Here is a 288,358-nt window from a genome sequence, read left to right as displayed (position 1 = left end):
CAGGGACCTGCTGGCCATGCTGCCCAGCCTACTGGAAGCGGTGGCTACTGTTGCTTGCTTGGCCTGGTGGGAAACAGCCTAAGGCTTTGTTTGTTTGTTTTGTTTTATCATTAAGTCTCTTGTTTGTGATGCCTTGATTTTGTAAATTTGGTCCTAATAAGTCTGAGTGAGTGTACACCTTTTATCTTTGCCCCCTCAACTTTTTACTTCACTGGGATTTCTAGAGATTGATAGGGATATTTCTAAATCAAGAGTATAAATTTTAAATTATTTATCTTTGGGGGTATTGTTTCCAAAATTACTAAGCCTTTTTTTTTAAAATAGGTTCTAGAAAATGTTTCATGAATTGCTGAGATTGCAGGATTTAAGGTACACTCTTCCCCTGGGAAATTGGTTCTGTTCATGAAGCTAACTCAGCATCTAAGAGAAAGATTAAAGATAGTTAAATTGCCATGAAAAATCCTCTGCGGCCCAGAAGAGTTGTTTTATACGAAATCGCTAAAGCCATTTCCCCTCCAGCTTGAACATCCTGTTTCTTCTAGTAAACACCCCATAAAGTCACTGGTTTGCACTGATGAGCCTTTGTATACAAAGTAAATACAATACAAAGCCAGTACTTAAAAAATAAAAACCAGCCAGGTGTGGTGGCACACGCCTTTAATCCCAGCACAAGGGAGGCAGAGGCAGGCAGATTGCTGTGAGTTCAAGGCCAGTCTGGTCTACAAAGGGAGTCCAGGACACCCAAGACTAACACAGAGAGACCAAAAAAACCCCAAAGCCAGGCCCTCACTTACCCCCTATGATGGCCATATAACCTGTTCCCTTCTCACCGTGAATGATGGGGGCAGACCAAAGTCCACTGTCTGCCAGAGGTCACGGGCAGGTGAACTGTGCAAGAGAGGATTGACCTTGGTTCTCTTGAATGCCAATGCCCTAATCCTGGGCCCCTTCCTGCCTCAGATGTCTCTTCCAGCTCCACCTGGACTCAGGATGACATAGCACTGAGGAACCCAGACTGCCTTCGCTCAAGACTCCTCAGTGTCTGTCAGAGGAGAGTGAACTCAGAGTACCTCGCCTTCAAATAGATATGAAGACATTGGAGACCGTCCAGAGAAGACCAAGAAGCCAGCTGAAGAAACCCCGGGGGATTTGGTGTAAGAGTGGGAAGATTTAGAGAGGGAGAGAAAGGGCACTATTGTCTCTGCTGGGTTTTAAAGACATAAATTAGTGATGTTGAGAAGCCTGAAGAATCAGTCATTCTTAAGGATGGGCTGGCCTGGTGCCCTCTGAGACACTTTCGATCTTACAATTCCAGGAATACACCCATCGGTCACTAATGTAGCAAAGAGAGAGACTCGCATTCCCAGAATGCCTCGGTGAAGAGAACAGACATAATTGCCTGACTTTTTTTTTCTTTTCTTTTTTTTTGCGGGGCGGGGGGGGGGGGGGGGCTGCAGGGGGGGGCGGGGCGTTCCGATACAGGGTTTTTCTGTGTAGTCTTGGCTGTCCTGGACTTGCTTTGTAGACCAGACTGGTTTCAAACTCACAGCGATCCACCAGCCTCTGCCTCTGCTGGGATTACAGGCGCGCTCCACCTTGCCAGGCTGCCTGACTCCAATTTAAGATGAATAAAGGAAACCCAAAGAGTGACTGTCTCTGGGCGAGGGAGCAGCTTTAGAGCACCCACCTAAATCAGTTTCCCATGATATCGTTGAGAGAGGACACCACCTACTGTGTGTGAAACATCCAGGTCTATCCCCTGGGCCCGAGGAGATGCACAGAGGGTACTAGTAACTTCTGATTGGTAGGTCGGTGTGACCTGAGGGAAAGGCTGTCTAACGTGCTGACCTGGGGTTAACTACAGGTGGCAATCTGAGTAGCCCATCTCCTCTCTATAGCAAAGCTTCCGAGAGTACCTGGTTCACACTAAAGACAAGGTTCTCTACCTTCCTTGGTATTGTTAAAGAGTCCTTTGGTTGTTAACTGCCTTTTTAAAACCACATGTACAATTTATTAAAGGGAAAGTGTGAGGATGAAAATCATGTCTACTAACAAAAACCATACATGATATATATATATATTTTTTTTAAATACATTTTTAAGATTTTGTGTAGCTGGGTGCAGTGGCTCACACCTGTAATCCCAGCACTCAGGAGGCAAAGGCAGGTGGATCTCTATGAGTTCGAGACCAGCCTGGCCTACAATGTGAGTCCACGACAGCCATGGCTACACAGAGAAATCCTGTCTTGAAAAAAACCAAAAAAGCAAGCAAACAAACAAACAAACAAAAGATTTTGTGTGATTTGTGGGGGAGAGGGGAGTGACTGGATGAGGGTGCCACATGTGTGGGGGGTAGGAGGTGCCACATGTGTGGGGGTGCCTGCAGATGCCTGAAGGGTGTCAGATCCCTTGGAGTTGAAGTTCTAGGGAGCTGTGAGCCCCTTTCACATGGGTGCTAGGAGCTTAGTTCCTCTGCATGAGCAGCAAGTGCTCTCATCTACGGAATTTGTATATAAACTATAGACATGTATACATATATACATATGTATTTACAAATTCCCATATGTATGAATCTTAGCACCGATGATGATAATGGCATAGCTTGTGTCACAGTCACCGCTCAGGACTTAATTTGTATCATGTCACTGCAAGCAGTCCTGGGGAAATATTTGCAATTTCTTCCTGGTCCAATGCTATAATGTGCCTTTGAGGAATCAGATATTTTCTCCCCTTTCCTTTAAAAATCCTAAAACACGGGACGCTCCTTCAAGTCTAAATGATCTTGGTTATAGCCTTGGAGGTGGGGTTAATGTTACGAGAAGAAGTGAGGATCCACTCTAGTGAGCTACCTCCAGCGCTAATCTGGAAACCGGATAATGGAGGCCATGCCCGGCCCATGGCAGAAAGAACAGCGCCACCGCAGGACACAGTGTGCCTCGCCACTTCTTATCCGCTGACATGCCAAGGAAAACTTCCTGGAGCAGTTCTGTGGCCTTCGTCACCTAGACGTCAAAGATGCGGTTACAAACACTTTGCTGAGGTTTTTGAAAACATGATTTTTAAAAGACCAACATATCTGAAGATAGAAGTTTCTTCTGGCTGCAATTTTTTAACAGAATTTTGTGTAAAATTGTTGTAATATTGAACAACAATCGATAAAAAATTTAAAATCCACATGGAAATGCATCGTTATGATTACTGTTCACTAAATTGGTATATTTTTCAATTTCCCAGAAACTTTACATTTCTCTCATCTGAAAACAGATAATTTATGACTTAAAAATCTTTCAAGGCTACGAAAGCTTAAAATGTGTTTTCTATCAAGAAATCTTAGCAAAAGATCTTATTTTAAAAGTTTACTGTTAAAATAAGTTTACCGTTACGACGCATTTTTCATATGTTTTTGTCTTTTCATTGCATCCCATTTCCAACATACCTGTAAGACAGAAAATGAGGCATTTCCTATTCAATGTTCCCCTGAACAAAAATAGCTCCACCGCCATTTAGTAATCAGGCGTTAACGTTAAAGGCTAAGCTGCTCCCCTTCCTGTCGGCCTTATGCTGTGATTTGTAATGCGCTTCCCAACAGTGGCTGGGAGCATGCGGGGGCCCCAACAACAGCAGCGCCACACTGGGGGCTGGGGAGACAACACATTTGTGGGCGAATAGCGTTGGCCACAGGGGTACTTTGAGTGAATGGATTCATATCAGACACAATGCCTTGAGCAGCACTGAGAGAAAGGACACAGGCTCTCTCCTTTACAGTGAGAGCCACGCAAAGAGGTCCTCAAGGCTTCCCAGGTCTCAGGAACGACGGAGTCAGCTCTCAGAGGGCCTCAGGGACGGACGGGCTGTAGTGGAGGTTTTGATGTAGAGCAGAGCGAAGCCTCTTCACAAATGCTGCCTCACTAGGGTCTGACTCAATGCGCCTTTGCATTTTTTTTCTAAGAACGTCTTTGTATAAGTTAAAGAAAATCTTGCTACACAGTAGTTATTTCCCCCACTCATTTTTCATTTTCTGAAAGAAGAATTACTTAATATGGCACAAGCATTAAGACTGTGCTCAAGTTGCAGCTGCTCACGCACGTCCTCTTAGTAAGATGCACAGAGTGTGCCTTTTGGATGGTTATAATGGTATATTAAAAGAATTTAAGGCCTAGAGGGATGGCTCAGTGGTTAAGAATACTTGTTACTATTGCAGAGGATCAGGGTTCGAATCCCAGAACCCATAGGGCAGCTCACAACCAGCTAATAACTTGATTTCCAGGGGATCCAGCACCCTTTTCTGACCTCTGTGCCCACCAAACACACATGGGGTACACATACAAACATGCAAACAGTCACACAAATAGAAAATAATTCTAAAAAACATTAAACCATGTTTAACTGTGCACACATGAACCACTTTCACACCACGATTTAAATGCACCATTTAATAAATGAACTTCTAAATAAATTTCTTTATGATTATGCTTCATTCATGACATACTTCATATTGGCAATTGAAAATTTCCCCATTTTGATTAACTTTACAATCAATTTTAAATTGCTCGTGTCATTCTTCTCACAGGCCTGCCATGCACTCACTCCACTAGCTCCAATTACTTTTTATCAATTCATCTTACTTATCATTTTGAGAACTATTATTCAGCTGCATAATGAATTTTTTAAGATTATCTAGCTCAAAATTTCTATTAATGGAATGATGGCACTCTGGAGAGATGGCTCTGATGTTAAGAGCACTGGTTGCTTTTCCAGAAGACACCAGTTCAGTTCCCAGCTCACATAAGGCAGCTCCCAACTGTCTGTAACCCCAGTTCCAGGGGATCTGATACCCTCACACAGATATACATAAAAGCAAAGCATCAATGCACATGAAAAAATTAGGAGAAATCATGAAAACATTTTAAAGAATGATTGTATAATTTGATGTAAAACTGTAGATATGTGTGCTTTAAAAATCCAGTGTTCTCTTATAACTTAAATCTGTTTTTCTCCTTGCGGTAGGTGGAAGAAGGACAGAATGTGGAATGAAGAACGAACAAACACCTGCTGGGCCTCACTGGGACACACCAAAGTCCAGGTTCATCTTTCAGCAAATGTTTTAAGATGGATGTTGAAAAGCAGTAAAATTCAAAATCAACCAGAGACATAGAGTATCCCCTAAAGCCCTGAATTCCATATATATATAATCCCTTTGGTCCCTATACACTTTGAATGCCTCTGTGAAACCCTAGTCAACTCCAAGCACTAATGGCTACTGTTAGGGAACACCAAAGGAGAGAATGTCTTCCATTGGGTATGACTTCACTGAAAGCTGTGAGTTCTTAGCCTCTCGAAGGGCAGGATCAGGTAAAACAGTCCCAAAAACCAGTGGAAGGGGCTGGAGAGATGGTTCAGCCATTAAGTGCATCGGTTACTCTTCCAATAGACCCAGGTTCACTTCCCAGCCCCTATGTGGTGGCTCAAAATCATCTGTAACTCCAGTTCCAGGGATCAGATGCCCTCTTGGAGATCTGCTTGCATTAGGAACAAATGCAGTGCACAGATATACATAAAGACATAGCATCCATAAACATAAAAAAAAGTGTTTCTAAAGGCAGTGGGAAGCCAAAGGGAAAAACCAACAACAATAAAAGCCAACCAATGAATAGTCTAGAAACACAACATGAACCGTACTTCAGAGAGCAGAAGGAATGACTCTGGGTTTCCAGCTGCTGCTGGAGACAGACAAGTTGGTGCCTGTCCTGTACTGCAGTCCTGAGCTTCCTCGTGGTGATGTACACTTGGTAGTGGACTTGGTGTTTACATGGGAAAGCGTTCGGCTTTTAAGACAAAATTTAAGAATTAAGGAAAAGGACAAAGGATAGCTGGTGAGTAAACCAAACCAAACCCTGGGAAGTAAAATTTCCCAAGTACAAGATGGATAGCTGAAAACTATGGAATAATGCCAGAGGAAATCACAAGCGAACCAAAGAAGTGGGGAGACTCCCATGTTCACGCATTGGAAGACTCGCTGTTATGAAGGTGCCATCCCTGAATGCAGGCATGAGGTTATTGTGTAATTTAAATGCTGATTTCTGTACCCTCCCGCCCCCATATCTGATTGCAATCCTTCCTCTGAGAGTCCCCTGTCTCAATATTGTATAAACTCTGCTCCCCAATTGTCCCCCTGATACACCAATAAAGCACCTTCCAGCCAATCACTGAGCACGGCAGAAAATAAGGCTGGACTTCCAGGCAGTCACGGGAGGAGGAAGTAAGGGATTCAGCCACTGGCGGAGGTCCAGAAAACATCAGGAGAGGAGCTGGAGTGAGAAAGCTACAAAGTGCAAGCGTAGCTGGGATACGCACAGGGAGGAAGCCAAACTAGCACAGAGGATTAAGAGTAGAGTGATAACTGCTCAGTTCTTGTGCTGTGAATCTCATTATTAAGCAAATATAAAAGAGTCTCAATTATTTGTGAGAGCCAGGTTAAGAGAGAAACAAACAGTTTTATAAAAATAACATGAACACCTAAGTGAGTCTGGCTGTCTAAGAAAGATAGCACAACATGAGCATGGGAGCAGCCAGGAAGCCCTGTTCCTTCACGATCTCTGCCTCAGGCCCTGCTGTGGCTTCTTCTGATGACAGACTGTAACCTATATGCCAAATAACGGCCCTTCACACACACACACACACACACACACACACACACACACACACACACACACACAAAGACAATACTACCAAATCTCAACTCTCAGCAAAATCTCAATAGCCATTTTTCCAGAGGTGAAAAACCAGAGAAAAGACATAATGGTAAGACTCTCAATCATTGATTTAAAATCCTATGAGAAAACAAAACAAAAAAGAATAGCAACAAACCCAGTAATCAAAACAGTGTGGTGCTGCCACAAATATTTGTATATTGATTAATAACTAACAAGACTAAAGTCTTGATTGGTCAACTGATTTCAATAAAGGTGGCCTGACCTACCCACTCAGTGGGCAGAACAGACTATTCAAACACAACACCGGGACGATTGGATACCTACCTTAAACAATGAAAGTGGCTCACTCCCTCACAAAAACTAATGAGAGAACAGGGGTGTCGCTCATTAGTGGAACACTTCCCAGTATGTGTACAGCTTTGTTCAGTTCTTACAACTATGAAGGGTTAAACCAATATAGAACAAAACCTAAACATAAAGGTTGAAACCACAAACTTCTAAAATTGTTAAAAGAAAATATATGGGTAATCTTCATTACATTAGATTTAACAATAAGTTCTTAGATATGACTCAAAAAAATGAAAGAAAAAAGCATGTAGAAAAGCTAGATAAATTAGATTTCAGTAAAATTTAAAACTTTCATGCATCTAACACCACTATCAAGAAAATGCAAACACACCAGGCCTTTATTCTCAGGACTAGGGGAGGTAGAGCAGGAGGATCTCTGTAAGTTTGAGGCCAGCCTGGTCTACAGAGTGAGTCCAGGACAGCTGAGGTTAACAGAGAAACCCTGTCTTTAAACACACACACACACACACACACACACACACACACACACACACACACACACGAAAAGAAAAAAGAAAATGAAAATACAACACAGAATGAAGAAAATGTCTGAAGATAAAGGTAATCTTGTGTGCAAACTATCTAAAGATATCTCACAAGGCAACAATAACAAGCAACCCAACTGAAAAACCATCAAAGGACATAAACAGACATTTCTGCAGTGGAACTATACAAAAAGCCCAATTAGCATATGAAAGGATATAACAATGATTAATTACAGAGATGAAAATCAAAATATCATCCATTCATATCCCCTAGGACAGCTTTCATGCTTTTAAAACAGACTATAATAAGTGAGGCCAGTAGACAAATTAGAACTCTGAGGTACTGTTGGAGGAGTGTGAAGTGGTAAGCTGCATAAAAAAAAAAAAAAAGAGGCTGTGTGTCTAAAGCAGTCAAACACAAATCTCCAGTGGACACAGCAATTCCTTTCCTAAGCATCAACCTAAAATAATTGAATACTGGTATTCAAACAAAAGCAGGTGTGCTCAATGCTCACTAAGTAAGTAGATTAACAGATTTTGAGCCATTAGTAAAATAGAATGTTACTTGGCTATAATAAATAAGTGAACTTCTAGAGGTTCGTATCAAAGGACATTATGCTCAGTGAAAGAAAACAGATAGACAGTGTCACATATTGCATAGGCCATTTATATGAAATGTTCAGAATAAGTAAACTCATAGATATAAAAAGACTAATGGTTGCCAGGCTCTGGAAGAGGGAGAAACGGGAATGAAGGCTTTAGGGCACAACATGTCCTCTTGTGGAAACTAAAAGTCTTTCAAGTACATAGTGATGCTGTTTGCACTGGTGATCATACTAAATGTTTCTCAGTCGAACACTTGAAGGTTGTTTTTTTTTGTTATAAACATTTGCCTCAATTATAAATTCATTTATAAGTTTAATAGGTGGGAGTTACAAACAGGAGAGGATATGAAAGCAGAAGATCAGGAGAGAAAAATAGAGGAAGAGCCTAGGGTAAGGAAGGAGAAAAAACAGAAGAGAAAGAAAATGATAAACACAAGAGCTACAGCAAAGGATTTTAGGTTGGGAGATACCAAGTGCAAGTGAGGTTTATAAAGAGAGAATACAAAAGCTGTGCCCTCCCATGAAGCTGGCGGGAGGATAGACTGCCATAGCCCCTTAGAAAACAGTTTGTCACGTGTAGGCATAACTCAGAGCTCCACTTTGGATGCACATCACAAGGAATCGTCATATATGTGCCCATTGAGTCATGCACAGAGCACTGGTTTGTCCTGCTAAAGTGTTAGGGGAAAAACGCAGTGAAGAGGACAGTTAAACTGTGGTGTATAACTGTCTCAGTTTCTTTTCCTGTTGCTCTGATAAAAGACTGTGAAAAAAAGCAATGGGTTTTTTGGGTTGGTTTAGTTTTACTTTACCGTATTTTCTGGAATATAAGAAGACTTTTTTAACACTCCCCCCCCCCCCCCGACCCCCCGCAAAAGTCATGTCAAAGTCAGGTCGTTTTATACGCCAGGTGCAGCTTCGTATGTCTGGCACATATGGGGCGTGGTGCCACGCCGATTCCCCTCTGTGTGTATGTGTGGGGGGGGGGGTCGGGGAGTATGAAGCAGGGTGGAACAAGCTGCACACATCTTCCTGTACCTTGAGGAGGAGAACATGAAAGTGGATTTGCTCTCCACCTGAACCCACCCATTAGACTCGAAGAGTGGGGCATCTTTGGGTTGAGAGTGGAGCACACCTCATAGGGGCACTGTAGGCTGGCACTGGCTATGTGCCTGACATTTAATAAAGGTCCTGGCTGTCTGTGCCCTGCCTGCAAACAGACACATGCCTGGGTCTGCTGCACAGGGTGTGCGTTGGAAGAGGGGTATTCTTATATGGCGAGTATATTCCAAACTCTACATTTTAACTGGAAAAGTTGGGGGTAGTCTTATACATTCAGTCATCTTATACATGGGAAAATACAATGGTTTTATTTTTGTTGTTGTTTTGCTCACAACTCAAGGGTACAGCTCCTCATGACAGGGCAATCAGGGAGGCAGGAGCTGGAAGCATCTGGTCACATCGTATCCTCAACTAGAAAGCAGAGAACAATGAACGCATGCATGGTCCTCTACTTGGACAATCCAGGACCCCAGCCAGGGAAGGAGCACCCACTGTAGGTGAGTCTTCTTCCCACATAATGAAATCAAGACCATCCCCCACATGCATGCCCGGAGGCTTTTTACACAACAGACACTAACTTATGATGGCAGACTAATGTGCTACTGGTTTAGCACAAGAATTGCCACACAAACCGCTTGAGTACCAATCTCAGTGAGATATTCATGGTTTATTAGAATGCCACACCCCATGACTGACCATGGCCAGGGACACAGTGGACTCAGGAGCCAAATTGTGATGCTGATCTGCTTCAAAGGCAGGTTTTTATAAGAAAATCTCTAATCATATAACAACCAGGTATCAGGTGGGAAGCAAGAAGGGGGGCAGCATTACATCATTTTGATTAGCTAAACACAAGGAGAATTGCTCTTGTTTCGAGCAAAATATATCCAAAGCATTTTAAGTTGATTGGCTAGAATATAGGCTTGAAGACTTTCCAGTTCCCCACTGTTCCTGGAGAAAAAAACATAGCAAGGTATTGTGGTTTTGTTTATGTAGAACACATATCATTAATTCTAGCAGAACATGCAACAAGCATTGAATGATAAATAAAAGGCTGTTCAAGCTCCCAGGCAGGTTGAACCTTAGAACCTGAGTTTAATTTCTTTCACCTTATGCTCAAAATTGAGACTTAAAACAAAAATGGCTTCTGTTATGTTAAAGATGAAAGCAGGTGTTCAAAGAGTAGCTACAGTTTGAAGCAGGTTACATTGCTCATATCTTAAAACTATGTTATAAAGAAAGAAATGAAAGATTCATTGCAGTTTTAAAAATGAGATAAGTCAAGAAAGGAAGGGAGGGAGGGAGGGTTTCTTAGGTAGGGTTTCTATTGCTGCGACGAAACAGCATGACCAGAAACAAGCTGGGGAGGAAAAGGCTTTTTTACCTTATGTTTCCAAATCATCGTTTATCATTGCAGGAAGTCAGGACAGGAACTCAAACAGGGCAGGAACCTGGAGGCAGGAGCTGGTGCAGACCGAGGCCATGGAGGGATGAGGCTCACTGGCTTGCTCCCAGTCACTTGCTCAGCCTGCTTTCTTATAGAACCCAGGAGCACCTGCCTAGGGGTGGCCCCACCCACCATGGCCTGGGTCCTCCCCTATTGATCACTAATTAAGAAAATGCCTTACAGCCAGATCTCACGGAGGTATTTCCTCAACTAGGATTCCCTCCTTTCAGATAACCCTAGTTTGTGTGTCGAGTTGACTTAAGACCAGCCAGCATAGAGGGAGAGAGGAGAGGTCGGGCAGGATTTCAGCAGGAGCATTTAGGAAGTACATAAGCCTCAAGGGTTAGAAAAAGAACAAGCTGATGAGAACAGGAAGGAACGGAGGTGACCCTGGAAGCCTCAAAATAAATATTCTCCATCTCCAGGGTAACAGGTGAGCACTGCTGTCTGTCTCCCTGTTCAGTACCAGTCCAGGGTAAAGCCCAAAGGACAGGATGGGGTGGCGGGGGGAGGGGGGAAGCTGCCTTTCTTATGTAGCTGGAAGACCCAGAGAGTCCGATGCCTTTGGGGCTCCATTCCATCAGCTGTTTTAGTATCATGGAGACTCTGCTGTGCTCAAGGTCAAAACAAGTGAGAGTAAGAGAGAGGAAAACAAGGTTGCCACTTGGTAGCAATGTTTACCACAACCCAGACCATAGAAGGAATTGTAGTCTGTGGACAAATGGGCCCCATGGGAGAAGGACTTCCTAGGTCTTCTGCTTTGGGTTTTGTAAAACTACAATTGAGACATCACGTGATTGATCTTACCTGGATACTCGCCTGGTGTGGGGGGGGGGGCAGGGGGGGGAGAGGAGCATCAACTTCCAGGGTTGGTAAACAAGAGGCTGTTGGCTAGAGGCTGCCTGTGGGCTCTTGGAGGCCACCACATTTGCTCATCGCAGGATGCCATGGCCATTTCCTTCACCAAGCCAGAAGGCATAGTCGCTCCAGGAAGACTGATAACCAGAGGGAGCTCTTTACATCAAAGTGTCATCACAAGAACAGCATCGATCCATCGTGGTCCCACCTGCCCTGTGAAAGAAGCGCTCCAGCCAGGCATCAGGTGCTCTGAAGCATAGTGGCAACTGAGACTCCATCACACAACATAACTTTATTGCTTCTAAGTTTTTAACATTAAAAATATGAATGTAATCCATAGCAATTTAAAATGCAGGTCACTCATACAGTCGAGCATAAACCCGGAACATCTCTGACGTAAAAGTTCATTGCTTTCTCACTTCTCCAGCCATCTTTCTCTTCTCCAAAGGACTTCAAATGCTGGGGCAAATTCCCAAATAAGAAGTGGGAGCAAAGGCCTGGAAGTAAGTCTAATGGTTTCTGGCCATCCATGGTGCAGGAATTGAGGTGTTTAGTCTTTGTTCTATTTACAGTGAAGAAAAGGCTCATTTGTCATCTCTAGTCTTGTTTTTGTGGTTATTCTGAGACTTGAAACAGATACTGAATACTCAACAAATGAATATGTTGGCTCTGTTTCTTAACAATTAAACTTTATTATACAACCCAACTAGCTTGCACAAGAAGGAAAAAGGGTTAAAGGGACAAAAGAGTGAACCTTCCGGTATCCGTTCCACGGGACGGGTCCTTAGGTGTCTCTCTGGCCCGCGTGCTGGTCCGGCCTGGTCACTGCTCCCCATGCACTCTTGCCCAGGCTGAACTTGTTGTTCTCTCCTCCCCACCTCCCTGAGTCACATGGAAAGGGCGGTCTCCTTTTCCCATTGAGGGTCAATTAGGAAAACAATAGCCCAGTTGGGGTTCCCAGGTAGGCTTCCTGAATTCCAAGCCCAGGAAGGCTCCACTAAGTCTGTCACAAGGTATTCACGGGGTGCCCCAAGGGTAAAGCCTGCCAAGACTGCTTCCACCTGTGACAAAGCTTAATCTTTCCCACATGAATGTTTGTCATGAGGGTCGAAACGATGGCCCAGTGGGTAAAATATATTCCTCACCAAGCCTGAGGTCCAAGTTCGACCCCCGGAACCCATGCAAAGCTGAAAAGAACCTCTTACATAAATTGTCCTCTGCTTCCACCCAAGTGCACATAATGATAATAAATTGGTTTTGGTTGTTTGATTTTTTTTCAAGATAAGGTTTCTCTTTGTGTAGACCAGGCTGGCCTTGAACTCACAAAGATCCACCTATCTCTGCCTCCCTAGTGCTGGGATTAAAGACATGCACCACCACTGCCAGGTGGTAATGTTTTTAAAATAAGAAAAATTTGAGCCTTTATCCAAGGCACCAGGAGCCAGTTTCACTGGACCCAAGTCTGGGTGGCCAAATCTCCCTACCGGCCCAGACTCAAATTGGGTTGTGTCCGGGAAATTTTTCCCAGCAGCAACAATTTGATTTCCCCCAAAAATGGGATGGATGATTTTTGGTTTGTTATAGATTGTTATATGGTTTTGGTCAAAAAAAAAAAAAAAAAAAAAAAAACCAAGAAAAATAAAAAACCAAAACCAAACCCAAACCAAAACACAAAATAAAACCAACCACCACCAACAAAACAAGGTATAGGAGGTTAGACTCGGGGATCTCTTTCCTTTTCTCTATACTTTTTTTTCTTATATAGGAGGAGAAAGGTTGAAAGGAAAAAAAGGGGGAATATAGAACTATATAAGAATAATAGCTATAAAAGGGTAAATTATTAAATTTATTCTTAAACTAAAGAGCATTGTATAAGCCAAACATTTTTATATTGATATAGATTATTATATTGTAAGACCCCCTCCCCTGTGCACCCGCCATAGCAAGCATAGCAGCAGTAACGCTATCTTGCAAGGCAAGACTAGAATAATAGGTTCCCGGGATAAGATAAGGCCTGGGGCCCAGAGGAGAAAGATAAAAGCATGCTGAGATAACAGAAACAGTTTGTCCTTGTCAAACAAGATATTTATGGTCGGCCACCTGGCCCAGAGAATGGGTAAACTCCCCTGTTCCTAGAGCCCATCTGATGACCGGGCCATAACCTCGCCTCATTTAAATTTACCAATCAGAGCCCTGTAACTATGCTTCTCGCTTCTGTACCCGCGCTTCCCGCTAAAATCCCTATAAAAGGCCCCCGAAAGACTCGCTCGGCGCGCCAGCCTCTCCAGAGACTGAGACGCCCGGGTACCCGACCCCCTGCAATAAAGCCTCTTGCGTGTTGCAACCGAAACCTTGGTCTCACTGGTTCTTGGTGGGGGTCTCCATGTTAAGACCACCGTGCTGGGGGTCTTACATTTGGAGGTCCCACCGAGATTTGAGACCCCCGCCCAGGGACCACCGACCCAAATTCGGGAGGTAAGCCTTTGTGCCGGCCGGCTTAGTCGTTGTTGTCATTTCGTCTCTCTGTTAATCGTTACGTGTCTTGGTGTCTGCGCAGACTCTCTGAATCTGGCAAGGACTAGAAGGAGTTGACGAACTCGGACTTCTTCCTTGTACCCCCGGGAGACGTCCCGGTGGAATTCCGTAGGGACTTTCCGTCCCACCAGAACCCTGTCTGCCCCAGGGTTATTTGGGGCCCCGGCCCATCTGAGAGGCTATTCGCCTCATCTGGGAGACGAGGAATCCAGATCCCCTGCGGCGCCCGAGCCGCCGTCTCCAACCTCTGTTTTACTTTCGCTTTGGCGCAAGCGTCCCGCGCAGGCTGTTTTTGGTCTTTTGTGTCTAGTTTTCCTCTGTTGTCTTTCGTTTTATATTTTTGGTACCATGGGTCAGACTCTTGCCACCCCATTAACCCTTACCTTACAGCATTTCAAAGAGGTCCGTGTCATTGCACACAATCTGTCAGTGGAAGTCCGCAAGGGCAAATGGGAGACTTTCTGTTCCGCCGAATGGCCCACATTTAACACCGGGTGGCCACGAGATGGCACCTTTAACCTTTCTCTCATTTTACAGGTCAAGTCCAAAATTATGGACCCTTGGCGGGCACTGGGAGCCGCCTTGGAGCAACCCCTGAGGGGCCTGATTCCACCATGGCTCTGCCCCTTAGTGCTGTCGGGCTGGCCCCGACAGGCAAAAAAATGCGTTACAACTCCTACAGTATTGGCCTTTTTCTTCCTCTGATCTCTATAATTAAAAAACTAACCACCCACCTTTTTCAGAGAACCCTACGGAACTTACAGGTCTGATAGAGTCCCTGATGTTCTCCCACCAACCCACGTGGGATGACTGTCAGCAGCTTCTGCAGGTTTTATTCACCACTGAGGAGAGAGAAAGAATTCTCCTCGAGGCTCGAAAAAATATCCGAGATGACGCTGGACACCCCATCCGGACCCTGGCCGAAATAGATGAAGGATTCCCCCTGACCCGTCCTCAGTGGGACTACAACACGGCAGAAGGTAGGGAACGGCTGTCCATTTACCGCCGGGCTCTGGTGGCAGGTCTCAGAGGGTCCGCGAAGAGGCCCACCAATTTGGCGAAGGTAAGAAAAGTCATGCAGGGAGCGACCGAGCCCCGCTCGGTGTTTCTAGAGAGACTCATGGAGGCTTACTGGAGATATACCCCTTTTGACCCTACATCAGAGGGACAGCGAGCCTCTGTAATCATGGCTTTCATTGGACAGTCAGTACCTGATATTAAGAAGAAACTACAGCGCATTAGCGCATTGAGGGATTGCACGATTATACCATCAGGGATGTGGTGAAGGAAGCGGAGAAAGTTTATCATAAAAAGGAGACAGAGGAAGTGAAACAGGAAAGAAAAAAAGAAGGAGAGAGAGCTGAGGATAAGGAAAGAAGAAAGAAAGAGAGAGCTGAAGATGAGAAAAAAGGAAAGAGAGGGCTGAGGATGAGGGAAAAAAAGGCAGGAAAAGAATCTGAGGAGAATACTGGCCGCAGTGGTAGGAGAAGGAAGGCGTCAGGGAACAGGCAGGCCTAGGCAGACAGGGAACCTGGGCGACAACAGAAGGCAGGGGCCAAGGAGACCCAGAAAAGATTGAACACTGCCACCTGATCTCAAAGATGCCTTCTTCTGTCTGAGATTGCACCCTAACAGCCAATCCCTGCTTGCCTTTGAGTGGCAAGACCCTAAAAACAGAAAAACTGGACAGCTTACGTGGATGAGATTGCCCCAGGGGTTTAAAAACTCCCCCACCCTATTTGATGAAGCCCTACATCGGGACCTTGCCCCTTTCCGCGCTAATAATCCCCAGGTGGCTCTTCTACAGTATGTAGATGACCTCCTATTGGCTGCAGAGACCCGTGAAGAATGCGAGCTTGGGACTCAGAAAATCCTGGCTGAGTTAGGTGAGTTGGGGTATCGGGCTTCTGCCAAAAAGACACAACTGTGCCGGACTGAAGTGACATCTGGGATACACCCTGAAAGATGGACAACGGTGGCTCACAGAAGCCAGGAAACGAGCAGTGACTCAGATCCCGACCCCAACCACTCCTCGCCAGGTAAGAGAATTCCTAGGGACCGCGGGATTCTGCAGGCTTTGGATTCCCAGGTTCGCCACTCTGGCGGCCCCATTATACCCTCTAACAAGAGAAAGGGGGGAGTTCACTTGGACTAAGGAACACCAATTGGCTTTTGAGAACCTTAAAAAGGCACTGCTAGAAGCCCCTGCCCTAGCACTGCCTGATCTGAACAAGCCTTTTACTCTATACATCGATGAGCGGAAGGGGGTTGCCAGGGGGGTCCTCACCCAAACTCTAGGACCCTGGAAGCGCCCAGTGGCCTATCTGTCAAAAAAACTGGATCCTGTGGCCAGTGGGTGGCCCTCTTGTTTGCGCGCGATAGCAGCAACTGCTGTATTGGTAAAAGATGCTGATAAGTTAACCATGGGCCAAAATGTGATAGTGGTGGCCTCCCACGCCCTCGAGAACATTATCAGACAACCACCAGACCATTAGATGACCAACGCCTGGATGACCCACTACCAGAGCTTGTTGCTGACAGAGCGGGTGACCTTCGCTCCGCCCGCCATCCTTAACCCTGCCACCTTGCTACCCGAAGCTGGTGAGACCCCAGTTCATCATTGTAAAGAGATACTGGCTGAAGAAACAGGGATTAGATCAGACCTCACTGACCAGCCGTGGCCTGGGGTAAAAACTTGGTTCACCAACGGAAGTAGCTTTGTGGTAACAGGTAAGTGGAGGGCTGGGGCAGCGGTAGTGGACGGGAAGTCTGTCATCTGGGCCAGCAGTTTACCAGAAGGGACGTCGGCCCAAAAAGCTGAACTTATTGCTTTGACCCAAGCACTAAGACTGGCAGAGAGAAAGGCTATCAATATCTACACTGATAGCCGGTATGCTTTCGCAACAGCTCATGTCCACGGAGCGATTTATAGACAACGTGGGCTGCTGACTTCAGCTGGCAAAGACATTAAAAATAAAAAAAAAAATTCTTAGTTTATTAGAGGCTGTTCATTTGCCCCGCAAGGTGGCGATCATCCATTGCCAAGGACATCAAAAAGGGACTGATCCTATAAAAAAGAGGAACCAAATGGCTGACCAGATGGCCAAAGAGGCGGCACAAGGACCAATGATTCTAATAGCTAAGGTTATGCCCCAACAGGCTGAGGAGATTCCCGAGAGAAGAATCCTCACAGAGGAAGAGGGGCTAGAATACCTGGCTAGTATACACCGCCTTACCCATCTAGGGCCCAGGAAGATGACAGAACTGGTCAATAAGTCTCCCTATCACATCCCCAGACTACAAAAGACAGCAGAGGATCTGGTAAAAAAACTGCAAGGCTTGCGCTCTCACTAATGCCGGTTCCAGCAGACACTGTGCAGAAAAGCGCTTGCGGGGAGATCGACCTGGAACTTATTGGGAGGTTGATTTCACTGAAGTCAAACCGGCCCGATATGGTAATAAATACCTTCTAGTTTTCATAGACACCTTCTCGGGGTGGGTTGAGACATTTCCCCCGAAAAAGGAAACGGCAAATGTAGTGGCCAAGAAGATACTTGAAAAAAATCCTTCCCCGGTTCGGGATACCTAAGGTAATTGGGTCGGACAATGGGCCTGCCTTCGTCGCCCAGGTAAGTCAGGGACTGGCCAGACAATTGGGGATAAATTGGAAATTACATTGTGCTTATAGACCCCAGAGCTCAGGACAGGTAAAAAGAACGAATAGAACTATAAAAGAGACCTTAACAAAATTGACCTTAGAGACTGGTGGGGGTAATTGGACAGCCCTTCTCTCCCTTGCCTTGTTCCGGGTACGGAACACGCCTGGACCATTGGGACTGACACCCTTTGAGATACTGTTTGGTACACCACCACCTCTGTTTGAAATCCTAGAGAGTGTGGCGCATCCTGATGACAGTTTTGTGCCTTCCACCCATCTTTTAGCCCGTTTAAAGGCTCTCGAGACGATGAGGTGAGAGATTTGGGAAGAGCTGAAGGACGCTTACGCCGTTGGAGACCCTACAGTTCCTCATCAGTTCGAGATTGGAGATAATCCTCTTAAGCTGCGTCTGCGTCACGGACGCGACCCTGAGTCAGGACAACAACCCTCATGCCCCGATGCAACAGACTTGGGAGGTGATCAATGAAGAGGGAAACACTGTCTGGTCGATCACTGCAGTGCACCCCCCCATGGACTTGGTGGCCGGATCTAACGCCAGATATTTGTAAGTTGGTGGCTGGATCTCTCACCTGAGATCTCCCCGACCACACAGACCTCTCTAAACCACTGGCTGAAAAACAGTGCGTCCCGGGTGGGATAGGGAGCACATTCGAGTGCTCAGGACAGTTCTACCGGGCCAACCTCCGGTCCTCAGAATTTTATGTTTGCCCTGGTCAGGGCCACAGTTAAAAGCTTCGACACAAGTGTGGGGGGACCTCTGATTTCTATTGTGCTGCATGGGGTTGTGAAACTACTGGTGAGGCTCATTGGAACCCTACTTCCACCTGGGATCTGATCACGGTAAAAAGAAACAGTAGCTATGACAGGCCAAACCAGGGAGAAAGAAATGGTTATAAATACCCTGAGAATAGGTGCACCCTCAGCAATAGCCCAAATGGGCCTTGTAAAAACAGATACTGCAACCCCATAGCCGTGAGATTCACTAACATGAGAAAACGAGACCATCAGAGCTGGCTTAGAGGAAATAACTGGGGATTGCGCTTATATGCTGCGGGGAAAGACCCTGGGTTGATTTTTAAAATTAAGTTGACCCTAACAAGTCCTTCCCCAGTGCCTGTAGGACCAACAAAGTCCTTCCAGAACAAGGCCCACCTGCCAGACCCCTTGTCCTAGCACCTCTCCCGCCTATGCCAGTGACCATCAGCCCCTTTAATCTCATTACTCCCCAAGGTTCCTTGCCCATGACCCCTTCTGATTCCTCAACGAGTCAAAGGCTACTTAATTTGGTCATTGGGGCCTTCCATGCTTTAAACGACACAAGTCCAGACACTACTGAATCTTGCTGGCTGTGGTTAGCAACAACACCTCCATACTACGAGGGGATTGCTATGAATGGTGCTTTTAATAATACAACCTCCCATCATTCCTGCACCTGGGGAGCTGAGAAGAAACTAACCTTGACAGAAGTATCAGGATCGGGACTCTGTTTAGGTACCCCACCTGCCTCCCATAAACATTTGTGTAACCAGACAGTTATTAGTCCTAAGACGGCTACCACCTATTACTTGGTACCAGGACCCAACCGGTGGTGGGCCTGCAGTACCGGACTCACCCCTTGTGTGTCTACGAGTGTGTTTAAACCAACTATAGACTTCTGCGTATTAATACAACTGATCCCTAGAATTTACTATCATGCTGCTGGTAATTTTAAAGATAAATTCGAGCTTAGACCTAAAAGATACAAGGGAGAGCCTGTATCCCTTACTTTAGCTATCTTACTGGGAGCAGGCATCACTGCTGGAATAGGGACAGGCGCTGCCACATTAGCCACCGGACAACAGGGCCTCAATGCTCTCAGTACTGCCATTGATAAAGATCTAAAGATATTTAAAAAATCCATCTCCAATTTAAAAAAATCTTTGACATCCTTGTCGGAAGTAGTGCTCCAAAATAGGAGGGGATTAGATTTACTGTTTTTAAAAGATGGTGGGCTGTGTGCTGCCCTAAAAAAAAAATGTTGTTTTTATGCTGACCATACAGGAGTAGTCAGAGATAGTATGTCTAAGCTGCGAGAAAGGCTCAAGCAGCGACAGTTGCAATTTGAATCAGGACGAACTTGGTATAAAAACTGGTTTAATAAGGCTCCTTGGTTCACCACTTTAATATCTACCATAACGGGCCCTTTATTAATTATTATCCTGCTCCTACTTTTTGGGCTCTGCATCCTTAACAGACTGATGCAATTCATCCGAGACCGCCTATCGGTTGTACAGGCCTTGGTTCTAACCCAACAATACCAACAGCTCCAACAGGTAGAACCAGAGGTCATTGAATGAAAGATTTCATTCAATTTACAACAAGAGGGGGGAATGTAAGACCCCCTCCCCTGTGCACCCGCCATAGCAAGCATAGCAGCAGTAACGCTATCTTGCAAGGCAAGACTAGAATAATAGGTTCCCGGGATAAGATAAGGCCTGGGGCCCAGAGGAGAAAGATAAAAGCATGCTGAGATAACAGAAACAGTTTGTCCTTGTCAAACAAGATATTTATGGTCGGCCACCTGGCCCAGAGAATGGGTAAACTCCCCTGTTCCTAGAGCCCATCTGATGACCGGGCCATAACCTCGCCTCATTTAAATTTACCAATCAGAGCCCTGTAACTATGCTTCTCGCTTCTGTACCCGCGCTTCCCGCTAAAATCCCTATAAAAGGCCCCCGAAAGACTCGCTCGGCGCGCCAGCCTCTCCAGAGACTGAGACGCCCGGGTACCCGACCCCCTGCAATAAAGCCTCTTGCGTGTTGCAACCGAAACCTTGGTCTCGCTGGTTCTTGGTGGGGGTCTCCACGTTAAGACCACCGTGCTGGGGGTCTTACAGTATATTGACACAACTCTAAGGTTTACACTGGTTCAAATTATTGCATATTGATAAAATATAAGGTTATTTTTATTACAACATACTATATATTATGTTTCAACTCCTGTATAAGGTATTGGACCTATGCAACTTATTTAAATATGCAGTGTTTAGTTCTAGTCCTTTTAAAAGCTGCTATTACAAACTGTTTAGGATGATTAGGTAATGTAAATCAATATTTAGTCAACCAAACTCATGCTCATGCCAGGTACTTCTCTAGTTTAACACAGAAATATGCTTCCTACGTTAATCAGACAGTAAATAGCTAGAAACAATGTTTGACTGTTCAGTGTGCTATAGAGAGATGGTCTTCAAAAACCTCGGAGACCTACACAGTATGGCATTTAAAGATTTTTTTTTTAAGGATTTTTTTTTTTTTACAAATGAGACATGTCAGCTCTTGGTAAAACCCCAATTCAACTTTGAGGAAGGTGATGAGCATCAAAGAATTTCCTTAGGGAATTTGTTTCAATGTGGCAAGTTGCCACTGAGGGAAAACAAAAACCAAAAAAACTGCCATTGCTTTAACTGCGGACAGTGTGCTGTTCAAGCTATAGACAAATAGGACTCTAAAAAGAAGTCAATTGCCAGAAGTTGCCAAGACAACATAGGTAGTGCTTCATATAACCTGCTTCACAAAAGAAGTCTGTCATATGCTGGACCAGAAGGCTGACGATGGTGCTCCAACAGCTGCTGGAAAAGTTGGGTGACTCTGTCCAGACAGCCAGCTGCCTCTGTTGTTCCTGTCTTTTGGAAGCTACTTGCTCTGCACTTCCTGCATCCTCAGGTAATACTGATTACTTCTCAGGTCTCTGATGGGATTGAAGACTAAACAGTTTAGTCTCAAAACTAAGCTAAAGTTGTTTAGGATTGAGAAAATATTTTTTACAAGAAATTTCTACTTCTAAGTAGAATTTTTAGGTTGTTAAATACAAGCTGTGATTTTAAAAAAATGATTTGGCAGGGTGTGGTGGCGCACACCTTTAATCCCAGCACTCGGGAGGCAGAGACAGGTGGATCGCTGTGAGTTCGAGGCCAGCCTGGTCTACAAAGCGAGTCCAGGACAACCAAGGCTACACAGAGAAACCCTGTCTTGAAAATAAATAAATAAATAAATAAATAAATAAATAAATAAATAATTTGGGTACAGCACTCTGAACTCAGTAAGATAGGCTAGGTAGTAGAATACTTTGTTCCAAGTTGCCAAATACATACGGACTGACTAGACACTGTAAATATGATGGGCTTCCTGATTGTTTCATAATTGTCCTTATTTTATGTAGTTTAGTATTGCAAGAGAAAGAACCTTTTTATTTAGGCAAAAAAAGGGGGAATCGTTGGGGGTTGTTTGGTGATGTGTATTCAAGTACTAAATACTGGCCCCGAAGATCTGGTTGCTACCCAGGTGAGCACATTCTCACACACACACCAAGTGATGTTGTGGAAACCTTGCTCCTCAATTTAAAGTTGGTTGGTTAATAAAATAGCTATAAGCCTGTAACTGGGCAGAAGAGAAGTAGGTAGAGTTTGGTTCTAGGGCTCAGGGTCAGAGACGGAAGGTAGAAACAGGAGAGGAAATTGGGGAAAAGGAGGTTGCCATGGGGCGGTAAGGACCACGGGACACGCGGCCGTGAGGACTGGCCTGATGGAGGAGAAACAGCCCGGGCAGGAACAATTATGGCAAGTAACTTGGGTTGTGTAGCTGGGAAATAACAAAATAGCTTAGAGGGTTGATACCTGCCCAGTTATGGTGCCTGAAAGCTTTTATAAATCTAAAAGGTACACCTGCAGGCCAGAAGAGGGCATCAGATCACATTATAGATGGCTGTGAGCCACCATATGGTTGCTGGGAATTGAACTCAGGACCTCTGGAAGAGCAGTCAGTGCTCTTAACCTCTGAGCCATCTCAGGCAGAACACCGTATACATAATAAACAAACAAACAAATATTTTTTAAAAATCTAAAAGGCCTCTGTCTCAATTATTTGGGAACTAGCTGGGGTAGAGAAGCCCTCCAGAGTCTAATTAATATCCCTTCCACAAGTCAGTAATAAGAATGCCACTGAAATCCTTGAGTACGGTCCAGCGGAACTCTTGGTTACCTGCGGTGCCTATTAGCACAACAAAGCATTCGCTGGGGGCCAGGCTCTCTCAGCTTCCGGAGTGCGTGGTACAGGGACCCCCTGCTCTCAATTTCTCTAACCCATTAGTTTCCCTCCCCCGCAGCTTCTTATCCCTACAGAACCTTGACATTGCAGCCATATGTTCTCCTGGCGCTTGGCGCTTGGCGCTTGGTTATCTTCACTCTTTTGGTTCTCTCTCTTCTCGTCCCACCCTCACGCTCCTCTCTCAGGGTCTGGTTCAGTCTGCTGGCCATGTTCAGTTTATTACTTGCTCTTCCTGCTCTGGCTCTTCCAGACGCCCTCTGGCTGTACCCCGCTCCCGCCCCCCCCCCCCACCACGTATATGTACAATAAAAACCTTCTCCTCAACCATATCCTGGAAAATCATGTCTGTAGTTTATTCACAATCACTACGTGGTTCGGTCACCTGAACAAAATTAAAACTTTAGAGGCAAAAATGCGTGTGACAATTGCTTTAAACTGCACGTTTGCCTATTATTTGAGCTTATGTGGCAGTTGTGCTTGAACTTATTTCTATTTTATGATGGTCTATGTCCTTTACCAGGTTTTCTTTTAACCTATTTACCCACCAATAAACACTGCCCTTTCTCTGCCCTGAATATCTATACATCCCACTCCCGTCTGGTGATTATCTTCTCTTTGCCGGGGTGCAGTGGGGTGATAAGGCAGACAGTTGCTTTTTGTGCTGGTGCCCAGCTCCATCACTCTCCACCCAGGGTAACCAAAGACCGGTACTAGGAGCTTGTCTTTGCCAACTTAGGGCCTCGGGAGTCCCGCACGCCGGTGGCGCCCGCTGGCTGCCCGCGTGCCTCGGAGCGCGCGCCCGAGCCCGTCCCCGCCGCTGGGAGCGGCTTCGCTCGGCGGCAGCTGGCTCGGGAGGACGCGTCCGGGATCCAGGAGCGAGCGGCGGGGCAGCAGGGCGGGCGCAGTTCGGGAAGCGGGCTTCGGGCCTTCCGAGCCGCCCGCCCCTGCGCACTCTCCCGGAAAGTTCTTCGGGCGCCATCGGGAGCGGCGCGAGGGCCGGGAAGGTAAGCGGAGAGCTGCGCGCAGGAGCAACTTTGCGGGGCTGCCGGGACCGGGGACGAGGAGAGGGCAAGACCCTGGTGCGCGTCCCCTCTGCGCGCACCCCGGCGCCGAGTGCGCGTTGCGAGGCTCGCAGCTCCCGCCAGGGTCAGTCGCAGAGCAAGCTGTCCTACCTGCCAAGCTGCCAGACTGGCGCTCCAGAACCTTCGCGGCGCCCTAGATACCTGGTGCCCAGAGGAAAAGATTTCAGGGGGAAAAGCCATCCTGGCCCCAGCGGGCGTCGGTTTCTCCAGGTCGTGCCCCACAGCAATGCCTTCCCTTCTCCCCGGACTAAGAAACAGCATGCATGATAAAGGGTCTGTGTAGCTAGGGCTCTGACCCCTCTGTGTTTGGGGATCCCCTTGCCAGAGAAAGAACGAAATTTATAAGGGCCAGAAGTCATCATCAAGGTTGGTTATAGCTGTGTAGTTCTGAGAGTCTGTATTTTAGGAAGAGATCAAAGACAGAGTATCAAAATGTAGTAACAGCATTGAGGGGAGAAGGGGAGAAGTTTTAGCCAGGTAACACTGGGGAGAGAGAGAGAGAGAGAGAGAGAGAGAGAGAGAGAGAGAGAGAGAGAGAGAGAGAGAGAGAGAGAGAGAGAGAGAGAACTGTTAGTTAAGTACTGAAAAGATAAAATGTAATATATTACTTAAAAGTAGATTTAGAATCCCACTTTTAAAGGAAAATTGAATCATAAACAACAAAACAAAATTACCTGTGTTTCTTCTGTGTACTAAGTTATTTTGAATTTGGGGGCCCTACAAAGTGCAATGAAACTTAGTGACAACCTTGGAAAAGAGGATTGGTGCCTGTTGGTTTTGAGCTTAGTGGTTATTTGTTCCCCTGCATGAAAATATTCACTCTGTATTATTACAGTAACTTGGTGTTGTCCTTGGTGGAAGTTAAAAAAAAAACAACAAAAAAACTATTGGATCATTGGATCCGGTTCCCCACTTGAAAAAGTAAAGGAATTAGTTCTAGTTTGTTCCTGATCCCTAATAATCTGAGGTTCTTACGTCCTGAAAAAAATCTGTGTGTAGTTATCAAGAATTTGAGATACAAATCCAAACGGAAATCTACATTAAAATCTACATTACATCTGTTGTCAAAACTTTATAGTTAAATGGGAGGCATTTTATGGTTAATCTTATTAATCCAATTAGTCTTTCAAAAATAGCTGAATCATTGTGTAGCTGGTGCTTGAGAGTTGTTTCAGTCTGTGCTGTTGAATACAAAGAAGTCACAGGAAGCCACGAGCCTAGAGTACCAACTGCCAGGCTCACTCCAGGGACAGCCACAGCACCTCTGTGTAGCTCTGTCTGAGTGTGGGCCATGCAGACCAGAAGAACTGGGAAGCATTTGCTGTGGTGCATAACAAACAAGCCACGAATCAGGACATTTCAAAGGTGCTTTGCAAAAATGTCTGTGGTGGCTATGAAAGCCTGCAAACTGCGATTTCAAACTGATATTATTTTTTTTTTGGAATTATACTGGTCAGCTAGGGTTATGAGTAATACAGAGTTTGAATTTACCTGGAGTTGGAATAGAGAAGCATATTGGATCACTAATTACATTTTTTAAAGGAAAGGGAAATTTTAAAAATCTAAATATAGAAAATACTTTAAAGGAAAACTCCTTATTGGTATTAATTAGTAACCAAAGGTTGATGGGTTAAATCACCAGCAGTATAATTATGCAGAGACCTCCTCCAGCCCAGAGAATCCAGGGTTAATTCTCACAGACTACAGTGACTGTCCCCTTGCCACTTTCTGTTCTTTAACAGAAATAACCTGCAGGGGCTGTCACAATCAAACTGGCCACAATAGGACTAGCAAAGAAAGGGGTTTGGGGCACCGTCAGGAAGATGAGCAACTTCCCGAGCTCATAGGAGAGTCTCTCCAAAAATCCAGACAGTTCTTAGAAGAAGGGTTAGTTTTGTCAAGTTGATTAAATAAGAAAGGACAGGCGAAAGCATATGTCTAAGCACGTCTGTGATGCCATTCTCTGAGACAGCTGGATCCTGAGGGCTCTGACGTAATGACTGGGTGAATTCAGTCCTGGACTGGTTTGTTCATGGTTTGGTGGCATGGCTGGCAGGTGATGAATGGTAGGAGATGGGCCTAGCGGGAGGACTACATCTGTGGTGGTTTGAATAGGTTTGGCCCCCACAGCTTCTTGTGTTGAATGCTTGGCCCATAGGGAGTGGCACTGTTTGGTGGTGTGGCCTGGGTGGAGTAGGTGTGGCCTTGTTACAGGAAGTGTGTCATGGTGGAGGTGTGCTTTGAGGTCTCACATATGCTCAAGCCACACCCAGGGGGACAGTCTCCTTCTGCTGTCTGTGGATCTAGATGTAGAACTCTCAGCTCGAGCACCATGGCTGCCCGCACGCTGCCATGCTTCCCGCCATGATGACAATGGATTAAACCTCTGAATCTGTGAGCCAGCCCCACTGTAATGTTTTCCTTTCTCTGAGTTGCCCTGGTCATAGTGTCTCTTCACAGCAATAACACCCTAAGACAGTGTCATTGGGGTGTGTCCTTGTGGCTGTATCTTGTCCTGGCCTATTCCTGTATTCCCGCTTTCTTTGCATCCTTGTCTCTGAGACACAAACTCCTTTGCTGGGCTGTATCTGAAAACACAAGCCCCAATACGTTGTGTCTCCTTCAAGTTGTTCCTGTAGGTAATTTTTTTTTTTAATCACAGTGACACAGAAGGAACTCAAACAATTCTGAAATTTGTTCTCTTGTACTCTTGAGCATTCCAGACAAGGGAACCCGGATCTGTAAGAATCTTAGATGGGGGTGCTGGAGAGATGGCTCAGAGGTTAAAAACACTGTCTGTTCTTTCAAAGGTCCTGAGTTCAATTCCCAGCAACCACATGGTGGCTCACAACCATCTATAATGAGGTCTGGTGCCCTCTTCTGGCCTGCACACACATATACTGGCAGGATAAATAATAAATAAATAAATCTTAAAAAAAAAAATCTTAGATGGTAGAACTGCTGCTCTTTGAGAGGGGTTGGTGTTTGTGAGGTCTGATACCCACATACAACAGGGACACAGCTCATCTGGTGGCCTGTCTTCCTCCAAAGGTGTTTGTCTGCAGACAATGACATGCAGGCTAAATAGTAAGTTCAGTTTCTATTTTAATCTCACAACTTTGTCATGAAAAATCTTGATATTTGTTAACTATTAGCAATGGGATACTGAGTTTGTTTTATCCTGTTTTCTCTATGGTTTTTCCCTGCGGTTCTGGGAACTAAACCCAAGACCTTTGACATTCTAAGCAAGCACTCTATGACCTCAGCCTCTGTTTTTTTCTGTTTTATATGTGTATAAAATTATTCATCCAGGAGCTGGAGAGTCAGTTAAGTCCCTGCCACTCAGGATGAGGACCTGAGCTCCAGCCTGTGAACAGGACATCTGTTACCCAGGGCTGGGCACTGGTGGGGACAGGCAAGCCCCCAAGCTTGCTGGCCAACCTGTCTGACCATTAATGAGCTCCAAGTTCAGTGTCAGACCATTATTTTGTTTTCTTTTTGCTTTTTGTTTTGTTTCAGTTTGGGTTTTCTGGTTTTTTGAGACAGTGTTTCTCTGTGTAGCCTGGAATTCACTCTGTAGACCAGGATAGCATAAAGGTTGGAGGTTGGCCTAACTCTGCCCTGCCCCCTGCGCTCCTGCCCCCTGCCAGTGCTGGGATTACAGGCGTGTCAGGTCATGTTTTTAAAACTAAGGCAGAGAGCAATAGAGGAAAACAACTGACATAGGACTCTAATCTCTATATGTATCCACATGTATGCACACTTGGACAAACACAGACATACATACATACATTAAGCACATATACCAAATTAAAAATTTTTTCATTGGAAAAAATGTGATTTGGAAAAATGAAGTATTTACTAACTCAACATTTAATTTCAAATTACATATGGATTTAAAATGCATTTTTTTGTATTTGAATATAAATTAATGTTCCTTTTATATAGGGAATCTGTAGGCAGGGAAGGCTTCAGAGTAAAAGCCATGGTGATTTTCAGTGTCTTGTGGATTTAATGATGAAAAGATCTAAAGAAAATATGATAGTGTTGATTTTTTAAAGTTCTGATTATTGTGTTAATGCATTACTATCTTTGAAATTAAAACCATTTTTATACTTTATATTTCATGTGTGCATGAGTATTTTGTCTGCATGTATGTATGCGCACCACATGCATGCTTGATGCCCATGGAGGTCACAAAAGGCTGTCAGATCCTTTGGAACTAAAGTTGTGAATCACCATGTGAGATCTGGGACTGAACCTGGGTCCTCTGCAAGAGCAGCAAGTGCTCTTAACTGCTGAGCCATCTCTTCAGTCCCTGATTTTTTTTTAATGTAAAATCACCTTACTGTTTTCTAAATCATATAAAGAATGCAAAGTGAAGCTGCTGTATCATAAAAAGGGAAAGGAAAAGTGTCCCATCATACAGGGATCCGCATTTTGGGGGCAGAGTGTTCGAGACAGGGTTTCTCTGTGTAGCCTTGGCTGTCTTGGACTCGCCTTGTAGGCCAGGCTGGCCTTGAACTCAGAGATCTGCCTGCCTCTGCCTCCTGAGTGCTGGGATTACAGGCGTGCGCCACCTCGCCCAACAAGATCTGCCTCTTTACCACGGAGTGAAAGTTACCCTGTGTGTCTTAGTGTACATTTATACACATTACATTTTTTTTTTTTTTACAAATTACATTCTTAAAGGCAGAAACTTTTTGTTCCTAACAAACATTTGTATTTATTTAGAAGCATTTAGAATGTCAATACAAACAGGTATTCCATTGGCAGAATAACAATTACCCACATATAAGCTGCATCAAGGACAACTGAAGACGAAACACAACAAAACAATCAAAAACTACGCTCCACACATATAACTAATATGTCCTGTGAACTAACAAGAACCTGTTTTAAGTTTCCATGCCGATTTACAAAGCCCAGGGAGGGTTAGTGGATATTGCAAATACCACCAGGACAGGGCTATCTAAAGATACATTTAGTAGTGTGTTAACTATACAAAAAAGACACTGTACGGTTTAAAAACAAGCCTTACACTGCCTTACATTCAATTATTTTCTTTTAAAGGAGTGAGTTGTGTGTGGGGATGGGGTTCAATGCTTTATAGACAAGAAAAAACTGTTCTAGAACCAGTTTATTCATTGTCTTAATCTTCCTCCTCTTCCTCTTCCTTTTTTTTCCTTGTTCGTTTCAGCCTTGACCATCCCTTTCCCGCTGCGTCTGGTTTTCCTTTAGCAGCGATATCGTCTTTGTATTTTTCCTTCAGCTCGGCAGCCTTCTTGTCATCCGCAGCGGTGCTGCCCACATCTCTCCTAGCTGCTTTCTTTGCGGCATCACTAATGGACCAGCCAGGACGTCCTTCTTTGATTTGGGACTCTACTCAGGACAGAAAAAGAAAAAGGCCCAAGGAAGTCCTTGACTTTCTCTTTGGTCTCCCCTGGGGGCGGCGGGGTTGGGGGTTGGGGGGGGATGGGGGCGGGGCGTAATGTAGGTTTTCATTTCAGCCTTTGCCATTTCTTCAGAGTGCCCCTTTGGTTTAGCAGACGTGGTCCCTGCTTCTCTGAGTACTTCCTTTAGAACTCCGAGGAGCTGACGGAAGTATCCTTCCGTCATTCTGCCTCTTGGCTTCTTAGGCTCCCCTTTGACCTTGTGTAGTTTGGCTTCCCTCTTTGAGGCACAGAGCTGAACAGTGCTCGTCCGGCTCTCACTTGGCCCATCTCTGTCTCTGTGGAACTCTAAGTACTGTGAGAGCAATGGCCTTGAGAGCGGGAGCCAGACCCAGAAACAGAGGAGGCTGTTAGTCTAGTCTTGTTGCCCTACTTTGTTCTTTTAAAACAAACTGAACCTAACTTCACCCTCAATCCACTGGAAACCCAATTAACGTGAATGCTTTCTCTAACAAATGGCCAGGTTTCAACAAGTCCTAAACAGCTGGCTTTCAGCCATCCATAGGCAGCCGACTCATCACTCCACACAAATGTGGCAGGTGCCTCGTTAAAGCCAGCATGGAGATTCCTTGCTTTGTTGTCCTGTTTCGAGTTTTGGAGGTTTGTGCCAGGGTGGTTCTGCCGGGCAAATCCTCCAAGTCCCTCTGTGTGCCTACGGACTGAGGCCCTTTTTCCCCCACCGTGGTCAGTTTGTCTAAAATGTTTCTTCTCATAAGATAACAATAGTGTTTTTTCTTATCTAAAAAAAATAATATTTCAATGTAAGAAAAAAAATGTAGAGAACTTGGCATCAGTAGTGAGTGGGCATGGCTGTGTATAGCTGTAATCCCAAGATGTAGGAAGGTGAGGAAGGAACACCATGAATTTGAGCCTACCTTGGGCTATATGGCAAAGAAAGGGGGCAAGGGAGAAAGAAGAAAGAAGAGGAGGAAGGAGAGAGAAAAGAAGAAAGCAGGGAAGTGGGAGAGATATTAATGTTTTAATGTCCAGGGTGATAACAGTTGTTTCCCAGTTAAAAAGGAAATGTGTCTCAAGAGCGGGTTGTGTGTGGCTCCCTGTGATTAAAATGCAAGCTATCTAGGCTATAATGTGGCTGTGGTCCAAGGTCAGCATCACAATTTCCCCCCAACGCAATTGATTTACTTTCTCTGCTTAGAGTTCTGAGGTTTCCGAGTTTCTCTTCTTGAGGTTTAGCAATTCAATTGGGCTGTGTCATAATTTCTGTATCAGTTTCTCATGAAACTTGTTCTGGTCACTCCATTGGAATAATTTATTGTTCTTAATTTGAGGATGATTTCCATTACTAATATATCTCCCTCTATTTATTTTGAACATCAGTAATTCTTACAGTATCTTAACTTTTCCTTCCATATCAGTCATGCTGTTTTAGTTTTAGTTTTTTTCCTGTTCACTTCTCAGTAGGTCTGGGGAGACAGCCAGTGTGTAAAGACACTTATTGCCACGTATGATGATCTGAGTTCTGTCCCTGGGTATCAGGCCAGGCTTGGAAAGAAAGAACTGACTGCTCCAAGTTTCCCTTTGACCTCACACACTCACTGTGGCTTCTACCACATGAGTAGACTGTAATTTAAAAGAGACAACAAAGCGTCACGAATAAGGTTGTTAGGATCCTGATGTGGCCAACTCATTTCTTTGTTTGTAACTAAAGGGAAAAATACACACACACACCTCTTCCCCACAGCGTTCCTACAGCAGTGAACATTCTGGTTTAGAGTTCTCCACGACAAACTTTAGTTTTCACTATTCAAAAAGTCTCCCCCACTCAGCAAAGGGATGACATTAAAAACCAAGCTCCACATACATGCTGCCTTATGTTATAACTGCTCTGGAAAGTGCAGAACATGAATAGTGGTGCCTTTTTTCCTGCTACAAAAAGAAATGGGGTTTCTATAGAAAAAAAAGAAGCAAAACACTTCACACCTTTTAGAGTTTGATCTTGTGGCATCTATGCTCGATCATTAATGCTCATTTTAATGTTGAAGTGCATCTTAGCAATGAATGGCAGCACTAACTAGTGGTTTGTCTTTGCCCAGTTCTTGGTCAGGTAGGCAAGGGCGGTTAACATAAAAATTCTGTTTTCTCTTGTCAAAGTCATTCATGCCAAAGAAATTCCTCTTGGTAGGTAAGAAAGCTAGCCATGAAAAGATGTAAACGTAGCAAATCTGGTCTTTGCTCCCCCCACCTGACAGGTTTCTGTGCGTCTCTGAGCTGCGAGGCTGTAGACCAAGCAGGTCTGGCTTTCGGTGTTAAGCCTTTTCAGCAATGTCTCTTGACAGAGCTGGTAGAACCACCACTTAACTTGCATTTCAAAGTCAGCAGAGCTCTCGCAAAGTCTGAGTCCTGGCTGCTAATGATCACCCAGGTGATCTGCCAGCATAGATAGGCTCCTCACCACAGGCAGCCAGAGCTCAGGAGGACGGGCGCCCTTGTGGATGTGGCGTGCACAGGCTGAGGGCACTATTTACAGATGGATTCACTCATATACATTGGTGATACCGTGGCTGAAGGAACCACTCGGTGTATCCCCTGATGAGTATACTTATCAGTTCTCATTTCTTTCTTTTTTAAATCATTTTTATTAAAAATAATTTTTCATACAACATGTTCTGATCACTGTTCCCCTCCTCCAACTCCTTCCCACATTCCTGACTACCCAAAGCCACATCCTTTCTTTTTCTTTCTCTCTCTTATTAGAATACAAACAGGCATCTAAAATAATAATAATAATAATAATAATAATAATAATAATAATAATAATAATAATAATAACAATAATAACAACAACAAAATAAAATAAAGAGAAACCAAAATAGAACAAAAACAAACAAATGGAAAAACAAAGAGCCAAGAAAAAGCAAAAACACCCACAGAGACACACATATTTACACACAGGATACCTATAAAAATAACATTGGAAGTCATAATATATAAGCAAAAGATCTGGGAGAAAAAAAAAAAGCCCAAACAAGGCATCATGAAGCCAGAAAAAGAAAAAGGAAAGCAAACAAAAACCCTGCAAAAATACCATTGAGTTCCTGTTGGCCATCTGCTGCTGGGCATTGCTTTTGCCCGTAGGTGTGAATTGTGTACCCAGTGAGACTGCGTTGAAGAAAACCAACCAATCCTCAATTGAGAGGAGCCAGCTGGGGCCCAGAGAAGAGCCATGACTGAGTCAGGACCAGTGCCCAGGCCCTTTTGTACCTAGATCTCCTATATCCTGCCTCTCTCCTTTGATCACCTCAGACTAACTCCTTAAAAAAAAAAAAAAAAAAAAGAGGGGGTGGAGGAGAATGTAATCTTTATATAAATATATCCAGTAGCCAATACCAGGTCTTGATTTCTGTGTAACCAAAGACATCTAGTAAAAGCAAGAGTTGACTGCGAAGGTCAGAAACTTTGTGGAGGAATGGGGAGATGGTTCAGTGAAATGTTTGCCTCCCAGCGTGAGGACCAGCATTTACAAAACAGCCAGCGCCAGCGGCACACACCTTTAATCCCAGCACTTGGGTGGCAGAGGCAGGCAGATCATTGTGAGTTCAAGGCCAACCTGGTCTACAAAGTGAGGCCGGGACAGTGGAGGCTACACAGAGAAACCCTGTCTCGAAAAACCAAAGAAGAAGGAGGAGGAGGAGGAGGAGGAGGAGGAGGAGGAGGAGGAGGAGAAGAAGAAGAAGAAGAAGAAGAAGCAGCAGCTGGGCACACTGATGTGCCCTGTAACCCTGGTGCTGAGAGAGTGGAGAAAGGTGCATCCCTACAGTCTGGTGGTCAGCCAGTCAAGCCGAAGTAGTGAGCTTTGTTGCAGAAAATAATGTAGGCTAGTCTGGGTATGCACACCTTTAATACCAGTCTTCTGGAGGCAGAGACAGGAAGATCTCTGAGTTCCAGGCCATCTAGAGCTACAAAGGGAGAGCCTATCTCAAAACAAACAAACAAAAAAGCTGGAGAGATGACTCTGCGGTTAAGAATACTTGCTCTTGCGGAGGACCCACATTGGATCCCTAACTCATATTGTTGCTCACAGCATCCATAATTTCATTTCTAGGGGATCTAGCATCCTCTCCTGACCTCCTCAGGCACCAAGCACACATCTAGTACGTAGACATACGTGTGAGCAAAACACTCGTACACATACAATAAAATAAATCTAAAATAAAAACAGAGTGGCAAGCAATTGCAGAAGATTTCTAGTGTTAGCCTCTGGCCTCCAAATACACATTCACACACACAAACACACCTGTACACACACAACATATATACCATTCACACATATATACAAAAGAAAAAGAGGTAAAGCAATTCATTTGCTGAGCCATTTAGGTCAATACCATAAATTCAAATTAATAGAATATTTATATTTTCTTCATTCTCGCTTATATTTAATTATCTAAGAAAAATACCTTTTCCAAGTTGGATGCGGTTCAGTTGTAGTCATGTGTATGTGGACCAGAGGCTAACTCTTTGCTAACTTTAATTTGAAGGTTAGTTTCAGAAAATGTGATGGTAGAAGGACGGTGATTCTGTAAAATTGGAGGAAAGGTGCATGGAAAAGGTTTATGTATTTCCCGCATCCCTCACTGCTCAGCTGCTGACTCCCGGTGAATTCTGGGAGGAGGAGTCACTGAGTTCAATTTGGTACCTCCTTGAGAACTTACCAGGCTCCAGTGATCATCCAAATGGACCACCCTTACCCTGGGTGGGCACAAAACCAAACCAAAAGTCATGAATGTTGGAAAGGGACTTGGGATGGGGCTGATGGGGATAAGAGGGAGATGCGAGGGTGTGGGGAAGACAGTGATCAGGATGCAGTATATATTCTGGATGAAGTTGTCATAGAGGAAACATTAACTAAAGAGTTTGGTTTCGCCTTTAAAAAAAAACTTGTGGAACTAGGGCCTTAAAACATTGTTTAAAACTACAGATTTATCATAGTGAGTATTTTAGGCAGACATTAAATATTCGTTCATCATTAGTGCATGCTATGTGATTGACATGGCAAGGAAGGCAGGGGTGCTGCTGATATACTTTTGTAGACCAGCTCAGTAAAGCGTGACTCATGCGGGTTATTGTTTGTTTAATGAATACTATAACAAAATAGTGAATTTTTCATCCTTGAGGAACGTGTCTGTAGTCTGTGAGGCAAGGGAAGTCTTTGTGGTAGGCATAAGAACTTGAGTATATCTCTTAGGCGTGCCTCGTGTGGTTGCTGTGGAATGGGGAAAGGAGCACACACAGGGTGGTTTAGCCCTGCAGAGCTTACCTGCCCGTGCTGAGCGCGCATCACACTCCTGGGACAGGATGTGCTACTGTTCTTAAGACAGCATTTACTTAAAAATCAGCATGGAACCACTGGCTCTCAATCGATGACTCTTAAGTGTTACTTGTGCACAGCTCTTATTTTAATTAGGCAAATGGCCCCTGTAATTTGGAAACTAGATCTATATAGTATCAACACTTGGATTTCAGTAAAAGGCCAGCTCCATGAGAGAAGGAGTTTGCATTATTGCATAAACTGATTTACTGGTTACTTGAGAGTCAATGCTCTGTTGCATGTTTTGAAGAAAAGTGTTGTTCAAACACAGCTGACACACTAAGGAAGAACTCGAGTGTGTGCAACCCTCCTGCTTCCTCCTGTGTGATTTATTACACAAGAAAGTGCTGGCGAATGTATTAGCCTGTGACCGGGTACCCTAAGCCATGGGGGAAATACACAAAACGCCAACACACACATCTCAGATACCCTGCCTTCATCACACATTGCCCTCTGATGTCAGGTTTTGCTGGGGTTGTTTTTTTTTTCCACATGTATATCCTTTCCTATGTGAAAAAGAAAATGTTCATTCAACACTCCAAACATGTCTACACAGTTCGGTTCAAAAGTGCCAACCAGTGTCTGCTAGTAGAAAGTCTTCACATGGAAGAGAAATAATGGAAGCTTCTGGAAGAGTCCAGGTACTGTGTCAGGGTATCACGTGAGGGAGAGGGCGATAACGCGCTTTGCCAGTTGTCAGAGCTGTCGAGAGAAAAGTCTGTGCCTGGAATAAAATCCAGGTCAGACAGGAGGCTTAAAGAAATACAGAAAGAAGGAGTGTGGGGCAAGTGGGTGAGGAGACAGTGCAAGCCGTTCACAAATACCTTGAAAGAGGTTGTGGCCTGCTGCAGGGCAGCTCTTTGAGCCTTAGCCATGGCTGCTTGGAGGTTGCCAAATGTTGGGCTAAACTAAAAACATTCCCAGCCAGGATCTAGAAGTCAGTTGAGGAAAACTGCACGATGGATCAAAACAGAGTGTCTGATGAGACAGGCATGCTTCTCTGGCCTACATTTTAAAGCCAGAAAGATGCTCCCAGGACTTGTGGGACATGGAAGTTTTGCGTTCCTCCCACCTATCCACCTGCTTCAACCCTCCCTGTACATGCACTTCCTGCCCCCTTCCAACCCTTCAGATTTTTGTCTCTCTCTTTTTTTTTTTCTGAGGTTGGGGGCGGAGTGGTCTCACTGCTAGGCAGGTTGCAGGTCTTTTTAAAGGTCAAAGTCATATTTGTGTATTTTTTAATCCATTTTACATATATAACATGGTACTATTTTTTTTTATTAAGTTTTTATCCTTTTACAAAGGTAAAGGATTAGACAAATCTCTAATCCACTTTCCTCCCTACGGCTCAGGTTGCAGTTTTGCACAGTGCAGTGATTTTTTTTTTTTAGGCTCGCATATGCTGTGCTATAGCAGAATTGCCTGTAGATGGCTAAAAGTAGACTAGCAGTGTCATGCCATTTGGTAAGGGTGACTAGCATTTCCTATACTAAAGGATTCCTGTTGTAGAAGCCATCCAAGAATACAAGTCTTTGAGGCATTCTGGAGATTGGTATATGTATATCACAACTATTCTGCAAGTTTCCCAAGTACTCAATGCCTTGACAGTGCAGCAGCCTCCTGGCTCTAGGAAGAGTGCTCTGGGAACCACAGTGATTGAAGCGATTTCCAGCATTTCTCTGTGCCTAGTTTTCTAGACGCTTCAAAGAAGTGATTACCATTGTGTTTTCCTGACTTAAATGTAGCGAGGATTGAGTGTCCTGTGCTTCATCGACATGTGCTTTGAATGCCATTAATACTAGTATTATTTTAGTGAAAGGCATTGTGTATAGTAACTGTGTGACTGGCTTTCTATTGTCATTGCTGTATGTGTGTGTGCCTGTCATCTGAGAGGAGGGACCCTCAATTGAGAAAAATGCCTCCAACTGGGCAGTGGTGGCACAGGCCTTTAATCCTAGCACTCGGGAGGCAGAGGCAGACGGATCTCTGAGTTTGAGGACAGCCAAGGCTACACAGAGAAGCCCTGTCTCAGAAAACAAGCAAGCAAGCAAGGAAGCAAAGAAAACCAAACCAAACAAGCCTCTATAAGATCGGGCTGTTGGCAGGCCTACAGGGCATTGCATTTTTTAAAATTAGTGATTAATATGGGAGGGCCCATCCCATTGTGGGTGGTGCCAACCCTCCCTGGTGGTCCTGGGTTTTATAAGAAAGGAGGCTGAGCAAGCCATGAGGAGCAAGCCAGTAGGCAGCATCCCTCCATGGCCTCTGCATCAACTCCTTCTCCAGCTTCCTGTCCTGTTTGTGATCCTGTCCTGACTTCCTTATGATGAACTGTGATGTGATGCAGAAGTGTAAGCCAAATCCTAATAAACCCCCTCCTCCTAACTTACTTATTTTAGCCTCTCTCTCTCTCTCTCTCTCTCTCTCTCTCTCTCTCTCTCTCTCTCTCTCTCTCTCTCTCACAGATCTTCAGTCAAGCACATTTCATTTCTCATTTGGAGTTTGCAGTCTTCCAAACTCTCAAGTAGTTGGAGGATATCGGTTCTCGGGGACTATAGGACCAAGGTCTTAATTACCTTACTGGTGTCTTGTTGGTTCAGAACTTCTTTCATCTCATAGACAGTTTTCAGGTCCTTTCCTCAGGGACTCCCCAGACCAATCACAACCTGCGTGCTTGCCTTCCTCTGGGTCTTCAGGAGCACAGCTCTGACCTGCACTCCCCCCACCCCCACCCCCATCTTCAGATTGAGGCCCACATAACTTAATCACAGGGGTGACTGTTTCACCATCAGAGGCTCAGTCCAGACTGCAGAATGCCAGGACACAAAGAGTTTCTTCCACTCACTAAGTGAGACCCATCACTGGTGCGAACCCTCTGGAACCCAGAAGGGCACAAAGATGTCTGTGATTTCACTGTAGTCATGTATTTGATGAAGTGTCACCAGAAGATGGGATAAAAGAATTAGTTCAAGTAATCATATTACTTGGGCAAGTGAAACTTTCCTAATGTAAAAGGAAAATGTGTTCCCTTTGGTAGGATAAAGGGATCTATACCTGTACGGTTGCCTATTCCTGTGGGCAGAAACCAGATGGTGACATCGCCTCAGGTAGCAATTGATTGCCTGTGGTGCATGAATACTGTAGCCAATTTCATTTACATTTGTGTCAACTCTCTGTTCATAATCTTGGCTGATTCTTGCATATTTATATGTTAATGTATTATACATGTGCACTGTTCGCCAGCATCTTGCCAAGTCTTTCCATTCCCCTCTTGCTACTTGAGAGACTCTCTACCAACACTGTTCAATAGAAATATAATGCAAGCCACATGTAATTTTTAGAGAGACTTTATGGTTTATCGTATGTGGTTAACAGATGCCATTTTGCAGAGCACAGCTTCTGAAGTCCTGACTCAAGCCAAGAACATGCAGAGAACTCAGGTTCAGTTTCTACCATCAAAATGGGGCCTCACAACTGTCAATACCACAGTTCTGGGGGACCTGATGCCCCCAGGACACAAAGAGTTTCCTCCACTCACTAAGTGGAGGAATGCTCCATGGGCATCCAGCATGCACACAGTGCACAAATACAATGCAGGCAATACAATCATATACATAACATTAAGAAAATTAAAATTAAAAAGTAAAAGACCATAAAAAAACCCATAGCCTAGAAAGTGTCTGTCACTTTACTTATATAAAATCTCCACAAATCTTGAGCCCTTTTAGAATGATCAAAGTGAGAAAGAAAAATGTCTCCTTTCCTAAGCAAAGAAGAGACGTGGGAACAACTGTGCTAGCTTTCCTGTTCCTGTGATAGTATCTTATCAAGAGGGAAGGTTTATTTTATTTTATTTTTAAGAATTGTTTTATTGGGCTGAGTATAGTGGCTCATGCCTTTAAGCCCAGCATTCAAGAGGCAGAGGCAGAGGCAGAGGCAGAGGCAGAGGCAGGCAGAGGCAGAGGCAGGCAGAGGCAGAGGCAGAGGCAGAGGCAGAGGCAGAGGCAGAGGCAGAGGCAGGCAGAGGCAGAGGCAGAGGCAGAGGCAGAGGCAGGCAGAGGCAGAGGCAGAGGCAGAGGCAGGCAGAGGTCTGTCAATTTGAGGCCAGCCTATAATACACAGTCAGGTTAGGTCCAGGTCAGCCAGAACTACAAAATGAGGCCCTGTTTTAAAAAGAAAAGAAAATCATTTTATTTATGTCTGGAACCTATGTCTGTGTGTGTATCTCTGTGAGTGTATGAACAGACATGTATGTGTTTGAAAGGGGTACCTACCTGTGAAGGCTGAAAGCGCAGGTGAGATCTTGGTCTGGAGTTAGAGACACGTGTATGCTACCCAATAAGGCCTTCAGGATCCACATTTCCGGCACTGTGGTGGTTTGGATGAGAGTGCCCCCCACCCCCTACCCTCACCCTCCCACCCCCGATGCCCAGGCCCTTGTGTTTCAATACTTGGTCTCCAAATGGTGGAACTGTTTGGGAAGGATTAGGAGGTGTGGCCTTGTTGGAGGAAGTGTGTCACTCGTGGTAGGCTTTAAAATTTCAAAAGCCACTCCAGTTAACTGCCTCTGCCTCCTGAGGTGATTTCTCAGCTACTGTCCCAGCACTTTGCTAGGCTGCCGCCATGCTCCCCCGATAATAGGCATGGGGCTCCAACCCTCTGGAGTCATGAGCCCCAAATTAAACGTTTTGTCTTATGAGTTGCCCTGACCATGGTGTGTTATCATGGCAATAGGAAAGTAGTGAAAACAGTCCTCATGAGTGAGTAAACAGCACTGTTACCTGCTGAGTCAGGCAGCTTAGCCACCAAGGTGACTCAGATGTGAGTGACTTGGGAAGACCTGATAGGAAATACTGAACTCAGGAGAAAACTATTGCTGGCTTCCAGAGAGGGGCTTTACGCCCTCTGGAAAGAAGAGGGGTGGGCAGTAATGGGTCCACAGGATGAAGAGGAGGCCAGAACACAGGACAGAAAATAACAGCAAAGAGAGCACTTGGCATCATATACTATTAATGTATATGGTTTCAGAAAAACAAGGGCTCGGGAAAAGACTCAGTGGGTAAAGCATTTGTGATGCAAGGATGAGGATTGAATTTGAATTCCAAAAACTCATGTAAAGCCTGATGCGCCCACGTGTATCTGTAAACCTAATGCTCCTACAATGGATTGGGAGGCGGAGACAGGAGGATTCCCAGGAGCTCACAGGCCTAGTGTATCCTGCAGTGAGGAACAATGGGACTGTTTCCAACAAGGAAGGTGAGGACCAAGCCTGGAGTTTGTCCTCTGACTTCCACACATGTGCTATGGTGTGTGTGTGTGTGTGTGTGTGTGTGTGTGTGTGTGTGTGTGTGTGTATGTGTGTATGTGTGTGTACGTGTGGTTGTGTTTGTGTGTATATGTGTGTGTGTATGTGTGTGTACGTGTGGTTGCGTTTGTGTGTATATGTGTGTGTATGTGTGTGTACGTGTGTGTTTGTGTGTATATGTGTGTGTGTACGTGTGTATATGTGTGTACGTGTATGTATATGTGTATGTTTGTGTATGGGTGTGTGTGTCTACGTGTGTGTGTTTGTGTGTATATGTGTATGTTTGTATATGTGTGTATGTACGTGTGTGTGTGTGTACGTGTGTGTACGTGTGTGTGTGTGTTTGTATATGGGTGGATAATGCTGTTCCTGAAGCTGTAGGTAATTAAAGGAATATCCTAGAGGTAGGCATGACAAACCTTCCTTAGTTGTTAGTTCCTTAGTTCTGGAGATCCCAGAAGACCCCCAAACAATACAGGCTATTGCCACTGCTCTTGGTAATGCACCAGACCTAGGTAATAAGACCCTGTTGCTGAAGGTGGCATACACTTTGGTTTCAGGACAGAAAAATTAAGCTAAAATGGAGCTTCAGGCTTCCTCCCTGCTGGCTAGCTTTCATCATGCTGTAATGGACTGTGCAGGCTGCAGGGGCAGAGGAGTCGTCAGTTGTCTCATCCTATTGTGAACCCTGTTGGTACAATACTGCCCCCACTGGTGCAATAGTGGTATAGCAGTTACGGGGTAACCAACTGTTTTCTGATTCGATTTGAGGTCTGTTTAACAGGAGAGAATTCATGCCTAATACTACAAACCTAGTCAGAAGCCCATGGTTGGGGAGGTCACAAAGAGACTGAGAGGGGGGACCTGCTACTTTTCATTTGCTTGCTATTTACTTTGTAGGCATGGTCTCACTAGGCAGCTTAGGCTGGCCTCTAATTCAAGATCATCCTGCTCAGCCTCTTGAGTCTTGGGATTTCTGGAGTTGTCACTTTACCTGGTTTCTGGTACCAGGTTAAGAAGATAGAATAGGTGGTGTTTCCCCTACTTTGTTGGTGACTAAACTTTCCGAGGCTCTCATAGAGAACAGGAGGTAAAGAGCTTTGGTTTCTAAGTCCTGGTGACGGGGCAGGAGAGAATGTGTCACATTTAAGCACTTTGACCTTGAACAACTTTTTTTTTAACCTTCTCTGAATTTCAAAATACTCTTCTGTAAAATTGAGATGAAATTACCTGGGGTTATTGAGTAAGATAGTTTTAAAAATCAGCCTAGCACATAGGTATTGACTAAATGTACCATTTTCAAGGATAAGTAGAGGGGGGAAAAAGACAGCCAGGGAAAGTGAGAACTTAGCATATTGAACACATACTGAAGTTGGGATCTGATTCTAATTAATGAGTGGAATATTGGAATTTTGAGATTGTAGGTTGCCTGGCAACCCAAACTAACTCAATACCACTGGCTACCATACTAGTTGTTGTTTTTAGTCAAAGCAGTAATTAAATGCTCTTAAGAAACTCCTGCTTGTAGGCAAAGGATTTGTGAATTTGTAGTTGGTCCAGATGTTTGTTTTGCCGGGGGGTGGGGGGGTGGGAGGATGGGGGGCTACGGGGGGTAGGGGGGTAGGGGGTGAAGATTACCCACCTCTCCAGTGTATTTGTGCTGAAGTACCTCAGAGGTTGGGCTTTTCCCTGCATCTGTGCCCTCAGGGTACCCGGAAGGTATTTCAACATCCCATGGGGTAGAATATCCTCCATTGAACGCCAGGGATCAGGCGCACAATACCATCTGTCTCTGGCCTCGCTGCCCTTTTGAATCTCAAAGCCTAGAGGAAGAATCAGTCCATGTTAACTACTATGGCAAATAGCTGTCTTTCCACCCCCCCTCCCCCAGAAGTAGAGTGTTATGGACTGACCAGGGCGAGCAGGCACAGCAGCGCCTAAACATCCATTGAGGAGTGTTTTCAGTTTCATGGCAAACCTGTTCCCCAGCACTTTCATGCTACCTCCTGGCCAGGGTGAAGCTGAACAGAGGGGCACTTGAGCTTCCGTGCTGAAGGGTGGGACTAACTAACTACCCTTCCCCCTGATGCCAGGGACCTTGCCAGGCTGTGCCCAGCTCCCCCAGGAACTTCCCCATGCTGTGCCTAGCTCCCCCAGGAACTTCCCCCATGCTGTGCCTAGCTCCCCCACCCTTGCTGTGATGACTTAGCTAAGCACCGTCAGGGTTATGCCACCTGCTACTGCGGAGCCTTCTATCATCTTATTCCTTTATAACTCACAGTCATAAGGATTTTAAGAGAACAGCCGGGTAAGCTTGGAACTGCTGTGTTGGTTCGGTAGATTTTGTACTCTCCATTTATAGCTCAGAGGGCAAGATCAGTTACTGCTTGGGGAAGGAGTCCGTTGTGCGGCTTGGGCATTTCAGCAGTTATTTACACACGGAAATGACAAAGGCCTGAGGGTCTGGGAGGCAGGCGGCTGGTGGATGAATCATGTTTGGTCATCATCGCGATGGTGGCACATGACAGAGGCCCTTTCCTGCCTGTCACCTGCTCCTGTCAGTTCATCCTTGTCTCATAAAGTACATCTGTTATGGTGACTGGATAAAAACACACCAAGCTGGCTGTGGAGTAATTCAATCAGGGCGAGTCAGCATTCTTCAGTGGTGCTGTGCCCAGGGTGGAGAAACGGCCCGGGAGCCGGCTGCTTAGTGCAACCGAAGTAAGCCGGAAGTACAGTTCCTCCTAGAACCCTTTGGCTCACAATCCTAGAATGCAGAGGCCCTGGCATACCCTCCAGATAAAGCATTTTGAGGAGCCCATTCCCCGTACTCCTTTCTGAATCGCCATAAATGTTTACATGGCCTTTCTCTTATTAGCACCGTCTTAACATTTCATTGGGGATTATAAATTTTTAAGGAAGTTCAAACCAAAGTTCATAGACCTACTAGCAATTCTTTTCATATTGGTTTCTGTGGCTGGGTTGAGTTTCCAGAAGAATTGATTGGTTTAAAAAAACGGCCCGGTTTTGAAAGTAAAACAGCAGGAGAGTGACATTTGCAGGCTGGTATTTGCGGCCCTCACTCCTCTTTGCACTTTTAAGAATTGCTCTTTGTTGTGACAGTCCAGCAGCGTAGAATTTTGTGTGTTGTTTTTTCCGAGAGGAGCAACCGAGCATGCTCAGAATCCTGGGCTGCTTGAGTGGTGTGTCTCACAGATTGACTGTAATTAGCGATCTTCAAGATGCTTGAAATGTCTTTTAAAACAAGTAAAAATAACAGTGTAGTTCTAAGTTGTATATCTAAGCCGTTTGTTGCCCCCCCCCCCCTCCAGTTTGATCCACCTGCAGAGCTCTCATTACTTGAGAACAGGTTCCTGAATGAGGAGTGCCGGCAGCAGCAGCACCTTTATTTCTGTTCTGTCACTGATGCCCTGTTCTTTCCCACTCAGTCAGACACGCTCACTTCTGTGTGTGGACTTTTATTCTTGCCTTATGAGACCCAGGCTGTGGTCCATGATACTTCAACAGGTCTCCTGGAGGAAAGCAAATCCAGCATCCACATTCAAGGTCTTTGCATGTTAGTGCTCCTTAAGGCTCAACCTAACTGTTACTTGACAGTGAAAGCCTTAGTGTGGAGGAAGAGCGCTAAATGATGCACTCACCCTGGACCTCCCTCATCGCACCTGGCTCTCTTTAGACCATGGGAACATTTTTACCATGTGGTTGAAAGAGCAGAGAAACAGACTCAATAATATTGTTGGCCCTCTGGTAAATGTTTAAGTAACAGGAATTAATGTGTGTGTGTTTTTATGCGTGTGATATTAATCTGATCCACTAATACAGAAAATCATATATACTTTCTCTTCTATATACTTTCTTAAATTCTCTAAATTTAACTTATTAAACATTTTCACAGACTGTTAGGTATTCTTAAAGATCTCTCTCCTGACCATGTGTTTCCTTATGTTTACTGAGGTCCTTATAGTGTCAAGTTTCAACTGTCTTTCATGACAGACCATGCGACCGGATCCAACAGGTGGGCAGTGGTGCTCAATCCTGCTCTGCTTTGACGGCTGTGTAGCTTGAACACGATCCTGGCTCTTCTGAGCCTCAAATGTCTCATGTATAAGGTGTAAATACTGTAGCATCAGACAGTATCCCTCAAGAGAGGAGGATCTTGTTCCAAGAGAAGAGAGCTTGTTCAAAATACACATCCCTGGGAACCAACCTCAGCGCTCCTGATTTAATACATGTGGGGAAAGCCTGTAGCTTCCCGTTGTTAGTCGCTTGTGTCAACTGATTCTGAGTTATGCTGTACCACAGCTGTTGGGCAGCTGACTGAAGGATTCAGTTACCCTGTGTTCTAGTATCCTCTCTGCTGCTGTGATTAAACACTGGCTTGGGGAGAAAACGGTTTATTGCAGCTCACAGATTAGAGTCCAGCACTGAGGGACATCAGAGCAGGGCGCTCAAGGCAGGAATCTAGAGGCAGGAACTGAAGCCGAGGCCATGGAGAAGTGTTGGTTCTGACTTGCTCTCCACGGCTTACTGAGTTTGCTGTCTTCTATAACTCAGGACCCACAGTGGGCAGGGCCCCTTCACGTCAACCATTAACCAAGAAAATGCCACCACAAACTTACCTACAGCAGTCTGATGGAGGCACTTCCTCGGTTGCGGTTCCTTTCCTGGTGACTCTAGTTTGTGTCAAGTTGACAAAAACTAACCTGAATACTCCCCCAAATAAATAGCTAGCCAACTTTAGTAAATATCCTTTTATTAGAAATTTAATTAATATTTGTGCATAAAACACCCTGATTTCATAAGACCAATTTGCATAATTAATGCTTTTTGCTAAGTAGGATCCTCTGTCCCTTTTTTCTTTTATGCAGGAAATAGCAAAATCTTTGTGGACTTGGTCTGAATCAGGAGCCCAGATGAGCTTAAAGAAACTGGTGCGGAACCCTCGGTTTTGGGCTCCCTGTACACTGGACCCCTCCATGCCAGCTCCAGTGTCTCCTGCCTGTGCAGACAAAGCAACATTCTGTGATGGGACAGCGAAGGACTCCGTCACCAGCCTCAGCATCATCTAGAGTGAACTGACGAGGGAGGCAGACAGTACAGCCATGGAAAAGAATTCAAGTGTATGGAAGAGCCTGGTGGCTGAACACCCACTCTGCACAGCCTGGAAGCAGGAGGCGGAAGGGGCCGTCTACCATCTCGCCTGTATCTTGTTTGTGGTCGGGTTTATGGGCGGCAGTGGATTCTTCGGGCTCCTTTACGTCTTCAGCTTGCTGGGCCTGGGTTTCCTCTGCTCTGCCGTCTGGGCGTGGGTAGACGTCTGTGCTGCCGACATATTTTCCTGGAATTTCGTGCTGTTCGTCATCTGCTTCATGCAGTTCGTTCACATCACGTATCAAGTCCACAGCGTAACCTTTGCCCGAGAGTTCCAGGTGCTGTATAGCTCCCTTTTCAAGCCCCTTGGGATCCCCTTGCCCGTCTTCAGGACAATTGCTCTGAGCTCTGAAGTGGTCACATTGGAGAAGGAGCACTGTTACGCCATGCAGGGGAAGACCTCCATAGATAGACTTTCCATGCTTGTCTCAGGAAGGTTTGTACCCTCCATGCTGTGTGGCTTTTCTCCGTAGTGGGTGTCTGTGGGTCTTTGCTCTGTATGTTGGTGCAGCTTAGCTCTGGGTGGCGTTTTGTGCCCTGCGACGGGAGGCAGTCTTTTGAGACATGCCAAAGGTGGGGGGTTTAAAGGACATTGTTTTATTCACTTGAACCAGGAAATAGTCTAGAGCCTTACTCTTTCATCTCAGAAATAAAACCCACAAGTCTCAAAACCAAAGCATGAATTTAGTTCTGTGAATGCAGTAGTGGCATCATAGCTCGACGCTGAAAGTCAAGGCGGACCAGGCAGCTTGATTGGTAGATTCCTCATTGGTCGACGCTCCTGGCATTCTTCCACATAGCCAGGAACTTTTAAGTTCATATTATCAAATTTATTCAGTAAACTCTAGCACTTGCCCCCTTGTGAGAAGTGGGGGTGGGGGACGACTTCAAGAGTATCTATGTATAGAATCGAAACTTGGAAAAGTTTGAGGGGGCAAAAAGAATGTATTTTTTCATGTAATTGGAAAGATATTAGGGCCTGAAGAGGCGGCTGCCGTTCCAGAGGACCAGGGTTCAATTCCCAGCGCCCACATGGCCGCTCATAACTGCCTGTGACCCCGGCTTCAAGGAATCTGACACCATCACACAGACATACATACAGGCAAAGCACCAATGCACATGAAGTAAAAATTAATGCATTATTTTTAACAAAAAGAAAAGATTAAACCTTTAACTCAGAGTGGTGCTTAGGGCAGATCTCCACTAAGCTCTTAAACTCCTTCCTGAGTAATCAGGAAATCTGACTGAGGACACTCAAGTCTTGTTCGAAGGCACAATATACACATGGGATGAACTCATCTCACACCTGTGCAGCTTGATAAATGTTTGGTGACTTTTACTTACTATTCCAGACTCCTGAGTGAGGAGTATCAGCACCCAAATTATATAGGGGACTATGGTAGTATATGAAGTTAGTATTTTGTTCTTCAAAACTCAGCAGAGAAGAGTCACCAGAGGCTGGGAGAGTGTATCCAGCACAGCATGCCCCGGCTGTGTCCGCACAGTCTCCTCACCTCGTAACTGACGTTCTTGTGTCCCGGCAGGATCAGAGTGACAGTCGATGGTGAGTTCCTGCATTATATCTCCCCGTTTCAGTTCCTGGATTCTCCCGAGTGGGACTCGCTGAGACCCACAGAGGAAGGCATTTTCCAGGTGAGGGCTAAGTCGGTTGCATGGTGAATGCTCCAGCCTTGTAAAACAGATGGCTGTTTGTTTTAAAGCGAACAATAGAACAATGTATAATATAGCCTTAACTTGCATTTAACTTTGGGATCCAGTTTCCCCATGCCAGCTCCTTCATGCCAGCTCCCCAGCCCTGAGTCCTGCTGGCTGACGTCAGTCCCAGGGGCAGCCACGGGGAGAACAGGAACAGATGTGGCAGGAAGGAGTCTGTGATGAGAACTCTGAGGTTCCCTTGTTGAACCTCATCAATGGGGAGTCATACGTAAAGATTTGACTTTAAACACTGTTTGTGTGATAGTTTAGAAAATGCCAAGAGAAAAAAAAATTACGTCTACCACAAAAGCAAATGGTTTTTGAAATTTGAAAATGCTGATGGGATTCAGTTATTTCTCATCTGCTGTCATTTCTGTGCTGCCACGTGTTGGTAGCATTGAAAGAATCATTTCAGTTGGTTTCATTCATTGTGCTGCGCTGTTTCCTATAAACCAAAACACACATGCGCATGGGAATTCAAATTCATGGAAATATGCGAAAGTGGTATTTGTAAATTCCATATTGTTCTAGAGAGACCATGTGAGGGTTAAAAGTCCACAATCTTCATACCTGTGTATCCCTCTGACATTAGCCAGCTTTCCTCTTGCATTTTCATACCAGTAGCTCTGCAAAGTGCAAAACACAAGAAAGGGGAGCGTGGGCGTGCAGCATTGTGGTTAGATAAGAGGTAATACATTATGTAGTTTATTTTAATATTTAATATCTTGTCTTTAAAATATTTTGTGTATCAGCTAAGGTTCTTTTTTTTTTTTTTAAACATAAATGAACAGTAAGAAGTTCACTTCAAATTTTGGGCAGAAAAATGTGATTGAAGGAGCTAGAGAGATGGCTCAGAGGTTAAGAGCACTAGCTGTCTTTGCAGAAGACCTGGGTTCAGTTCCAGCACCCACGTGGCGCCTCACAGCCATCTGTAACTCCAGTTCCAGGGGATCTGGTGCCCTCTTCTGGCCTCTGCGGGAATTGCACACGTGTGGTGTGCATATGTACATGAAGGCCACATACTTCATACACATAAAAATAAACCTTAACTGACTGGGGTTTGAATATCTTGCTTCCTAGTGTTGTTTTATATGTGTCTTTATGTTTTTTTAGGTAACCCTCACAGCAGAAACTGATTGTCGATATGTGTGTTGGAGGAGAAAGAAATTATATCTGCTCTTTGCTCAGCATCGTTACATCTCCCGCCTGTTTTCGGTTTTAATCGGCAGTGACATTGCAGATAAACTTTATGCCTTGAACGACAGGGTTTACATAGGGAAAAAACATCACTATGATATTCGGTTGCCCAACTACTATCAGATGTCAAGTCCAGACTTGTCCAGATCACCCCTAACAGACCAGTTTCGGAACTCCAGACAACACTGCAACAAATGACATCAAAACCTGAAGTCATATGATGACTGCAAAAGGACTTCATCATTCCTGAGACAAGTCGGCACATTGTTATTTTTATAACTTAAATTCAGAGTCAGGACTCCATTGCCAGCTGTTTGATTCATTGTAACTTCTGCATTGCAAATAAAATTTACAAATTGTCTTGTATTTCTTGCTGTTATAATGGGACATGGAGATGAATAACGATGGGCAGTTTGTCCTTTTTTCTCCATCATGCCTGGGAGGATGTGATTTCACATTCTCTGATACTTTCTCAAATGTGCTGCCTTGTACTGTTGGCCCAGGAGAACCAACTGTTCTCACCGGGAGAGCAGGTTGCTACAGTCCACAGACCCATCTCTGGAATTTGCTTTTTTGCGACAGTCTCTGACCGATATAAGTTCCATTGTTGGTGTGGGAAGCAATTATTTCTTTTACATGTGAAGTAGTTTTTTTCGACGTGACTAAAAAGTAGAATAAAAGTAAGAAACAATAACATGTCAATTTTAAGACTACTTTCTTGCTACAAACTAGTCCTAAATTCATGCTTTACAATTACCATGAAAAGAGGCAATCATAGAAAGCAAAATTACACAGTAACTACTGAGAAAACAGAACACCCACAAACAGATAGCACAAATGCATATGCCCTTGAGTTTCATGTTTAGCTGCAGAGGCAGGGCATGGCAGGACAGGGATGGCCTCACACTGCGCTCTCAGCCCTCTAAGAAGAGCTTAAGACATGCTTGATCCCTATCTTTGGGAAACTGGCTTCCTGAAGCCCATATGCAGTGCTCCTCTGTAGAACCATCAGCTACAGCTTTGACAAATGGGTCTTGTGGCCTGTTTGTGGCTCTGGGTTATAAACTGGGCCCTGATGATAGCTATATCCAGTGATGGATGAGATTCATCCCTCATCCCCAGCTTACATCCTGGGGGGCAGGAGAGAAGATAAACCAGAAAAGCTTATAGATAGAAAGTGATGGGGCCAAGGAGAAAGGGAAATCAAAGGAGATGGATGGGGGAGTGCTGCATGTGGTTAGAAGGAAGGTCTCAGCAAGAAGGCAATGCTTACCAACGACTTGGAAGAGGCAGTATCCTGTGGGGACACTGGGGAGGGCAGTCTGGGCTAGGGGTAGCACACGCAGGCTCCTAGGCACAGTACGGCTGGCCAGGTCAGGACCAGTGGGGAAGCCAGCACGGCTAGAGCAAAATGGCCACTGAGAAAAGTAACTGTAGGATATTGCGTTGGGCTAGACAGACATGGAGGGGACTTGGTCTTGTATTCCGCAGCCACTGTAGAGTTTGAAATAGAATAGTGAGGCGTTCTGCCCTTTGATCACTTGGTGGCCTGCTGAGGATGGGGGAAATAGTGGGTGAGGAAGATCAGGAGTCAGGTGCACCCTGAATCCTGACTGTGAGTATGGTCTCCACAGAAAGATCTGGGTTAGAGGTAAAGCTCCGAGACGCTTAGCAGTCGATGCCGTCTGAGCTCATGAGCCTAGAGGAGATGCCAAGTGAGTGAGAGTAGATCAGAACAAAGATGGCCCCAGGACCTTATCTGGGGCGTGGGGTGGGGAAGCGTCACAAAAGGATGTGAAGGAGCAGCCACTGGGGCAGCAAGGATGACAAGGGAGTGTGACGTCTCAGAAGGTGTGTGTGTGTGTGTGTGTGTGTGTGTGTGTGTGTGTGTGTGTGAGAGAGAGAGAGAGAGAGAGAGAGAGAGAGAGAGAGAGAGAGAGAGAGAGAGAGAGGGGCAGAGACAGAGACAGAGACAGAGACAGAGAATCTCTGACCAATTTAAATTGCACTGTTGGTGTAGGAGGCAATTGTTTCTCTACATGTGAAGTTCTTTGACATGGCTAAAAAGTAAAGTAAATGTAAGAAATGATAACATGCCAATTTGTGTTTTTATGTTATACTTAATATTTATTAGATGACATAGCAAAAAGAAGGCATGGCCCAGATACATATATGCAACGATCACCTGTAGAGATTAATGTACAGACAGATACATATGTATGCACTCATACATACATGCAACATTAGAGAGTAAATCCAATTAGGAAGTCCTGTGTGTAGGGGAGGATACTTATTCTGATTGTCTGTTTTGGACCCAATACTTTTACTGATATCGCGAGGCAAAATCCTTCAACTTTTATTGCACTTACAGTTGAAAAGTACCTATAAAGTTACTAAAAAGAATTTAACTTAGGATATTATGCAAATAAGAAAAAGTCAGAGAAAATTAGATTGACTTAGCAAATGAAAGTCCATCAATGTAATCCACCATATAAACAAATTGAAAGAAAATAAACCACATGATCATCTCATTAAGATACTGAAAAGGCATTTGACAAAATCCAAAATCCCTTCATGATAAGTCTCGGAAAGATCAGGGATACAAGGCTCACACCGAAACATAAAAAAGGCAGTATGCAGCAAGCCTACAGCCAGCATCAAATTAAGTGGAGAGAAACTTAAAGCAATTCCTCTAAAATCAGGGACAAGACCAGGCTGCCACTTTCTCCCCATCTCTAATATGGCACTTGAAGTCCTAGCTAGTGCAATAAGACCAAGGGGATACAGACCGGAAAGGAAGAAGTCAGCGCAACACGGCAATTTGAAGACTGCTTTCTTGCTACAAACAAATCCGGAGCTCACCCTTTACAGGGACCATTAGAAGCAGCAACTCAGAGCAAAACTGCAGCCCTGATAACTTCTCCCCTGGTGCAACTTGAGGTGTTAAATTTATCACCTAGTATTAACATAGTAAAGACACGAAAACCCAAGCTTTTCCCAGAGCAAGTGTGCGAAAGGAACAGTGAAGAGCCTTCAATGTGGCTGAGAGGTTGAAAGATAGGAGGTCTGCAACAAACCACTGAACTGTGCAGCGTGGAGCTCCACTGGGGAACGCCGCTGGAAACATTTTGAGTAAAGTGATATGAAAACAGACCAAAGGGGGGTGGAGGCAAGACACGGCAATAACAAAACCAGGCATGCTTTTCAAGCACTTCTGATTTGAAGAGAAGTGGAAACAGGCAGTAGCTTCAGCAGGAAGTGGGACTGAGAAATGGTTATTGCTGATGAAGATTAGGGGAAAAAAATGTCACCTAAGTATACAAATGGCACAACCTGCAAGTGGGGGTGAGCTGTCTGAGTGCTGACCCTGAGCAGGTTTGTGAGGATCCAGAGTCCTTAACCAGGACCATGGCCATCGCGGACAGGAAGCAGAATAGACCCCAAAGCAAAGTCAGGAAGATGCCGGGGAGGGTCACGCAACATGCATGGCTTTCTGTGTCCACATCTGCCGAAAACGGCACAGCACGCCCAGGTCTCTGCCACCAGTGTGAATGAGCTATTGGATAATTCAAGTTCAGCATGGACTAAGTACGACGTGGGATGCGTTTCTTCCGGCCGTAACCGACGGTAACAGTTCCTAAGCAAACAGACACAGTCAGCTACAGGGGCAGCCATGCCGCTGGTGGGGTCAGACCTTCCGGAAGTGCCGTAGGCTTTTTGGTCACCGTGGTTCCGTGAGAAATTCGGATCTCTGTGTCTTTCAGACTTTGTTGCAGTTAAGCAACAAATCCCAACCTTACATTAATGCCAGGTGATAATGGAACACCGGGTAATTCAGCAGGAATTAATTAGCAACTAGTTTCTAACTATGAAAGTAACTAGGAGCAAAGCCACAATGAAGATAGGCTCGGGGTCACACAGCAGGAAGAAAATGAGAAAAGTGTGTGGACGAGTTTCCCACACATCTGTCTTTAGGATAGGACATACACTCAGGGGGATGAAGAGGTATTGAGAGGGAAGAGAGGCTGTCACAAAGGGCTGGTGCCAACTTTTGTAGTAACAGACGTGCTGTGATCCAACATACTGGTTTGCTTACAGATTTTCTAGCCTGATAAAAAGTAAAAACAGAAGACCCTACATTGACTGCCTTGTAAGTACACTGTGTATTTAGAAAGAAATGTCTAGAAAACTATATTTTACTACCTCAAAATATTCTGATCAGCCCTGATGGAAGGCAGAAGCAGGAATGCCCATGACTGGCCTTCTTGTGGTGCACTTAGAATTTAATTTCTATTAAAACTGGGCTTATTTTTACGCATGCCTAACTGCTGCCACCTTTACATTCCCTGAGTTCTTTTATTGCTAAGAGTGCGGTAAGATGAGAAACACAGGGTATGTTCTTGTGTTAAAAATGCTGCACAGGGAGCTGGGCATGGTGGCGGTTGCCTTTAATCCCAGCATTTGGGAGGCAGAGGCAGGTGGATCGCTGTGAGTTCGAAGCTAGCCTGGTCTACAAAGAGTCCAGGACAGCCTGGGCTGTTACACAGAGAAACCCTGTCTCGAAAAACAAAAACAAAAACAAAATTAAAAAAGCTGCACAGCTTTGGGTACAAGACCTGCATATTCTCAGGTAAATGGGACCTTCTTCAAAAAGCAGCAAGAATTTCAAGGAAACTGTAAAAAGAAGAAGAAATTAAACAAGTTCGAGGCACTTGCAAGCTAAATAAGCTCTGTAATTACCCCTGCCACACGCCCACAAAGCTGGCACTTGCCAAGTGTTGCCCTTGACTTTAAAGAATTAGTGTGAGCGCCTTATGCTTTTCCTGTCCTGAGTTTTGTGGTCAAGAGTGGTGAGGGAGGGGGAAAAGGAGAGATGGGGCAGCACAACGCAAACCCACAGATACCCATACTGCACTTGCCCTGGAGTTCCCGTGGATGCAGCTGCATCTTACCGGCCTTTACTTCACCTCAGTTTTGAAGCCTCCCACTCTATTGGAGCTATTTCCTGAAACTGATATGAGCCCTGCTTGCCCTGGACTCCACCCCGCTCAGGGGCTTTCGGAGATCACTCCTCTGTGCCTTTGAGCAGTTCCCTCACCTCTCCGTCGGAGGAGCACAAGGAAGGTCACGTGCTGTCCTCAGGATGAGCGCAGGCTGTCACATTTACGTTGCAAACACCCAGAAGGGAAGAACACATCTGGACATGCCCGCCACCTGCCCTCCCTCCCTTTTCATTTGTGTTGAAGCTTATCTTGGCTCATGCCCATCACCCCAGCACTCCATCGGCTGAAGCAGAAGAAGCGGAAGGTTGAGGCCAGCCTGGGCTACAAAGTTCAAGCCAGCCTGGGCTAAGGAGTGAGATCTTGCCTGCAAAATAAAACGTGCGCGAGTTTCCACACACACACACACACACACACACACACACACACACACACACGTGGGGAGGAAGGGATGAAGTGGGAGGGAGAGGGGGAGAAGAAAAGCCAGCAGTTATTGGGGATTTAGCTCAGTGCTTGCCTAGTAAAGCTGTAAATTCAATCCCCAGTACAAAAGAAAGAAAGAAAAAAAAGAAAGAAAGAAAGAAAGAAAGAAAGAAAAAGAGTCAAAACAACAACAAAAACCTTCCTGGCTTCACTAACAAAGGCCATAAGACAAAGCGTGACAGAAAATGAGGGATGTGAGAAGCTTGGTTTGACCAAGGACATACATTTTTATGAGGTACTAGAGAGCGTTTGGTTTTCTAATGGGCTCCATGTTCCCATAGACTGTGAAATGTTTAAAGTCTTAACCTTCAGCTGGGTATAGTGGTGCCAGCATCCAGGAAGCAGAGACAGAATCAGGCAGATCTCCATGAGTTTGAGGCCAGCCTGGTCTACATAGAAAGTCCAGGCCAGGCAGGGATACATAGTAAGACCCTGTTTAAAAACAACAACAACAACAACAACAACAACAACAACACACACACACACACACACACACACACACACATCTTCAGAAATGAAATCCCTAAGTAATATTTTTCCTAAAAGATAGTTTTAGCATATTCTGAGCCCAATTGATTCTATTTTTTAATTCTACTAAAATGTAATACACGTATAAGTACAAATAAATATAGATTTACTGTGATAGACTAAAAGCATACAGTTATGAAAAATTATGACAAGACTTGAAACTTTTGTCATCCTACCATACCAGCAGTTTAATGACAGGCTGTATGTTTGTGTATATACCATAGCAGTCTGAGAATAATTTGAATCTTTATTATTATGCTAACTTTGATTACCTTTAAAACATTCTATCTACATTAAAGATTTACAGAGAATATATCATCAAAAGTACATATAATTCCATTGGCTTGCTCCTTGGAACAATCCCATTTTATGTGTAAGAGCTCAGAGAGCCTGGCTCACAGCAAATGGCACCACTTGAGCCTAATCTTTCCACAGTACTGTTTTCCTCGCTTAGAGATCACTAAAATGCCCCTAATCTGAATTGAAGAAAAAGTCAGTGCCAAAATGCTAATTATACACCTTCTGAATCTATTAGTGATTGCCAAGGAACCTTAGCCAAAGAGCAGCCATTTTTCCAAATCAGCAGCAGCAGCAGTTCGCTCCAGCTCAAAGCCCTCTCCAAGTGAAATGTGTCGTCATGAATTGGCCATCAGTTTAGAGAATGAAAGACCACGGCCAAGTTCTGTAAAATTTAGGTGGCCACTGCCACTTCAGACATTCCCACAGCTCACGTGACGTTCGTTTTCTGAGACCCCCATCTCCGCCCCACCCATCACTCCCTTCGTGGGGAAGAAATTAATTCCGTGTTTCACGTGGTTCTCATTTTTTCACTCCTCTCTGAAGTAATACTTCCGCTCAATGAAATTTTGTAAACTGAAGCTTTTTCAAGTAGAAGTTGTTAAGGGATCCTGCGATATCAGAAGAACTAAAATTGGATTTCAGGGTAACCAGGGCAAAGGTTAAGAAACAGGCCTACAGGGGATTTGGGCCCACAGCTGCAAAGAAGAGCCCCACCAGGGAGAGCGTTGCCTAGCAACTGACCCAAAGGGCCCCATCGGATATAGAGTTGCTAAGAGACCCAGTTTTATGGCCACATTCCTTTCTGCCCACCGGAGATAGGGTTAATAAGAAACCAGACACTTCCCTGGACAAAGAAGTGAACAAAGAGAACAAAGAAAGCTAAGCCATGGGCGGTCTTGGCGCCTTTTTCTGTAGCCTGTCACCTTTAGACATTAGACCTCCTTATGTTGCTCAACCAATAGGCACTTGCCAGACTGGAACTCCCTGGCTTTGGGGCGCTGGGAGGGATAGGAACCTATAAATTTACCCTCAGCTCAGAGTTCGAGGCTCTTTTCCTGATACCACTATGTTGGTGATGGTTAGAGCGCAACTCAAGTCGGAAAATAAAAGGTCCTTGCGTGTATTGCATCTGTGTCGAGTCCTGGTGGTCTTTTTTTGGGGTTCTCGAGATCTGGGTATAGCAATCCAAGATGTGGTACAAGAGGTTTCCGAGGAACCGAGTATAAGCCGGTTCCCCTGAGATAAAAGTTCAGCTGGGGCGCACAGACTTCATATCTACGTTCCGGAGAAGGGAATCTACCTTAAGGTCTTCCTGAGCGTTGAGGAGCAGTGCTTGGCACACGACAGCAGCTTTGCCATCTACCTGAGTCACAAGTAGATGCATCAAATTTGATTTCAACTCTGCAGTACCAGGCAGTTTTATCATGAAGTAAAACAGAAGGGCTGTGAAAATGCCATTTACCCTCTTGCTGATTCTGTCGGGAGTTGAAACAATATTCCTTCTGAATGCAGAGCCCCAAAGCAGTTCTTGGGTTCCAAGATGACTCTGGGTTGAAAACCTGAAGGCTGATTTGCTCAGAGATGCTTTGTGTGGGAAATACTAAAAAATAAACTTAGGCAAATTAAGAACTTGTAGAGAGTATTTGAGCAGACGATGTTTTATGGATGGAGCAGTGGGGGACTCTAGGCAGCCCAAGCATGGCAGACATGGCGCTGGCAGGACTTGCCCTTCCCCCGTTCCCTCCCCGTTGCTGAAAACTGTTGGATTTCATTCCTAAGGCTGGTCAGCAAGGTCCATTCCATTATTTGGCCACTTCCTACTCCTGAGGTTGACTATCAAGGTCAAGCTATCACAGTATTGAAGTCCAGCAATCAAAAGCGTCCTTTGGCTCACCTAATTAACATGCCCAACTCAAATTAAACCCCTCATCCTAACACCTATAAACCGCTATTTGCCTGTGGGCCACCTCCGCCTCCACCCTATCCAGAGGCAGTCCTTTGTCTCTCGGGGCAGATACCTCTTCCCCTCCCTCGCTCCCTTCCCCTTCTCCCCTTTCTTTGCCTCTGTCTCTCTGGGGGCAAATACTTTACTTTGAGCTGAATACTTGGTTTTGGGGTCTTTTGTGAATACCCGTCCCTTCAGCAACCCCAAGCCATAGCAGTTGAGCATTCTCCTGGGGTGGGACTGAGAGAGACAGATAGGCAAATGGAAATGATCCAGGATGTCAGTGAAAGTCTGTACCAGTGATGACCTGGTGGTTTCTGGCTGGTTATACTCAGGCTCCATCATGTACCTTGGCCTTGGATTTGCTGCTAAGGATCTCAGGACACTGGCGTATGCTGTCTAATGGCCTCTCAATTAATGTTTTCAAACAGAAACAAGCAATGCATTATTATGCAAATTTTCCTGTTTTAAATAATTACATGATGCAATTGTTTGTTTTTTTCTGTAAAAATGAATAGTTTGGGGGGGGAGCTCTTCTGACTTCATATTAAACCAGTTTTTATGCTATTTTACTTATAAGCAAAAATTTTTTTCTGGAAAAAGCTTACCCCTGATTTAGTTTCTGGTATAGAGCAAATGCTCATTAAATTCTTATTTTAAAAAGAGAGTTGAAAGGACACTAATACAGCATGTGCATGCAGCTTTTCTCTTAACTTGCCACTGGTCTCATCCTGTGGCACCCACCCTTTCCCCTTAAAAGATGTTTTCTTTGGGTGGTGTCAGTGAGAAGTGACACACCTTTTAAAAAAAGATTTATTTATTTATTATGAATACAGTGCTCTGTCTGCATGTACACCCGCAGGGCGTCAGATCACATTATAGATGATTGTGAGTCACCATGTGGTTGCTGGGAATTGAACTCAGGACTGCTGGTGGTGCACACCTTTAATCCAGCACTTGGAAGGCAGAGGTAGATGGTTCTGTGAGTTTGAGGCCAGCCTGGGCTACAAAGTGAGTTCCAGGAAAGTCAGGGCTCCACAGAGAAACCTGAGGTGGGGGGCCGTGGGTACGGTGCGGGGCGGGGGGTGGAGTGGGGGGGAGAGAACAAGGGGGTTGAAGTTTACATTTTCAACACATCTTTCCTTCCTCCTTCCACACCTTTCTGTTCTTCCATTAATCGCCTGAGGCAAGGAAGATTAGGGAGAGGAAGGTAAGAGTGAAGAGTATTGGGGTGTGCAGAGGGGTGGCTGTCACTGTCAGTGGGAAGTGACCTGGTTTGGGAGGACAGTAAGTGCCGTTAGTTATTATCCTTGTATTAGACAGGATTACGACTGTGTTGTAAGCAAGTTGAATGGGAGAGAATAACATGGCAATTGCACTGTCATAAGCCATTTCTATCGACATGTTGAGTTGTTTTGTGTTTTATTTGTCTTACTCATAACAATTTAAGTTGTAAAACACAAATTTTAAAAACTATATGTTAGCTGGGTGCGGTGGCCCATGCCTGTAACCCCAGCACTCAGGGAGACAGGGGCAGGTGGATCTCTGTGAGTCTGAGGTCAGCCTGGTCTACAAAGTACAGGACAGCCAAGGCTGTAAAACGAAAGCCTGTCTCAAAAACTAAAACAAACAAATCCCCCCAAACAATAACAACAAAAACCAAACCAATCAATCAATCATCAAACAACAATGAAAAACCCTAAACAAACAAACAAAAAACCCTGTTATTTCTTCATTGGAAAAATATGTATTATTTCTTTTATTGCAAGTACACTTAATTTTTCAATCGTTCAACACTGTTCTGATATGAAAGGCAAGCTAGACGCCCTGGCCTCCAGCAACTAATATGCCGAAGAAACAGCACTGGAACCCAAATATGTAACATGTATCAAGTGGTCCAGGCTATGAGAGGCAGAGAAACTGTTTCTGGGGGAACAAAGCATCTGCAATGTCACTTTAAAACAGTTGAGAAAGCACTTTAGGGTGTAGCTACCTAACAATTCTAAAAAGTTAAAATATTAAAAACCAAAGACAAAAACAAACAAACAAACAAAAAACCCAAACCAGGTGGGAAACACATGCGGACATGCCAAGTCATTGTAACATAAGAACTGAAGCTAAGTGATTAACAGCCATGTTTTCTACTGAGTTTCTCCATTTGCTGGCCATTTTCCCAGCCATTAGAAGGGTTATTTATTCATTAAACCAAATCATTTAAAAATTTCAAAACATCTGTGGGGTTTCCTGGCATATTTAAATGTTCTGTTGCTTTCAGATGCCAATTTCTTAGTTCATAATATATTCATACACTTCTTGCGTGATAAAATAGTGTAGCTGATACACACACACACACACACACACACACACACACACAAATCAAACCAGCTTTTAAAGACGTCAGCAGCAAGCAAAGTGCCTAAGAACACTTGTTTTGTCTCAGACACTTCCCCTGGTGTTCTCTTCCCACATCCAAACAGACTGCACTGCTCTCAAATCTCCCCTGCAAAGTGCAAACATTTTTACTCTTCTGTGGAAACGCATGAGGTTCTCTGTGGTTCTCAAACGAAGTATCACTGTAAGCATTTTGAGCAGCTCAAAACTGGGCCAAATATGTTTGATCTGAGATTAAAGAAATGTTTCACTGTGTTTGCCACTCTTCTAATGCTGAATGATCAAACTGCTAGTGTGTGGCTCATGAATATTTTATTGGGTTTTAATGTATGCATTGAGCTTGAGCGGTGTCTTATTTTCATGAATTTATTACAACAATTTAAGTAGTAATAATAATAAAATTTGCATTTAAATAATTCATTTCTCCTGGGAATTCCGGGGCTCTGGCACACCCGCCGGTGCTGGACGGCAGCAGCGTCACTTCCAGCTTTTTTCCGACCTGCTGGTGTGCTGCTTGCTTCCCGTCAATTACTCGCTGGCTATTATCATGCTTCACATTTGCCTCCAAAATCATCTTTTGGGATAATTAATTTGTAAGGCAGGATGCTATTATACAATAGAAGCCATATGTTTCAAAGTCCTGCTCTCACCAGACCCAGATTAAAGTCAGCTGTGCCTTCACTTCCAACTAGAACCTTATCAATACCGTCAAATTAAGAATTGTTAATAAGAATTTCAAAGAAGTATTTTTCTATAATAAGGCTCTCTCTCTCTCTCTCTCTCTCTCTCTCTTTCTGTCTGTCTGTCTCTCTCTCTCTGTGTCTGTCTGTCTCTTTCTCTCTCTTCCCAACCTCCCTCCCTTGCCTCTGTTTTCAAGACAGGATTTCTCTGCATGGCCTTGGCTGTCCTGGAACTCATAGAGATTCCCCTGCCTCTGCTTCCTGAGTGCTGGGACTAAAGGCATGCACCCTCACTGTCCATTTCTAACAACTGCATACCACATGTTCCCCATGAACAAATTGTTTGTATGTTGGGAAGAGCAGCACCGGCACATGTGCCCTCCTCCAGGATTAAACAGTTGTTGGATCTCTCTGCTCTGAAATCAGGTTCTTGGAATTCATGCAATGGCTTAAGTAGGTGGGAGTGATTAAGTAGGTGATTCCCTGAGGGCCAAAGGAAAAGAGTAAAAGGCACAGAGGTCTTTCGGTGCTAGTTTGTCCAAATCTTTGCCCCTGCCCTTCCTGGAGGGTGTGTATGCCTGGGCCTCAGCTTAAGTTTATCTCTAAGATCCAACCCATCCCCCATGCCTTCCGAGTCTTCTTTGGGGGTTGATCTTCCTTTAAAAAAGAGGGGCTCTGTTTTGCCTGGTTACTTATAATAAATTCTTCCCTTCTGAAATCATTTCTTAAAGGGTTAGGAAGTCCTACTCAATGCTTCATCAGTTGTTTTTGCTATTATTAATATTTAAAGCCAGTAACTCACAAGTATCATTTCTGTTTTAGAAGGAAGCTATGTGAGTATAGCCACAGGGACCGCCATCCCTCTCACTTGGCATTTTAGTTACCATTACTGCCACATACCCACAAGATGGCAAATTACTTTAACGGAGCTCTGCCAGTTGCCCAGGTTCTAAAATCTGTACTTTTGTATATCTTATGAGTTTGTCTTTGAAGCCAATATCTAACTTTTGGCCAGTCCAGGGAAATCCCAAAATACTGGAAGTTTTAGAATGCACCGAAGTCTTGGGGTTTTAAAAGAAGTCTTGTTTGAACTATCTTGTGTGTGCTATATCCTGCCTGCCTAAGACAGGCACATGTATGGAAGATGTAATTGTCCAGTAGCTACTTCATGTGTTCACCGGGCAGCTTAGTTCCTCAGACTAGGGAGTTCTGAGCACTGTGAAGGGGGCAGGACAGGGATTGGATACACTGTTCATCAGGCAAAACCCAGATGCTGGGCACCTTAAAAAACACTTTCTAAGCCTTCACCTACCAGGAAAGTGGGACAGAGGGGAGGACATCCTATCGGGACTCTAGGTGAGAGAAGTATGGGAGAATGGGGAAATAGAAGGATCCAGAGGGTCCTAGAAACCTACAAGAAGAACATTATGACAGGCAGATCTGGGCCCAGGGGTTCTGCCCAAACTATGGCACCAACCAACGATAATACATGCAGTAAACATTGAACCCCTACCCAGATCTAGCCAATGGACAGGACATTCTCCACAGTTGAGTGGAGAGTGGGGTCTGACTTTCACACGAACTCTGGTGCCCCATATTTGACCACCTCCCCTTGATGGGAAGGCCTGGTGGCACTCAGAGGAAGGATAGCAGGCTACCAAGAAGAGACTTGATACCCTATGATCATGTATAGGGGAGAAGGTCCCCCTCAGTCACAGTCATAAGGGAGGGGAGTAGGGTGAAAGTGGGAGGGAGGGAGGAATGGGAGGATACAAGGGATGGGATAACAATTGAGATGTAACATGAATGAATGAATAAATAATCATAATTTAAAAACCACATTCTAAAGGTCCAACAGCCTAGTTAGTTGTGCATTATTTTCCCCAGGTTTTATGGATGACTAAACTGAAGTTCAAATTTTAAATGTTTATTGTATTTATTAAATATAAAACCATTGCTCAAACCCAGCTGCAAATTTCAAAGCTCCAGATCTCAATTGCCTTCATAATCCCTCATCCTTCAAGATTCTCAGCTGATCTTTTTAAGTCTCAGTTCCGTGCCATTTTTCTTCAGAGATGACAACTCTTAGCAAAACTATTGTCTGATGTACCAATTGTAGTACCACTTTTAAAATAAGGCTTCTCCATAAATTTAATATTACAAACACCTGGCCATTTTCAGACTCTGGGAATTGGATCACAGTAGCATCAAAGTTTACACCCTTTGCTTTAAGATGCTCTTTCTGTTCTCTAATTACATTGAATAACATCTGCCCAATGCGTGTGCTACTTGGCCATCTTGAACAGATTCACCAAAAGAGTCCATTTAAGAAGCAAAAGACTCAACTATATGAATGGCTAAAATCTAAACAACAGACAACAAACAAATGCTGTGGAAGAAGTGGAGTGACAAGAACATCCATTCGATGCTAGTGACGTGGCAATGCGGTACAGCCATTTCGGAAGAGCGTTTGGCATTTTCTTTCAAAGCCAAACATAATCTTACCAAAGAATCTCAGGTAATTACTGAAATAAGCTCAAAATGCACCCATATAAAAATTTTCAGATGAAGCTGAGCATAGTAGCTCCCACCTTTACTTCCAGCACTTGTGAGGCAGAGGCAGCAGGTTCTCTGTGAGTTCAGGGTATATAATGGTATATATCAGTGGTGTATAATGAGTTTTAGGACAACCAGGGCTACATAGAAAAATAGAGAGACTCTGTATCAAAACCACATCTATATCTATATCTACCTATATCTATATCTATATATGTTATAGAAAAAATAAATTGCTAGGAATCCACAGCCTGCCAAGACTGAAGTAATGGAAAATCTGAACTGAACAACGTGTGTACGAAGATTGACTCAACAACAACCGATACCGTTCCATGCTCTAGATAAGTCTTCTAATTCAAGGACCGTTGCCCTCTTGCAGCCTATCCGATCGATTGGTGTCATCACTTTGTTTTTGAATAAAGCTTCCTTTGTCCACTTTGAAGAAAGAAATCTTCCAATACAGAAAAGCAGAAGAGAAGACAGCCTCACTTGTGACTGTCTACCTAATGCTTGAGAAATGTATACCAATTCCTTTTGGACTTTTCCTAAAACCTGAAGAAAGAACACTTCTAAATTCATGTGACAAGGTCTGCATTACCTAATAACAAAGCTAGATAAAGAAACAAGTGGGGCCTGGAGAGACAGGCCAGGGTTGACAATGGTGCTGCTCTTGGACAGGACCTGAGTTCTGTTCCCAGCTCACAAGAGCCTACAACTGGGCCTCTTCTCACTTCTGTGAGCTCTTGTGTGCACATGTACACACACACACACACACACACACACACACACACACACACACACAAATAAAAAACAAAATTAAAATAAATCTTTAAAAATTATTGACCACTGTGTCTGAGCACATATGAAAAGCATTAACAAAGCCCTAGTAGACAAAATTCAACTACACATTAAAGTGATCATATATCATGCTCAAGTGAGATTTACCCTTATAATGCCAGGATGGCTTAACATGAAAACTAACTAATGTGATATCCCTCATTGATAGAATGAACAACAACAAACAAACAAACAAATAAAAATAATGTTAATAGATGTGGGGAACAACTTGCTAAAATTCAGCTTTATTTCATGATCAAAACTGAACAAATAATAAAGTTTTAAAAAATCTATTCGATACAGAGGTCCATATACCATAAACTTATAGACAATAGTAAAGTGCTGGATACTTTTCTCCTAAGTGTAGGCTTTGAACTTTTTTGAACTTACTTTATTTGAAGTTCTTTAATGCTTATACTTCCCTTCCAACCCACCTGCCCTAGTTAGGAGAGAAAAGAGGTTAACAGGAAAAACAGATCGTTTTAAACTCAGTTCCTTGGGGGTGATCTCATTCTTTGTCATCAGGACTGTAGCAGACAAAACAAACCACAAACCAGCAATTCAGCAAAGGTGACTGCAACCACAGCAGCCGGAATCCAGAGCGGCAGCCAGAACCCGGAAATTCGAAGCGTTCTCTGGAGTATTTCTTTCTAGAAGGGTCTTGAAGCAGAGTGATGACCAGCCAAACGATAGGAAGCGATGCCAGGACCACAAAGCCAGCCCTCTTGCTTGGGGGCTCATAAGCACGTCCTCTCAGAGTCTGTCCTAGGATGTTCATCAGCTGGCAAACACCACGCCCAGCAAGAGGCAGCTCCTCATCTAGGATCAGGATCTCTCAATCAAACCCAGAGCTCCAGGGCTAAAGAGATGGATGTGCAGTTAAGAGTGTTTGCTGCTCTTATTAAAGAGGACCCATGTTTGGTTCCCAGCAGTACATGGCAGCTCATAACTTGTCTATAACCTCAATTCTACTACACCCATTAGCCTCTGAGGGAAGAGGATCTGCACATGGTGCATATAGCCTCAAACATACACACACACACACACACACACACACACACACACACACACACACACAATAGGTCTTTTTAAATTAGAGGGGCAAACCCAGAGCTTCTGCGTTTTGCTAGCTCACTAGATGTCTTGCTCTGGGGATCCCCTTCCTCAGGGGCCCCCTCCTGGGATTTGCCTGGGTTTGGAAGGGATAAGAACTCGGCCCCTCTTGCTCGCACAGCAACACCATCACTTCCCAGCCCTATGAATTATTTTAATAGCTGTCTAGAAGAAGATTGGTCGATTATTCTAAACTTTACTCAGTCTTCCATGGCTAGAATCTAGGCTATTTCCGGGTCTCATATAATGAGCCATCCTCCAAGGACCAGCCACGCAGTGGAATATTTTGTGCACGGAAATTGACACCCATACCTCAAATGTATTTAATCGAGGCAACCAAAACCGGCAGACAGAACATCTGGAAACCAACAGACTGGATAAGTAGTAGTGAAAACTACTTTCAGACAACTTAAAGGAAATTAAGCAGACACACAGAATTTGAATTAGCGCCATTCTAAGACCTTGGCATGTAGGATGAAATTCAGTCCTCGTCACAACCGTGGGGAGTTGGAGGCATGGTTCAGTTAGTAAACTTCTTGCTGCACAAGCCTGCGAGGACAAGAGTCTGATCCCCCAAACCCATGTAGAGGGAGGCTGTGGCAGGAGGGTCCTTGAGGTTCACTGGTCAGCAGAACTGTCCTAATAAAGGGACTTCCAAGGCAACGGAAGCCCATGTCTCAAAAGACAAGGCTGATTGATGGTGCCTAGGCAATGACACCTGAAGTCGACCTGTCGCCTCCATATGCCATGGCACTTACGGAGAGGGGGGAAAGTGGGAAGAGAGTGAATGGGGTGGGGGGGGGGAGAAGCCAGGGAGAGGGAGAGATTTGAGCGCAAGCTGAGGTTGCAGGGAGAGGAAAGAGGAAAACCTCCCACGCAGCCCTATCATCCTACTTCGTTTGAGACTTTAGTTTTTCTGCTGTGCCACAGGAGTTTCCGGGGATTCTCCCTTGTTCCCATGGGAACGCTGGGATAACCGATTGCACGCTATGGCATCCTGCTTTGGAGAGCTGAAAACTCAGACTGTTAGCGGTAGTAAGTGCTTAAAGGTTCTTCTAGTTCAATAAGGCTGGGACCACGCCAAGCCGCGAACACGGAGGCCTTTGGGGGGATGCCCCAGAGCCAACTAGAGCAGACGGATTGAAGCTTGATTTGTACTACTTGATTCTGGAGCAGCAGGCGTGTTCTCTAGTAGGGAGACTGGACCAACGTGCATCTCTGGGTAGGTATTCTATAATGCACTTTTACACAGCGGTGGTCTGTTTTGTTCTCTGATTACACACCACATAGACGCAAATAACTGGTGCGAATTATGTCACACAGTAGACCCATGGTAGAAAGCGGGTGCCCATTTATCCTTCTTATTATCCTATAACCCCAACTCCACCGACTTTTCATTACTGTAATCTTTCTGCATTTCTTACCCAGTACAAATACGGATTGGAGCATACGTCCATTTCACGCCCGACGCGCCCCCCCCCCCTTTTCTTTTCAATTTCTGGTCCTAATCCTAAGTGGCAAATTCAAATGCCGCTTGGTCTATGAGAGAGGTCTCGCTTCAACTCGGGCGTGCGAGTTTTCAGATAAACACTCAAGCACGCTTCTTTGAAATCCAGCGCAGTGGCTGTAGGTGGGGTCGCAGGGGACCACGCCTCAGGCTGGGCTGCCAGGTGTCGCGGCGCCACAGCGCTCTCCCAGCCCTGGGCAGTTCTCTGCGAGCGGGAGCAAGGGTCTGTCCCATTCCCCGGCCCACCCCTGCCCTCCCTTGCGCTCCCCTGCCCTACCCTCCCCTCCCTTGCCGGGGTCGATCCGCGTGCTCACGTCCCCACTCATGCCCAAACAAGGAGGCTCGGGAGGCGGGCGCGCGCACGCGGCGGGCCGGGGCGGCGGGTCTGCAGGGCGCGGGGCTCCGCCCGCGGGGCAACCCCAGGCGGCGCGTGCGCCGTGCGCCCCAGCCGGCCGCCGCGATGCCTATTTTAGTCAAAGCGGCCGCGAACCGGGAGCTGGCCGGGGCTGCGCCGCCTGGGGAGCCGCCGCGAGTCCGTCGAGCCGCCGCCGCTCCCAGCTGCCGCGGCCGTCGCAAACTTTGTGCTTGCCGTCCGCACCCGGCCCGGGCGGGACACGCCAGGTAAGGAGCCGGAGCGCCGGCTCACGGAGGAAAGTTGGGCCCCCGAGCGGCCGAGCAACTTGGCCCGCGCCGTCCTTGCAGCCGCCCTTCACCCGCCTGGAGCCCGACAGCGCCGGGGCCCGGAGCTGTGGTCGCTGACACTGTTTAAAGAGCGAGGTGAGCGTGCCCCGGGGTGAGGGTGCAGTTGGCCGGGAGCCGGGGCACCTCGCCACCGGCCCGCGCCCTCGTTCCAATGCCCTGGAGGAACGCGTAGTTGCCACACAGACCCCAGAAACCTGCCGCTCTTTGCCACGCGGCGCAGCCGGCCGCCAGAGGTGCGCGGAGCCTCCGAGAAAAATGACAGTGAATTGCGTCTACTTTTACGGCTTTTTACTCAGTGCTGCTCATCTTCATTTTTTTGTAATTTGGTCAAGGTTTAATGCTGGCGTCCTCATTCCAGCTAGTCAGACCTGCACATGTCTATTTGAAAAACCAATAGATGGGCACGATTTTACTACCGTAGGTAATTTAGACGTTGAGGATCTGATGAGAAAGGTAACATTTTCATTTAGTCAAAATTAATCTGACACTTTATATATTCCCTCACTAATCTAGCCTTCTTTATTAGACCCACCACTCCTCCTCTGTGTAAGAGCGGTTCAGTGTAGGCCACTTAAACCTATTAAGCAAGCCCAAACCCGTTAGGTTAATCATTAAATATATATTTTAAAAATCTGATTTTTATGACAGATAAGAAGCATTTCACAGTAAGGCGCTTTTATATGTGTATCTATATACCCTACAGCTGCATCTATAGTTTGTGCATCTTTAATAAAGTGTAGCATATCAAAATATCTTACAGTAAATAATCCTACATTTAAAACTGGCTATTGGGGCTGGTGAAAAGCTCAGCCTACCGGTAAAGGCACTAGCCAGCAAGCTCGGTTGTATCCCCAGGATCAGCATGGTGGAAGGGGAGCTTCTCCAGCAAGCTGTCCGTTGGCATGTGCACCCACGAATCCCTGCAGAAATAATAAGTACATTTCAATGGCTATTAATGTTTTAGGAGGGCAGATTATAGTTGTTGTTTTTTCCATCAGTTTCCTTTGGCCAGAAATGTAAGCTTTTAATGCCGCTTCTAAAAGTCTGGGCGTGAACTGCAGCCACGTTAGGAGGCAACACAGGTGAAATATGAGGAGGAGTTGGTGCTGATTTAGGACATAAGTCTGTTTTAGAACATCAAAACCCGGAGGAGTTCTTCAGACCGTGTAGTTCCGCTGTCTCTAGTTCAAGTGGGGGGAAAAAACCAGATTGAAGGGAAAGCAACGTTCGCTGCCTTAGGTGGCTCCCTAGTGGCTTGCGGTATAGACGCTGACCCGACCTCAGGAAAGTATGAGTGAAAAATGGTTTCTAGGTATGCGTTATGAACGTATGGGTGTGATCTCATTAGTCTCTTCCTTGGTAGCTGTAAAGAGGCTAGGCCTTGGGAGTGTGTAAATCAGGATGGACCACCCCTGCCTCCTACTGGACGGTGGGTAACAACAGGGGCAGGGATGACTGGCTCTCAGGCTCACTTCAGGTCCTTGGTACCAGCCCCTGACCCCCCATTGTAATAAGCTTATACTTTTAATAAGACTTTTGGAAAGTAGCTGAATTCTCGTGTTTTTCTTTTTGGACTAAATCGATATTTAAATCAGCTGTTATTCTTTGTGTACTGTTTGGGGTGGGTAGGTAGCTCTGCGGTAGAGTGCTCCCTTATCATATTTAAAGCCCTATGTGTGGTGCTCAGCACCCCAAAACAATGTCACAAAAGCAAACTTTGGCTCACTCACAAACTTTGCCATCTTAAGATATACATATACTTGTCTAATGTCCTTCCAAGATGTCCAAACCATACCTACTATATACCACCTAAAATGTTTATTATGTAAAAACTGTGAATTTCTTTATTTTGAAAGATATATTTCTAAATTAAATTTAAAGATTTTTTGGTCTTCATTTGACTTTAAAAAATAAAATAGATTAACCCATGTCTCCTGTAAACCTACATAGTTTTTCTCAAGAATCAAATTTGTGTAATTAATAATGAAGGTTTTTGGTTTTTGTGCATGTGGAGTAGACACCAAGAATGGATAATAATGGACAGGATAGAATGTTGCTTTGTGTTAAGCTTTATATAAAATATTTGTAACATGTATATTACTTGAAATGTATTTGCTATGGGCGCTCAATATTGAAGAGCCAAATGTATATTCATGGACTTTCCTACATATAAACTGTACACTTACTGCTTTTTAATTTGTGAGATGCCACCAACTAGAGATATTTGAGAAATAATGGAGGAACTTTTATTGCAGATAAAAGAAACTTTAAATGCAATTTAAGCTCTTTACATGTGTGTATATGCTAGCAATGTATGTGATAATGTATTAGGTGCACATATTAGGGGAGGTATGTGGCAATGACTTAACACTGGCACAAAATGGAGCCCTTCTATATACTTTAAGCTTTTAAGCAATTAGTATGAGGATGTTCATTTTTAAAAGGTTCAGAAAACCATATATATATGTTTTTAAAGTTTTTTCCTGTGATTGGTTTTGGTCTCCAGTGTGAATAGTTTGAAGACTATTAAACCATTGTGGATGCTGTGAATCATAAATAGTGGTGTTTATCTCTTATACTTGCTGATTCTCACCCTCTTCAAGTATATGTGTGTTCTTTTCTAAGCATGCATGTGTGTGCGTGTGCATGTGTGTGTGTGTGTGTGTGCATGTCGTAATAGTCATGCACTCTCCTAGATGTTTCATTTCATCATAAGGCAAATGGGGGATCATTATGACAGATAAAGAAAAGGACATCTTACTTTGTGACAGGACTGCAGTCTGAACCTATGTACTTAATAAGTTCCAGAAGACCGGAAGACTGTCTGCCAGCACGTGATTCATAACAGCGATTTTTGGCATATCACCTGTCCTAGGTGTAAAAGATGCAGTTTCCAGTTATGACTATCTGTGTATTTTCTTTATAGGACTTTTCGACATGAATTATACGGAGTCCAGCCCGTTGGCGGAATCAACTCTAACAGGTTTTACCTCTGAGTTAGAACGTATCACACCTGTGCCTTCCAATGAGACAAGTTGTGAAAACTGGAGAGAGATTCATCATCTGGTTTTTCATGTAGCGAACATTTGTTTTGCAGTTGGTTTGGTCATTCCAACCACTCTACACCTCCATATGATCCTGCTTAGAGTGATGCTCTCCATAGGTGAGACACCCTCGTGGGGAATAACGTGTGTAGCAGGCATCGGGTCGACTTTGTACTAAGCCCTTAGAGGAGTATTATTATTATTATTATTATCATTATTATTATATTTTCTTTTGGGGGGGCTCGAGACAGGATTTCTCTGGGTAGCCTTAGCTGTCCTGTACTCACTTTGTAGACCAGTCTGGCCTCACAGTGATCCACCTGCCTCTGCCTCCCGAGTGCTGGGGCTTAAGGCGTGTGCCACCACGCCCAGCTAGCTTAGAGTATTCTTATCAGATGTATTGCACACAAGAAGTGCAGGTCTTTTGTTATCCTAACTCAGGATGTAGGTCACACGGCGAGCATCTCCGGTTCTTACTGTGTGTAAGCTGTGTGTGCTCACCTGTACTGTTCAGGTTCTACATGTCAGAGAATCCGTTCGTGTGTGGTATGTGGGTGTTGGAGCCAGAGCATGCGACTCCCATCCTAATTCCGCTGCGTGCTAACTGTGTAACTTGAGCACATGATTTTAACTTTCTGTCACTCCAATTTCCCCTTGTATCAAAGAAGAGTAAAAATAAAACCACCTTCTAGGGTTGTTGTGAGAATTAATAGATGTATGTTAGGATACGGCCTGCAGCAGAGTAAGGGGTGTCTTAACCATTATGACTTGGCAAGACTATTTGGTATAGCAAGTGAATTGATACTGGGGAAAAAAAAATCAATTCCCATATATAATAATTCAAGTATAACATTTATATAACATGTACATTATATATATGTGTGTTTGTATGTATTTATGTGTATATATTGGCCTTTTTAACTGACTGAGCACATTAAGTTTATTCACATCAAAATATCAAACAATAGACTTCACTATTTTATCCAGTGATTCGTAACAAATTCTTGATAGGATTTCTCCCCTTGATTCTCCATTTACTTAGGTGATTTTATGACTCTTGTAATAATATATCCGACAAAGAGTGAAGAAGGCAGTCTCCATCCGTGTGAGAACAGATGTGTAGGCTGTCAGACGTGCACTGCAGGCCTGTACTCAGTGCTCGGAGCAAACAGTGGTGACAGGCTTCGTGGTAACGCAAGGCAAGGTCCTCTATGATAGTGCAGCTGCAGCTGGCTTTGGAAAAGTGACCAGGGCTTCTCTTAATTGTGAGCTTGATGAACAGCCCAGAAGAGAAGACATTTTAGCACAGTGCAAAGGAAGACTAGGTTCTCATGCTTGAAATATACAAAAAGTGACAGGAAGAGATGGGAAGTTAGCTCCAAGTCACCTTTCGGGATTCCTGGGGTGGCGGTGTGACTTTCGCGAAGGCTGGGATTGCAGGAACATGTCGTTGGCTGAGGAGAACCCTTAATCCAGGATATAAATAGCAAGGCAAGAGCTGTGGAGGTGAAGTGTACCAGGAAGCATCTGTTTAGCCTGATACCTTCGTCCATAGATGAGGAAACTGGGGCCCAGGAAGTGAAGGGATCCGGTTTATTCCAGTGTTCCAGTGTAATAAAGCCCAGCATTGCCCGTAATGTGAAAAATGAGCTTTTGTGTGCGTGTGAATCTGTAAATATGTCTTATTCATCATTTTCAACCACAAAAACAGAAATTAGAAAGTAGAGATATTCATACAAAGCAAGAGAATTGAGGAGAACAGTGCAGGAAGAGGCCAGTTGATGAACGGATCACACAGTGCAAAATCAGGTCACTAAAAAGTTTCAGTAAAATATTTGCCCTTGGCTGGGAATAGTACTTGTTGGTATAGTACTTACTTAGGTTACGTGAAGCCCCTGGTTTGAGGCGCAACACCTCATAATCTAGGTGTAGCAGAGCATTCCAGCACTCAGGAGCTAGAATTGATGGGGGTCAGTGAAAACCTCAGCCACACTGAGGGCTCAAGGCGAGCCACATGAGACCTTGTCTCAAAACACCCAAGTATATAGAGTGTTTAAGTCCACGGCTAATCACAGAAATATAAAATGAAATGTAGTACACAATCCCTTATCAAATAATGAGGTTTAAAAAAAATCACAGTGGAATTGGGCCTCTCACTAAAGACCAGGTTGGCCTTAAATTCATGAAAGATCCACCTGCCTCCTCTGCCTCCCAAGCGCTGTCATTGAGGATGTGTGCCACTGTGCCTGGAGAGGAGTTTCAAATAATACTGACAACTCAATCCTGGTGCTCCCAACTAGTAGGTTTGTAAGTTTCTAGAAACCTTTCGGAAAACATTTCTTCAGTGTTATCTGAAGCTGTGCCATTCAGTCCCCTGTTTCACCTTAAGCTCCAGTTAAGTAAAGAGTCATAAATGGAGAATTATTTTCTATATAAGGCTGCTTTTGTTACTTACCCAAAATAATACCCTTAAATAGGTGCTGTCTTTTGTGCCTGTGACCCCAGGGTATGGGAGGCTGATGCAGAAAGGTTTAGAGATAGCCTGATCTACAAAGGGAGACAGGTTTTTTTGTCTCAAAAACAAACAAACAAACAAACAAACAAACAAACAAAAACCTAAAAATCTAGGACCAGGGATGTAGCAGAGTTGATAGAATACTGTCAGCCCCCCACTTCAGGTGAAAGTCTTCAGAATGGAATACAATGAAATATCATGGAAAACCAAAGAAACTATGTAGGGGGTGTGTTATGTTGCGTGTGTGTGTGTGTGTGTGTGTGTGTGTGTGTGTGTGTGTATGTGGTGCGTATGTATGTGTCTTGGTGTGTGTAGGGTGTGTTCTGTGCTTTGTGTGTATGTGTGTGTGTTGTGTTGCATATATGTGTATGTGCTGTATTTTGTGTGTGGTGTGCATGTGTGTTTTCTGTTTGTGGGTGTGTAATGTGTATGTGGGGGGGGGGTGTTCCAAATCCCAGAGGCAGATGGTTAAATGAGTTACATTTAAGCCTATTGTAGTCATTCTAAACCCCTTAGAAAGAACTTTAATAAGATGGGGAAATCATTGCCATAAGTATACATGTTGAGTTTGTACACAGAGTAGGTTTGTTTTAAGTGAAACTATATGAAAACCATAAGGCAGTATTAAATCTCAACTGTGGTTTTCTTTAGCTGGTAATTACTGGTGGTTTACCACTTTAAAATGTATTTTTTATCCACTGTGCCTATCCAGACACGGCACATGCCTTTAATCCCAGCACTCAGGAGGCAGAGGCAGGTGGATTTCTGTGAGTTCAAAGCCAGCCTGGTCTACACAGAGAGTTCCAGGACAGCCAGAACTACATTGTGAGACCCTGCCCCGAAAACAACAACAACAACAAAACTTCTCTAGAAATATCCAAGCGTGTGGTTTTTGGTTTGTGATCTGTTTTTAGTTATAAACTAGAAAGAGAATGTGGTGTTCGGCTTAGGTGTTTCCTCAGAGGGAGCTGAGTTAAGCTGTTTGCTGGGTCTGTTTAAGAATCTAACCTGCTGACTGTGTCCTCCAACAGGATGCACCCTGTATGTGGTCTGGGCCACTCTCTACCGATGTGCCTTGGATATGGTGATTTGGAACTCTGTGTTCTTGGGTATCAATATTTTGCATCTTTCATATCTTTTGTACAAGAAAAGACCGGTAATTACTAAAATTTTTTAATAAGAAAGTGACTTTAAATATGAAAGCTTTTTTAAAGTACTTAATTTAGACTTGCAGGTGACCACCTGACAACCTTAGTCCCTCTCTGAATATTGAGCTTTCTTTATAAAATGCCTGAGAGAAAAACATTTGAAATCTCTGAAATTTAACAAATGAATTTTCAAAACGTTAACTCACTAGAACAATGAAAACTATGACTAATACTGTCTTTTTTTTTAAAAAGGCGTATTATGTGACTGTTTCCTGGTCTAATCACTTATCACTTGGGAATATCTTTGCTTAATTATAAAATTACTGGTAAGCAACTCCTATCCCGTACTAATGACTTGCAAATGGTCTGTTCTCTTTTCTTAATATAGTGGTTATTATCTTTCTTAAGCCTAGAATACTCATGTAAAGGAATCAGCACTTTTGGGGGCTATTTACCAGAATGCCCATACTTACCTTTTTCTTATTAATTAATTAATTAATTTATTTATTTATTATACAGTGTTTTGCCTGCATGCCAGAAGAGGGCAGCAGATCCCATTATAGATGGTTGTGGGCCACCATGTGGTTGTTGGGAATTGAACTAAGGACCTTTAGAAGAGCATAGAAGAGCAGACAGTGCTCTTAACCTCTGAGCCATCTTTCCAGCCCCACCTTTTTATTGTCAATGGTGGCTTTTCTTACTATGTGTTCTTAGTAATCTAACGAGCCTGAGTGCAGTGACACACACCTGTGATCCCAGCACTTACGGAGCAGGTGGAGTGACAGTCCAAGGTCAGCCTGGTCTACAACTGTGAGTTTGACATCAGCTTGGAGCTGTAAATAGGGTCCTGTATAAGGGGGGGGGGGTGGATGGAGGAAGGGGAGAGAGAGAAAGAGATGAAGAGAGAGAGAAAACAAAACAACATTGAAAATGCCAAACCTACTACAACAAAACATAACCTCAAAAACATAAGCAGAGAAACAAACAAACAAAAGCAAAGTAGAAAGCACCTGGCTTCCTAGCAGTCACGCCAAACGTTTTCACTGACTGTCTCAAGCACAAGCATTCGGTGACCTAAGACTGTAATGCTCGCCCTCAGCTCTGTATTTAATGTAGAAAACTGTTAGAAAGTAAGGACTTCACACGTAAGTAAGATGATGTATACTGTGGACACTCCCCTACTCCATAACCTCCGCGCACACAGACAGCAGCTCAGTTCGGGTGCTTTGCCCTATTGGTCAGCTTTCCTCTGGGCTAGGCTGTGTTAAGGACGATCTGAAGATGTCCGTGATGCAGACCAGCAATGGGCTCTTCTTCTCACCCACCTTATCTGTTGACCGGCATCACTGGTTTTATCAAGTCATCTTAGTCACTTCAGGGTCTCTGCTAAAGCTGCAGGCTCTTTGGACTGTGCATTCTCATGGCAGAGGGGGCCATACAGAAGGTCAGAAAAACGCCTGATGTCTCCTAAGATGTCTGCTCAAGGGGCTGGAAGGTGACTCTGTGGATGAGAGCACTGGCTGCTCTTGCAGAGGACCCGGGTTCAGTTCCCAGCACCACGTGGCTCCTTACAATGACCTGCACCTCCAGGTCCAGGAGATCCAATGCCCTCTTCTGGCCTCTGTGGACACTTGTATGCACATAATGCAGACCAAATACAAAGTTACACACAAAATTAAAAAACATGACAAATAAACAAAATTAAATCTACTCAGGATAAATGTGTCACTTAGGCTCATATTTCATTGGCCAAAGCTAGTGACATGGCCACGCCTACTGATGCTGGAGGGTAGTTCTCTTATGGGACAGCAAATAATGTAACCCGGCACACTACTGTATGGCCCTATGCACACTGAAGGTTCTCAGAAACACTTTTGATGAACGAATGCTTCCAAAGAAGAGAATGTAGGCAACCTCATGAGGAAGCCGAGTCTTGAGCTGAGGTGTAAAGGAAGGGCAGGGCGTGCTCATGTTACTAGATTGTAACAGGTCCCGTGTTCATCACGGACACAGTAGATACTGTGAGGGCTGAAAGTGGAACACATTTGTGAAGAAACCGTGTTAAATGCTCCCTACCAGAGCTGTGGTACAGAGAGGATGCAGACATTGTAACTATGAGGGAGACAGTTCCATCTGGAACCCCAAATTTAAAGTTCCTCGGGGACTGATGATTAAAGCATCAGGAGGAGCATCCAACGTCTGGCCTCTTGTTTGTTTTGTTTCTCAGACTGTCACTTGAATAAATAAGATTCTTCATCCAAACGAGACGGTGGGACAGACTAGAGTGCCGCCAGGCCAGAGCAGCTTTTGTGCTCTTGGTCTGCGGGTTTCATCAGCATCTGTCAGAGCTTCTTCCCTGGGACCAAGTTCATCCCCAGCGCAGTGCAGTATCCGTGCGCCCAGTCATGTGGGACCGAGTTTATCCACTTTGCAGTGCAGTATCCGTGTGCCCAGTCATGTGGGACTGAGTTTATCCACATGGCAGTGCAGTATCCGTGTGCCCAGTCATGTGGGACTGAGTTTATCCACATGGCAGTGCAGTATCCGTGCGCCCAGTCATGTGGGACCGAGTTTGTCCACATGGCAGTGCAGTATCCGTGCGCCCAGTCATGTGGGACCGAGTTTATCCACTTTGCAGTGCAGTATCCGTGCGCCCAGTCATGTGGGACCGAGTTTATCCACTTTGCAGTGCAGTATCCATGTGCCCAGTCATATGGGACCGAGTTTGTCCACAGCGCAGTGCAGTATCCGTGTGCCCAGTCATGTGGTACCGAGTTTATCCACTTTACAGTGCAGTATCCGTGTGCCCAGTCATGTGGGACCGAGTTTGTCCACAGCGCAGTGCAGTATCCGTGCGTGCGCCTGGTCATTGTGGCTCCAGGATACCGCTGTGTGCAGCCACGGGGCACGTGACAAGAGGACACTGCACTGTCCTACTCATCTGCTAGCCAGCCTCACTCATCGCGGGGGAGGGGGGTCTCAGTTCTCCCTCCCCTTCTCTTTTACTTTGCTTGTGAACCGGGAAACGAGAGGCAGTAACTTCAGCACTAGGTGTGGGCTTTCCTGCATCGACAGAGTTAAACAGTTACGTGGAGATAACATGCTCATTTATTTTGTAAATTTGTTTTTACATAATTCTTGCTTTTCACGGTTGTAATTTAAAAGTTAGGGTGATTTCATCCTTTGAAACAAACTTTGTTATGCACTGCTGCTAAGGTTAGGAAAGGGCCGGATTTGACAAAACCCAGAAGCTCCAGTTGCCTCATGTCAGTAGGGAGAGGTATGACCAGTCGCGCCCGCCAGCGCCCTCCCCCCTCCTACTCCCTCCCCCGCCCCCCCGCCCCCCCCCCCCCCCCCCCGGCCAGGCTCTTCAACTTGACTTTGAGTTTCAGGATACCTTTAGCAAGTAGCGAATACGTTTACACCACTGCTAACCTTCTAGGTCCCCACTGAGCACACACAGCCAGCCACTGGTGTGTATCACAGGTTGGCTTATCCTTAAATCCCATATCGTGCCCTCGAGAGTTCAGTGTTCGGGACTGCTTTAGTGCAGGACCTTGGCATCCCTGTCTTTCAGGTCAAGATCGAAAAGGAGCTGGGTGGTGTCTACCACCGATTGTTTGAACCACTCCGCGTCCCTCCTGACTTGTTTAAAAGGTTGACTGGACAGTTTTGTGTGATCCAGACCTTGAAAAGGGGCCAGACGTACGCCACCGAGGATAAGACCTCGGTTGATGACCGTCTTAGTATTCTCCTGAGGGGAAGGTAAGTGGGCGTGGACATAGGAATTCCTGGGGTGCCTTGGGTCGTTAGTAGCCTCTGTGGAGATGCATAGAAGGAATTCCTGGGGTGCCTTGGGTTGTTAGTAGCCTCTGTGGAGATGCATAGAAGGAAGCGATGCCAGCCAGCGGGGGAAGCAGTGACTGCTTGGTGAAAGTCAATTTTGCGACTGAAATTTGGGTGCTGTGGGGCAGCTTGCCGAAGCTAAGCAGACATCACCAGGCCCCTGAATCTTACTGATACCCACATTTTCTACAGTGAATATTTTTTTTAAACCATGTTGACTTTTTGCTTGAAGTTAATAAGTCAAAACTGAAATGTATTTAAACTGAATTCAAGAAGCTCGTGCTTATTGCAAAAGTGATATGTTTATGCTTTGGATCTCATAGTGCATAGGGATCATCCGAGTGGAGTCACAGACATTGCGTGGGTGTGATTGTTACTGTGTCATTTGGTGGTGGTTTTGGATAAGGTCTCAAACTTCTGGGCTCCAGCGACTCAGCGGCTCCAGCCTCCTGAGTAACTGGATCTGCGGATGTGTGCCACTGTGCCAGCCTTGAAGTGTAGTTACCAATATACCCCTCTTCGTCTCAGAAGTCTGTTGTGTACAAATTATATAGTCACTCCAAACGTAAGAGTGACAGTGGTAACCATGGGCTGAGCTAACAACGGGTGCTGTTTGTTCCTGGTGTCATTAAAAAAAAAAATACCTGGGTTTCTGGGCATGCTTTAAACTGACCATCACTTGTGGAATCTTCAAAGTGAGTACAAACATATTACTATGTTTCCGTGCTAAAAAGAATTACTTCATTTTTTTGTTTTGTTTTTGTTTTTGTTTTTTGAAGTGCTATGTGTTAACTTTTTGACTTCTGTTACCAGAATGAAGGTATCCTATCGAGGACATTTTCTGCATAACATTTACCCGTGTGCCTTTATAGATTCTCCCGAATTCAGATCAACACAGATGCACAAAGGGGAAAAATTCCAGGTATGATTTGGCTCTGAGGAAGGTTGACGCTATTTCGTGTCTCATTTAGACCAAGTGAGAAGGGGAAAGTGACCATAATTTCTTTTTAGAAAGGAACCAGACACATTGGTATATATAATATAATGCCATAAAAAATGACACTTCCTACAGTGTTTGTGTGCGCACAACTGGAGGTAGAAGGTTGGAGAGCTGCGTTCTAATCTAACCACTCCACTAACACTGTTATTTCAAGGATGTAACTTTGTTTAACATTCCATTTTTCAAAATTTTTTGGTTTTTTGAAGTATAATATTTTCATTAAAAAAATTATTGTTTTGCTGTCAGGTTAAGAGCACTGCCTATTCTTCCAGAGGACCCGGGTTCCTTTTGAGACACCAACAGGGCAGCTCACAATGGGCTGTGACTCCAGTCCCTGAGGATCTGGTGCCCTCTTCTGGCTACTGCAGGCATTACATGCACTTGATGCACAGACATAACGTTCAGGCAAAGGAGAAGTCAACATGAAATGCAATCATTTTTTTAAAATCAAATTTTATTAAGAGAAAAGTTTTATCACTTGTGGATAATTCATGTTTCTAAACATATCATCGATTGGTTTTATTAGGGAAACCACAAACCTGGCTTTACTCCAGAGAACATACCGTAAAAAAACCAACCAAACAAACCTCAAATCGCTTCATCCAAACACAGTAGTTAGCGACTGTGTTTAAAGACAAAGAGGAAATTCAGCAGTTCAAATGCAAACCACTTAGTTTAATTGTTTTTATTTTTTATTTTTAAATGGGTCCATTGTGTTTCAGCTGGTTCTGGTTCTTTCTGAAAGTCCCTAGGCCTCCTGTTGTGTTTGTTATTCTTAGGAAAGTAGACAAGAACATGTCTCGGGGTAAACAGCAGGAAGGAAGTGTCCTGGGCACAAGGGTGCCTTAGCATACAGTGTAGATTTAGTAGGAGATAGAATTGAAGAGAACATCAGCCCCTGAGGAAAGAGGGCGTGTCAGCGCCCCTTGTTGGGAAACAAGCTCGCTTTGGGATGCTGCAGTAAGTGCAATTGTGTTTATTTCACTAGAGTGTCAGCCCTGCCTCGCTACCGCTCTGCACAAGTGGCCTGAGTAGTTATGGAATTTGTTACAGTTGGGGCACATTTGCTAGTTTAAGCTCACTGACTGTGGGAAGGTGGAGGAGAACGGCCCCAGTTAGTGGGACTGTTTGGGAAGGATTGGGAGGTGTGGCCTTACTGGAGGAAGTGTGTCACTAGGAGTTGGCTTTGAGGTTTCAAAAGCCCAGGCCAGCCCCAGACTCCCCCTCTCTGCCTGCCTGCTGCCTTCAGATCAGGGTGTAAAGCTCTCTGCTACTGCCCCAGTGCCATGTCTGTCAGCTCCCTGCCATGATGATAGTGGACTAAGCCTCTGAAACTGAGCAAGCTCCCAATTAAATGCTTTCCAGTGTAAGAACCGCTCTGGGCATACCGTGTCCTCGAAGCAGTGGAACAGTGATTGAGACACTGATGCAGTTCTATTCCTATGCTGGTTGCACTTGACCTATAGTAAGAGAAAGCTGGTGCTGAGTTCTAGCTGCTCTGGCTCCTTGTTGCTGGGGAGAGTTGTCTGTCCTGGGATGCTTGCTCCTATTTGAGGCGTGTGTTTAACTACCACCACTAATGAACCAGCAGAAGGCCATGTCCTCTCCTTCCTCTGGTCTCCTTCCACTTGCGTCTTCCTCCTCTGCCTGTTACGCTCTTTCTTCCTGGGTGGTAGCAGGTGGTTTTATATAATAACTCAGTCTCTTACTATCCTGAAGAGACCAGAATTGAGACTGGGGTGGAAACTAAATCTTTGTTGAAGAAGCAAGTGACCCCCCCCCCCAAAAAAAACAGGTGTACAGAGAAATTCTTCCTTCCCACTGGACTCCAAGTTATATTTATAATTAAGCTAACAAAAGAGTTACTAACCCTAACAACAGTTTTCTTTCTTTTGGGGGGGGGACTGAGTTTTAGTAGTTGAGAATTGTTCTTAACTAGTGTGGATTCCAAGAACATGGTAAAAACTGAGGCATTCATCCTTGCTAATTCCTCCCTGTAGTGACAATTTTTAGAATTTAGGTTTCTTTAAAAAAAACACAAGTATGAGCAGGATACAGTGGTTCATGCCGGTAATCCCAGGCATGTATGTATGTATGTATATATATATGTTTTTGTTTCAATAACTGGTGTGGGATATGAGGCACAGCAGCTGACTATGATTTCCCTCATGCTCTCGCAGAGGCATGATTTTGCCAGCTGTAGATAGTTTCTGCAGTTGTTTGGGATTTGGGATTTTAGAGGGTATATAAATGCTAGAGCCCCAAGAGGAGTGGTGGGTCATTGGTTGGTTGGTTAGTTGTTGGTTGCTGTTGGTCGTGGTTTGTAAGTAGTCATGCACAAAGAAGAAACAACAAGAAGAAATTAAATATCCTGATGTCGAAGATCAAACTTGCCCCAAAGGGGCTGGAGAGATGGCTCAGAGGTTAAGAGCACTGCATGCTCTTCCAAAGGTCCCGAGTTCAGTTCCTAGCAACCACGTGGTGGCTCACAGCCATCTATAATGAGATCTTGTGCCCTCTTCAGGTGTGCAGATGTATGTGCAGGCAGAACACTGTATACATAATAAATAAATAAATCTTAAAAAAAAAACTGACAAAACTTGCCCCCAAGGAACTTGATCAGACCATAATCAGCAAGTAGTCTAACAGAAACACTGCCCCATATTTGACCCTTGACTTTATTCAGGGATCTCTTTCCTTTCCTCTCTATCCCTTTTCCTCTTAGATGTAGGGCTAGGGGTTGGAAGGGTGGAAAAGAGTGGAAAAAAGAAGAACCCAAAAAGTAGCAAATGCTAACAACACCTGCCAATTTTTCTTGGCACAGGGTGTCCTATTTTGTGATTGGCAGTGGCCAAACGCTACATTGCCATCAAGTCTGTGGCTCTAACAGAGCCAACTTCATCAGAATAAACCCAGGGGGTTGACTGTTTACGAAACATTTCCATTGTCAGATACTGGGGCGAAAAGTGGTTGTTATGTAGTATGTTTGTTATACTGCATGTGAGCGAGCTATGCACTTGGATGTTCCTGAAGCACAGCCCAGTCCCTGCCTAACAGACATTCTGCTAAGGACTTAGGTCTATTGGATTTGTTTTTTTTTTTTTAAGACAGGGTTTTATGTATCCCAGACTGGCCTTGAACTCTCTGTGTGGCCAATCTCCATGAGCTTTAGATCTTCCTGCCTCTACCTCTTGGGTGCTGGGTTATAGGTATGTGCCACTACACTCAGTGTGTACAATTGCCAGCTATCAACTCCAGGGTGTCGTGCATGCTAGGCTGCGCTGCACTGTCAACCCTTAGTTATTGTTTATTTGTTTGGGTGGGTTTTTTTGACACAGGGTCTCAAGTTGGCCTTGAGCTTACTGTATAGTCTAGGCTGTCCTCAAGCCAACGAGAGTCTTCCTGCCTCACGTACCCCCACTCTAGGCTGCTAGTATTCAATGCTTAGGGTGCATCTGATGGGCTGTATGGTAGTGGGGAAGAGAAAGACTGCAGGGCAGCATCGATCATCACTTGGTGAATACTGTGGTGATTCTAACGCTACAGGCAGACTTGTGACACTAGGAAAATGGTCCCAAAGATCATCATCCTTAGTGCTTGCTGTTGTAGGACTTGTAGATCAGGCTGCCAATTAGAGCTGTCTACAAGATCTTCAGTGTCATTATTGCAATGCATAGGAGTAGTGTTTGGTGTTTGTGTTTCTTCTCATGCACTGCGTATCAGGTAAGCATTTCTGGTAGACGTGTTTCTTTGGATTCCACCTTAGACTGCCGCCCTCTCATGGTCAGTCACCTGCCTTGGTGCTGCAACACCTGAAAAGAAGTTCTGTTGACATTGAGGGAGAGGTCTTAGAAACACATCCTGACCCTCTTGGATCTTGTTCTTGTCTTTGTAAGAAAATTGTATGCGTGCATATGTGTTTATTCACATGTGCACATGAGTGAGTGCATGGAAGCCAGAGCAGCACATCGGACACCACAGAACTGAAGTCACAGATGTGGGTAATAGGAACTGAACTCAAGTCCTTTAGAAGAGCAGCTCATATTATGGCACCAGCCAAGGACAATACGGGAAGTAAACTTTGAACCCCTACCCAGATCTAGCCAACGGACAGGACGTTCTCCAAAGTTGAGTGGAGAGTGGGGTCCGACTTTCACATGAACTCTGGTGCCCCTATGTGACCACATCCCCTAGATGAGGAGGCCTGGTGGCACTCAGAGGAAGGCTAGCAGGCTACCAAGAAGAGACTTGATACCCTATGAGCATATACAGGGGAGGAGGTCCCCCTCAGTCACAGACATAGGGGAGGGAAGTAAGGGGGAAATGGGAGGGAGGGAGGAATGGGAGGATACAAAAGATGGGCTAACAATTGAGATGTAATATGAATAAATTAATAAAATATTAAACAATAAATAAATAAAGGAGAAAAAAAAGAAGAGCAGCAAGCTTGCTCACTTGTGTTCTCTCTTTTCCTCTCTCTCTCCCTTCTCTCCTTACTTTTTATTTATTCTTCTCTCATCTGTTACATTCCTGCTGCAGTTTCCTTTTCCCTTAACTCCACACCTCCCAGTTCCCCCCGCCTCTTCCCCTCTCCCCAAGATCCACCCCTCCTCTGATTCCCTTCAGAAAGGCCAGGCATCCAGGGTATCAACCAAGCACAGCAAAACAATAAAACTAGGCACAAACCCTCATACCAAGGCTGGCCAAGACATTGCAGTAGGAGGAAAAGGGGCTCAAGAGCCGTCAAAAGAGCCACAGGCATCCCCACTCCCAAGGGTAGGAGTCTCACAAGAACGCCAAGCTACACAATCATCACATATAAACAGAGGGCCTAGCTCAGACCCGTATGTGGTCCGTGACTGTTGGCACAATTTCTGTGAGGCCCTGTGAGCCCTGCTTAGTTGATTCTATGGGCCGGGTTCTTGTGGTGTCCTCGACTTTTCTGGGTTCTACAACCCTTTCTCCCCATCTTCTGCAGGAATTCCCCAAATTCCAAAACACCCACAGCAGTCAACACACTGGCCGTCCTTCTGCCTTCGGACCACACAAACCCAACCAATAAAATGCAAAGGAGTTGCTTGGATTTAGTCTACAGGTTGCTTGTCTTTAGACATAATTTTGTATAGTGTGTTAGGTTATAACTAACTTGACAAATATTTCTTCCTTCTTTTTTCTGCTCTTTTTTTAGATGGGGTTTCTCTGTGTATTCTTGGTTGTCCTAAAACTCACTCTGTAGACCAGGCCTCAAACTCAGAGAGCCACCTGCCTCAGCCTCTGCCTCCGGAGTGGTGTGCGCCACTGCTACCCAGTTTCACAAATATTTCTGATAGTGTCTGCCAGCTTGTTCTTCTGTTCTTCTGTCACACTCATGTCTGTGGACAGACCTTTTGCTAGTGTGTTTGTTTCCTCAACAGGTCACCATTGTTGCGGATGATAACTGCAGGTTTTTATGCTGGTCAAGAGAAAGATTGACTTACTTTCTGGAGTCGGAGCCTTTTCTCTATGAAATTTTTAGGTACCTTATAGGAAAAGACATTACAAATAAGCTCTATTCGCTGAATGATCCTACCTTAAATGATAAAGTAAGTGTTTTTCTGGTTTTTGGGGGGGGGCAAAATTAATATGTCCATTTTCCTGAATTTTCATTAAGTCTTTATAAATTTAAGAGGGGTTAGTTGTAATGGAGAGACTCTTTAGCAAGCTCTTTCTTGAAGGCAAGGAAGTAATCTCCCTGGGATCCAGAGACTAGGGGAAGATAGGCTTTCAGAGCTGTGGGCAGCCTAGTTTTCTGCATGTGTTAAGAAGGAAATTAAAACAATTACAGATGAGAACTTTTAAAGCCTTCTTCCTGTGATATGTACTATCTACTAGGCACACTGAATGTGGTGTGCCTACGAGGTTCCCTTGTCCGGGCCCTTCTCCCCCAAGTTACACAGGAGAATGTTAACAATTATGGTTAGCAAACATGGCCTAGGGTTTGATCTCTAACACCACAAAAAAAAAAAAAAAGAAAGAAAATGTTGTGACTTAATACTTTGGATTAATTAAATAGATTATTCATATTTGTAAGTTTTAGGATAATGTATTTAAAATAATAGCTAATGATAAAAGACATATTTGTAGGGACTCAATTATTCCTTTTTTTTCTGGGCACTAACATCAAGAAAAGTGCCTGCTTCCTGTAGGGAATCTATGATTTTGTTTCTGAGACAGGGTTTTTCTCTGTGTAGCCTTGACTGTCCTGGAACTCACTCAGTAGACCATGCTGGCCTTGAACTCACAGAGATCCACCTGCCTCTGCCTCCCTGAGTGCTGGGGAGTGCTGCGTTGACCCAGCTGGGAATATATAACTGAGCCTTTCCGAGTCTCAGGCATCTTGAACTCTGTTTTGTAGAAAGCGAAGAAGCTGGAGACACAGATGAGCCTCTGCACACAGATCTCCATGCTGGAGATGAGGAACAGCATCACCAGCTCCAGCGACGGTGAGGACGGCCTCCACCACTTCCTGCGGGGCTCCACCAGCACGTCTTCTCTCCGTGAGTTTCCCTCCACCACGCCCCCCCCCCCCCCCGACTTCCTCCACCACTCTGACAGATTGTCACTAGAACAGACACTCGGACATGCGGGTCAGATAGATTACTTTGCAAGTAACCACTTGGTAGCCTTGAGGGACTACTGCCCCTGTGTTTGATGTAGTCGGAAGTCCAGCTTTAGAGCTCTTATTTCTGCTTCTGAAAATCTTTGCTTCTTTGGCCATATATTTGGTTTACGTTCCGGCCTGGTGGAGTAGTGTGCGTGTGTCCACATGGTTAGGTGGCTGCTTGGCGCTGGAGTTCACGTGGTTTTCACTGTAGTGAAAGGCAGACACAGCAGTGTGAGATAGTCTATGAGCATCCGACTGCTGGCTCCTCATCCCAGTGTAAGCCCAAGAGTAAAAAAGCGAGCAGGCGTGGGGTGTTCTTGAAGATGGTCACTTGGTGCCCGCGAGTAACATCCACACACTGCCAAGTCCCCATGATTCTTCCTCTATGCTTTATACCATTATAGGCGACACTCGTCACAGGGATGTTCAGACTGCTAAAGTGAAAGAAACTAAACTATTAAGGAATTCATTGCTTGCCTGGGCAGTGGTGGCGCCTTTAATTCCAGGACTCTGGAGGCAGAGGCAGATGGATTGCTGTGAGTTCAAGGCCAGCCTGGTCTACAAAGCGAGTCCAGGACAGCCAAGGCTATGCATGGAAACCCTGTCTCGAAAAACCAAAAAAAAAAAAAAAAAAAAAAAAAAAAATAGAATTCATTGCTTGAAATTGAAGGATTATTCTGAAAGTAAGAGAGCTTTGGGTCGGCTGGCGTAAAGCTATATAAAGGCAGGCACATCCTCCCCTTGCATAGACATTAAAGTTCTTCATTTATCCAGGTATGTTCCTAAGCAAAGAAACTGAGAACTCAAAGCCTCGCCCCACCCCCCACTGTCTGCACAGATGGTCATGTGACTTTGCATGCTTGACATGAGCTGGATAACCTTGTAAATACAGCACGGTGAGGGAGGCAGCGCTTTACTTCCTCCCTTCTAGCATTTTCTTGGCCTCAGAATTAAATTGACTCAAGACAGAGTTCACAAGGAAAGAATATGCACGGTGATCCTAGACATTTCAGGTAGAAGCAGGTAGATGCTTCTGTGGACCACTTTGAACATAGATAGGAGGGTAGCGAGGCAATGGGTTAGGTTGGAAGGTTTCAACATAATAGTTATTTAAATAAGGTTTGGGGCTGGAGAGATGGCTCAGTGGTTAAGAGCACTGCCCGCTCTGCCAAAGGTCCTGAGTTCAATTCCCAGCAACCACATGGTGGCTCACAACCATCTACAGAGAGATCTGGTGCCCTCTTCTGGTGGGCAGGTATACATGAAGGTGAAACACTGTATACTTAAATAAATAAATCTTTAAAAAGTAAATAAATAAATAAGATTTGCACAGAATCCTGTCCCAGCGCACTGTCCTCGATAAAGAACACTGTTGTCCCTCTAATGTAAGAGGGATATCTTGTCAGAAATAGGGGATTTTAAATTTTCTTAAAGCTCAAAACAGTCAACATGTCACACACAGTTTTGACTCCTTCAGATATAAGCATCAAACCATAGATAGATAAAAAAAAATATACCACGGACCTAAAGGGGACTTCAAGGGCAACACATATGAGAAATTAAAGATGGCTGTGGTTTACTCCAGTGCAGCTTGATTTAGGGTGTTAAACAAAGCTTATGCCTGGCCCTCTTTACTCCAGGACCTGGCCAGAGGGAGCATCTTTTGTCAGGCAGGTGCCATGGCTGTGGCAGAGGGCAGACATCACAGGCACTCTGTTAGTCCTACAGCTCCACCCCAGAGTGGCAGGTACATGTTGCTTTGACAGTGGATGCAGGTTTAGCCAGCACCACCCCTGTGGACAGGGCACTGAACCCTCCCGCTGTGCAGAAGGGCTAGCGAGAGTGGGAGACCAGGTGGGTTCTTCCTACAGTGCCCTGTGGTAGCTCAGGGACGATTAGCTTTCCCAGAGAGGAAGTTGGTAGTATTCAGTGTTTTGTTTGACTCGGTCCCCGCAACAGTGGGGGTGCTGGGACTTAGGGATCTGGTCTGAATGTAAACCTCAACACTTGTATGACAAGTTGATCCTCAGCAAAGGCTTTACTATCCTGTGGTCACATAAGCTAGCGTTACAGCAGCAGCTTTGGGGGGCTATAAACGGGATGGGGTTTGTTGAAAGGCCGGCTGCCATGGGCACGGGGTACAGTTCTAGCTGTGCTCCTGACCAGCTGCCTATCTGGCGGAGGAATTTAGGTGACTGGGCTAAGGCAAGATGGAGAGCTCATGATTGTGACTGTGGGTCTCGATGGGATGGCTGGCCTGTGGAGGCCGAGCCAAGCAAACCTGTGCATAGTTCAGAACTGTTGACCCGCCCTTGAGTCTGATCCGGGTCCCTGAAGCCTTCTTTCCATTCTCCGGTTCTGCTTCTTAGAAACTTGGTTCTATTGTGTTGCCATTGTCATTTTAGGTCTGTCCCAACATCCTGGTAAATAGTTTGAATAGTTTTCAGACACAAGAGTGTCGCTATTTTCAAACAGGCTTAGTTTTTAAATTCTGTTTTAAAAAGGGGGGCGGGGGGGGAAGATGCCAGTACCATCTAGCTGGTGTTTTGTGATTGGTTGATCTGAGTCAGGCAAAGCAGTTACTCTGCCAATAGGTAGGGGTGTGGTGTGTGTGTGTATGTGTGTGTGTATGTATGTGTGTATATGTGTGTATGTGTTTGTATGTGTATGTGTGTATGCATGTGTATGTGTGTATATGTATGTATGTGTGTGTATGTGTGTATATGTGTGTATGTGTGTATATGTGTGTATGTGTGTATGTATGTGTATATGTGTGTATAGTATGTATGTGTGTATGTGTGTGTGTACGTGTGTGTGTGTGTGTGCATTTTCAAATCTCAGTTTATGGGCTACCCTGCTTCTTCTCCTTTAAAGATCCTTGATCTATAGAACATTGTTTCCTTTTTAAATTCCTTTGGATTTGTTTGTTTGTTTGTTTTTGTTTTGTTTTGTTTTTGAGACAGGGTCTTGAGTAGCCCAGACTAGCCTTGAACTCTTCCTCTGCCTCTCCCTCCCAAGTCCTGTGGTTACAGATGAGTGCCGCCATGCCTGGCTCCGTGCAGTGCTAGGGACTAAACTCGGGGCTATGTGAGTGTAAGGTGAGCCCTGTACCAACTACTAACCAGCTCTAGAACATCGATTATTAAGTATTCCCAAGAGTCACTTGGAGTCGTGTGACGGCTCCTGATGCAGCAGTGCAGCTTGGGAGTTCATGTTTTAACGCATCCCCAGGTGATACGCGTGTGGTCATTCTGCCCGAGACTTTGATGGAGCGACTGCGGAGTGGCCCGTGTTCTGGAGGTGGCTGTAGTGAGCTTGCAGTTGCAATGGCCTAACAGTAGCTCAGCCTTGGGACTTGCATGAACCACTATGGGACATTACTTGTAAAGATCTAGGCCAGGATGTGGTGTCACACTCAATGCACTCATAGTGTTACCCAGCAGATGTGCAGTTCATGAGAAGGTGAAGAGAAATGTTAAATGAACTATTTCAGTGAAATTGCTGCCACCCTCAGTTATATTGTGCTCTGTTTTTATACCTGTCACAATGCCAGAGTCACAGCAGGATCTGCAGTGTCTACCACAAGGATTCTAAGTCCTGCTTCGCGCTGTCACTTAAGGGGAAAAGGCATTGAGGTCGTCTGAGAAAAATTCAGCCCTGTTGTTACCCACCTAACTCTTGCGACTCTCCTGTTGCCTGATTTGCTGTGTTTCAAGTTTGCACGTGTAAGTGTGAGACGGACGAGAAGGGTCAAGCTAGCCAAAGTGTGCAAGTGGACGTAATGTTGTCATGTATGTACGAACTGCCCCATTCTGCTGACTGGTCTGTGTGCTGTGGGAAAAGGAACTTGTCATCTTGTCTCTGGACTTCAGCTCCCTACAGTGATGTTGGAGACTCTCCATCTTTCCCTTTGTCTCCCACACAGATGACTTGTGTTTGGCGGTTCTATCACTAGTAAGTATGGCCAAGCATAGGCATTGTGTTGGCAACAAGAGAGCTTTGGTATATGTCCCTAAAAGTTGCAGAATATTGTTTTAATTTAATTGGAATTGAATCATAGTTGTTTGGCTTCTGTTTTTCAAATCACAGTTTGGCTAGTGTCGTCAGTTGGGACTGTCTTTGAATGAATTTGTTAGCTTAAACCATTTTTCCTGAAATAGAATTAATATTTATGATGTGATTAAGGATATTATGAAGTAAGAGATTTCTTAGTGAGGAAAAGCCTTTGCTTTGCATCAGGGCGGTGCCACGGGCTGTTGAGCCCAGCCCACGGTGAGTTGTGCAGACCTGCTCAGTGTGCATCAGTTGGTATTCTAGCTGCAGAGACCAGCAGCTGGCCTGCCACAGTGAGCTTCTCTTAGATAGCAGATGATGCTATTACCTGGAAGGATACAGAAGCCAGGGAAACAGGTTCAGCTTCAAGGCTGGCCTCATGAGGTCATCTGCTCAACTCAAGTTGTCCCCGTGCCCGCTGTGAACAGCCACAGACTTGTAAACAGGTCATTGCACATGGTACAGAGAGAGCAGGTTTGAAAAGCAGGAGGGGCCTGGAGGGGGAGCTGATGGGTGGGTGCAGAGGAGCAGCCCCAGTTTTGTGCATGAGGAAGGTGTGGCTTGGGAGGTTAGGTCACCTGGCTGTGGTCAGGTGACTGAATGTGTTATAGGGTCTTGTGTTGCTTCTTATCCTACAGTCACCTTAGCAGTTTAGAGTAAACGTACTTGGGGGCCTCTAACTTGCTGCGACGGCTGCCATAGCTTGGCCGTACTTGTTTTATCCTTTGTTGTTTAATCCTTAAACAGCACCCTTTGAAACAGAGTTTGTTGTTCCTGTAAGATGGAGTCACGTGGTATTTACCTCTTCCGCTAGATCCTCAGCCAGCAGGGGTTGCGGTATGGTCCCCTGACCCGTGTCCTTCCCCTTCAATCCTGTGCTGGCTGTTATCCCCACACAATAGCCTCTCAGCTTCTAGGATGACAGTAATAGGGTTTCACACAGATTTAAGCTTTTTGATGAAGATGTTTAAGAGCGATGGGGAGATGTTTCAGTTGGCAGAGTGTCGACTGTGCAGGCATGAGGACCTGAGTTTGGACCTCAACATTGGGACCAAGCATCAGTCACCCAGAGCTGCGGGGCAGTCACAGGCAGACTCCTAGACTTGCTGGCCAGTCAGGCTAGACAGCTGAGTCTGTCTCAAAAGGATAGGATGGGTAGAACTGGGGGAATTCTATCTGTAGACTGCCAGTCTGGCTGAAACAAAAGCTCCAGGTTAAGGAGAAGCACTGCCTCAAAGAAGTAACAGTGAAGAGTGGGAGAAGAGGATGCCCAGTGCCCTTCCCTTGCCTCCATAAATGTGTACACACACACACACACACACACACACACACACACACACACACACACACAAGAAAAACAGCTTCTAAAAATTAAAAATAATATGAAGTGATGGAAGAAGATACCCAGTGGGTTTTTTGAAGGACATAAAATTTTTATTTTATGTGTATGGATATTTCACCTGCATATATGTTACTATATGTGTGCAGTGCCCTCAGAAGCCAGAAGAGGGCATCAGATCCCTTGAAAATGAAATTACGGATGGTGTTTAGCTGTCATCCGGGTTCTAGGAATTGAACCCAGGTCCTCTGGAAGAGCAGCCAGTGCTCTTAACCACTGAGCCATCTCTCCAGTCCCTATAATAAAGAGTTACTATGATTGCAATTAAAGTATAATTGCATCATTTCTCCCTTCCCTTTCCTCCCTCCAGTTTCTTCTGTGCCCAGCCCACTTCATGGTCTCTTTATATTTAATTATACACACACACACACACACACACACACACACACACACACACACACACACACACACATCCTTATTCGCTTAGTGTTGCTTGCATGCATGTGATTTCAACCCGGACCATTTGGCATTGGCTGGCCCATTAGTGGGCTCAGCCCCATGGAAGACTAGTTCTTGCCCTCTCAGCATTCCCTTTTTGCCTGTAGTTCTTTGTCTAATTGTCTATCCCATGAAATTTTCCCCTTCCACATCGGCATGCTTGTTCAAGGAGGACACCCAGAGTTTAATCCCTCACCTTCACACATGTGTATTATATGTGCGTGCGCACACACACATGTATATACATGATGCACCTAACAAACAGCACACCCACATAACCATGTACATTTTAAAAGCGTACTCTCTGATTCCGTTTAATTAAATAAAAAAAGTTTAATGCAACCTGTGGAGGAATGTTAACTCATAATATGGCTGATCTGACAAGAAATCATATCCAAAGAACTTCTAAGTCTGTGTGGTCCGGCTGGAATACAAACATGCCTCTAATCCAGGAGACAGAGGCAAACAGATCTGAGTTCTAGGCCAACCTGGTACAGAGCAAATATCAGGTGAAGAAAATCTTAGATCCAGGTGTGGTAATGCATGACTTTAATACCAAACGAAGGTAAAGTTAGTTTATAGAAGGAAACACTCATATTTGAAAATGATATCTAATTGAGTGGCAGAAAAGGTGATGAATCAGAGAAGATTTGACAGATTAGGGTACACCCAACTCTCAGGAGAAGAGAGAAGAAAGGGAAGCTACTTAAGAGGCCGTTAAAAGAGAGAGAGGAGGCAGTTTTACCAGTAATAGAGAGATGGGTTGCAGAGAGAGAACTCAGGTGAAGATGGAACGAGCCAGAAAATGAGAAGAAGCCGGAAGGATCGAACAGATTGCTGAGTTAGTTTGAAGCCAAGCAGAGAAATTCTGGGCCAAGAGAGAAGCTAGATTAAATAAGTCAGCTGGGAGAAGAGTTTGAGCCAGAACAGCTGAGTTGAACCAGCCAGCCCAGAGCTCAGAAAGAACAAGTTAGGGTGACAAGTAAGTCTCAGAGGCTGAAAACATTCTAGGCCTAGGTTAGATTGTATGGAGGCTAGAAGCTTCTAGGACTAGGCCTAGGTTAGCAGAAGGAAGCAATAAGTCTCCCAGACAAGAGTTGAGCCAGGAGAATAAAAGTACTTTTACAGCAACCAGATGCCAGGGTGCTTTCCTGTAACCCCAGAAGAGGAGAGAGGCAGAGGCTGAAGGATAGGAAGATAGAGGCAGCCTGAGGCATAAAACAGGACCCTAACAGGAGGGGTGTTGGGGAGTTTTCAGAGAATTTCCAGAAATATTGTATAGCAAAGCAGGAAATCTTATGATAAAAGTTGATCTCTCCTTATTTATTTATTTTAACTGATTTATGCATATATGTGTGTATTGTGTATGTGTGTGTGGTGCCGTGGCTTCCCTGGAACAGGAATTACAGACAGTTGTGAGCTGCCTTGTGGGTGCTGGGAATTGAACCCAAGTCCTCTAGAGGAACACCCAGTGTGCCTAGCTGCTGAGTCATTTCTGAGTCTTATTTAATTCTTCCCCCAAGAAGCAGTTGTTGAAAGTGCTCCGTAATTTGTTTCTCCCTTTTGTAGTTTGAATATGGAGTGCCTTCCGGGGGTCCATGTGTCTGAACACGTGGTCCCCAGCTGGTGCTCAGCCTTGGAAGGTTGTAGAACTCACTGGAGGAAGTGTGTCTTTGGAGGTGAGCCCTGGGCCTCAGTAGTTCAGTCCTGTTCTTTCTTCTTTGTGCTTCCTGACTTGGGAAGCAGTGTGACCAGCAGCCATGCCCCTGCCCCTGTGCCTCCCCCTGCACCACAACGGACTGGCCCCTCTTACCCAGGAGCCAAAGTAAGCGCTTCTCTCCTGGTTTTGCTGTTGTTGTGATTTTTTTTCCCCAGAACAGTGAGAAAGGTAGCTGACACAGCAACCTTTCCTAGTCTCTCCTTTCAGACCTTCACGGTTTTCTTTTTCTTTTCTTTTCTTAATTTAGTCATATTACATCTCAATGGTTATCCCCTCCCTTGTATCCTCCCATTCCTCCCTCCCTCCCATTTTCCCCTTACTCCCCTCCCCTATGACTGTGACTGAGGGGGACTTCCTCCCCCTGTATATGCTCATAGGGTATCACATTTCTAGTCTCTCTGAAAGTCCCACGGCGGTTGTACATTCTCTTTGATAACTACAGCTAGAGTTACCCTGCTTTGCTTCGCAGCATTGATATTAGGCCTCATTCAGAACCAGCTGGGAAGTTCTTCCTCCACTTGTTACTGTTGAATTTGCGTCATGGCATCTTAAAGGCCACTGGTCCCAATATTAAGTACAAATGTGTTATTTTCCTTTTGTATGTATCCCACAAACTTTAAAACATTTGGGGTAGTTTGGGGGTTGTTTGTTTTGGTTGGTGGTGATGGGTTTGGGTTTTTTGTTTTTGTTTTTGATTTCTGAGACAGGGTCTCCCACGGCCCATCCTGGCCTCAAACACCTTATGTAGATGAAACTGACCTCTTGATCTCCTGCCTCTGTTGGACCCTAGAGTCCACTCGGGTGGTAGGGGGTCGTCACGAGAGACCACTCGAGGACCACAGTGTTGGTGTAAAAGCACAAGGTTTATTGCTGACGCACGTCAGGGGGCCTCAGCACTCACTCGGGAGGGAGGGAGGCACCCCAGTCACTGTTACAGACCATTTTTAAAGGCTAAAACCGCAAAGGTTAGGAGGGGCTGCGAGCCCTATGTTAGGATTGGCTCTGGTGGTCGCTAGGGGTGCTTGTCTAAATGTTATTGGCTATTGCAGGCAGGGGTGTTGGGGAGTTTCCAGATGGTAATTGTTTACCTTAGTTGAAATTGTTTATCTTGGTTGGCCATCTTGATCTCAGAAACTGAAGCTAAGCTGGCCTTCAATTCTCTCTGGGTCATTTTCTCAAGCTTGTCTGGGTCACGTTTCCAGGCTGGCTGAGAGAGAGGGCCTTACAATCCCCCCATTGAGGTTTTTTAACTGGCCTTAATCTTAAGGCATGTCCCCATTTTTGAGGGCTTGGTACTGTTGAGTTAGGATCAGGGCCTGAGTTATAGCCAAAACAGGGTACAAGGGTGAGAAGCAGAATACTTATAGTCAATCCCGTAATCAGGTAAGTCTTATCTTGAGTGGATCTTTGGAGCGATGGAGCTGCATCGTGGTGTCTCTGGAGCAGAGTCAAGAGTTGCTGGGGCAGCTTTGGAGTGAGAGTCGTGAACCCAGGCGGCTATTTTGTCAACCTTGAGAGCGGTGGGTGTGGTGAGCAGGACGGTGTAGGGCCCCTTTCAGTGAGGTTTGAGTCCTTGAGACGGGTGTCGACAGATGTAGGCAGAGTCACCAATGTGGAAGGGATGTCTCGGTGTCTGAGAGTGGCCAGGTTTGTAAAGTTTGGCCAGTGGGGCCCAAACTTGGGCTTGAACCGCCTGGAGTCCTTTAAGGCGGGCCTGTAAGTCAGTTTTGGAAGCAGAAGGTTGATAAGAATTAAGCATAGTAGACAAAGGGGGTGGCCCCCCATACAGGATTTTATAGGGGGTCAGGTTAAAGCGTGAGGGAGTGTTTCTGGCTCTGAATAGAGTAAAGGGCAGGAGGCGTCTCTAATCTTTTAAGCCAGTCTCAATGGTCAATTTAGTCAAGGTCTCTTTTAGAGTCCGATTTATTTATTTATTTTTTACCTGTCCTGAACTTTGGGGTCTGTAAGCACAATGCAAATTTTAATTAGTCCCCAAGCTAGTCCCTGACTTACCTGGGAGATGAAGGCCAGCCCGTTATCTGACCCGATTACCTTGGGAAGTCTAAACCGAGGAAAGGTATCTTTCAGGATGGCCTTGGCCACTGTTTGTGCTGTTTCTCCCCGGGCGGGGAAAGCTTTTATCTATCTTGAAAAAGTGTCTATAAAAACTAATAAGTATCGATAACCCACAGCTGGAGGCTTTACCTGGTCTGTCTCTATGGACCCTGGTCCCTTCTGGGACTTGGTTTTTGTCAACATTGACTTGTTGACAAGCCTGACAAGTAGTTACAGTTTTATTAACCAGAGCAGCAGCTCTAGGGATGATGAATTGTGTCTTATCTAGGATCTGTCGAAGCTTTTTTTTATCTTAGGTGGGTCCAGGTATGTATTTGTTGGACCATGGCAGCTGCATCGAGGGCTGGCAGGACAGTTTTACCATTTTTTGTCTAATTTTTGGAAACTGGGTCAAATATAGCTCCTAGGGCTTGGGCCTTGGCCTGGTCCTCAGAGGAGTAATTATAAGCCTCAGGCTGAGGGGGTTTTTTAGCCCCGATGGACAACACCAAGAGTCCTGACTTGGCTATTTGTTTTGTCACCTGATCCACCTGCTGGTTGCCCCGGCAACAGGATTTTGTTTTTTCTGGTGTCTTGGACAGTGTATGATGGCCACTTGTTTTGGCAGAAATAGGGCTTTGAGGAGAGCTTTAATTTCAGGCTTATTTTTAATCTCCTTGCCCTCCGAGGTCAGAAGTCTTCTTTGTTCATAAATACTTTTATGGACATGAGCAGTGGCAAATACATATCGGCTATCAGTGTAAATATTAGCTTTCTTGTCTTTGGAAAGTTTTAATGCCTTGGTTAGGGTGACAAGTTCTGCCCTTTGGGCCGAGGTCCCTTGAGGAAGGGCCTGTGCCCAGATGACTTTCTGTCCATCTGTCACAGCTGCCCCAGCCCTTCTGGTACCTGAATCCAGGAAGCTGCTGTCATCAGTATACCAAGTATGACCAGCCTCTGGGATAGGACTTTTTGTGTACCATGTGTCTCTGTCATCACCTGGTGACAGTCATGCGGAGTCTCTTGTGCCTGGTCTGGGGCTGGCAACAAGGTAGCTGGGTTGAGAGTCGCTCTTGTCTGCAGAGTTTTGTCTTTTTAGCTGAGGCCCGATAGCCCTTGTTACCTCCTGGGTGGAGGCAGCAAGTAAGAGGTCATCTGTACCAAGGTTAACAGTCCGTTTGTTGGTCCATTGGTGTGGTTTGCCACCAGTTGTTCCTCGTACCCAGGATGTCTTTGAAGACATTGGTCCCAATGGCTGGGTTAGCACGGAATGCTGAGTACCTGTATCTACCAGGAAAGTGGTGCGTTGTCCCCAACGGTGAGGGTTAGCCTGGGCTGGGGGGGGGGCTTCAGAGCCCCGACTTGCCTAGTCACTGTTTTCACCCAAGGCCAGGACCGGGACAGTTTTTTTCTGATCTTTGGGACGCTTAGGGCAGTCTTTTAACCAGTGTGCACGTTCTTTGCAGTAAGCACACTGATCCTTATCCACACGGGGCCGCCTTCATTCTCCCCCCCCCTCCCCCCCGTTCCTGTCCTTTATATTTAGTAGGTTCTGTCACTACAGCGGCCAAGACCCTACTCAAATGTTTATCTTGCTTTGATCCCTGCGATCCTCTCGTTCCTCCTGTTCCCTTGCTAGCTTCCCCTCCTCCCCTGGGGTTTCTCTCTTGTTATATACACCTTCTCTGTCCCTCTGACCACATCCTGTAATCCATATGTCTGGTTGCTGTAGCTTCCCTTTTATATCCGGAGCTGACTGATCTATAAAAGACATGGCCACTGTTGCCTTATGTTCTGGAGCCTCAGGGTTAAACGGAGTATACATATGGAACCCTTCCAGCAACCTTTCCATAAAGGCAGCAGGGCTTTCTTTCTTTTCCTGAGTAATAGTTCCTACCTTGGCCAAATTGGTGAGGCGCTTTCCAGCTCCCTTGAGACCTGTCAACAGAGTCTGGCGATAGATACGGAGACTTTCCCTACCTGTAGCCATCTCACAATCTCAATCTGGGCGTGTTTAAGGGAAACGCTTTATCTATCTCGTTAGGGAGCTGGGTGGGTGCTCCGTTCGGCCCGGGCACATTTTTCCTTGCTTCTGGGAGGACTCTCTGTTTTTCCTCCATGGTGAGGAGAACCTGTAAAAGCTGTTGTAGAGCCTGGGTGTCTTGTGAAAAGGAAGGATTGTGGGTCTTTCAATTATATAAATCTGATGCGGAGAATGGCCAGTAATGGATGTCACCACTGATAATACGAAGAGGAAACAATGAGGTTTCCTGGCCTGGAGGGGGCAGGGAGGAATCTGAGGAGGGTTGGGAGGAAGGTGTAAGAGAAGGAGCTGAAGGGGCTGGAGAGGGCATGTGGGTAGATGGGGTAGGGAGAGAGGGGTTAGGGTCAGAGGGAGAACTCAAAGGCGTAGGGTAAGGTGGAGGAGGCAGGTCTAGTAGTAGAAGATCTTGTTGTTCGTTGTTAGGCAGCACGGGCTTTGGGTGAACTCCTGGGTGTTTTTCGGGTGTTTCAGGAGCCTCAGAAACTGCAACTCGGATGAGAGAAGTTGGCAGGGGGCCCAGGAGGAAAGACTTGAGCCACTGTGGTGGGTCTCGGACCAGGGATTTTCACGTGATTATATATGGGACCTGATCCGGGTGGCCATGGGACCCAGGTCTACAAACAACATCTTTAACCTGCAGGATAATAGTAAGGTTAAATGTCCTGTCTCTAGGCCACCCCACATTAAAGGTTGGCCACTCTGAGGCACAGAAAACCTATGTGCACGAGCTCGAACATCCTTAAAGAGTCAGAGTCAAGGGGGGTCGTCACAGTTTGTCCCATGTCAGTATGGTCGAGAAAAGAAGACAGAGAGAGACAAGACAGAGACAAACAGAGAAATAAAACCAAAATATCAGCGCCACAGAACAGAAATCAGATCAGATGGCAGAACTTCTCTGCCGTTCAGATTCAGATTGAGGAGACCGATGCTATTATCCGGCCCTCCTCCAGACAACCATTGGAGCGTCCTCCAGGGTGAAGGGGAGAAAGGTCTGGGCACGTCTGCCCCTTTTCTCCTCTCAATACAGAAATACAGATGCACGCTACAGAGGCACTGAAAGTGGCTCGAGGACCAGAAAAGGAAACAAACAAACAAAGAGCTCGCAAGAGCTCACACAGACAGAGCGGAGCACAGACAAAAGGAGAGCCCACAGGAGCTCTCGGAACTCCCGCAGAGAGTACAAACAAAAGGCAAAGGGAAAGTAACTCATGGTCTCAGAAGTCAGTGGAGTTGGTGGAGCCCGGGCCATTGAAACCTTGCAACAAGTGGGTCGGTGTGGACTCAAGGAGACCCCCAGATTCCAGCGAGCCCCCACAATGTTGGACCCTAGAGTCCACTCGGGTAGTAGGGGGTCATCGTGAGAGACCACTTGAAGACCACAGTGTTGATGTAAAAGCACAAGGTTTATTGCTGACCCGCATCAGGGGGCCTCAGCACTCACTTGGGAGGGAGGGAGGCACCCCAGTCACTGTTACAGACCATTTTTAAAGGCTAAAACCGCAAAGGTTAGGAGGGGCTGCGTGCCCTATGTTAGGATTGGCTCTGGTGGTCGCTAGGGGTGCTTGTCTAAATGTTATTGGCCATTGTAGGGAGGGGTGTTGGGGAGTTTTCAGAGAATTTCCAGATGGTAATTGTTTACCTTAGTTGAAATTGTTTATCTCGGTTGGCCACCTTGATCTCAGAAACTGAAGCTAAGCTGGCCTTCAATTCTCTCTGGGTCATTTTCTCAAGCTTGTCTGGGTCACGTTCCCAGGCTGGCTGGGAGAGAGGGCTTTACACCTCTGCCTCTCAAGCATTGGCATTACAACGTGTGTGTGTGTGTGTGTGTGTGTGTGTGTGTGTGTGTGTGTGTGTGTGTGTGTGTGTGTCTCGCTCGATCCCTTTGGGCATCGCCTATCAGATACCCTGCATATTGGGTTAGTTACACTACAATTCACAGCAGCGGCACAATTACAGCTATGATGTAGCAGGTTGCCAGTCCCCACAGCATGAAGACCTGTGTGAAATGGTCTCAGCGTGAGGAAGGTTGAGAGCACTGGGTTAAGTATTTATCTAGTGTTTGTGCTAAGAACTTGCGAATCCCCTCTTCTGGCTACTGGGAACTAGTCAGTGCACAGTTAACTATAGTTACTCTACTGTATAGTAGTGTAAAAACTCACCCATCCTGCCCCACTGCCCCTGCCACGCTGCAGTTCACTGGGTACTTACTCTGAAGCCATTGTGCTACCTTGCTTTCCCTGAGAGCATTTGCAGGGGTGTCAGGGTCAGTCAGAGCCTGAGCCTGGAAGTCCTAAGGAGCTGGGCTCGGGTCTCTGCCGTCAGAGGCCACTTCGAGACAGTTCAAACTGAAAGGCTGAGGAAGGCAGTCTCTGCACTGTGGCCACACTGAGGGGGACACATACCCCTTAGGGCCACCTTTGGGGTCCTGGCAGGAGGTGTGCACAGCTCTCAGCCCATGGCAGTGTGCAGTGGCATCCCCATGGCAGTGTGCAGTGGCATCCCCATGGCAGTGTGCAGTGGCATCCCCATGGCAGTGTGCAGTGGCATCCCCATGGCAGTGTGCAGTGGCATCCCCATGGCAGTGTGCAGTGGCATCCCCATGGCAGTGTGCAGTGGCATCCCCATGGCAGTGTGCAGTGGCATCCCCATCTTCTTGGCCCTGGCTTCTCCCGCCGGATGGTCTGACAAACTGTGGGATGCATGAAATCTCTTTCTCCTGGCTAGCTGGGCCACAGCTTGAGACATCTGGGACAATCCCAATTTCTCAGGGTCCATTGTCTCTATGGTTTGTTAGCCAAAGGGAAGGGCACAGGTGTCCCCTGAGAATCTCTTCCTCCTGCCAGGGTGGTTGTAGGAGGGAACATTGCACACTGACTCTCCACTGTCTTGCCATCATTCTGCCTTTTCTGGGGACACTATTTCCTGCTTCTCGAAGTCTCTGGCTGAGAACTATGCCTTTTTTTTGGTGGCAATTCTGTCTTTCCTGTCCCCTGTCTTTCATCTTATTGTCCCTGCTCTTCTCAGTCTCTCGCCTCCCCTAGGACAGGTGGCTCCCAGAGCCAGGGCAGGACTGTTATCCTGAAACGCCCCCTTGTCTGTCCTCCTGGACTGGTCTGTGGTCTCCTCCTCATGGGCAGAAGGGGGCTAGTGGATTCCTGCTGCTTACCCAGGTGTCATGTGGCCGAGGACTTGACCACCCATCGAGCTGGCCTGAGAAGGACCCCAGGGGAAGCTTTTCCCCGAGAGCCACTACCCTGTTCAGTCCTGGCTACGTTTCCTCATCTTGTATCCTTGGCTTTAGTTCCCCAGTGTTGGCGTGGAATCATTCAAAGGAAAAATGGCCACCTTCCACTGTTGTTGTTCAGAACACTTCAATTCAGACTCCTCAATCAAGAAAACTTGTATATAGCGGGGCCTGTGCCTCAGTGCTAGGAGAGCTTGCCTAACATCAGACCCTGGCTTTGATCCCCAGCCTAAGAGGGAAGGGAAGAAAGGAAGGGGGAACAGAAGAGGTAAGGGAAAGTGGGGGGAGGGGAATGAAAGGGAAGCTGTGTCTATAAATAAACAGAAGCAGGAAATGAGTGATAATTCTTTCTTGCAAAAAAAAAAAAGCCTTTAAGTTCTTCCTCATCACCATTCATCAAAAATTGTACAATCTAATTAAAGTCCTAATCCTTGCAAAGCTTTTAATTACTTTACTTGCTAATGCAGTTGGCCAGATGGCTAAGGGTAATAAGACTTGGAAAACCATGAAGAAAACGTCTTGAGAGTTAACACACGAAAGGGAATGACCTAAGAGATGTCAGGTAGATGACAAAAGTGTCATGCCTTACAAGACTGTGCTCCTCAAGCCAAGCGGAGTCCCGGACAGACTTCCGATTGCAGAACACCGCCTCCTCGACGCTCAGACATGAGCCCACTCCCTTATCCCAGGCAGCAGGCATGACCTTCATTCAGACTCCAAGAACAGCTAATCATCTGTTTACTCTGGACCCCTAGGAATGGCCCTCGGGGCCTGGTGTAATTATAAGTACACTGAAATAGAAGTGAGCTTAAGAGGCACAGAGTTCTGGAATTTCCCTCGCTGACTTTTCCCTCTGCGGTGCGTCAGTTCTAACTGCCACGTCTGATCCTTCTGGTCCATGCGATAAAAGGCCCCTGCGGTTCTAACTCAAGACTTCAGGATGACAGAAAAGGGTCTGTGCAGGACCCAGCCTACACCCACACTCTGTCTTTATTTTCAGAGCAGGCAAGGACCTGCAAGGACCCATTGGCAGCTCACAGTGTGCACTGATCCCCGTTGACAGGCAGGTGTTGCTGTCACTCTGTGATGTCTGGTACACTTGGAGGTGCCCACTGCTGTGGAGCCTCATTCCTCCACATTTGCTGTCCGTTTCCTTCTGTGCTTAGGAGTACAACCCATGGCGACAGTTCTCTCCCGTCACTTGAGCACCTGTGAACCTAGGGTCTAGGCAGAATAAAGGGCGTCCCTCTGTCTGTGCCTTCTCCATGGATTGAGTGTTTATGGGGAACGGTGTGGAATTCTGTGGACAGGGATTCTTTGTCATGTGAAGGTGGCTTTTTGTGTAACTATCTGGCAATTTTATGCCCTGCCTGGGGGCAGTTCAGTTGGAGACTATTTCTTTTATAATAAACTGCTAACTAGTAGCCATAGACCATCAAATTAGAATGTAATTTAAAATATATAAGAATTATAGTAATTTTTTAAAATGTGTCTATTGAGTTTTATTCCTTAATTATTCATCCTTTTTCTTTCTGAGACAGGGTCTTACTAGGTAGCCCTGGCTGATCTGAATCTTTTTTTTTTTATGCTCTCCGTTATGAGGAGATGGGATTTATTTATTTTTTTTAAAATGTTTTATTAATTTATTCTTGTTACATCTCAACAGTTATCCAATCCCTTGTATCCTCCCATTCTTCCCTCCCTCCTGACCATAATTCATAGTTAACCTCTTCTGTCTCCCAACTGTGAATGTTACTTAAATTTTTTAAATGCAAGAATCAGTTTTCTAGAAGTTTTATGGCTACAGAAGATTATTTGCCGAGATGTCATGAACCTCCGTGTAATGTCTTCCAAGGATGTAGATAATAGGAAAAGGCACCTGAGCAACGACGTGCCCCATTTCTTCCTCAGCCTCTGAAGCTTTCACACGTGTGTGAGGCAGGTGGGTCTCCTGGGGAAATGCCCAGGGATGCCTCAGTGTGTAAAATTAATGGCAAACTGGGCAAGCTGGTAGGAAGAGCATATTCCAGCCCAACTTCTGGTATGTTAAGAAACGACTTTGTGCTCATACTCCAGCATGGTTTTAGATGTAAGGGGCAGGGGAATAGTGTACAGCCCTGTGGTAGTGGGTGGGAGTCCCCTCTAACATGGCCCAGTGGGTCCGAGAGTCCTTCCCACTCTTCAAAGCCAGCCTTCTTTGCAAGTGTTGGCAGTGGTAGATTCTTAGGACAGGCGACCCTGTCAAACTGCCAACTGTGACATCCCCTTTGAGCCTCAGTGGCACGGGAACCCCGGGCAGAGATGGTTGCCAAAGGTGGGTACTCTGTGTGGCTTTGATTCCTAGCCAGGCAGCCAAGAGGTGACTGGGCGGTTGCTAGGGGCAGTGACTGGGCGGTTGCTAGGGGCGGTGACTGGTTCATTCCTCACTGTGTCTTTCTGCCGTGGTGGAGACACATGAAAGTAGCACTGCTAGAGGACCGAGCTGTGTGAAGCTCCCGAAGTCAGCCATGAAACTCACAGGGCAGACCTACCAAATAGTCTCTGTTTTGTGCACACAGTGAACCTGTCAGTAGGGATAAAGGAGACGTGAAGGTGTGGTGATGTCGCATTGCTCTGAAGAATGGTCTGAGCACCCGTGGTATACATCAGTCAGACTGCATCTCCACCTTTAGTTCTTCTCCTACTGTGTGGGGTGGGACTGGGTGGGGGGATGATCTGATCCTCACCATGGCTTTCAGGCTGACCTGCACTCACCACTGTGCTGCCTCAGCTTCCCAGGTTCTGGAGTCCCAGAGGCATGGCCGTGCCCAGCTCTTAGTGCTTCATGATAAAAGCCAGCATCTAACACCTCCCTGCCACTTGCTCTTGTCTGAGGGGATGGGAAGGAGTTAGCAATTGATGGTGCTGTTAAACCTTCCTACTGATATTTCCCTTAGTGACAGAGTTCTTTGTCATATGCTCAGCAGCACCCATCAGTGAGGGTGGGGTCTTGTGTGCACTAAGCAATGAGGGTGGGATCCTGAGGTCACTAAGCAGTGAGGGTGGGGTGCTGAGTGCACCTGTAGTGAGGGTGGGGTCCAGAGTACACCAAGCAGTGAGGGTGGAGTCCTGAGTGCACTAAGCAGTAAGAATGGGGTCCTATGTGCACCCTGTAGTGAAGGTGTGGTCCTGTGTGCACCCTGTAGTGAGGGTGGGGTCCAAAGCCCTCCCTGCAGTGAGGATGGGGCCCTGAGTGCACCTATGAATGAGGGTGGGGTCCTGAAGTGCACCCAGCAGTGCGGGTGGGGTACTGAGTGCATTAAGCAGTGAGGGTGGGGTCCTTAGTGCACTTAGCAGTGAGGGTGAGGTCCTGAGTGCACCCAGCAGTGAGGGTGGGGTACTGAGTGCATTAAGCAGTGAGGGTGGGGTCCTGAGTACACCTCATAGTGAGATTGGGGTCCTGAGTACACCCAGCAGTGAGAGTGGGGTCCTGATTGCACTAATGAGCAAGGTTGGAGTCCTGAGTCACCCAGCAGTGAGGCAGGGGTCAAGAATGCACTAAGTAGTGAGTCTGGGGTCCTGAGTCCACTAAGCAGAGAGGGTGTGGTCCTGAGTGTACCCAGCAGTGAGGGTGGAGTCCTGAGTACACTCAGTAGTGAGATTGGGGTCCTGAGTGCACCCAGCAGTGAGAGTGGGGTCCTGAGTGCACTAAGCAGTGAGGGTGGAGTCCGGAGTGCATTAAGCAGCAAGGGTGGAGTCTTGATTGCACTAAGAGGCAAGGGTGGAGTCCTGAGTCACCCAGCAGTGAGGCAGTGGTCATGAGTGCACTAAGCAGTGAGGGTGGAGTCCAGAGTACACACAGCAGTGAGGGTGTGGTCCTGTGTGCACTCAGTAGTGAGGGTGGGGTCCTGAGTGCAACCAGCAGTGATGGGGTGGTCCTGAGTGCACACTGTAGTGAGGGTGTGGTCCTGAGTGCACCCAGCAGTGAGGGTGGGGTCCTGAGTACACTAAGCAGTGAAAGTGGGGTACTGAGTGCACCCTGCAGTGAGGGTAACCCTGCAGTGAATGCCTAACAAAGGTTGCAACAGAGGCCTATTAGGTAGTGGTCAAACCTAGAGACTTAAACGCTCTCAGAGTTCAAATCTATGCATGATGAGGGATGAGATAGAGTCCCTTCGTCTCAGGGAGATCCCGCTAGCACAGGACGGCTGGTGGTACCCAACCACTGGGGTTGGCCTCTCCTGGGATTCTGTGTGGTGACCGTGTGTGCTTCCCATGGCCTTAGCCTTAGTTTCTGATGGTTTTTGTGTCGTGCTTGATGGGAGGGGTTTTAAAGTCACCACGCATTTAACTATTCTAAACAGCCTGTCCTGACTGTGTGTGCACGGTAGGCCGAAGGGGAGAGGTCGTGGTGAGTACAACCCTCAAGGTGCTTGTTTTCCAGTAAGGGAGAGGTGCACATCACCACACATTGTGATGCAGAACTGAGATGAAGGTGGTAGAAGAAATTATGGAGGAGCACACGAGGGTGTGGGTACACAGACTGGGTGGCTAAGGAGGGAGGGAGGGAGGGAAGGAGGGAGGGGCCATTCCAGGTACAACAGCAACAAGAGAGGGACAAGGACAGGTGCACGTGGAAAGCAGTGAGTGTAGGAGCATAGGCTCCCATTGGACCCACCTGTGTGTCATCTAAAGGTTGTAGGTTCCAGTTCCTTAACCTGTTAATGCTACACAGTAAATACCACAACTGTTTTCCCTAGGAAGATATTATGGGAACAGACTAAAACTCTTTCCCAGAAGAGCTGAAAGTTCTTGGAAGGTTGTCCTTGACCATTTCCAGTTACACTGGAATACTGGAAGTTACATGTTTTTGTTTTTGTTTTTTTCCCTTCTGAAAAGATAACAAGAGAGACTGGGTTAAATAGTTGAGAAACTCATCCCATTTGGGCTCCAGGGGAGAGTCCAGCCTCACAGACCATAGACTACCCATCCCTGGCTTGATAAATGGGCTTGGAAGCTACAGATCAATTAGCCCCACTTTTCTGTCAGAGCGAGCTGGATGTCCAGCCGGGTCTGTGTGCTGTGTACTATTGATTGGCTTTAATGCTCTGAGGCATGCCGTCCTCAGGGCTTTATGAGATTGCAGATTCCTGACCTGAATTAATATTTTATGAGATTCAGTCATCACTGGAGCCAGTGATGGAAGCCATGGCAAAGGCAGTCTTGCTACTCTCAAGGCAGTTGATACTCAGAATCACAAACTGCTGTTTGAGCACAAGCCCCATTTCCGGTTGAGGCGGTGATGGATTTTGATACTCATTTTCATCCAGAGCACTGACCTCCAGAGGTTGTATTGATTACTGTTCTCACAAACATTAACAAGGTGATCAGTCTATTTCCCATACTGATCCAAGAACTCAGAAATTGCATACGCCTCCTAAGAATTTGCCAGGTAAGCGCTGTCCTCAAGGTCCTATTTCATAGAAGGGGGAAGCAGGCAAGAAGTGAAGTGTCCTACCCAGTCATATCACTAGGGGGCAGCACAGTGGGAGATGTTTCCTGAGCTGCTCTGGTTTTGGCCGCTGTCAGTGCTGCCTTTATCACTTTCAGAGCTGCTCGTTGTGGCTAAGAACTAAAGCATCTTGCTCTCACCAGCACTGCCTTCCTCTCAGGAGCAGCCTGAGGCATACCTGCCGTCCTGCTCTTCCTTGATAGCTGCAGGCATGCATGCCCAGTGCTGGCCAGTCTCGCTGTGTGGCTCACATCAGCAGTGACCTGTGTCATTTCAGTTTGGCCAGTCTGTTTCACATCTAAAGTCCACCAAGTATTTGGAGAGTTGAGTCCTTCCCCGACACAGTCCAGCAGTAGCTGACTGATTGCCACCAACCCCATGGGTAGGCACAAAGGAGTGGACAGGTGCAGGGGAGGGTGGGGCAGGTGGAGACTCTTGGCCTTGAAGGCCAAGTGATTGGAAGAGGGGAATTCGGGCTTATGTTGTTATGTGAATAGTTGGCCACACATCTTAAAGGTGCACTTTATAAAAAAAACAAAAACAAAAAAACAAACGAACTTTTAGGGACAAAGGTAAAAAGCACTTTCTCCAACCCTGCCAGCCTGAGTCGGGTCCCTTAGGAGCTGTGTGTGGAGGGAAAGACCCAACTCTGACTTCCACACACATACTGTGCCACAAGCACACACACACAATAAATAGAGTCAAAATCTTACGTGATTTTAGGCGGCATGCTGTCCCTCCTCAGGCGTGGGGTCATGCTAGGCAGGATGCAGCATCGTGAGCTCTGGGGTAGATAAATGGGCGTAGGAACTGTCTCTTTGGTCAAATAGCAAAAGCCCAGGGTTGTATTCGTCCCACCTGACACTCTGCTCTTCCACATCTCTCCTCACTCCCACACTTTGGTCCAGGAAGGAGGTAAACTCGTGGTGGCAGAAAATGTACTTATAGGACAGTTTCTGTCAGAGTCTGCAGTGTGGGACCAGAACTTGTTCCTTAGGGAAATATGAGTTCAAACAACTTTCCAAGGCCAGCCTGAGTTGGGTCCCTTAGGAGCTGTGTGTGGAGGGAAAGACCCAACTCTGACTTCCATTGGTGGAGTCAGGTGTAGGGTACCAGTGTGGGGCATGTGTGCCGAGATGGGCCTCGGCGCATTCCCCATGATTTCCGCATGTTCACGACGCCCATGCTGCCAGAGCAGACGCAGCGGGAGCCGCTCAGGTCTGTCCTCTGAACTGAGACTCTCACTCTTGACATAGTCGCTCACTTAGCCACTAGAGTGGAGACATGCGAAGGTGCCTCATATCTGGACCGAGCTCTGCACTCAGCAGTCCACGATTTGTGCTTCTTTACAGCCATGTCGTCCCCGCAGCAGCGAGCCTCTGCCAAGATGAAGCCGATAGAGGAAGGGGTGGAAGACGATGATGACGATGAGGTCTTCATACCCGTGTCTCCAGGCGCACTTGCAGTCCGTCAGCTGCCTTGAAGAGCATCTTCTGATCGAGGTGGAAACTGTCCTGATAGGCAAGAGAAGTCCCAGCGTCTGCCATGACTTCTGGGTGGTTTGCTTCAGTCCTGCCCTCTGGGAAGTGAGGGAGGGCAGTGGACAGAAGCTGTGGGCTGCCTGTCTTGTTGGTCAGCTCCCTAACTTAGCCGAGCCTTCTGACAACCAGGCCCTGCTCAGTTTTGAGATATGTATTTTTGCAGTAGATATATTAATATTATTTTTAATTAACCTTAGAGCTATCGACACAAATGCTTTTTCACTTATTTTTCTAAGTTGTGGCTCTTTTTCTCACATGTATTTTTTTTCTCTACCATGGTAATTTAGAACAAGTTGTTCGTTTGATAATTTTAACGATGTAAGTGAAAATTGAGGCTGACATAACATTAAAAATTTTACCTTTGGTTCAGTTGACTTTTTCACGACAGATTTTAGAGAAAGCTGTGTCTGGTTTTGTTTCCTGCACCGAAACCAGAAGTGTCCCCACTAGATCACCCTCCTTGCTTGGTTTGCAAATCGATTGACAGTGACCGTTCTTATCTGAGTGACCCTCGTCCCCTGCCGGTTTATAAATGACTCTGAAACCTGGGCCTGCAGTGCCACTGAGTATACGCATTTCTGAGCTCAGTGCCAATTTGCAGTTAAGCTCAAGTTTCTGCCTTCTCATTTGGAGCCGGGTTGGCCACACGCTTAGATATGGGAACGGCCTCACATTAGGGGAAGCAAAGGAAGAAGGACTGAGCATGTACCAGTACCAGTGGTGCCTCGCTGAAAATGAGCTTTGCCCCCTGTCTGTTTCTGGGATCCCAGTTGCTCGTCTAGAAGGAGATAGACTGAGCCAACCATGATGGTTCACACCTGTCACGTCAGCCCTTGGGAGGCTGAGGCAGGAGGACTGGATGTTTGAGGGCAACCTGGGGTCACCTAGAGAGACTTTGTCTCAAAACAACAATATTTAAGGGCCAGCTGGTTCCAGAGCTGTACTCAAGAGGCACACCCATGGGCAGAGGCTTCCCCTGAGGCCAGAGGCATCCAAGCTGGGTATTGTTGTGAGGGCCGTGGCATGGATCTTTCTTTCCTGCTAGTCATGTTTTTTTAGTGATGGGTGATATACTTGGTTTTGCCAAAATCACTTGGCACGCAGGCCGCTCAGCTGAGGCCACCAGCTGGCTCTAGTAGTCATGACTGTTCATTGTTTCATCTTCTCAAACCAACTTGGGCAAGCCCCCTGTCATGCTCAGGAGCTAAGAAAAGCTCTGAGTGAGTCGTCTTTGGGGGTGAACTAGGCTGAGTGGGTTCACTGAACAAGTCTCTCAGTTTTGCAAAAATGAAAAGAGTGATGACTTAGGCCTGGCCTGAAGGCTGTAGCTGTCAGCCAGGGGGACACTTGGTCCATTAGCCCACAGAAGACGTGATAGGGTGGGTCTCAGTTTCTACGGAACTACTCACCCACACAGAAGGCTGATTTACAAAGTCTGTCTGACAGTGACACCAGCTGAGAAGGCAGGAATATAAGATTCCAAGGTGACCAGTCTTCATGTGTGGTGACTCCATTGTCAATCCCAGATAGTAGAAAAGGTCATCTCTGCTGACCTGCCTGGATAGAGTTGAGGTATTTGTGGTGCTGGGAAAGCACATAGTTAAAGAGTGGCTAATTTAGAATCCTTCCCTCTTACCACGGAAAGGCGTGTGTATCAGTGTCACTGATAACGAAGATCCTAATCTTGTGGTGAGGAATCTTCAGAGAAGCCAGCCACTTAGTGGGAGCAAGAAACTTGAAACTATTTCTAAAGACATATCTCCAAGGGAGACAAAGAGCCTCGGAGAACAGGAGCCACAGGCTATTGAACAGCCCTCCCACCTTGACTTGACTGCAAAGGAGCAGAGAAGAAAACAGAAGAGAGTTCCAAGGGTGAGGTCCTCGGACAACTCTAGATTCATTCACACACATGAGCAAGCGTATTTTTGTACAAAGCGTAACTTAACAGACTAAAGGATGTTTGTGCCAGGCTCCGGTAAGATGCTTCCTTTGCTTTTAGCATTCAGTTAGCTCTGAGACCAAGGTTTAGAAAATGTTCTGCAGAAAGATTTCTATCAGTATCCCCGGTATATGTGTAAATGCACCGTCCAGTCATTGTATGCCCCTAGGGTATAATGTCTATATGAAAATGTCCTTGTCATTTAGGATATTTTGAGAGCTCTCAGAACATTTATATTTATAAGACAGCACAGATATAATACAGATCTGCATCTATATTTATCTATCTCACAGTAGTCACGATGGGTGCTATAATACCCTATTAGTGCTTTCTGAACTCTATTTCTCCCTGTCACCCTGCTGCGCTGCTTTAGGGTCTGTCTTTCCCCCCAGGCTTCTGAAGATTTGGAGTTTTGTGGGGTTGGTTGGTTGGTAGGTTGTTCTTTTTAACTTAGAGCCATTAGTTTCTGCTTCCTTCTCCCATTGAGGTCCTAACCACAGAAGCACCTGGCTGCTGGAAAAATCTTTAGGAAAAGCTGACGTGACCTGCATACTCCCGTGCCCCCAGCACACCCAGGCCGAAGCATGGTTTCCAGGAAAGCTCCCACGCTAGAAAGTGCTTCCCTGCTTTTAGGGCTCAGTGCACATCTCCCTACAGACCCCCAGGGTGTGACTCCTAAAGGCTGACTTTTCATTTGTTTGGTCATTTCTACAACTGAAACAGAAACCTTTGACCCTGCTATGTCTGTTCCCTTTCCCGGTTCCCTCCCTGGCTCCCAGCCTCCTTTGCTGTCGCTAGGTCTCCAGGGGTTGCCAGCTCTGTGGGAGGTGAGAGGACATGCACTCACGCTTCAGTTCTGCTTCTGCTATGCATAGGACAGCACTGTCACTGGCAGCAGCCATGCTGTGATCATCAGAGCCCCTCGGAGCACCTCGGGTATGATGACATAGTGTACATGGTCTAATTTAAGGGAACCGATTCTAAGTGCTATTTATAGGCTTTCTGTCAAGCTTGCAAGCCAGTTTTAAGATGACGAGTTTCATGAATGCTTTATGCAGATACATTATAGGAAACTTTTCAGGTGCCGTTTACACTGATACCGTTCGCTGGGTATAATGTTATAGTTCAAATTCACTTCAGACATTGTCATTTGATCAAATAAACGTTTACTTAGAAAAACGTGTGTATTTTCCTGCTTGATGCCTCTTGCACTTAGGGCTTAGTCTTAACTCCATCCCAGGAGCAGAAGTTGGGCAAGGTAACTGCAGAGGCTGAGGGAGCCACTCTGCTGAGCAGCCCGCAGAGTAGTGCTGCTGGGTTGGTTTTGTTTTATTTAAGTGACCCAGGCTCTGCTGTCTTGACTCTGTTTGGCCAATGTAAGAGAATGCTGCAAAGCAATGTGGAGTTCACTGCACACAACCCCCAAACCTTTGGAGTCCCCCTTCTGGGACAGAGGCTCACAACCCTCTAGTTCTAAAAGGTCCAGCGATTCAGGGGTTTCTTTAAACAGCCAGGGGCCCTTGCAGCTTCCTGGGGACTGCGAGGTCCACTTTATTCCACTGTGCCTCCAAGGATCTGTAAAAGTTTATTTTGTGTGTATGAGTGTGTTTCTGCATGTCTGTGTACTGTGTGCATGCCTGGTGCCCACAAAGGACAGAACAGGGCCCCAGATGATTTTTTTTAATGAAATAATAAATATACCTTAATTCTCCACTTCTGGCATCTCCTATATTAGAACAACTCTAGGTTCATAATTTACAGTTGGTGTCTATGTGTGAGGAGCAGGTTAAGTACCATGTGAATGTGTCCTGTTGACACTCACACAGCCCAATGCTTCAGGCCCGTGGAAATTTGCAGAGCTTTTCTCTTGTCCAAGTACAAGTGTTTACAAAGGATTGACTGTTGCACATAGAAACTGTCAACCACACAGCTTCCTTCTGGGTGACTGCAACCTGACCTTGTTCCCCTCTGGACACCTGTGAAGATTAGCTAACCCAGCCTCATTCAGCTAAATACAGTAACCCCTCCCTTAGATGTATAAAAGAAACAAGCTGAGCTTCTATCTTGCTGCTGTTGTGTCTCCATCAGAACACATGGCCTCTCTACCCCAGCTCCTCTGTCCACATGTCTGTGTGTCTGTTCTTCCTTGTCATCCCAGTCAGGCCAGTCAACCCTGCAAGTCCTGGCATCAAAGTAATCAGAAAATGTGCATACTGAAATAAAACCTGTTCTGTTGGGTCTCTTTACCTGCAGAAACGAAGCTAATAGTGTTTGGGTGTTTCAGCGCACGTATGTTTGTATACCGTATGTACACCTGTTGCCTGCAGAGGTCAGAAGAGATCATCAGAGCATTGTCAGAGCCTCTGGGACTGGAGTTAGACTGTTTTAAACCACCATGTGGGTGTTGGGGATTGAACCCAGGACCTTTGAGAAGCAGTCAGTGCTTTTAGCCTCAAGCTGTCTTTCCTACCTTTTGCCAAATGCTAATGTTTTTAACCACAGACATCAAGGCCCTCCCTACTTCAGCTATTTCTACCCTAAGCCTCAGCCAGGGCACATTAGCCACCTGCTGTCTGCTGTGCCTGCTTTTCCCCTCCACTGAGGTCCTCACAGTAGGCAGCTAAATATCCAGCTGCCTTGTGACGTTCCCTGTGACGTTCTATATACGCTGGCTTGCCACCCTGTGCTGTCAAGGGTTCACATGCACCTTGTCCAGGAAGTCAGCCAGCCAATCCTGAATCAAAAATATTTGAGGCTGGATGTGGTTTCACATTCACTTAATCCTAATACTCCGGGAGGCAGGGGCAGGCAGAACTCTTGAGTTACAGGCCAATCAAGTCTACATGGTGAGTTCCTGGACCAAGCAGAGCTACATAGTAAGACCCTGTTTCAAAAAATGTTTTTTTTTTTTAATGGAAGGAATTATTATTTCTCTACTGAACATGTGAAGGCTTTTCCACATTTCCTCAGACCCTAAGGCACCTTGTAACAACTTTTTATACAGCCTTTGCTTTGTGTTGGACATTATAAGTAAGCTAGTGCTGATTATGTGAGGGACTGCAGTTCTTGGTTTTTTTTTTTTCCTGTTTTATGTAGATATTCGAATTTTCTGGGGTTCTAGAACCAAACCTTTCCAGATAACAATTAGAAAATTTCACATGTAGGTTTATTAGTAATATGAAATACTTAGATGTTCAAATTGTAGCCAAGGTGGTAAAAAGAATCACTCCAGAGTGTGGGAAGTGCGCCCTCTGCTGGAACTACTGTGGTACAGCATGGGAGGGAGCATTGGAGGGAAAGACAGAAAAAGATGTTTAAAGTTAGTCATGTCTCCTCAACACGCAGCACTTAAGTGAAACCAATAATATTTTATTTTAAATTAATTTGCATAAAATTATATTTATTTTGTTTTCTGGGAGTGCAACTGTCCACATGTGGAGGTCAGAGACAACCTGAGTCAGCTCTTTCCACCATGTGACGCTGAGGGTACAGAGGACATCAAATTTGGCATCAAGTATCTTCATCCACCACGCCATCTCACTGGCCTGAAATATACAGTCTAAAATTGTTCCCTCTTGTAGGTTTCCAGGACCCTCTGGATCCTTTTACTTTGCTATTCTCCCATGCTTCTCTCACCTAAAGTCCCAATAGGATGTCCTCCCCTCTGACCCACTTTCCTGGTAAGTAAAGTCTTTCATGGGACATACCCCTTGGGCTAGTGTCTCGATATAAGTGAGTATATACCATTTTGTCTCTTTTTGCTTCTGGGTGAATGATGGGCGGATCTGGGTCCTGGGGTCCTGCTCAAACTATGGCACCAGCCAAGGAAAATATAGGCAGTAAACTTCGAAACCCTACCCAGACCTACCCAATGGACAGGATATTCTCCACCGTTGAGTGAAGAGGGAGGTCTGACTTTCATACAAATTCTGGAGCCCCATTTCTGACCATATCCCCTTGATGAGGAGGCCTGGTGGCACTCAGAGGAAGGATAACAGGTCATCAAGAAGAGACTTGATACCCTATGAGCATATACAGGGGGAGGAGATCCCCCTCAGTCACAGACATAGGGGAGGGGAGTAGGGGGGAAGCAGGAGGGAGGGAGGAATGGGAGGATACAAGGGATGGACTAACAATTGAGATGTAATATAAATAAATTAATAAAATAAAATAAACATTGTTCCCTCTAGTCACCCTTACTAAGCGATAGCGTAGCTGAACTTCTTACTGCTGTCTAAGTACCAGAGACCGTGAGTGAGTGAACCGCATTCAGATATACTATTCTGTGTGGTGTGATTAAGTCACCTTCCCCATACTCCCTCAAGAAAAGCTTCACGGGCTATTGTGTGAGTCTGAGGAATAGGATCTCCAAGGATGTGAATGTGGCTCGTAGGGTGGTTGTTTGCTTTGTTCTGGGGTGAGGCAGGGGACTGGATGGAGGCTCTAAGGAACTTGCATGTATGCTTGAAGTGCTTTTACCCTTCAAAAATAGGCCTGGCTTCTTTGATTTCTCTGTTAGGGCTGGACACGGGAGAGTGTGTTTTGTGTCTGACAGTTTCTACAGTGCAGTAGAGGCGTAGAGAAGCAGACAGTGTAAACACAGTGCTCTGTGTTCGAAGGACTCAGGCTTCCCGTCCTCCTGTATCACAGACACGAACTACAGGAGCAGCATCAGCTCCCAGGTCCAGGCCAGCTACTTAATAAGCCAAAGGTGAGGACCGTCTCATCTCCACCTTTCTTCCAGGTAACTGGCCACATCATCCCCAGCTCCTCCTGAGCCCGTACCCTCTTGCCTTCACATGCCGGCTAGGTCATCCTAAGGAGGCAGGCACAATGTTCTGAGATGACACGCAAGGAAAGGAAACAAAGGGTTCTTCTCCCTCACTCGGTCTCTTGTTTTTGTTCTTAGAGTCACTTGAGTTCCAATGTACAATGAAGACTGGACAAGACATCCATAGTGAAGAAGAGCAAAGAGCACAGGCCCAGTGAGCTCGTAGCTGACAGTCCAGCAACAAGCAGGAAGCAAAATCTGTTAAGGAAACATCTGGTGCAGCAACTTACCGTTTCCGTATTAGTTCTCTTTCGTGTATTTTCCCCATCATGAAATAAAAGTGAACAAAAAAGCCAGGCCAGAAGAAGGCCTGGGGACACAGCTGGTGTGAGCCATCATGTGGGTGCTGGGAATTGAACTTGGATCCTCTTAAAGAGCAGCCAAGGGGGAGGTTCTCCCCCTCAATCACAGTCATAGGGGAGGGGAGTAAGGGGAAAGTAGGAAGGAGGGAGGAATGGGAGGATACAAGGGATGGGATAACAATTGAGATGTAGTATGAATAAATTAATAAAATATATTAAACAAATAAAAATAAATGAATACTTAAAAAAAAAAAAGAGCAGCCAGTGCTCTTAGCCGCTGAGCCATCTCTGCAGCTCCAATCTTGAACTCTAAATGCTTGTGTTTTCTAGCGACTACACTGTATTTGTTTTTCTCTTTACCCCTATTTCAAATAAGCACAAGTGTGCTTTGCCAGGCTTCTGCTCTGTGGCTTCACGTGTACTGCCTGTACCACTCACTTTTTCGTAGCATCTGGATGCACCCTACTGACCCATCTTCTGATGTACTAATCTCCGGTTTCTAGCCTGCTAACTCACCTGTTGGATTATTTTCACACATTCTAGGTTTAGGTTTTAGAAGCTGTATTATCTCGTGTGTGTGTGTGTGTGTGTGTGTGTGTGTGTGTGTGTGTGTGTTTGTGTTTGCATGCGCACAGAGGCCAGAAGAGAACATCACACCCCTTGGCGCTAGAGTACAGACGGTGTGAGCCACCTCACCTGGGTGCTGGAAACCAGAGTCCTCTGAAAGTGTTCCTGACAAGTGAGCCATCTGTGTAGATGTCAAGTCCTTTTACTAAGTCTTAAGATTCGTTAAGTGGCTTAAAAAAAAAAAAAAAAAACAAAAAAACCCCCCAAAACCTATATATGGGAAACAGCTTGGTGGGTAAAGGTACTTGCTTGCTGCCAAACCTGAGTTTGAACCCCAGGCTCTACATGTTGGAAGGAGAGAAAATACTGCAAGGAAAAAACCTGCAAGTTGTCCTGTGGTGGGTATCATGGCACACCCCCTCCCTACAAAGATGCAGTAACTTTTTTTTTTTTTTTTTAAAGAATCTCTATGAAGATTTTGGGCGCTTCCTTCCCTTAGAAGCCTTCTTCTGTCACTGTCTTTCAAATGCTATCTTCTGGCCTCCCTGAATTCCCTTTTCCTCTGCTCAGAGCAGTTTCCTCTTTGGTCCTCTCTTCCAATAGCAGCTGGGTAGCACTCCCAGGGAGCTAATGAAGGGGGTGCTGGGTGGGTCAGACTTCCTCAGGCTCCTGGTCACATCAGCTGCCCTCCAGTGAGCTGTCGGGAGTCCAGCAATCTCCTCACTTGCGGCCTACCTGTGTGAACTGTTTAACCTGGCTCTGGTCTTTTTATGCAATTTCTTCTGTCTGAGATTCCCCTTCCTGTGCTCAGCCTTCAAATAAGCGCACATTCATCAAGTGGCATTTCTGAACAATTCATTTAAATTTTATTTATGTTTTACCCACATGTGTGCCAGCTAGCTCAGGGGTTAAGAGCACTGGTGCTCTTGCAGGGCACGCACATCACAAACCATCTAACTCCAGCTCCAGGGGAATGCAGTGCCCTCTTCTGTTCTCTGAGGGTGCCAGGCACAAACAAGGTACATATACACACTGCAAGGAAAACACTCATACACATAAATAAAAATATTAAAAAAGAAAAGTATGGCCAGGCGATGGTGGTGTACACTTTTAATCCCAGCACTCAGGAGACAGAGGCAGGGGGATTTCTGAGTTTGAGGATAGCTTGGTCTATAGAACAAGTTCCAGGGCAGAAAGGGCTAGACAGAAAAACCTTGTCTCAAAAAAAAAAAACCAACCCCTCCCCCAAAGTATGTAACAGATGGCTATGAGCTACCATATGAATGCTGGGAATCAAATCCAGTTCCTCTGGAAGAGCAGCCAATGTTCTCAACTGTTGAGCTGTCCATCTCTCTAGTACTCTGAACAATTTTTACCTAAACAAGAAAACACTGTATGACAAATGTCAAGAAAGGCTGCTCCAAACTTAATCTAATGGAGACTCCATATGTGCGTATACATCACATTTGTGTGACCATAAGTAAATGAACAAAAAATCAATAGTGGTTATCTCTAGATCATAGGACTATGTATAATTTTCATTTTAGAACATTTTTTCATTTTAAAATTAATAAAAGTATTATCAGCTATTTGCATGTAGTGGTATTATATATTTTATTATATGTTTTTATTTTTTAATATTTATTTTATGTATGTGACTGCTTTGCCTTCAGTATGTGAATATATGTATGTATAACTCATTTGTACCTGGAACCCACAGAGGACTGAGGAAGGCATTGGATCCCATGGAACTGGAGTAACAGGTGATTTAAGTCACCATGTGGGTGATGGAAACCAAACCCAGGTCCTCTACCTGAATAGCCAGTACTCTGAATCACTGAACTCTCTCTCCATCTCCTATAGTTTTCTTATTTTCTGAAGTACAATACTACATTTTAAAACAAAAGTATAACAAAAATCCCTTCATAGCATGAGAAAAGCAAATTTGTCCACTGATATGTGAGCACATAAGTGGCTTGAAACTATGGAAGTATTCACTTAAAATGGCTAAGGTTCAATTAAACAAAACAAAACAAAAACCATGGGCTGCAGAGAAGGTTCACTAGATAAGATTACTACTCTTACAGAGACTCTGAGTCAGTTGCCAGCACCCATGTCAGGCGGCTCACAGCCCCCTGTAACTCAAGCTCTGAGGGATACAATGGCTGTGGCCTCCAAGAGTACCTGTACTCAACACACACACACACACACACACACACACTCTTAAAAAGTGTTTTTAATTTTTTTTGTTTGTTTTTTTGAGACAGGGTTTCTCTCTGTAGCCTGGCCTGTTCTGGACTCGCCTTGTAGATCAGGCTGGCCTCAAACTCACAGGGATCCACCTGCCTTTGCCTCCAGAGTGCTGGGATTAGAGGAGTGTGCCACCACCGCCCGGCTTAACTCTTTAAAATTATAATAACGTAGGAGTCATAAAACACCAGATAATAATAAAGCCAATCACCCATGGAATAGAGTAAACATAAGTTTAATTGTGAGACTGGGCAGTGTATAGCATTCAACACTTTCACCAATTTATTTTGACAGTACATGACTACTGCACACAGTTTAATCAAGTTACACTAACATTTTAGATTTTAGATACCCTAGTTTGCTTTTGCCAAATCCTTATAATTATTAGAAACCTGGTAAGAAAATTCTAAAATGATTTCTCCAAAAGGTTTTTGTAAGCTTCACGCCATTCTTTCTGGCCACACAAAGAGTTTGTCCTGATTTACAAGTTTGATAATACTGAACACTCGGATGATGACAAGCCCCAAAGGAAAAACCGTCCTTGTTTACCACCACCAGACCAAGCAGAAACCTTTTACTATCCTCACATTGGCATACATACCTCCAAAGGGCCCTTTATTCATTCACATAGTTTCTCAATCGTAGAGATCACACGCCAAACCCATCATAAATGCCAACACTGTTTTATTTTCTATCATGTAACTTTAAATCTCAAAATATCAAAAGCTAACAGAGTAAGACATTCGGCACGAAAAGACAACACTAAGCCCACGGCTGCGGAACAGCCCACGGAGGTGACGGGATGCGGTGTGCCGTTCTAACATCAACTCCTCTTTTTGTTCTTTCTAACACGAGTTCAAGTGTATTTTTAAAAAATTTTTCACTTGCAAACAACATGAATCAAAACGGACTGAGGTAACCTAAACACCACACAGGATAACTTTGAAATACTATTTAAAAACACTGTATTAAAGACACATAGAAACCAGGGTTCACTTTGGCCTTTGTATGGTTAGAGTTGTTACCACCACACCAACAACACACGCTAATTCAAGCCAGCTTGGCGGTAGGCGCCTGTGGTTGAAGAGGTAGTCCACGCCGTTATATTCAGGCCGGGAGCTCGCAGGCGCTAAGCCGCAGGTGTATTAAATACTGCAGCACGTCCGCACAGTACAGCACTTCACCTAATGCCAGGGCTTTGTTCCAAGCGTAAGATCAGCAATGAGTCATAGGTCACCCTCTCACTCTTAACTAAAGAGCTAGGTCACAGAACACACAGGCGCAGCTGAAGAGGCTGTTGACAGTATGTAAGACAGAACTGGATGCTTTCAACAAGTTGGTCTTTTTCTAAAACAAATAAATCTCATTAAGACATCTAGAAAATCAAAGTTGGCGCAATTCCACTTGCACATACTTTCCTGGATTTCATACCAAAGGGGAAATTACATATATATTTTATGATAAACACTTCTTAGAGAAAACATAAATTAATTTAAATTAACTTTAAGACTTAATGAGATTTCCCACATCCTGTATAATTCATCTTACAGTGAATGTTACAAGGTCTATTAACACGTATGGGCTTCTATTCACAAACTACATACAACCAGCAGCAACTCAGGCCTGCACTGGTGCAAGATAAATCTGAGCCAGAATATAAAAATAATTGGCAATAAAAACACCCTATATTTGGGGGGGGGTGGACTGATGTTAATAATGTGATGTCTTTATCTTTTCCTTTAGATTGCACGCTAAAATTTCCAAGTTATAAGCAGATAAAATTCTTGCTAAAACTTTCACTTGTAAAAATACATCCAAAGACTAGAAATGCAAGTATAAAAAATGTCTCCCCTATGACCTGCTGTGTAGAGAATGAATAACTCACAGGCTAAAAGGCTGGTGGTAATGCATCATTTTTAGGAGTTAGTTACATTTCTGTTGATATGAGGGGGAGGTCAAAAGGTGGTTGAATTCACAGACCATTGCCTCACTGTTAGGAAGCCCTGCAGAGCGGTGCTCCACAGACCCTTCTGTCCTTGCTTGGGGTGGCACTGCACTTTCTGTCTCCCCCTTGGCCAGCAGGTTAGTTTTGTGCCTGGGGCTTGTAATGCTGCAGTATGCTTTGCCTCAGTACAGTAAAGACACACGTGAAGGGGGGTAGGAACCTTTTATAACACTTGTCAGCAAAATACAAACACCAAGTTTGCTTCTGTTACCCCTCCTATCCTCTCCTCGGGCAATAGAGCCATTTTCTGTGTTCTGTTTCGCTTAGACGCAGAGTGTCCATACCGCCATAAACTCAATGCATGATAACTTGAGGAAACTCGGAGCTTGGAGACTTTGTTATCTAACATGAGAAGTCCTAATATTCGCAGGCAGTTTTCAGAAGCATGCAGTAGTAAATGCCAGTCTGTGCTACAGATTAAAAGTGTCTGTACCAGAGAATTATCACCAACCTGTGAGGCTGCAGCAGCAAGGTGTGCTATGTAGTAGCTAGGAGGTAGCCATTTGCTGTAAACAGAATGTTTCACTCGTGTGAATGAACAATGTGCTCATATCATTGAATTCACATCTGTAAGAAGTGGACTTTTACTTTATACGACTTAGACATGAAATAAAAACAGGAGGACCAATATCTGATATTCAGAAATTATGATCAATGTCAAACTCAGAGGTAGTTACTAACAAGTACACGTACATACATAAAGATGCAATTTATTTGGCTTGGTTTGAGTAGGTAGGACTATAGACTAGTCTGTAAAGAAACAATAAAAAACCTCATATAGTATGTTCCCTGAGCAAAGTTCTTTGTCCTGAGCATGTAACAATGACAATATTTTCATATAAAAAAATAAACTTTCAACCATAAGATAGGTTTGGTGTTTGCTCTTAGTTTCAGTATGGTCAGATGCTGAAAAGGATGTTGACTGCACCCAACAGGTCCACAGTCCAAGTGTTTCTGAACTTTCTACTTTCATGTTCTAAAGTGATCTCTGCTCTGAACTTTTATATGTAAACAGAATGTCCAATTTTCAAGTCCATAATTTCCTATTTCTATAGTCAAGGAACTTTGGTTTGAATTTTCAATGTGACCTATCATATTTTGCCTGTAGAACTGTTACCTTGGGTGACACTTTGATTTGTCTACATAATTTAAATAAGCTTGAAATCCTCACGTAAGGCAAGGCAGCACTGCTCTATGGCTACATCACATTCAGTATCGTCAAAGGTAACCTCTGCATTACAGCACACTGACACTTCAGTAAAACACTACGGAAAGTCTCATAAATACTGTCAAGAAATTCAAGCTAATCTGAAAAGGACTGGCAGGCCAGCCAGAGGCAGTTTCCTCTTCAAGTGCCTTGATGAAACCCATGACAAGACACACAGGAGGAACTCCTCAGCAGAACGTGTCTCCTCTGAGTCACAAGGCTTTCTTATTTGATTATCTGAGCTTATACCAACAGGCCCATATATTTACTGCCAACATTATGCACTGCAGTTCCTTGGTGCCTTCTTGGAGATGTTTCAAAAGTTTGCGCATTACATTTAGAAGCAGGCTAACTTCACTAAAAACAGAACAGCAGGGTGATACTAGCTCAGTCCCTAGCCGATCTGTTAGCAGACTGAGAATCCACCTGAGAAGATCTTATGAGCAGCTCTGAATACTCACCCCGAATCCATCACATAGATTATGTCAGCTTCTATATGCAAGGAAACTGTCATTGCATCAACATTATATAAAGTATTCTAGCCACACGGCAGTAGGCAAATTGGTCCCTCTGCTCCAGGCTTGTCAGTTTATCTGCCTGCCACCAAACACTATTTTTTTTAGTATCAATCATGGGCTTTATCTACTGGGCAATTGTGACCATCTACTTAATTTTCACTCTAAACCCCACTATTTTATTCCTATGCTGCTTTTGTTTGTTTTAAAAACAGGTCTGAGGACTCTCTGGGGGAAATAAAAACAGCCACCCAAATATACCCAGGAATTAGAGTTTTCCTCTAAGGCTTCAGTAGTAAGTACAAGACCTTCCCACTCTAAGTGATGGGTCACAGGCTCCCCAGTCAAGGGAGCCTTCTGTTGCCACCATCCCTGAAAAACCTCAGAACAGTTGTAGGTGGTACCAAAACACCGCTAAAAGCATCCTATTACTATTTATACATTAGCCTCTCCTTCATTTTTCTTAATAGGCAAGTAATTTACAATCAAAACAGAATAAAAGACACTGAAATATCAGCACAGAAACTTCACATTCATTGTCTTTTCTGGAGTTATGTATCCAAGAATTAAAAGCTTGCGGCAGTCAGAGGCATCTAGAGTTAAGTTACGACCTTCAAACAGGAGAAGAGAGCTAACAGTGACAGCAAAACACTCCATCAGCATCGAGACACAGTTCTGCATGCAGACTTGGGAGGCACTGCGTATCCCAAAAGCTTTCAGTACCATTTGACTGGCAGCTCTGAGATCTGAAGTATGCTTTGGTTCACATGAAAGGTAACAGTCACATGGTTATTTTTACATAATATAAAAGAAGTGGTTCTTAGGGAAAATCCAAGGGTTAATTCTAAAACCATTTCAAATGCTTCACATGGATTTTCAATGCTTGGAGATGCCCAATTATCTGAGAGAGAGTATGTGCTTATACATATATATGTATGTGAAATACACACACACACACACACACACACACACACACACACACCCCGATTCAGGTCTCCCCTCTCATTTATGCACATACTCTCAATTCTATAAAACACGACACCCTGCTTAAATGTAATTTGCTTAAGAGTGATTTGTCTGATTAAAAAATTCACAGTTCCTCAACAGTAGTTAAAATCCCTGGTCAGCTGCTCTCTGTGGAATACTATTCCCCTGTGCTTGCATGAGGTAGACTTCCCAACAGGGTGAAGAAAATGCTGACAAGTATTAAGGTTTTTTCCGTTTTTGAATTGAAGGCCCCTTTTTGTTTGGCCCTTCTGGTACTACAAATGCCTTCATGGAATATACTTCTTGGGGTGGCCTGTCTTGGGGCGGCCGTTCTGCCATCTCTGACTTTGCCTCCTGAGGAAATGGTGAAGTGCAGCCACGCCCGCCTCCCGCTTCTCCGGGTGACGTAGAAGCGCACGGCTGGGATTCTGCCTCCTGTCTTCCCTGAGAACTGGTGGGCAGCTGTGTGACAATTCTGTGTGGGCAGTTTGCCACCATGTGCATGATGCTTTGACAGTAATGGCACTTCTTTGGCTGAGGAGGTAGACTACACTCTTTAGCATGATGGTCAAGGCCGCCACAGTTGTAGCATCTACAAAGGAAATGAGAAAAACATCTTAAAGGTTGGTAGTGTATATCATTAATATTTAAAACTGTAGTAATTATTAACACAATACTTTACATTTATCAGCATTTTAACTTGCCAAAGTTAAACTGTCAATGAGAGCAGTTTATTTTGACTACTTTAAAGAATATATTATTTATGTTGTTTATACTGATTTCTTCAACAATTATCATCACCAAAATGTTCCAGCAACTTTATAAATTAGTTGTGTTAAACACAACAGCCAGTGAAAATGAAGGCACTAAAACATGGTAAATATTTCCATACAGAAATGAGTCACTCAAATTTAGGGGACTACTGTAAAAGAATAGTTTAACTCACTAGATGGCCATCAATAATAAACCCCAAATCCGCCATCTGGCTTTAGAAATGAGTATAAAAATATATTTGTGTGCCATTAGGAATTAACTTTTCAGCATTTAGGAAAGTTACAGACTGAATGGAGTTTTATAAGTTAAATACTTCAGTGCTTGTCACTTCATCTGTAGAAGCTAATAGAATGGAAATAAATTTTTTTTTGCCCTTGTATACAATTTACAAGAAAATTTGATGATGCACCTCGGTATCGAGTCAAGGGCGAGGGATTGTGGATTTAACACACACACACACACACACACACACACACACACACACACACACACTAAAACAGCGGGTCCTTTGTGCTAAGAGAGTACCAGCAGTGGCAGCAGCAGTGGCAGCAGCAGTTTTTATTCAGTGTCCAAAGAGCCTTCTTATAGGCAGCAAAAAAGGAATGCAACTCGCAGATTTGAGAATGAAACTCAAGAGGCGATTGCACACTGGAGGGACAGTCCCGAGGCAGGGAGGGGCGCGTTCTCAGAGCAGTGAACATGACTAGCTAACCAACATAAACACAGACATGGAAGCTGCTAGAAACAAGACATGAAACAGCAAAACAGGCAGCAGCCCAGTCGGGCCTGGTTCCTACAATGCTTACGCCATCTAGTCAAAGTGTCCAGTGTGAGGCAGTACAGTGAAAGTCCAAACCAGAACTCTGAGGCAAAGGAGGCCCTGAGGCTGGAGTTAATTCAGTCTGTTAGCTTGGGAAAGTTAGCTTTTCTTTCTATAGATACTAGCTTTCCCTTAGAGTAAAGTTTCCTGATTTGAAGTAAGCATAAACCTCATTTTTATTTGGTATTTAACATGAAGGCACACTGGGGGCACAGGCAGGCAGGATCCATACTAGAAGCTAGAAAATCTAACTTTGAAAATCTGAGCAAAGAAGTACATTTGCTGTTTCAATCCTAATTACCTTTTTCAAGCAGTTAAAAGTGGAGAAAATAAGAAGCACTTGTACTTCAAAAAGTTTTGCTCTGAGTCTTAAAGATAGAGTTTACTCACTGATTTGTTTCTAGGCCAACTGTTTCTTTTTAAGAGAAGTATTGATTTTATGAATCTGAGTGCTCTATCTGCATGTACACCTGTATGCCAGAGGGGGTCATCAGACCACATTATAGATAGCTATGAGCCACCATGTGGTTGTCGGAATTGAACTCAGAACCTCTGAAAGAGCTGACAGTGCTTTTAACTGCTGAACTATCTCTCTGGCCTCCAAGGTAAACTGCATTAATATTTTTGTTTTACATTACTTTCCGAGTACACGTATGATTCCATAATTCTCACTATAAAGCACATTATAAATTAATGTTTTTTTAAAAAAGAGGGCAAAATATGATAGATGTAAAAATTAGTTTTATTTTGACATATGACATAAAATTATGACTAGTTATATTTGTATATTTGAGAACACCAAATTTAATAATTTACATTATTTTACATTTCAAAGATAAGCTACTAATTCCTAGTAACTTAGCGAGTGGTGTATGTGGGTACTCAGGGTTTTATCTTCTAGAACTGGTTATAAAGAATGAAGTTTCTCTGTTAGCAAAGTTGAGGTTAATCATCCTCTGCTTCTCCCTTTGTCAGGGTGGGCTTTAATTCTTTGTAGTAATCAAGTATATACTTATCCTAATGGACTGCATCATATTTTCAAATAAAGTGTCCTAACCATTTGTAGCCATAGTAATTTAACAAGCACTGCAATTAAGGTACAAGTACCTCTATCAAATGGCCTGAGAGTATAAAAGTAAATGATACAAAGTATCAGACAATGCTTGAAAGTCAATGTCATCTATGAATATGACCACGCTACTTACAGAACTGCTTCCCACATAGTTCTCTTCTATAATGAGTGTTGAAAGTCTTAATTTTGCTTTTTGCCTACCTTTAAAACTTTTTTTAAAATTAAATTTACATCCTGAAGCCCATGTACAGCCAGGAGGTCAGAAAGAGTCTGGAAATAAAGCTACTTCTGTCCCATGCATACCAACTTCAGTTACTGTGGTTACATATTGCCTTATCCAATTCAGGGAAGCACTCTGCCCACTCACAAACAAGGGCGTGCAAGTCAGAATTCTGTGTTTACAAATGGAGTCTTACATCATCACATTTTGGGTACCTGGTTGTAAAAATGATTTTAAAGAAAAAAAAATAACAATTTTAAGTTTTCCTGCATTTCTTTTCTCCCCCATAGATTTTTAAAATTACATTTTATTATTCAGATTACATCCCAATTGTTATCCCCTCACTTACATCTTTTCGTTTTCCCTCTCCCTCTTTCACCCTATTCCTCTCCCCTAGACCTGTGACAGAAGGGGACCTCCTCCCCCACCATGTGATCACAGCCTATCAGGTCTCATCCAGATAGCCTGCTTCTCTTCCTCTGAGAGCTGCCTCCCCACCAAGGGGAAGTGGTCAAATAGGGGGCACCATAGTTCATGTCAGAGTTAATCCCTACTCTCTACACAACTGTGGAGAATGCTCTGTCCATTGGCTAGATCTGAATAGGGGTTCTAGGTTTACTGCATGCATTGTCCATGGTTGGTGCAGCAGTTTGTGCAGCACCTCCTGGGTCTAGATCTGCCAGCCTTGATGGTCTTCTTGCAGGGTTCCTGGACCCTCTGGGTCCTTCTATCTCCTCGTTCTTCCATGTTTGGCTTTTCATATAATGTTAAAATGTGCTAATATTAGGCCCCTCTGCCTCCCACACTCTAAGATTAGCACTCACTGTATACATGGGTAACCTTAAAGTAGGGAAATAGCATTATGTACTCCCCTCCTCTATTTAATCATCCAACATTAACTGCTTTTACTGAGACGCAGATCACAGACCACGGAAACCGTTCTGTCCCAAGGGACTGACACCAAAACAAATAATGTTCAGCTCGTAAACAATGCCAGAGTCACGCGTGTGAAGCATGACGTATGTGGGTCTAGACCCTTCATCCATACTCTACACTTCTCCAAGTCAGTTTGGTTTTGCTACAATGTAGCCATCAAAATAGTAAGTGTACCACACACAGCTATTTATATCGGGAGGCTGAGGCAGGTAGATTGCTGGGGGTTCAAGGCCAGGCTGGTCTACAAAGTGAGTCCAGAACAGCCAAGGCTACACAGAGAAACCAGAAGAAAGAAAGAAAGAAAGAAAGAAAGAAAGAAAGAAAGAAAGAAAGAAAGAAAGAAAGAAAGAAAGAAAGAAAGAAAGAAAGAGTGAGTCATGGTCAAAAGACTATCAAAAGAATATTATAGTCATACTTTACTTTTAGAACGTTGTTAAGTTCTTTTTTTGTTTGTTTGCTTGTTTGTTTTGTTTTATTTGTCGAGACAGGGTTTCTCTGTGTAATAGCTCTGGCTATCCTGGGATTAAAGGCATGCACCACCAAGCCCCGCTTCGTTATTAAGTTCTTGGTGAAATCATTTGATAGAAAATTTAATTCCAACCAGCTAGCACACATTCTGTAAGTATTATTTATTGTAGTTTAGCAGATTTTAAAGATGGAAGATAAGTTTTTCTTGTTTTTGTTTTTGTTTTTTTTTCAAGACAGGGTTTCTCTGGGTAGCCTTGGCTGTCCTGGACTCACTTTGTAGACCAGGCTGGCCTCGAACTCACAGTGATCCACTAGCTTCTGCCTGCCGAGTGCTGGGTTAAAGGTGTGTGCCACCACGTCCAACTAAAGATGAAAGATAAGTAACAGTTAATAAGAGTCAACTTTTAAGACTACAAAATTAAGATAAAAATTTCTAATTGAAAGGAGAATTCCATCAGTAGATAGTACAAAAAAACCTAAGATGGCAAAATTAAGCCAACAAAATATTCATAAATCTCTTAAGCCTTTGGGATTATTTCATTGCATTATGAAACAAGCAAGTGTATTTATGCATGCATGTTAAAAGCACACTCAAAAACTTGATGATTCTGTTTTAAAAATAAAAGCTTTGATTTGGAAATTGGAATTTAGATATAACTATTACTCTCAGGAAATTTATTTTAATCAAAATATATTAATTAAAAATTATATTTTTTAAAGAAAAGAGTTATTTATGGGGCTGGAGAGATGGGTGGGTCCGTGGTTAAAAGCATGCTCTTGTAGGTGATCCAAGTTTAGGTCCCACAGCCTTCTAGAACTCTAGCTCCAGGAAGATGGGCTGTATCCCTCTAGTGGAAGCTAAACACACTTGCACAGCCTGTGCATATACACAGAACTAAAGATAAAATCTTCAAAAAAAGTTTTTACTTATGTGTATGTACATGCACCTTATGGGTTTATATGTATCATGTGTGTGCAGGTGCCCACAATGGCTAGGCATGTCAGATTCACTGGAGCCAGAGTTAAGGCAGGTGCGAGTGCTTCACCTGGGTGCTGGGAACTGAACTCAGGTTCTGCAGAAAGACAACAAGTGCCCTCAACCACTGAGCCATCTCTCCAGCACAGTAAATTGTACATCCAACTGTTACCAGCGTAATATAAAGGTCAGAGCTGAGTTAAACTAAAGGTTTATTAAATTACAATGTTATTTTGCAAATAACACTTCAATGCTGAAAAAGGCTTTCTCAGTTGTATGCTTCCTCTTGGCTCCAAAAGTGATTAAAAAAAAAAAGTCAAGGAGTATTAATAATGTAGACAGCCAGGCAACTGTCTAAAACTATGGAAAAACACAAGTTGGAATAATTCTCAGTGTTTGGAATTCATAAGGATTGACATAGAAACTCAAATCAGTGTCTGAGCATGCTATCAGAGGGCACAGGCAGAGTACAGCAGAAGGGCAAGCTTTGGAGAGAAAGAAATATAGAAAGGTATAGATAAATGCCCATGGAGACGGAAGATGAGAAGCATCAATACAACTTCCAAATGAGAGACTATGGGGACTTAAAAGACTCGGACTAGGGACTAAATTGCAGACATCTCTCTAAAGGGGACCCTTTAGTGTTTGTAACCTTGATGCAATTGAATAAAATCCAGAAACAGGGAGCAGAGGGTGCAGCACACACAAGGTCCTGAATTCAATTCTCAATAAGCACACAGAGAAAGGGGATGCTAACATTTCTCGGTTGTATGGTTTTCTGTCTAATATGTTGGAACATGGTTTTTAATTCAATTATCTGTTAATCAAGCTAGCATGATAGTGGTGGGTGGAAGTATTTGTCAGAGAACCCAAGAGAGCTGGAAAGTAAAGGACTGAAGTGTAGCTCTGTGGAGCACTCTGTTTCTAAAGGGTCCAGTAGAGCCACGAAACTTGAGTAGAGCACACAGTCTGAGGCTCTTTATCAGTGCACTGATTGTCTAACTGCTCTCAAAGCAACCGGTAATAAAAATTGCTTTTTAAATCTTAAATTAGTCTTGGTTACTAACTTTCTTTTTAAAATTTTATGTGTATGAGTGTTTTGCCTTTAAGTATGTCTGTATTCCATGTGTGCCTGGTGTCCAGGTTAGAAGAGAACATCGTCAGATCGTCTGACCCTTGAGCTACATACAGAGTTGAGAGCCTCCATGTGCCTGCTGGGAATCAAAACCAGGTCCTCTTGAAGAACAGTAAGTGCGCTTAAGCCCTGAGCCATCACTCAAGCCCATATCCAAATTTCTAACACTGTAAGCTAACTAAATAAAACATTCTGGCAAAGTTCATTTGTTGTTGTTGTTGTTGTTGTTGTTGTTGTTTTGTTTTGCAAGAGCAGGAGCTGGTAATCTCACCAGCCCTTCCTCTATTATTTTTACCTACAATTTAAAAAAAGGGGGGGGGGGGAGAAAGGATAAAATGTGGGGCTGGGGTGTAGCTCTCTGGCAGAGTGCTTGCCTAGTGTTCACAGAGTCGTACGCCATTCTCTTGTACGGAATCAAACAGACCCATCAAATACAGTGGTGAGCACCCGTGGTCCTGGCACTCAGGAATTAGAATAGGGAGAACCAAGAATTCAAGGTCATCCTTGGGTATATAATAAGGCCAGCCTATGCCATAAAAGACCCTGTCTCCTGTCTTCCAACCCCATAAAAAATAAATTTATACAGAACAGGGCTAGCCACACTATTAACAGAATTAGAACGATCATAATAGATATACTAACGACTATGTTCTATTTACTGAGAACTTACTAAGTTCCTGATATAGTACTAGAAGTTTTTGAAATATTGTTTAATAAAACCCACTGATCTCCATGAGTACTAATACAATATTTGCATGGCATTGAGAGAATATGAAGACTTAAGAGCTTGCCTAGTCCCAAGTGTAGTGGAACACCTGTTATCCCAGCACTTGGGGAGACAGAGGCAGGTGGATCTCTGTGAGTTTGAGGCCAGCCCAGTATACAAAGGGAGACCAAGACAGAGAAACCCTGTCAAAAAAAAAAAAAGTTTTGCCTAGAAGGAAATTTTAATAGAAAATAACAAATTTTACTTCAATTCTTTTATATAAAAATGTTGATTCCAACCACATTGGTTATAAGTATTGGACTTGAAGCAGCAAATTGCACACACACACACACACACACACACACACACACACACACTACCACCACCACCACCATTTGAAGCAGACCCTTCCTGAGATATGGGCTTCTCTCCTTGAGTTACTTTATCTACAAAATGAAAGGACAGGTTTCAGTCTAGCCTAGACTTTTCCCCAGCAAGGACAGACCCGCCCCCTATATTTCTATTAGCAGTAACCGCGCCTCGGATAAACCTCATTGGCTACGATACTGCCACTGTGCAAAGCTCTTTGTCAGTTACAAGAGAGTTTTTCCATTCACTTTAGTTTTTCGAGACAGGGTTTCTCTGTGTAGCCTTGGCTGTCCTGGACTTGCTGTGTAGGCCAGGCTGGCCTCGAACTCACAGTGATCCTCCTGCCTCTGCCTCCCAAGTGCTGGGATTAAACGTGTGTGCCACCACGCCCATTTCCATTCACTTTAATCACATACTTAAAACTGTAAGTCAAACAGCCAGGCTTGGTAGCACACACCTTTAGTCCCAGCGCTTGCGAGGCAAGGGCAGGTCTATCTCTAAGTTCGAGGACAGCATGGTCTAGAAAGTGAGTCTAGGACAGCCAGGGCTACAGAGAGAAACCCTGTGTTGTGTGTGTGGTGGTGGTGGGGGCTGTAAGTCAAAACTCTGGGTTGACATGCTGTATAAAATTGGTACTGTCAGAAGAGAGAAGGCTGACATCATGGTGTGATGTCTGAAGGAGCTGCAGTTAAGTTCTACAGGCTGGAGTGAAGCTAAATGGGGTGCCTCTCTTGAAGAACAAGTTGCCAGCAAATTTCAAGTCCTAATTAATACATATCCCCAGAGCTAGCTACTGTAGCTATAGGAATTAGCCCCATGTTCACCATAGTGAGAAGCGCGAAGACTGTGGGTGGGAACTAAAGCTTTGTCCACACTGGTAAAAAGTTAGAAAAGTAAAAAATAATAGGAATAAGAAATGCTTATAGTGAACCTAGGTGGTCTGGCTAGAGTGTATATCTATACTAAGTTATAAATATATAAAACTGAAAAACAAAGGCCACAAATACCAAGAAATATTTTCAGATAGTAATAGGTATAAAGGAAAGGAATATTGAAATAGAGAGGTAGATCTATCTATATACATTGATATGGAAAAACTCCAAGACAAATTATTCATTAAAAATTGCATGGAAACTATGGGTCGCCTATTAAGTTGAGCAGGTTCTGTCTGTCACATGGATTGTTGCCAGCTTCCGATCACTTCCTCCCAACAGGGCTCCCTTCCCTGGCCTCAGTGGATGAGGATAAGCTCAGTCCTGATGCGACTTGATGTGCTGGGGTGGGTTGTGTGTGTGTGTGTGTGTGTGTGTGTGTGTGTGTGTGTGTGTGTCTCCTTTTCTGAGGAGAAGGGGAGGTGGGGTGGGGGAAGATGGGAAGAGGGCGGGACCAAGAAGAAAGGAGGGTGGGGGCTACAATTGGGATGTAAAGTGAATATATAAATTAAAAATAAAATTTAAAAATTGCATGCAAACAATAAAATATACTCAACTTTATGCTTTAAGCATACTAAACATGGTTAAATAATTTTATGTGTCTTTAAGTGCATGGCAAAGCTTATGAAGGATAAATGGATAACAAATAGTGGTCACACCTGTCATGGAAGAGTTAGTAAGGTGGTGTTTTGTTCCTCCATGAGATTAACTACAGTTACCTTTTAAAATAACCAAAGAATCAATATGCTTTTTGTATAATGAAAAAAGAAAGCAATTATAATTATAGGAATTTATTTATATTCTACTATTTCACTTTTACTATTATTCCCAGTGGGATGGCAGAACTACTATACAACTTGGGACTCCTGCAGTTACCTGAGTCCCAAGTCTTAACAAGAGACACTGTAATGAATGTGGTTAGGAACAGAGCAGACCTCTCAGAAGAGATGGGAGAGAGTGGGAGGAGGGACTTATTTCTTTCATGAGATATAAAACGACCCCTGTTTCTGGTTGTGGTAGCCGAAAATATTTCAACTTCTCACCATCAGAGATCTTGGCTTGCTTAGGAAGGAAAACACTATATAAACCTCCTGAGTTTAACTTTAGAACTGCCTTTCCTGTTCTGAGGCCACTATGCAATTCCAAGCGCATCTATCAGTGACAGATTCAAAGTGTGGGTACTTGTGTCTTCAAAATGGATGAGAAGATTAACATTCCTTAATCAACTGCTACTTTCCCTGAACTTCATCATCACAAATTAATTTACTGTCCTTATCAAGATTCCCTATAGTAACTCTTAATTTGTTATCCTTAGTTGCCTAACTATAAAATAATCTTGAAATGCATACATATACATTAGTTGGGTATATGTATCACTCACTTTTTGTTGCTGTGAAAAAACACCTTGACTAAAGTGATGTGCAGGAGAAAGAATTTATTTTGGTTTATGGTTCCTGAGGGAGAGTGTACAATAATGAGGGAGGCACAGCAGAAGGAGGCTGGATCAGGAAACGGCATTTCTCCCTACAACATGAAAGCAGAGACAATGAAGTGCATGAAGGCTAAGCCTATGCCTCTCACAGCACCCTCCCCATCTTCCTCTACATTGCCTAAAGGTTCCATACCTGCACCAACAGTGCTACCAACAAGGGTCACATGTAAAATTCAGAGCCTATGGAGGCCATTGACCATTCAGATCCCTACAGTTTAGAACAGTCTTGCAAATTTAGCTGATTTTAATAGAAAGTTTACTTTCCATATTGTTTATAAAAATGACTTTCTTTTAGTATTTAAGCTGCATGCTCCCTAAAAGAATATCCTTGTAACAATAGCCTACTTTGTGTTTCTCTTCTTAAAGCACTCAGATTAGATTCTCAGCAATATTGAAATAATTGTGAAATTCCAAAAATATAATTGCCAACCAGCTCTTTCTGGTGCTCAATAAAAGGTAGGTGTTTGGGATGGCTGTGTTTCCTAGTTCTGGCTAGCAAAATTTGAAATTAAAGCTTCTGAAAGTAGAAATAAATTCTCCATCTTCTAATTTCAGTATCAGACTATTGAAAGTAAGGTGGGTTTGTAAGAAGTTCAAAAGGGAGTTTCTTTACTTGCTAACTACCCTACTGACCTCATTCATTAGTTGGTTATATAGTGAGGAATTATCTCTATCTCTTACTGTTTATAATACCCATTCAATCATTTTCCTAAAAGAAAAAGTATTTAAAAATCTGTACTATGTACAAAACTTTATACTAGACTCCCATGACAGGTATGGTGATAATTAGCTGGATAATAAAATTTACATGTTTATGTTGTCACTTTATTTGATGTCTTCTATTTTTTGAACTGCCCCAGGCATACTAGCTTTTTGGCTCTGATTAATGATGTAGCCTGGCTTGTAACAGCAACTAAAAATGTACTAAATTACCCTGGAAACCAGCTAAAATACACTGTTAGCGCTTCTTGCAAGCCTTTCATCATCTTATAAAAACAACAAGGTGAAAAATGAGGGGGGCAGATATAAGACAAATGGCAGTGCAGGTCACTGCGAAGTAGAAATGGCAAATGCAGTGGGTTTAAAAGAGGAGACCACAGGCGGGGAGAGAAATAACCAGAAACTTGGGGGGGGGGCAGGGGAGCCTTTTTATGTCAGCACAGCTCATTCAGGGATGGTTATAAAACAGGTATTTTGGAGTTAATTAATTTATTTAAGAGCCCTTGGTAGATTCTACAATACCTGCATGAAACAATAGCCATTTGCTCAGAGTTAACTGTTTTGTATCACTACTTGAAGAGCAAAATAATGAATTCTAGGTCACAAGTTAAATTTTTATTTGAAATACATGTTATCTTTCTGTTGGTTGACAACAATATTGCAGACAAGTAATCTGTTCTGGCTAATGGAAAAGGTTGGTGAGATGCTTCCTTTGTTCCTTCCTTCTTTTTCTTTCTTTTTTTTAGGGAAAGACATATTCAAAGGCAGATAATTCCCACTTTCTTGGGAGTAAAAGCAGCTACCTATGAAATAGGGCTGAATCCCACACACAGTGGCCCCTCTGTCAGCATCAGATGATGACGACGGAGTGTCTAGGTCAGAAATGACTTTCCCTCATGTACTCACATGGGCCAGATGCTTGCCTGCAGCAGCAGTAGCAAAACTATCAAGGTTGGAAACCTGCATTTTAGCTGGAAGCTTTTAGTTTTTCTTTTACTATTTGGTCACATTTATCTTTAGGAATAAAGTACTTTACATACAAGAAGAACATACATGTAACTTAACTCAGAATGGTTAAATAACACAATAAAATACCCTAAAAATATTAGATATATAAAACCAGGATTTCAAAAGGGACCAAATCTTGGTCTCTGTCTCTCTCTACCCTTCCCGACGCTCCACCACCACCTCTTAGTTAAAACAGAAAAGAGACAACATGAAATTTTAAAGGAAAGAACGCACAGAGGTCACAAGTTAATTTTGGTGGTATGACTTCATTAACTGTGCGGTGAGGTAAGTTACACAGATTGTGCTGCAAATTAAAAGATGTTATTCTGGGTGTAACCAATAGCATGTCTGCTCTGTTATGCAGAACTTTGATATTACAATGTTAGTTACCTTTGATACAAATAATAATGTTTTCATGAAGATGGTATTAAAATACCCCCTCTCTATTTGTAAATTTTACTGAATTAGTCCTATAGGACTGAATTTCTACGGATAGTCCTAAGTTCATTTTAACAATGTTTACTTTATATAAGTAACACTCATTCATAGAGGATTGGCTGTTTTAGGTGCATGCTGCTTGGATGATTTATCTAATGTGCCCTTGAGAACAATTCATGGGCAAGGGATGATAGAAACTTGTGCCAAACTATATCCTATCTTAATAACTACACTGGAACCAGAAAGAGTTAAACTTGGGCTAGAGAATGGTTCAGAGGCTGAGTGCTTCCTTCTCTTCCAGAATTCCTCAGTTTGGTTCCAAGTACCCAAACCTGGCAGCTCTCAACTGCCTTTAGCTCCAGCTCTGGAGGATCCAACATCATCTTCTGACTGCTGCTGGCACCTTCACTCACATGGCACACCCCCTGAACATGTAAGTAAAAAACAAACCCTTTGAAAAAAATGCATAGAGAGAATTAAGCCTGCTTTGTTTAAACCACTAAAGATAGGCTTCCAGTGATCAGTGAGTTTCATCTGTCATTCCAGCCTAGTTACTGCTGAAGAAAATGACAAGGCAGAGATGAGAAGTAAGTAACCTTTGTCCTGCTTCCCTGGTTAAATTGCTTCTCTTGTGACTGGCGACATATTATCCTTTGCCAAGAATCAGCATTTTAAAATTGCTCTCCACACACGCAAGGTGAAAACTGAGCAAATTCAATTGCTATAATATTCAGATAACCTCTGTAAAATGAGGTATCTTCTCTCCCATGTAGGTCCCATCTTGAAAAGTGAGCGCTGCAGGTAAAGTCATGGAAGCTTCCTTGCTCACAGGACTTCTATTTCTTGATCTTGCAGGGACGCTTTATACCACTAAGGTATACATGGGACTAAGCTTGATGAAGCGAACATCCTGTAATCTTTTCTTTGTACATTTAAAGAAGTGTGGCTCAGGGTTGGAACAGTGGCTCAGCAGGTAAGAATGCCTCCTGGTCTTGTAGAGAACCTGGGTTCAATTCCTGTCACTTACACCAGGTGGCTCATAAACACCTATAACTCCAGTTCTCCCTGAACGGTCTGAGCCTGGGGCCTCCCTTGGCCCTAACCTGGCTCTCCCTGAGTGGGATGGCGAGTTCCCAGAGAACAGGGCTCCACACTTGGGACAGACTGGGCAGGAGAGGCCCCGAGTGGGCGGATGCTTCCCTCGCTGGTGCTTGGAACAGACTCATGGCCCTGACCCTTTTATGGCTTCTGCAGGCACTGGCATATGATGCACATATGCACATGAAAGCACACATAAGTAAATTTTTTAAAAATTATGCCTCACTATTTGACTCTGTGAAGAAATTAAATCTCTTGGATGGTATTAGACTGTTCACACAAGTCCAAAATCCTTTAATAACTGCTAATCCTTACGACCAGATTACACATGATAACACACTGACGTGTATATATTCCTTAAGTCAAGGGAAAAACGGTTTTTTAACAAGGACAGCTGCCCAATGATCAGAATGATTTCCTTTCCTTCAGTCATCTTACAGATTTGGCTGATGAAAACTTATATGAAGAAACAAACATACATACATGTATATATATATATATATATGTGTGTGTGTGTGTGTGTGTTATGTGTGTGTGTGTATGTATTTTGTTAATGAAATCTTATAGTTGTAATAAAAGTAAACTTTTTAACAGAATAAGAGTGATATTTATTTTATAAAAGTATTTTAAAGTATGATAGCTACAACTTTATAATATTATGGAAGCAGTATAAGTGTTCTATAACAGAGGCCATATATATATATATATATATATATATATATATATATATATATATATACAATGAAAAATTTCAGGCATGAAAAAGAATGTACATCAATGTAACTAAAGAAACATATTAAAAACAGCCTCAGAAAGACTAATATCTTCTCTGATTAGTGGTTTCTGTATTTTATATAAATGCATAAAATCATGTATGTATATAGGACAACAGAAGTAGAAGTGAAGCTGTCTAAAGGATTAGTGGGACAGAGGAGGAAAGGGGTAGGATAATATGGAAAGAATATGAATTATGTATAATATACACGCGTGTAAAAGTCTCTTTTTTGTAACAGTATCACATAATTTACATCTAGAGTGATTTTTTTAATGTGATATTTACAGTGTGATAGCTGAATAAGAAATGCCCCCAGGGTCTCAGAAATTTGAACATATGGTCTCTGGCTGATGATGCTATTTGGGGAAGTTTAGGTGGTTCAGCTTGGCTGGAGGATATACGTCACCAGGGGCAGGCTTCAAGAGTAAAAGTTCTCAGCTACTTCCAGTTCCTCTCTCTGCTTTGTGCTTCACGTGAGCCCTCAGCTTCCTGCTCCTGCCACTGACTGTGCCTACTACCTGCTGCCATGCTATCCCCAGCATTATGGGCTCCAACCCTCTAGAACTGTAAGCTCAATTAACTCTTTCTTCTAGAAGTTGTCTTGGTCATGGTGTTTTATCACATGCAGTCAGGTGTGGTGATGTACATGCCTGTAACCCTAGGATTTGAGAGGCTACAGATCAAGTTCTGGGACAGCCAGGGCTACACAGAGAAACTTTGTATCAAAAAACAACAAAAAAGAAACAAACAGCAACAACAGAAAGAAAAGATAACGCACAACCAGCTATATATAAAAGCTCAGGGAAGAAACAAACAAATCACAAACAGTAAAATGTTTCTCTGCTCACCAAACCAAATAACCCAATTGAGAAATGGGGCTTGGAACTAAACAGAGAATTCTCAACAGAGGAATATCAAATGGCTGAGAAACATTTAAAGAAATGCTCAACCTCCTTAATCATCAGGGAAATGCAAATCAAAACAACTCTGAGATTCCATCTTACACCCATCAGAATGGCTAAGATCAAAAATTCAAGCGACACCACATGCTGGCAAGGATGTGGGGAGAGAGGAATACTCCTTCATTGCTGGTGGGAATGCAAACTAGTACAGCCACTTTGGAAATCTATCTGGTGCTATCTCAGAAAAATGGGAATAGGGCTTCCTCAAGACCCAGCTATTCCACTCCTTGGAATATACCCAGAAGATGCTCCAGCACACAACAAGAAAATTTGCTCAACTTTGTTCATAGCAGCCTTATTCATAATAGCCAGAACATGGAAACAGCCTAAGTGTCCATCAGTAGAAGAATGGATAAAGAAACTGTGGTACATATACACTATGGAATACTACTCAGCTATTAAAAACAAGGAATTCCCGAAATTTGTGGATAAATGGATTGAGCTAGAAATGATCATAATGAGTGAGTTAACCCAGAAGCAGAAAGACTCAAATGGTATATACTCACTTATATCTGCATATTAGCCCAAGTGGCATGTCCCATGAAAGCCTTCACTTACCAGGAAACTGAGACTCTCTATTGGGAGGGGAGGACACTCTATTGGGACTCTAGATGAGAGAAGCATAGGAGAATGGCAAAGTAGAAGGATCCAGAGGGTCCTAGAAACCTACAAGTAGAACATTATGACAGGCAGGTTTGGGCCCAGGGGTCCTGCTCAAACTAAGGCACCAGCCAAGGACAATACAGGCCTTAAAACTTTAAACCCCTACCCAGATCTAGCCAATGGTCAGAACATTCTCCACAGTAGAGTGGAGAGTGGGATATGACTTTCTCACATACTCTGGTGCTTCACCTTTGACCATGTCCCCTGGAGGGGGAGACCTGGTGGCACTCAGAGGAAGGACAGCAGGTTACTAAGAAGAGACTTGATACCCTATGAGCATATACAGGGGGAGGTAATCCCCCTCAGGAACAGTCATAGGGGAGGGGAATAAGGGGGAAATGGGAGGGAGGAAAGAATGGGAGGATACAAGGGATGGGATAACCATTGAGATGTAACAAGAATAAATTAATAAAAAAAAAAGGAAAAAATGTTTCTCTGCTCTTCCTTCATCTGCATTCTGCTCTGGCCCTTATGTCATGTGGTAAAGTACACCTACCATACCACCAGGTCCACTCAGTAAACAACTATTGATTGCCACATTACAATAATGCTGAGAGAAAATCTTGTGTGCTGTATGGATGCATCACTTGGCAATAAAAAGCTAATGGCCTATAGCTGAGGCAGGAAATAGGAGGTGGGACACCCGGCAGGCAGAAAGGATCCTGGGAGAAAGCCAGGCTGGGGAGATTCACCCTTGAAGATGTGAGGACAGAGGCATGTTACCTGAGCACAGGTAACCATGGCAGAATGTAGATGAGCTAGTCAGCGATGAGCCTGGCTGTATGGCCTACATATGGGGCAGGAGGAAAAACTACCCCAAGATAATAACATACCATATGAGAGCCATAGAATCCAGACTAACCTGAGAAAAGTCCTGGGCAGAGGCAGAAACCCTCCTCCAAAACAAAATAGCTAGAGAGTCTCTCTCTCTCTCTCTCTCTCTCTCTCTCTCTCTCTCTCTCTCTCTCTCTCTCTCTCTCTCTCTCTGTGTGTGTGTGTGTGTGTGTGTGTGTGTGTGTAAGCAGCTCTTTAAAACCTCTGCTTTGAAGGTGGTGCCTAGAACATAAGCTGTCTGGGTAATAGGACCATAGTGATTGCTGCAGCCATGTTGCAGACTCCAAAATGCAAGTGTCCATGTTTCCCAGGTAAGAGGAGGGCCCACCAATGCCAGGGAAAAAGCAGTTCTAGCCTTTGGGCACCCAGCTATTCCCACCATCCCAAAGAAAGCTCCCGGGTTCCAGGGTGCACAGTTTCAGTCTGTGACCCCCTGACTCCTGGGACCCAGGGAAATGGTCCCAGCCTCCAGTCCATGGCTTTACCCATCTCCCTGAGAAGACTGGCCAGACCTCAAGAGCATATAGGATCTGGCTCCAAGATGGCAGTGTCCAGCACGCAGTGTGTAGGCAGTTTGAGTTCAGAGACCATGGACCATCGCGAACAAGTGAAGGAGCTGTTGACTCCAGGAGTTCCCATGGTGAGAGGAGAGCTTCTGGGTTCCTGGAGACCTGCTGGTCCTCAGGATCAGACAGGCTAGACACCCCCATTCTAATCCCTTGCCTGTATGCTTTGATCTTTTAAAAATTGACTTTATTCAGGGTTTCTTAATGCATCTACCTCCCTTCCAAGCCACTGGCCCTAGGTAGGAAAGAAAGAAGGTTAATAGGGGCAGGAGAGGTAGAACCTTTTACTCAGTTCCTTGGAACAATTCCATGCTTCATTGTCAGGACTCCTGCAGATGCATTAAAACAGGAAGCTAGCAAACCAGCAATCCAGCAAAAGCAACTGCAACTACAGCAGTAGGAACTTTGAAGCATTCTGGAGCATTTCTTTCTAGGAGTGTCTTTAAGCAAAGAAATGCAAAATCAAGAAATGATGCAAAGTGATGCAACCGTGGTCTCTTTTTCTTTTGGGGCTATTTATATACCCTTCCATGGTCTTTAAAGGATGTTTTTAAATTGGCAAAGACGATGTCCCTGCACAAGGCAGTTCCCCTTCTAGCAGACAAACATCATGTGCCCTCCCTTGAGGCTGTTTCCAGTAGACAAACATCACACACCCTCAAATGAGGCAGGTTCAAATCCCACACTTGGGATCAGAACAAAAACATGTTTATATCCACGACAACCACCTGATGAAGCTATTCCTGAAGACCCAGCAGCCAGTCCACAACCACACACACCATCCTGAGGAACATTCAGGCTTCTGCCCATGCTTGAGAAATCCAGAGGGCACCAGGAACAACCAGCCAATGCCAGAGACAATCAGAAAGCTAGATGCTAGCATAAGAACAGAATCAACAAAATCCAGGGAAATATGGTACCTCCAAACCCAGTTATCCCACTGCAAGTAGCCCGGGATACCCTAACACAACTGAAACAGAAGAAAAAGGCCATAAATCTGTGCTTATGAACATGATACAGGTTTTCAAGAGAAAATCAATAAACCGTTAGAGAAATACAGGGAAATACAACCCAAAGAGCAGCTATTAAAGAGGAATAGAATAAATCCCTTAAAGAAATACAGGAAAATACAAAGAGGTGAAGGAAATGAGTAACATGGCTCAAAACCTGAAAATGGAAATAATAAAACAGAAACTAAGGAAAACCTAGAGATGGAAAACTTAGGGAAGAAAAAAGGATTATAGAAGTAAGCATCACCAATAGAGTACAAGAGATGGAGGGAAGAATCTCAGATGTAAAAGATACAATTGAAGAAATCGATACATCTGTTAAAAAATGTTAAATCTAAAAAATTCTTGACACAAAACATCCAAGAAATCAAGGGAACTATGAAACGATAAAACCTAAGAATTATAGGAATAGAAGAAAGAAAGAAGCTCCAAGGTCCTAAAAATATTCTCAACAAAATCATAGAAGAATTTCCCCAACCTAAAGAGATGCCTATAAACATACAAGAGGCTTACAGAACACCAAATAGATTATACCCAAAAAGAAAATCATCCCACCACAGAATAATCAAAAGACTAAATATACAGTGCAAAGAAAAAAATATTAAAAGCTGCAAGGGAAAATGCCAAGTCACATATAAAAGCAAACCTATCAAAATTACACCTGATTCTCAACAAAGACTTAAAATGCTAGAAGGGCCTGGATAGATATCTTGTGGACCCTAAAAAAAATCACAGATGTCAGCCCAGGCTCCTATATCCAGAAAAACTGTCAATCACCATAGATGGAGAAAACAAGATATTCCATGACAAAAACAAATGTAAACAACATTTACACACAAACTCAGCCCTACAGAAGATACTACAAGAAAAACTCCAACTGAAGGAAGTAAACTACGTCCAAGAAAACACAGAAAATAAATAACTTCAATGTAGCAAAACTGAAAGAAAAGAAACACATAAATACACTTACAAACCACCAACATCAAAATAAAAGGAGCTAGCAATCATTGGTCATTAATATATCAACATCAAGGACTTTAATTCCCCCCCAAAAGACATAGGCTAACAGAATGGATGCATAAGCAGGACAGACACATCATTCTGTTGCATATAAGAAACACACCTCAGCAACAAATATAGACATAACCTCAGAGGAATGGGCAGTAAAAAGTTTTGCCAGCAAAAAGACCCAAGAAACAAGCTGAAATAGCCATTCCAATATCTAATAAAAGAGACTTTCAACCAGAATTAAAGAAAAGAGATGAGAAAGGACACTTCATACACATCAAAGGAGAAATCCACCAAAATGGCATCTCAATTCTAAACATCTATGTCCCAAATACAAGGCACCCACATTTGTAAAGGAAACATTACTAAACCTTAAATCACATATCAAACCCAACACATTAATAGTGGGAGACTTCAAGTCTCCACTCTCACTAAAGGACAGATCATCAACACAGAAGCTAAACAGAGAAACAATTAAACTAATAGATGTCATGAATCAAATGGACCTACCAGTTATCTACAGAGCATCTCACCCAAATACAAAAGAATAAATATTTTTCTCAGTACCTCATGGAACAGTCTCCAAAATTGACCAGGTAGTTGGTCACAAAGCAAGCCTCAACAGATACAAAAAATTCAAATGACCCCTTATAGCTTATCAGAAACCATGGATTAAAGCTAGATTTTTAACAACAGAAATAAGAGAAAAACCTATAAACTCATGGAAACTGAACAATACTCTACTCAACGACCACAAGGCCAGGGAAGAAAAGAAGAAAGAAATTAAAGACTTTCTAGAATTAAATACAAATGAAGGCACAACATACTCAAACTTATGGGACACAATAAAAGCAGTGCTAAAGTGAAAGTTCATAGCATTAAGTGCCTTCATAAAGAAATTGGAGAGTTATCATACTAACAATTTAAAAGCAGACCTAAAAGCTCTACGACAAAAGGAAGCAAACACACCCCAGGGGAGTAGAGGGCAGGAAATAATCAAGCTCAGGGTTGAAATCAATAAATTAGAAACAAAGAGAACAATACAAAGATCAATGAAATTAAGAGCTGCTACTTAAAAAAAAATTAACAATATAGACAAACCCCAGCCAAACTAACTAAAAGGCAGACAGTATTCAAATTAACAAAATGAGACATGGAAAGGAAGACATAAGAATAGACACTGAGAAAATCCAAAGAGTCATTAGGTCTTACTTCAAAAGCTATATTCCACAAAATTGGGAAACCTAAAGGAAATGGACAATTTTCTTGATAGATGTCACCTACCAAAGTTAAATGAAGATTAAGGAAACAGTTTAAACAATCATATAACCTCTAAGGAAACAGAAGCAAATATCAAGTCTCCCAACCAAAAAAAGCCTAGGGCCAGATGGTTTTAGCACAAAATTTTACCAGACATTTGAAGAAGAGCTAATACCAATACTCCTCAAACTATTCCACAAAATAGAAACAGAAGGGATATTTCCAACCTCATTCTATGAAGCCACAGTCACCCTAATACCTAAAACAAAAAAGGATTCAACAAAGAGAATTTCAGACCACTTCAACTCATGAACATTGATGCAAAACACTCAATAAAATACTCACAAACCAAATCCAAGAACATATCAAATACATCATTCACCATGATCAAGTAGACTTCATCTCAAGGATGCAGAGATGGTTCAACATATGAAAATCTACAAATGTAATCTAACATATAAACAAACTGAAAAAAATCACAATCATCTCATTATATAAAGAAAAAGACATTGACAAAATCCAACACCCTTTCATGATAAAAGTCTTGGAGATATCAGGGATACAAGGCTCATACCTAAACATAATAAAGACTATACACAGCAAGCCAATAGCCAATATTGAATTACCTGGAGAGAAACTCAAAGCAATCTCACTAAAATCAGGGACAAGACAAAGCTGTCCACTTTAAAGATGGTTTTACTAATTGAAGGCCTTTTGACATTGAAACATATCAGCTCCTGGAAGCACCTCATTCAACTTGGAAGATGATGTTGAACATCGAAGAAACTCCAATTAGGAGATGAATTCAAATGCAGCAAGCCAACCACCAGGCAAACAAAATGCACTTGCTTCAACTGCAGATGGAATGTTGTCCAAAATGGGCAAAACTTGGACACAGGAAAAGTCAACTGCCAAGCTCTGCCTAGAGAGGGTAAGCAAGTCTTTCATAATTCCTGGTTCACAAATATGTCTGTCAGGTATTCTGGGCCAGAAGGCTGAAGATGATACTCCAATATTATAAAGACATTTTAGCCAGATGACCAGGCAGTCATCTGTCTGTCAATTCTCTGTATTGGAAGCTTCTTGCCTGCCCTTCCTGCATACTTAGGTAATATTTATTCTTCTTCAAGTCTCTGATGGGGGTTGAAGACTAGATAGCTATAGTCTTACAATTAATCTTAAGTTATTTAGGATTTGAAAAGATATTCTTAGGTCTAAATAGAATTTTTTTTTTCTTTTTTTTTTTTTTTTTTTTTTCTAAATAGAATTTTTATGTTTAAATACAAGCTATAATAGAAAATGATTTAGGTACAGAATTCTGAACTCATCAAGATAGGATAGATAATTTAATACTTTTTCCAAAGTTGCCAAATACATATGTACAGAACATTGTGGATGTAAATCTTACCTAATAGTTTTCATAATTGTTATTATTGTATATAGTTTATCACTGAAAGAAAAAGAGCCTTTTATTGGACTAGGAAGGGGGAAGTGTTGAGAGAAGATCTTGTGTATTGTATGGACGAATCACAGGTCAATAAAAAGCTAAGGCAGAAAATAGGAGGAGGGACATCTGCAGGCAGAAAGGATTCTGAGAGAGAGCCAGACAGGAGAGACTCACCCATGAAGACGTGAGGAAGACATAGTACCTGAGTAGAGGTAACCAGCCATATGGCAGAATGTAGATTAGAATAAAGGGGTTATTTTAAGTTATGTGCTAGTCAGAAGAACCTAGCTATATGACCTAAGTATTTGTAAAATTATTTTGAGACTCATGAGTCGTTATTTCAGGAGCTTGGGGCTGGGAGGAAAAACCACCACCACCACAATAATAATAGTATAATTGTTATGTATATATTATGTTAAATAATATAATTGAGGTAGCCAAAAAGCTAATTTCTAAATAAGTCACCTTTTATTTTTATTGTAACAACCACACACACACAAATAGTGTACAGTTGTGGAGATGGTCAGTGAGTGAGGGATTGCTGTACAAGCATGAGGCCCTGAGTCTGGATCCCCAGCACCCAGGTTAAATGCCAAAACTAAAACTGCACCTCAGTGCCAGTATCAAAGTTAATCTCCAGAATTCAACAGAAAAACAGAGACTAGGGCTGAGCAGATAGCTCAGTCAGTAAAGTACTAACCATGTAAAGTGCAGTTCAATCCCCAGATACAATATAAAAATGGCAGTCGGGGTGGTGTGTGCTTGTAAGACCAACACCAGGAAGGAGGATGTAGGTAGATGCCTAGGGCTCATGGCTGGCCAGCCAGCTCAGCCTAAGAGGCAAATTCTAGGCCACTGAAAAAACTTGACTCAAAAAGTAAGGTAGAAGGGGATTGAGGAAATGTCACCTGAAGGAATGGCATCTGAGGGTGACCTTTCATTTCCACATTATGCAGAAATACATACACTTTAAACATGCATGCCTGCACATTTGTACACATGTGTGCATGCAAGGGGAAGGAGAATCATGAAAATATAATTCATAGATATAGAAAAAGGTCACAAATATTTTTGTTATTTTCTTCTTTTTAAAGATATATTATTTTTATGTATATAGTATTCTGCTCAAATGTATGCCTGCATACCAGAAGAGGGTAGCAGATTTCATTGTGAGCCACCATGTGGTTGCTGGGAATTGAACTTAGGATCTTTGGAAGAAGAGACAGTGTTCTTAACCTCTGAGCCATCTCTCCAGCCTAAAAGGTCATAAATATTTTAAAAATATCTACCCACAACAAACATTCAAATTAACAAAACAGTTGTGGGCATGAATAGGCAATGAACTAAATTTTCTTTAGTATAAATAACATATTTTGAGCAATTTTATCACTGCTGGATAAATTATTTCCATGTAATGTTGGCGATGCAGCAGACATGTCAGGAAACAACCAAGCTCATCTAAGCTTTACTCTAGTAGAAGACCCTGCACTTCAGAGCTGCACCTTCTAAAAGTCATACTCACAGTGTAAAGGCATGTGGCAATGAAAGCTGCTGTGCAGAAGGAGTTGGGAAAAGAGCTCTTGTGTGCCTAGTGCAGTGCAGAAGGAAATCCTTCCTTGGGAGCCGACAGTTACAAGCCAGACTCTATGGTGTACCAGCCTAAGTAGGATTATGACTCCAGCTAAGTATTAGCATAGCTCCTAGCTGATACAAGTAGCCTGAAGTTCATGATAGAGTAATCACGAAATCTTCCCATAGAAAATGTACTTTTAATCTAGGAATTCTTTGTACATAAATGATGGAGAATCATGAATTCCTTTCTTTAAAAAGATGAAATTAAATTAAATAGGGGTATTATGGACCTCAGTAGACTCAGATTCAAATACTTCAAATATTGGGTTAGTCAGTTTCAGTTTATACAATAAGTCCCCTCTTGGTCTTTTGGATAAAATCAAACATGGACAATACAATAAATATTCTCTCTCTCTCTCTCTCTCTCTCTCTCTCTCTCTCTCTCTCTCTCTCTCTCTCTCTCTCTCTCTGTTTTTTGAGACAGGGTTTCTCTGTGTATTCTTAGCTGTCCTGGACTTGCTTTGTAGACCAGGCTGGCCTCGAACTCACAGCAATCCACCTGCCTCTGCCTCTCAAGTGTGGTATTAAAGGCCTGCACCACCATGCCCGGCACAATAAATATATTCTAAAGCACTTACGAAGATATTCTTAGCATTATCGAGCCAATACCTCCTTTTATAATGTGCTATTCCTATCCTGGAACTAAAAATATAATCTGTATAGATTAATACTTGAAACATATGTTTGTGGTGATGTTACTATTTCCTTCAGGAATGCCACTGCAATTGCCAGTATTGAGCCAAGATTGCTGTCTGGCAAACAGCTATGATAAAACACTACAGCCAACGCCCAGGTCTATAGGCATGGATGGTGTAGTGCTACTATTACTCCCTTTCAGAAAGGCTTTCTAGCCAGCTCCTCCATCTTGTCCCAGCAGCTGGACTTGGTCTTAAGGAGTGCCGGAGTATACTGGAGATAGAAAGTTGGGCGAGGCTGGGACTCCTCCCAGTGCTTCTTTTTGGAGGTAGGACAGTTCTGCTTAGAGGTGCAGCTGCCCGAGTTACCATGCTCTAAGTAACCTGACAGGTATGCCAAGCTAGACTTACTTGGTTTCTTTGGTTTGTTAATAGTGGCCCATGAAGTATGAACAGATGTCTCCTTCATGTCTTAGGGAACTATTACCCTTAACATACAAGAAAAAGGTAAATAATTTAGAGCAAAATAATGTACACCACAATTTTTGATGTAATGAGAAAACTATACAAGGAAACAATAAAATCATCAATTTTGTATTTATCCAAGATAAATATATGTGATTTAAGAAGTTATTCCTTACAAAAATAGGAAAATGAAGAATACAAAAGAGGAATATCACCTTGATGAAACATAGTATGTTGAAGCAGAGAAACCAATATAGAAAACACGGCGAGAAAATATGCTTCAAGTGAGCTACAGTTGCTGTAGCATCCAAGTGACCCTTATGTTGTCATGTGGCAGATAAATTTTGAAACAAAGCAGGAATGTGTCACACAGTTTTAATCCCACCATACACTGAGACATAAACTTGGCCTTATGTATATGAAAACACACCTTTAATAGATTATAGGGGACAGATAACAATTAGAAAACAAAACCAGCAAAAGAAACAAAAACAAAACCCCAAGAGATTAATTATATAAAAATCCTTTCTAGAACTGGAATCATAGCAATAATGAAAAAACCCAAAGCCTTAAATAATATTTTTTATGACAAATATATATATTTTCATATGACAAAAGAATTAAGGGTAGGCTGGGTGGACTTGTATTATGAATTACTGTCACTACACATACTCTCCTGTAGTGTGTAACCCTGAACTGGAGAAGATGTGTAAGGCAACTGTTTACAGTCACAGGATGGAGAAATAGGCAGTAAAGAGCTTCCATGCTTGATGAAGTAAAAACCATAAACCACTTGCTTCTGCCCAGGTGGTCTTTTAAGACAGGGGTCCAAAAATGGATCCCTACATTAGTGTCCCTGAGCTGAAGAGGTATTTCTGTGCAGCATTTTCCTCTTCGCTGAAACATTCTCTTCAGGGGGGAGGAAGGAGACTCATAATATTCACTAGGCCCCTCCCCAAAGCTGTAACATTGGTGGGAGAAGAGACTCTGACTCAGAAGCTGCCTACAATCTGGACAGGAAACCTGGGGATCTGGTGTTCCCTGGTTGTTGGTCATATTGCTGTGAGCTTGTCAGCCATGCAGCTGTCTTTGAGTCAACCATGCTCCTGTAAATAATCCCTCATCCAACCCGATAAGCTAAGTGTAGATGGGGTGCACTGTGTTGGCCTGTGCTCAAGCAAAATGAACAGATATTTATTCACATCTCCTCAGGAAGAATCATAAAAAGGCCACAGATGGATTTGAACTCAGGATTCCTGAAGCAGTAGAATTCATGAGCCAGTTTCCTGGAGGCAAGGACTGTATGCAAAGACATCTCCCACCCAATGCACAAACACTTCTGATCAAGAGATTTGCTCTGTGAGGCAGAGCAAGAAAGACTTCATTATTCAAAGAGAGAGAAAGGTACCTGAAGTCACACAGTGGAGGGAAATACTGACTAGCCAGAGCACACAGAAATCACACTGAAATTTAAATCCAGAAATGCTACTTAATCATAGCAAATGTTTGCCTTATGGAAAAAGGACCATATTTAAAGAAAGGAAGGGCTGTTCTCCAGGACCCAGCAACAAACTCAAAATAGATTTACCTTAACCTGCAACGCAAAGCCAGATTAAACATGCAGTAATACCACCTTGTGCAGAACAAAACCTATAAAGCCTATAAAGGTAAAATAACCACCAGTCTGTCAGCCTATAATCTAGCAGCCCAACGCTTTGCATAGAACATGTTATTAGACATGAAAAGCAGGAAGGAAAACAAACAAACAATCAAACAAAAACACCTCAAGACAGCTATTATATATACATTCAGCCACTTAAAAGAAAACGAAAATTATAACAGAAAAGTAATGGGAAATTTGGAACTGAAAGTTACAATGTTGAAAATGAACAAATTTATCAATAGAGTAAAAATATCTAAGGAGCTGGTGAACGTATTTGCCACTGCACCTGACAACATGCCTTTGATTTCCAGAACTCACTTGGCGGAAGGTGAGAACTGACTTCTGAAAGCTGTCCTCTGACCTCCACACACATGCCAGAGACTCCTGTGTATACACAAACAAAATAAACAGGTGGGGATCTTTTTAAGTCAGTGAACTTAAGGACTGATGACAAAAGCAATGACAGAAATTGGGTTACAGGGCTGGAGAGATGGCTCAGCGGTTAAGAGCTCTGTTTGTTCTTCCAAAGGTCCTGAGTTCAATTCCCAGCAACCACATGGTGGCTCACAACCATCTATAATGAGATCTGGTGCCCTCTTCCAGCACACAGGCGCACATTTGGGCAAAATATTGTATAAATAATAAATAAATCTAAAAAATTGAAAAAAATAAAAAATAAATAAAAAATAAATTGGGTTACAAAGAAAATAAAGATTTATAGAATAAAAATAGAGGTCAACTATGTGCCAGTGGATGGTACCACACCCAGGAACATATGGGTGGCACAAATTGGACTCAATTAATTATTAAAAAAAAAAAAGACCAAAAAAAAGTACACATAGTTTAGCAGTGTAGGTGGAGTCAGAGAGAAGCGAAGGGGTGAATGTGATCAAAATATATTGTATAAAATTCTCAAAGATTTAAAATATGTTTAAAATGAAGAGAAACAGAAATAGGATTTCTGTGACATATAGGACAATCATAAAATAGTCTGAGTTGTATACTTTTAGAAACTGGGAGGTGACAGAAAGAGTGGGACAGAGACGAGCCAATTCATTTTATAAAACAGGAAAAAACAATTATAGGGGAGTCAAGATTCAGCATGGTGTTGGCTGCGGGAGCGAGGAGAGAGGCAGAGGAGAGAGGCAGACCTAGAAACACAGTGGTGAAAGGTATGGGAGTGTAGCTACAGCAACCAAAGGCGCATGGCAGGGTGGTGTACACCAGTCTGGAGCTCGTAGGGGTTCTGCGCTGACTACCTCCAGCCACGTGTGCTGACCAACCACAGGATCACCTGACTGTAGTCCACAACAAGATACATGCGACAAGATTGGTTCGTTTCCCAGATTAAGTCTCCTGGAAAGATTTCCATGCTGCCCCTGGAGGCCATGTTGGCGTCTGTGATCCATGATGCTGCCAGAGACTGTGGTGGTATGCATGATCCGTGTTGCCTTGTGGATCTCTGCGGTCTGTGTTGTGGCCAGAGGCAATATAGATGTCTAAGGTCTGTTCTGCTGCCCAAGACCGTGTTCATATCTGTGATCTGTGGTGCCCACAGAAACCATGTTGATGTCCTTGGTCTGTGCTGTCACTGGGGGCTAAGTTGATGTCCATGATTTGTGCTACTGCCAGAGACCACACTGATCAGGGCTGCAGGAAGCTACATGGACCTCTGTGGTCCATGCTGCTATCAGAGACCATGTTAAGGTCCCTGTTCCAAGTTGTAGCTGGAGAATTTGGATGGCTGGGGTCTGTGTTATCACCAGAAGTCACATAGAAGTCAATGATCTGTGCTGCCACAGCTGTTATGGACAAGGAAGCATCTTTTGCAGTGGTATCGATGACTGCAGACCCATAATTGATGAGAGACACTGAAGGCTTCAGTGACAACCCCTTCTTCCACAAAAACAAACAAAAAGAAACAGTCTAGACAGGAAACTATTGAAGAAAGTCCTAAAAACTGGGATTAAAATATAGCTCTTCCAGTAAGTCAGCCAGCAGCATTCCTCAAGAGCAGTGGCTCTCAACCTTCCTCTGTTGCAACCCTTTAAGACAGTTCCTCATATTGTGCTGACCCCAATCATAAAATTATTTTCATTGCTACTTCATAATTATAATTTTGCTATTGTTATAGATCATATGTAAATATCTGTGGCTTCCCAACATAAAACAATATAGCTCCTCACAAATAATGGCGTTTGGTGTGGGATGGTGTGGTATGAGAGTGGGGCTGAGGGAGTGGGAGTGGGGAAGGACCAAGCTCCAAAATATATATGAGCAACACAAATTGAACTTAGTGTAATTTTTTTTCTATTTTAGGAGAGGGTACAAGAGTAGGAGCATGGGCCCGGAGGAACAGGAAGTGAGTATGATGGGGTGCATTGTATGAAATCCCCAAATAATATTAGTATTATGTTGAGGGGGAAAAAAGAATGCAAGAGCTGGACGACGGGGAGGTGTCTTAGTCAGGCTTTCACTGCTGTAAAGATACACAATAACCAGGGCAACTCTTATACAGGAAAACATTTAATTGGGGCTGGCTTACACTTTCAGAGGTTTAGTCCAGTATCATCATGGCGGGAAGCATGGCAGCAATCAGGCAGACATAGTGCTGGAGAAGGAGCTGAGAGCTCTACATATTGATCTGCAGGCAGCAGAAGGGGACTGTGCACCACACAGGGCACAGCTTGAACATAGGAGACCTCAAGCCCAACCCAAAGTAATACATTTCCTTCAACAAGGCCACACCCACTCCAACAAGACCACACCCACCCAAGCAAGACCACGCCCACTCCAGCAAGGCCACGCCCACTCCAGCAAGGCCACGCCCACTCCAGCAAGGCCACACCCACTCCAACAAGGTCACGCCTACTCCAACAAGGCCACACCTATTTCAACAAGGCCACACCTAATTGTACCACTCTCTGTGGCCAAGCATTCAAACATATGAGTCTATGGGGACCAAACCTGTTCAGGCCACCACTGGTGGAAAGCTGTAAAATACTGTTATCTGGGCATGAAATCTGTTGTACACATCAACCCATAGCACAAGACCAAGTCAGTCAAAATTCCAACATGGCTATCAGAAAAGATTCTGAAGCCCTGGCCTCATCTACGGAAGTCCTGCCAGCTGAGGACTGCTGGGAGAGGTGGAGTCACTTCTTGGGGGTGCTGTGGCTATGGGTAGGTTGCCTGTACCCCAGTAAATGATCCCATATCCATGAACATAGGAGCATTAAGATTGGACTCTGTGGGTTATAAGTTTTTTGTTTTGTTTTGTTTTTGTTTTTTAAAGGGGAAATTATTTGAAAGGCAGATGTGTTGTTGGTAGGGTCCAAGTGGGAAAAGGATGGAGTGTGTGTGTGGGGGTGGGGTTAGATAGAAGCATGAAACATTATATACATATGAACCTTTCAAATAATAAATAAAAATAATAATGTTTAAAAGGAAACCATACAAGGAAAAAGTCATGTATATTATTTTTCTCAGAAGCAAGATGATAATGAACATGCCTGATAGGTGGTAAAAGACAAAAGCACTTGCAAGCTGTGCTACCAGCTTCATGTCAACTTAACACAAGCTGGAGTCATCTGCAACCTCAAGTGAGAAAATGTCTCTATAAGAATGAGCTGTGGGCAAGCCTGGGGTGTATTTACTTAATTGATGGTTAATGTCAGAGGGCCAGCTCACTGTAGGTGGTGCCACCCTTGGGTGAGGGTCTGTGGTCCTATAAGAAGGCAAGCTTAGCAAGCCACAAAGAGGAAGCAAGTAAACTCCTCCACGGCCTCCAGGTTCCTGCCCTGACTTCTTGCCCTGATGCTGGACTACAGGCCGTGAGATAACAAACCCTTTCCTCCCCAAGTTGATTTGGTCGTGGTGTTTCAGCACAGAATAGAAGATCTAACAAAGAAGAACTTTTTGGGGAGGGATAGGGTATAGCCTTGGTTGTCTATTGTGTCACTGGAAAGAAAATGCAGGGAGACCCTCCTACATGCTATACAAGGCAAATACTAAATTTATTAAACTATCTAAAATAAAGATAAAATATCTGAATTAATTTTTGCCAACTCCAAGATCTTAGGATTTCACAAAGTGTTATGTCATGGACATTTAGAAGAGAAGAAGAAGGAGAAGAAAGAAGAAGAGGAGGAGGAGGAGGAGGAGGAGAACAACAACAACTACTCCTACAGGAAATGAAAGATCTGAATACAAGGTGGGGGATGGCTCAGTGCACAAAGGCGCCTGCTACTGAGCCAGACCACCTGATACCCAAGTTCACATGGAACTCAGTATCCACATGGTAGGAGAAAAGAAACAAGACCTATAAGTTGTCTTCCTGTCTCCACATGCATACGTGTATCCATCCCCACAACACATACAACAAATGAGTAAATGAAAAAAGTTTTAAAGTTATGTTTGCAAAAATGCTAATTTCATGCATTGAAACAAAAGTCTGTGATATTTGTGCCATGCCTTAATACAGTAAGAGAGAGAAGCATTGTATGACAAGGGTGAGTACAACTTTTTAGAATTCTGTAAAATTCCCAAATGGAGTAATATTAACCAAAAGAAGCAGACAAAATGATTAATAAAGGAACAAAAAGGTCAGAGAAATAAAAATAATCAGTAAAATGTTACGTTGGAGTCTAATAGCATCAATAATTAAATACAGATGGTTTGCCTCTGCACACTCAATCAAAAGGCAGAGTTGGCCAGGTGTGTTGAAGTAGAATTTTTAAAGGACCTAATACTATTTTGGCAATTTTAAAAGTTGGTAAATATTAAAAAATACTTCAAAGTAAGATTAATTGCCAGGGCGTAGGAGAAGGAATTTGGCTTGAATATATTCAAGTGACACTTTGTACATGTAAGAATGTGCCAAAGAATAAATTAAAATATACTTACAAGAGATTATAAGAGAAATGGAACATACCATAAACATAAAGGCCAATTCACCAGGAAGACATAAAGATCCATATGTAATGCAACAAACTTGCTGTTGATGGGAAGTCTAGGCACACAAAGCAGACAACCTTAACTCAAGGAAAGCGGAGATAGGAGCAATCACAGTTGAGAATTAACATTCCTTTTCAGTAAGTGATAGAAGAGGAGACATACCAAAGTAAGATATAAATTTGGACCACATTAGCTGACAATATTATCTAACTAACACCATAAAAAACACACTCAGTATCTGCTGAATATACGTTCTTTACAAGGACACACAGAACACTGCCCGGGCAGACTACATCTGGAGAAAAAAAATTAATGTCAACAAATTTCATAAAGTTGATATCTTACCAGAACTTGTTTTCTGACTTTAACAAAGTTAAATCAGAAATAAACAAGACATTCAGAAGTCCCAATGTAACATATATCAGAAATCATAAGAGAAATTAAAATGAAAAATATTAAAGTTATGAGATAAAAATATTAAATTTTGTGGGATATGCCTGAGACAGCATTTAGAGCTTCAAACATTTGTATTTGATAAGTTCAAAACCTTCAAAGTCAGTGGTTTAAGTTTTATTTAGAGAAGTTAGAAAGAAAATAGGGAAAAAACATGTGGAAAAACTAGGAAATTAAAGCCAGTCCTGAAAAGACCGGTTAAGTCCTATGGAAATGGACTAGAAATAAACCTGAGAAAAAGAAAACAGTTCCAATATCAGACATGAAAATATGGACAACTGCTATATATTACAGACATTAAAAACACAGACAGGGCTGAGTTTACAGCTCAGAAGTCAAATACTTGGCAATCACAAGGCCCAAAGTTCAGTCCCCAGAAGATTGTAAAATAATGTAATGGGTAATTCAGTTTGCTAACCCGACAGGGTGTGGAATCATCTAGAAGACAAGCCTGTGAGGAATTATCTAAATTAGGGTAGCTTCTGGGCATGCCTGTGAAAACAATCCCAATTAGATTAACTGAGTGAGAAAACGCACCTAAGTATGCATGACACAGTTTTATAGACTATGGGGATTTCCCAGGCTGAACTGGATGCATTTTGCACTATGATGTGATGGTGTGGCTGTGAACCTATGGAGTTATACTGTGAAAGGGTTAGAACTTAAAGTGATGCATTTCGGTGTCAAACTGACAAGGAGTAGGTGGTTAATTCTGATGTCAACTTGATGGGCTCTGAAATCAGTCTGACGGGATACAAGCTGATGCCTGTGGCTGTCTGGGTCTTCAGTTCTGTCCCACTGATCCGCATGCCCGCTGTAATGGAAATGCCATGCTGTTTTAATTGCTATAGCTTGTAGTGGAATTTGAAATCAACAGAGAGTACTGGTTAAAATGGATGGCTGCATGTAAAAGAATGAATAAACATCTAGACTTATCACACTGTACAAAACTGAACTCCAGTGGATAAAGGACCTCAAGATATGACTATATAAACTGAGTCTGGCAGCAGAGAAAGCAGGGAGTAGGGACGAACTCACTGGTGCAGGAAAGAACTTTCTGAACAGCAACAGCACACTGATAGCACAAGCATTAACACTGGCAATCAGCAAACAGGACTCCATGAAGCTAAAAAGCTTCTATACAATGAAGAACACCATCATCCTAGAAAAGTGACATCCTTCAGAATGAGAAAAGATCTTTACCAATTACACATCTGATAGAGAGCTAGTATCTAGAATAAAGAAAAAATAATGAAAAAGAACAAAAACAAAAAACTGAACATCAAGAAAACAAATAGCCTGATTTAAAAATGGGCATAAAATTAAATGGAAGTTCTCAGAGAATGAAAAACAAATGGCTGAGGAAAAGTTTTTAAAAATGTTCAACAGTCTTAGCCATTAGGGAACTGCAAAGTAAAACTACTTCAGATTTTCTTAACATTGGCCAGAGTGGGCAAGAAGTAATAAAACACAAGACAGCACATGCTGGTGGGGATGCTATGAAAGGACAACACACATTTATTCATTGCTGGCGGGAGTGCAAACTGGTAGAGCCACTATGGGGTCAGTGAGATGGTTCCTCAAACAGCTGAAAAATTAGTGTGCTACAAGATCCAGCCATACCACTCAGGCATAGCCAAAGGACTCTAATCGACTACACAGATAGTTACGTACTCTCTTATAGATGAATGTCAGCTTTTAAGCTTCAGATATATGGGTCTTATTCAGAATAGCCATAGATGTTAGGTAGCTAGTAAGGGACCGGGGGGAGCAGGGAATCTTCCAAGGAAAGGGAAGTAAAATAGTGTTATAAAGAGATAAAGGGGAAATCTGACTAGGAATATTATTGGGAAGGCCGATGAGATACACGGTAAAAGGGGAATTAAGGGGAGGGACAAGCAACACTAACAGCCTTTGTAAGAATGATAGAGAAACCTGCTATGGTAGCAGCTTCCTAAAATGTATACATATATGAAAAATTAGCTATAATCACCATATAATGGGGTTGACATCTCAGCAGATGGGAGGCAGGTGGATCTCTGTGAGTTCGAGGCCAGCCTGGTCTATAAAGCAAGTCTAGGACAGGTAGGGCTCTGTTACACAGGGACACCCTATCTCAAAAAACAAAACAAATAAGCAAATGGGGTTAATAATGCCCCAACTGGGCATCTTATGCCAGCAATTAAAAGCTCTAATGACAGGAATAAGTTACACGATTTGAGTCATTGGCCAAAGGGGCTCCATAGGCATGCAACACCCAAATATCACATGCTATTGCCAAAACTACTGGTCACTCTCCATAAGCTGATGGTAGTAGTATTCTATTGCTGAAGACTAACATCTCATTGAATATAGAAAAAAATATATGAAGCTGATGACAAACTAGAAGATTACCCCTACTGACTAAACTTTGATGGTGGTGGATAATTCTCTGCATGGTCCTGGAGCAGAAAAATAATCAATTTCACCCAGCTATAAACCCTTTCACCTGTAACAGAGACCTGCCTGAAACATACGCTGGAGTATAATAGTGGCACAGATGGAAGTAACCAATTAGTTTTTGATTGATTTTAAGGCCCACTCTATGAGATGGAACTCATATATTACACTGCAAAAAATGGCCAAGAACCTGAGACCAGACAGGTGAAGACCTACTACTATTCAAGGAATAGCAATAAAATCACTCAAAATGATATAGTGCCACACCCATAGAAGAGAGTACTGCTCAACCTTCAATAGAGAAGCTTCTTCTATAGTACAGAGAAAGACTGGGAGCACCCATCCCTAAATGGGATGTCTTTATTAAACCCCTGCCCTCAAGGCTCAGGGAACTATGCAGGAGTAAAGACTATAAGTGCCAGAGGCGGTGGAGGACTCTAAGGAAGCAGTGTCTTCCAGAAACAACAGGACTGATATAAATACGAACCTAAGACCATGACAGCACACACAAGACAGGCTAAGGTTCAAATAGACAAAATCCCAGCACTGAGAAGAAACCCTCACCCAGGGATCTCTTTGCAGTAGACACCTGCTAGGAAAGGGAAAGTCAGTAGCATCCAGTCAAGTGTCACTGGACACACTGACCACAGGCAGAGGCCTGTAGGCATAAAATTATTACGTAATTCAAATATTGATTTCTGTACCCCAGCCCCAATCTGGCTACGATTCTTATTCTGAGCCTCTCCTATCTCAGTGTTGTATAAATACTGCTCCACAATTGTCCCCGATATGCAAATAAAGCAACTTACAGTCAATCCCTGAGCAGGGGAGAGAATAGGGCTGGACTTCATGCCAGCCAGGGAGGAGTTAGAAGGGGAGGCAGGGGGATTCTGCTGGGGCACTGAGCCCTGGGGCAGGTCCAGAAGATATCAGGAGAGAGGTGCCAAATCAGGAAAGCTGGTGCAAGTATCTCCAGGATGTATGCTGGGAGGGAAAGAAAGCAGCTTAGAGTGTTAAGAATAGTGTAATAACTGCTCGGTTCTTATGCCATGAAGCTTGCTATTCTCAATGATTTGTGTGATATAGCCGAGTTAAGAGAGAAACTGAGAAACAAACATAGTTATATAAAAATAATTTTAACAGAGGCCCTATGCCGAGGCCAACACAAGATGGACTCCATGGTTTGGTTTACTTTGTCGTGTGTGCTCTATTTGTTTGGGCTTACTGATCTTCTTTATTTTATACTGTTTTTTTTTCCTATCCCTCATTGAGGGAAAGGAAGAAAGAACATGGAGCTGAGTGGGTAAGGAGGTGGTGGAGAATCTGGAAGTAGTTGGGCAAAGGAAAATATGACTAAAATATAGTATATAAAATTTTTAAAATGACCATTTAAAAGATTTTAAAAATGTAAGATTCAGCTGTAAGTTGTCTAAATGGGACACATAAGACATAAAGACAAAAAAATATGAAAAGAAAAAAATGGAAGTAATAATAGTCAATTTGTGCTTCTCACCCTGGTGAGAAATCACTTATTTGTGGGCTGGCCACTTGAATATATCAAATCCAATATCTACTTAATAAGAGACATGTGGGTTGTGTGTTCAGAAAAAAGGCTCGTGAGAACAAGAAAACAGCAGTGGAAAGCAAGTCATGGACATACACCCTGAGGAGACCCAATCCTGCCTGGATGTTCAGTCTCCACAACTATGGGAAAAACAAATTTCTGTTGTAGAACAAGGAATATTATGAGACTAGTACTTTTTCTTTTTTAAAATGTGTGTTATTTTCAAGTTTATAAAATATTCTTATAATACTCCTATAGTAATGATCCCTTTGGATAAACAAGCTGAAAGAGGGAATGCACCAAACAGTATATTAAAATGTACATGAAAAATACATTTTAAGTCAATAAGTCAATTCTATATACACGTTTAAAAACTATAATAACAAGAACCTGGTGGTTCCCAAATTTCTATCTCCAGCATTTCCTCTGTTCTGACCTTCAGGAAAGCTCAGCAGAATGCAGAGTTGACATCCTAACGTCTCTGTCTTCTGGCCTTGATACAACCTAAAGAATCCTTATGCTTCTACATCCATGACCACTGCTACCCAATTCTGAGTAGATTGCACCATCTTTTCTCATCTCTTTAAGCAGAGGGTTAGAGCTTGTTTCCTTACTGTGGCCTCACAGGTGCGGAGACCATACCTTCCAAACACTGCTCCAAGTTCTGACTTTGCCCAGGAGAGCTAAAAGTCATTCTGAGTTTGTATTAAGAATGGAAAATAGGCTGGTGAGAAGCCCGACAAGCTAAGTTTGGTCCCCTGAACCCACTCACTGGAAGGAGAGCAGATCCCTGAGCACTGTTCTCTGGCCTCCACACAGATGCCCTAGTACAGCAGGGCCACCTACAGATACACTTAAAAATAATAAAAAATAAATAAATAAATAAGTAGAAAGACACAGTGGAAAACCAATAACCTATACAAAGTCAACTGAGGAGAAATGCTGATTGCTTTTAGAAAATATGGTTTCTACTGGCATCTGAAGCTAATTTACCACAAAGTGAGTCTGGAATAAAAGGATGTTCTCTGGAACTGAAAACATGACTTTAAAATGCAAACGTAAGTTGAAAAAACAATAATAAAAGACAGCCACAACCAATCTCAGCCAATATACTAAAACTCAATTAAAACCCAAAAGAAAATTAGCATAAAGCAAGATAGGAGATGGAAGTGCTACGAGAAAGGGTCAAATTCTAAGGACTAATCTAGGAGCACAGTGAGTCAGCAAAGGGTAAAAAGAAGCAAGAAGAAAGAATCACAGAAACAAACAGCGTGAGGCAATTTCTAAAGACACAGCAAGTAAACTCACAGAACAGGCAATGGGGTGAAATAAGAACTTGGAATGAAGGAAGTGCTGTGCTGACAAACCCCAGGGCAGAACCCTGTCTGGTGATAACCTGTGAGCTGGATTCTTTGAGGAGACTATTTAAGTGTATGACAAAACAAATAAACAAACAAACAAAAAACAAAAAAAACCCAAATAAAACAAAACAAAACAAAACAAAAAAACCAAACAACAACAAAACCCAACCACCCCCCAAAACCTCCTCCCATTAAATTCTTATCACATAATCTCTTGTTGAGAACCATGACCACTGTATCTTTGACGCTTATGGTCTGTGTGAGGTTCATGTGACTCCCCAGCATAAGGAGGGCAAGTGACTCATATTTAACAGACCAGAGCACTGCATTGTAGTCAGATCAATAAAATCAATCTTGGGCTTCTGTTAGAATTGCTGGGAATTAAATCCCTCCTGATACGGCGATCGAGCACTTACTTCCCCATGTGCCAGAGAGCACTTTTTATTCGAGTGGAGATGCTTCATCCTACATCCTTAACCCAAGGAGTGTCCAATGTCAGTCTATCAACATTATGTAGAAAAGTTGCTGGGAGACCAAGGCCGCAGGGTAAGGCTAGGGAAGGCTGGGAGTTTTCACTTCTCTCTCCTTTTAAAAAAGTTAAAACAGATTCAATACTTGGGATACAGTCTAGGCATATCGCATCAGAGAAAGCAAAACCAGCTGAGACCTACTACACTACTCAGTCTATTTCCATGCCGCCTACTGAAGTCTCTGAAAAGCTTTCTCTTGGTGGCGCTAACCCAGGACTATCCACAGAAGGGAAATACAGGTGCTAATGACTGTAGTGACACTGGGGTGCAGTTTGGCACTGCTAAGATGAAGAATATTAGAAAATAACATGAAGAATAGTGTCTGAAATGCACAGAACTAAGAAAGGTGGTTGCTGGAGCAGCAGCATCTCTCAGAATCATGATAGAAATTAACATTCCCATGTGAGAGCTGTTGATGAAGTACCTGGGAAGGTGAGTTGTGAGGATGGCTTTGAATTTAGCCCAGTCCAGAATACACAGTGAAACCTTGTCTCAGGGGGAAGGAAAAATACTGTAAGGGTGGCTCCATGCTTAATTAAGAGTTTGCATTGCTTTTCTAGAGGACTCAAGTTTGATTCTTAACCCTTACATTGACTGACCAACTGCCTGTAACTTCAGTACTGTTATGTCATGTTTCTGGCTTCTTCAGGCACCTGCACTCTCTCTCTCCTCCTCCTCCTCCTCTCTCTCTCTCTCTCTCCTTCTCTCTCTCTCTCTCTCTCTCTCTCTCTCTCTCTCTCTCTCTCCTTCTCCCTCCCCCCCTCTCTCCCCCCCCCTCTGTGGGGGATGCGTGCATGCGCTTGTACCACAAAGGGGACCTCTAGTGTCATTCCTTTCCTTCCGCGTATCCCAGGCTACCTAGCCTACAGGCTCCTGAGGATTCTCCAGTTCCCACCTCTCTGTCTCACTGTAGCAGCATTGCCCTACTGTACAAGCATCACATGTGTTCTGTAGACCCTACCCTGCTCACTGAACTATCTCCACAGCCCTTCCATACTAAGCATTTTTCTATCCCCCCCCATCAGTGAGGGGCTTTCTTTCTAAAAGCAAGGGAAATGTGTGACTCCTTCCCCCCTTACTAACCCAGTTTACAATAACAATCAACCCTGACGGTGGTGGTACACATCTTTAATCCCAGCACGTGGGAGGCAGGGGCAGGCAGATCTCTATGAACTGGAGGCCAGCCTGGTTTACAAAAAGGAGTCCAGGACAGCCAGGGCTACATAGAGAAACCCTGTCTGGAAAACAGTCAATCAACCAATCAAACATTTTTCAATTCTTCGATTGTTTTTCAGATTTAATGCTGTTCTCTCCTTATAGTAACGGTACCAATGATTTATGCGTGTGTCTGTATGCATGTGCAAGTGTGTGAAGATAGGAATATGTGCTGAGAGCAGCAGAAAAGCTCAACCATCTTTCTTTACGTACCATCTACCTGGTTTTCTTTGTGTGCAGGTGTGTGTAGGTGCATGTGTACCACAGTGTGTGTGTATGTGTGCATGCACACGCACATCGTGTGTGCAGGTGTGTGTGTGTAGGTGCATGTGTACCACAGCACATGTGTGAGGGTCAGAGGACAACTTTGCAGGATTAGGTCTTCTCCTTCTACCACACTGGTTCTGGGAATCAAGCCCAGGTTGTCAGGTTTGTCAAAAAGTACCTATACTCGCTAAGCCATGCTAATGTCCCAGATATAACTTTCAGAACTATTTTTCACCTTCTATCTTGTTGAGTCAGGGTCTTGCTTGCTTCTACTGCCACGCTGTGTACTCTAGGATAACTGGCTCTGCATCCAAAGTGCTAATATTACAGATGCACACCACAGCAATGGCTTATTACTTGAGGTCCAGAGACCAAACTCAAGTCACCAGCTTTGCATGGCTAGTGCTTCTTACCTATTGGCCCACCTCTGCAGTGCCCTATCTTGTGTTGAGCAGTCTCTCACTGGCCTGGAACTCACCAAGGAGGCTAGGCCACCAGCTGGCTAGTGAGTCCCAGAGATTCCCTTGCTTGCTTCTGACTCTCTGGGATTATGAACACACAGCCACACTTAATTTTGTTGGTTGGTTCTGGGAAGCAAACACAAGTCCTAAGATTTACAAGGCAAGTTCTTTACTGACTAAGCTTTTTGCCTAGCCCTCAAAGAACCCATAATTTAAAATGTATTTTGAAAACAAAGGACAATATATAAAAATTTACTGATGATAAACCTGATTTTACAAAATATTAGTCTGTTTTACCTAATTACTACTTCAGAGAAGTACATAAGATATTTTGTGTTATGTGTTATAAGCTATTAACATAAAATTAACTTATTATATCAACCAAAAATAACATTTTCTTTTAGAGTAGCTCATGCTGACAATCTATTTAACCAAACTGAAAACGTTAAACTCTAGTATAAATGTATAAGAACCTTTGAGAGCTCCTCAGATTCATGAGCACAGAATTCACTTTGCCTCTCATTAACGGAGCTTTGGCTACTGCCCTGTGTTTGGCTACTGCCCTGTATTTGGCTACTGCCCTGTGTTTGGCTGTTGCCCTGGGTCTCTTGTAACTGAAGCACAGGACTACTATTTCAGCGGAGGGGTTTAACAGCATACATATGGAAATTTTTGCTGATTAATATTCAATTTGGCCACAGTTTATTCTGCTCTCACAGGAACAAACAGGACACTAAAAGTATGAGATATAATAGATAAGAATTTATGATTAAATTTCAAACATTTAAGCAAATGATACTTTAAACAATGCCATAATGCTAATTTTAAAGACATGCATAAGGACAGTCCAATGCTAGTGGGCTATCATCCTAGTGGTAAAAAAAAAAACAAAAAAAACCACATAATTAGCATTAGAGGCTACATATATTCCCCTTTCTGCAAGGATCTCAGAATTTAAATTATCCATCTCTCATAGAACTTTACACTGAAACAATGTGGCCCATATTTATTTGCAGTGTTATTAAAGTTGCTTCCATTTTTTTCCTTAGAGACATTATGCATTTGTTAACTTAGAATAAAAGGATGATCAGAAAAAAATCAACCTAAAAGTCTGCCTGCTCGCCACTTGGCGCCTGGCCACTCCCATGTATGCGACACCAAGATGAAGTCAGCCCCACAGCGTCTGGCAGAGGGTGACGAGAATGGCACATTGTCTGCGTGGTCGAACCCGGGGTCACAGCAGGGGGAGCATCTGCTAAGAGAATGTGAGTGGAGGAAACAACTATAATTGCCTCATTAAAAGATCTCTGGCCAAATAATCACAGGGAGAAAGGAGTAGAAAAACCACCCAAAGATTAGGTCTATAATGAGGAAATTTGGGGTTAGAATTTTTTCAAGTGAAGAATAAACTGAAGAGATAGGTTCACTACTGGTTTTACAACTTTCTTAGGTGCCACATTAAACTAACAAAAATGTGGAAGCAACAGTTGAGCTTCCCATCTGTAGGCTTCAGCAGTTGTTTGGAAGGAAGGGTGCAAATTCGCAGCTACTGGGATATAAATGTGAGAAGAAGGGTTGTGTGAAACTTCTAACAGAGGATCAACACAGGAATTTTGAAATTACTGTATAAAAAGCATATAATTAGAAAGCGTATGGAATACTCTTTAAAAGGCAGGATGTAAAGCTTTAAACACCAAAGTCTCAAAAAGACAAAGCACAAGAAAAGAACAAATTGTTTCTACCTGATCAATGCATTTTCTTCTATTTTCTACCTCTAATGTTTAAAGAAAAGCTTATTTTTCTTGCAATGAACAGTGTACATCTAGAATTACAGTTTGGACACTTGAAATTATGAGACAGTAGCTTTTATATTTTATTCCACATTTTAAATAAGTATTTCATAGTAAATATTAAGATTTTTAAAAAAGTAAGTAGCCAAACTGGTTACAGATTAAAATGTACTGAAACAAATTATTTTGCATTTCCTTATATTCTGAAGTTATGTTGTATGAACTTAAATCTATATCATATAGTTAAAATGTATTATGACATAATAGTACCTTAAAGTTAAACCTTTTTTTTTTTCCTGAATCCAACAGACATGGTAAAATTAGCTTGTTACACCCATAAGCCAGGTTTAAAATAAGCAAGCTATTTGATGACTTTGATGTTTTGCACCCAAAATGTGCTGGCTAATTTTTCCATTCCATTTACCATTCCAGTCTTTAAACTGCCTTAATCTCCTGCCCTCAGATGTTGATCTTGTAAGAATAGGGGTCAGAGGTCAGGATAGACAGACCTCAAAGGATCTGCCCTATCAATTCATGCCTGAAAGATTTCTCTGCCACAATAGGAACCAACTAAACAGCAAATTCCTAAATCTAATCACACAACTATCAGGGTGAAACAGTTATTTATTGGAATTCGTTGATTTACATTTTTTTTCAAATACCTCTAGCGCCTAAATAGCATTTTAACTTTCTTTTGGAAACAGGATCTTGGATATAGTCAACATGAAACTAATATCACTGAAGGACTTCGTAAAGGAAAACAGCAAAGTCTAGGCATAGGCTTATTATTGTCAGGAATGCCATTAAGATTTCAAAAGACACAATACTAGATTTCCCACGTAAAGTAACTAGAAACCTCCAAACTATACTATGGAGAGAAATGAACAGGAGCGGTTGTAACAGCGCAGAGTGGGGTGAGGGCAGAACTACCACTGTCTGTCCACTTTGTAGCACTAAGTTCTCCATGCAAATATGTCCCATGTGATAAATAAACCATACAGCTCTTTATTAAGAAACGTCTGCAGAACTTTCTAATGTCAAATCTTTTCCAAAACTTTTTTACAAATTTAAAATAATTTGAGTCCACAAAATTGTGGTTTTGTAAAAATTAACCATGAAACGCCTCCATGTAAGGCCCAGAAGTGTGTGGGTGTGTGTTTAACTCTTCCGAGTTGAGTTTAAATCAGATATCATATACTTAGATTCTATTTATACTCACCCTGGTCTTTTTGGTCATAAGGATAGGATATCACAATGTGTCATTTCAATATTGGACTACCAGGAATGCCAAATCCAAATCAAGTGTAAATAAAAACCATCTTTAACTGAAGAGTACTTTTAATAGTACCAAATAAAGGAATGTTGTTTCTCATTTGACTTACATGCACTTCCAGTCAAAAAACAAAAAAACTAGCAATTAATAGTCCTTAGAAACTAAACATTACTTTCAGTTATATAGAAGATGAAAAGTACCCAATTAATTGGAAGCACTAGAATGTTTTTAGTTATTTAAAAATATATATATATTTAAATCCAAGTCACCACTGCTGACAAAGGCCTTCCATTATGATCAGAGTGTGAATGGATCAAGAGATAGAGAAGGTTAAGGAGAACAAAGGCAGCAGTCACTGCATTCGGGGGAAGGACAGGATTACAAGAGGGAAAAGAGAAACCATAAACAGACAAGTCCGGGAACCAGAGAGCTACACCCATAGACACATCTTCCATATGTGAATTCGCTACACATGTTCTTAAGTTACATGTATTGCATTTACTAATTATTTAGCGTCAAGTCCCTTCATCTGTACAAAGATTTCTAGACCAATTGCCTCACTGCTGCAAATCTGGTTAGTCATTCCAAATATCTGCAATTATAATCTAAACTTTTATAATGAAATTGTTAATGTCATAATGTAGTTTGACAGGATTGTGTCACATCAATCCAATGGCAGACAACATCATTTTATTAGCCTACCTCAAATTTAACTGTTATAATTGACTTCTTTTTTTGACTAGGCTAGTTTTTAATAAAAAGCTTAAGGTCTCTAACTTTTCATCAACCACTTCCAGCTTATAGTAAGAAAGGCTACAAGGGGTTTTCCTCTCCTTACTCTTCTGAAAACAAACATCAAATGAACTGAGCAGTAAACATAAAGTTATTTTACCTGAAATTGTAAGACATCTTCTCTAATGTGAAGACTTAACTGTATAGAACAAACACTCTTCTTTAACAACTCATGATTCATAAACAAAAATGAATTTATCTAAATGTTATGCCAGACACAACGGTAACTCAAACTGGATCGTTAAATAAATGAAAATGTAGAACTATAATAACAAAAACAAACAAACAAACAAAAATTAAAAACAAGAACAAAAAAGCATCCTACAAGAGAATGGAAGGAAATACTGTGATCTGGTGTCAAGCAAAGATTTCCCTTTTTTATTTATTTTTGGAGGGGGTGTGTTTGTTTGTTTGAGACAAGGTTTCTCTGTGTATCCCTAAATGTCCTAGAACTCAGTAGATCAGGCTGGCCTCAAACTCTGCAACCTGTCTGTTTGTGCCACCTAAGTGCTGGGATTAAAGACATTAACTACCACTCTCAGCTTTTAAACAAAGAATTCTTAAACATGGCATCAAACTAAGGTTACTTAAATGTCTTCCTTAAAATAAAAAACTTTTACTCTACAAGAGAGGAAGAACAAGCTACAGAATAGGAGAAAAAAACTGGAAAAAGTTTATCTGGCAAATATCCACACAGTACACTATGGGCTCTCAGAGTACTAGCAAGAAAACCAACAACTCAGTAAAAATGGGCAAAGACACAAACAGTTCACCAGAGGATAAAGATAGTAAGCATCAAAATACCTTGAAGGACACTCAGCATCAGCAACCACCACTGAAATGAAACCCTAACCGTGACAATGTACCCTAACACAACCGTGACCACTAGATGTATGGAGCAGCTATGCTTATATTCAGTCAAAAACATCAATTATTGGCAAATATGCACAGCAGATGGCTCACATACTGCTGACAGGAAAGCACAAGAATCTGACTCCTCTGGAAAACACAGTTAAATACACTCCCATGACACAGCAATATCACTACAGAACCATCTTCCTTGTCCCGGGCCCTGGTTCTGGCCACCACATTGTCAGGCCTTGCTCCCGTTCTGTGTACTCAGGGTCTCCATGCTTATCTGAATGCTTTGTTGGAGGGTCTCCTAATACTTGTTGTTTTCTCTGAGACAGAGTCTCATTATGTAGCCCTGGCTGACCTGGAACTTGCTATATAGATCAGGCTGGCCTCAATCTTACAGAACTTCCCAAATGCTGGGATTATAAGAAATGTGCCACCATGTTTGGACTGTTTGTCTAATATTTTATAAAAAGTGACAGATGGAAAGCTAGAGTTGCTAACTCAGGTGACAAAGAATATGGCATCTTGAACACAACAAAGGGGTGGAAATCATTAAACCTCAACTGCATCAGTGTTAACTGGAGTAAGTCAACCAGTAAGTGTCAGAAACTAGAGCAGCAGCCTAAGGTCTCTCCGGTGTGAGGAAACACAACAACAGGGTGACTTTACATTCACGGCTACTAATCTAGTAGGAAGTCTCTGGTACAGCCTTGAATCCTTATTTCCTACAATGTGTACACCTGCTTTCTGGATAAGTCTGTCTGCAGCAAGCAAGCGGTATAAAATGATGCAACAGGTCATTAAATTCCATCTTCATGTCTACTTACCCGTCTGCACGCAAAGAGTACACCATCCATAGCCACAGTCAGATCTCAGCCTGGGCTTTAGATTTCATCTTTACACCCACTCAGAGAAATCGGTACAGCCACTCTCTTCCTCTCTCCTGCATGCTGAATCTTTCTTATCTTTTAAGCCATTCCCCATCAACTCGTATGTGTTCTGTAATCTCTTAACATTTAGAACAGGTGCCTGCCCCTCCCCCGGTGCTGCATTTGCTGCTCTGCTTCCTCTCTTTCATTCTCTGTTGAACAAGAACCACAGGTTTCACTCCCACCGGTCTACAGAGCTGTTCTTGCCATGCGCATTAATGACCTGTGTGTTGTCAAGTGGCTAGAGGCTCAGTGGTCGTCTTGGTCATTGCATCATCAGCATCTCTGAACAGCCCTGACACCCACCTCCTTGATTTCTCTCTTCCAGTCTTCAAAATAAAACCTGCTCTCGATGACCCTCCTGTTTCCATTGCTTTTCCATTCTCTTTCACCGCTCCTTCTCAGTGCTAGGATGACCCAGGGCTCATTCCTCTTTTTTTGCATTATGGATATAAATTTCATTTCACCAACTTTTGCTGAAATTTTATTTGTAGCCCTAGAAATCTGCATCATGTACCTATGCACCTGATTTGTAACGCTCTTGCAGACTCATCATGCCTCAAGCCAATGTGTTTATATATTACTCCTTCTGCAGTTTTTCCCATCCTGGGAACTGGTCCCTCCATCTTTCTTGTTGCCCAGGCCAAACAAACCTTGGAATCATCCTGGACTCTTCTTCTCTCACAGTCCACATCTGATCCATCAGTAAATCCTGCCGTCTCCACCTTCAAAACATACAGGAATTTTGCTCACCACTTCTATGTCTACCACCCCAATCCAAACCATCATCATCGCTTTCTGGCACACTGATAGAGCATCCTTTACTGGTCTCTCACCTGCCATCCTTGCTTCTCCAAACTACACTAAAGTAACAAAGTAACTGCTGCTTAAGTACTTTAAGAAATGTTATGATTTAGATATAAATGTTTCTGAAAAGTGCATTCTAGAGGCTTGGCCCCAATGCAGCAGTGTTCAGAAGTAGAGCTTTTGGGAAGTGATTTACTTTAATAACATTCTGATAATTGTCAGGTTCACAGCTCAGTGGGTAATGAGTAACTTGAGGAGGTGGGGCCTAGGTGGCAAAAACAGATCACTGAGGATGTACCTTCAGGGCCTCTGCCAACTTTCTCTCCTTTCTAAGAGTTATGAAGTGAGCAAAATACAATTTTCCTCCTTTAATTTAATTTTCTCAAGTATTTTATCATAGCTACAGAACGCCGACTAGTATAAAGTAAGTTAGATTAAAAGACTATGTTGCTCTTTAAACTAAACCTTTCTAATAAACTTTCCATTTTTTCTATAATCAAAGTTCATATTCACAGCAGTCAAATGTTAAAAACAAAACAAAGCACTGAGATCCACAGCTATACAACTACAAAGGACTAAAACAGATTCAGTAAGCTATCGAACTTTTGTTATTTGTACTTTTTGCTCTAATTATTTTGGAGTACAGTTTGGAACCAGGTACCAAAAACTTTTAGTATATAATCTTTGGTCCAGATTTTCAGTAGCAAATATTTATTCAAAGGATATATTCAGGCATTTCAAAACTGTGCATATAAAATTGATACAGTGGTATTGATTTCAAAGCACAGAAAACAGATTCAACAGCCCTTCCAGCATTGCTTGCAAATTTTGGCAGATTCATATAGTATGTATGCAGGTGTTAATGAATGACATGCAAGAATCAGTTTTTGTTTTGTTTTGTTTTAAGATTTTTTAAAATTTATTTATTATGTACACAATGTTCTGTCTGCCAGAAGAGGGCACCAAATCTCACTATAGATGGTTGTGAGCCACCATGTGGTTGCTAGGAATTGAATTCAGGACCTTTGGAAGAACAGCCAGTGCTCTTAACCTCTGAGCCATCTCTCCAGGCCACAAGAATCAGTTTTTAAAGATTCACAGATTTCAAAATGGCATACATTTTATGACTTCTGCCTTCAGTTGGGATTTCAAGTGACTTTCCCCCTAACTTCTAATGTTTGGATTTTCAATGTGTAAGTTGTCATTTGAAACTGTCACTGAAAAAGCAGGTGGGGAATGAGAAAACTGTTCAGAGAGAGGCACTTCCTCTGGAGAATTTGTGTTCCTCCTCTGGTCTTCCAACAGTTTCAGGAACATAGTCAAGCCACACTGTGCTCTAACTGTAGCTCAGTACTCTGAAGATAGTCCAAACTGCAAGATGAGACTTTCTTCTCCACACAGCTATTCTGCTGCACCCTGATGACATTTCTTTTGGCTAGGCCCTATAAGATCCATTAGCAAAAGGATAAAAACATTTCAAAAATATTTTCTACAACAATACGCTAGTAAGTCAGCAAGCACAATTACCGGTCTCCCTTTGGTCTTCTTTTCTGCAGGGTCTTCCCTTTAGGTCTTCTTTCGCTTCCTAAGCAGGGGCTCCCACCTGGCCCGGTTACCCTTATTGACTCAAGGCCTTTGGGGGACTTTTTAAAAGTAAATTCCACTGGCTCTCCTTCTTTCAAGCTTCTAAATCCTTCCATGAACAGTTTGCTCTGTAGTGAGTAGGGGAAAGAGAGAAAGATTAAGATTACCAACACAAGAAGTTTTGTTATCCATTACAAAAGTATAGTTTTGTTTTATTTTACTGAAGTTTGATAAAACTTACAATGCTGGCAGTTGAAAGCCTATACCACTTTGTAAGGCAACTTAGTGACAGGAAAACTTACATGCACGCATTCTCTGTCCCGTCCACTCTGCCACAAAGGATCTCCTATAAAGGTGGCTCGGTGGGCACAGCCTTGCCACCATCCTCACAACCTGAGTTCAGTTCCCAGGTCCGACATGGTGAAAGGAGAGGACCGGCTCCAGGTTATCCTCTGACCTCCACACATGCACCCATATTCACAGACGCACACACAGTAACATTTAAAAAGATTATACAATATATGAACTAGCATAGAGACTCATTTTTAAAGCAACTAAAGCACTGTCTGGCAAAAAAATTACATCTGCCTTGACAACATTTTAATGTACTGAATATAGATTGTTATACTAGAGCTATATAATATAAAGATTATCATTATTAAGATTTTTATTTATCTTTGGGCACGTGCTTCTCCTGTTACTGTCCTACCCACTGCTCTCTTTGTAATGTAATGAATAACTTTTTTCTTTAAAAAAAATAAGATATTTTGCACTGTATGTATTGATGCATGAAGATCAATATGTGATTATTTTGAGACAAAAAATGCGCCTACTGTAATGCTATCAACATTTTTTTTGAGATTATAATACGTTACATCATTTCCCCCTTCCAAATCCTCTCAAATACCCCTCCTTGTTCAAATTCATGGCCTCTCTCTCCATTCATTGTTATTACATCCAAATACTAGATAGCATACAGGCTGCCGAGTTTGTATGATGTTGCCTGAATGCATGTTTTCAGTGATAACCATTTGGTAGTGGGTCAGATATACAATTTTTAAAGACACACAATTATTTTTATAGAGAAGGGTACAGAGCAGAAAGTTTTAATATGATACTAATTAGCATTTTATACTAAAGCAATTTATTTAAAATTTTTCAATTATAAAATCATAACCTGAATTTTCAAACATTCCTTCAGTCTTCTAATATTTTTTAATCAATGTGAATTTGCTGATTCAAATGTACTAATTAAATTACTAGTTTTTATTTAACTGTCTGAACCCTTGTTTGTGTGTTTTGAAAATCCAACTTGGAAGATTATGCAATTTGTAAGGACTTTTCTGGTGTATGAGGAAGACTGCAGTTTGTAAGGAGTTTTCTGAACTTGTGTGTCAAAAGAAAGAAGTATTACTGTCTTTTCTGCTGATGCATAAAACCTCACGTACTTTGATTTCTCAGTAACAGTGGACTTGAAAAAGACTGTGAAAGCAGAGTTTGTGCTCCAGGGATGGGTAAAATGCTGTTTTTCCTTGGAACAGCCACCTTATCATATTAGTATCCTCTAATACTGAGGTATTACTAATACATAAGAGCTGTCCTCCCTTTCCCAACTATCACCAGGATAAAAATCGTAATACTGCTTAATCCAGCAAGTCCTGACTTAGTTGGTCAGAAGCTAGAAAATCCATTTCAAGTCCACAATCCTAACACCATCTGCTACGATTTAGATGTGCTTTGTCCCCACTCCCCTCCCCTGAAGAATTCATAGCCCCGAAGTTGGGAAATAGTGTGCAATTAGTGGGGGTTGGGCCTACTAGGAGGTCCACAGGTCAACTGGCCTTGTGCTTGAGGTTGTGGCCTGCAGTCTTGACTTCCTGCTTTGTAAGGCAGCCTCTTGCCTTCATGCACTTTCCCACCACGCTGTATCTACTCACTGGACCTTGCCGCCACAGGCAGACACAGTGCCCCCACCACCTGAGCTGGCACTCTGACCCTCCCACACTGGCACTGTGAACTACAGGAGCCTATTCTATTGAAAGATCTTACTTCCTTACAGAAACAGTAAGCTGGCTGCCAAATACAGCAGCCCCCCTCATGGCCAGATGGCTTCCCATGGTTTCCATCACCTAAGGAAACAGTAGTTAGAAAACACTAAATGAAAACATTTAGAAATAATTTATAGGGCTGGAGAGATAGCTCAGCAGTTAAGAGCACTAATTACTCTTCCAAAGGTCCTGAGTTCAATTCCCAGCAACCACATGGTGGCTCATAACCATCTATAATGAGATCTATTGCCCTTTTCTGATGTGCAGGTGTATATGCAGGCAGAGCACTGTATAATAATAAATAAATCTTTTTTTAAGAGAAATAATTTATAAGCTTAAAATGTAAAACAATTTGAGTAGCATGATGGAATTCTGGCATCCCACTGTAGCCCACCAAAGGGGATGACTCACCCCGCCAGTGTCCTGCGAATACAGGTCCTACCTGACCATTTGTCACCAGCCGCTATGGTTATCAGATCAGCAGGAGGTGCTGCACTAATTCTCTTCAAGCCACCCAAGTGTAACTTAAAAATTGCCCCAACAGGAAACAGCAGTAATGCTGACAAGGCAGTCACGCTAGAATGAGCTATAAAGGAAGTCCTCTAAGGTAAAAGGTGATCAGTAATGCTTTAAGAAGGGAAGATGAATGCTCACATGCTGAGGCTGCAGAGATCAACAATGAAATCTATCCAGGAGAGTGCTGACAGGAAAAGGATTTCATTGCTCCTCCATACACTATAAGTGAGGGCTGCAGAGCATAGTGCTTAGTGAAGATGAAAAGAACACTGAATTTGTAAACCAGCTTAAACAAAGAAACACAGTAATAGAGGGTTTGTACAGTATTCCTGGGTCCTTTTCCAGCATCCAATAAGGATCTTAGAATGTATATTCCACATAAAAAAGGAGACTGCTTTAATTATACATAACCCAAATAATGACATTACTTCAAAACATAATGCAAAAGGAGATTGTTCACTGTGAAAATAATGTGGTGTAAGAAAAAAAACAGAAAACCAAAAACCAAAAACCTGTTTCTGGTACAGGTCACCTGACAGTGAAATCTTTCAGGCTGAAGTCCGTAATTTGACAGACGTTTTCTGCTGTCTGATGGAATGTAGGGAGGAAAAGAGCCAGGACTGAAACAATCATCTCTGTTAGAGCTGTTTCAACAATTCTTTGTTTGTTTGTTTTTAAGTAAACCAATGAGTGTATTGGGCTAGCTTATATAATCATGGATTCTACAAAACATAAGCACAGCAAAGGTGAGGCCCTCTCAAAGACTGCATAGACAGAGCGTCTTCTTGTTGGCCTTGCTTCCCTTTCCACCTCCCCATCCTGAGTCTGCTGCAGCTGATGAACGCTAGAAGGGAGGATGTCGCCCTGATGACCCTCCCCCACTGAAATCCTTCCGTGGTGAAGAGGAATAGGTTCGATCTGTGTCTGTGATTTCTTTTTTTGACTGCAGCTTCCCTCCCTCCCCTCCATCTGCCTGCAGAAAAGAGCAGGCCTCCCAAGGACGTCAACCAAACACAGCACAACAAGCTACAACAGGACCTGGCACATGTCCTCACCTCATGGCTGCATGAGGCAGCCCAGGAGGAGGGAAAGGGTCCCAGAGGCAGGCAGAAGAGCAGCTTTCCTTTCTCCTTTCTCATTATAGAAAGTTCATTTATTTGAAATCAGGTGAAGTAGAGCTGACTAAGGGAATAGCTGTTTCAGTCACAGCTCCCCTGTGTTCACGGTGTGCTTCTGTAAGAAGCACAGTGTGTGATATATTGGTGTACTTTCGCCAACTTAATTTAACTTTATTCATTAAAGCAGGCATAGTTAGCCAGGCATGGTGGTGCACATCTTTAATCCCACCACTCCGGGAATCAGAGGCATGCAGATCTCTGTGAGTTCTGGTCTACAAATTAAGTCTAGGAAAGTCAAGGCTACACAGAGAAAGCCTGTATCGAAGACCCCCGCAAAAAAAACAGACATGCATTGTTTTTAGTTTGCTCTCAAGCCTAAGAATCCCCAGATCTCATTGGATGGCAAGAGAGGGGAGACTGCTACAAATTGTCCTCTGAATACCATATGGCATGCCCACACCCCAACACACACACACACACACACACACACACACACACACACACACACAATTTTAAACAAAGTTATAGAAAAAGATCTTTGTAATTAAAAAGAACTCTTAGCAAATATTGTTTAAACTTAAAAATAATTCAAATATAGAAGAAACATTTGTTAAAAGAGAAAACTATATTATTTTATCCCCAATCAACCTCTATCACTGACCTACTAATTTTTATGAATGGTTCCATTGTTTTAGATATTTACATTCCAATGTTTATTAGCATACTTACCTCTCTTTCAATTGCCATACCCATTTCACTGGATTGCCACCTCCCTATTTCAGGTCCCAGAATCTCCTACCAGAGTAAGCATAATGGTTCAGCACTGCATCTCCTCCCTGATCTACCTGAATGGTGTCTGTGAGTAACTCAGCCTGTTAGTCTCCTGTCTCAGAAGTCTGTAACACTGCCTTCTTAGGCTGTAGGTCACGAGTGCTTACTGCTCTTACAAAGGACTTAGATTCTGTTCCCAGCACTTACAGAGCAGCACTCAGCCCTGCGTAACTCCAGTCCTAGGAGAGATCTAACACCCTTTTCTGGCCTTGGTTAGCACAGCATGTACATGGTACACTTACATGCATGCAGGCAAAACATCAGTATACGTAAAATAAGAATAAATAATCTAACATTAGTTATATTATACAAAAATTTGGGACTTGTACTTACATTTTCATCTACACCATTTCTTTGGACAAAACAACTATTGAGTAAGTAAATGCACAAAGCAATGAAGATAATTTAGAACAAAGTGCTAACCTGCCTATACGAAATTATCATGCTTATAAGAAACACACTAATTGTAAACTTGCCATTAGCCTATCTATCCCCCTTAATGTGGACCCCTTTTCTTCGAACCTCCTGCTTCCCTTCAATCCAATTTTTATTTTTAATTTACATTTATTTACTTGTGTGGGAGGCACACGCAAGCCACAGTTCTCATGAGGCTGTCCAAGCACAATCTGCTTTCTCACATTGCTTCTTTCCTTCTACCAAGTGGGTCGTGGCAATGAGGTTGGGTTGCCAGGCTAGTGGCAAGCATGTTTACCCACAGAGCGATTTCACCAAGCCTACTTCAATTTTTAAGATATTCTGAACAATTATGAAATTTGGACTTCCAATTTATGCTTCTAATGGGCTCAATAGATGCTTGAGACAGAAAGGGCAAAATCAGGCTGCTGGGAACAAATGAAAAGGGGGTCAATAAAAACTAGAGGCATCGTTTATCTTTTTAAGGTAAAAACTTTTCAAGAGCCCCAAAATTTGATCTGATAAATGTCAGAACCAGGACTCACAGGCTCTTGTTAAAAGCATATGCAAATTTCTCTTGGGGGAGAAAAAAGAGATGAATATGCATATGTATGTATATATACATTCCCCCAAATGAAAAGACAACACTTAGAAAACAATCCCTCTGGTTTCCCCAAAAGTAAGTTTATGCACTGTTTACAGTTTAAGGATTAATGCTATGAACCAATCTGGTTGGTTTGACATTCATTCATTCATTCATTCGTTCGTTCGTTCGAGTCTGTACACCTGCATCCCTGGATAGATGGTCATGAAACACCATAAGGTTGCCAGTGCTCCTAACCACTCAGCTATCTCAACAGTTCTACCACACTTTTTTCTTATTTGCTGCCACATAAGAATTTCACTGCCATGAATACACTGAATATTTATTTTAGTACAATGGGTGTTTGGTTCTAAAACTGAATTCTACCAAACACTTAAAAACCCTGATACTATTTTGTCTTAACATACTTTATAATGTGAGGCTATCCTGATATCTGAATCAAATAAGAATACAATTTTAAAAGGAAGCTACTAGCCAACATCCTTAATGAACATAGATGCAAAAATCTGTAACAAAATTCTAGCAAAACAAATTGAACACATTAAAATGAGCACTTGCCATAAGAAAGCAAGAAGGGCTCAATATAGCCAAATCAATAAACATAATAAACCATGTCAACAGAACAGAAGACAAACTCAAATATCTCAATAAAATGCAAAAAAGCAACCGACTAAATTCAGCATGATAAAAATGCTGAAAAAGGCTATAGAAGCCATTTTTAATAAGCCATTTTTAATAAGATAACAGTTGTCATTATACCAAACTGGAGAAATCTGGAAGGTCCTTGATAGGATACAGAACAAAACAAGGATATCTACTTTCATCACTTTTACTCAATAATGAGAGTCCTAGCCAGAGCAATCCGATAAAAGAAATAAAGGACATACTTTTAAATTGGGAAGGAAAGGCCAGGCATGGTGGCACATGCCTTTAATCCCAGCACTTGGAAGGCAGAGGCAGGTGGACTGCATTGAGGCCAGCTTGGTCTACAAAGTGAGTCCAGAGAAACCTTGTCTCAAAAAACCAAAAATAAATAAATAAATAAATAAATAAATAAATTGGGAAGGAAAAAAAGGTCAAGTTATCACTTTTTGAAGGAGACATGATCTTACATATAGAAAAATCCAAAGATTCTATGAAAAAACAAAATGTAAGAACCACTAAATGAATTAAGCCAAGTTTCAAGATATAAAGTTAACATGAAAACCAGTGCTGCTATATGCCAATAGATATGAACAAAGCTCAAACAAAAATATACTAACCAGGAATAAAGAGGTGAAAGAGCTTTGTACTCGTTTTCCTTCCTCCATGACAGGATTTTGTCTGTCTTAAGCATGTACAAGTCTTATGAGTCAGGCCCTAACCTTTTTATTTTACTATAAAAAAGTCCAAGTAGCCAAACAAATCTTATCAAAAAATAACTACCTGACTTCAAAATATAACACAAATTTGCAATAATCAAAACTGACAGGAATAGGTATGAAATAAAAAATGAAACAGAAAAGATAGAAGTAAGCCTATGCATGTATAGCCAATTCTTTTTCAAAATGATACTAAGAATGTACACTGAAAGAGAAGTCTTTTCTTTTTAGATTTAACTATCTTATGTGTATGAATGTTTTGAGAGTATGTATGTGTACCATGTGCCTATAGAAGTCAGAAGTTGTTGCCTTCCCTAGTAAAAGGTGCTTTGTTTAAAAGAAAAGTAGGGAATGTGTCACTTCACTTATTTCAAGATCTAAAAAATTAGAAAACTAACTTATGGTTTAAAAAAAGAAGGTAAAAGCAAGCCAGGAATGGTGATTCATCTTTCTAATCCCAAAAGCAGAGGCAGGTAAATCTCTGAGTTTGAGGCCAGCCTGATCTACAGAGTGAAGCCCAGAACAGCCATGACTACATAGAGAGATCCTGTCTCGGAAAGGAAAAGGAAAAGGAAAAGGAAAAGGAAAGGAAAGGAAAGGAAAGGAAAGGAAAGGAAAGGAAAGGAAAGGAAAGGAAAGGGAAAAGGAAAAGGAAAAGGAAAGGAAAGGAAACGGAAAAGGAAAAGGAAAAGGAAAGGAAAGGAAAGGAAAGGAAAGGAAAGGAAAGGATCTTGGTGAAGATCACAGGCCTTTCCTGATAGAACCTTTTCAGCAAGCACCTGGGAATTCCTGGAAATACACCACCGTATGCTAAGGAGATCCTAGCCTTCAGCCAATGACCTTTAATGCACCTGGAAGTTTTTCTCCCACCCATAGGATAATTAAGTACTCTGTTCTCCTTGTGGTAGGACCCCATGCTACCGCATGTAAATGAGTTGCTATACCACAGCATGTAAATCAAGTATCCCTAGCACCCTAGCCCCAGTGAACCAGACACATTCACCCTCAAACCCATTGCCCAAGGCTTATAAATCCCTGACTCACAAAAATAAACGTTGGCTTGCTCTCTCACGCTTGTGCCATTCCTCCACCATGATCATCTGAGACTCCATTTATTTTGGAGAAGGGAGGGCTCCCCTCCTCCCTGGAGAATCGCGGCTGGACACCCTGGGCTTGACTGCTGGTCAGGCAGTGACGGTGGAGCTGCCAAGTGGCTGACGGGCCTGCGTCTCACTGGTTTTGGGCATCTGTCCACATCCTAAGCACATCAACCTAATGAAGGGCTGTAGCATTTTTGGTATCCTCACAGGCTTGTAGAGCTCCCGAGTCTCCACTGCCATCTGATGCCAACAATCTCATTCTAAAAGATCTAAACTGTAACACTCAGTGGAAAACTCAATTCCACCGCCCCCAATGAGACATCCTCCTGAGTGCTCTAAGCTGCCCCTGAGTGAGAACCAGGACCTTTGATCTTGAGGTACATCTGATCTCTTCTGGAAGCAAGCAGCACCTGGACCAGCCCACCCAAAGTGGAATCCAGGCCACGATGGATGCTGAACAACAGGTTTGGGGAAGCAGGGTCCTATGTTGCTGTAGCTGAACTTGAATTTTGGGGCTCTAGCAATCTTCTTGACTAAGCCTCCACAATAGCTGAAACTACAGGCACATGATACTGTGTTTGGCTCTACAGTCTCTTTTGAAAGCTATTAAAAAGGTAAAGTAGGAGGCTGGAGGAAAGGCACTGTTTCCTCATCAAGAAGACTAGTATTCAATTCCCAGAACTGGCATGGTGGTTCACAACTCTAACTTCCATTCCAAGGGATCTGCCACCCACTGTGGCCTCTCTGGACATCAGGAATGCACATGGTTCATAGGCATACAGGCAAGCAAAATAACAATATACATGAAATAATTTTTAAAAAAGAAAAGAAAAAGGTTAAATGATCCATACTGAGAAAATAAATATTGACTTATATGAACACAACAGCAGGAGTTGGAGATGGATCAGCAGTTAGAATCGCTTGTTGCACTTGCAGAGAGCCTGACGTTTATTCGCAGTATCCACACAGCACATACCGAATGTCTAAAACTCTAGTACTAGAGTTTTGACACCTTTTGTAGACTTTACAGGCACTTCATTCACATGGTGCACGGACACGTATGCAGACAAAACCACCCACATATAAATATTCATGTATATTATCTATGTGTTAACTATATAATCTAGACAGTTGGTATAAATAATAGTGTTATAATTTTATATGTATCAAATTTCACTCATAAATACTGGGAAACATCTGATACAAAGATAGTTTACAGGTAAAAAGTTATTTCTACATGCATAAATTTAAAATAGAAAAAGTAGGTTGACAATGAAGCAGCTATTATATTTTTTAAGTATCTAGTAAGAGTTCATGTCAGAGTCAGTCCCTGCTCTCCACATAACTGTGGAAAAAGTCCTGTCCATTGGCTAGATCTGAATAGGGGTTCGATGCTTATTGCATGTATTGTCCTTGGTTGGTGCAATAGTTTGAGCAGACGCCCTTGGGTGCAGATCCACGCAACACTAACTTTTCTAAGTATCTAGACAATCAACAAAACAATGAGCCAAGCCATGATTTGTCCTGCATTCCACTCATGACCAGAGTTAGTACATTTGGAGATCACTCCACAGTGATAAACTGCAGGTATAGAGAAACAATTTTCTTAGATTAAAAAGTAAACTATCTGAAAACAGAAAAACAGAAATCTGCTTAGAATAAGGCTTATATGGCATAGGTGCCTTGATAAGAAAATGAGACATAGTTAATCCTATTTTTATACAAGGTTTGATAAAGAATAAAAAGCTGTGAAACCGAACTTAGGGAGTTTAGGTATAGCAACTCATTTACATGCAGTAGCATGGGGTCCTACCACAAGAAGGAGAATACAGTACTTAATTATCCTATGGGTGGGGAAAAAAACTTCCAGGTACATTAAAGGGAATTTAGTCAAATATTATAATCTAGGGAAACTCAGCAAGGACTGTTCTGATGTTGTTTGCTATATTCTGATTGATTGACCTTTACTGATTCGTAGGCACATTCTACTGACTCTTGCTAGTCCATAGATTTTCTTTCTTCTTCAGAAACTGTCTATTTATCTGAGGCTGCTTTTGAACTTGCATTCCTCACCCAGCCTTCTGAGTGTTGGGGTTACAGCTGTAGCCTGCTATGCCCACCAACTCTGGTATACAACTGTTTCATTTGGATTTTTAAATTATTTATTTATTACTATATGTGAGTGTATGCATGTATGTACGAGCTGTGTGGATACATGCCACAGCACACATATAGAGGTCAAAAGACAACTGTGAACAGACAGCTGACTCTTTCGTTCTACCTGTACGTAAGTTACAAGGATCAAAATCAGATCACCATGCTTGCATGGCAAATGCCTTTACCCACTAAGCCATCTCGCTGGCCCTTTGATTTTCACTTTTGAGACAGGGTCTCACCTCATAACCCAGGCTGGTCTGTATCTAGCCTAAACTGGCCATGAACTTGCAGCAACCATCCTACTCCACCCTCTCAAGTACTGAAATTACAGACATGAACATAACATCCACCTTCCAGTATATTTCTTGGTAAGTTTTCCATCTTCTGAACATTCACAGAAAATCTCCCAAACTGTGGATTGTATTTCTAGATTCTTAGCGGTAAATGAAGAAAAGTTTACATTTTTGAAAATGTGCAATTTGTCATATTTTCTTTTTGCAGTTAGCATTTTATTTGGCATCTATTGACAATGGGTTTGTATACTCAAAGGCTGTGACATTCTCCTTTGTTTTACTCGAGATATTTAATAAGTTTAGATTTACATTTATGTTTGCAATCCATATCAATAATATTCAGATACATTCTCACCAGCTTTATGCATAGTCTCATCAGTTCTTTTTTCTTTTTGGTTTTTCCAGACAGGGTTTCTCTATGTAGCCTTGGTTGTCCTGGATTCATATTTTGTAGAAGAGGCTGGCCCAGAACTCACAGCGATTCCCCTGCCTCTGCCTCCCAAGTGCTGGGATTAAAGGCTTGGCACCCTGCCTGGCTCCTCAGTACTTATAACCAGATTTTCAAGTTAACTTGACAGCTTAAACTTGCCCGTGAGCGAAAGACAAATTCCGTAAGTAAACAATGATGGGCATGGTTTTTAGAGCATCTTTCTAGATGAGACAACACGTCTCCTGTTTTTCTAGAGATCTTTGAACTATTTCTCTTTCAAGAATCTTGGAATTGCTTTCTATTGGTCTTACCTGGGAAGTCAATAGCAGTTACAAAACAAACAACAACAACAACAAAAAAACCCAAACTCATTTGCTTTGTACTTGTGCTTATTTGAATAGCTAACAGCTTTATAAGCTGAATTATGCAAGTATTCAAATTAAGTAGAACCACCTAGCATACATGAATTACAGTGAAATGGTTTCCACCCTCTACTACTGAAAGCCAAAAATTAAAGTTTGTAACAAAAGGGTAAGTAGTAGGGCTAGAAGAGGAAGAGGGGCAGATGCCAGGGAAGCCACAGAAAGGTCAGCTTAGTGATCCTTTGTTAAAGAGAGCTTCTCCACGCAAGAAACTTTGATTAATCAAAGAGAAGCTGACAAGGATCACAGGAACCTCGTCAATTCCTCTTAGCAGGCAGCACCAGTGTTAAAAGACTCTGAAACAGAAAGACACCGATTATCAATTTCCTACAGAAGCTCTTTACGGCAGGAAGAGGGAACGGGTAAGTGTCATTAAGTGCAGGGATGGGGGTGGGGTGGAAGGAGCACAAGTGAAAGGAAGACATTTTAAATAGCAGTGCTCCAGAAGACACGTGAAATGACAGCACAGAGGAAACAGTGGCTAGGCTAGACTTACAGTGTGCACAGTGATAGCCTCCGCCCTCTGTAAGGACACATTTTACTGGCAAAACCAAATGTTTCAAAGCGTGACGCTCTATCCAGCCTCAAGTCTGTCTGGTATTATCTCAGGAATGGGCCAAATCCACAGGAAAACAGAGGAAATATATATCATGAAACATTAAAAAAAAAAACCCTGATAGATTTTAGCATGCATTTGAACATATGGTAAGAACAAAATTAATAACGATAGGTTATAGAAAGACTGTCCCTAATGGCTGTGTGGAGAAAATAAGCATCATAATGAAGAGCATTATGAAAAGATTAACCCAGTGGGAGTGCAGAGGGGAAATATCAATGCGAAGTTGGGAAGATACATGTCTATCAGGTAATGAATACACGTAGAAAGGATGAACACAACATGAATTAATCTCTGTGGTGAAAGGAACATCTTAAAAAGTATGAAGATGGTTTCCTTTAATACTAAGGAAACTATTCCTTCAACAGATTTTGAAATTCTACATTGCAAGGCACAATGTAAAATACACTTGCAACTTATATTCGGGCCAGCATAAGACCTTCCAGCCATGGAAAAGATTACATACTTAGGAAGATAAATTTAGCAATGGCTTCTGAAAATTCCCCCATGTCATATAACATTTTCAAGATAAAAAAAAAACTGTTTCTACCTTACAATGCCTTACATTTTTCCACTTGCTCTACGGTCACATAAAACATCTTCCTTCTTCAAATAAAATTTCTTCTCTCAATGCAAATGACAACAGCAAGATACTTACGTTGTCTTGGTTACACTCATTGACTCATCAAGTCATATCCACCTATTAACAATTACCTCACATCATTTTATTGAACCCCAAACAACTATATTATGCAGACTGAAACATCTTAATAGTTAAAGTAATCTCTGAAAATAGCAGAATTCAGTAGAGAAAATATTGACTGTTTTTTAAATTGGCTTTATCAATCACAATATCATATTGTAAAAATAAAAATATTAAAATGTTTCATACTAAGCATTAAGTCCATGTTGTTACTTAAACCTTAAAAATATATTTCTTTTATGTGTGTTTGTGTCCGTGTAGGTTATGCCATGGAGGGGGGTTGGTACCCACGAAGCCAGAAGAGGGCACTAGAGTCCCTGGAGCTGAGGTTACAGTGACAAGGAGGGTGCTGAGAACTGAGCTGAGGGCCCTGAGGAGCAAGTGCTCTAAACGCTGAGCCACCTCTCCAAGCCCATTGCTTAAGTCTTAAATAACTTGGTGCTAGTTCTTATTCTAAATGTTCAGACCCTCTGAAGAAAAATTTTACTATATATGTAAACAGAAGTTAAAGATATTAACTATAAAGCTTCAAATATATTTTAAGATTTATTTACAATTTCTAGGCCAAAGACTCCTATATGGAGGTGACAGTTGGAGAGGTGTGCTGCTAGCATCTAGCATGCACAAGTGAGACTGTGCTTAATAGCTTGTGCAGCACAACAGAATTATCTGGTCTAAAAGACCTAATGTGACAAGGTTGAGAAATTCTGCTTCTGCTTATTAACCTGTTTTTCTCCCTGCTAAAAATGCTACAATATGTTCCTTATCCACAATTTTTAGAATACAGTTGAATTTCCTATCCTTTCTACAAAATGATACTCCTTTGTCTTTTTAAAAAATATATTTTATTAATTTATTCATATTACATCTCAATGGTTATCCCATCCCTTGTATCTTCCCATTCCTCCCTCCCTCCCATTTTTCCCTTACTCCCTGCCCCTGTGACTGTGACTGAGGGGGATTTCCACCCCCTGTATATGCTCATAGGGTATCAAGTCTCTTCTTGGTAGCCTGCTATCCTTCCTCTGAGTGCCACCAGGTCTCCCCATCCAGGGGACGTGGTCAAATATGGGGCACCAGAGTTCATGTGAAAGTCAGACCCCAGTCTCCACTCAACTGTGGAGAATGTCCTGTCCATTGGCTAGATCTGGGTAGGGGTTCAAAGTTTACTGCATGTATTGTCTTTGGCTGGTGCCATAGTTTGAGCAGGATCCCTGGGCCCAGATCCACCTGTCATAAAAATGATACTCCTTTAAACATACTTTTCATGAGGCATAGTGGAAGACAGGGCATGGTAGAGCATGCTTTTAATCTCAGCACTCCAGAGGCAGAGGCAGGCAGATCTCTGTGAGTTTGAGGCCAGCCTGGTCTACATAATGAGTTCCAGGACAGCCAGGGCTATATAGAGAAACCCTGTCTAATTTCTAGGACCCTAAAATAAAAGGCATAGCTTTCTCTTTTCCTATTACCTACCAGCCTTTTCCTGGCAGCTGTCAAGAGTTACTACTTGTCTGCTTTGCTGTATTTCTCTCCAGTTCTAATAAAACTGTCCTTAAGTTTCCAAGTCAGTTTCTAAATTCTTTCATTAACAACACTAAAAACCAAAACAAGAAAGAAAAACCCCAATTTCCTTGGTAACAAAATGAATAAACATTATGTAATCACTTTTATCTTACAGATATAAATTATGACATCTAAAATCTTGTTTCAGCTAAGATTACAAGATCATGCTGCTTAAGTTCTTCAAAGTCCTGTCAACAGGGACAGCAGACTAAGTGCCATAGATGTCTGTGAGGAAGAAATGCTCAGCAGACACATCTGTGGCACCACAGCAGGAACGTGGCCTTTCGGAACTTACACCATGGTCATGATGGTGTGCCTTATGACACTGGCCACAGCCTTTAAGAAAGAAAGAAACTAATTAAACTTAAAGGAGAAGAAGGAAGAACAAGATTTGCGTTCACAGGGGTTAAACATACAAAATAGATTGCCTTTTTCTTAATAGCAATAAGAAGTCGTATCAAAATAAATTCTAAATTAGTTTTGAATTCTAAATTTCTTGTTAGCTGCTGTTTACCTCTTCTCTAAGAAATGGCACGTGTGCTGAAGATAGACTTGCGGCTGAGTGATTGCTTGTTCTAATATCTGTTAGAGTGAGGACCGCAGCAGGGAAAAAAGAAGACGAGGAAAGACATTGCTCAGGACTGTAATAGTTCCTGGTGGCAGACCGCAACAAAATGATCAAGTGATTGGGAGATGGCAAGATGAATTGATAATTTGAATAATCCCTTCAACTTACAATTTAAAACTGAAAGTGCAAATTAAAATCAATTCTTCTGTATTAAATCTACTTTGAGCTCTTGTAGAGGACCCAGCGTCCCCATCAGAAAGCTTAGAACTTTAATTCTAGGCCTAGAGGACCCAGCGTTCCCATCAGACAGCTTACAACTATAATTCCAGGCCTAGAAGATCCAGGGCCTTGCTTCCTGAGGGCTCTTAAACACAAGTGCAGTATATAAACTCATGCAGGCACACAGATATACAATACATAATTTTGTTCTATGTTATTAAATTCTACTCTGAAAGCATCATTGAATTATAAGATCTTGAACATATATTTAACATTGACCATCACAAACTCTGAATGACTTGTGGCAACAGTGACCAGAAGAGAGGATGGACACAGTCGTCACCTAAGGAAACACTCTCCCATACATCCCTTGCTCCAAGTCAGGAAGTCTCCATCTTAAAACCATATATTTCCTTGGAGTATTCACCCACTTGGGGAAAGATATAAAATTAAGAAATTTTTGGTTTCCCAGACTCCAGAATGACCCGATTAGCTGAAACCTGGACTCTGGTTGTTTCCATAACAGCCAGATTGATTAAAGGGCCTGTGTCACATGGAAATACAACTCCTGCCTCCATTCAGCACAGTGTAGTCACTCACTCTCGATCCATAGTAACATTCTGTCCCCCACATGCCTTTCCTTCACTACAACTTTTTTAACAGCACTTAACAAAAAAATGCTAACTTTCTTTTTCTGATTCTTATTTGTTTGTGTACCACATGTGTGCAAGTACACAAAAGGCCAGAGGAGGTCATTGGATCCCCTAGAGCTGCATGAACATGGTACAAACATACATGCAAGCAAAACATTTCAATACATTAAATAAATGTTAATAAGCTCTAAAACAAAAACAAAAAAATTCAACCCTAAGGAACATAAGTATGTGAAGATATAATTACTAGAAACAAAAGCACTGTTAAAGAACAGACAAAAACAAAAACAAAACAAACAAACAAACAAACAAAATCCGAAATCAAAACAGGATAATTTTTCTTTTTTTCCTATTTATTCTAATAACACATACACACATACACACACATACACACACACACACACACACACACACACACACACACACACACACAATTTATATTTACAAATCTGGGCCACTAAATTATGAACTGGTAACAAAATCACAATCAAATATCATTTCTTGCCTTTTAACATCTACAGGTCTATGAAGATGCTAGGAAATTTTTTAAATAACAGTAGTCTAGACTATTTTAAGATAACATACTGTAAACAAAAATCTACATCACTCTTTAAAATCCTATCACTCTTGGAAGTTTTTTAAAGGACCCACTTACATAGAAAAACCAAAGAACAAGATATTTTTAAAAGATCAAGCAAGGTACATTATTGTTTCACAGCAGAGTGGTAGTGGTGCATGCCTTTAATCTCAGCACTTGCGGGGCAGAGGAAGGTAGATCTCTGAGTTCCAGCCTGGTCTATGGAGAGGGTTCCAGGACAGCCAGGGCTACATAGAGAAAGCTATCTCTAAAAACAAAAACAAAAACCCAAAACAAAAGCAAGCAAACAAACCAAATTATTGTTTCACAAATTTCATTCATTACTTGGTGATATAGTGATAATGTTTAAAATACAACTCAAGTGTATACAACTCTAAATACAAACAAAAGTAGCTTCAAAATCTAACCATTTAACGGCTCACAGTAACTCAGCGTCATGAATAAGCCACTACACTACGATTGGCAGTTATTCTCTTTTAACTCCAGAGTAAAATGCTGATGTTGAAAGAGACAGTATTTTCTCAAACCCCTGCCTACACTATCTTACAGCACTGAAGAGAGTAAGAAATACATACACTAATACACTTTTACACTTGTACTCAGTTGTCTTTTTTTCCCATTTAATCTTCTATCGTTTTAAGTACTAAGAAATAAATTGAAATTTAGAAAATAACTGATAGAACAAAAGATATGCTAGTACTGATTGAAAAGTATTATTTTAGGGCTAAACAAGATGCCCCAGCAAGTAAAGGCCCTTGCCACACAAGCCTGCCCACTTGGTCTGATTCCAAGAACCCACGTAAATGTGGAAGGAGAAAACTGACTCAACAGACTTCTTTTCTGACCTCTGCATAGTACTTCATACACACTCGCACACTCACTAATGTATTTTTATGTGTTGTTTTAGAAATCTATTTCATAATAAATATTTTGTCTTTCTAAAAAAAATGTAATCACTCAAAACAAATAAGTGAATTAAGCAGTACATTTCAATAACATTTCAATAACCATTTCCTATAAAAAGGAAAACTCTCATTCATTCTGAAATTCACTTCAGTGTAGTCAGAGACTGACTAAAAGAGAAGGCATTAGGCTTAAGCAATCAAAGAGAAAGGAAAAGTTTTCCTTCTTTTCTGCAGGAAAAAAACAAAAGCTTGGTACTAGCTCTCAAGGCCAATGGATAGAGCCTGCAGCCTAGAAAGCTGTGAGGACTAAGGTTACAAATAGTCCACTGTAAGCTTTTGAAAGCATAGAAAATAAATACAACAAGCACTGAACTAAAATAACAAGCATTTACTATAAATTGGATTTATTAGCAACAAAATTTTGCAGTTTGTAAGCAATGCTGATGCTTCTGCTGGGGTAAAATCGCCTCACTGTGATCTCTGCACGGATCCACGCCCATCCCCCACTGCACACAGCTACTTCACAAACCTCTTGAATAAATAGGAGTATCCAGTGTCCAGGGTAATGGGTGGTCCTGAGGTCTGGAACCAGAGCTGTATACTTTTAGGGGATGCTGAGATAAGAACAAAGTGTTTTGTGTTTGTTTGAATCTGAGTCTACATGTAATATCTTTGCACCATTATTGGCACAATTCATAAACTCATTGGCTGTGTAGAGCTGGAAGAGTCAGGATAAATGATAGGAATTAAATACTTCACAATAAAATATTTGGGGCCTTTTTATAATCCAAATTAACTGATTCAATTTTCTCAAATACTGTCACTACATTTCAAAGGAGGAAGTATCCTACAACATGTTTTACTGCCAAGAGAAGTTATTTAAATAAGATTATGCACATCAAATAAACTACAACTTAGTAAAGTGAGACAGTGAAATTAACTCACATGAAGTTATAATCAAGCACCAACAACTAAACCCAACAGAAAGAATGGCTTTTGTGTTTGTTCTTACTTTATTTTTCCTAGAACAGAAAGCAGGACTTACAAGTAGCCCCAAGAAAAGATAAGCAAAGAATAGTCTTGACCCGGGCTTCTCTGACTCAATCACGTGAGCCTGCAACCTGAGCCAAAGGGCACAAATTCCTCCCCATTCAAAACCTTCAGTGTTGGGAGGGAGGAAACGGTGAAATGGGAGAAATGTGTAGATTCCCAGATTTAGTAAGCAACTAAAAATTTTTTGTCAATGACCCAAAATAAATAAAATTAGCACTATGAATTTTTTAATAGTTTTAACCAATCCTTAAAAAGGGTCTTTTTTTGTTTTTGTTTTAGTAAAAAGGACTCATTCACTTTAACATTCATGATTTACAGTGAGCCAACTATGTCAGGTATGTGTCTGTAAGATTTGACCTAGTTAAAGTAGTTGCTGAAAAGCATTAACTACCTTGCAAGCACCAGTGTTTCTATATTGCATTGAAAGCATTCCTTAGAAAAAGCTTATATAAATTTTGTATTACTGACCTATGTACTTAAAGTTATATCTATAACTTAAGTTGCCACACTTATGTTACTGACTGACATAAAGAAAACTCATTTGATGTATATTAAGATGAAAGAATTTAGGCATCACAAGATCTATAAACATCATAGTCATTATTGCTAATAATTGAAGAAATTCATTGCTAAATAAAGGAAAGGAAAGGTCATGAACATGTCTGGCCAAAGTAAAAGTAATTTGAAATTTACATGAAATCTTTATATCCTATAACACAAGCTATAAATATAAATAAAAATCTGAGCGTGATTGGAAAATTAATGATATTTTAAATAGAGTTCAACTTTAAGAGTAATAAAAGTCATAAATTTAAGCTAAATTTGATATTTAAAAGTAAAGTGTCTTTAACAAAAGGCAACTGGTAATAACAAGACTGTTCGTGACACAATAAATTGGCAAAAGCAAGTTTCTCTGCAAAATCTGAAAGCTATACTTTAAGACTATTAAGAATAGTGTACTTAACTCAATTTGTGCGTGCACATATGTGTGCATGTGTGTATACTTGATTCTAAATGCCTAGATTCCAGATGTGTGCTTGTTTGCGTATGTGTGTGCACGTGTGTGTGTGTGTGTGTGTGTGTGTGTGTGTGTGTGTGTGTGTACTTGATTCCAGATCCCTCAGACCTTCTAACACCTTTGTTGTAAGAAAGTGTAAGCTGCCATATGGGTGCTGGGAATGAAATGGGGTCCTCAGGAAGAGAACAACAACTGTTCCTAACTACTGAGCCATCAATCCAGCCCCTTTAGATAGCTTAAAAAGAAGTTTTTAAAGTAAACTTTTTTGTTTTGTTTTTTGAGGTAGGATTTTAGCTCTATAACCCAGAGTAGCCTAAACTCACACATCTCATCTCAAAATGCCCTGACACTCATTATGTATCCAAGGGAGGCCTAGAAAGAATTTGGTGATCTTCCTGCCTTAGCCTCCCATGTGCTGGGATATAGGCATGAACTGATATGCCCATCTTAAAATTTGTTTTCTATCAATTATTCCCAAATAAAATTAGTAGAGCCCTATAATTTGACTTTGTAAATAACAAAATGAATAATAAACAAAAAATAAACCCTTTGTCATCTATGAGTAATAAGATTAAAAGAATCTTACTGAAAAGTGTGCCAAATTTATACATGTACATGTATGTGTGAGACTGTAGTAGATGTGTGTGGAATATGTGTGAACATGCAGAGGCCAGAAAGGAATCTGAGGTGTCCTGCTCTGTTCATGTCCCCCTTATTTAGACAGTCTTTCTCTGAACATGGAGCTAGTGGCCAGTCAGTCTCAGGGCGATACTGTCCCTGCTTCCTACAGCACTGCGTGACAGGTGCACATAACCATGCCTGGTGTTTTTCATGTGTGCTGGAAGCAGAACTGAGGTTCTCATGCTTGCACAGCAAGCACTCTTATCTATTAACCCAAAACGTGACAAAACTTGAGAGACAGAGAAAGCGCGCGCCAGAGGGCAGAACCCTTTAATGTATCACCCAGTGGGGAGCGCTTTACATTTATGTCTATGTTCTTGTCACACACAGAATTAGACAATTATTAACAGCATTAATTGATTAAAACAGTATCTTTCTTTAGCTTACACTAAAGAATAAACAAACATTATGTATACCTGAAAAAGATAAAAACTCCACAGAACAAGAAATTACTAAAACAAAAATATCTACATGCCAAGTTATTTCCAAACATCAGTTTATACCTTGATACTTCAGACAGGGACTAGTAAAGACTATGAGCTAGAAAAATTAAAGAACCACAAATTTTTTAGAGTGTCCTGGTCACTGTTCTAGTGCTATGAACTGACACCATGACCAAAGCAACCATTATGAAAATAAAGCATTTAGTTAGAGGCTTGCTTACAGTTCAGAGGTCTAGTTCATTATTATCATGACAGGTAGCATGTGGCACACATGGCACTGGGACAGTAACTAAGAGATTATGTCCTGATCCTCAGATCAAGAGACTGCGAGACACTGGACTTGGCCTGGGCTTTTAAAACCTCAAAGCCCATTCCCAGTGACACACTTCCTCCAACAAGGCCACACCCCCTAATCCTTCTAATCCTTTCAAATTACACCACTCACTGGTGACTAAGTATTCAAATATCTGAGCCAATGGGGCCATTCCTATTCAAATCACCACAGAGAGTACCCATTTTCTTAAAGTAAATACATATCCATGTCAGTGACAAGGAAACACAATCTTCTTAACAGTATGAATAAGCCTAATAATAACTTGAGTCCTGTTACAAAGGTAAGCCATGAGTTTATATTGTGTAGGAAAGGATCATGAGTCAATTAAGAGGAAAATCAATAAAATTGCATACAATTGATCTTTCCTTTCCCAAGAACAAACACTCCTCATGTGACAGTAATTTTCAGCTAGATTGAAATTACTAAAGAAAAATACCTAAGAAAAAAGTGGAAGTCAATATGGACCTTATTTGACAAAGGATACTGAAATAATTCCTATTAGAGATAGGTTAAAGGAACCCATCAGTTAGCCAGTTAAGACAACATAGAAATAAGTAACTGGTCAATTGAATCTCTTCGAAAGTGACAAACATGGATACCATTAAATGAGGAGAATGTTCCATATTATGAGGGGAGTAGTGGTTACATAATTTGTCAAATCTCATATGTGTGTGTGTGTGTGTGTGTGTGTGTGTGTGTGCGCCTGTGTGAAAAAGAGAGGAAGACAGGAAATCTGTAAATGTTAGTAAATATATAAACTGTAGTTCAAAAAATGAAACAAAAGTAACATTTGTGACATAATCTTTTGAAAAATATAGTCTTTTTAAAAATATACTACACACACAAAAAAAACATACTGCTCAAATCAAATTCAAAACTGTAATCTGGCACTATTTACAGGCTTTAAATTATTTTCATCGATACAATGTCAACTGCAGTGGACTTAACCTTACCTCTCTAAAATAGGAGATTGTACCAACCACATTTTAATCATGTGAACACTGAAGCTACCAGAAGTGACTAACCAAAAGATTGAAACCAAGTGGCACTCAAGACCCCAAACTCAATGACTTTCCCTCACTACACCACACAATAAACAATAAACGCTAAGTTCTTTTCCTTTGCCAAGCTATTAAGTTTTTCATACACGGTAACATTGAGTCTGCATGATATTGCTATAGCAAGTACTCCATTGGTATCCCTACTTATATTACACTGACAAGTAACTTCCTCCTCAGCCAAATATCTAATAAACCAGGATCAACTGGTTTACTTAATGAGCATCTATACCATCCTATTGGTCTGTGGTCTTGTCACACACAATTAAACAATTATTAACAATGTTATTAAAATAGATGTGTCTTTAGCTTAAACTGAAGAATGAACATTATACATACCTGTAAAACAGGTAAAAACCTCACAGTACTACAAATTACTAAAACAAAAATATCTACTTGCAAAATTCTTTCCAAACTTCAGTTTATACCCTGATACTTCAGACAGTCCATAAACATTCAGATAAGGCCTCCCTGTGCTGCCTAGGCTAGGCCTGACCGTCTACACCCAAGAGATCTTCCTACTCAACCTCTTGAGTGGTTAGAACTATAGGTGTGCGTTATACATCAGACAGCATTATCTCTCATAAAACTGTAACTAAAAGTTCTAGAGTTCACTGTAAATAAAAATTAAGCTTTCAATATTATACAACTTTTTTTTAAACCAAATGTTGAAAGAAAAAATGTTTAGTTAAAAAAGACCAATCTGAGGCAGGTATGGTGGCACACGCCTGTAATCCTAGCACTTGGGAGGCAGAAGCCAGCAAATCTCTGTGAGTTCAAGGCTAGCCTGGTCTACAAAGCAAGCCTACAGAGAAACCCTGTGTTAGAAGGAAAGAAAGAAACGAAGGAAGGAAGGAAGGAAGGAAAAAAAGGAAAAAAAACAGACCAACCTGGAAGCCAGAGAGATGGTTCTCTGTGCTTGGCCCCCTGAGTATAAGGTTAACAGGCATGAACCGCCATGCTGTGTAAAAGACTTGCTTTTTACCTACTATATTGAATATGGGTCAAGTTTTTAAATTTTCATAACATCCCAAAGCTCAGAGGAAAGGGAAAGGCATGTTGGTTTCCCACTAGATTATGCAGTTGCTCTGCACAGTCATTTAAAAAGGTGAATGACAGCTAGGCGAGGCACACAATTCTAAGCTAAGCCTCACATGAGCTCCTGGAGGAGTACAGGCAATGCGGCAACATGGGCTCAGCAGCTGTTAGCACATGCAGCGCTGCGCAGCTGGAGATCGTGCGTGTGTGGGGAAAGCGGCATGAGGAAACTCTCGTGCTTTCCTAATTTTGTTGTGACCCTAACCCTGCTCTTGGAAAGGAGGTTCTCAAGTACAGTGAGCAGAGCTCAGCGCCCGAGCTTGGCATGCACAAGGCTCTGCTCACTAAAAAGACAGAAAGGTGGAAGGGGGCAGGGGGAAAGGAGGAAAAACAGAAAAAAAAATCTAAGAAATGCAGAAAGTATGGTTTAAATATCACTTAATTTGCTTCTAAATTTACAATGAGAATGACTAACAACCTCTCCTTAAAACTTTAAGCATATTTCAAAATCAAAAGAAGTATTCAGCTTTTCATGTTATATTAAAAACTTGTCAAATGTTGGTTTCTTAAATGTGAATTTTATGACTATATAGGTCTAAAGAAGTGTTGCTTATCCCAATTTTCTGAATTGGTGAACTAAGAAAAATCATCTTAAAATGTTGGTAAATTGAAAACTTTTTTTTTTTGACAGTTTCACTATGTAGCCTAGGCTAGCCTCAGGTCTAAGATCACCCTGTCTCAGATCTGGAAGCACAAGCCACCACACCCAGTAGAATGTTTTTAACACTGGTATTTGGGTCTAGGGACTTCACACCCAGCGGCCAGTGAAGAGGGGGAAAGGCCTGATAAACAGCCTTGAGAACAATCCTAATCCCATCTACTCAGCGCATGAAAATGTGATCATGCTAACATACGCATGACAGACTGAAGTGTGGCTCACTGGCAATCTGATATTAGGGGCAAGCCCTGCAACATGAACACACTAAAGCAAATGTCTTTGCATACGATTTCTATCAACTGTGTTTGTTTTGAGGCAGGGTCTCACTGTGCAGTGCTGGCTGGGGTCAAATTCAGAGATCCTCCTGCTTCTGGGATGAAAAGTGTGCATCACCATGCCAGGCTTAAATATTTTTAAATCTTTCACATGCTTTTTAGACATTTTTGTGTGTGCTTATTTTTATGTGTGTGCATGCACACAGAGGAACCAGAAGGCCTGATGCCCTGAAGCTGGAGTTAAAGATGCGCTGTAAGCTGCCCCATGGGAAATTGATAACTGAACCTATACCCTTTGTAAGAATAGCAAGTTCTCTCAACACAGAAGCGTGCTCTCCAACAGTTTAATATTGACATAGTGTAGACATTTAAAACGTGTAGAATTAAAAGTTGACTAACCTCGGCACATGTATTTAAGTAGTGGTCATCTCCAAATATCAAATAGTATTTACTAACAGTTTACATTTATTATAACTTGTTTCCTCCAGCTTGTTTGTTTTCTGATACTAAACTCCTGGTGTTCCTGCTTCCACTCTCCTACAACTGGAATCTCAGGCATACATAACTGGCCTCGGCCGTAATTACTTTTAGTTTTTTTATTTCCATTACTCTTTAAGATGTTTTCTAAGCCAAGTAATAAAAAGAAACATGAAACTTATAAAACCTTTGTAATTCAGAGATTTGTATTATTTGTGAAGATGAAAAGACAAATTAGAAATAAAGACTACAAAAGGAAAATACTAGAATGGAGGAGCAGTTGTGTTCTTCACTGCTGCGTCATCTCCAGCCCAGAAAATGAGTGTGTGTGTGTGTGTGTGTGTGTGTATGTGTGTGTGTGTGTGTTTGCAAGGGTGTCAGATCTTCTTGGGACTAGACTTACAGTTTTTGAGCTGCCTGATATATAGCTGTTGGTAACCGGACCCAGATTCTCTGCAAGTAACAAAGACAAAAAACAAAAAACAAAAAACCCAGAGCCATGTCTCCAGCTTAAAAAAAACTGTAGCTGGGTGGTGGCACACTTCTTTAATCCCAGCACTTGGGGAAGCAGAGGCAGGTGATCTCTGTGAGTTCAAAGCTAGTCTGGTCTACAAAGTGAGTTCCAGAACAAACAGAGCTATTACACAGAGAAACTTTTTCTCAAAGAATAAAAAGGTTATATTAAAATGTGTTACGTCATATTCAATGGCAAGAATGCCAAATATAAAAACATACAAAGCGTGTGAAAAAGCATCATCAGGCAAATACGATACAAAGAGGTCAGTAAGAACTATCATATCTAACATCTTGTTTTCTTAAGCGAGATAAAGTCGTAGGAAATCAGATTAAAACCTGTATAAACCAGACAGTGGTGCCTTTAATCCAAGCACTCTGGAGGGAGAGGCACGCAGATTTCTGTGAGTTTGAGACCAGCCTGGTCTACAGAGTGAGTCTAGGACAGCCAAGGCTCTGTTACACAGAGAGACCCTGTCTCTAAAAGTGAAACAAAACACAATGAAACAGCAAACAACAAAATATCAAATTATTTAATTACCAGACAATTTTTCTAAAAATCTTCCATTGTGTTTCTTATTAAAATCTTGCTTTTTTAAAAACAAAATGCCAGTGACCCTGTCCAAAAACATGTTTCTACCTACAATCCGATCTTGGCTGCATTTTTTTTTTAACTTATTGATATAAAGAAGCTGACAGGAATATTAGTTACTAGCACTTACAAAATAATTGTATTCTAGTTGATAAGATTTCTTGGTAAGACCTTTGACCAGGAACACTTGTCCTTCAATTGGGACAAATCTTTGTGCTTTGCATTGGATTCTTGAGAAATTCCTATGAGATGGGGACATACAGAGCTCAGTAATATAAGCTAAAAGAAAGGAGATATGACAAAGCTCACAAATTTAATAGTTATATTTTGTTAATTCTTTATAAAGTGTGCATTTCTGAACACCGTCAACATGGCTCAGAATACATATGTCGATTTTCTGACCATAAAAACATGTTCACTTAAATCACATGGTAGCAGTAGAAATCACATGAAGATTGTTATTTTTAACCAATGGTCACTACCTTCCAACAGTTGAACCTCATCCATTTTACTATGCTCAGCCCTATACACATGTCCAACTTGAGAGTTTAGATGTCATAGGAACCACATGAAAGCTGAGCTGCATTAATGCCAACAGATCTTAGAAACAATCATATAACTGATCTACAGAGCTACATAAACATTTACTACAAAGAATTGCCTATAAAGCAGCTCCATTGCTCTGAAATAACCAGGACACACAGTTCTTTGTAGGAAAATATCTCTAAGGAAGAAAAAAAAATATGCGTCCCTTGGCATAAATTTTAAACATTAAAGACACAGAAAATAATTTGTTTTGGGACTGGAGAGATGGCTCAGCAGTTAAGAACACTAAATATTCTTCTAGAGGACCTGGGTTCAATTCCCAGCACCCACAGGGCAGCTCACAACTGTCTGTACCTCTAAGAGCTGACACTCTCACACAGACAAGCATGCAGGCAAAACACCAATGCACATAAAATAAAAACAAAGTGGTTTTATTTTAATCATTTGACTCCTCAAATACATAGCATTAAAAATGTGCTTGGAATACTATGGCACATATACTTTTGGGTACAAACAAGACTGGGCAGCTGGAGTAAAAGGGAAAGCACTTGTCCCTCAAGCCAAGTAACCTGAGCTCAGCACCTACAACATGGAATGAGAGAACCAACTCCACTAAGTTGTCTTGTAACCTCCACAAGACATGCACACACACACACACACACACACACACACACACACACACACGTCACATACAGGCACACAAAAATAATAAAGTGTTCTTAAAAACGCTTCAACTTCAAGCACTGATCTAGCTGGACATCTAAAATGTCTAATTATGATTTATACACATCCTTATATAGCAAATAAGTATAAAAACATAATGGGAGAAAACTTAACACATCTTTTAAAAATGCTTATACAGTAAAATTAATAGTTAGATTAAAAGGTGTTAGAGACTAGTTCTGAGCCACCACCTGACTGCACAGGATGTTCACAGTCCCCTACATACCTCACTCACACCATCTAACTTCTACTGTCTGAGTAAAATCTGCAGGAATTCTGCTTTCTTTAATGCGACTCACATGATGCATAACTTATTTGTCAATCTCAGTTTTAAAAGCTGAGAGCCTTCATTTAAGCACTGCCCTTTCACACATGCAGAGAGATATAAGTGAAATGCTTTTTAAATATTTATACTATAGGAACTGTACAGATATATGACATTTACCAGCAATGCATTTTTAATTCAGCGTACATAGGAATGTTAATCATATATCTTATTAAGGAGTTTAAAGTGATTGCTTCATAGGTCTAAACACTAACACTGGTTAATAAGATGGCTAGTATTTTAATGTATTTCTATTTCTTTTTAAATTATATTTTAAAACCCAAGCAAATAAAACTAAATTATAACAAGGTGTGATCAAAGAAAAAAGTGCTATTTTTTTCATTTATCATCTATAAAACAAATTTATGACATCGTAAAGAGCAATTTAACAACCTAAAAAACATGCAAAGGGGAAGCAAGAACACAAGAAAATCGATTTATCAATTTTAGTTATTCAAACTAAGAAAATTTTAAAAATACATCAGAATATGCAACATCAGTTTAGTACCTGTATCTGTATGCCTATATCTGTATAAACTGTGTCATTTCACAGATTATGATTATCCTTCCACTGTGAATAGCCAGCAATGACACCCAGGCCCTTAGGAAAGAAAATGGCAAAGCACACAGGCAAGGCAGGGCGCTGTGAAGCAGCATAGCACAGTGGATAAAGCAGTGATTCCCTACACTCTTCCTGGTTCAGACGCAGTGTGCAAGGCCCTTCCTTGAGGAATGGCGTGGAAATGCCAGCAACAGCAAGCAGCCCGGTATCAAGCTTTATAGTGAGAAACATCAGTATTTCAGACATGGATCCGTGCCAGTCCACAAACAATATAAAATTCATTCAGTTGCTTTTAACTTAGATAGTAAGCCAAAATAAAATTCTTTCCTCATAAGCCTCTAAATGTCTATGAACTCACTAGAGAATTTATTTCCTTTACTTTCAAACTGCAAACTTGTCTTAACCCTGAAGCAATTAGTTAATAGAAAAGGATTTACGAGAAAAGGCCATTTATTGTTTCCTGGGCAAATTCTTTTTTAAATGGGAAAAAGAGGCCCTCCGTTTGGTAGTCAAAATTTTAAAACCAATACACAATATAAGCAATTGTAGAAAATTACCATGTAACAAACTATGGGTTTTAAACAGCCCGTATCTGGCTGCATTTAAAAAAAAAAAAATCCGGTCTCTTAAAGAGACAGTATCCCTAGATTCCTGACCTAAGAGGAAACAGCTCTTAAAGGTTTGGCTATCAAGAATCTTCTCTGGCATTTCTTCAAATGCGTTCTTCATTAACAATATTCTATGTCATTTTACTATAACACCAAATTATTTTGACATAACCCTGCAAATGACTTATAGGACAGATGATGATTAAAATAATACAGATGCTACAGTCATTACAAGTAATAAAATATATAGAGAGTTCCTATACTTTCTTACAATTAGCAAACTGTTCGGCTTTTTACAAACTCTCCAGGATACACCAGGGTTTCCTCCTGCATTTCCCATTCATTCATTAGCCACAGGCACTAGGAAGCCAATGACGCCGGACATACTGTAGTGCAATTTCATCGTCAAATGGAGGAATGGTTCATTAAATAATATCATCCCGAGCCCAGCCAGCAAAATATCAGACTTCCTTTTCTCCTTTAAAAAACACATCCTAGGACTCTTATGCATGCCCTAAAAACTGGAAAGTCACCTGATTATAACGAGTAGGTTTGTCTTTCAATATACTTAAGAGCACTTTTTTCTGTGTCTGTTAACATAACTACACACCAACTCACACACATGGAAACGAGTAAAGAGGGCATTAAAAAGTCTGGCTTACTTGGTGTACAAATACATCCACTGGAATATCCAAGGGATTTCCCTCTCGGCTTATCATGGAGATGAATCCAAACCCCATGCGCACGTTGAACCATTTACAGTGGCCAGTTCCGTGCAGAACCTGGGAGCCGTCCTCGGCCAGCTCAGGCAGCTTTGCTGGCTCTTCACCTCTGCTTGCCCCTCCTGACACGGAAAAGGACAAGAGTCGGACAGTCAGCATTTCTGCACAGTGCTTAGCTAGAGAAAAAGTATTGCTCCTGGAAAGAGGAAATGACGGTAGAAAACTAAAGCTTGGTAAACGTTTTCCTTCATAAAAAAATATTTAAAACAAAAAGGGTTAAAAGCAAAGGCAGGGAGGGGAAGCGACATTGCTGCAGCACTCACACAGGCTTCCACATTTCTGCACATCCGCATACTTTTTCATCTATCTCCTTTGCTCAGTAGCCTTCTACAGTTGCACCATGTGACACTTCCCTCACATATTGCTGACTTAATACTATTCCAATTTACAAAGAGTAATTTTTCGGCGAGACGGTTTTTCTAGCAAGCAGGAAGAGGAAAGAGAAATCCAAGGATGGTTGGCTACTGGTTAACGCAGCACATGCGGCAGATAGGAATCCCGGGTTAGTAGCGACGGGCATTCCCCTCCCCCTAACTTTCAATTAAAGTTAGGGTAGAATGGGGGAGGGGGCAGGTGTATAAAAGTTTTCTTGGGCTCACAACTGAAACTTCGCGTAATCACACCACACAATTGGAACAATAGCCCCCGAAAGCTTTTCAAGTTGTGAATCAGTGTGGGCGGTACAAAACATTTTGGAGATCTGTAACAATAGGTTTTGCCGAAGCCCCCATGGCACTCTAAGGGGGTGGGAGGTAATGCCCGGTACTAAAGTAAAGGGAGACAGGCGAGGAGGGGTGAGAAACTGCGTACTGAGGAGAAGCAGGGGAGAAAAGAAGAAAGAAATCACAGTAAAACAATAGAAAAGAAAATTAACCTTCGGCCATGTTGCCCCACCGGCCCTCAGCTTCAAACCCGAGAGATGAAAACTTTCCCTTCGGACCGGAGAGATCTTCAGCATCAGTCTAACATCTTGATTTTGTGCGATCACAAATTTAGTTCGCATGGTCTAATGTGCTTTCCTTCTTTTGATTTTTTCCCCCTCTTCTCTCTCCAGTTTCTGGCCCCCTGAGCACACGTGACTTTGTCAATTACATGCTTTCTTGCTACTAATTTCACCTCGGATCCTTAAGGGGCTGGCAAGAGGAAGAGATAACCAATCGCCATTTCATCTGTGCTGACATCAAAATAATTTATGAATGAACACGGAAAACTCAAACATGTTATCTTAAAGACAATTTGGGACGCTTCTCTATGAGTAATCAGAATGCTGATTTTTGTGCTATTTAAACACAACGAAGGTCCCTTGTGAATCGCTGGCTTAGAAACGCGACCGCCGGTATATGTGCACACTCTTGCTCTACACACAAGCCTCTCTAACCTCATAGGAGGAGCCGTTTAAATAAATCAACTGACGTTATGATTCCCCACACACCCCACAGGCATTCTACTATTCCACAGCACCAAAACCACCTTAGGGTCATTAATTTAATATTCAATTCTTGGAGAAAAATATGTAATTCTTACGTCCAAATTTAAACTTAATTGCATAACAATTAACTTCAGATATTGGTAACATAAACCTAGCAAAAGACAAAGCACATCTAATTTCACCTTGAAATTTTTTTAATTTAAAATAAAACCCTACTGAGAGAAATCACTACAACTTTCCTATTAAATACTGCTCACACCAGAACATTTTTGAGAGGTATAGTAAGAAATTGTCCTTCACAGGTTTCTCCGCCATCTCTTTCCGGGGGAGGAGATGTGATTAATGACTTCCTAAATTACAGCCCAGTTTTCCAGCCTAACGTGGAGTGACCCTCAATCAGCGGTGATTGCTCCCCAAGAGCAGCAGACTGGGGCAGAGGGGGAGGGGAGGGGAGCGGAGCGGGAGGAGGTGCGGAGAGCAGACGCCTGCGCTGCTGGGGTGGGGAGAGAGGGTCCATGGGAGAAAGGTAAATCTGCATAATATTAACTGGACCCTGACATCTTAGAAGTCTATCGCCAGCAAGCAGAGAGGTCAAACACACCAGTCTGTAATAACGTGATGGGCTCCTCCCATGCCTTCCTGTTGGCCCCTGCATCAAAACACTTTTTGCTTTTCAAATTGGATTTGTTGTGTTTATAACAATATTAGCCACCTTATAGAATATTTTTAAAGCCTATATAATAACTAGATTGCTTTGTTTCTTTTAAATATAAAACATTGCCTGTTTTGAAACATTATAAGGTTTCCACCAGTCTTTCACCACCCCATCCCCCCATTTTCTTAAACAAGTAGTTTAAAGAAAAACTGTAGATACCACTTCCCTTCTTCAAAGCTCCCAGCTGACCCTCCCCCACCATGCCCACACACCCCTCCCCCACCATGCCCACACACCCCTCCCCCACCATGCCCACACAGTACTTCACAAAAACTAAAATGTTGGGATTATGAAAAATCCACACAGTACACCTATTAACAGCCTTTCTCATACTGAAAAACCCAAAATAAATTTAAACTAATTGGCTCAGATATGAAAATAATTCTGCCTAAAGAAATAAACCATTTTCAGCTGTTTATGATAAATGGTGTCAATCAAAACTGATCGTTTTGGAAAGATTTTTTTATCTTTCTTTTGTTGGTCTCAGGAAAGAGGCAAGCCTTATTTATTTTGAGAAGGATAACAATGTGGCAGCTGATGGAGGAAAAGGATTTTCCAAGTGTAACAAGTTCCACATTCTGAAGAGGTTGTTTGCTAACTAAGCATTTACTAAACAGTATTTTAACAGCAGAAATGGATTATTTCCACACTTGTTATATTACATATTATAAACAATCTATGATTCTGAATGTTATATTTTGCAATTAAAAAATTACCTTTTAAAAATCTAAAATCAAATAACCTGAAAGTATTCATGTAAACTGGGATAGTGCTATGATTTATGCAAAAGTCTCAAAAATTAACAGGTCTGTAAATTTTGGTTTATGGTGAATTACATTTTATCTACATTTGTTTTTATCTGTAAAAGTTTATTAGTAAGAATCAAACACAAAATAAGTGGATTGATTCTGAGTCCTTGACTTCTTGAATCTAACAAATTTCAGGTATACTTATAGCATGTGTAAAGTAAGAACACCACCTCTGAACCACACTGGTCGGTACAGTTAGGAGACTCACAGTTGTGCCTGATTAGGGGCCTCCAGTATTCAAAGCATTAAGGTAGGGTTCACCAGACTGGTCGCTGGTGTCAGGGGTTATCAATTCATTCATTTCCTGAGAGGGACATCAGCCTTTCAAGTTATGTAGAAGGCTTTTTTCCAACTGGGACCCCTGAGAAAACCTTTAAAATTCATTCACAAAGAATTTAAGGTGCAACCACTTACATCCCTCGGGGGGGGGGGGGGGGAGAGTTAAGGGAAAGCCAGAGAGAACCAGAAAGCAAGGAAGCTGGAAAGGGGGAGTTGACGGACACAGCCTCATCAACTCCAGGGTATGGCACTGCCTTTTTAAAAATGTGTCTTGTCTGCCCCCTCCCCAAATCTTTTGAGCCTTTTTATAAACTGACCATAAGCTCTTAAGGCTCAGAGTGCTTCTACCACATAAAATGGTTCTTACGGGTCTCCTACAATGCTTTTCAATTTGTCACCTTCTGAAGTCTTCTGGTTTTAATTTTTTTCTCATTTCCTACTTGGTTTTAGTGCCAGAAAGACCCGCATTTGACTAAAACGCATCCAAATGTTTCATAGTTTGATTTATCATAGCTCTTCCAAAATGTCTTTAAATTAGATCAAGTCCTACCCTGACTCCCCAACTCAACACTGGATGGGAAGACAAACAATCTATCGCATTCGGTTATCATGCTTACTTAGGCTTCCCAGGGTTTTAAAGGCGGTTGCGTTTTCTCATCTGAAGCGCTCCCCAACACCACACTGCAGGAACCTCCGTCCTTGCTGCCTGCTGAAGCAGTGCCTTGGTTCTTGGGGAAACTATGAGCGGCTGAGACTGACCTGACTTGTTCACTCAGCAAGTAAGCAGAGGTCAGCAGCCCTAACTCTCTCAGCAGCTAGCACCTTCCGGTGCAGCTTCTGTCCCGGGGTCCCCAAGCCTCCAGGGCCCCAAGTCCCCAGCGTGGGACTCCAGGGTTTGCATACCGCCCTTTCCTTCCTTTTTCTTCCAGAAATTTCCGCACCTTTCTGTCTCCTACCCCCCTTATTCTACCATCTTTCCTCTAGAAATCTAGTCATCCCAAATAAGGCTGCTGATGTCTTAGTAAGGGACTTTAAACATTTGTCATCTGGCTCTTCAAAATAAACAAAAGGAATCCTTATCTTGACCACTAGGACAAAACATTAGCCCCAATCTAAACTTTTTTTACTGAGTTTATGCATGTCTCATTTATAATTTGATCTCTTTATCTGTGTGATTCCAGAACGCTCTAAATCTAAGCAAGGTTCAGCGGAGACTCAGGAGAAACTCGGAAAGTGACTGCCCCCCTCACACCCACACGGCCATGCTTAAAATGAGCAAGCTGCGGAGCCTGCAGTTGGGAGCCTGGCAAGCAGCTAACACATCAGCCGAGCCTTTCTCAGGAGGATCTGGACAGCTGAGGGCAGGAGGGGACTGTGGATTTGGGGACCCCGTCTGTTCCCGCGTGACCGTTCCAGGGCAGCTCGGGCAAAGACTACGTAGGGACCTGAATCGGAAAAAGCCCATCCGATTCCACGCACTCAATGCATTTCAGCCAAGTACTCACAGTAACTGGTGTAGATTAAAACAAGGAGTCAAAGCAAGTGCGACCCCGACTGAGTGTGTTACCAGCGGCACCCCCCAGAATCTGAGAGCGCTTTGGTTTTGTTTCCAAAAACAAAATTCCGGTCTCCTTGAGTTTTTTGTTTTTGTTTTCCTAACGGGAGACAAAAATGCCCTGACTTCAAGCAAATTTTCTTCTTACAGTTATTCAGAATTGTCAATAATCTCTTAATTTTGAAAATATGCCTTCTGAACTAAATTGCTTGGAGACTAGTGTGGAAACTGAGGAATTTATAACCATAAATCTTGAGTTTTTCACTTAAATCACTTATATTTCAAAAAACAAGCTATTTGTAAAGGGTTTTTGGTCAGATACTTTTGCAGTAGAATAAAATTTGGAACAATACATTCATAAAATGAGCATTATTTTTAAGGCACCATTTGTAAAAAGCTATTTTGAAAATCTAGCAAAATTCCATTATAATTGCATTTCTCTTGCAATAAAAGGAAATTAAAACTGAGTATAACTTTTCTCACATATTTTCAAGATTTGTTCAACAAACACTTTTGTAAATTGTTTTAGTTAAAATGATAACTTTGTAAACAATCGTCTAGTAATAAGTAAGATTTACATAACTATTTATTACAGAACAAAAGAACTTTATTTTGAAAAAATGATAGGCACTAGTTTCCACTTGTATTACTTGCATGTGTGCACTTCATAATTCAAATATCACTTTACAGTAAATAGAAATGTCTGTGTCTGTAGGGCGAAAAACACCATGTACACATAATTACTCTCCTTCCCCTAAAACCATTTACAGGTTAATTATTTAAAACATCATGTAATAAAAACAAATAATCAGCTGAAAAGAGTACAAGCTACCTCTTAGGATTGTTTCAATATTTACTCTGAGAGTTTAGTGAGCACAGCAGAAATAGGAAGCTGGAGAAAGGTGGGGAATAAAAGGTGAAAAGAGTGGAAGCAAATCCTGGGGGAAAACAAATCTTCCAGCTAAAGTCTGCCGGCTGGGGCTGGAGTCACACCTCCAACCTGACTGGCAGTCTCGCTTACTAACTTGCTGGGGCTTCAGTTTCCTGACCAACTGTGTGAGGGTAGGTGTCCCATTGATAGTCAAAGCCTTTCTGCTTAACAGCCCAGCCTCTCTTTGGTCAAAGTGGTACCCTCTTTTCTAAATTCCTTTTTTCATCCAGAGGAAACAGACAAGAGACTTTATTGCAGTCATTTAACACATCAGTGTTAAAAATTTTTCCAAACAGAAAAATGCCTAAAAATGTCAGTTTACCTTCAGGAAAACTCCACAGTCAATAGTAGGAAGAAAGGAGGTAATATATTAACACTTTGTAGCAACTATTAGCAGTGTCCTTTTTCATGAAACTCATTAAGAGCACCATCAACACGTTAAGCTGTACTCCACAAAAATAGCAGCACTGGCTATGGCTTCTCCATTAAATATCTGAGCCTTTCTCTGGATGCATAACCCTTATTAGTAAACTTAACATTAAAATGTCACTCATTATGAATCATTATAAATGTTGTGGATCACAACTCTCATGAGTGCTTCCAAAGGCACACTGATTTAAGAGTCATAGTCAGGTGTGGAGGCGCACACAGCACTCAAAGCAGAGACAGGCACATTTCTGTGAGTTCCAGGTCAGCCCGGTCTCCATGGCAAGTTTCAGACCAGGCAGGGCCACATACTGAGACTGTTTCTCAAAAACAAGACAAGAAAACAAACCAACTAACCTCGGGTTTTAAACTCATTAGGCCAAATGCCAGAGTAACATAATATTATCAAATAAAAGCATTACTGAAAAAAATCAATAATATAAATAATAAAATTCCATGTCTAAAGTCTAGGTTTAGCTTCAAACAACTCTGTGTTACAATAGGCTAATGAGCAGATGTTAGCAGCTATCCACGAAGAGCAATATAAAGGATGCTCCCTGCATTATGAAGCTTCCTGAAAAGTCCACTCGACAGAGAGTGGATCACTTGAAAACACGTCCGAGTCTGTACTTTCATCCAACAGATACTAGTTAGCACCTACTGGGAACCAGAGAAGTGAGTAAGCAACGGTTTTGTCTCCAGAAGTGTTTAAGCATGTTACCTGTCTTGCTCAAGTTATGAAAAAGAAAACAGCAAAACCAAGTACCGTCTGTCAAACGGAAAGTGGGAGTGAAAACATGGCACCCGCATAACTGTGGTGGAAAGAGCAGTTTTGTAGATGGGATATTCTGGAGGGAGTATACTAGGACATGACGTCAATCTTGCCCATGTGGAAAAACAAAAATGGAAAATCCTTAGGGTTGGTCACGTTCTCTCGTATGCCTCTACTGATCATTCAAGGCATCGGGTTAAGTAAAACATTTAATTACAAAAAAGACTAACCTGGGGCTGATGAAACCTGGTTGAATGACCTCATCGTCTTCTGAAGAACCTAAAATCAGAGAGCTCAAATCAGTGCTACAGTAGTTGCCTATTTAATTTCTGCTTTTGAAACTTAACAACTCATTAAAAAGAATAAATGCCCATTTTTTTTGTGGGAAATACCCATATTTTAACTGTGTAAAGCCACCTGCAAACTAGTCTTTACAAAACCACCTGGCTGAGTTGATAACCATTTGCCATAAACTTATCTGTTACTTCTATCAAGGGACATTGCCTTAAAAAAAATAAAGCAAGAGCATTTAGATGCAATAATCACAATTGTATTAATGTAGCTTTGAATATTATTTGTTGGGTTTTTTTGTTTTTGTTTTGTTTTTGGTTTTTGAGATAAGGTTTCTCTGTGTAACAGCCCTGGGCACCATGAAACTCTCTTTGTAAACCAAGCTGGCTTCAAATTTAGAGATCCATTTGCTTCTGGGATTAAAGGCATGAGCCACCACATGAGTTTTATATGGTAATTCAAGAATCTTAATTCTTTTTTCATTTAAAAATCTACCTAACTCATAATACCATGCTTCTTGATAAATTTGACTATCTAGTCAGATATATTTTGGAAGATAAAGAATAGAAAATTAATCATGTTCCTAAGAAACTAATCATAACCCTACACTACTGATTACTACATCTGCTGTTACACTCAAACACTGTTTTTCTACTGTTTTAGACAAGGTCTCAATTATGTAGCCAAGGCTAGTCTCAAACAGAGAGTAATCCTTTTGCCTCAGTCTCCCAAATCCTGGGATTACAGGCAAATCCTGGGATAAAGGCATGACTCAATGTGCCTGTCTTCAAATACTTTTGGGTAAGCACAGAAAGGTCTCATTATGTAGCTCTGGCTGTCCTAGAACTCACTATGTAGACCACGCGGGCCTTACACTCAGAGATCTGCCTGCCTCTGGAACATGGGGTGCCACCATACCCAACTTTCAAGTACTTTTTAAAGATATAGTTACTTGAGTATCAATATATTTAATTAATAATTAAATATATTTAGAGATATCAAATACCAATTAACCCCAAATTTAAAAGTAAAAACTTTCATTTTAAAAATCTAAATATTAAATCAGGTGAGGTGGCATACCCCTTTCATCCCAGCACTCAGGATGCAGAGGCAGGCAGATCTGAGTTCCAGGCCAGCTTCATCTACAGAACAAGTTACAAGACAGCCAGCACTCCACAGAGAAGCCCTGTCTCAAACAAACAAAACAGCAAATAATTAAATAAATGGAAACAAAAGTCCAAGTATTGATGTTTCTAGTATAGCTATTAACAAATGCCACAACACAATGAAATTTGTAATGAACAGGCCACATAAGTAATAGCACTTGAAGAGAAAATCCTGTTGGCCATCCAATTACTAAAGTTTAAACAACAGAATGGCTTGAACATCTCTCTAGCCACTTAATACATTTAATGTTTTTCTTTCCCTACCTACCTAAGTTTTAAACTCTGTAACTATATAAATTCACAGAGAGAGAGAGAGAGAGAGAGAGAGAGAGAGAGAGAGAGAGAGAGAGAGGAGAGGGAGAGGGAGAGGGAGAGGGAGAGGGAGAGGGAGAGGGAGAGGGAGAGGGAGAGGGAGAGGGAGAGGGAGAGGGAGAGGGAGAGGGAGGGAGGGAGGGGAGGAAGAGAGAGAGACTGAGACTATTAGGTGCTTTAGTTGCAACCTAATGTCTTCTCAAAAGGAAATGGAGGCTTTTCCAGGTACAAAATTCTACTCTAAGTTGATTCAGCTTTATTTTACAAAATAACATGCCAACTAGCATGTGAAAGCAATAAAAGAAGGCAAAGGCACATGAAGTACTATACACTAACTCCTTCAGCTAGCCTGTGTTTACAACAAAAATAAACAAGATGACAGGTCAGAACTTTAACAAACTTCAATATTTTTCAAATAAGCTATCGCTTACATTAGGTGTATCTCAAGTCTTCTCTTTTTTTCAACTGATTTATGTATGTGTGTTTTAAATTATTATCTCAGTACAGCCTTCGCTTATAGGACAAGCTGGGTATACCGGTGTATGTCTTCAGCCCAGCACTCAGGTGGCTGGGGGAGACACTGATTTCAAGGGCAGCCTCAAACAAGATCCTACCTATTTTATTTTCTATACATGTGTGTATCTGCATGTAGGTATGCACACTTGCAAGTAAGATCCTGAAGTGGCAAAAGAGGGTGTCAGACTCCCCTGCAAACTGCTAACATACTGGGAACGAAACTAATGTCCTCTGCAAGAGCAATGAACAGTCCTAACAAGAGAGAGAGAGCGCGTGTGAGCGAGCCAGGTATGGTAGCCCATGAGCCCTTAGAAGGCAGAGGAAAGCAGATCTCAGTGAATTCATGGCCAGCCACTCAAGGCTATAGTTAAGACCTTTTCTCAAAAAGAAAGAAAGACACAAAAAATGGAGAATCTAGAGTTCAAAGTAACCAAAAAGGAAAACAAAAGCCAAGCAACTTGAATAATACTTGGGTTTTTCATTATGCAAACTTATATATTTTGGATTTTTAAATTAATATACAAATATTCTTTTAACAGAAAATAAAATAAAATTATTACACAAAATTCACACATTTGAATAATGCTTGGGTCTTGTTTGCTTTGCTGTTCTGGAACCAGGACCTTGTACAAGTCACTACCATTAAGCTACATGCTCGCAGGTTAAGTACAAGTTCAATATTTTTCTATTTCCTTGTCTTTCCTTTGGTTGTTGAAGAGAGGGCATCCCTCTGTAGTTATCTTCTTGACTCAGTCTGCTGGGATTACAAATATATCACAACATTCTTCCAAATTAAGAGTTAGTAGACAGAACTAGGCTTTAAAATGGATTACAGTCAATCCATACACTATTTATTGATTGACAGCAGCTGGGATTAGACAGGTAAATGTTATATGCAATTAATTAAAATTCAGATGTTCATATTTTTTTACATTTTCAAAAGAAAATAATTATTTAAATGCATACATCCAACCGTAGTATCAAAGAACAGCTACTTACATTTTATATATGGGTATTTTTATATAATAGTCTGATTTCCTAAAATATTTTATAGAATGGCATATTAACTCTTATTAAAATTGAATTAGAACTAAAATCATGGAATACATTTTTCTGCCAACTGTTCATCATTTGGACCTCCACCTGAAGCTCTTCTATGTACTCTTTACTGAATAAATGCTACTACCATGTAACTCCGGTTTGTAATTACTGTAATAGCCTTGTGAAGAGATGCTTTTTCTCCCAACTTCACTGGATGTCATGGCAGCACAGACTGTGGTATATTTAACGCATTATGGCTCATCCTGTAGTGTTTAGTGTTTGGTTTTTGTTTGTTTTGATTTGTTTGGGTTTTTTACAGGGAGGGAATGTTTACTTTTTGAGATAGAATTTCTCTGTGTAGCCCTGGCTGTCCTGGAACTCACTCTGTAGACCAGGTTGGCCTCAAACTCATAAGTGCCTCCCAGGTACTGAGATTAAAGCCATGTGCCACCACTACCTAGCTTTGATACGTAGTATTATAAACAATAATTTCTATAGCTGAGTTGACAGTATCCAGAATGGCTTTATGAAAGAAACAAAGACTTCACCAAAAAGAAAAGATTATTTTCATAAGAAAGTAAGTTGATTATTCAACCTATAAAATCCATATATTTTTTTCAATTTTAGTTTGTTTTAACTATACAGGAGCTGAGAGTGTAGCTTAGATGGTAGGCTTTGCCTAGTGTGCATGAGCTCTTGGCTTCAATACAGAGCATGAGACATATACAGAGACATAAACATAGAGATACATACATGCACACACATACATGCACACACATACATGCACACACACATACACGCACACACACATACATGCACATACACATACATGCACACACACATACATGCACACCCACATACATGCACACACACATACATGCACACACACATACATGCACACACACATACATCATTTCTGTTTTACACCTACTTACATACAATCATTCTGTACTATAAGCATTCTTAAACTTTATGTCTCTCATTACAATATGTAAAAATATTTATTATATGTTGTTAAAATCCACTGTGGCAATTAACTGTCTAGGAAAATGATTCTTAATTTGAATTAAGTCATTCATTCAAACACTAACAAACTGTTAACCCTACTAAACTGAGTAACAAATTTTAAAAATACAAGTGTAAAACATATAACTCTGGATTTTGTTTCTTGTTATCTTTTATTCCTAATATTAATAAAAAGGGAAGCTAGCTTTATATCCCAAAAAGTGACTTAGCAATTAAGAATAATATTCACCACAAAAGGACTATTCTACAATTCTCCAACATTTTAATAGATATTAGAAAAGATATTAGATTTTTTTGTTTTGTTTTGTTTTGGTTTTGGTTTTTGAGACAGAGTTTCTCTGTGTATCCTTGGTTGGTCTGGACTCTCTTTGTAGACCAGGCTGGCCTCAAACTCACGAACATCTGCCTACCTCTGCTTTCCAAATGCTGGGATTAAAGGCGTGTGCCACTATTGGTACTGACTAAACTGTTATAAAAATATTAATAGCAAATATTCAACCTACAGCTTATAGCAAAAATTAGTCTACTAACAGTACACCTAAATATTATTGTATCAAATAGATTTCTGAAAATCAAAATAGGCACCAATGATTTTTCTTAATATAGCTCAGAAAAAGGTTTTAAACAAGACTAGTTAAAATCATATAGCAAGCATGTATTAACCAGAGAAAGTCTAAAGCAAAATACTTACTTACATTGACCATAACCTAAAATACAACATACACATACAAAATATTAGATGTAAAACTTTAATACTCCAGAATTTTATCAAAATGTACTTCATTCAAATGTTCTTAGGTAGTAATCTTAAAATGTTTAATAGTAGCTAAAAATCATGTTAATTATTCACTAAAAATTTAGTTAACAGGCTAAATTTAAATCCTACCTAAAATTAGAATAAATTACCCTGAACTCAACTAAATATCCTACTATAATTTTAACAATAAGTGGGCACATTATGTTGTATCTCAATTACACAAAGGTAGAAACTTTAATGTTCTAAAGATGAAACACAAATACATTCAGTTTTACAGTTTATAAAATCTTAGGTCACTAGAATTGTAAGACAATAAAATGTTATGAAACATGTTAAAATTAAGTTGAGAACAGAGAATTTTGTTAGCTTTCAAAAAAATTGAAGTCACATTATTTTTCATATGTACAAAGTATTCAAGTTAAGTTAAAATATAAGAGGGCAATATTTATAGCATTGCTGAATCCGAAAGATGAATTTAACTTTTCAGTCATTTTGCAATCTAAAATTTTACCGGCTTCATGTCTTCAAATGCTGTAAGCAAATACTTCATTCTAGAAATAAAACTTGAGTCAACCAGTATGCTCTCAAGAGCACATGAAGGTGAAGGCCATGGCACAAATGCTAATTGCTAAGCATAACTCTTTAAACTAAATACAAATAAAACAGTTGACTTACAATACAACTGGGACACAGCATAATGGTTTTTCTAATGCAAATGTCTGTACTTTCTAATACATGAAATACCTTTATATAACTAAGCTCAAAAGTCACATTAAAAGAAGAAAAATTAGCAATGGAAGCAAAGAGAAAATCAAGCAGTGGCAAGTTTTCTATCTTTATAAAGCTAATCACAAGATTTTGAAGGCCATGTGTGACTTTAAAATAGCTTGTTATGGAGTAAGCAAAGTGATGCCAAGTAAAATTGAATGGCTATACTTAATTACAATGTTAACTGTATTTTATTTGACATATGCTTAGTTTTAACATACATTATTAATACGTAAAATTTTATATGACCAGAGGTAGAATTAAATACCAGAAACTTTAGCACATTCCAAATAGTTTGAATAAACATTATTTTTAAATCCTGGTTTAATAAAAAGCATTGCTTATGATCACGGAAAACGACCTAATGTCGTAATGTCAGTTATATAAAAATTAATAGCATTTTATTTGATAGAGGTGAGACCAAGACTAATTTTTTCATTGACTGATTTCTAAAATTTTAATCTATCAAAAAATATTTTAACCTTAATATCTAGTCCAGAATATTATAATGAAATGTTTTTAAAGACCTTGGGCCACTGTTGCATAAAGAGGTTATCTGAAGAACACAAAAGTAGTTGGCATTCATAAATATGTAAAAACAACACTCGTTTGAAATATCTGAACAATCTGAAACGTGTTCTTCCATCATTGGACCCAGCCATTCAACACTAGGTCTTTTTTTTTTCTATATAATTAAGCTTTTGTTCAAACATTGGGGGGGAACCCTAGGCACTGAATGCTTGAAAATGAGCTACATGCCCTTTGTCCTGGTTTGTCACCTTTGACCCTTAATTTGATGATCCTGCATATCAATCCATTCTATTTTTAGAAAATAATGTCAAAGTTCTATGCCAAAAATAGTACTTTCCTTGCCAAGCAGTGTGTCCGTTACTACAGAGCTTCTCAGGTGATTTCTCTGTTCGCTTCCTGTCAGTGCTCCTGTCTCACAGTGTAGGGCACAATGCATCAGTGCTCAAACATTGAAACCCTGATGTTCCTCTTGCCTCAAACAGCGGAAAATTTCCCAAGGTGCTTAGACATTTTTTAAATTTATATTCTTTTGGAAATTGTTCATATTATTATTTCTGTCAAATTTATTTTATGGGTAGTTTATAATTTGGCATATGATAACCACACATTTTGATACTGATTTTGATGGTGTTAAAATATAAGCCTCAATCAAAACTTGCAAATAAAAATTCGTATACAACCTTGCACTGCCATCAACTAAAATCAGGTTTGTTTGCGGTTTTCTTTTCTCTTTTTTTTAGTTAATACATTGGCTGATTAAATTAGTTATAAAATTCTGTCCCCAGAGTCTTGCAGCTTTCAAAAAATGAGAACGACTTCTAGCATCGATCCTATTGATTTAACACATATTATTCAAAATCAATTCTGAACAGTAAATGAATATACTTTGGGAATAAAATTTCTTTATCACATCTTCTGGCGATAGGCAGTTGGGTGGAAAAAACTAATTAAATGGAAATACATATTAAACACAAATATACAAGTTTCTCCTTGAACCTCCACACAATTTCTGTGTACCGTTTTCAGTTAGATTGAACAGGGACCAAGATGGCTGTCTTGATTCAGCACTGTGGTCAGCGACTTGATAGTCAGAAATTCAGCATAATACCATTAAGCATATGCACGGGAAGTTTTCAAAGCAATGTAATCCTACAGATCATATTCTTTATGTGTATGAATAAATCAGTTTTAAGTATCTAGGTATAAAGAATTTCTATTGCTCTGTTTGGCAAGCTAGAAAGTCTTGCTTCACTTGTAGTTAATCAAAAACTATGTTCATGAGGAAAAAACATTCCCTTTAAAGAGCAAGAAAAGCAGTCATTGGTCCTAAAGTGTTTAAATACAACAGTTTCAATCACTTGACAATTTTAAAACACAAGAAAGTTCCAGTAACCCTTCCCCTAACGAAATGTTGTGATGTCCCTTTCATGGTTAGTAGCTTCAGTCACGTCTCACTTGACTCACTTCCATATTTCCTATTTTTCTTTTATCTTAACTGTGAATGAAGATGTTTACAAATTATCTCCTGATCAGAGCTTGGGGAAATGTGGTTATCACTTGCATTATTTTAAAAATACTAGTCCCTGCACCTAAAGAACACTATGTATATACCTTTTGTTTAGGAGCATATTTTCTCCTCTTTTAATGAATTGTAAAGTACTATAGCAATTTGTTACAAAAAAAAAAAAAAAAAAAGACAAGCCCAGGTAGCAATCATTCTTAAAGTTCCAAACAGGTAACACTCCCTACCTCTCCTTTCATTAGAGGCAAATTTCTATCCATTTTATTTACTCAAAGTTTAGTGGGTCTGGGAACTCACATGTACAACATCCTTTTAAAATAAGTCATCCTGAAAACTAAGCACAAGCATTTGACATTTCAGCCTGCTTCATTTACAAAACCCCCAACCCAGTATATTTTATATTGAACTTATGTTTAATATACTGTAACTGGTAATATAATCACCAGACCATTGGTTCCAAAGCCATTGCAAAGTATCTATACACCATTCATTCATATCAGCAATCTGCACTGAATATATTAAATTCCTTTAAGTGCTTAAGCTATTTCATTATCAAGAAACTATCAGCTGTTCCTAGTTGTAAATAAATAAAGTCTAAAACTTTTATTCATGGGCATCTTCTCCCTTCTCTTGTGTTAGAAAGCCTGTGGCAGTTAAATTCCTAAAGGGCTTTAAGAAACCAGGCACATTAGACTTCAATAGTCAATATACATAACGAAAAATAGTATTAATTTTAATAAAAATATATATTTCTTTGAGAACTCTACTCAGTATGAACTAGGATCGTATTACTAATTTAAACGGAGAGCCAATTATATCATATTCTTTTTTATAAGATTTAGCTTACAGACTAATTCAGTTCCCCTATCAAATCTGCTCAAATACAGAGTAGTAAGATTCATCTCACAAATTTATATTAATATTACAAAATTGGCACACATTTCCAAGTACTCAATTTTAATTGTTAAAGGTTTCCTTGAAAGATGTGATAAGATCGTGATATTTTATAATTTATTGTTAGATTTTTAATTTTGTTTTACATTAATGTTCAGCTAAACGTTAAACACACAAAATTAAAACATAACTTCCTGATGGGTGAAAAAAATTACTTCTAGTTTTCCAGCAATGTTGTAAAAATATTTTAAATCACTGTAATACAAAATGTTATGTCACATCCACTCCCACAATATTTTTGACCAAAAATAAAGCCCACAATAAATACAGGAACATGATGCATTTTCTCTTGCGTTTACAATTCTAAGACTACTGTGAACAGTAATATTACAGGACAACCTTTAAAACCTATATATGAGAACAAATCCATAGAAAGAAAGTCAAGGCAACCCTGGCACCTGGGATTCATCCTGTTAACATGAAACAATCCAAAATGGCGGCCTTACTATTACTATTTAAGATATTTGCCAATAAAAGAACTAAACACATATTGCAAGATGTTACTCGGAAACTCTTCCTATTTATGAACGTTCCATTAAAAAAAAAAATTCGGAGTACAAATCCTCATCATCAAGACCCCGCACCCAGTTCCCGCAGTCAACTGATGATGCTGCCTCTCCTCTCTCTCTCTCTCCTCCCTGGTTTTATCCTTTTCAAACACCACCAACATCTGTTTTTCTCAATTCCCCCTCGGTCGCTGAATTCTAAGGCGTGCACCGATGCCACCCAGACCGAGCGGGAAGGCTCCCCGACGCCGGCCGGTACAAAGCGGCGGGGTGTGCGGCGGCAGCGGGCACGTGCGGACGCCCCCTGGCGGGGGTCGCGCATCCCCGGCGCCCTCCCGCGCGGACACCCCCGCCGCCTGCCGGTCCACCCGCCCGCTCCGAGCCCGCCCGAGTCGCGGACGGCGGCGAGCCTGGGCGGCCGCGCTGACCGCACCGCGCCCACCCGCGCACCGGGCGGACACCCCAGGTGTGAACCCGGAAGTACACGGACCGCCCGCGTCGGCGGCCAGCGAGAGCTGCGGCGATCCGTCCCGCACCGCGGCGTCGCGGGACCTGTCACCCCACCCACCCCCCCGCCGCGCGCTCCCGCCGAGCTCAACCACGGGCTCCGCTCGACGGTGCTCGCCGGCGACACCGGCGCCCCGCGCGCACCCCGGCCCCGGCTGCTCACCTCCGCGGCCTCATGGTCGCGCCGGCTGCGGGAAGGAGGGCACGCGGCGTCCCCGAGCCTGTCACTTCCTCAGGGCGCCCGGGGCCGCGGGGGCCGCGAGGGCAAGCGGAGTCCCCACCCCCACGCCCCCTACCCCGGGGCGGCCCGACCGACCGGAGCCCCAGCGTCAGGCGGAGGAGGCTCGCGCACACCTGCCCGCCGCCGCTCCGAGCCGCGTCATTGGCTGCCCGCGCCGAGCGCGCGAGATTGAACCTTCCATTCATTCCTGGGCCCGGCCTGCGCGCGCCGCCGCGAAGGGACTCCTGCCCGCCTCACTCACCCACCCACCCCTCCCTCCCTCGCGCTCGCGCCCGCGCGCGCACCCGCCTGGGCCCGCGGTCACGCGCCCTCCCCGCCGGACCCGCTCGGCCGCGTCCCCGAGGGCTGGGGGCGCGCGCACCCGGGCCGCGGCCCCGTTGTTCTCCGCGAGGCTGCGGGGGTCGCACAGAGCACGCGCTGTGGCGGCGGCCGGCGAGCTGTCCTCCCTCAGGCTCGCGCTCGGTGCAGTGAAACTCAGTGGGTTGGCCATCACCGAGCGGCTCCGGTTCGGGCCTAAGGAGAAAGTGCGTCTGACCCCCCAAAGAGCGGCGTCCACCACGTCAGGAACTCTGGGGAACCTTGGCATCCATCCGCTGTACCTAATAAAATGTATATTCGACCTCAAAATGGGTTAGACTTACTAATTGTCACATAAAAAGCCGTAACGTCGGTGGCCAGAAATGAGGCGCTGTGTGTGTAGCCCTGGAATAACTTCCCACACCACTGCCGTCGCTCCTGTTTTATTTCTGGTAATTTCGTTAGTTCTTTCTTGTCCTCGGTCCATTCTCACAGCGATGATCAACCAGCTGCAAAAATCACACATGGATATTTAGCCGTGTGAATTGACTATTGATTGGTTGGATGATTTTTTTAAGGCGACTAAATATTTCAACAAACAAAACCAGGTTTGTTCAAAACCGAAGTTACACAGTAAAAAAAAAAATCAAACTAAAATTGTGAAACTTTGGAAATGACCAATAAAGGCCAACTGGCTGAATAATACTCACTTAAGACACCAAACCATTGCTATGTAAAGATGACTATATTCTCCCTTCAAATGGATTAGGATTCAGAACCCAGTTCACTTATCTGCAGCTCTGCCTTCAAGGAAAGGGGTGAGATAAATCAGAAAGCTAATCAGAAGTTAAATCCTATTGTCATTCCTCTAAGAATTAGCCAGTTGGCTCCTTTGAAGGCATATCCAAGATGGCTGTCTACTTCTCCATTTAGTCAGTGGGAAACGTGATTTACTTTAAAGAGACTTTTTCATTGGCAAATACATAAAGTATTTCTTACATAACTTACTGAGCAGGGCAGAGAAATCCCCCCCCCCCGTGTGTGTGTGTGTGTGTGTGTGTGTGTGTGTGTGGGTGGGTGGGTGTCAGGAATTCAACTCCTAAGAGTGGCCACAAGCACCATCATCTTCAGATTCGTCTCATCTGCCTAAGATCCTTTTAGATGCGTTACTTAAAATCCGTGTAGCAATTAATTGTAGATAACGTTATAATGCTACCTACTTTGCATTATGATTTTAAATATCATTTAGAGGAAGGGATGCAGACATTGATTATTAAAATGGAAAACAAAGACATTAATTATGTATTACTGTATGAAATGTGGCATGCTGACTTAGCATTATAGTAATTTTTATTTATGTGTGGTGTCTACAAGTGATATACATTTAGAATGAACTTTGTTTTAAAATAACTTTTAAAGCGTAGCACTTTCAGTATAATTTAGGTGTGTGAGATATGTATGTGATATCTATTTAGTCTTAAGAGGATTCTGATCTAAACCAAAAAAAAAAAAAAAAAGTAACAATGTAACACAGAGTTGATATCTTAAGCAATCAACAAGTCATCATTTTTTATCTCAAATCCTGACCTTGTGCTGCTGTCACAGAAATGAAAACTGAACAATTAAAATTTTAATTGTTTCATGTTGGGTATAAGGAAAAGAAGATAGTCTTTAGAATAAGGAATATTTCAACAAGACCAAAGCCGATAAGAAGTCAGAAGACAGGACTCTGACAATTTCTTTCTTAAAAAATCAATGTTTTGAGTTAGAGTCATGGTGATAATTTGTCTTGCTCTTAGAGTGACATCTAGTAATTATTCCCAAAGATTGTCGGCTCTCTTAGCTTTCCTGCAACAGTTTATATAGGAATGAAGAAGAAATAGATATGGTTAAGTTACAAATACACTCAGACTACATTGAAAACATCAGCAAGACATTTGGGAATTAGGAAACTCAGCATGTTGCACCTCTCCTGCCCTTTATTTTCTATGGCTGGCAAATAGAAAAATAAATCCCAGACACCATGTCATTTTACTAATGAATTACAAGTGTTGCTTCAATGTTGAAAAGCTCTTGTTTCTACATATCTTTCCTACTCTAAATCAGTTTTAATAAGGAGGAGTGTTTATGAATAATATTTTGTTGGTTATGATTACCACAACAAAGTGCTACAAACAAGGCTGCTGAAACACAGAAATCTATTGTCTCACAATCATGGAAGCCAGCTGCCTGGAATAAAGTTGCACCCAGATTAATTCCCTCTGAGGGCTGTAGGGGAGCCTCCATTTCCAGCCAAGACAGCTTGCTGCAGGTGTTGCTTGGCTTGTGAATAGATTTTGTCCCTGTCATCACATCCTCTTCTCTCTGTACATGTTTGTCTCTGGTGTCCGCATTTCCCCTTTCAATACAGAAGCCACTATGTCACATTATGACCCAGCATATCCATCTCAACTTTCTCTGCAAAGACTCTATGACCAAATAAGGCAATATACAGGTGCCAGGGTTGAGACTGCAATGAAGTTTGACACAACAAAATACAACTTATAATGAACATCATGCTTATAACTGGCCAGTTTTGCTTTTTAGTTTAAAAATGAGCATATTTTATACAAAAAGCTGATTATATTTGTATAGATGTTTCATCCATTTATCACAGTAAAAGGAGGAACTCAAACCACAGAGGCTTGTTTTTGTCTGTGTAACCATTGCTGATGTAAATGATCTTATTTTCAAAATTAAAAGTTAAGAGCTACCCAAACTGTAAGTTTTTTTTATTAGTGTCCCTGTATCTATAGAAGAGAAAAATGAAAAATTGGCCAGACATTTAACAGTCATATTAGTGGATATAAAATCTCCTGTGTCCTCATAGGGAAGAATGAGGGAATATTTAAGCATAAAAGCAACCAAACACCAAACACTTTTATGGGAAGAAGGGACAATGAGGGTACGAGTGTATGTTTATATTTGCATATTAAAACACTCACTGGAGAGACGGCTCAGAGGTTAAGAGCACTGGCTGCACTTCCAGAGGTCCTGAGTTCAATTCGCAGCAACCACATGGTGGCTCACAACCATCTATAATGTGGTCTGATGCCCTCTTCTGGCCTGCAGGGGTGTATACAGGCAGAGCACTGTGTACATATAATAAATAAATAAATAAATAAATAAATAAATAAATAAATAAATAAAACAAAACAAAACACTCAGGACACCTAAGAAATTAAAGTGTGTTTGAATGCCTGCTGGGCTGAGAGAGGGAATCAGAGAAGGTGGGCACAGGAGCAGAACAATGTATACTTGTTACATAGCTTTGCTTTTTTTTAAATGATCAAATTTTTTTTTGTAAAAATAACAAAGTATGAGAAACGATTAATGCTGCTTCTATGGAAAGTGCTTTACATATGCATATTAGTCGCTTTTCTATTGCAGTGATAAAACACCACGACCAAAGTGAAAAGGAAGGGTTTATTTGGACTTACAGCTCTAGAGGGATAAGAGTCCAGTTATGGCAGGGAGCTGCCGATAGGGATGTCAGCAGGAACAGCCAAGCTGGGGGTTCACATCTTAATTGGAAAAAGAGTAGCAGGAAGTAGCCTCCGACGATGCCTGACTTTGGAACCCCCCCCCCACCGAGCCCACCCTCAGTGATGTATTTTCTCCTGAACCTACCCGACGCCACCAACTGGGAACCAAGTTCTCAAACATCTAGAGAACATTAACATTTCAACAAACACAGTATGTGCTTGTGTGATGCCTGCTTATGTGTAATTCATGTTCACAAGTGTGTGTTATGCAGGGATACACACACGTGTGTGTGTGTGTGTTTCATGAGTGTGGAGCCCTGGAATTGAGGTTGGATGTCTTCTTCAATCACAGCTAGTAGCAACTCTTAATAAACCTGGAGCTCGCTGATGCAAGCTACTGTAGCTATCCAGCTGGTCCCTAGGATTGCATCTCTGCCTCCTGAGCCCTGGGGTTACAGGCAGTCTGGTATGCCCACCCAGCTTTTTAACGAAGGCTGTGGGGGATCTGAACTCTTGTCATCACACATGTGTAACAAGCACTTTAGCCACTAAGCCATCTTCCCCAGTCCAGGGACATATTTTTTAAGATTCCACTTTAAAAATCTGCTTTCTGTTTTGCCATCCTACTTTGTTTTGTTTTGTTTTATAGATGGAGTCATCTGTAGCCCAGGTTTGTCCTAAACTCACTATGCAGTCTTGGATGGCCTTGATTTTGTATCAATCCTTTACCTTCTATCTTCCCAGCAAGGGAAAAAGCCAGGCACAGTGACACATGTTTATAAGATCAGCTCTGGGGACACAAGCAGATGCCTTGGGGTCTCTGGCCAAGCAGATCAGCCTATCTGAAACATTCCAGGCCAGAGGGATCATATCTAAATGGAGAAAATGTAGACAGCGTTTCTGAGAGATGACGGGTTTGTGTTAACTTGTGGAGATAAGAGTTCATTTGGCTTATAATGCATCAGCAAGGGAAACTAAGTCAGAAGCTCAAGGCAGGAAAGTCCCTGAAGGAATGTTGCTTATTGGCTCCATCCTCTTCTGATTTGCTTGGCTACCTCTCTTATATGACCCAGGCCTACCTGCCTGTGCACTGTGCTGCCCACATTGGGCTAGACCCTGCCATGTCAGTCAGTAGTCAAGGAAATGTCCCACAGGCCAATCTGATGGGGGCCATTCTCAATTGAAATTCCCTCTTCTCAGGTATGTCGAGCTTGACAAAAACCAATCAGCACAACACCCAAGGTTGTCCTTTGGCTTCCACACATGTCTATACACTTGCATGTCCAAATGCACTACACATGCACACATGCACACGCATGCACGCACACACACACACACACACACACACACACACACACACACACAATGTTCAACACTTACATAATTTTTAAAAGTATTCATGGCTGCCAGGTATAGTGTACACCTGTGAATCCAGCACTCAGGAGGCTGAAGCAGGGGGATCCAGAGTTTGAGGCCAGCCTAGGTTATAGTGAGAACCTCAGAACAAAATTACACTAAACAGAATTTGTGGCACTGTATGCTCATTAGCTGCAAATAGTCTCTCTTGAGCGGTTAGTCTGGTAAGGTAAACAAAACAGGAAAAAGAAAGTGTTTTACCAAAAAGATATTATTGTAGTTCATAGTGTTATATAGTCCTACGGACCAACATAAAAATCAAATTTCTTTCTAAAATAATGAATTTAGAGAACACCTGCAGAGCTTTTCTTCTCCCTCTGCTCCCTCAGTCCCCCAGTCTCATCCCCAGCTCAGGAGCAGAACATCTGTGGCAGCTTTCCCTGCTCCTGTTCCCATCTCCTGGATCCCACACACCTCTCCTTTCTAACCTCCCTCCTCAGACTCACTGCTTTATCCCAGGCCCCCAAGCTAGCAGGCACCCTCTGCTAACCCAAGGGCCATGGCTCCCAGGGCTCCTCCAGTCTCACCCCCAGCTCTGAAGCAGAACTGCTGCTGAGGCCTCTCTTTCCTTTCTGACCTCATCCCCAATGCATCACAAAGATCTTCTCCTCCAACCTTTCTTCCCCAGCTCATGCCATATGCCAGCCTCCAACACGAGCAGGCATTCTCTGCGACACACCAGCGGAGCACGCCAGGGAAACAGGGAAACTAACCGAGTTCCTTCCCCACTCCCTCCTCTCCATCAAATCCTATCCCAGGCTAAGTCCGATCTGTGCAATGGAACACCTGCAGCCTTCCTTTCCCCTCCGCCCACATCTCTTGTGGCTCCCACAGACCTTACCTCTTAACCTCCCTCTTCCCCACTTGTTGCTTTGTCCTAGACCCCGACTCCAGCAGACACAACTCACAGACTGCTCCTGCCAGGGGAGCAGGTAGACTGCCTTCGCATCTTCCCCTCCTCTTCTGTCCCTCTAGATCCAATCCCAACCTCAGCCTCAGTGCTGTAGGAAAGCCTGCACAGTGACCTCTCTTCACTGCTTCCCCTCACTGCAAAGGAGACAAACTGCGCTGATCCTGGTTGAGCACACTGCTTTCCTCTGCCCGCCCCCCCCCCCCCCGCCATGAACCCCTTTAGATATACAGCCTATCCCCATTCCTAGGTGTCGGCTCTCAATACCCAGACACATTTTACCTGGAACCCACAGTGGCCACAATTAGCAAGTCTAAAGAAAATGTCCTACCAGGCAGCATACAGCCATCCCACTCTCCAAAAACTCAGAGAGGATACAGAAACCAAGAAGGAAGATACTCACCCAGGAAAGAGAAATAAAGAAACAATCACCTGTACCTAGAGTTATCCGAAATCCAGATGCCTAGACACCAGAATTAAAACACAATCAATAACAGCCAGATAAATATGTCTCTACTAAATCCCAGCTAATCTACCACTGTAGAAAATGAATATTCCAACATAGATGAAGCACAAAAACAAAACCAAAAAGTCCTTAAAACCAACTGTGTGGAGATGACAGAGGTCTCTAAAGAAGAAATGGATGATCCCTTAAAGAAATTCAGAAAGCCACAAACTAACAATTGGAGGAAATGAATAAATTCCTTAAAGAAATCCAGAAAAATACAAACAATAGTAGGAAATGAATAAGTCCCTCAAAGAAATCCAAGAAAACACAAGCAAACAGTACAAGGAAACTGTTCAAGACCTGAAAATGGAAAGAGGAGCAATAAAGAAAACACAAACTGGGGGAATTCTGGAAATAAAAAAATTAAGAAATTCAAACAAGAACTATGGAGACAAGCTTCAGCAACAGAATACAAGGGATGGAAATGGATAAATCAATCAAAGAAAATATTAAATAAAAAACAAAAAACAAAATCTCCTGACACAAAACACTCAGGAAATCTGGGACACTATGTGAACACCAAACCTAAGAAGAATGGGACTAGAACAACGGGAAGAATCCCAGCTCAAAGGCCCAGAAAATATTAAAAAAAAAAAAAATCACAGAAGAAAATTGCTTCAAGTATCTAAATACAAAAATCAACACACAAGAATTAGTAGCCCTGCTATATATAAATGACAAACAGACTAAGAGTGAAATTAGGGAAATAACACCTTTCACAACAGCCTCAAATATTATAAAGCATCTTAGGGTAGCTCTAACCAAGCAAGTGAAAGACTTGTATAATAAAAACTTCAAATTATTGAAGAAGGAAATTGAAGAAAATATCCGAAGATGGAAACTCTCCCATGCTCATGGATCGGTAGGACTAACCATCCTACTGAACATAATCCAGATTCAGTGAAATCCCCATTAAAATCCTAATACAATTATTTTTGTCTATTTGTTGTTTTTTTTTTTCAAGATGGAGTTTCTCTTTGTAGCCTTGGTTCTGCTGGAATGCACTCTGTAGATCAGGCTGGTCTCAAATTTATAGAAATCCAGCTGCCTCTGGCTGCCATGTGCTGGCATTAAAGGTGTGTGCTACCACTGCCAGGCTCCACCACAGTTCTTTAGAGACTTTGAAAGGACAGTTCTCACCATGATATAGAAACCCAAAAACACAGGATAGTTTAAACACTCCTAAACAATAAAACAATAAATCACCATTCCCTGATTTTAAGCTGAGCTATAGAGCTATAGTAATAAAAACTGCATAGTATTTGCATGACATAGGCACGCCAATCAATGGAATTGAATTGAAGACACCTGATTTTTGATAAAGGAGCCAGAAATGTACACCAGATAAAAGAAAACAGGATCTTCAACAAATGGTGCTGGTCCAACTGGATGTCTGCCTGTAGAAAAATGCAGATCCAAGATTACAGAAGATCTATGCTTATCACCTGCACAAAACCCAAGTCCACGTGGATCAAAGACCTCAGCTAGATACAGTGAACCTGATGGAAGAGAAAGTGGGCAATAATCTTGGAAACAGGAAACAAATTCCTGAATGGAACAATGATAGCACAGACAGAAAAGTCAACAATTAATAAATGGGGCTTCATGAGACTGAAAACTTATTTACATTAAAGAATGACATCAATTGGACAAAGCAGCAGGCTGCAGAATGAGAAAAGATTTTTACCAACTTCATATCTGGTAGCAATGTCAGAAATATCCAAAATAGATAAAGAATTCAAGAAACTAGATATCAATAACCAAATAATCCAATGTTAAAATGGGGTCCAGAGCTAAACAGAGAATTATCAACAGAGAAAATTCAAATGGCTGATAAACACGTAAAGAAACGTTCAACATCCTTAGCCATCAGGGAAATGCAAAACAAGACTACTTTGAGATTCCATCTTAAACCTGTCAGAGTGGTTATGATCAAAAACACAAGTGACAGCTCATGCTGGCAAGGGTATGGAGCAAGGGGAATACTCTTTCATTGCTAATAGAAGAGCAAATAATATGTAGATCCACTGTGGACATCAATATGGCAGTTCCTCAGAAAACTGGGAATTGATCTATGCTGCCCCAAGTCTGCTTTTCTCCTCAGGGTATCTAGGCACTACTGTGCACTCGGCTGGACTGGAAGGAATGAAAGTTGGCCAGGATGGGTGGGTTAGGCGGGACTATATAAACCTTGGGGAGTGAGTAGGGGTTTTCAGGGTGATTATATATCATTGGCTTGGGTCAGGGTGCTGGGGATGCTTCATTTGCATGAAAAAGAATTCCACGTGCTTGCTGGACATGTCCTTATAAGGAGAGAGAAAGTTTGACCTGAAACCTGTCCATCAGGCTACACGACCACCTCAAGGGTGCCAGAGGTGAGTGGAGTAGGGCTTAAGTCTGTCAGCACATGCATGCCTAGAGCCAGGAGGAAGCAGTCGTCTCATGACAAGATTTTCAGGGTTTGGACAAATCTGAACTTCACTATTGCTCTGGACCAGCTCCCCTGGTCACACAGCTTTCCTGACTCCACAGATCTACTTCAGCATCTCACTATACCACTCTTAGGGGTATATACAAAGGATGGTCCATCCTACCACAAGGACACTTTCACAACCATGTTCATTGCTGCTCTATTCATGATATCCAGAAACTGGAAATAAGCTAGATGTTCCTCAGCAGAAGAATGGATAAAGAAAATGGTACATTCACACAATGGAGTATTATTCAGCTGTTAAAAAAAATGACATCATGAAACGTATGGGCAAATGGATGGAACTAGAAAAAAAAACATCCTGAATGTAGTGACTCAGAACCAGAAAGATACATATGGTATGTATGTTAGTCCAGTGATATCCAAGCTACAATCTATAGTTCCAGAGAGGTTAGGTGTAGATGAAGGGTCTAGGGGGACACAGAAAGAGAAATTGAAATACCAACCCAGCCACAAAACTAATGACCTATAATCTGTCATGTCTGCAAAATGTGTTAGGCACAGAACTTGTGGGAATAGTCAACAAATGCCTGATTAGACATAAGGGTCACCCACAAAATGGAACTCATACGCAACACTGCTTGGTGACCAAGAACCAGAGACTAACTAGTCCAGAGACCTGGGATAAAACCAAATCCTACTGGTCTTAAAAATAAAATAAAAAAGAACAATACAATGACTCCTAATTATATTCTGCTATACCCATAGATCCATGCCTTATCCAGTCATCACTAGAGAGGCTTCCTTTAACAGCAGATAAGAACAGATGCAGAGACCCACACCCACACATTACAGGGGGGGGGGGGAGGGAGTAAATAGATGCCTCATCAAATCCTTTACAGTTCAGGAAACCCTTCAGAAGAGGAGACAGAAAGAATGTAATAGACGGGGGGTGGGGGGGTGGGGGGGGTGGGGGGGTGGGGTGGAGGGCACCAGGAGAACATGTCCTTTAAATCAACTAAGCAAAGTGCATACGGACTTACAGGAAGTTGGGGTGTGGGGATGATGGGGAGGGTATGATTAAATACATCATAAGAAATTTTCAAAGAACTAACAAAAATATCAAGAATAAAAGGCTGGGCACGGTGGTACATGCTTTTACTCTTTAATCCCAGCACTTGCGAGGCTGAGGCAGGAGAATCTCTGTGAGTTTGAGGCCTGCCTAGTCCAGAACAGCAAGGCTACTTAGTAAGACCCTGTCTCACAAACACAGCAACAACCAGACAGATGGAACTATGAAGTGAGAATGTGCTTTCCATTTATCTTTCCAAGTGTACTCTACGGATTAATTACACCAGATAACTTAGGCAGACACTTAAAGTCCTTGTCTTCAGTTCAGATGCCCTTCAATCACAAATTCTGAGGTTCTTCCAACAGAACCAATGCATTATACCGCAGCTGTAAAATTCGTGAAAGCTTTCTCTTTATGTAGATGATTATTAACTATAAGGTAATTCTCCTCTGTCCATAACAGAATTTCTTGTTGGCATATTTTTAACCTATTTTATTGGGTTCTTATACCTCTACCTCCCTTCCAATCCTTGTTCTACCCTAATCTGTTCCCCCAACACGCGCACACACACACACGCACCACGCACACTAGGTAGGACAGAAGGATGATTAGAGGGAAAGGGGGGCACAGACCTCTAAAGCTACTTCCTCCTGATTAGGGATGCAGAGTTCCTTGAGGCTAGTCCAATCTTTGTTGTCAGAATATCCATCTGTCCATCAATCCATCAATCCATCAAACCAGCAATCCAGCACACTAGCAATCCAGCGAACCAGCAACGGCAAACTCAGCAGCAAGACAAATGACCATCATCATCATCACCATCATCATCATCATCATCATCATCATCATCATCATCATCATCACCACCACCACCATGACCAGCCACCGCCACAGGCCCTATCTGGGCTCTCTCATTTATATCCTCTCCAGAGTCACCAGAATTAAACTATCTGCAGCTGACAAAACCACACCTCTGCCAGTGCATGCAGCAAATCATAATGACCTGCTGTGAAGCAGCCTCTTATCCCACACCTGGGATTAAAACAAAAACATATTCATATAACATAACTAGGTTTCTAAAGAAACCAAAACTCTCACTACAATTCCTTAATGATCAATGGCTGCACCTACAATTACATTTGCTGTAAAACACCAAATTATTAACGTTTAAAAATCTGAATAGAAGCAGCACACACAGAGGAAAGAAATGAACATTCTAGACTTTAGTGAGTACCCAGTCCTCAGTACACTGTGAGGAATGGCATAGAAAGTTATTGGTACTATTTGTATTACTTGCACATATATTTAATATATTCTTCTTTAATATTTTCCCTTATTTCTTTGTTTATTGCCCACTTTTAGTATTTTCTTCTTCCTTCACTATGGTGCTAGTTTTGTCACTCATTTCTGGTGATAGTTGAGTGACATTAAATAACACTCTTTTTTCTTCTCCTACTTCTGAACAAGTTGGGATATATACAGTGAATTGAGATGTACAGATTAAAACAAAACCAACCCACCAAAGAAACAAAAAACTAGCTTGAAACCTAGGTCTTCTCTCCACAGCTGACCGAACTTCTGAGCTCTTCTCACCAGGTCTGGACTGCAGGTTAATCCACTTCTCTGCAGTCACCGCCTCGAGCCTGTCAATTTCAGAGAGAGCAGAGAGCTTCAACCTCCAGATACATTTCTAGAAGACAGTGTTAAGTAGGAGTATTAACATGTATATGCATGTGTACATATATGTATATATGAGAGCATGATTAAGAAAGGTGTGCTTGTAAAGTAATTATTTCTATAAAATGAAATAATACAAATAACATTAACTTTAGTTCTACAGAAATAGTAAGTGCTCTAAGAATAACAGTACAAGCAGTATGACTCTCTGGTTACTGCTCTCAGTATTTGTCCCTTCTCCCAATAATAATATACAGAAATACAAATAAAATAACATTATAACAATTTCCCCACCAGGCCCACCTTGCTTAAGAATTCATCTTCCTGAAGAAATTCACTAAGTCACATAGAATCATGATTAATTATATGGATTAATTCTGGCAAACCAGTCAATGGGAAACAATAATATAGCTGAAAACATTTCTATCAAGTGCAGGCTATACTGCCCCTCTATGATCCCTTTAATTAGAATCTTTAAAAACACAAGAGGGCAGGGACACCTGCTCCTCTTGATGACATCAGATTGAGGAACTCAGGGATTTTCCTCAATATTATGAGGGTCTCATGACTGGGCTTTTTGTTCATTTCCCCTCCTTTTACTGTTTGAGGATTTCGTACATGTACACAATGTGTTTTGACCAAATCAACCCCATTTCTTCTTGTGCAACTGCTCCCCTCTCCCTTCCAACACATTTACCTCCCAAGGTGATGCAGTCTTTTTCTTAAACAAAGTAACAAACTTAGTACTGTGTGTGTGCGTGTGTGTGGGTTAGGACCTAAGTAGTCCTTCCAAAATCCTCTGGAGAACCGTCTTAGTGGTTGTAAATGCCTTAAATCTGTTTTGTTATGGAAAGTTTTCCTTTCTTCTTCAATAGTGATTTGTTTGTTGGGTTTAGTAGTATGTGGACTTTCAGAGCTTGTAAAAAAATCAATCAAGTCCTCAGTGTTGGTATGTGAATGGTCACAGCTCAGTCAAAGCTAGGTGCAGCTCTTGAGCCAAAGAGCAAACCTTCTGCAGAGTTAGAATACTGTAGTTGCCTGACCTCAGAAATCCATGGAAGGCTCACCAGGCTTTCCAGCTACTCCTTGGATAGTATGGGACTCAGCAGCACCATTGGTGCTACCTGGGGAAGGTGCACAGGACCTGTCACCCTTAGGCAGAGGGAGCAGTGGTAAAAATGGAGGTGTCTATGTGGAGGCCAGTGCAAGACATCACATGGTCTTCAAGTGTGTGTTGTGAGATGGGGTGGGGTGGGGTGGAGTGAGATGGGTTTGGAGTGGTATGAAGTGGCAACAAAAGTCAAGAGTCCCTTCTTTCTCCTTCTTCCCCTCCCCTTCCTCCTCCTCCCTCTCCCTTCTCAACATTTAGTAAGGATCCTTAACCTAATCTTAACTCACACGCATCAGCTTCCAAAGAAAGCTTGGACCAGGCTCAGGCTCACACTCAGTGCCTGTGGCTCCTCCAAGCACTTCTCACCCTGCCCACTGTGCCCTGCGCCCTGCCCCTTGCCCCCCCCCTGCCCCCTGCTCCCTGCCCCTGCTCCCTCTCCCCTCTCCCCTTGCCCCTTGCCCCTGCTCCTTGTCCCTGCTCCCTGCCCCTGCTCTCTGCTCCCTGCCCCTTGCTCCCTGCCCCTGCTCCCTGCTCCCTGCCCCCTGCTCCCTGCCCCTTGCCCCCTGCCCCTTGCCCCCTGCCCCTTGCCTCTTGCCCCCTGCCCTCTGCCCCCTGCCCCTTGCCCCCTGCCCCTTGCCCCCTGCCCCTTGCCTCTTGCCCCCTGCCCTCTGCCCCCTGCCCCTTGCCCCTTGCCCCCTGCCCCCTGCCCTAAACCTCTCCAGCCCAGAGTCTTTGCTTTGCTTCCCCCCAGCTTTTCATTCCTATATACACCTGCCACCATTTTGGCCATGCATTTGTTCTCTCTCTCTCTCTCTCTCTCTCTCTCTCTCTCTCTCTCTCTCTCTCTCTCCCTCTCTCCCTCTCTCCCTCTCTCCCTCTCTCCCTCTCCCTCTCCGTCTTCGGCATCTTTGCTCTCTTCTTTCTCCTCTTCCTCTCTTGATCTCTCCATCTCTCTTTCCTTTCATGGTCTGGTTCAGTCTGCTGGCCATGTTCAGTCTACCATTTCTCTCCTTGGTTTGGACTCTCCCTCGTGTCTATAATAAAACTCTTCTCCTCATCCATATCTTGGAGTTGTCATGTTCTCATTTTCATTCAAGACTCTCCATCACTGGTGGTGTCAGTAGCCGTGAAACAGAATCAGCCAGCTTCAGACTCCTACATGGTGCGGAAGTTAGTAAGATTATCCTGTCCTTGCAGAACTCAATAGGTAAGAGATGAAAATAACACAGTCCAAAAATCCGGGAAAGAGTGACAGCAGTCAATAATTATTGGGTGTTCTCACATTCCAGGTGCTGTGCTGCACAGTTGCTTCTTACCATAGAGTCCTAAGGCATGCATTATTTTAATTCTTATAAATTGAGAAATTTAGACTTGGGTCGGTGAAGGATGGGTATTAAATAATTTGTTCACGAACACGCAGAACATTGGTTAAGTCTTTAAACTAGAATTTAAACTCAGAAAAACATTCAGAATATGAGACCCACCTGAGAGGGGGTGAGTAAGTGTGGTAGGTGCTAATTACCTTTCCTCAAGGGCTGTGCCTTGCCCTGAACATTGGAAACACGTGTGTGTGTGTGTGTGTGTGTGTGTGTGTGTGTGTGTGTGTGTGTGTGTGTAGTAGTCATAATGAGCTTATGAGCCCAGCAGAGGAAGTGGTGAGGATCTCATTTCATGTTGCGAAGTTCCCTCTGCTATTGTCCTGTCTAAAGAGGAGGGGCAATGTCTGCCAAGGAAGAACTGCCAAAAGCCTGAGTCTTAGCCATGAGGGTGGAGCCGGGCAGAGCTGGCTAGGGCAATTAGAATATGCAAGTCATTAGCTCAAGCTAATTAGTTAACAGACGTCTAGTCTAAACGCTGGAAGCCTAAAGTCACAAAGCTTTGAAACAGCTGAACTAAGACTTTTGGTAGCAGAATTGTCCCCAAAATACAGTGTAAATTGAGGCCATAAAACAGGATTGTGAACTGGTCCAATACAGGTGCAGAAGATTTTTTTTTCCCTAATGTCATTGAGAGGTGCTCAGTTTACTCTGATGGGAATATGACTTAGGTTTTAATTTCTTTCTTTTTTTTTTTTTATTACAAAATGTTTTTTTTATTTTGTACAAAAATCAGTAAACTATTGTATTAAGAATTATATAGATAGATTTAAACTTCTTCTCAAACCTGACAGAACAAACAGGAGTGATTGATTAAATAAACAGTAACAGCTAATTGGCGACGAAGTTATAATATATAAGCGCAGGTTTATTGGAAGCGACACGGGAGGCGGAAGGAAAGGGGGAGGGCACGCTGGGGGTGGGGAAAGGGAAGGAGAGAGGGTAGGGAGGTGGGGGTAAAAGGGGGGGGACCCTGGAACCAAAATGTCTGGTTTATATTGTGAATCTCTGGGGGAGGGGAAGCCCCGCCCCTAGGTAGAGGGCAGGCATGCCGGCCACGCCCTGCAGCGGGACCTAACTAGGAGCTCACAGGTTTGTTAACAATGTTGAGAGGTATCCACCACAGAAGACTACATGGACATGGGTTTACGCTGGCCAGCAACTATCCTGGGTGTTTGGAGTCCCAGTGCAGCCAAGCCTTTTTCAAGGTGAACTTTTAAACACACACAAAAAAAACATGTCCTGGCTTAAACTACTTCAGTTAACAAGAATAGTTACCCAGAAGCAGAATGACAGAAGCCAAAAAGCCAAGTTAGTACGTTTAGGAACTTTCAGAACTCTGGGCTTTGATGGATTAGGTCTCTTTTATTTTGTGTTTGGCAGGTGGCACTGGTACACGCTGAGTTTTGTAGCCTAAGTGGTACTTCCATCATGGAGTCAGTTGTGCTGAGGTCTGGGATTTTATTTTATTTTTATTATTATTATTTTTAACAATGAACAGATTCTTATTTGGAGGCTATGCTTCTGGGTCCTGATAGAACAAAGTCACACAAGCTTATGTGAGGACCGATACTGAATACCTATTGAGCTGGGTGGGCATTGTGGTACCTCTGTGATCCTAGCACTGGGGAAGTAGAGGCACAAGGATTGCTGCAAATATGAGGCCAGCCCGATCTACTTTGCAAGTTCCAGACCAGCCCCAGCCAGGACTACATGGTAAGATGGTAAATCAATCTCTCTCTCTCTCTCTCTCTCTCTCTCTCTCTCTCTCTCTCTCTCTCTCTCTCTCTCTCTCTCTCTGTCAGACACACACACACACACACACACACACACACACACCCCAAATATCTGTTGAATAAGAGGCAGAAGTATGCAGAGAATGATCTTGGTTTTTAACATACCTAATGAAAAACTCAAAGTAGATTACAAACTTTCTGCTTTGTTGAGTCTTAAGGCTTGGTAGATAAAGCTTTGGGATTGATGCCTACTATTATTAGGTCCCAAAAAAACTCAGGACAAATGGCTAACTGAGGTGCCTATTAACATATCAAAGTGGACCTGGCCACTGGCTCTCTCAGCATCACGTATACCTGTCACAGAATCCTGGCTCCTCTTGGCGCCTCTCAGCCCTGCCTCCTCCAGCCCCTGAGCCTGCAGCTCCTCTTCCCTACATAACACAACCATTTTGGCCATGCGCTCACCCCCTCTTGCCCCACTCTCTTTTTTTCTCCTTGTGCTCTCCCTCTCTCTTTCCTCTCATGGCCTGGTTCAGGATACTGGCCATGTTCAGTCTGCCACTGTCTCTGCTCTGGGCTCTTATACACCTCTGGCTGTTCTCTCCCTAGTATCTACAATCAAAACCTTCTCCTCAGCCATACCTAGGAGCAATCATGTCTTCATTTAAGATTTACTACATTATAGCAAGTTATGACCAAGGGGAAATAAAACCCACTCAACCTCTATGAGATGAGATTTAATGATCAGAAAAAGGATTCATTGTACAAAAGACATGTTCTTGCTTGTCAACCAGGAAAGGGTTTATTTTCTGTCTCTGTTCAAATAAGATAACCCATGTTTATGTGTTTTCAAAGTCAATCCTTCTGCCTGCTGATCTCTACTCTGAGTTAATTCCGTGTGGTGTTTGCTGTGTTTTGTTTGTTTTTGTCTTATTTAATCAGGTTTACTCTGCTTACTGTATTTTCCAGTTTTCTGGTTTATATTTATTTTCTTCCCTCCTCCCTCCATTGTCTCTCTTTCCCCCTCCTTTCCCATGCTTCTGCAATAAATCTCTCTATATTCATATATGTTGCATGTCATCTCAGTTTTAATCTCTTGTTTAGAGTCAGAGACTCACTATTCTGAGGCTCATTATGCAGACTAGGCTGGCCTCAAATTCGCAGAGATCTGCCTTCTGCCTAGGTAAAAGCCACCATCCATTGATTCTTAAACTTAACTTTCTTTGCTGTTTTTTTTTCTGTCTTTGCATTTATTCCAAGTAAATTCATAACTGCTTGTTTACATACTTTTATACTGATGGCTAAAACTCACATCTGATTTATCTTAAGTATTGATGTCATTTAATTGCTAAGTTGCAATTCTCTTGGTAATTTTTTTTTTTAATACTGAAAAACTTCATGTGTCTAGATGTTCTGCTTTCGTGGGTGGGTGTCTGTGAGCATTGTGTGTACCTGTGCCTGTGGAGGCCAGAAAGGGAGCATCAGATCCCCTGAAACTGGAGCTATACATCACTATGGGCTGCCATGTGGATTCTGGCAATGGAACCTGAGCCATCCAGTGCTCTTAACCACAGAGTCATCTCTCCAGCTCTTTCCTGGTATTCATGACAGGAAGATTTCCCTTCCCTTCCCTCTGTTTACCCCTTTCTTTCTCTTTCCTTTCCTTGGCTGAACCCAGGGCCTCAGTATACAGACTTTGCTCTTTCACTGAGTTCTAGCCACCCCATGGAATTTTCTGTTGTCTGCTGTACTTTTAAGCTATAGAACATTCTGAGTCCTTTTTCGTTTTCTCTTTTAGCGGGCACATGCAGATCCAGGTCTACTTATAAATTACAGGGACAATTTAATTCCCAGGCCTTTGTTGTGCTGTTTTTGGTGTGACATCATTCCCCTTCCTGTATACCTGCAGTTGCCTCATGTAGGTGCAAAAGGCATTTCCTCCGTAATGTACAGGCTGCCTGTGCCTGTAGGTTCCCTGCTACAATTTGTTATCAATGGAGGTTTTACCTTTCCAGGGCTGCCTGGCCTGTCTGGTGCTATTGGCAGAAGTGTAACCACGCTGGGGAGACATAAGGCTATGTGGGACATTCTCAGTAGATAAAGGCTCAGAAGAGATGAGGAGTGAGCTGCCTCTGTTGGAGGGCAGAGCTTCTGATGGCTGACCATTGGGCTACCCCTCTTCCCTATCCCTTACCAGTCTGCCTCTCCCACTTTTTCTCTCTAGTGTCTCCAGGGCTTAGAGCTGTACCTCGCAATGGGGAGATGAGCCTGTGCCATTTTGTTTGGGGAAGACCCACACTAGAAGAATATGGGAATTCTCTAGCAGCCCTTGAGGGATTTGAAATATTAGTTGTATATATGTCACAGAAAAACAACAGAAATAACACTAGCTGGGTGTGGTGCCACACTGGTCTAGTCCCAACTTGATAGGCTGAGGCAGAGGAGGAGCACTTGGAGGGCAGCAGACCCCTGTCTCAAAACAAAACAAATGCTCTCAAGGGATCCACACCATCTTTAACATTTATTTTCTTGGACAATTTTTCACTCATATCGGCTTTTCTGGAAGAAGGGGAAATTTGAAACCTTCAGGAACTTTTTTTTTCTTCTTTAAGAGATTAAAGGAGACAGTTGAACTATACAGGACAGGGTCCGTAGTACCTGGTGGATGTGTTTAAACAGAATTTAATTTTGGTAATTATGTTGAGGAAGCAGACTGTAAATGTGTAATTACTGAAGGAGGCTCTTGATACTAATGATAACCTTTCAAACTTAATAGTCTAGGAAAAAAAGACTCAGAGCATACAAACAAAAATTAGGGGAGTTAAAATGTTGGGGGCAAGAGAAAGCAATATGAATACTTTGCTTATACAAGTATATTAGCCCATGATATAATTTTACTGTTTTTTAATTAAAATTCAGAATAAAAGTCATTTTCTTATTTTAAAACCAAGTTCAAGTGGTAGAAGAAACTGAAGCCACTTATCCTCAGTGTGACACAGAACCTCAGATACAGACAACATGGCTACCTATGGAAGTAACTAACGGCTTAACAAATTACATTATTTCTTTTGACACGCTGATGAAAGTGATGCCACTTGGCTGAGCCAAAGTGTACGTTCCTCTGGCAACCTAGACAGCTTCCTAATGGTTTATTACTGTGCTAATTAGACTTGTATTTCTCTCTGCCTCAGGCTCACAATCCACCACCACCCCCACTCCCGCGGCCCTGCAGCATCAGCCTGCTCTCCATAGCTATGAGAGATAATTGTGCTTGAGAAAAAGATGATATTTTAGGTATCCTGTCACTCATTTTTATTTGTTTTTTCTGAAAGTGCCTCAAAGTAAAGTAGTATAGAATCTAGAAATCCCACTGCTTCCATGTAGAAGGAGAAGCTTGGAACTGCATGTCTGCACTCCAGGCTGCTTGAGAGTCTGAAGCAAGGGTTTGCTTGAGCCCAGCCTAGGCGGTAGAGTAAGTCCTGTCTCCAGGAAAAGATTAAAAATAGTGAGAGCTCAGGGATATAGTTAGCGGTGGAGCTCGTGCCCCATGTGTGCAATGCCCTAGATTCAGTGCACAGCACCGTGAAGACACTGTTTTAAGTGGAGACACTCCAGCACACTGCCCACCAGAGGAAGAAGCTGTAGATGCTCAGATGGCGCTTCTTTTGAGCAGAGCAGTATCTTGATCAGTGGTGTGAAGAGTATTTCAGATTCATAGATTCTAAATCGACGTATTTGGCTTTTCAAAGAAGGCACTGCCTATGGAGGAGTCTCATGTGGAGAATTTTGCCCTGGATCTGTTTTAACAAAGTACCATTCTGCGAATGGATCTCTTACAAAATGGCAATTTTAAAAGTTTGTTTGTTTGTTTTCCTTAAAATGAGGTTTTAGTTTCCCTCCCTCTCTCCCTCCTTCCCCCTCTCTCTCCATCCCTCCTTCTTCACATTTGTTCATTCTGTGTGTGTTTTTGTGGATGTGTGCATGCAGCGTCACATGTGAGGACGGTAGAAGACAACCTGTATGCGTTGACTTCCTTCTGCCATGTGGGTCCCAGGAACTGGACTTAAGTTGTCAGGCCTGGTGGCAGGTGCCTCTCCCCACTGAGCCCTGTTGCTAGACCAAGAGCTTTATCCGCATTACAGGAGTTGTTGCCAGGTGTGGTGACACCCTCTTTTATCTTATTTTACTATTCTTTTATGTTTTGGTTGTTTGTCCATTTTGGGTTTTTTTGACTCAGAATTTTTTTGTATAGCCCTGGGTGTCCTGTAACTTACTCTGCAGACCAGGCTGGCCTTGAACTCAAAGAATGCCTGCCTCTGCCTCCAGAGTGTTGAGATTAAAGGCTGGCACACACTTTTAATATTAGCAGTCAGGAAGTGAAAACAGGTGGATCTCCATGATCTGGAGCTATATAGTAAATACTAAGACCTTATCTCAAAACCAAACAAACAAAAACAACAAAAAAGTTATTGTGATTGGGCTTACTCTACTGTTGTCTAAATATTTCATCTATTTCAAGTCATGTTCAATTTCTAGCATTTTTAAAAACATCAATCATAGTCTTGATTTCAATCTTTATAAAAGAGTAAAGACAAATATTGCTGAAATTAGAATTCTTAAATGCTGACATCTAGTGGCTGCTGTTGGATTTTGCTTCAGGTGGTTTTCATTTGGCTCCTTCACAATATGTGGGTTAAAAAATTCTTAGTTAGCTAGGGGTGTGTGTGTGTGTGTGTGTGTGTGTGTGTGTGTGTGTGTGTGTGTGTGTGCGCGCACGCACGCGCGCGCACGCCTAATACACCCATTCCTTAGACATTTGATGAAATGTATCTCTCTTTGAGAAACTAAAAGTTATTTCTAAATTTAGCTAATATTTTTTTTCTCCATTTAAAACCCTATACATGCCAAATAATTATTAGGAAGAATAATTTTGAGACCTTGAAATTAAACCAAAACTTTTTTTCTTCTTTTCTGTGGTGTTGGGGTTAAAACCCAGAGCCTTCTAGAGTCTGGACAAACGCATTGCCACTGAGCTACACATAGACCTCCAGATACTCAACTGTTGTTCCTTTTATACATCCCACTTGCAAGTCCATCACACCATCCTCACACATGTAATTGGATTTCAACAAGGATGTGGAAGGAAGCTGGGAATTCCCAGGGGACAGGTAAGTCTTCCAAACTCCCTGAAATAAACTTTTCCCCCCCTAAGACAGGGAAAGTCTCTTGTATCTCAGGCTGGCCTTCAGCCACTATATAGGTAAGGATGACCTTGAACTTGAACTTTTTTTTAAATTTACTTTGTTTTTCTGAAAATTTGCTTTTTTTTTTTTTTTTTTTTTAAATTGATTTTTATCCGGGCATGGTGATATACATGTAATCCCAGATCTCATTATATTTTATTTATACTTTATATTTATATTTTTATATATGTGTTTCTTTCCCAGTTTCTTTTAACTCAGCTATCATACAAATAATTGAGACTCTATTATATTATTTCAACGAGCTTCACAGCACAAGAACTGATCAGTTATTAATCTATTCTTAACCCTCTAAGCTCAATTGGTTTTCTCCTAGCATACATTCCAGAGATACATGCACTTTGTAGTTTTACTTGCTGAGCTCTCTTTCCTGGTCCCTCCTGGACGTCTGCCTATGGCTCAGTCCCCTACTTCCTCCTCTCTTCTAACTCCTCCCTGGCTGGCAGGAAGTCCAGCCCTATTCTCTCCCAACTCAGCAATTGTCTGTAAACTGCTTTATTGTCAGACCAGGGGACAATTGGGGAGCAATGTTTACACAACATTGAGACAGGAGATTCTCAGAACAAGGATTGCAACCAGATATGGGGTTACAGAGATCAGCATTTGAATTACATAATAACCTATGCCTACAATCTCTACCTATCCCCAGTCTACCTGGAAGGTTTATTCTATTTCCTCTTCCCAGAGAGTTCCATGCATCCCCCAAACCCTTTAAAAAAAAAAAACCAAGAAGATCTGTTTAGTTTTATGTGCACTGGTCTGCCTGCATGTCTGTGAGTGCAAGTGTGGCAGATCCTCTGGAACTGGAGTTACATATAGTTGTTAGATGCCATGTTGGTGCTGGGAACTAAACTTGTCTTCTTTGGAAGAGCAGCCAGTGTCTTAACCATTGAGCCATCCCTCAAGCACCCCAGACCCTTCATCACTACCTCTTCTCTCTGGGTCCTCAGATTGTAGTTTGCTTATTATTTATTTAACAGCTAATATTCACTTATGAGTGAATGCATACCATATCTGTATTTCTGAATCTGGGTTACTGCACTCAGGATGATTTTTTTCTAATAGAATCCATTTGCCTGTGATTTTCATGATGCCATTTTTTTTAACAGCTGAGTAATCTCTGTTGTGTACATGTACCATATTTTCCTTATTCATTCCTCTGTTGAAGGACATTTCTAGCTTGTTTCTAGCTTCTGGATATTACCAATAAAGCCACAATGAACATACTTGAACAAGTTTCCCTGTGGTATGGTGGAGTGTCCTTTGGGTATATGTCCAGGCATGGTATAGCTGCATCTTGAGAAATTTTGGGTTCCAGCTTTGTGAAAAACCACCACATTGATTTCCACAGTGGCTGTACAAGTTTGAACTCACATCAGCAATGGAGGAGCGTCCCCCTTGCTCTATATCTTCACCAGCATGAGCTGTCACTTGTGTTAGTGATCTTAGCCATTCTGACAGGAGTAAGATGTACTCTCAAAGTAGTTTTTGATTCGCGTTCCCCTGATGCGAATCAAAAAAAAAAAAGGTGGTTGAACATCTCTTTAAGTGTTTCTTAGCCAATTGATATTTTTCTATTGCAAATTCTGTTTAGATCTGTATCTTATTTTTAATTGGATTATTTGGTTTTTTGATATTTAATTTCTTGAGTTCTTTACATATTATGGATATTAGACCTCTATCAGATGGGGGTTGGTAAAAGTATTTTCTTACTCTATAGGATGCTATGTCTAATTGACAGTGCCTTTTGCCTTACAAGAGCTTTTCAATTTCATGAGGTCCCATTTATTAATTGTTGATCATAGTGCCTACACTATCAACTGTTCAGAAAGTTGTCCTTTGTGCCAACGTGTTCAAGGGTATTCCCCACTTTCTCTTCTCTCGGGTTCAGTGTATCTAATTTTATGCTGAGGTCTTTGATCCACTTGGACTTGGGTTTTGTGCAGGGTGATAAGCATAGATCTCCTACGTTCTTGGATCTTCTTTCTTCTACACACAGACATCCAATTTGACCAGCACTATTTTTTTTTTTGAATACACTGACTTCTTTCTTCCTGTGTGTATTTCTGGTTTCTTTATCAAAACTCAGATGTCCAGATGTATGTGAATTTCTGTCTGGGTCTTCAAATCAATTCCATTGATTGATGTGTTTTTATGCCAATACCATGCAGTTTTATTTCTATAGCTCTAAAGTACAACTTAAAATCAGAGATGGTGAGGACTTCAGCGGCTCTTTTTTGGTCCAGGATTATTTTAGCTGTTTATTTGTTTGTTTTCCCATATGGAGTTGATATTTATCATTTAAGGTCTGTGAAGAATTGTGTTAGGCTTTTGATGGTGATTGCACTGAACCTGTAGGTTCTGATAGGATGGACATTTTTACTATGTTAATCTTACCAATCTGTGAGCATGGGAGATCTTTCCACCTTCTGCTATCTTCTTCAAATGCTTCCTTCAAAGACTTGAAGTTTTTAATCATGCAAATCTTTCACTTGCTTGGTTAGAGTTACTTTAAGCTAGTTTATAGTATTTAAGGCTATTGTGAAAACTTTTGTTTCCCTGATTTCTTTTCCATCACTTCTTTATAGGAGGACTTCTTTTGCTGTTGTTAATCTTTTAAAAATATATTTTATTAATTTATTCATATTACATCTCAATTTTTATCCCATCCCTTGTATCCTCCCATTCCTCCCTCCCTCCCATTTTCCCCTTACTCCCCTCCCCTATGACTGTGACTGAGAGGGACCTCCTCCCCCTTTATATGCTCATAGGATATCAAGTCTCTTCTTGGTAGCCTGCTATCCTTCCTCTGAGTGCCACCAGGCCTCCCCATCCAGGGGACGTGGTCAAATATGGGGCACCAGAGTAAGTGTGAAAGTCATACCCCACTCTCCACTCAATTGTGGAGAATGTCCTGTCCATTGGCTAGATCTGAGTAGGGGTTCGAAGTTTACTTCCCGTATTGTTCTTGGCTGGTGCCATAGTTTGAGCAGGGCCCCTGGGCCCAGGTCTGCCCATCACAATGTTCTTCTTGTAGGTTTCTAGGACCCTTTTGATCCTTTTATTTCCCCATTCTTCCATGCTTCTCTTACCTAGAGCTGTTGTTAATCTTAAACCACCTCATTGAGTGTTTAAGAGGTGTAGGAGCTTCCTGGTAAAATATTTAGGATCACTTATTTACACTCTCATATCATCTGCAAATAATCATACTTTGACTTCTTTCTTAAATTTGTATGCTCTTGATTTTCATAAGTTGTTTTATTACTCTATCTAAAACTTCATGACTATGTTGGATAGATTAAAGAAAGTGGAAAACCTTGTCTTGTTCCTGATTTTAGCGAATTGCTTTGAACTTGCTTTGAACTTGCTCTTCATTTAATTTGATATTGGCTATAGGCATGCTGCAAATTTCCTGTATTATGTTTAGGTATGCCCCTTATGATCGTGTGCTTTCTTTCTTTCAGTTCATTAATATGGTAAGTTACATTGACTGATTTTTAAATATTGAACCATTCTTGCATCTTGGGATGAAGTTTACTTGGCTATGGTGGATGTGTTTTTTCATTGGTTTATAAGTATTTTATTGACTATTTTGCATCTATGATCATAAGGGAAATTTTGTCTGTAATTCTGTTTCTTTGTTGGATCTTTATATGGTTTGGGTAAAAGGCTAACTGTGACCTCATATAATGAATTGGGCAATGTTCCATCTGTTCCTTTTCTTTCTTTCTTCTTTCAAAACATGGTTTGTCTGTGTAGCCTTGGCTGTCCTGGACTCTCTTTATAGACTAGACTGGCCTCAAACTCACAGAGCTCTGCCTCCCTCTGCCTCCTGAGTGCTGGGATTACAGCCTCCTCCATGCCTGGCTCATCTTTTTCTTTCTTGTAGAATAATTTGAAAGGAGTATTGTCACTAACTCTTCTTTGAAATTCTGGTAGAATTCTGCATTAAAACTATCTTACCCTGGGCTCTTTTTGTTTGGGAGACTTTTAATGGCTACTTTTATTTCACTGGTGATTATATGTCTATTAAATTCATCTGATCTTGATTTAAATTGGGTAAGTGGTACTACTGAGAAAGGTATTCATTCCTTCTGAATTTTTTAATTTGATGGAGTACAGGTTTTTTTCTTTTTGTTTTTCAAGATAGAGTCTTTCTGGGTAGCCTTGGCTGTCCTTGAACTCACTCTGTAGGCCAGGATAGCCTTGAATTCACTGAGATACACCTGCCTCTTCCTCCTGATTGCTGGGATTAAAGGTGTGAGCCACTACTGCTAAGCAGGAGCACAGGCTTTAAGAGTATGTTTTATGATTCATTGAATTTCTTTGGTGTCTTTTGTTTTGTGCCACCCCTGCATCCAACTTCATTTCTGATTTTATTAATTTGGATATTCTATCTCCATTTTTTAGTTAGTTTGGATAAGGCCTTGTCTATCTTGTTGCTTTGTTTCATTAATTCTTTGTATCATTTTCTTTGTCTTTATTTTATTGATTTCAGTCCTCAGTTTGATTATTTCTTGCCATCTATTCCTCTCAGGTGTACTTACTTCTTTTTTCAAGAGCTTCCAAGTACTCTGTTAAGTTGCCAGTATGAGATCTTTCTATTTAAAAAAAAATGTAGACACTTAGTGCTATGAAATTTCCTCTTAGTACCACTTTTATTGTGTCCCATAAGTTTAGGTATGTTGTGGAATTATTTTCATTGGGTTCTAGGAAGTCTTTTTTTCTTTATTTTTGTCTTGACCAAGTTTTCATTCAGCAGAGAGTTGTTCAGTTTCCATGAGTTTGTAAGCTTTCTGTTGTTGTTGATATTCAGACCTGTGGTAGTCTTATAGAATGCAGATAGTTATTGCAATTTTTTTGTATCTCTTGAGACATGCTTTGTATCCACATTTATGGTCATTTTTTGGAGAAAGCTTTATGAGGTGCTAAGAAAAAGTTACATTTTTGTGTGTGTGTTTTGATGAAATGTTCTGTAAATATCTGTTAGATCCATTTGGTTTATAATGCTTGTTAGCTCTAGTATTTCTCTAAGCTGGAGCCCACCAAGGACATGTCACCTCCCCTGCCCCACAGTCAGATGACTCTGATGATGGCGTCTATCTCGATAACTGTCCTTTGCAGATCTAGTAGCTCTGGAAAAGGGCATAGAGGAGACTTGCAAAACAATTGCTCCCTCAGACTCAGCAGAACACTCTGGCCCCACCCAGTCTGCCTTGTACTCTCTCTCCCTTACCTCTGTACATCTCAGGACATTCTTCCTTCCTCCCCTCCTTACACTACCCAGCAGCTCTGCAACCCCTGGGACTCCACTGCACATCTGGAAACCCAGGTATTCCTGGGTAATGTCCACCCCGACCTGGGCTAAGCCTCTAAATTAGTATCCTTATCAGGCTCAGACTTAAAAGTGTTCAGGAAGTCAATCAACGAGGACGGCATCCATGTCTGCCTCTTGGACTAAGTCCCTGCTCCAAAGTCAATTCATCACTTTAAACACACCCTAGGATTGGAAAGATATTTACCATCCCTCTCTAGCTGGTCCACTGTTTCTGCAATGGGAGGCTCTCTACAGAGATGAATGCCTCCAATGGGTCAAGGCAAAATCAGGGCTGAAATATCACATGGGGATATAAGGAGCTTTTTTTGCCAAGGAACCTTTCCCACAGGAGCCCAGCAGGTAGCTGAGCCAGGAAGATATTCTAACCAGGTGCGCCTCTGCCTACTCTAAACCTACGACTGAATCATCCCACCGTCCAGCTTACAAGACCTTGCCTCTTCCTTGCCTTTCCTCTACCAAAAGATGGGAAGAGATACTCTCTGACTATTCTTAGAACTAAAATGGTCTTAAAGAAAAATTCCAGACCCTGCCTCCAGACACCTGCTTCTTAAGAACATCATTTGGGAGGGCTTGACTTCTGAATGCAGGTTGCCTGCCAAGGCCTCAAAGGTAAGCACTATGACAGATGGATTGTGGCCGCTCAGGATGTTGGGATAGCTTATCATCAGCATATCATCAGGAGGATTCCATTGTCCAGGCTTTTTCAACAGGGATAAAAACATAAGAAGCCTACTTTAAGTATGGCAAAAAGAGGCACAGGAGAGGCGAATGCCCCTAAAGAGGATCCCCTCCACCAAAAATGCCACCACCCCAAGACAGTCTGTCCTCGATGCCCCAAGGGCTTCCACTGGAAGAAACCTTGTCAGACTCTTTATGATAAGGGTGGAAACCACTGGAGCTTTTATACTCAAAACCAGGCAGCCCTTTACCCTGACGTGAAGAGGGAAAACTGCTCCCATGAGATCTATGGGTTTCTAGCATCTCAGAAAGCTACCACCCAAAAATAACTCTAAGAAATGGGTAACAGACCATTCAAATGCCTCGTTGATACTGGAGCATATTAGACGATCCTAAGGCAACAAGACAGCCCACAAGACTGGGAACTCGTTCCTGGCACCCAGCTTCTAGGCATATAGGAGGCTGCTCCCATGCCTTCACCACCAAACAAGCCTGATGGGTTCACGGGCAGTATATACACCCCTGTGGGCAGCACTGCCACCAGTATTCTAGGAAGAGACATTCTAGAATCTCTGAGAGACACACTCACCAGTCAGCCTAAAGAAAGTTACAGTAGAGTAAATGATTGTGCCCATAATAACTATTGCCATACAAACCTTACAACCCCTCCCCCGGTTACCCACAGTTCTCAGGGGCCTCTGTTAAATATAACACTCCTTGCCTCAGCTGGCTTTCCAAGGAGCCTATCTGGGTTGAACAGGGGTCTTTATCAAGGAAGAAACTTGAAGCCCTCGCTCAGCTATGAAAGAGCAGCGTCTACTTCATTATAATCGCCCTCCCCGCAGCTCCTGGAAACCCCGTGCTTGCTGTCAACAAGAGCTCAGGGGGCTGGAGACTGCTATAAGAACAACTAATAACACCATTCATATTTGGGGATTCCCCCAAAGGGGACTACCCCTTGTCTCTGGTGTTCCCACCAACGCCCCTCTGTTAGCAATAAACATTAAAGGCTGCTTTTTCCCCCCTGTCCTTTACCCTCAAGACTGTGAATGCTTTGCATTTTCAGTATCTCCTCCCTCCCTCCCCCCATTAACGGCTCTGAGCCAGCCTCACAGTATGAAGGGACTGTTCTTCCTCAGGGAACGGAAAACTGTCCCACTATCTGCCAAAAGGCTAGTGCCACCACATTAAAACCTTACTTAGACAAAGGTCTATATATTTATCATTATGAAGATGACGTCTTGGTGTTGGGAGACACTTTCACTTCTCCCTCCCAACTTGAGGAACTATTAATACCTTCCCTATCTTCCCTGGATTTGAAATAGCTCCTTATAAAACACAGCTTATTCAGAACATCACATTCTTAGGAACAGAAACTTCCCTCACCTCAGTGTACCCTCTTAAGCCCACCTGCTCCTTCCCTCAAACTTTTTTTTTTTTTTTGGTAATTTTATAACTGGTTAATAGAGGCACACTCGGTATAATTAGAAGTACATGAAGATTTTTTTAGATTTTATTTTATTTTTGTTATTTATTTATTTATTCATTCACTTTACATACTGATGCCACTCTCCCTCCCCCATACTCCTCCCCTATTTCTCAGAAAATGGGAGCCCCCTTACTTCTCCCTCTATACGAAGCTTTTTGAGAAAGTTTAATTGGCTTCCACCATAGCTTTCCCTCCCCACAAGTACTCCACAGCCTCTCTTGATCTCCTAAAAGGTACAAAAACACCTCCTCCCTGAGATCTCTCTTCTGAGGCAGTTTGGGGCTTTAGATTCATTAGTGCAGCCCTAAAAGATGCGGCAGTTGCTAGCTATGAGCCAACAATGCCTGTATAGCTCCTTATTGTGACCTCCTCTCTTACTCTCAAGGGAGGACTATATCAGCCCCTGTGGGCGGTGCAGCTAGAATTCTAACTGAGGTAGGTGCAGGCACTTTTATGCTCAGAAATGGCAGGGACAGAGCTAGGAAAAGAACCCAATATTATTGTCACCCCTTTTTCTCTCTCTGATACTCAGTGGCTATTCAGGAATCACTCTTGTTTTACTGTTAGCCTAATAAAATTCCTGGGGCAAATTGATAGCCATCACCTTAACAAAAGATGGGTTTCTGCCCAACCACTATTGCAATCCCTGGCTACCTGACCCCAGTACCCCACCAGGGTTCCCTCAATACTTACTGATGGAAGAAATAGGGGAGCCTCAGAATTAATATAGTACTCCCCTGGGGATAACCCCTGTTGGTGTATTTTTAAAATCTATTTTTATTTTAGTTTCTTATATCTCTTTCTCACTTCTCCACCCCAATCCCTCCCAACACCCCAACACCAGGTAGGACAGAAAGAAGGTTAGTGGGGAGAAGGGGCGTGGTTTTTCTTAGCTACTTGCTGCTGTATAGGGTCATTGGTTTCCTTGGGGCAAGTCTAACCAAGGTTCAGGATATCTCAACTTCTAATCAAACTGCATCAACAGCAACCAGGAGCAGCAGGGGAGAGCATCAACAGCCTTCTTTTTTCTCTGAGCCCCAATCTCTGGGTCTGGCATTGGGGACCACGCCCCTGCATGATGCACCTCCCAACTGACAAACATCACTCGCTCTCTCATGAGGCACTTATCAGCTGTGGACAAACTGGAGCAGCCCCATGTCCCACACCTGGGATTAAAACGAAAACTTGTTTACATAATATAAACCAAAACTTTCGAAACAGCCTCCTACAGTATTCAATTCAAAGAATTGTCCCATCATTCATCCAGTACAAATAAATGTATGGCATTTATTTAGCCTTCGAAGGAATTGAAAACCCTTTGTTTCTCTTATCCGATGGTATTTATGCTGTCAACCTGCTTCCTTGGCAGGCTAGATCTTTTATCAACTTAGACAAAAATCCACCTTCTTCCTCACTTCTTTGCATCTCCATACTGCTACAAGGAGGGCCACTCCCCTCCACATGCAACACGTCAGAGCCCACAGACCTTGACAGGTACTATATCTTAGGGAAACGTCCTCACTTATTGGGGATTGAATCTATAGGAATATTCACAGACTCTGTTAAGCAAGCAGATCAATTCCATTCACGCACACACAAATTTATAAAAGGGCTTCACACCTGTTCTCCCCCAACCCTGGCTCTCTTGCTCAACTTCAGAGAATGGTTTTAAAAATCTTCCTGTTGTGCATCCCTTATTTCTACCCCAGTCTTTACAAACTAGGGCCACCAACTCCTGAGGTCTCTAGTTCAATGTCCTATGGCAAATTGTTATCACCCACACTCCATAATTTGACAGCCAAAAATATGTCTTTGTCATACCTGAAACATGCTCTCATTTCAAATGGGAGAAAACTAAAACATGTTAATTCACCATATGCTCTCCACATTTGCCAATATGGGCATTCCTCAACAGATTAGGAAAAATGATAAAGGCCCTGTTTTTACCAATTCCCAGTTTAAATCCTTCTGTTCGCAATGGAAAATTGCCCACCACATGAGGATTTTTTCCAGTCCCCAGAGCCAAAGAATCTTAGAAAGAACACCTCAAACCCTAAAAGCCGAACTTAAAACAAAGAACAGCCAGGCATGGTGGCAGATGCATGCAGTCCCAGCACTCAGGTGGATCTCTGAGTTCTACAAAGCGAGTCCAGGACAGCCAAGGCTATACAGAGAAACCCTGTTTTGAAAACAATAAAACAAAACAAAACATCCCCCAGAACCAAATGCTTATACCTTAACATAAAATTAATAATGACCCTAGCCACTCTAAATATATCTAATATTTACAAGAGCTCCAAACACCACCCTATCTCCTCCATTGGCACTCACCAGGGGTAATTCCTCCCATCCTGGTACCATGGCACAATACCTTGGGCAGAATATGGAAAAGATCCCACACTCTCCTCACAGAGGGAAGGGGTTGGGTCTTAGCCAGAAATGTCCAATATCACGCCATCAACCAAGAAGATGGCCCGTCTTTCATTTGTGGGGCAAAGACTGAGGAGGTGAAGAAGACGCTGCCCCACATGGAACAACAAGATCTCCTGGAAGGACATCCATGCCTTGGTGGCCAATGTCCGAGGCATGTGCCACAGGCCTCTCTCTCCTTCATTCTTATGGCTGCTTTTGTCATTCTCCATTCGAACTCCACTACCGCCCAGCCCCTCCCTAATCTTCCTGCTACCCAGCACTGGAGACATTTTTGTTAGATAAATATATTATGGACACTATAAAATTATAGGAACAGGGGCTGCCATCCAAAAGAGTACCAGGAGCCTCTGAGGATCCTGATCCATACTGGCCATTGGGACCTTGGTCCTCCCAGTCTCCTGTTTCATCCAATTTCTAAACCAGCAATTAAGCAACATTGTGAGAGTCACTAGCAACCAGGTTCTGGATCAATATTAAACCTTCAAACTAGAGGTTGATGACTACAATGTTGCCTTCCCTTTATACAACCAAAAAGGGGGGATGTGGGGCTGTGTGACTGGGGGCGGGGGGAGCCAGCCTAGAGCAAAAGTGAGGTCGAGGCATGTCCAAACCTTGAGAATCTCATCTTAAGAGTGACAGGTGTCAGACTGCCCCCTCCCTGCCCTTGGCCTGTGTGTGCCTGCACACATAGCCTTATGACCTCACCTCTGCCATGATTTGTGGTCAAGTAGCCTGGTGGCCAGGTTACACGTTGAAATTCCTCTCTCCTTATAAGAGAGCAAGTATCTAACAAGCGCTTGGAATTCCTTCTTATGCAAACAAGGCATTCCCAGCACCTTAGCCCCGGCCAATGATGTGCACTCAACCCAAAAGCCTTTACCTACTTCCCAAAGGTTTAAATAGCCTTTGTTCCTCACAATTAAATGAGCTATCTCATTGAAGCCTGTCTTACAGGAAGTCTGTCTCTGCTGTGCTCACTGCCCCCTTAGTTTCCTCACTCCTGGTTGTTTTCTTCTCATCCTTTCTTCCCTCAGGATCCACTGGCTGAGGTCTTGGGCTGACTGTTCTTGGAAGGATGGCAAAGCAGAGACTGGTCAGCATACCCATTGCCCTCTCAATAAATATCTATAAAGCACATACTGTGTACTGGTAGAAGTTCAGTGTGTGTAAAGAGTGGAAGTATATTATTTTTAGAAATGTTTCTGGATAACAACCAAGGGAATTAGGTGAAGTGGAGCATGCCTGTAATCCCAGCACTTAGGAGGTGGAGGCGGGAGGATCAGGAGTTCAAGACCAACCTGGGGTGCACATCAAGACTGAGGCCAGCCTGAGCTACATGAGTCCCTGTTTCAAAAAAAAAAAAGTTTTGAAAGAAATGAATAATGTGGCTAAGGATTTAGCTCAGCGGGTAGGGTACTTGCCTACCACTCAGGAAGCCTTGAGTTCAGTCCCCAGCACTACATAAAGCAGACGTGGGGCTGTGCCCTTGTAATTTCAGGGTTTTGAAGATGAGGGGAGAAGGATCAGAAAGCCTATATAGTGAGTTCAAGGTGAGACCAGCCCGGGACACATGAAAATCTGCCTCAAGAAAGAGAAAGAAAGGAAAGGAGACAGACGGACTTGCATGTGCAGTCAAAGAAACTGCTAGGCACAAATATCAAAGAGCACAAAGATTATTTTATTTTTATCTGTGTTTACATTGGTTTTCTGCCTCCATGTATGTCTATGTGAGGATGTCAAGTCCCCTGGAACTGGAATCACAGGCAGTTGTGAACTGCCATGTGGGTGCTGGGGTTTGAACCCAGGTCCTTTGGGAGAGCAGCCAGTGTTCCCAACCACTGAGCCATCTCTCTACCCCCAATTATTTTATTTTTAAACAAGAAGAACCTCAGTAAGCTTAGGGTAGAAATAATCCAAGCATCTATCAATGAAGAGGTGAGTAAATTCAAATTAATTTATGCAGCAAAAAGAACAACTGGGTCTGTCAAGAAGATAAGAGTCTGGCCACAAGAGTTTTCAGGTTGGGCTGAGGTGAGAAGACCCACCTTAAATATAGGTGGCAACCTTCCATGGGCTGGAGTCCCAGACAGAATTAAAAACAGATGAGTTGAGTACCAGCATTCACCTCTCTTTGCTTCCTGGCTGTTGTCAGAGCATGACCAGGTTATCTGAGTTATACAGGCTACTCTCCCCACTGTGTCCCCATCTTGAGGGACTGTACTCCCTAACTATAATCTAAAATAAACCCTTTCCTCCTTTAAATAACTCCTGCCAGATATTTTGTCCCAGGAAGAAGAGAAGTAACTAATACAAATGTAGTGGGGAAGAATCATAAAGGGCATAAGGAAAGCAGTGGGGAGTACGGGTAGGTTCACCGTCTGGATTTGGTTGCTGCTCTCAAGGATGAATAGATGCACAGCCATTAGTCATGTTGGATGTCTCAGACAGATGCGATTTATTCTTTGTCAACGATGTCTCAGTTAGGCAACACATTCTCCTCAGAGTCATTGAGAAAATCTAGTTTCTCCAATCATGTGCATTTCATTGTTCATTGTCTCCTTCATCTGTAGGTTCATATAATCCTGTGAGCAAATGTCAACCTCTACTTTCTGCCTCAAGATCTACAGGCTTCCTTCTGTACACTTATTTATATGTATTATATTAGGTTTGAGCTGCAGATGCAGCATGTACTTTCTGTCCATTCATGCGGTTGCATGAGAGAATACCTTATCCTCACTTATTTCAAGCTGTGCCTCTTTGGTTGGCTCCTAGAGCATCATGTAAAGTGGTTCTTGTGTTTTGTTTTGTTTTGTTTTTTGTTTTTTTTTGTCCTCCCTCCCTCCCTCCTTCCCTCCCTCCCTCCCTCCCTCCTTCCCTTCCTCGCTTCCTCCCTCCCTTCCTCGCTCCCTCCCTCCCTCCCTCTCTCCTTCCTTCCCTCCCAAACAAGCAACATATTGTTTTACTCATCTTTTGACTCAGGTGTGTGTGTGTGTGTGTGTGTGTACAAATGTAGGAGGTAGGATAGGGTAGGAAAACAGAAGAAAGTAGAAGAAACAAAGCAAACTAAAAGTAGTCTCAGAGGGCTAGAGAGACGGCTCAGAGGTCAAGAACACTGACTGCTCTTCCAGAGGTCCTGAGTTCAATTCCCAGCAACCACCTGGTGGCTAACAATCATCTACAATGTGATCTGATGCCCTCTTCTGGCCTGCAGGCCTACATGCAGGCAGAGGACTGTATATATAATAATAAATAAATAAATCTTTAAAAAAACAAGTAGGATCAGACAGCAATTGTATTTAAACACATAGGTAACCTTCTATTTTTCCGATTGTGCTTGAAACTGATTTTGTTTCATCTTTCTCTGACCTACTCTTTATAAGAAGTGATATCTTTGATTGCCTTTGAAAATTAAAACAAGTACCCTGCCACGCATCGAGACCGGGCCCAGTGCAGAGAGGCATTCATCTGGGAAACAGGGTGCGGCCAGAAAGGGGCCCCACTCTCTCGCCTGATATGTCAATGCACACACGTTTGGGTGGAACCTGGTGCTAAACCATTTGTAGACGACCTGCTTCTGGGTCGGGGTTTCCTACGTAGCAGAGCAGCTCCCTCGCTGCCATTTATTGAAAAAAGAAAAAAAGAAAGAAAGAAAGAAAGAAAGAAAGAAAATGAAAACAAATGTCAAGTCAGTCGTTTCTAGATGACCTGAAATAGTACTACCCGCTTGCTAGCGTAGCATGCCCACATTTACTTGTGACCTTTGTTCACACCCAACTTCCCAAAGCTCTCAGTCTGTGAAAAAGAAAAACTGCCAGAGTAGGAAACAGTGTGAAAAAGGCCTCCCAGAAATAGTCAGGAGAGCAAACTCAGCATTTGGATGACAAGACGACGGCAGCCATTCCACAGGGAACACAGCCTGCGCTCTACACCTCATTCTCAGGGATGCTCTTAGTTCCTTGGGCTTTCTTTATTCTGATGTGATCCCATAATCCAATATGGATGTCCATTCAGTGATGGTAGTGACGTGTTCTCCTTTTCTTGGACAGTATCACTTGGGCCTGCTCCTGGAATGAATGTGCACATGGGAGACCGTCTACCAATGATGCCTGTCCCACGAAAATGAGGCCTCAGACCCATCCCAGGATGGTGTCCCTGGCACCCTACTCTTTTACACAGGAAATTTAAAAGGGAGGTGTGGTTGGAGTAAGGGTCGTGTAAAACAGCTTGGCTCCTGGATGGTGATGTTGGGAGGTGGTAGGCACTATTAAAAGTTGGCACATAATGGGAGGTGATTAGATCCTTGGAACTACTGCCTTCAGAAGGAATTAATGCAGTTCCATTGGCCCAGCTTGGAGGCTTTTTTTCAGACAGAGTCTAGTATAGCCAGACTGGCCTGGATTTCCTGGTCCTTCTTCCCCCAATTCCCACGTAAAGGATCCTAGGTGTGTACCACTGCACTTGGCTAAGAAAGTGAGTTCTTACAAAAAGAACACACTTGGTCCCTATGTCTCCCCGACTCATGTAGCCCAGGCTGGTTTTGAACTTGCTATGTAGCCCAGGGTGAGCCTCCTGCCCCCACCTCCTGAGTGCTAGGGTGACAAGGTCGCACCACAATGGCCAGTGTTGTCTTTGTCTTGCTGTCCTTGCTGCTTGGCTTCCTCTCATGCTATCTGACCACATCACGAATTTTAATCTCTGATGGGCATGTGGAGGATCACTGACTCTTATTTCCAGCTGTTCTTCACAACTGTGGACCATGCAGCCACTGAAGATTTTCACGTTGACAGCTTTTCTACAGTAGTTTTAGGGATATCGTTAAAACCTTATCTTACAGACAGTATATAGTCTCTTGAGGAAGCATAAACCTCTTGAAATGCAGGTCTGTGGGAGTGCGTTTTCATATCTCTCGTGATTTTAGAGGCAGAAGACTGGCAAACACAATGAGAATTTAGGGCTCCGAAGGCTGAAGCATACTTGAAAAATTTAAAAGCATCAGAAAGAGTTGAATTATTCAGTCTAGGCAGGTTTTTTTCTCTTTTAAAGGGCTCAGTTCAAATTAGAGAAAATCAAAGCACTCATCTCTAGCTATCCTGTTTGCTCATCCGCCCACTCCTTACCATAATCTCTTTGCAGCTTCTGTGACCTATAAGATAGTTGGCACACACGGAATCCACTTGTTGGCAGCACTACCTGCCTGAGAATAAGTTTAGTTAACCTAAATGTGTACATTTATGAAGGACTTTCTCCAAACAGTTTGACTGATTTTGATTAAATGAAAATGAGCACCGTGCGTGTTGGTGACAGCAGTCACCAAATGCCAACTCTTTCACCCCAGACCGGAGAACTGCTCCATAGAGCAGCAAGAGAGACCCCTAACTGTATGACTGAGTGTTGCCAGGACCTGTGGAGGTGCAGCCAGATGCAGCGAGAGACGGTGCCTACTCATCCACTAGGTTATAGCACACCTTCACTTTTTTTTTTTCAGTTCAAGTGATTTAACTGATGTTGCAGCTAACTTTTCTGACACTTCAACATAATTGCAGCCACCAGTCTCTCTTTAGACGCCCATTCCCCACCAGTGGAGACATGCTACTTCCTTCTGTTTGCCAAAGTTGTGGCCACCTGTAGGCTCTGTTTCTTAACAATTAAACTTTATTATACAACCCAACTAGCTTACACAAGAGGGAAAAAAGAGTGAACCTTCCAGTATCTGTTCCACTGGACGGGTCCTTAGGTGTCTCTGGCCTGCTTGCAGGTCCAGCCTGTTCGCTGATCCATGTACGCTCAAGCCTGCTCTGAACCTGCTGCTGCTCTCTCTTCCCCACCTGTCTGGGTCACCTGGGAAGGGCGGTCTCCTTCTCCCATTGAGGGTCAATTAGAAAAACCATAGTCCAGGTGGAGTCCCCAGGTCTGCTTCCTGAATTCCAGGCCCAGGATGGCTGCACTCAGTCTATCACAAGGATCCATGGGGTGCCCAAGGGTAAAGCCTGCCAAGACTGCTTCCACCTGTGACAAAGCTTACAGTCTTTCCCACACCAAAGAGTCCTTACAGATCCTCAGTTTTCTTCAAATCATCCACTTTGGCAACATAGACGCTCACTGCAGCCATCTTGAGCATCCCTTTGTTGACATTCTGTGCCTCCCGCTTGGCCTTCATTCCTACGTCTGTGGCTGGAAGGACAGGGATGCTGTAGTCACCCTGGGTGGTTTGTAGAAGCCATATACTATTAATTTCCTCTTGTCTCTTACAGGACCCTTCAGCTGCTCAAGTGAAGTGAGGGCCACTTCAAATTCTACAAGGCGTATTGCTGTTCCAGCGTTTGGGTGCCTCTATCATGTACAAGTGGCACCTGGGGCATCTCCTGATCATAATGCAGACACTCTAATACTCTCTCCCCCAGAATTCAGAGTTTCAGTTCAATTCATTTGACCATGCACATAACAAGGTTCTTTACCATAACTTGCACACAGTAGGGCCCTTCCATGTTTTTTCTAATATGTGAAAACTTTGCTTCATAGAAGTAGGACCTGAGGCTGGAGAGACATTTCAGGAGTTTAGAGTACTTTCTGCTTTTTCAGAGGGCCTGCTTTTAATTCTCAGCATTCACATGGTGGCGTGCAACCATATGTAGCTCCAGTTCCATTGGATCTGATATCTTCTGACTGCCTCAGGGACTGCACACACACTGTGTACACACATACGTACATATATACATACATGCAAAACACTCATTTACATAAAATAAATAAATTGCAAAAGTAGGACCTGTGGACAAAGGAACGATGTGAACATATATTTATATATTTAATATAGATCTTACATATGAATTATTATATATAAAGGCCTATTTCTTATACATAAGTACATAGGCACATACATATTTCCTGAAATAGTATAGAAGGAAAGATTTACTCTCTTGGATTGCTATTTAACTTGCTCTGATAAGAGGAAGGACGTCTACTGAGTGGTGAAAGCCCCACTTTGCAGTTTACTTTTATATGTACCAGGCATGTGATTTCCCAAAGGACCAAAGAACTCTACTTGTCGATCCAAATACATGTGGTGAGACCATATAATTCCTGCAAGAGAAAGGTGTACTGTATCTTTAAGAAGCTTGGTCTAGCCTGGTTCCAGTGATAGGCTCTCATCCCAAAGCTTCGTTGGGCCAAAACCCTCTAATTTTTCTTTGCAGAAGTTGGCAAACTAGGTCTTTTGGGTTTTGGCTCATGTCTATTTTCAAATACAATAAGGATTATATTTGTATGTTACAATTACTATTAAAAACATGGCCTAGGGTTGTAGCTTAGAGTGTTTGCCTGGTGTGTGAGAAGTCTTAGCTTCAACTCCAGCACCTTTAAACAGTAACAAAAACAACGAGTGAGAGGCTCAGCAAGTTACATCCTAGCAAATGCATCATAGAGCTCCATGGAGAGTCTATGGTAGTACCATGGTATTTGTATTTATGGTACATGCCAGTAATGCCATTTGAAGCTGGCATATGGTTTCACATCATGTATCTTTACTAACTATGACTTTAGTTACTTAATACTCAATCTCTGAAAAAGAAGCCTCTGACTTTTGTTTGTTTTAGTTTTTGTTTTTTTGAGTCATGGTCTCACTGTATAGCTCTGACTATCCTGGAACCCACTACATAGACCAGGCTGGCCACCAAGTCACAGAGGCCCCCTTGCCTCTCTCTACCTCTCAGGTGTGGTGTTAAAGGAGTGTGCCACCACACCTGGCCAGTGTTAAGGACTGTGCTGTTGCATTGTTTCTTCTAGAAATGCTTACTTAACACACATAAAAGGGGTTTATGCAGATTCCCTTCTTGTTGCTGCTCTCGGGGCAGTGGGACCTGGGAAGATGGAACCGATAAACGAGGTGAACTTTACTCAGAGCCTTGGACAATGTGTTGCCTGAGGGTTAAGAATGGCCACTTGTGTGATGTCTTCATGAGTTCAATCTGTATACAATCACAAGGACAAGCCAAGCGTGATTAAAACATGTTTTTTTTCCCATAGAAGCATACGAAGGACAACTTGAACATCTAATTGAATAGCAACAGCAAGCAGCAATAATAACTGAAGTAAACTCACTCCAGGAGCAGGAACAACTCCGAGTTTTAAAGAGACAGGTCACAAGATTCCTGACTTGCTTTCTTCGAGTGTTCTCACAAGCACTCGGAGTCCTCACATGACTATTGAGAGATAAACAAACAAACAATGCACACCTTTAATCCTAGCAGAGGCAGGCAGAGCGCTGTGAGTTGAGGCCAGTCTGGTCTATAAAGCAAGTCTAGGACAGCCAGGGCTACACAGAGAAACCTTGTCTGGAAAAAACAAAACTAAACCCAACAAACAAATAAATGAAGTGAAACAGCTAAGAAGAGAAGAGAGAAAGAACCTTGTCTTTACCCATCAGTGTTCCCTTCCTTGATTGTTCCTTGTTCTTCCCACATTTTAAGTTGCAGATTATTTTATTTTTATTCCTGTTTATCGTGTTTGAACGAGTGTATGCTACATATGTATATAGGTGATACAGGCTAGAATTACCAGGGATTGTGAATGGCCAGACATGGGTGCTGAAAACTAAATTCAAGTCTTCTAAAAGAACAATGAGTCTTTTTAACTACTGAGCTATCTCTTTATTTCCTGCCCTCCGCCATTAAAAAGTATTTATTTATTTCAGGTTTTCTTTTAAAAATTTATTTTGCGGCTGGAGAGATGGCTCAGAGGTTAAGCTCACTGTCTGCTCTTCCAGAGGTCTTGAGTTCAATTCCCAGCAACCACATGATGGCTCACAAATATCTACAATGAGATCTGGTGCCCTCTTCTGGTATGCAGGTGTACATGCAGGCAAGAACATACATACATACATACATACATACATACATACATACATACATACATACATACTTTAAAAAAATTATTTATTTACTATGTATACAATGTTCTTCCTGCAAGTGTACCTGCCTGCCAGAAGAAGACACCAGATCTCACTATAGATGGCTGTGAGCCACCATGTGGTTGCTGGGAATTGAACTCAGGACCTTTGTAAGAGCAGACAATGCTCTTAACCTGAGCCATCTCTCCAGCCCTATTTTAGTTTTTTAAAGACAGGGTTTCTCTGTGTAGCCCTGGCTGTCCTGGAACTTGCTTTGTAGACCAGGCTGGCCTTGAACTCAGAGATACACCTGCCTCTGTCTCCTGAGTGCTGGGATTAAAGGTGTGTTCCATCATCACCCTGTTTTAAAAATTAATTTTTTAGTATATCTGCTGCTGAAGCAAGGACAAAAAAATTGATTTTTTTCAATATAGACTCCTACTATGAAATCCCAAACTGGGCTGGCCTTGAACATATGAGCCTGTTGACTTGGCTTCCCAAGTGTTGGATTTGTAGGCTTGTGCCAGCACAGTTGGCCTCATCATCGTCATCATCATCATCACCATCATCATTATCTCCTCCAGAATAGTGAGAATCAAAAGTGAATTAAGACACCTGCTTCTATATGGCAAGAACAAAGGGATCTTGAAGGCGGAGGCCATGGGTGTACTCAATAGCACCTGCCCAGTCCTGTTACACGTGGGGCCCTGCAAATCTGCCAGATTGTATTTGTCCACACAGGATCACAGTGTCATTGTCATGGCATGCCTTGTGTGCTTGGAGATTTAAATCACTTTAAGTTGAATTCATCTTACTCCCTTATGTTAAAAAATTGTCTGCAAAAGGCTGGAGAGATGGCTCAGTAGTTAGGAGCACTGACTCCTCTAGCAGAGGACCTGGGTTCAGTTTCCAGCATCCACACAGTGGCTCGTGTTTGTTTGCAACTCCAGTTCTAGAAAACGGGCCATCCTGTTCTGGCCCTTACTGCCTGTCCACTGTGTGAGGACCTGCTTGCCTGCTCCTCCACCTGAAAGGCCTCCGATTGCCTTTCCTCTCCTGCTTTATCCAGACTTGGCTTCTGTCATGCTCGTTATTGGTTTAGTCCTCAGATTTAACTTGTCCTTTCTCTTACAGTCTTTACCGTTCTTCTGCCTGAGTTCCATGGTGCCATATTGGTCTCCCCAGTTTGACTTTCTAACTGTGTCGGTGCTTTGGCTCCAGTCATTGTTACAATGCCTTCACTACTAGGCTACTAGGGAGAGTCGGGTGGTTTCAGGAGCATTGCCTGCCTGTGTTTCTGTCCATGGTTCTGAATCAGCACTGCCCCTTCAAGGGTTTTGTTGGTTGGTTGGTTTGGTGGCTTTTTCTTTAAAATGTTTGCATTTCTTTCATCTTGTTTTCCAGTCCAGTTCATGGTCAAGGCCTTCCAACCTTGTCCTGCCACACATGGAACATAAACACTGTTTTTAATCTAGAACGGAGGGATGCTACGTGGGTGCATTGACACAGGAACTCAACCTGCAGCAGCCTCCTGAGTTGAACCACAGCTTGAAAGAAAACATTGAATGCAGGTATAACTATGAGGTCATTTTCCTCAAAGTTTTCTTTTTTACCTTTATTTATTAAAAATGTTTGATGCATTATTTATTTTTGTTTTTTATGTATAGGTGGTTTGCCTGCATGTATGTCTGTGCACCACATGCATGCCTGGTACCTCTAGAGGCCAGAAGAAGGCATCAGATCCCTGGAACTGGAGTTAGACACAGATGTGAGCCACCATGAAAGAGCTGGAAATTGAACCTGAGTCCTCAGCAAGAACAATAGCAAGTACTCTTTTCCACGGAGCCATCTCTCCAGCCCTGAGTTAAGGCCAGAACAAGATGTCCAATTTTCCAGAACTGGAGTTGTAAACAAACATGAGCCACTGTGTGGGTGCTGTAAGTTGAACCCAGGTCCTCTGCTAGAGGAGTCAGTGCTCTTAACTGCTGAGCCATCTCTCCAGTCTTTGTAGACAACTTTTTTTTTACAAGTTGTAATTTATTATTAAAATTTTAATGATATGTATGCTCATGTGGGTGTATGGGTAATTGGTTACAACTGGTTGTTAGATGCCATGTGGGTGCTGAGAATCAAACGTGCATCCTCTGTGAGAGGTCTTGACCACTGATCTCTCTCTCCAGCACACTTTGCCCAGAAGTTGTGATTTATAGAGACAGACATAACCTTAAAGTAATTAAAATCTCTCTCACTCTCTTTCTGTCTCTCTGTCTGTCTCTGTCTCTCCAGCTCTGTTTTCTCTCTTTCTTTCGTGTGTGTGTGTGTGTGTGTGTGTGTGTGTGTGTGTTCCTTTCCCTAAGACAAGATCTTGCTATGTTATCTAGGCATGACTCAAATTTCTGTAGTCAAATGATCGTCCTGCCTCAGGATCCCAAGTGGGCTTGAACTACCATACCCAGTTATATTTTAAATAAAAAGTTGTTGTAAATAGTAGGTAGATTAGAGTCTGTGCACAGAATATTCTCTATATATTACAAAAAAATAATCAAAAGAGAAGTTACATAAAGGGAGAAAATAAAGTTTCCATTTTAGGCAAATGAGTCTCTATGGTCACATGGTAATAGTCACTGAAGATAGATTATAGATACTTGGAGATTCCTGTTATAGATTCCTTGTGTTTCCGTGTATACTGGGAAAACTCAGAAGCAAAAAGGTTTAAGGCTGGTCATGATTATATATGCCTATAATCTCAGCACTTAGAAGACTGAGGCAAGAGGAACACCCAGAATCTGAGGGCATGTTGATCTGTGTAGTGAGTTCTCAGCAAGCCAGGGTTATATAGTGAGACCTTGTATTACAAACCAAGAAAACAGCTGTGTGTGGAGCTGCACACCTTTATCACTCAGAAGGCAGAGTCAGGTGGATTTCTGTGAGTTTGAGGCCAGCGTAGTTTACAAAGTGATTTCTAGGACAGCCAGGGGTACATAGTGAAACCCTGTCATGAAACAAAACCCAAAAAGACAAGACAAAAGAAAAGAAAAGAAAACAACAGCAAAACAGAGCTGGGAAGGTGGCTCAACATTCGAAACACTTGCTATTTTTACAGAAGACCTGGGTTTGGATCCTAGAACCACATGATGGATCATAGTCATTTGTAAATCTAGTTCCAGAGGATCCAGCATCATATCCTGACCTCTGCTGGCACCAGGCATGTACATGGTGCATAAACATACATGCAGACAAAACGCTATACACATAATGTTTAATTTTCTTTTGTTTCTTGAGACAAGGTTGCCTTGCTTGTCCTGGAAGTCTCCCTGTAGACCAAAATGGCCTCAGACTCATAGAGATCCACCTGTACTGTCTCCCAATTGCTGGGATTAAAGGTGTGCACCACTTTAAATGTATTTTTAAAAAATACCAAGACAATAATGCTGTCTTGCTTTGATTTCTGTTGATAATAAAACAGTGACCCAAAGCAACTTGAGTAGGAAGAAATTGCTTGGCTTAAGTGTCCTGATCACAGTCCATCTCTGAAGGCAGGAAAGGCGGGAAATAAAGCAGAGACCATGGAGGAATGCCGATTAATGTTTGCTCTACGTGCTGGCTAGTTTTATGTCAACTTGACCCAAGCTAAAGTCACGTGAGCGAAGGGAGCTTCAGTTGAGACAATGCCTCTGTAACATTGGGCAGCAGCCGAGCTTGGGAGCATTTTTTTATTTGGTGATTGATATGGGAAGGCTAGGTCGCTGTGGGTGATGCCATCTGTTGTGGTGTTCAGAACCTGGAGAAAACCACCAAAATGCTGCAAGGTAAAATTTTGTTGTATGGCTGGGCCAAACTTGCAGTCTCCTCTGAAGTAGGAGAGAGAAGCGGCGGAGACTGAAAGCACTAGAGCCTTTTCATAGCCAAGCTCAAGCTTGAGGTACATAGCAAGTGTCTATAAAAGTGCAGTTTAGTTACTTTTTATGTTCATGGAAAATGTACACATTGTAGATTTATGTCAGCCAATTCTCTGCGCATACCATAAAACAATGGAGCAGTTTACGAAGCGTAAATCACAAGATTATAGAGGCAGAACCAGGCCTGTTATTAGGGAGTGCACTACTTGAGAGGTGTTAGAAGATTTGGCCTTGTTGGAGGAGGTGTGGCCTTGTTGGAGGAGGTGTGGCCTTGTTGGAGGAGGTGTGGCCTCGTTGGAAGAAGTATGGGGTGGACTGTGGGCCTTGAGACCAGGCTAGCCTTAAACTCACAGAGAGCTGCCTGCCTCTGCCCGCTGAGTGATAAATTAAAGGCACACACCACCATGCCTGGCTGTTTTCTTGGTTTTGGAAACAAGGTCTCACTGTATAACCCAGACTTGCCTAGAACTCATTGCCGGGGCGCTTATGTCTCTCTCGTTCCTGCTGCCTGCTGATCTGGGTGTAGAGCTGCAAGCTACTTCTCCAGCACCAGGCCTACCTGAGGGCCTCCATGCTTACCATGATGACAATGGACTAACCTTCTGAAACTAAAAAACGAGCCCAAAATAAACCCTTTCCTTTTAAAGAGTTGCTTGGTCGTGGTGTCTCTTCACAGGAACAGCACAGCAACTGAGACAAGCGGTACGAACTTGGACAACCAGTATTTACATATAATCCCTGCATCGCATCTGAACGCCATCCTAGGGGGGTTAACTCTGTACAGTAGGAGAATCAGACGTTTTAGGAACCTGATTTTTATCCCAGAAACTAAGGCAAGCTCATTTCTCCTCACCTCCTTTTCAGCTAAAGCAGAAACAGGCCCTAGGTTCACTCAATCACGTGCTCCATCCTTGAACAGCGTTTACGTAACCTACGTTCTCCTCCTTCAAGCTTGGAGGCACCTAGACAGGTCATTGTCTGAAAACTGTAGGAACCTTAGATTCCACAAACAAAAGTACCACACAGGACGGATTTGTTCTCCATGATATAGTTATCTAGGATAATGGGGCTGTACCCTAGAGCAAAAGTAATAACCTCTTGAGACTTTCCCCCTTTAAATGATGGCAGGGATAATGACTTTGGGGACCACGTTGAAGAACCAGGATTGAGACAATGATAGCCTGACCACAACTGGACTAGGATTGCTTAATTTTCTGTGCTCCAAAAACTTGGGGTACACCAAATCCAAAGAGAGTTGTTAGCAGCAAAAGGACTTCTGCTACTTTCCTTCCATGTTAGCTGTCATCTCTCTCTCCTTGCCTTTGCACTCCTACAATTCATTTACTGTGTTTGTAGAATACAATTATGGCATTTACTGCATCATCCCAGTACAAGGAACTGAGACAGGAGGAACAACTAAGTCATTAAATAATCTTGAGTTGTTATTTGCTCTTAACTGAAGTGTAGCAGCCTGTCTCTACTTCAGAGACTTGATTTGTGCATCAGGGTAATGCCAACCAGCATGGATAGATAGAAAGAGTCAACATGTTCACAGGTCTGGAGACACTGATGGACTGGAGGTAGCACTATTCAGGATGTGATAGAGAAAAGGGACCAAAAAGTTGGAGTGATGAAAAACAAACAAACAAACAAACAAACAAAAACAAGCCAGGAAATCTTAACGAGATGAGACTAAGAAAGCGTTACTAATAGAGGACTTGTAGAAAATAGGTTATTAGCATCTGCTATTAGTGCTTATAATTATTATGGTGGTTATTAATTAACCCACTACCATGTCAATAAAAGACACAGACACCAGTTAGATTTTAAGATGCCTTAAACTCTGGGGCTGGGCAGAAACTAGTCCCCTCTGCGGCCCCCCTCCCCCGATCCAAACTATCTTTTATCTCCCAGCCCCACATCCCATGCCAATTGCTCTAATAATTCCTAGCCGGGCTACTTCCCGTCCCATAAATACTTGCACGTGTTTCCCGTTTAGACTGTTTATCTCCTCACAGATCCCCATGGCAGGCTCCTCCTAACCACATGCTCTGCCTCTTCGTCTCTCTCGAGATCCTCTCACCCTGAGAACCTTCGCCCCACCTACGGTTCTTCTGCCCTGCCCAGGTAAAGTCATGTCATTTAGCCAATCATGCATAATTTTGGAGGCAAGATTCACAAATGTCATTTCAGGTATGCGATAGTCTGCTCGTAAAAGACAGCAATCTGATCTCAGGGGGCAAAATAATTAACAATCAAATACAAAGCACCAGACCATGCTGTAGCAAAGAAATGAAAGACTATGCATGGTCAAGGACAGACTAATCCTGTGATTGCGAAATTAGTGTATGCATGCTTTTCCTATTGAACTTCATTTATACTAACACATATTCTACTCATGTATTTGTCAGCAACTGTGCTAGGTTCTGAGGATATAGCAGCAAATGAAAATAAGGGAAGTTAGTGTCATCAATGATCCTATATTGTAGTAGAAGAAAAAAAAAGTAAGCTGTCAGTCATAAGCTGTGAACCCAGATAGTGCAAAACAATACAAAACAAACAAACAACCCCCCTGAAACTTTGGAGGTGACCCCAGGGTTGCAGAGGCGTGCTCCCTAGAGACAGGCTCCGCAAGCCTCTGTCCTGATCCCCATTGGCAAAGGGATTGTGAGACAGACCATCATGTGTAACTCTAGCTCCTGGGACTGGGGAGCTTCTGGCACCATTGGCGAGTTCACACATGCCTGCCTGTCAGTACTACAGGTTGGCCGAAGCTCTCGAGGACCTTCTGGAACTTCCAGCAGCGTCACCAGCCCTGTTATCCTTCTGACCTGCCACAGCTGAGAGACTTCCAGAGGGACATGGGCCAAACTCGATCCTGAAACGCCCTCACCAGAATCTCTAACGGCAGCCTGCAGCGTTTTCTGTCCACTGCTCCCCACTTGGTGAGATGTCTTTAAAAACAAAACAAAAACAAACAAACAAAAAAACCCTTTATACTGGTTCTTTGTGAGTTTCATATCATGCACTTCAATACCACCCATCTCTCCCCTCCTACCCACTTCCCCTTTTGCAACTCCCTTCCCCACAGAGGAAAAAAAAATCTCATTTTGGAAGCCGTGGTGTGTCACAATATGTCCCACAGTATACCTTTTGTCCACATTCCTTGCAAATGTTCATTGCAATGAGTTGTTGGCCTGGTGCGGGGGCTTTATCAGTACTGGAACTTCACCGGGACGGCTCTTGGATATCCTGCTGTTGCCCTGCACCACGGAGATCACAGAGTTTTGGATCTGTGCCGGGGTCCTGTCTCGGGATGAGGGAAGGGCTTGAAGAAGAGTGGATGCCAGAACGATGGGGGAAGAAAGGGAAGAGTGAGTCAGGCACAGGGATCAGAAGGAGGTTACAGCCTGACTGACTGGCAGTCCGAGTGCTTCCTTATTCATACAGAACACAGTAGGCACGGATCGACGCATGTTGTTCCAAAACATAGCTCATATCATTTTTGCGCCCAACCACTTGTTCTAACTTCTGCTTGGTCATAAGTTTAGTTGTACTGATAAACTGTGACAGAACAGAATTATCTATTACAATAATTTTTCATCATCAACCCCATAACCCAGCTTTTTAACAACATTGAAGTTTCAAGGGCATATTTTGTCAAAACATGACAGCCTGTTCTCAGGCTGCTAACTCTTGTGGTTTCAAGGGCAGTAGACAGAAGGAAAATCTCCAAGACAGCCTGGGAAGGTTGCTATGCCCCAAGCAGTATATTATCAACTCTTTAATAGTCAGAATGCAAATTGTCACTAGGCCCAAGAAAAATCTTCAGGCCAAAGTGGCTGCATTATTATTCAATTCCATGTTTCTATTTTATATATCTGTAGAATTTATTTATATAGCTAGCCTTGGTATTTTTTATTCCTTGGTTATAGGACACCATAGTGGCCCTATATGAGTTAACTTTTTCTAAGAAAGGGAGGTCTTAATATATTTTCTTTTGTCATTTATCCACACCATTCTTTGTCCACCATTATAAGGAAAAAGCCTTTAATTTGATCTGCTGCCAACTTCTCTAGCCTACCACTGGATATTGTGTACCATTATAAGTTTACTTGGTTTTGATTATCTTGTTCCTGAGTAAGGAACGTTCAGAGGCAGATGTGACAAAAAGTGTCTGTAAGTCAGAGCCTCCTGGTAAGGAGGTCTCTGGCAAAATGACTTTTGTCACAACCTTCATGGCATAGGAAAGACCTTCAGATAGGGCCAGATAAAGATATCTCCCTAAAAGTGTGAGGACTAGTGTGGTCAGTCCATCCCTGGGGAAGCTTAGAAGCAGTACTCTGGGGGAGAGGGCACAAATGATCCATAAGAAAATTTCTATCAATCCAATATCCCCAAATTGTACAATCATCGTGTAGAGATCAAGCCCCAAACGCAGGGGACCTTATCACAGTAACTGCATCACTCAGCTCAGCTTTGCTGGGTCTTTGTCATCCAGCTGTGCTGGCTCTATGCCCTTCGCTGTTCCCATTAGATATGGCTGTGCCAAAAGCCTGGTGATTCAGTTATAGCTTGCCAGCTTTCAAATTTTCTCTAAGTTTTTCTCTTTAAACAATTTCCCAGATCTTCTATTTTATGCTTACTAATATCATTAATAATCCAACAGTAAATCTAAACAGATTCTATGGAAGACTCAATTTTTTTTGCATCCCTGTTTGCCCTAGGGAATAAACATTCGTTTTATTAATTTTTATTAGCACCAGATTTGTTACATTATTCCCACTCCAGCCTTTGTAGAGAGGCCTTTAACAGTAAGAAATTTCCATCAAGGGGTTAAAGTGTCAATCCAAGGTGTCCAGGCACTGGAACTTCTTCAAGCAGTGCCTTCAGGATACCTGATTGCCAGGGCACTACAACTTTCTCAAACAGCACCCCCTGAGCTCTTGGCCACACCAGGTCTATAGGCCTGGCACCTTTATGTACTCCAGCAGTTCATAGCTGGGATAGATGTTGGAGTGGGCCAATTCAAAGCCCTGGACCTGGGCCGGAGATGTATCTAAGCTGGTCAGTCCACCAGCTCTCACAACACTGGGTCAAGCTGCCATGCTCTGCCCCAGCTGACTCGTGTAATGTCACAGCCAACAAGGGGCAGAGCCATCTCTTCCGCACCCATGCCCTAAGGGCTGGCTCACTTGCAACCCCCATGTACAAGGCCAGCTCTACTGTGCTGCCCTGGTGAGGTGCAGGGCCTGCTCTCTCGAGTGTTGTAGCAGGTGAGAGGCAGGGTCAGCCAGCTCCCCTACTCTCATAACCCCATCATGGCCAGCTTTCCTGCCTGCCACAGGTGGCAAGGGCAAAAGGGAAGGGAGGGGATCTCTTTCTTGTTTAGGCTACACTGGACAAGAGGCAGGGCCTACTCTCCCTCTCTCACACACTGGGGCTGTCTCATCCAGGGCTGGCTAGTTCTACTGTGCTGCCAAGGCAAGGAACAGAGCCCGATCTCCCAAGTGCTGCAGCTGGTAAGGGATAGGGTCATCTCTCTTGCTCTTGTGTCCCCAGGGCCAGATCTTCCATGATGCCCAGATGAGAGGTGGGGCCAGTTCTGTACAGCCCTTAGACATCAACGTGTCCCCAGGCAGCAGTCCAGACCAGTGATGTCCACATGACCTTTGGAGGTAACAGACTACTGCTACTGCAGGGCCACAAACCCAGACATGGGTTCTTGTGACAGACAGCACAGGCCAGGACCCCACCATGTTCCCAGGAGCCATCATTGGCTTCTGACATTAGGCTGTTTTTCACTACCCTTCAGTTTTGCTCTCTTCACTGTGCCCATGTTCTTTTGTTTTTCTTTCATTTTCCCACAACTTCCTTGTTTCTTTTAGCAGTGCTTGAGGTCTCTGAGTGTCTGGGATCATCCTAGGAGTGGTCTTAGGAGTGCTACACCCACCTATGCATCATGGCACCAAGAAGGAATCATCTTACACAGGGTATGTGCCACCTAGGCCTGCATGCTACTGATAGTCCTCTCAGGCTGTCCCCTTGTCCATGCTCTACAGTGCAGGACCAGTGGTCATCTCTGGCTCACTTGCACCCAGGGCCTGCAGTCCCAGGCAGGTTCTTATAGCCCTCTGCTTGATTTCTACCCTGGGAGCCCATCCAGGCCTCCATGGTGCCAGACTGGTGGTCATCTCAGGCGGACTCCCTGTCCAGGCCCCCGGTGCTGAATTAGTGGTTGTCTCAGGTTCACTTTTTTTCCAGGGAGAGTTAGGCTACTAGTCATTCAGCTGTTCACACAGGTCAGAACACTGGGTATAGACATAACCTCTCTCCTCTATGCTGCCTGCTGACGTGTGACACCTACCGACAGCAGCCACACTTGCAAGGCCTATGGGGCATGACAAATCTCTTTACATGAGACTACTGTAATCTTTACAATAGCATGGTATTGTGAGGAAATGTTTGTGTGGATAAACCGATCATAATCAAAAGGCACATCCTGTGTGGACATCCGAATTGCTGAATGCCTTCTAGCCCACCAGCACGGCTCTTCACAGCTATATTATGCACTGAAAATGACTAAGGGGGCCACGATAGCTTATGTGAAATTTATCACGATTGAAAACAAAACCAAGTAAACAAAGTCTTCTCTGATAGAGAGGAATTTGGGCAAAGGCTGAAGAAAATAAATGAGCCTTGCAAATATGGGAGGAATAAGAAGAGACTGTCAAGCTGGGTGTGGTGATGCATGCACGCCTTTAGTGCTCTCAGCACTCAGGAGGCAGAGGCGGGCAGATCTCTGTGTGTTTCAGGCCAGCCTAGTATACAAAATGAGGTCAGCCTGGTATACAAAATAAGGCCAGGACAGCCAGGACTACAAGAGAAACTCTGTTTGGAGAAAAAAAAAAGAGCTTGTCAAATATATCCATGGCACTGCATACCATGAAAGCAAAGTCTACCCCAAATCAAAGACCCAAAACAAACATTTTTAATATAAACTTTGGGATATCTTGGTTTAAGTTAAATGTCAGGGTTTGTTTTTCATTCCATAAGCATTGCCATGTCTCTGTTAGAAGGAAAAATGAGTCTTTTTTGCTAGGATCTTTGCTATCGACCCTGGCCAGCTACTGATGGGACTCGCTTTCCCATCCAGCACACATATGGTCTCTCGAAATGAGGCAAGGAGGCAGACCACAGCCCTGTGGAAGAGTGAGGAGATGCACTAATGAACACAGTCAACGAGTCGTTGACTTGATTTTTCTCTTTCCTACCCTCTGGTCTCTTTGTAGTGGGGATGATGACTATATTATCCGCATATCAGTCATTTTTTTATCCCATGAGTCACAATCCTTATTTATTTATTAATTTATTTGGAGACCAAGTTTATTGTCTAGTCCTGGAACTCACTCTGGAGAACAGGCTGGCTTTGAACTCACAGAGATTCACCTGTTTTGCCCTGTAAGTGCTAGGTTAAATGCATGTACTGCCGTAGCCCAGCCAGAATCCTTATATTGACATGTATAAAAGTCAAAGAGGGATTAAGAAGAAAGAGGCTTATACTACGCACAAAAAAGAAAAACAAACAAAAACCTAAAAAGCAAAAACAAAACACACACACACACATACACACAAACTGTACTCAGTGGAAAGGAATATTTGACTAGCAGATATTAGTTTAATTTTTTTATTTCATTAGATTACTATGACAACTGAAAATTTCACCAGAGCCTTTTTCTCTCCTTAGTGTTGAAAGGCCTGAAAAACAAGGCCAAGCTGACCCCTGCCCTAGTTCCAAGAAACCACCACCTACAGCCTTAGGAAAAACACCCCATGCGGAAAGTCCACACACAGACTGCTCTCTGACCCCTGGTTAACCCAGCCAGAGCCAATCATCCTGCTCACATACCTTAGATACAGCACCTCAGCCAATCAGTTTAAAGGTCAGCTCCTCCCCCCTGGCTTGTGGTTTTAGTCTTTATAAGCAGTCTGTAACAACTACTTGGGGTCCCTTGGCCTCTCGAGTGCTGAGGTACCCTGACACACCAGCAATAAACCTTTGCTCTTTGTATCAGCGCTATGGTGTTTGAGTGGTCTCTCACGACGACCCCCTTCCCAAAGTGGACTCTAGGGTCTAACATTTGGGGGCTTGTCCGGGGTTTGGGGGGGTCTCCCTGAGACCACTGACACACCCCGTTGAAGGTTACCACCGGCCCTGGCCACCGACTGACGACCAAACTGTGAGTTACTTTTGTTTTGTCCTAGTCTATGTCTTGACTTTCCATAGCGTGCAAGTCAGTAGCGGGATGAGATGGGAGACAGACATGTCCGGCACCCTCTCCCCCACACCCTGGAGGACGCTCCAGTGGTGGTCTGGAGGAACTCTGACGATACCGCCTCCTCAAATCCGTAGGCGACCACGCAACCGCGCCGCCATCAGAATCTGTACTTTCAATTTGGCACTGATCCTTTGCCGCGCGGCTTGTGTCTTCCTGTCTGCTAATTTTATTTGTGTGTATAATCGGTCTCTTCGTGTGGACTGAGACAACTGACGCTGACATGGGACAAACTATGACCACCCCCTTGACTCTGACTCTTGACCATTTCAAAGACGTGCGAGCCCGAGCGCACAACCTCTCGGTAGACGTCTGCAAAGGACGTTGGCAAACTTTTTGTGCCTCCGAATGGCCCACTTTCAATGTGGGCTGGCCTCGGGATGGTACTTTTCACCTTCCCATTATTTCCCAGGTCAAGGCTGTTGTCTTCAGTCCCAGACCGAACAGTCACCCTGACCAGGTTCCCTACATTATCACCTGGGAAGCCCTCATTTGAGACCCTCCACCTGAGGTCAGAGCTTTTCTCTCCCAGTCACTCTCCTCCCCATCTACTCTCCTTCCTGTCTAAACCTCTCCAGAAACTCAGAAGCACCAAAAGCCCATACTCTTGGATGAGGGCCAATGAGATCTCCTTCTTTTAGACCTTCCTCCTTATCCCTTGCCCCTTTCTCCTTCCGCAGCTCCTCTTCTCCCTTCCACCTCAACTCTCTTGCCCTCTCCTTCACCCTCATCTTCTGCTCTGCCACTTACCCCCTCTCCTCGGTCCTCCAACCCTTCACCTCCTCCATTCCCTCCCCACTTACGCACCCGCCGGGAAAAACCAAGACTCCCAACCTCTCTCTTTCCTCTACGCTCTATCAATGGAAAAATCCAGTACTGGCCCTTCTCAGCGGCAGACTTGTACAACTGGAAGACACACAACCCCCCTTTCTCACAAGATCCACAGGCTTTCACCTCTCTCATAGAGTCCATGCTCCTCACCCACCAGCCCACTTGGGATGACTGCCAGCAACTCCTCCAAGTCCTCCTGACTGTCGAAGAATGTCAACGGGTTTTACTAGAGGCCCGCAAAAATGTCCCTAGGCCAAACAGGGCCCCTACCCTGCTGCCTATTGAGATTGATGAAGGCTTCCCCCTCATTGGGATTTCAAAATGGCGGCAGGTAGGGAGAGTCTCCATATCTATCGCCAGGCTCTGTTGGCAGGTCTCAAAGGGGCTGGATGGCGCCCCACCAATTTGGCCAAGGTAAGATCTATTACCCAGGGAAAGGATGAGAGCCCCACTGCCTTTATGGAAAGACTTCTGGAGGGATTCTGTTTGTATACTCCATTTGACCCCGAAGCACCTGAACATAGGGCAACGGTAGCCATGTCCTTCATAGATCAGTCAGCACCGAACATTAAAGGAAAATTACAGAGACTAGATAGCATTCAGACATGCTCCTTACAGGATTTAGTCAGAGAGGCAGAGAAGGCTTACAAGAAAAGAGAGACTCAAGAGGAAAAGGAGGCTAGGCTAGCCAGAGAACAGGAGGAACGAGAGGACCGTAGAGACCAGAAAAGGGATAGAAACTTAAGCAAAATCTTGGCCGCAGTGGTAATAGATAACTCTAGATTAAGAGGACAGGACAGAGAGTGGGGAGAACGGAGGCAGCCCAGAGTACACAAGGACCAATGTGCCTACTGCAAGGAATGTGGACACTGGCTAAAAGACTGCCCCAAGAGCCCTAAGGACCGGAAAAAGCCAGTCCCGGTCCTAACCTTAGATGAGGAAAGCGACTGAGGGTGTCAGGGCTCCAAGCCCCTCCTCCAAGCCCCGGATAACTCTCACCATCGGGGGGCAACGTACCACCTTCTTGGTAGACACAGGTGCCCAACACTCAGTCCTGACCCAGCCGGCTGGACCAATGTCATCAAAAACTTCCTGGGTCCAAGGAGCAACTGGGGGAAAATTACATCAATGGACTAATAGATGGACTGTAAACCTCAGTACAGGTACTGTGACCCACTCCTTCCTAGTAGTTCCTGAATGCCCCTACCTCCTGCTAGGAAGAGATTTATTAACCAACCTGAGGTGATACTTCTACAGTACATGGATGACCTTCTATTGGCCGCTCCCACCAAGGAGGCCTGTATCACCACCACCCAGCACTTACTCCAAGAACTGGGTAACAAGGGTCAGCCAAAAAGGCCCAGATCTGCAAAAAGGAGGTGACATATTTGGGCTATGTCCTGTGTGAGGGAAAAAGATGTCTCACCAAGAGTCGAATCGACACGGTGACCAAGATTCCCCAACCTCAGAGCCCCAGACAGTTAAGAGAGTTTTTTGGGGACAGCAGGCTTCTGCAGATTATGGATACCGGGCTTTGCTGAACTGGCCGCCCCCTTATACCCTCTGACATGGGGCACTGACTCTTTCCAGTGGGGGGCCCCCCAGCAACAGGCCTTTGAAGCCATAAAGAAGGCCCTCCTGTCTGCCCCGGCCCTGAGATTGCCAGACACCACAAAGACATTCACCCTTTTTGTAGATGAAAAACAGGGGATCGCCGAGGGGGTATTGGCTTAAACTCTGGGACCTTGGAAACGGCCTGTGGCCTACTTATCTAAACAATTAGACACCGTAGCTGCTGGATGGCCTCCATGCCTTCGAGTTATGGCTGCTACTGCGCTGTTGGTTAAAGATGCCAACAAATTGGCCTTGGGGCAATCCCTGACCATAGTCATGCCTCATGCATTGGAGGCAGTGATATGCCAGCCCCCCCCCCCCCCCCCCCCCGGTAGATGGGTCACCAATGCCCTTCTCACTCACTACCAAGCTCTACTCCCAGACTCCGAACATATCACCTTCGGCCCTCTAGTTACCCTCAACCCTGCCACATTGCTGCCAGCCCCAGACTGAGGACAAGAGACTCCACATGACTGTCATCAAGTGTTGGCTGAGACACATGGAACTCGAGAGGACCTCCAAGATTACAAACTTCCAGAAGCTGACCACACTTGGTATACAGACAGTAGCAGTTATTTGGACTCAGGTACCAGACAGGCCGTGGCAGCAGTGGTGGATGGGCAGAAGGTCATATGGGCCCAGGCCCTTCCCTCGGGGACCCCTGCCCTTGGAACTGTCTCAAGGCAAAAAGGCTAATATCTACACTGACAGCTGGTATGCCTTTGCCACCTCCCACAGACATCTATGAACAGAGGGGCTTATTAACATCCGAGGGCAAAGAAATAAAAAACAAGCCCAAAATTAAAGCCTTGCCAAAAGCCCTCTTCCTACCTGCTTGGGTGGCCATCATTCACTGTCCTGGGCATCAAAAAGGACAGGATCCCATTGCCCTGGGTAACCAGCAGGCGGACCGAGTGGCGAAACAAGTCACCTGCACGGGGGTCCTAACACTGGCCCTAGAGGCCTGTAGAGCCAATCAGGCAACCAGCCAATTAGAACCATATACCTATACTTCGGAAGACCAAGCCAAGGCTCAGGCCTTAGGGGCCTCATTAGACCCAAAACTCCAGCAGTATATCAAAAATGACAAGACCGTGCTACCAGCCAAAGAGGCAACTGCCATGATCCAACAGATGCATGCCTGGACCCACCTAGGATCAAAAACAGCTTAGACAGATCCTGGACAAAACAGAGTTCATCATCCCTGAAGCCAATGCCCTGATTGACAAAACTGTAGCTAATTGCCAAGCCTGCCAGCAAGTCAACACTGGTAAAAGCCAAGTCCCAGAAGGAACCAGGGTCCATGGGGACAGACCAGGAACCTACTGGCAAGTGGACTTCACTGAGGTAAAACCCCCAGCTGCGGGTTATCGATACTTATTGGGTTTCATAGACACTTTTACAGGATGGGTAGAGGCTTTCCAAACCCGATGGGAAACAGCACAGACAGTAACCAAGGCCATCCTGGAAGACATCTTTCCTAGGTTCAGACTCCCTAAGGTAATCGGATCAGACAATGGGCCGGCCCTCGTCTCCAAGGTAAGTCAGGGATTGGCCAAGATTCTGGGGACCGATTGGAAATTACATTGTGCTTATAGACCCCAAAGTTAAGGACAGGTAGAAAGGATGAATAGAACCCTAAAAGAGACCTTGACTAAATTGACCATAGAGACTGGCTTAAAAGACTGGAGACGCCTCCTACCTCTGGCCCTGTTTAGGGCCAGAAACACCCCTTCTCGTTTTAACCTGACTCCATATGAGATTTTATATGGAGGGCCACCCCCTCTGCCCACCATGCTCAATTCTTATCAGCCTTCTGCTTCCAAAACTGATTTGCAGGCTCATCTAAAGGGGCTACAAGCAGTACAGGCTCAAGTTTGGGCCCCGTTGCTGAAATCTACAAGCCTGGTCACAATCAGACGGGACACCCTTTCCACGTTGGGGACTCAGTCTACATCCGATGACGCTGGTCCCAGGGACTTGAGCCCTGGTGGAAGAGACCCTACACTGTCCTCCTGACCACACCCACCGCTCTCAAAGTGGATGGAATAGCTGCCTGGATCCACGCTGCCCACGCGAAAGCTGTTCCCACCACACAGGACCCAGCCGCTGAGACTTCACGATGGCAGCTACACCGCTCCCAGGATCCACTCAAGATAAGATTGACCAAGTTTGGTCCTCCCTGATCCTCCTTATTTTCTGGGGGCGGCTCCTACCCAATTGCCTCGCTTCCAACCTCCACATGCCCCAGGTTCTGACCTGGGAAATAATCTCTCAAACTGGGGATATAGTCTGGACGACTTCCCAGGAAGTGCCTCCCTGGACTTGGTGGCCCACTCTCACCCCTGACCTTTGTCAGTTGGCTGCCAGTAACTGGGACATTTCTGAATATCACGCTAACAGGGGAAACACTGCCGAATGCCCTGGGTTGCCTGAATGTAGGGGAGAACCCTCTTGTATATGCCCCTGTGCCCCTGCAGGTATTGGGGGCTGGGCTATTGGCTGTGCTCATCCCTAGCTCTGGGCTGAGCTAGGTCTCAAGTCCATCTACACTTGCCCCTGTGATCAGCCCACACGTCAAAAGAGGCGACAATGTGGAGGGGTCTCTGACTACTATTGTGCAGCCTGGGGGTGCGAAACCACCAGGGATAGTCTCTGGAAACCCACTTCATCCTGGGACTACATTACTGTTAAACGCAGGAATCCTGAGTCCCCCTCTTGGGGATGGGGAACTCGTTTGACAGACTCAGAATGCCTGCGCAAAGATGCCAACACTGTCTACCAGACTGCTGGTACATGGAAGGGCAAAGGCCCATGCCTTAACTTCTCCTGTAACCCATTACAGATCCAGTTCATGGAGTCAGGCAAAAAGTTAACCAACCAGTGGCTCACTGGGCTCACCTGGGGCCTCTGACTTTATACCGAGGGAACTGACCCGGGGCTCATTTTCAAAATCAGGCTGACTAACAAGCCAATTACTGTCCCTGTGGGTCCCAACTGGGTGCTGACCGAACAGAAGGGCTTAAATCTGAACACCGGCCTGGCATCCCCAGTATCTCCCCGTCCTAACTTGCTCCAGCCAGCTCCCTCCATGGGTCAGAGAATCTTCAACCTCATCCAGGGGGCCTTCTCGGCTCTTAATCGGTCTGACCCTGAGTGTCCGTGCCCTTCCTGACCAGCAGGAATAAGACTCAAGACAACCAGGTTCCTTCTCAAGGCGGTTTACTCAGGAATGAAGTTACAGCAGTATCGCTTGACAGAGAATGGCCCCGTCCCCAGGCGGGCAAAAGCTTATATCCTCAGCAAGAGTCAATCAGGGAGAGCCACGTGTAGCCTCTCCATAGGTCCGAAATGAGTCACGGAGACCGTAAGGCTTGATGCCCGTGCTGATAGCCGTATAAGGACTTGTTTACCAGGGAGAGCACTCACCGTCGGGGGGTGGGGGTGGGGGGTGGAAGGCGGAAGCCAGCGCCATCTTTAGGCATGGCAACATCGCAGCTCTCGACACCTGAGGCCACCAAATCTTGTTGGTTATGTGTGACCCCGAATCCCCCCTATTATGAAGGAAGCTCTTCTCAACAATAACGTCTCTACCACCGCCAACCCCTCGGCTTGCAACTGGAACCAACAACATCACCTCACTTTAACCGAGGTGTCAGGTACGGGAACCTGTATAGGAACCATTCCTCCCAGTCACCAGCGACTTTGTAACCATACTCTCCCGGTCACACGAACAACTCACACCTATTATCTGGTGCCGGGAATAGACGCTTGGTGGGCCTGCAACACTGGCTTAACCCCTTGCATCTCTACCTCTGTCTTCAACTCTTCTTCCCCTTACTGTATACTCACTCAGTTAATCCCCAGGATATACTATCAGGCACCCAAATCCTTCGAAGAACAGTTCCTCCACAATTACCGACAGAAGCGGGAACCAGTAACCCTGACTCTCGCTGTCCTGCTGGGCCTGGGTATTGCAGGGGTGGAAACAGGAACTGCAGCCCTTGTACAGGAGACCCAACATTTCGGGTAACTCAGAGAAGGGATGGGCGAAGATTTACGAGCCATAGAGCAATCTATCTCTAAGTTAGAAGAGTCCCTGACCTCCCTATTGGAAGTAGTGTTACAAAACCGAAGGGGGCTTGACCTAGTCTTCCTGAAGGGGGGGGGGGTTATGTGCCGCTCTCAAGGAGCAATGCTGTTTTTATGTAGATCCCTCAGGGGTGGTCAAGGATTCTATGTCCAAACTGCGGTAACGCCTAGATAAAAGACAAAAAGAGCGGGAAGCAGATCAAGGGTGGTTTGAAGGCTGGTACAACAAATCTCCTTGGTTTATTATCCTAGTCTCCACACTCTTAGGGCCCCTCTTGATCCTCATACTAGTCCTTACCCTTGGCCCCTACATTTTCCTCACTTTCATCAAAGATAGACTAAACATAACTCAGGCTATGATATTAACCCAACAGTATCAAGCCCTTAAAACACAGGAGCCTCAATGCAATAAGAGGGGGGAATGAAAGGCCTGAAAAACAAGGCCAAGCTGACCCCTGCCCTAGTTCCAAGAAACCACCACCTGCAGCCTTAGGAAAAACACCCCGTGCAGAAAGCCCCCACACGGCCTGCTCTCTGACCCCCGGTTAACCTGGCCTGAGCCAATCATCCTGCTCACATACCTTAGATACAGCAGCTCAGCCAGTTTAAAGGTCAGCTCCTCCCCCCCACCCCACCGGCTTGTGGTTTTAGTCTTTATAAGCAGTCTGTAACAGCTACTTGGGGTCCCTTGGCCTCTCGAGTGCTGAGGTACCCTGATGCACCAGCAATAAACCTTTGCTCTTTGCATTGGTGCTGTGGTGTTTGAGTGGTCTCTCGCGACGACCCTCTTCCCAAAGTGGACTCTAGGGTTCAACAGTGTGTCTTTTATTGAAGACAATCTAAGTGCACAGCAACCGTGTTTAGTTTAGTGTTCTTTGCATAAGTCTTGCTTTGGGTGTGACCCATATATGTGGCTCGTGGAGCAGCCAGAAATATGTGAAGACTTTCATTGTAAGCCTGGCCTACATAAACAGTTCCAGAACAGCCAGGGTTACATAGCGAGATCTTGTCTCAAAAACCTAAAACCAACCAAACAACACAAATCCACATGGGTATCTTGTTTGTGTTTATATTTTCAGGAATTTCCTTACTTCCTAGTAGATGAGATTGTTCCATAATTCTGTTTCCAGTTCTTTTTTTTTTTTAAAGATTTTATTTATTTATTATATACAGTGTTTTTCCTGCATGCCAGAAAGCACCAGATCCCATTATACATAGTTGTGAGCCACCATGTGGTTGCTGGGAATTGAACTCAGGACATTTGGAAGAACAGGCAGCGCTCTTAACCTCTGAGCCATCTCCCCAGCCCCTGTTTCCAGTTCTTTAAGCTGATAAAACAGTGACATTTTCCCTTAAACTTTATAATTTTATACCAACTGGGCTTTGCTTTGGATCCTGTAAGAACAGGAACTCATGTGCTATTTCTTCTTCAAAATGTCAAATCACTTTCAATTCTTTGCCTGTTTTATCCCCTTACCATATTACTTTTTTCAGAAAAAAATCTTTTGAGCTGCTTGGTTGACGGGGAGCCACATGGCCACTTTCCTAAGCAGCTTTGATTTCTCCATTCTTGTTGGGGACGGGCTACATGGCCAATGTTCAGCCATCTTGTCAAAACCTAGGTTCCTTCCTATTTCTCCAGAAGTCTGCCATTTACCAGAAACTAGCTGACCTTGTCATAGGTCGGCAGTTAGACACCTGTTGGGGTTTATTGTGGGGGCTGGTCATTCCAGACCCCCAAGCTACTCCTTTTCCTGTGGGACTACTGATAAGATCAGATTAAGGGCCAGCTGCCTGCGAGCAGCAGTTCTGGGAGCTTTTTCCTGACTAACCAGATCCTTCACGACTTTCCTGGAATTTCTCTCCTGCAATTAGCAGCTGTAAAGGTAGATACCTACCTGCTGGAGCATCCCAGAGTTAGGTATCCATAGCAATCCTTGCTTACGCAAATACCCATGCCTCTGTGCCTATATAAACTCTGTAAAAATTTTCAATAAACGGGGTTTGATCAGAATGCAGACTTGCCCCCTTCTTTGTGTCTAGTGTGCTGTCTCCATACAGGAAAATTCTCCCGAGCGTTAGTCGAACCCCAGCGGGCCGGGGCACATTCTGCATTGAAGTTTCTCTCTTGCATACATCCTAAACTTATTTGCCAATTCCTCTTTTCATCTTGCTCACCTGGTAATCCCCAGATGTGTTAAAAAAAAAAAACAACAACAAACTATGCTGTCTGCTCGTTTATCTATTTGATCTGAAACAACATTCAAGATGTAGATTTTGCCTGGATAAAAGGACATGTATATGCAGCATATAGGCTATGGCGAGGGTCTGCGGATTGAAAAGATGACACAATAGTGGGTCACTCATGCTAAGAGAATGCTATTTTTTGGGAGTAAGAGAGCTGTTTATACAGGGGAAGAACCAGTAATCAAACAGCACTATGGAAAATCCCCAAGAGGAAGCAAACCAAGGGCCAAGTTACGAGACTGAAAACAAGGAAAATGAAGGCAACCAGTGGAGCACAATGTTTCAACTGTAGAGAAAAACACGTAATATTGCAACTGTAGACAAAAACAAGTAATGTTTCAAGTGCAGACAAAAACAAGTAATGGTTTCAATTGTAGACAAAAACAAGTAACGGTCAGTACCAGCACAGCTGCAGTTCCCCACAGGTCCCCCTTCTGTATATAAAATGAGCTCCTCTCTTAGGTGGTCCTGAATGTCAATGTATGTCTTACCTGTCATGGGAGATTCCATGTGTATCACGATCTTTCCGGTTCTCTGAGTAGTTCCCTGTAAGAACTTCTTTGATCCTCTGGGTGGTTCCAAGTTGGGACTTCCCTACTTCTTTTAAAGGTAAATAGTCCAAGGATAGCCTAGAGCATAAGACCTCGTGAGGCAAAGGTGAGCAACTCAAAGGTCACAGCATGTAGTTTAAGCACAGGACTTTGACATGGCAGAATTTGGCATGGCTCCCCACATATGCCCCTTCTTAAAATAAAATTATGAAGAGCCTGCCTTAGGTCAGCGAATAGGCATTTATGGTTGCCCGTCATTGGCATATGAATTCCATCATTCATAGCCTGTCTTAGGACTGATAAGGCTCAGACTCACTGTTGCCCATCTCTGGCTTGCCTCTATATCAACACATGAAGAAGGGCAATGTCTCTGAGCTCTATGCCATGTGCTTGTGCTAGTATCGGCTGCGATTGCTGAGACATGAGCTGTATTAGAAAGGACGAAGGCACAGGCTATAATCTTGAGCCCTGCCATCCCTGCCAAGAATAATCCATGCCGTAGATTACTGTTAATTTTAAAGAGACTATATTGAATGAATATAGCTGCATCCTACACACAAGGAGTCTAGGGAAGTCTAGTATGACATTGTAACTTGTTCAGTCATCTCCAATCATTAACCCCTTAGTTAAGGCATAAACAATATTAGTAAAGCAATGGCAAAAACAATAGTAGATATGAAAGTAATAACAGAATTATAACAGAGATTTTACCACTCAACAGCCCACCATAAATCCCTTTTTAGTTCTCCACAGTCCTGCAGATGAAGCTGACTCTAACATTTAGAGTGGAAAAGTGCTTATAAAGCTTAAAATCTGGGTTTCTGGAAGGAAAATATTCCAGAGGAGTCCCTGCAAAGCACCGACTCCAAAGTTCAGTCAGGTCCATAAGGAAGATGTCTCATAAGTACCGGAACACTTGAGTTCTCCTTTCCTCCTCAGACACAGGAAAATCAGGCAGTGAGTGTTGTTGACATATGTTATCCCAAGAAGGAGGTTGAAGAAGAGAAGGATGAGGAATAAGTGTCCAATGAAACTTCACCTCCGACCTCAGGACCATCAGCAAACTCATCCAAGTCAGTATCTACTTGACGCACAAGCCTCTCAGGTAGCCAGTGTGCAGTGTCATGTTCCTGTGAGAAAACACAAACAGAGCCTCGACTTCATATTAATACAGGGTCAGGTCCATTTCATTGTCCAGTTAAAGGATCTTTCCATTTCACTTTAGCAAAAGATGATTGAGTATTGCTGTGCCAAAATCAATCGGCTGCAGAATTTCCTTTGGCACCAAACAGTAAAAAATTGAAAATAAAGAGAACATGACTCAAAGCATTTTTAGGTGATTGGGGGTAAAGTTCCCCTTTCTTTACTTCTTGTAAATAGGTTTTTATGGTAGAATGAACTCTTTCCATCATACCTTGTCCTTGAGGATAAGGAGTACCTGTAATATGCTTTATAGAAAAAGAGTCACAAAATTTTTGAAAAGCTTTGTTGACATACCTTGAGGCAAAACCCACCAGCATATTTCTTTATTGGTTCTCTAAATTCACAGAAGGCAAACTGAAAGCAAAGCAATGTCAATCTTTTGGATGTAAGAGAACAGTGGGAAAAACGATCCTTAAGGTCTATGACAATTTTGAATGTATTTTTGGGAACAGCCACAGAAGAGGGCAATCCTGGCTGCAATTTTCCCATTAATTGCATAGTCTGATGTAAGTTAAAAATTTTACATCTCTGTAAGTAAGTTAGCTTATCAGTAGATCACACCCTGTGGAGACCAGGTTGGAACTCGAGAGTTCCGCCTGTGTTAATCCTCAAGTGTTAGGATTAAAGGTGTGTAACACCACGCCCTGTCACAGTGATCTACCTGGCTCTACCTCCCAAGTGTTGGGATTAAAGGTGTGTGCCATCGTGCCTTGTTTATTTATTTCACCCCAATTCTAGTGAAAAGAAATCTTTAAATATCTTAAACAAAAATTAATCAAGGAAACAAGAAAATTCTAAGTTCTAGGCAGTTAACTATATTGCCTAGGCTAGTTTAGAAAACCATCAGCCTCCTAATTCCAACTCTCCAACCAGCCACGTGTCTGTAGCCATTTCTGTTCTGTAATTGTTGAGTCTGAAGGTAGCTAGGAGCAGTGTCTGTAAAGTTATCTGGCTCAAGGACATGGTAGCCCTGGGCTTGTTTAACTAGTTCAATCTAAGCTGGAAACTCCCAGATGTAAATGTCTAGTTCTGAGGACAAAACTAGTTTATCTCTCTTTTTTGAGACTCTACAAAATTTTTAGAAATATCTCTCATGTAAAAATGAAGCAAAGAAACAAGAAAATTATAAACATCTTGTAGCTAAGGAGTCTGGAATTAACCCCATTCCCTAGACCAACTTGGAAAAATTTTAAGTCTCCTACAAGCAAAATTTAAACACAAAAATTCTAAGTTTAAGGCAATAAACTCTATTCCTTAGACCATACTTCTCCGACCAGCCACGTTTTCCCAGCCCGCGGGTAGCAGCCAGGAGCAGCGCGTTTGAAACATTTTGGCCCATAGACGCTCCAGTCCTGGGCTTGTTCCCCATGGGTGGCTTCTGCGCCTGGGTCCAGGCCCTGCGAAGGGCGGGCAGGCTTGTTCCTGTCACAGAGCCAGTACTCTTACTGCCTCATGGGCTGTGCATGCCGTGTTGGGCTGCCCTGTTCTATAGTTTGGATAAAATCTTTTGTCATCTTATACTGGTGCTTTGTTTCACCAGTTGCCCCACCAGGACAGTGGAAGAGCTGGCGGCACCCATCCCAATACACCCATGTCTTACCTCCAAGAGGTGCTGGCCAGCTTCCCTGGGGGATCCGGGAAAAGACGTCCTGCTTTCTGTGTCTCTGTAAGACCTCCACTTGCAGCGCCCCCGCTGCTAGTCTAGGCTAAGGCGAGGGTCTGTGGATTGAAAAGACCACACAACAGTGGGTCATTCATGTTAAGAGAATGCTGTTTATTGGGAGTAATAGAGCTGCTTATATAGGGGAGGAACCAGCAATTGAACAGCACTGTGGAAAATCCCCAAGAGGAAGCAAACCAAGGGCCAAGTTACGAGACTAAAAACAAGGAAAATGAAGGCAACCAGTGGAGCACACTGTTTCAACTGTAGAGAAAAACAAGTAATGTTTCAACTGCAGACATAAACAAGTAATGGTCAGTACCAGGACAGCTGCAGTTCCCCACAAGTATAAACACAAGCTGCTCTTTAAATGCATAGTCTAAAATAATTTGTACATAATCTCAGCTAACCTCTTCTTTTACTCTGCTAAGTAACCTATTCCTACGTTCTTTTCTTTCCACTAACCCATCTATAAGGGTCCAAGAATCACTGAAAGAAGGCTCCAGACTCAAATAGTATGTAAAAACAAAGAACAAACACAGAAACAGCCTGTGTACAGGGGTCAACCATCCATACAAGATGGCGGTGACCCACAGAGGGAGTTTGCAGACTCTTTTAAAGGTTTCTAGAGGAATCCTATCTGCGTCTACATGACTCTAACTGGGATTGGCCAGTGTCTGTGGAGGTTAGGTGACTCCAGCCATGAGCCTTTTAGTAAGTCTGGTCCTCTCACTACATTTTGAGCGTGCTACTTATTTGCTGAAAGTAATGAAAGTAATAAAAAGAAAATACCTGCATCTTCTAACTGTATGCTTCAATATTGATAAAACTTGCCTCCCTCTTGATTTATTATCTTCACAGGAGGCATACTTTGAGCATGAGGTCCCATTATTTCTTCCTTATTGATAAGTAGCAATTGTCTTCTTTTGCTGATATTGAGCGATTTTTTTCTTTATGTTTTTTTATATCAGTATGTGAACACATTATACTACTCAACTTAAAATGCAAGTAAAGTTTGCCAGGTGATCTGTGTGGGTCACAGTTCTCTGTCAGGCCAGCAGTACACTAACCACACTTCTTCCTAACCCTACAGTGCTCTACCCTGGGACATTAAACTTTCTCTTTTCTTGCTGCTCTTATCTTGAAGAAAAGGAGAGAAAAAAAACTTGTTCTTCAGGGATGATTGTAGGAATCCAGCTTGAACAAACTGGAGCCATCTTCATTGTAATGGCTATTATGACTGCAAGGTGACCCTGGCATTTCTCTAAACCCTTCAGGATAAACAAAACTGCTAAGTCAGGTGGTGGCCAGTCCTGGCCACTCACAGATGGTTTCCCATTCTCTTCCTTTTAAAAGACAATTGCGAGATCCAAGATGGCGGTGCATATCACACACTGCGCTGGATCAGCAGGACAGCCAGGAATGCGCAGTGACCTAATGACCAAACTGAGAGCTACAAAACACCAGTGCTGCTGATTCCCAGGTGAGAGAGGCCTACACTGTGTGGAGCACAGGTGGGTCCAACCCCTGGCCACCCAGCTAACCCATAGAAAAGTCCCTGGAGACAACCCACATTAGCTGCCATCTTGAGAAGGACTGTGAGACACTTTGCAGCTCTGGTCTTAGATCTATCTCTGACCATGTGCTGCCTACAGGTCTGGCTCATCTGGGACAAAGAGCAGACAGACAGAGCTAAGTCCTGGCTCCTGCCACAATCCACATTAGCTGCCATTCCGAGAAAGACAGTGTGGCACCCAAGAAGCTTTGGGCTTGATTCTCTCTCTGCCCACCAGCTGCTTACTAGGCTAGCCCATCTGGGTCACAGAGCAAAATGACAGCCTACAGACTGGCTTCACCAGCCCTACATCTGACAAAGACAATTATATAAAATATATAAAGAATTCAAGATATTAAACCCCACCAAACCAAATAACCTAATTAAAAATGGGGTACAGAGCTAAACAGAGAATTCTCAACAGAGGAATATCCAATGGCTGAGAAACATTTAAAGAAATGCTCAACATCCCTAGTCATTAGGGAAATGCAAATCAAAACAACTTTGAGATTCCATCTTATACCCATCCGAATAGCTAAGACCAAAAGCTCAAGTGACAGTGCATGCTGGAGAGGGTGTGGAGAAAGGGAAACATTCCTCTATTGCAGGTGAGAATACAAACTTGTACAGCCACTTTGGAAATCAGTATGACACTTTCTCAGATAATTGGGAATAGTGCTACCTCAAGATCCAGCCATACCACTGCTGGTCATATACCTGAAAAATGTTCTACCACACAACAAGGACATTTGTTCATGTTCATAACAGCTTTATTCATAATAGCCAGAATCTGGAAACAATCTAAATGTCCTTCAATTGAAGAATTGATAAACGGTGGTACATTTGCACAATGGAATACTACTCAGCTATTAAAAGCTAGGAAACCTTGAAATTTGCAGGCAAATAGATAGAACTAGAAAACATCATCTTGAGTGAGGTAACCCAGACCCAGAAAGATACACATGGGATACACTCACTCTTAAGCAGGTATTAGCCACATAATATAGGATAACCACACTACAATACAGAGACTGATGCGCCAACTAGGGGCCATGTATGATGGGGACCTAGACTCTCTGCTCAAATGTCGTAGATAGGCTGCACAGTCTCCTTGTGGTTCCCATAATATGGGGAATAGGGACTACTTCTGACATATACTCTGGTCCCCCAACATTGGTCACTTCCTCCTGGCATGGCAGCCTTACCAGGCCACAGAGGAAGAGGATACAGGTAGTACAGATGAGATCTGATAGGTTGAGGTCAGATGTTAGAGAAAGAGGTCTCCCCTTTCTGAGGACTAGGGGAGGGATGGAGGGGGTGTGAGGGAGGGAGGGGGATCATAAGGTGATGAGGGAGGGGGTTACAATAAGGGTGTGAAGGATTCAAAGTGCAGAGCAAGCAGGCAACTTACATTGCTAACCCCAGGTTTAGCAGATATGATTCTGTAGATAGATAAAGTAAAATAGTTAGATAAGGTCTTCAACAACCTCAGAGACCTACAGAATATGACATTTAAAGATGTTTTTATTATTTTAAACATTCTTTGACAATAGTACAGGTAAACTCCTTGCAACACCCAGCCGACCTGAAAGAAGATGATGAGCGTCAATGTACCTCTTTTATGGAGATGGCTTCAAATGTGACAAACATGCCACTGGGCAAAATGTCCTCGTTTCTACCACAGACAGAATTCTGCCTGAAAAAGGGCAAGCTAGGATGCAGGCAGAGTAGATAGCCAAACTCTGCCAAGACAGGGTAAGCAAGTCTTCAATAGGTCCTGCCTCACAAATATGTCTGTCAGATATATTGGGCTAGATGGCTGAAGATGATGCTCCAACATTGTAGAGAGTTTTGGGTGACTGTTCAGGCAGCAAACTGTCTCTGTCACCTTCTCATTTTGAAAGCTACTAACCTGCACTTCCTGTCTACTCATGTAATTAATTTTATTCCTTCTCAAGTCTCTGATAGGGTTGAAGACTAGATAGTTTAGTTTTACAATTAAGCTTATTTGTTTAGTATTAAGATGTTTTTAGGTCTAGATAGATTTTAAGCTGATAGAGATGATATATGATATATTGATTTACATTCAGAATTTTAGACTCACAATGATAGGAAAGACGTTTTCTTCAAGGTTGCCAAACACAAATAGCCAAAACACTATGAATGTAACATTTATATAATTTCTTATTGTTTCATCGTTCTTCTTGCTATAGGTAGTTTATTGTACATATGTGTAATAATATAAATGTATATGTAAGAAAATAAAAATAAATTTAAAAACAAAATAATTGCTCTGCTTATTCATTTTCTATTTGGCAGTACTGGAAATAGAAGGCCTGACCTCCAGATTTCCTCTCTTCCCCTCCCCTTCCCTTTCCTCCATAATCTCCCCCATCCTTTCACAACTTCTCTGTATTCCTAGGTTGGCCTAGAACTCTTCACTATCCTGACTCAAAGTGCCTGGATCTCACACTTCTGAAAACATTCTGTGAGCTTTCAGACTGTCTCTTCACTGGTGTCATTGATGTGCTAACCAGTTTTTGAAAAAGCCCAGGTGTGTTCTTGTTGGCACACTTCTGTTTTAGCAGTTCAGCCATCTTATCCCATGATTCTAGGATTCGCCTTTCTTGCTGTTACTCTAGGTATTCTTATGTCTACAAGTCTCCAATAAACAACATTCTATGAAATGCTGGATTTGTCTATCTCTGTTTTTAATCTCTTGGTATTTTTTTTTTTATCACTGGTTGCTAGTTCTTACAAGCCAGATCTTTCTGAAACACTGATTGTATTAATTCCTTTTCTATTTCTGTGATAAAACACCATCACCAAGACAGTTATAGAAGGACTTACAGAAGGAACAATCTATTTATTTTATTATTTATTTATTTATTTATTTATTCTGAGATATGGTCTCATTATGCAGCTTTGGCTGGCCTGAAATTTGCTCTATAGACCAGGCAGGCCTGGAACTCATAGAGATCTACCCATCTCTGCTTCTAACTGCTGAAATGAAAGGTGTAGGCCCCTATGTCTGGCCTGGGAGACTTTATTTGGCCTGACAGTTCCAGAGCGTTAGAGTCCACGATGATGGCGCAACGGCAAGGTCGGAGGAACAGGATCTTGAACTGAAAGCAGGGAGCAGAGATAGCAAACTGGGAATGACATATGGCTTTAAAACCTAAAAGCCTATGCCTGGTCACATGCTTCCTCCAAGGCCACGCCTCCTAGGCCTCCTTAAACAGTGCTCCCACCAACTGGAAGCCAAGTCTTGAAACATCTAAGTCTATGGGGGATGTTCTCATTCAAACTGCCACAGAGATCAAAAGTGAGTTAGTTAAATTAAACCTCAGCAATATGAGTGTGGAAAAGCTGTACTCAGATGACAGATTTATTTGATGAGTATAGAATAGTGTCCCCAGGCTCCAGCCTAAGGCTCTTAGAGTTCATGTATACAAGCAGCAAGACACACGGTAGCCAGCTCATATATTCACTGGTGAGTCTAGTATTTTCAGTGGAGGGAAAGCAGAAATAAAGGCTTATGGTGCTAAATTGGAACATCTCAGGCTCAGTTTCATGAGCAAGGAATGACTCAAGTTTAAAGCCAATGTCTTTCTTAATGAACATCAGTTACAAAGAGTCATGCTGTGGCTAAAGCTTGTTGATAGGACTCTTGGGTAGCATGTGCGAGACATTCAGTTCAATCAGAAAAGAAAGGTGAGAGAATTGAATTGTTTTGTGTATGAGGGGGAGACAGGGGAGAGGGAGAGAGAGAGAGAGAGAGAGAGAGAGAGAGAGAGAGAGAGAGAGAGAGAGAGGGAGGGAGGGAGAGAGAGGGGGGGGGGCAGAGAGGCAGCTGGCTCAGGTCCACTTGTTACGGTTATAGACATATGGCCCTCCCCAGCTTTTAAGCTATTTTGAGCTGGCTCTTCTCAAGAGACCTACTCTACTCTTGACTTTTCCTGACATCCAAACCATCGTTAACACTTACCCATCTGGCCTGTTGCCCTGGAGTCTAGATGCTGCGTCCTGAGAACCCATCCTACTTCTACCTGCCTGTCTCCCTCACTCCGCCTGAGCAGTGTCTGTTCTACTCACCTAGGCGACTCAATTAGCCTCTCAGCTCTCAGCTGTTGCGACTTCGCCCTGCTTCCTTTCCCATGCTTGGTGGAACAGCGTCAAGCATCTACATCTGTCAGTGAAGGCTAACAGAGATCTGGCTGACATGTTAGCCCCTATCCCGGAAGCCTCACAAGCCTCAGTTAATCCCGCTGCCCTGGCTGAAGCTCGCTGGCTGTTGTTGCTTGTTAAGCTGATCGTCCTGGTCATTTCAGGACTTCCTGTGTAAATGAGGCCTCCATCCAGCAGGAACTCTGCTTCATTCCCTGCCAACCCTGAAGCAAAGATTTGCTTCCTGGCATCCTCAGGCTTTTGCCACACCTTGATGAGGTCTCTGCATTATTATATATTATTATCATATCTCTACCTTCAGAAAGTAAGTTCCTAGGAAGTAAGAAAAGGCCTTATTCCTTTTTTAAAAAAAGATTTTATTTATTTATTATTTATACAGTATTCTGCCCCCATGTGTGTCTGCATGCTGGAAGAGGGTACCAGATCTCCAGATCTCACTATAGACGGTTGTGAGCCATCATGTGGTTGCCGAGAATTGAACTCAGGACCTTTGGAAGAACAGACAGCGCTCTAAACCTCTGAGCCATCTCTCCAGACCCCCCCTTATTCTTTATTTTACTTTATTATATTATTTATTACACTTTATTATGTACTCATTCTACTTAATGCATTACACTTTTTTGTACTTTGTTGTTCAGCCAAGTACACAAATGTATGTATTGGGCTTGAGATTAAGTTATCAATGATGAACTCAACTCACCAACGTCACTCATTTGCCAGATGTAAATGTTAGGAAGGCATCACTGGGTCGGGGTGTTGTTCAGCGGCTAAAGTGCTTGCTGTGCGAGCACAAGGACTGGCTCTTTGATTCTCAGCCAGGTGTGATCACTAGTGCCTGTAACCCAGTGCTGGGGTGAGGTGGGGTGGGAGTGGGCTAGAGGTGGGAGGGGTCTAACCGATTGGTGAGCTTCAGGCTCAGTGACTCTGTCTCAAAAAGTGGAAAAAGATAGAGGCAGACACCTGCTGTGAGATTTCTGCCCTACCACGCACACACAATTGAGAGGCAGCACTTACTGAAACAAAACCTAAACACAAAGGAAAATGGATAGGATCAGATATACAAGTTCAATAGTGCTAGTTTGTGGAGAGCCACAGATAGCAGCGCCCCCTGCTGCTTCCCCGACGCAATGTGCCCCTTTTGCGCATGCACAGTGAGTAAACCTTATGCGCATGTGCAGTGAGCAAGCCCCCTTATGCGCATGCCTGAAGGCATGGCGTGAGGTGGCGTGATTTGAACAAGGCATAGCATGAGGTGGCGTGATCTGAACAAGGCATAGTGTGAGGTGGCATGATCCGAACGCACCAACCAGGAGCGACAACGTGGCAGTCTCTGATAGGACCAGGCACACTATAAAGGTTCTGTGGGAGCTTTTCCCGGGGTCACTCCGGTAGTCCAGGATCCTGAATAAAACTGCGGCAAGAAGAGTTCCCGGTGTTGGTGTCTTTCCTGCTGGTCGGGGGCGGCATCGACACTAGTTTTCTTGAAACCATTATATTTTTGGAAGGAAATAAGATCTTTGCATCTCCCCTCCAGAATGATCACTGAGGTAAATGAATTTAATACAAGCCAGAAAAGTCAGACCTTAATTACTGTTTTTATTTTATTTGTTGTTAAAGCCACAGACTTCTATAAAAGTCTGAATGGTTAAAAAAAACTTGAATGCTCAGCATAAGTCAGACTGTGGATGTTGTCGGTGTCTATTCCTAACATGTCTATATCTAACATAATGATTGACTTTGGGAGATCCACTGCTGGCTTTAATATTAGCATAAACCATTGCATTTTTGTTATAAATATATGAGAGACTGAAACACCAAATTTATTGTAATCACAGCCAGGAGCTCTGACAATATAGTCATGATTTATATAAATCCTATAATTCATGTTTCTTCTATGAGTGAGTACATTTTAGAATCCAGACATAAAGTACACACAGGCTTGTAATATCTATCCCTGAGAAAGCTTTGGCGGCCTGCCACCATATCCACAAGGATCAGTTGCTGTTTGCATGCACCTCTCATTGTAGATGGGAAGAGACTATCAAGAGGGCTTTGAATTCAATATAGATTCTCTCTCTCTATTATTGATGTGTGTTTACACACACAACGAAAGAAAATGAGGTCATGGATTTGACAGAGAGAGGTGGGGAGGGAGGGAGAATGCAAGGTAAACAGGAGGGTTTGGAGGAAGGAAAGGGAAGGGGGAATGATGTAATTGTAATCTCAAAAAATAAATAATTTAGAAAGGATTTTACAGTGTAATTAGATATGCAAATATAACTGCACATGCTTGCATTCCCAGCACTTTGGAGGCAGAGGCAGGAAGATCACTGAGAGTTTGAGCTAGCCTGCTCTACACAGTGAGCCCCATGATAGTCAGGGCTACACAGCCAGATCCTGTCTCAGTCTCTCACCAGCACCAATGAGAGCTCATGTGAGCAGCTTTCTCATTACTTAGTTTTCCATTCAGAAGTTTACCTGCCTGCTCCCCTCCTCTCACAACCCTCATCAGTGCTGTCCTTTTCTCACACACTTTTAAAAAATTTTTACAGGACTTCTCTGACCTTAAAGCTAACTTCCCATCTGGATTCCTGAGTGCCAGGGTTACAGATGTGAGTCTCATTGCTTCTGGCTTATATGCCATTTTTAAAGGCTGAAAAATTTAAAAGTCCATAAACACTTTTTGTGTAAGTTTCTTATTGTTAGACTTTTGTAAGTCTTTACTCAAAATCTCACTGTACTTTAGAATTAACACGATTGGTTATTATTTTTCTGAAGTAGAGTATTCATTTCAATTAGGGAATATTAACCTTCCTTAATTATCTGACAACTAGAAACAAGAACAATAAAGCAAACACCTTCCTTCACCCCAGCATCTCACTGCATGTCTCTCTTACTCTTCTTTCGTAATCAGTCTGATCGAACATACCGATACTTTACTGGGATTAACTGACTGACTATTGCTCTTTTAAGGACGCTAACTCCTTCTATGGGAGGTTAAGCTATAGGGATACTTTGAACACGTTAACTTCCTTAATTTCCACTTTCGATGCCTTCTTAGGCTTCATATGTCACCTATACATCTTCAAATACATCCCTACCCCTTGATAGTTATGACAGACACTCATCTGCCTGATATTTGTGCATCAATATCTCTGTGGTACTTCAGCATTCAATGATGTAATTTCCTCCTCCAAGCCTGGTTTTATTCCATTGTTTTCTGTTCTTGGGAATGGTACAATAGTTCATGTAATTGGATAAGCCATCTTCCCAATCCGGTCTATCATTGAATATTGTTGACTTCACTACAAAGCATTTCTCAATCCTTCCAGTTTCCTCTACTTTCAGAGTCATCTGTCTGTCTGTCTGTCTGTCTGTCTGTCTGTCTGTCTGTCTATCTATCTGTCTATCTATCTATCTATCTATCTATCTATCTATCTATCTATCTATCTCCATCCATCTATTTACTTTTTTATGTATTCACCTATCTGTAGAGACATAAACAGGATCTTTCTATGTTGCCTAGATGGTCTCAAACCTTTGGCTCAAGATGTTTTCTAGTTTCCGCCTCTTTGAGTGGCTGGGACTACAGTACCTTCATGGCTACCTCTAAGATAATTATTCCTTATGCAAACACTTAGTAATCCTCTAACTAGTGTTTCTTTATCTACTTTACTCTCAACCCAACACACTGATGATATGTTAGCAAGAACAAATGGCTCCCCTGCATAAAATTCTTAATACTTTTTGCACTGCTTTTATGCCAATAGCATAAGGTTCTATTATGGCTGTTAAGGTCTGGCATGGATGGCTTCTTCTGCCAGCCTTTTGAAGTAGATTTTTAAAATTCATTTTCTTTTGCAGCT

The 288,358-nt window shown here is 42.9% G+C and overlaps 3 protein-coding genes across 11 annotated transcripts; 2 read left to right on the top strand and 1 right to left on the bottom strand.

The window, feature by feature from the left end:
- Nucleotides 1–23,438: 23,438 nt before the first annotated feature.
- On the top strand, nt 23,439–48,433 carry POPDC3 (popeye domain cAMP effector 3). 2 transcript variants are annotated; one of them, XM_084777093.1, is made up of 4 exons: nt 23,439–23,817; nt 44,872–45,590; nt 46,699–46,807; nt 47,984–48,433. In XM_084777093.1, the coding sequence occupies exons 2-4, from the start codon at nt 45,106–45,108 to the stop codon at nt 48,263–48,265; spliced, it is 876 nt and encodes a 291-aa protein (XP_084633219.1). In that variant the 5' UTR covers nt 23,439–23,817; nt 44,872–45,105; the 3' UTR covers nt 48,266–48,433. The 2 variants fall into 2 exon arrangements, with proteins under 2 accessions (XP_084633219.1, XP_084633220.1); XM_084777094.1 differs by lacking the exon at nt 23,439–23,817 and adding an exon at nt 43,948–44,018.
- Nucleotides 48,434–65,833: 17,400 nt separating this feature from the next.
- Nucleotides 65,834–106,654, top strand: POPDC1 (popeye domain cAMP effector 1). 2 transcript variants are annotated; one of them, XM_084777091.1, is made up of 8 exons: nt 65,834–66,028; nt 69,036–69,272; nt 72,700–72,824; nt 76,394–76,581; nt 77,476–77,584; nt 83,077–83,244; nt 84,057–84,198; nt 106,102–106,654. In XM_084777091.1, exons 2-8 carry the CDS (start codon nt 69,047–69,049, stop codon nt 106,230–106,232), a joined length of 1,089 nt encoding a protein of 362 aa, XP_084633217.1. In that variant the 5' UTR covers nt 65,834–66,028; nt 69,036–69,046; the 3' UTR covers nt 106,233–106,654. The 2 variants fall into 2 exon arrangements, with proteins under 2 accessions (XP_084633217.1, XP_084633218.1); XM_084777092.1 differs by lacking the exon at nt 65,834–66,028 and adding an exon at nt 66,043–66,184.
- Nucleotides 106,655–116,398: 9,744 nt separating this feature from the next.
- Nucleotides 116,399–224,987, bottom strand: LIN28B (lin-28 homolog B). 7 transcript variants are annotated; one of them, XM_084777097.1, is made up of 8 exons: nt 219,859–219,888; nt 219,377–219,573; nt 217,952–218,035; nt 204,268–204,316; nt 197,002–197,183; nt 168,200–168,384; nt 166,519–166,590; nt 116,399–121,485 (listed from the first exon to the last, which is right to left on the bottom strand). In XM_084777097.1, exons 4-8 carry the CDS (start codon nt 204,299–204,301, stop codon nt 121,113–121,115), a joined length of 846 nt encoding a protein of 281 aa, XP_084633223.1. In that variant the 5' UTR covers nt 204,302–204,316; nt 217,952–218,035; nt 219,377–219,573; nt 219,859–219,888; the 3' UTR covers nt 116,399–121,112. The 7 variants fall into 7 exon arrangements, with proteins under 7 accessions (XP_084633223.1, XP_084633224.1, XP_084633225.1 ...); XM_084777098.1 differs by lacking the exon at nt 219,377–219,573 and having other exon boundaries at nt 219,859–219,875; XM_084777099.1 differs by lacking the exons at nt 219,377–219,573; nt 219,859–219,888 and adding an exon at nt 218,726–218,817.
- Nucleotides 224,988–288,358: the final 63,371 nt, after the last annotated feature.

The sequence above is a fragment of the Acomys minous genome, assembly GCF_964271855.1.
Source record: "Acomys minous genome assembly, chromosome: 3".
Taxonomy (NCBI): Eukaryota; Metazoa; Chordata; class Mammalia; order Rodentia; family Muridae; genus Acomys; species Acomys minous.
This window is presented reverse-complemented; position numbering and strand designations above follow the sequence as displayed.

Coding starts and splice junctions, on each gene's coding strand:
- POPDC3 (XM_084777093.1), top strand. CDS start 45,106: ATGGAAAAGAATTCAAGTGTATGGAAGAGCCTGGTGGCTGAACACCCA. Junction 45,591..46,698: donor TCCATGCTTGTCTCAGGAAG/GTTTGTACCCTC, acceptor GTGTCCCGGCAG/GATCAGAGTGACAGTCGATG. Junction 46,808..47,983: donor CAGAGGAAGGCATTTTCCAG/GTGAGGGCTAAG, acceptor ATGTTTTTTTAG/GTAACCCTCACAGCAGAAAC.
- POPDC1 (XM_084777091.1), top strand. CDS start 69,047: ATGAATTATACGGAGTCCAGCCCGTTGGCGGAATCAACTCTAACAGGT. Junction 72,825..76,393: donor TTTTGTACAAGAAAAGACCG/GTAATTACTAAA, acceptor CCTGTCTTTCAG/GTCAAGATCGAAAAGGAGCT. Junction 77,585..83,076: donor ACAAAGGGGAAAAATTCCAG/GTATGATTTGGC, acceptor TTTCCTCAACAG/GTCACCATTGTTGCGGATGA.
- LIN28B (XM_084777095.1), bottom strand. Junction 168,385..197,001: donor TGGATGTATTTGTACACCAA/GTAAGCCAGACT, acceptor TACTCACTACAG/AGCAAACTGTTCATGGAAGG. Junction 166,591..168,199: donor AGAAGACCAAAGGGAGACCG/GTAATTGTGCTT, acceptor TATGTTTTGAAG/GTGGAGACGGCAGGATTTAC.